The sequence below is a fragment of the Melospiza georgiana genome, chromosome Z (genome assembly GCF_028018845.1).
Source record: "Melospiza georgiana isolate bMelGeo1 chromosome Z, bMelGeo1.pri, whole genome shotgun sequence".
In the NCBI taxonomy this organism is placed as follows: Eukaryota; Metazoa; Chordata; class Aves; order Passeriformes; family Passerellidae; genus Melospiza; species Melospiza georgiana.
The window spans coordinates 56,540,455-56,828,812 of record NC_080465.1 but is presented as its reverse complement, the minus strand read 5'-3'; the positions used below and the strand labels follow the sequence as shown (position 1 = coordinate 56,828,812).

Genomic DNA, 288,358 nt, shown 5'->3' with positions numbered 1-288,358 from the left:
GGGGCCTGTCAAGGGAATAATAACTTGTGTGAATATTTTAATTTAGTCATCATTTCTTGAAGTTCTTTATTCCATTAAACTATGGAGAATGAAAAAATTTGCTCAGGTTTTATGTGTTGAAAACTGGCTTTGTTCCTTTGGCTTTTTGTATTTAAATTATAAAACAGAAACTTTTCAGCAGAAGATATCTTGCCAACAGTAGAATATTTTTGTGGGTAGTCAGTTTCCAAAAAAGAATGTTGATTTTTTGACTGGCCATTCTTATCATTGATCTTTCCCTAACAGTGTGGAACATGATGTCAGGGAATTATCACACAGAAGAAAATTATTTTCCTTTCTCACTGTAGTAAACAGTAGGCTAGCTTGTCTCAAACAATACGAGAGACACCATTTAATTTAGACCTGAATTGATTTAGTCCACAATCAGGCTGATGAATGATCTGTTGACAATAGAAACACTGAAACTGAGCTAAAACAAAAGAATTAACATATACCAAAAAATTCAAGTCTGGAAATGGTGGACATTCAAGCTTGAGCAGGTTGAATTAACTAAGTTATTCACTTAAAATCTGGTTTAAAAGCTCATAATGGAAAGGAATTAGTACAATACTGCTCATTTAGTGTTACATTTAGAGTTTACTGCTCATTTAGTTCCCATCAGCAAAACTGTCATTTTACCACTTCATGGCTCTGACAGGTTATGTCACAGCCCTCTCCCTTCAGGACTTTCCAGTTAAACAAATATTTTATTGCTTATTAGCAGTGTCATTGTCCCACCAAAAGCACATATCTAAGCACCAGTAAGACCATGCATATAATTAACTAATTAGATACAACAGGACTGTTTGCCAACAGAAGAAAAGAATCACATTTCAACCCTTGAATGACTACAGCCTGGTTTAATAGATCTGAAAAAAAATGCATAATCTGAAAACAAAAGCCTACTTATCACTTGTATTCCCCACAGAAGGAGTTGTGTAAGGTCAGAGTGAAACCTTGGCTCTGACTTCCTGACACATGGAGTAGTCCAGCTGAACAGGCACAGTTGGTGTTTTTCTGCTGAATTGTTGCAAAAATTTGATCCTGTCAGATAGCAGCATGAAGGAATCTGACTCATATTCATAATGCTTCTGAGGTGCTCTGGGGTGATGGCAGTAATGTGACTCTGTTTGCTTCAAACACTCGTGAGAGGTAGAAGAAAAACACCACAATATGGTATGTGTGGTCTTAAGCATTCTACAGCCATGGATAGACTGGAAACAAACAAACAGAAAAAATGTAGCCATGTGTTATTTAGGTAAGAAGCAGTAAAGATTTAATGCTCCCCAGTGATTGCCTGCGACAGGAGATGGGCTCAGAGCCAGGCATGCACACATCTGCCTTCCCTGCCAGAAGAATATGCCTGGTTAGAAGTTAGCTGCTAATCTCTTCAGCAGGGTATTTACAGTCCTACTGTAGGCCTGGAAGAGTAGCTATGGAAGATTTTTAACAAATCTTCTTCATGTTTGCAATGAAGAGGTTCATGTATACATTTTATGATGAGCTGAAATTTCTACTCTGCCCAAAAATTCTGTTTCTCTGGGCATCCTAACGCCTTTTTTTAATACTGGAAAAAGAAAACAGAGATCACCTGTAGTGACAGGCAGTGTGAACCCTGGATTTCAGCCAAATTCACACCTGAAGACAGGAGAAGTTAGCAGAGAGAGGAGCCACAAAACTTCAATTATCCATTTGAAGTGTTTGAAATATCAGGAGCAACACCAGCAGAAAGGCTACAAGCCTATTTTTGACCAAAAGACTGGCCACAAAGTAGTCATTGAGTGACCCTGTGCTTTAACACAGAGGGCTGGAATATCACTCCAGGAGGCGTTCCACATTCTGCTTATCCACAGCCCCAGGCCTCAGGAGTGGTGTGAGTAAAGCTGATATCCCTTTTAAGACAGCTTTCTTCAACTCAGCCACAGACAGGATGGGGTGATAATCATTCCCCCTCTGTGTTATTGAACCACCTTGGCCTTTGTGTGTTACTTGGACAAAAAAGTCCCATCTAGAGATAGGTCTTACATGAGTAAATATATCTAAGCATGAAAAAAGGTAAATTAGCTGCCATATGATAATCAGTTAAATTTGTTGTTATTGTAAGCTGTGTTTTTAATGGCTCAGGGTGGCAGAAAAAATATGAAAAAGAATGTTCTCCTTCTCCGCAGTAATCTGCACCTTAATTACACCATTCTGTTGTTAGCACCCTTTAATAAGGCTTAAATTAAAAAAAAAAAAAAAAAAAAAAAAAAGAAAAACAACAAAGAATAATGAAAGAGATGAATGCAGAAGATACAATTGGGAAAGTTCGTAATGGAGGAAGCTTGGGAAAAGTAAATGGATGTGACTTTGATGGCAGAAGTAGACCATGCCTGATGCAAGAAAACATAGTTATAAAACTCCTAGCATTTATACTGAGAAAGAAAACGTGTAAGAGGTTACAGAAAATCCTCTGCCAAGCAGTGCTGCTTGACGAGAGCTAGTTTGAAGTTTACAGAACATCCCTGATAAGCAAAGCAGTAGGAGCTAATGGATAGAAAGGGGCTTCCTGACTGCTGCTCCCATATCACGACATAGCCAAGGCTTACTTTTTTTATGTACACGCTGCAGCAGTTTGATTTGCTGACCTACTTGGGTGGAGCAATTTGCCAAGAAGACTCTGTCCAACACACCATCATCTGTATTGTGTGATGTAGCCAAACAAACCTTCAATTTTGCCAGAAGCAAGACTGATTCAGTAGCAGGGGACTTAGCACAAGCTGTCTGGGGTGGTGCTCTGATTCATCTGCAACACTGGCTGGGACAGGACGACTCCTTTCTTCACTACTGTCTGCCTGAAAGAAGGCAGAAGGAACAAGTCTCATTAGTCCTGGCCACCATCCTTGGAGACAAAGTGCTGCAGAAACATAAAAATCATACAAATCCAGGAAAAAAGGACTAGGAGGCAACTCAAAAAGCTATCTAATTCACGTCCTACCACTAGTACTGCACTTCTTGCTGCCACCATAAATGTGGCTATGAGGAACTATTCACAAGAGAGAAAAATGTGAACCAAAGTGCATACATAGCCACCCACAGCAATGCTGTAGGAACGGAAAACTGAAACTCATTTACTACATATTCATTTTCATCTTAGACACTGTAGCTTTTGTAAGTCCAGACTAAAAATAAAGTCAGAATGTTGGCTAATATTACAAAGAACTTGATGAAAGTACTACAAGAGCTCTTGAAGAAAGAGTGATGAAATTATCCTTTTTTGCCCCATTGAGATTTTCCCTCTATTTTTAACTCTGTTTCCCCCCTCTGAAATGTTATGATTAGCGCAGAAGCAGAGCAAACTTTTGAAGGAGAAGCTGAAAATTTCCTGGTGTTACCAAAAATTTCAAATTGTACTTCTGGCTTCTGAGCAGTTTCCTTTATCTCTGTGTACAGAAATAACACAGCTTCAGGGCAAAGATCCCTCAGAAAATTAATACCTATTTTTGGTATTGTTTCTTTCTTTTTTTCCTTTCTTTTCAAACGTACATGTTCCAACTACAATCTTGTAAACTCTCAACAGTATTCTCCTTCAATATTGCAGTATTTTCATAAACAACTTCAGTCTGAAATAAAAAAAGAAAAATCGTTAGGAAGCAAAGACAGATTGCAGCAGAAGCCAGGAACAAACCTGGTTTCTTGAGGACTCTTCAATGACTAAAGGGAGCTCTGTTCATTTGCATCATTATTTTGGTTCTTGGGTCAAAGGTATGACTGCATTTTTGTTTTTGAAGTTTCTTAGTGGTTGCATATAGTGTAATGTGCCAGAGTCACTGGAGGGTTTTTATAATATATTTGTTTTATTTATGAAATAGACACCTGCTGTTTACTTTAGATTTCCCTGGAAGCCTTTGTAAGATTGACTAAAACAGTGGTTCATGTAATATATTTTCAAGATCTTTTTCCTTGGCTGTGTAGAACTGGGCTACTTGAAATACAAACTTTTTCATTTGTGAAGAATTTGCTGCTAAAGCTCTCTCAGTTTTCCTCTAAAAGTAGATTTTTCCAGAGCTGAGTCACAGGTTGTGCTTGATATAAACAGGGGACAAACAGCACAGGCCAGCACACAGCATTGCAAGAGAATAAAATGTTGCAGCAACACAGATACAAAAAGATGCTCACAGTACAGCTCCTGTGAGTCTCAAAATCTTCAGGATTACTCCTTTATGTGCCATCTAGCCACACAGAGCAGTCACAGTTCTGGCACATTCAGTCTGTCCTTCAGGAGGTGTAGGCTGATGCCTCTGCCCTCTCAGGGCTATTTCACATGACTCATGGTGTTCCAGCAGCCTGAACAGCTGGATGTCTTTTAGAAACAAGTGGGAAACTATTAGCCTTTTCGTCAATGATCTCAAGATTCCTTCAGTAAAGAAAATATTTTGGGAACGCGGGTTTATTTCAACTTAAGACCCAAAAAACATCATGGCTTAGTGTTTTATAGCTGCTGCCCGACCCATCTCACTTCGGAATCCAAACTCTGTTGCAATAGTCATTGGTTGCATCAGTCAGTCTTTTCTTATAAAGGGCACCTTATCAGCTCTCTCTGAAGGCATGACTATAGAGCAGAGGGTTCTGGGCTCCCATACATGACCTGGCCATCCACTGGCCCCTCAGACACAGGGCTGGACACAGGACAAGGCAGGAACATGCTGTGGGCCCCAGGTACACAGCACTGTTACACCTTCATTTCAGAAGGACAGGCATTATTGTAGCCAATGTAACTAGTTCCCTGGAGGCAGATGAGGAGGAGATCATACTCTCTCAGATCTGAATCTATGAAACATAGTTGAAAAACTTACATAGTAAAAACTGTTCCTGGTCCTTAAACGCTAAGAAGGAAAGGAACTCCTTCAGGCTCAATGTGTTACTGCTTTCCAAAGCTGGGCAGCCCAAATAAGTGCATGCCCTTTGCTTTGGAATGTCAACTGCTAGTGCTAGCAATGTTTTACTCAAGAGTGGTGAGCATTAATAACCACTAATTAGTAACCATTAATGGTTGAGATGGAAAATGGCTCAAGAGAATGGCCCTTTCAGACACCCGTGGACCATTGCGTGCATCACTGCTCATACCTGTATTCTCCTTACCGCAAGAAATGCAGGAACCACAGCGGAAACAATTCCAAAGTCCTTGATTACAGAGCCAGACTCACATAAATGCAGGTGCCAAGGCATCAGAGTGGGGCACACATTTTCCATTTACCACTTTAGAGAGGCAGAGCTCTTATTTACACCCAAGATATTTCCCTCTTTAATACGTGCCCTCTCCTACATTTTAGAGAACCACATTTACCCTCCAATAACACCTGGTATTTTACTCATAAAAGAGATCCCCTGGCAGAAGTGTAATAGCATAGTGAGGAGCGGCAGGCTGGCTGCTGGACTTGCACTTGCAGGCTGAAGGACAGTGCTCTCCTTCTATCAGATCAATGTCTTTGCCTACTAAGTGCCAGTGTGACCAAAAGCAGGGTGGCACAACTGTGTAAGAAAAGATAAGGGTTTCCATTCCCTTATGCGCCCATATATTGTCCTACAAAGGCCATTCCAGAAAGTTTGCTACTTTCTGATCCTTTTTTCATTCTAAATGTCTGTGCTGGCATACAGGCTGACTGAAGTACTGCAGTTATTATAAAATAATCAGGGGAATTTAGGAAAGCAATGTTCTTGTACCAGCTGCCTCTGCACAAATAATCCTTGCAAATGTAAAAAGAACAAATGTGTGCCAGATTTTGCCGTGGGCCAAAGGACAAGTTGAAGAACCATCTATGGCTGTGCAGTTGTGCACAACAGCGGGAAGCTTTGACAGTCCTGTGTTCTTTCAGAAGACCTCTTGTCCTAGCTCTACATCACATGATTTATGACAATTATCATGAGACACTTGACAGGCTGTCAAGGTACTTCATGACATTAAGCCCTTCTTTAGTCAACTCTGTCACCAAGGCAACAGAAGTGCACTGTTGAAGTGACATATTCCATGCTCAGGTGTTAGCCATCCTAAATGTGATCTTGTCAGGAGTAGATGAACTGAGATGATTAAACTTTTGGATGAGTCTGATTAACTGATTAGTCTACAATCTAAACAGCTGTTTTCAAAATTATACTCTACGTCTTTGAGAGAACAGAGAAAATATGGCTTGCTTTATGAGGTGTAGTTTTCTTCCCACCATTATTTGGTTTTTGTTGAATTTACATCAAAGTCATATTATTGTGGTGTTCAGTGAAACTTAGAAGACAGAAATTGCAGATATATTATCAGAATATAGGAAAACAATAAATGGAGAGATTTTCATAAGGTTGTCTTGAAGTGGTAAGAAGAAAAAACATCATACCAAGCTTCTTCTAATTTGTGGTTATGAGTGCTTAGTCATGTATGTATGTATAGCTTTAGCAACCTGTGGCTATGAGTGCATAAAATGGCATTTGCATTGATATCACCAGTTAAGAAAATCAAGTCCACAATTAAGACAGAAATAGATTTTAATTACAAATGAAGGCCATGCAAGTGTAAGTGCAGATGGAATAATTAGAGCTTTACAGTGAAATCCTGAATGCTTGTTCATGAAGACATAAGAAGTTATAGCAACATCTGGTTCCATTAGAGAATAGAGTATTCTTTTCTTTTTTTTAAGTACCTGCTAATGTGAAAAGAAAATGTCTCTGAACTGGAACACTTGCAAAGTGCACATGCTGCACTTTGAAAGACATAGCAGCATGTTGTTTATTGATGCATGTTGAAGGTTTTAAAGTAAGGTATGACAAGCAATGCATAAAGAAGTAAATCAGCTAATTTAATCCTTTCCACTGTGACTCATGTAATCCAGGCTGCACAGTGGAAAACAAAGTGGCACCTTGCTGAAAACCAGCAGACAGCACAAACACAGAGACCACCCCTTTACAAACACTTCACTGGAGGATGTCCTTTAGAAGCTGAGGTTTTTTGGCAGTCTTTGGTAATATTGCAGTAAGATAAATTCCTTTTTAGCCTCTGCTTATGACTACAGCAATTTGCCCAATTTTTTTAATAAAAAGGGCACATCAGATCACAGCTACTGTGATTCTTTGATTATAAGTCAAAATCCTAATGTTTCACAGTCCATGACAAATAAATTTATGTGGCTTTTTCTGTTAGAGGAATAAATGCCCTGAAACTGAAAAACAGTGGCACTTGTGGTGCCATTACACTGACATGAATTGGGAATACCCCTAGGATGACTGTGCCCCAGAAGTACCCACTAAATATCTCATGGAAAGAATAAGGAAATACAAACTGAAATAAAATTGCTCTATAAAGATCTTTCAGGGGTAAAAGTAATATGACATGTGATTGCACTTCCTGTGTGCATAAAATTTGCACAGGAAGACTAAAAAGATGTCTTTGGAGCCTACTTTGGTTAAAAGAACTCAAAGGAAATGTGTTGTCCATTACTCCCTCTAGCTGGCACTTTCTAAGCGGTTCCCTAAAGACAGATAGCAATACCTCATCTTGAAACAAAAAATAAACTCTTTATCTCCGTTTTGACTTGAAATCTGAAAACTTGGATTCCCTGAGAACTCAGAATCCTATTCTGCAGAACGATTTTTTTTCAGGCTGTAAAGGTATTAGCTGACAATTCCTAAACCTCATGTACAGGCTTTATTCATTTACCTTCTACACCAATTTCCTTAAAAAATGCCTTATGAAAAAAAGTGTCGCATTGACCTCAAAAACTTGCTCTATAAGAAAAATATAAGAAAAATATGAGGCAAAACTAATGTTACAATCACAAGAGATAGCAAGACAAAATTCTTTCTGGAATATAACCATTCCAAACAATGGCTTTTTAACAATGGTTTTATCTTCTTTCATTTTCTTTTTCATTCTCACTTTTTTTTTACTTCCAAAGTAATTTAAGAGCTATTACTTAATAACTAAATACATTTCTTTCTGCTATTTGTCTCTAACTCAGAGACCCCAAGGTTTTCTGCAGGTGGAAGTGATGCCACCTAATGACAGATAAAGACATTTAGTACTTCTTTCTACCTCAGCTTCGTTAAGAGAGAGAGAAGATAGATCCTCCTAATCTCCGGTGTAGACTATCTCTGACATTAAAACAAAGCTGTCATAAAACCATCTCAACCTCTCAAGGGAAGATAAAACTGAATTTTGCCAACTCACTGTGGGGCAGAGAAGGGCTGTGTCCAGGACACAGACTGGGAGTGGGAGAGCCAAGCACTATCTGATTGCTGGAAACACTACTATATACAACTGCTGCTTTCAAAAGGAAGTGAGTAGAAAATAACCAACAGAAAACAAAATAACTAGTCAGTGTAAAATAATCATAGTGATTTTTGCTGCAAAGAAAACTGGCTGATTTCATCCCTTTCATACTTGATGAAACTTTATCAAAATCTATACCTTCTTCTTTTTACTGGAAATTACAGCTAACTGGCTTGTCTCTCCTACCAGTTTTGCCTTGGTTGCATTATGTTTATTGGAATATCCCTGCAATTCACTATGGTCTGGGCTCACAGCCATGGTCAACGAGTGCCCTAGAGATGACAAATACATCTTGTGATAACAAATCTGCCACTGAGTGAATAGAAGTTGGGCCTTGTTTTCATCCAGTATTCTTTTCCTTGAGTAACCAGAGGGTACAAATGACTGATAATGTGAGAAATTATTGGTGCCACAAGTTCAAAAGCTCCTTCTGACAACAATGCTTTTGTCTGGACTGAGTTGTAAAGAAAGAGTGTTTTACCCCTGCTAGAGCCACGTATTCCTTTGTAATCCTCTCAGTAATCCAGAAAATCTCCTGGCACATATGTAGTGACCATGATCTCTGACAGAGGAGACTGAGTGGCCAAGGATTCAGCTTTCACAGCTGAAAGTAGCAGAGTTTTGCATGGCTGTTTGTGGTTTCCCCCACCTTGAGTGCAAAGACCTTTGCGATTCTAGCACCTCCTCTGTGTCCCACAGTTTGTTGGAACTGGAAAAGGACTGATGGAAGGGTTTGCCATTGTAAGGGAGGCCCAGCAGACAAAGAATAAGCACAGTTTCTTTTCTTTTTTTTTTCTTTTTTTTTTTTTTTATGGAAATGGCAAAATTATCTAGAAGAGCTGTTTCTCTGTCTTTGTCTTGTTTGTACTCTGGATGCTGGGGACCCGCAATGTAAGCAGCTCTGCAGTAGCAGCAGACTGCTCTCTTAACTTCTTCTTAGCTTGCTTGCAAAATTCAAAATTGGAGAACTTGTATCCAGTGTCATTTTAAGAGAAAAGACAGATCCTCTTCATGAAAACAGATTTCTAGTTTCCACATGAATACTAGATGACAACTGCTTTTCCTAATATTCTGTAAAGGAAAGTATTTGGGAGTGAAAATAATTCCCCTGTTGCCATCAGGATGTTTGTTCTGTCTAGGTCTGCTTCTTGGAGATGATTATTTTACATCTGGATTGCAGTTATCTGATTGTATCAGAGGTACACTGTGGTATTTTGCAGCTGAAAATAGTCCATCACAGATTCTCAAATTTATTTAGGTTTATGGAAAAATTCTTATTTGGAAAAGTTAAAAAGGAAGGTGAACAATGTTGCTCAAGATGTAACCCCCACTCAATTCAAATAGCCCACCCCAGTACTATGCTGAAATAAGACTAGATTTTCTTGCAGATAAGCCTTTTTCATGTTGATCAAGGATTTAAAGAACAAACTAAATGGTATTATTTTAATTTGTTGTGATTACTTATTCTGTGTCCAATCTTGATAACCGTGATCAAGAGCACACTACATATGTCAAAGTTTAATACCATTTTGACAGCACTGTGCCATCTTTCTCTCAAAAGATTATTGTATTTTTCTCAAAACACAAGGCTGACAATATGGGTTTAATTTTCTAAAAATAACTCCCTTTACTAATACTAAGAACTTATTCTGGAGCTGTTGAAAGAAAATTTTCTGTTCACCCACTCCATTGATAGTGAATACTTATAGAAAAGAGGAGTGTTGATCATAACTGTGGTTTCAAAAGTCTTCTGAGGTCCCCAAACTGGATTGAATCTTCCCTAATTCACATGTCAGGATGGTACAGAGATTTGTGGGCTCTATTTCCTCACAAAGAAAAAGCATGGAAGCTTTGAACATCTACTTTCAAAACAACATTGCAATATTCTTTCTTTCAGGACCATGACAGGTTTTCATAATCATAGATAGGTGGAAAAGGAAGAAAGTCAAAAAGCAAAAAATAAGTGAAAATAGCAATGCGTTAGAGAGAATTAATTGCTCTGGCAAGTCAAGTACAAAAGGTAGAGATTTTTGATCAGTAAGAGTGCAAATCTATGCAGTGAAAACTCAGAAATTAAATATGAATTTTAAAGGGACAAGTTGATGGTCATTAGTAGAGTTTTCATACTATACCTCCTCCCTCAAAAAAATTGGTTGGCAAAATCAAAAGAATATTGGATACATTTGTAAGACATCTGATCCTTGGAGAAATGAGGCTTGATAAACAGAAATTAAAATTGAAGATTTAATGAAAATGCCACTATAGCAAAATAACTCTTCCGGCTGCTATGAGATAGATACTCATGAAAGCTGTAATGAGTTGGATGAGTAACTTGCTTTTAATCAGCCAGCTTTTGCATGATGACTTTTTAAAATATGCAATTTGGTAATAACATAAGAAAAATTTTGAAGTAGCAGCTGGAAACATGGCAGGAAACCTGAGGTAATAAAGACTGAAAAAATAATACTTCTTTGCTTATTCGTCAGCAGCTAGGGGGTTTGGTTTATCCATATCTTGATTGCAAATTAACCAATCTGTTAAACACCATATTTTTTGAGATCACCAAAAGTTGACTAGCATTGTACGAATAATGCCGCATTTTTAACGAGGCACCCTAAGAGTCTGCTAGGATGCAAATCCTCCTGGGTCCAGAGGTACAGTACTCATCACATTGAATGTCATCCCAGTCCATTCTTCCTTTGCTGTTATAAATATGAGGATCTAAATTAGAGTTCTTATGCAGTCTTTCCATGCATAGGCACTTCCAAACCTCAGTGATCAGTTTTTCATCAGTGAATGCAGTATCTCAATCAAGAAGTGTCCATGTCTGTCTCTGTCAGGACTGAATTTCTGGCCAGGTCTGGTTAGAAACAGGGCAGCTCTCATGTGTGTTGCCATCTGTGGTAAAGATCTTTGGGCAGTGATCTGTGCAGAAATGTCTTTTCAAGTGTCTCTGGGACCAGGGTCTCAGGAAGTTTAGGCACAGTGGTTCATTCAAAAATCTAAACCAGTGGTATGCATAAGTAGGTATGAGCTGGGCATCGAGTTCATCTGCCATGACAATCTGAGCTCCTGTGTATCTGTAAAGAGGCAAACTCTTACAGGGTGGAGGACATGAAGAAAGAGACCATCAAGGAGGGCTCATAGGAGTGCAGTTTTGAATTTGAGTTTTTTCTAGCTGCACTACAGTCATCTTAATCTTTGCAAGATTTTCAGACTGAAGAATCACCTTTAAAGGTTCATTGAAAGCTCTGGATGGACAAAGGAACTGAATAGTCACCTTACTGTTCCATCTGCTCTTTCCACCAAGAATATCCATCAAGCAGCTTTTCTGGTCCCAGACCCAAGGGTCAGTAGTAGCTCTCAGGCTTTCTCAGTCTGACCAGTTCCTTACCCAGCTGCTCTTGCCTCTTGTGTGAATGTCTTTTAATGGCCTTCCAGAGCCTTCTGCGTTCCTTTCTCCAGTCTTGGCTTCCAGACTGACCTGCTTATCTACTCTGACAGGTGATATCTAACCAGGTCATACTCTTTAAAATGAACTCTGGAAATCCAGATTTGGAGACTTAGTCATGTGCGCTGCTGTACTGTCTTTCTGAAGGAATGAGAGACTACCAGAGCTGAAAAGGTGTGATGTAATTCCTGCTTAACCCCTAAATTAAACAAGTATTATCCTGCTGGTTTCTCCCTCCTATTCAAGAAGAAAGACATAGTGATAAAACGAGTTCATTCTGGACGGTCCTAATGTTTTAGATGCAAGAAAATAAAAGCTATAAAGGCTTATACAAATCACCAGAGAAGTTTGCAGGTGTCTATTAATCTCTGACTGGTCCTTTAGCCAAATCATATTTTCCAATGCAGCTGTTTATTGCTTTACCAGGTCCTATCCCAGACCACACTTTCTGAAGTCTGATGCAGTATATTGACAGTGGCATATTTTTGACAGATTTTTTATATGGAAAATCCCTCCCCTGTACTTAATGTTCTCTTTTTAGTTTACCAGTAGTATCCCAGTGCTTACTAGCCTCACAAATGAAGACTGAACCATATTGCATTAGTTAATGAAATAATCAGAGCAGACAGTCTGTCCAGAGGTACTTGTTATATACTTCAAACAAGTCACAAGCAGGAAGAACAGGGAGGGAAAACAAGTGGGTAGGATTGTGCAGTTGCAGTGACTCAGCCTGTGTAATTAGCATTAGATGGTGGCTTTTATGTCATTACTCAACATAAGGTGAAGTGCAGTTTACTTCAAGATGCTGCAGTCTTTGAAGGGAATCTTTGTGCACTTGGTAATGAGTAATTCACTCATGCACTGTGTCCACTTCATTCCTCAGCATGCAGCTTTCAGCACCCTTAGGGCCCACAACAAGGAGGGCTGGCATTCCCGTGCTGCAGAGACTGCTGGGCTGCATGAGGAAGAAAGAATCACCACCCTAAATTCTGGCTACAAGTAGAAATCTCTTTTTTCTTTTTACATACAGTAGAATTGCTTCAGTAAACGAATGCGTACAATGTATGTTGCTGTGCATGTGATAAAGATAATTAACTGTAATACTTCCTTCAAGGGTAAATGGAGGTGGAAGGAGTTTATCTGTAATTTCAGCAAGAACAAATTTATTTACTTCTCATAAATATAAAAAAAAATTAATTTGTCCCATTTTTTAATTTATTAAAATTTTCAACACTAATATAATGGTAGCTACATAAATCTACCACAATAGCAAAAGAAATTCACACAGACATCTGGCGGTATAACCATTTTTTTTTTTGCAAATGTGGTTTTGAAAGTTCAATATAAAAATATATTCTTTTCAAATAAATTATGAAAAGAAACCTACAGCTTTGTCAGTAACCATTTTCTTAATATTATTTTACTATGAATAGAGCTTGAACAGAATGCTCTCCAATATTTTAAAAGATTCAAGTTTCTCCTCAACACCAGATCACTATGTAGAACTTCTTTTTGAAATATACACCTTGTATTTTACACAATCACAAATAGCTTAGTAAGTGATAGGTCAAAATAAATCCTGGCCCATTAAATCCTGAAACACATCTGGTTAAGTATAATATTTTCTTCAAAGTCTTCTATTCATTCATTAACAAGACAACAAATCCGGTTTGTATTCAGAAAATAAAGTAAATTATATTAAAGAAGATACAGTAGTCTGGATTTGGAACTGGGTAACCAGTAGCAACTGGTTTATCTTTACTTTCCCTGATGTTAGCAACATTTGTTCCTTGAAATGACTGCATGTAAAGGAATCAAAGAACACATGTATTGGAAAGAAACCAAACAGTAGAATAATTTTATATATTAGGAATTAGATTATAAATGTCAAAAGTTCCAAAAGCACCAAATATATTTCTTTACATGCCATCTCTACTTGTAGCATAAACATCCCTAGTTCAGTAATAAAATGTTTCTTTATGACACAGTAGATAATTTTCCAGTGATGTCAGTTACTAAGCCATGATCTTAGAAAGTAGCTTTGATACTGACAGCAAGGAGACTAATAAATGCAAATTCATATTGCTTTATGACTGGCCTAGTAATGCTCAATGCAGAGAAAGTTACTTCAATATTGTAATTCACAACTTTGTCCTTAATATCTGGCAGCCTTTTAGCCTCTCACTGAAGGAAAATTCCTGGAGGCAAAACTAGCTTTACCTCTTAAAGCATAAACCAATGTTTATTTTTCCTTCATTTTACTTAGGTCAAAAGAATATTTGTTTATGTAGTTTTTTCATAAAATCTTGATTTTTATCAAAACCCAGAACTACTATTAAATATAATACTGAAATGGCTATTGAAATGAGAGGGTTAGATGGTATTTTTGGTTGAGAGATTCTTCATGCTGTGTTCATAGTTACTGAAATGACAGTAGACATGATTCCTATCACTACGTACAAATCAGTAATCCTGCATATTTCACTGCACTTCATACTACCTAATAAAAGCCCATATACTATTGGTTTCTGTGGAAAGGAAGTGGAGTGCAAGCTGGGAAGATGGAGACCTAGGAAATGGGGAAAACAGGGAGCTGCCTTTGGGTAGAAAGGTGCTCAGGAGAACATGGGACAGGAGATGAGAAATGGGAATTGAGCTACTTAAGGGTTTGGTCAGACAAGGAAAGACCCTGCACATAAAAACTAAGTCTGTAAAACTAGGACTGAAAATACAGATAATTATATCCATAGGATACAGAAATACATACCTTTCTACCTGTTATCATACACCCAGTTCTGCAGAGGACCATATGACTGGGAGTCATGTACTGCTTCCTGTGCTTAGTGTGTACTATATTCTTTGACTGCTCTCACCTCTTCTTCCCAGATTTTTTTCTCTTCAGGTCTATTTTTATGCTTCCTTTCTTCTCCTGCTTCCCTGGTGTCAGCTTTGTGCCAGCACCAGAAAGGGTGCCATGTCCTGAAGCAAGGTGGGGCCCTGCCTGCTGGGGGCTTCTCAGCCCAGCACCAGGGCAAAGGGCTGGCACAGTCACAATCCCCTCATCCCACAGCAGCCACAGCTGGACACAGGATCTTCCACGCTCCAAAGCCAACAGCCAGGCTCTGACAAGTTCCCACTGCACTCCTGAGAGATGATTTCTTTTTTTGGACTCATCATTTGTCTAAAATACATTTTTCAGTGATGTCAAGAGACGCATTTTGGTTGTAAGCAGCCACCCCTCCTGCCAAATCTCCCAGCCCTGCTTCAAAACATGGGCGTGCAGAGCTTCAGCTGAATGACTATATTGCTTATATTAACATGGAAGGGAGCATGGGTATTTTTGCCTCACACAGTCTTCAGATATGGCTGAACTTTCCAAAATGTTTGAGTCTGAAGGTTAAATGATACATTAATATACAGAGGGTTTTATAAGGCAACTTGCCAGGCAAAAATAAAGATAGGCTTCAACAAATTGCCCTGTTTGAAATACCGTGATCTGATAGGAACAAAGATACAGATGAATAACTCAAATATTAAAAATGTGAGGAAGTGTTTAGAAGAGATAAGCAAGTTTTAAATAAAATAAAATTAACAAATTGAAAACCTATAGCAGAAAAAAAATTCTTCCCAGCATTGAAATTTGATTAGACGTAGAATACTGGTCCTTTGGGGATGGTGTAAGCCCCATGATTTTTGACCCAGCCTATAAAAATAGGTTCGATAAAATATTAGAAACATATGTCCTGCTGAATAACCCTGTGCTCTGAGATGGATGAACCAGATGACCGAATATGACTTTTCCATCTGTACCATCCATGAATCCAAGAGAATTTCTGTATTAATCTGTGGATGAATAAACCAGAAACCTCACTGAAAGACCCAGCCCTGTCATCAGTGCCTGTGCCAATTAGCACCTTGCTTCACAGCATCACTCTCTCCTCTATATTCCTGTTAAAATTAGGATGGGAAAAAGCTCACAGAGGAGAAGAAGATAAATGTGAAACTTTTTGTGTGGCAATCCAGGAAATGTCTGAATTTCTTCCCTGGACAAAGGGGACAGGAATGCTAGAAAAGGAAAGGAAGAAGAAAGAATATTTTTTGCTAGAAATGTGATCTGAAAATTATGGCCAGTCACCAAGGTCAACACCTCATCCTGCAACACTGCCTTTCCTTCCCATGAGCAGCACGAGTGGTTCAGAGACTTTATCATTCTGCTTACTCACTAGCAAATGTACACCCCCTCTTTCATCAGTGCAGGAATTTTTGTGAGATGCTTCAGTGATGATTTAAAAAGCAAAATTAATTTACAGCTTGAACAGCCATCCACAGAAGAATTCCTAGTTGGCATGGATAACCTGTGCTGTAAGGTCAAACACGGTGTTGACATAAGAGAGCTCCCTGCAGCAGCAGGAGCAGGCTGCTCAGCAAGACAAGAAGAAAACAGGCAAAACAGAGAGTGATAACAATTTTCACATTCAGCCATAAAATTGCAAATTCTTCACTTCCTACAAAGAGAGCCACACGTCTCACTGCAATAGAACTGAAAACAGAGCAGTTTGAAGCCATAAACTGCATGATTTTCAATAAAAGGAGTGCAAAATATTCTGTGGCTTAGTAGTTGGAATGCAGTTCAACAGTTTGTAGAATTATGAAATCATAGAGAAGCTGAGTTTGAAGGTTCCCATCAGGATCATCAAGTCCAACTCCTGACCCTGTACAGGACACCCCTAAGAGTCACACCATGTTGCCTGAAACTGTTGTCCAAAGGCTCATTGAGCTCAGTCAGGCTGGTGGTGTGATCCCTGCCCTGGGGAGCCTGCTCCAATGCTGCTATTATTGAGCAGCTGTAGAACTGATCAATTGCAACAAATCATGCAGCTGAGTTCTAACACTTAACAGGAAAAAATAGCTACTTTACCTACCTTCCAAGGGTGGTCATTTTGGATTTTCTGGTTTAAAATCCAGTATGAGAAGTGACACCTGGAATTACCATTTTGAATTTTCTTTCAAATCAGAGTGACTGTGTGAAAAGCTGGGTCTTTGACTTTCATCAAGCCAGACATAAATATATAAACTTGTGGTGAAAACATTATTTCTGGATCACCAATTTCTGTCTGGCCTAGTACACACCTCTTTCATCCAGATTCAAAGAGGATGAAGTAGTGTCCTGTCACAGGGAGCTATGACTGGCTGTCAGATGCTGAGTTTGGATGAGCCTTCTCAAGAATCTGAACTTCTGTGGTAGTTAAAGGGCAGAAACTGGAACTTCCTGAAAGCTGTCGGCTGTCCTGTTAATTCTCTTCTAAATCTTGATGTTTTAATGGTTACGGGTGTTTGCATTTGACAACACAGATATTGTTGAGGACAAAACCTGCTGTTTCTCAAAATGTCTTTCTAGTTCTAATGGTAATGTCCTGAGTAGAGAAACATTTCCCTAGCAGTGGAGTTGCATTAATCAGTACTACCTAGCTGTAGATCTTTCTTCTCCTTTTGTTCCCCTACAATACAGCATTGAAGAGGATTTTAGTAACTGACTTATGCATATAATCCCATACACTTGCTTTTAATTTTGCAAAGATTGCCAACAAATTATACAGCTTGAGTTTCCACAGTTAACACCAACAAATTTCACATTTAAAGGAGGAATTCAGCCACTTTCATTATGCAGGAGGAAAGAAGCATAAGTTTCATAATCATGACATTCATCCTCCACTTTATGAAAAGTGACTAGTTGTATTGGGTTTCTGTGGCCAGGTTTTGGTAGTGGTGGGTTACTGGATGGTTTCTGTGAGGAGATGCCAGAAGGTTCCCTTATGGCCAACACAGGCAGTGCCAGCTGGCTCCAGGATGGATCCACCGCTGGCCAAGGCCAAGCCCATCAGCAATGGTGGTAACACCTCTGTGATAACAGATGTAAAAAGGAAGAGGAGTTATTGAGCAAATGTAATTGTGCTCAGAGAAGAGAGAAGTGAGAACATGTGGGAGGAATAAGTCTGCAGACACCTGGGTCGGTAGAAAAGGAGGGACAGGAGGTGCTCTGTGTGCCAGATCTGCCCAAGGTGCAGACTGTGGTGGAGGCCCTGTGCCCTTGCAGCCCATGGAGATCCATAGAGATGCAGAGATTCCCCGTAGCCTGTGGAGGACCCATGCTGGAGCAGGGGGATGCCCAAGAAAGGCTGTGATGCCCTGGGAAGCCCATGCTGGAGCAGGCTTCTGGCAGGACCTGAGGCCCCGTGGAGATAGGGCCCGCACTGGAGCGGGTTTCCTGGAAGCACTTGTGACTCTCTGGGGAACCCAAGCTGTTCCTGAAGCACTGTACCCTGTGCTGGAGCAGTTAACGAGGAATCATAGCCCATGGGAAGGAAAGGACACATGCTGGAGAAGTTCATGGAGAACTGTCTCCTTTGAGAGGGAATCCACGCTGGAACAGGGGATCAATTCCTCTCCATGAGCAGCACCAGGAACCAAGTGCGATGAACTGACCATAACCCCCATTCCCTGTCTCCATGGGCCTCTGGGAGAGGACGCAGAGCTTAGAAAGGAGGCAGGGATGGGGGAATGCTGTTTTTAATGTGTTTTTTTACTTCTTATTTTCCTGCTCTGATTTTTGTTGGTAATAAATTCAACTAATTTCCCCAAGTTGGGTCTGTTTTGCCTCTGATGGTAATCACTGAGTGATCTCTCCCTGTTTTTGTCTCAACTCATAAGCTTTCATGATATTTTCTCTCCTCTGTCCAGCTGTGGAGGGGAGTGACAGAGTGGCTTTGACGGGTGCCTGGCATCCAGATACAGCATCAACCCACCGCAATAATAAAGCAAACATCATAACAGGCATGTTGAGAGATATTGTTCTTTCTCTTTTAAGGCCAGTGAAATGGAAAATGTTGTCAGTGATAAAACACAGAGAGATGCAGCTGGAAACGACTGAGGGCTTGGCATGACGTAAATGAGAAGGTGCAGAGGCAGAGGCCGACCTGGCACAAACCATTGCAGTGCAAGGTTTGGCCTCACAAAGGCAACAAATGATGAGACCTCAGACTTCAATGCAGCTGTAGAGAATAACAGAGCTTGATAGAGATTCATCATGGTGATGGAGCAGAAAATTGGTAGGTAACTCAAGACTGAGAGGTATGTCACAGAAAAAAGTAGCAGAAGAATACCATTTTAGATGGGCTGCCTGTGGAAGAATGTGAGGACAGAAGAAAGGGAGGAAGAAAGCTCCCAGAGCAAAGATATTCCCAAGGAAGGAGTTGGCTGCACCTAAAGGAAAGCAGAAAATAGGAACTATGAAGCAGCTCTTCCCAAAACGGGGTGGAGAAGAAGAAATAACAAAAATAGAATGTGGCATAAGGATGATAGACAGAAATAAACATAAAATCAAGCCAAATCACAGAATGATATGCAGACAGGAGAAAAATGCAGGGTAGGAATTCCATATGAACAGCAAAATAAATGGGTTTACATTCTCCTTTAGAAGAATTTTATGGGCCATTCACAGAATGGGAGAGTGGGCATGTCTCTGAAGGGATCATCACAGGAGTGGAGGAGAGGGCAATGAGATGCATGATACAGCCAGATTGCTACTGGGATGATTCAAAGACACTTACGTGCAGCTGGAGAGGACAGGGAAAAAGATGGAGGGACTTAGTCTCCAGTGAAGTGCTTCTAGTACTAGAAAAGATGAAAACTTGGACAAGATGTCAAAAAAGTACAAACAGGTATTAAGAGAAACAAACCTCTAAGAATGAATGCTATTTCATGGAAGAAATTTTACAATTTCCTCCTGGTTTTTTATGTATCCAGACACATAAAACATGAACATCTTATTCTAATTTTTTTTAAAGTGTGTAACTTACTCTCTTGTTCCCAGCAGTCCTCAGGATTCCACACACCAGCAAACACCTGGGCTGAAACAGCAAACTATCATTAGCTATGGAGACTCCTCAAAACTACTTTACTCCTCTTAGGCAGTTCTCACAGATGAATGCTGTGATGAATGCAAAGGAAATAAAGGCTTGTGATACCAGATAAGCTTTTCAGGTCACTATATGAAGCTAGCTCTGCTGAGCCTCATTATTGATACAGTAATTCTTCCCATGTATGCTTCATTTTGGTATTCATTTTGGTATTGAATACATATTGGTATTCAAAGTAAATTATGAAACCACTGTATTTATGTGATCCTACACACAAAATATATTAGATTTGGCAATGGGATAAAGGGATTATTTCTAATGCACAGGATAAATTAAGAAAGACAACTAAATTATAAAAGCAGTATATTTTGTGTTGTTGAAACAGAAGTAATCTTCTCCAATAATCTCACAATAATATGCTTTGAACCTTTGAAAGATCTATCTGCAACAAACACTAAATCTACTAATTTTAATGTGCATATCTTCCAGCATTCACTTCCCCTGATCCTGTTATCATGACCCATATTTTGTGAAACCTAGGTTTTCATGCAAAAATGAGAAGATTTTGTCCAAAGGATAGGTCATGCGCGTCTCTTAAAATAAGTGTGGATATCAAAAGAAAAAAAGATAAGAAATTATTATTTTTACTACCATACATATTCACAAGCCCTTAGTATTTACTCCAGTCAGGCACAAGAAGATTATTAACCCTTTTAATTACTAACTTTTATTTAACTAAGCCAACTATTCAAGGTAGGTGAAAACTTTTCTTAGAATGACAAGATATGTTTGTTTGTTGTTAATATTATGTATGCAGAGCAGGAAACACATAGAGAGATTTCCATTCTGAAATGTTTACCCTCAGATACCAACATCTGTTACCATGATGTTTGAGATCTTGCTAATTTAAAGCAGAAGAGGGACTTACAGCAATGTGTAAAAAACCACTTCAGATGTTCTCTCTTTGACTGTTTCAGTCCATCTGTATTGCTGGTTTCCAATATCCAAGAAAATATCTTGCCAAAGCACAGAACCACTGGGAAAGAATTCTAATATCCTACTAATTCAAGTATGTACTTTCCTTGGAGACTGTATTTTGAAACCGTATTATTTATTGTTTGTAAATATCAGTCATGCTCTTTTCAGACATTTTTAGTTTCCTAAGATGAAAAATTAAGGATTTGCAGAAGAATTCGGAGTGTAAACTAAGTCAAAATGTTAAATTCAATTTCAGACTCAGAAAACTAACTTAAATGGGGAGATTAATAGTTTTAGTGGTTTTCCCTTCAATCCCTTGTGACCTCCATGTACACTATTACATTATCAAATGTAAGAATTAAAATGTCATCTTTTCATGATTTTACAAATTTAAAAAATATTATTTACAAAATAGACTGTATTTATATGGAAGTTTTCATTTTGACATTCCTATTCTGCAGCAATTCTTTTATCATGAAAAATTACTGAAAACTCATAGAATGTTTGAAAAGTCTGCAGTGTTGAGATACAGTCTTGTAACCCAAATAAAAGCAGCAGGTACTGGAGATCACTGAAATCTGAAAGGAATACCATTAGGAACTGCCACATGCAAAAGTGCAAAGTGAGTCATGTACATCAAAATTTCTCCTCAGCATCACTATTTACTTCTCACTGATGTAGGTCTCCTTGAGATAGTTACACTGCTAGCAAAATCCACTCCTTTAAATGGGATGAAACTATGTCATCCTTTGCTTTGCTCTCTTTTCTTCTTTCTACTAGAATCTAATAGTAAATTCCTTTTGGTATGACCACTCACTCCCTTCCTCTCTCGCCTGTTTTTCCCTCTTCTTCCATCTTTCTGCAAGACTAAAATAACCTTTAGAAGAGCATAAGGCTGTCACAACCTCCCGCAGTAAATAGTGAATAAAGGAGATGATAAGCTCAGGATATGACAAAGAGCCTTCTTTCTGTCACTTTTCTTTTGAAGAGTGAGTACAGAGTTATGTAAGAAAAACTGATTCCCAAATTCTTCACATTCTAGTGGTTTAACACAAGACATTCCTTCCAGCCATATATTTTCCATAGGGAAACCACACAAAATAATATGTAATAAGAAGCCTTGCCGGCAGACTGCCTTGGCTTCCTGTAGGTTTTGCAAAGAAAATGCTGAACAAAGCAGACAGCTCCTAGGCCTGCCCCATTCCTGCTCGGATATGGAGATCCTACTGAGCTCTACCAGCGAGGAGAATAGAGCTGGAAATAGCAAAATGGCCCACAATCATTTTATACAGTGTAGTATTAGCTTAAAATAATAATTCTACCACTTCAAATAGGTGACATCACTACCAGAGCAATTGAACTGTATTTGCCTTATAGAAATATTCAGTATGTGTCATCAGAGTCACAGGCTGAATTGAGATCAGCCTGTATGAGCTAGGGACAGCACAAGCTAAGCTGAATTCTACTGTGCTCTGATTTTGTCATCCATTCAATTCAAAAGCTGTAGAAAAACCACACCCACCATGGGCAATTGTGCTGTTGGAGAGGCCTAACTCCAAACCTGCATCCTGGGAACAACTAGAACTAAACTAGAGTACAGAGAATATTTATCACTAAAATAGAAAGGACTACAGGAAATATGAAGACTCTTTTCTGATGCACAGTGAGGAGAAAAGAGCCAACTGTCCCATCTTGCAGCAAAAGCAATTCTGACTAGATTTCTGAAGAAAATGTTCTCTGTGGGAGAGGTTAAGCACCAGATGCCCCAAGAAGATATTCCATCCTTGGAGAAGATGTCTTGTCCTCAGCCAGGCCTGGCTCTGAATGACTTCATCCAGTTTGGGTATGAGATTGGACTAGATGATCTCAAGAGAACCTGCCAAAACTGATTTTTTTTTTTTATGAAGTTAACATTTTCTACACAAATATTCTCCAGGCATCAGGCATGTTTAGACTCACTTTTCTACTTTTTTTTTTTTTTTTTTTTTTTTTTTTTTTTTTTTTTTTTTTTTTAATTTTAATACCCGTCTTTACCAAAATGTTACCAGCCAGGAAGAACAGCAAGTGAAAGTGTAGATAAACTTGCTCAAGTCCACGCTACCCTCCAGTCCCAGCCTCTCTTCTTACCAAAATCTGTTCACGTTTTTAGCAGATTAGGCAAAAAAAGAGCTTTTTGCTTTGCAGACCAGCTCAACATTGCAGCACTCATAATTCAGGCCAGGAGAACCAGGAGCAGACAGCTGATTTGGCTACCTCCACCTAAAACATGCTCCACACAGCTACTCAGCAGGTTGCCTGGCATGTGCTACCAGCATCTGTATCCAGGACGTCATTCACTGAACAAAAAGTGGGATGTCAATGCTCCATTTTGACCAGGGCCTTGTCTACCACCCCAGCCATACTGGGCCTGTGCTGTAAGTGAACACAAATACTCAGGAGAGATGAAATGCCGCTTGCAATCAGAATCAAGGCAATGAAAGGTCTTGTGCTCCTGTCTTGCCTAGACAAACCCAGTCCTCAGTGCCTTCATACTGCTGAACAAATTAGTGCAGAGCTCTTCATCCACCCTTGTCCTCCTCCTCACCTTTAAAAGGCCACACTGTGCATTTGGAACAATTCATAGACTCACAAACTGTTTCCAGAACTTGTGAAGGAAACTCAATGTTTACCGAAGTTTTGTTGAGGAGTCTCCTAAAAGGCTGCATGGGCAACTTCAGCTTGAGACAAATAATGGGCTGGTTCACAACCTGAAAAAGAGCCTTGTGTATGATGTGCTCAGCAAAAACTTCTCACTAATATCATTCTTCAGAGGTTTATCAAACAGTTTTATTCCAACTCCCACCTGGATTTCCATGCCATGGTGCCAACCTCAGCACACAGGCAAAGTTCAAATAAGTGCCATGGCTAGTAAGCAATGAGACAGATTATTAGAAACAGCCAAGAATTCATTCTAGCAGGAAATTGTATAGCAACCAGTGCAATATCAAGCAAATGATGAGTCATATTATATTAACAAAATATTTTTGGCAGTTTCTCTTCACAATATGATATTATCTGTGGCAGGAGTTTTCCTGAAAATTTGTAATTGGCTAGATGAAGAGAGGAGAGAAATCAGTTTGAATAGAGCATTTCAGCAGGCAATTTGAGCCAAAAGGTCATATTCAGGGATGAGTATTTTCTATGAAACTAGGAGGAAGAATGTCTCAGATGTTGAGGAATATATTTAGTACAGGTAGCTCACTGTGCAGATTGAGGTCTGGGTGGCAGAGCCCAAGGCAAGCGTCCGTGAACTGCCAACCTTGTGCATAATAAATGTACAGGCATGGCCAGGTGAGGGACACTGCAGGAGACGAGGACTCAGCAGGGAGACCCCAGATGTCCCCGTGCAGACTGACAGAGTATAAAAGCACAAAGGTTTGACCCTTTTCTGGGGTCCCTCCTCCTCCAGCCTGAGGTGTTATTCTGTTGTTGCACAATGATTACATTATTTTAAGGACCCAGAGGTCTGAGACTGCTGTGGCAAACGTGAAGTCGAGGCAGTAAGGAAAGTGGTCTGACTGTGTGGGGTGTGCAGGGAGCCGAGTAGGGCATCCATCACCTCCCTGGGTCGCTGCCACAGAGGGGCTTCAGTCCCAAGCAGGCGGTGCCAGTGTGGCTGACAGAGCAGCCCCTGGGTGCTCAGACAGCAAAGTTTCCTTAAGGTGCTCAAGTCAGACACAAGAAAATGACCTCCAAGTGCAGATAGTAAAAAATAAAAATCATAATCTCATCTAGGTTTACACTACAAGGAATTTGTTTGAGAATAATGTGAACCTAAGAAAAATACGAAGCCCTACCCAACACAGCTGTATTGACAAAAGGCCTTACTGGAAAAACAACATTTTTTTCAGAATAATAGCTTCTTTCCCCTGGGGGCAGGTGAGTGGGAGGCCATGGTGGCTTTGCTATATGTGTAAACTGCAAATCTTTGCCTTTATAGCTCTACTGCTATAGTAGGAGTCTTAGTAAAATATCTTTATTGTATTTGAATATCTGTATTGTACTTGAATATCTGCATATAGGCCTTGCCCTGATAAGCCCCGGTTGTTTTGATGGGCTGCAGCTGTAGCTAATGAAGATAACTGGGATTAAAAGGGGGTGGGTTGGCCAGTCAGGGAGAGCTTGGAAGGGGCCTTGATGCAGAAGAAGTAGGTCTGTGCTGTGAAGATCTGCTCCCAAGAAATATCAATGAGAAGGTATGAGATTTTAGAAATATATTTGCGACAGTATGGGACTTTAGAAATATGATAACAGCAATATGATAACAACATACTGCTAATACACAACATCTAGGTGTCTACATTCCAGGAAAGCACTCCTCATGTAAACAAACACAGGCTAAAGTTCAACTTTTTCTTGCTAAGTTCCCTAGACATCCATGTTTTAGAAGTCATCTTTCAGATAAAATTGGATAGCGTCTGTGTATTTCTGAAGCTGGCATCTAGGCAAAATTCTTTTGGCATGGCCAGAGCATTAAAGGCAGTACTTTAGAACAAGCATATTTAAATGCAAGTAGGATATGCTACTGGTTCAGATTTTTCACCTTCAGGGTAGAAGTTAATAAATCAAAACTATAAGAAAGTAATTGACCATGTTTTCTGATAGTTAACAAGACTGATTCACATCTCTTGGAAAAGTTTGATAGTTCCCATATATCTGTCTCCAAAACTAGTGCTAGTGCTGGCATACCCCACTGCTGGCAATGCCTGTAACTGCTGCTTCAGCATTTTCATCCTCTGGTAAACATGCTAGCCTACCTGCATAAACCTGCCATTTGGCCTTAAACAAATTACTCCCCAGATTCTTGCCTGGGGTAGTTTGAGTATGTTATTTAAAATGCAAAAAACCTTTCTTTTTTTCTCCTACTGGTTTATCAAAAATGTTCCACATAAAATATTGGGCTTAATGGGAGCACAATTTGTTCTGGTCAAGTTCTTGTCTTGGCATCATGCAGAAAGCTGGGTAGCTATTGGTCTTATAGGCCCCTATAAGAGTGGTGACCAAGTTTATCTAGCAACTGTCTTTAATCTTCTGCTGAACATGAAAGCAGGCAAAAATGTCTTCACAGCCTTGAAACAAAACCAGAGGGGGGAGTGTTGAAGGAGGACTGCAATGAGGAAGCAATTAGTCAGAACTGCAAGGATTGTGCATTTCAGCCAGGCATGTGTTCCTTTATTTATCTGGGTTTATAAGTGAAGACTGCAAGGGGAGCCAAATTTTAAAGAACAAATTGTACATCTTTAGTACTTAAGTTCCATAAATATGTAATACTGCATGTCCCCAAAACACTGATCCTGGGCCAAGATAAAGTCAGTTAAGAACACTATAACAAAAAAGGAAAAAAAGAAAAATGAAGTAAAAATAGTGTATTTTCATACCACAAAAGATCTGTAGATCATCTTAAGCAAAGAAATCATGTGGGCTTTCTTATATTAGATTCTGATTTCTTCCACTGTATTACTTACAGAACAGAAAAAAAAGAAGATACAAGATTTTAAGTATCCTTCATGACGAATATGCTAGTCTCAAATGAAAATATTTATACATGTGATTATTTATTTATACATTTTTATAAAATGCATCTGTGTAAAATGCAGACCTCTGCTGCTCTGTGGCAATAGCCCTTATCTTCCACCTGCAGGCACAAAAGTTATTTGTACCCTGCAAATGTAAGAGGTGTCCCAAGGCAAGGTTCAAGACCAAATGCACAATTCATACAAACTGAAAGTACAGGCCAGAGGCCACTTTATGAAAGACACTAAATTCCCAGGTATGTCCAAAGCCTTGGCTGGTTGCTGGACGTCTTAGCACACACCCTTAGAGCTGACAGACTCCCCATGGACTACCTGTGGGCAGTCAGGGCAGCAGTGCTGTGGATTAGGAAGAGAAGTCAATGCTAATGCTGCTCACAGCTTTTTCTGGCACCACTCAAAAAGCGCAGCATAGATGAAGCCATAGAATCCAAGTTGTGTATGACTGCAATTCCACGGAGCAAAGAAGACCAAGGTGAGGAAAGTTTCAACCTTTCTTTCACTTTGGCTCTTTCCTCCCAAAGCCCACTAGCTCAGGGCTATGAACTACCCAAAGAGCGAGTCTTGCAGACCACCACAGAGATGAAGGGAAGCTGCTGGGTTGTACTTACAAGTGTGACCACAGGCAGAATACTCCAGACATGCCAAATGGCATAAGAGATAGTGGATAATGAACCTTTGTCTTTCTGACCAGCCCTAAGGGTCTTGCAAACACCCTGTCTCATGCAGACTGTGCAAGATTTGTGTAAAAGAGCTTTCTCTCTTTCTCCTGTTTAATTCTATCACATGTTTTTCACAAAATGAAACACATGTTGTAGTCTGATTTTCACCCTTCTGGCTAGGTGTTTGGTGTTACATAGCAATTACGAAATAGCGGGTGTTTATGATGTGTGTTTGTTATACTTTTTTTTTATATTTGCTTAATTAGGTTCTGCATCTTTTCCTGTTATAATTTGCTCAAAGACAACTGAGGCCAACTACCTTGGCTATTGCCTTTTCTTACTTGAAGATTGGTGTTGATAAGCATTAGGTTTTCATTGCCAATACCACACTAACATCAACTACTCATGAATACCATTTATTCATTTAGTATAAACTTGTGAGTAAATGTCACTGCTTAAATTAACAAAACAAAACAAAAAAAAGACCAGCAGAATACAACGTGGATGACAAGTCCCTCACTAATTTCTCTCCATTTGTTGTCTGAAAAGTATAACATGTTTCCCATCCTTTACATGATTATTTACTTTGTTTATACCCATGGTATTTAATTAATTCTCTGATTCACTAAAAATAGCTTTCTTTCCTTGTGTAACACAGGAGAAAGGTTGGTCTTAGCTCACATTAGAAAATGAGTAATACCATTGCTGTTTCTCAGTGAGCTCCCAATTCCTGTGGGTGAAATTCATCTTCATGGGTGGGGAGGAGGATCTACTCCAGACCTGTGTAACATTTTAGTCCACAGAGCAGGCAGTTAGCACTAAGCTGGTATTTAACCCTTCTCACCAGAGACTTACAAGCCATGAATCTGAAAATGAGTGTCAGTCCAAAACCTTGTCCCGATAAAGATACAGCAGTCTCCTCTCAGCTTTCATGTTAGAGATCCAAGCCTATGACTCAAACACATGAAAGGATTTAGGTCACTGAAATAAATCACCAGCAGGACTTCAGTCAAAACATTCAAGCCTTATGACCTTTGTCTAGCCACAGTGCTGAGTAAATCTTGGAGACACCTCAGGTCTGAGGCAGGCAGTTTAATGGCAGCATCTTGTCCAGCTCAGCATCTGTGCAGATGTGACTCAGAAAAGCCTCCACTGAATTCACTACCAGTGAGGTCCTTCAAGGCCCAAGGATGCTCCTTACCTCAGGGATTTTAGCAGACATCCACAAAGCTTACCCAACACACCCCAACCACTCGTTCAAAACTGCAGCCAGCCAAGAGAAAGCTGATACCAGCATAGCTGATAACAGCAAGTGTATCTAACAGCAGAACACCCAGGAGGTGTCTACCAGCATATTTTGATGTCACTTGCCAAGATTAAGATACACAGCTCCTAAAATAAATAGTTTACAACAGTCTTATGATACACTAAATATTTTAATTGGCTCCAGAAAAGATAAAAAAATGTACTAGCACTATGAGGTCTGGACAGATGTTTCATCTTTCAAAATTAAATTCTGAAAGAAACCACAGATCTGGACCTCCAAAAATGAGAACTTGGTTTTCCAGTATGTACACTGGCTCTTACAACTATCCACCAACTGAATTCTTACTCCTTGTCTCTGAAATTTCCATCAGTCATTACAGCTTTTTGTGGAAAAATGTTGCCTTCCTTCAGTTTCACAAAAAAATTACACATAAAAATTAGTGAGCTAAAAAAAGATTTGAGGAATATCCACTGATAATCAATGACAGTAATAACTTACAAACAAATATTTCAAAGATTCTGCCATAAAGAGGATCAGAAAATATCAGGCTTTGACATATTTACATCACAGAAATTCAATACCACCACACAGACTTTACATTAAATTATCCACATTTCATGGCAATGATGAACAGTGAGATCAGCATTTCACATATCACAAGAATCATCCCTGTAAGTAGTCACTAAGGAATGACTACTACACATAGCAGACTGTACTGAGTAACAAATATTCTGTAGTGCTAATGAAAAGCAAATCTATAGCTTATCTTATTACTAATATAATGATTAATTCAGACACAGATCTTTCACTTATTCTAAAACTGGGCCTTTAAATCAGAAACTAAATGTCAGTTCTGTTCTCCATCACTTCAGCTACTCTGAGGAGCTGTACAATTATAATCAGGAAATGCACTGTTATAACTCATGGGATAACTTAATCCAGTTAATCAAAATATTTTTTGTATTCAATAATTTTATGCTACCAAGAAAAAATGGTCATTTACTGTTTTGAGGTCAAATGGTATAAAGTCATTTACCTGTTATAATTCACTTCCAAGAACTCCAGTAGCTTTACATACCAGCCTAGGACCCCTACTTAATCACTCATTTCAAACACTGTGAAACCTGTATCTTTGCAAAACGATTTTCTTTCTTGGTTTCAGAATATCATAAAAACATTCCTACATCACAATCACATGTTAATGGCTACATCATCTGGATTGTAAATCTTTTAAAAATTATTAGTACAATTTAGAATCATTTCCTCTTTAAGGAAATTAGTCCAGATTGTTTCAATATTTTGCCATTTCATGAACATTGTGTATATTGCTTGCCTTATTAAGGGATAGAGATTTTCAAATTTGACTACATTTTTTGTGTATCAAGTTTAGATGCATTAAGAAGACTTCACTGTCTAAACAACTCTCTTTAAAATTAACAAGAGTGGGGGACACAAGGTTTGAATCCACAACTCAGATTCACAAGCTACTTTTGGAAATCAAATTAGCTTCTTTTTATAACCATGTTCAATAACATAAAATAAATCAAATTATGTCGCTTAAAATCAAATTGTTTCTCACCAGTTTCCTATGTGAGGACATGATAGGCTGTGCAACACAGAGGAGGATGAGAGAAACAGTGGTGGGAATCTTCTCAGAAACTCTGCAGGCTCAGGAGTCTTATCCCACGATGGCAGCAGAGGTGCAGGTGGACTCTGTGCCATTTTGAGCAGTAAGGCAAGAGTCTGTTGAATGTGAGGGCTGGAAGCAGGTCACTGCCAACACAAGAAAGAGGGCTTCTGCTCCTCCTGAAGACTAGCAGTTAGTAGATAGGTTTGGTACCTCACAAAACAGGTATGAGGGTCTGGAAGTGGGTAGAGTGATCACAGATTTATAGAATGGTTTAGGTTGAAAGGTATTGTAAAGGTCTTCCAGTTCCAACCTTCCATCAATAGCAACACCTTCCACAAGACCAGTTTGCTCAGGGCCCCTTCCAACCTGGACTTGAGCACCTCTGGAGATGGGGCAGCCACAACTTCCCTGGGCAACCTGTGCCCAGGGCCTCACCAGCCTCACAGCAAAGAGCTTCCTCCTAATATCTGATCTAAACCAACTCTCTTTCACTTTGAAGCCATTCCCCCCTGTCCGGCCACTACATGTCCTCACAAATACTTCCTCTCCATCCTTCTTGTAGACTCTCCCCAGGTACTGGGAGGCCAGCCAGCCTCTTCTCCAGGCTGAACAATCCCAGTTCTCTGAGTCTTTTCTCATAGGAGATGTGTTCCCTCCCTCTGATCACCTTGGTGGTCTCCTTAGGACTCACCTATATTTTTAAAGAAATAGGTGACTCTTTTATTATTCCATGTTCAATTATGAGATAAATTCAACAACTGAAAAGATGGACAGACTTTCAAAACTTCTTAGCTTCCATAACTGAGGACAGATTTTTGGAATAGGCAGATGTATCAAGCACAAAGTTCTCTGGTGTCCATCAGCAGGGTCGCAGCAGAAACTGGTAAACAATGAGTATTTTAAAAAAGGCCCTAAACTGGTAATTGCAATGGGAATTTAAAGCATTCAGTATTGCATATTTTCACTTCTTCAAAATATTAAGCACACAATACTCAAAAGCCAATAATTTCTTTTGATTTAGCAAGGCTCACGATTCTGTGATTCACAATCCTTCATGTTACAAATCAGGAATGTGGTGGAAATGAATTAGTATTAAATTTTAAGGAGCAGGATGATGTCTGAATCACTTCCCCAGATCTTTAGTGTTTAGAAGATGGATAGTGTGGAGAAGAGTATACTTCTCATCAATTCCATTTTATATTTACTTGATGTTAATATTCCATTTATTCCACATTTATTCTATTTAAACAAGTCCACAGATGCAGTTAGACTGTAAGTTATTAGTTTGATTAAAAATTGTACTTAAAATGTTATTTTCAAACTGGTCTTTACCACTTCCCAGTGGTCTCTGGGAACTGCTATATACAGTTCTGGCAAGAACTGACTTCACAGCTGCTATAAGTTAGTTATTTATTTATGCACCATCCTACTTGGCACAATAGGTTTGATTTTGTTAAAGGCACAGTGAATGGGCACAAATCAGAAATTTCAAATTAATTCATGCTATCAGCTGTTAATGTTAGAGGCTGAGAGCCATTGCTCAGACACTGCTCACCCTCCAGAAGTGTGAAAGCCATAAAGGTTGCTCAGCTTTCCTCTCTTAAATCTAACTTGGCCCTCAATCTGAAAGGACAATCTCTGGCATCTTTGGGTCTGGGCCAACAGATACCTGTCTGGAAAAAAAAACTCACAGAAATTACCTGAGTGGGAATTTTGGATTATGAAACATTTTCAGGGCCAGTTCCTTAATTGAATTTTCGTCTACCACTTCCAAGTAGGCAGCTGAGAAAGCGCTATGGGTGAATCTTACCGCATGAAAACACTTCTCACTGGGAAGGTGCTGAAATTACATTTTCTTCAGGTTACCCAGTAGCTGCCAGATTCCATGAGGCTTTCTGTCACCAGTGATCTCCACCTGTGTTTGAAGCCAAAATTCCAAAGCAGGGAGGTCTGGGCTGTGCTGGGGAGGATGTGTGAGGTCCTTCAGTGGTCAGTGACTGGGGAGCTGTGTGACGCCCCTGCATGCCATGTCAGTAGAGCATCCCAAAAGTGTGACAGGGCACATTGTGACACCAGCCTGTGCTTTGCACCCATCAGGAGATTAGGACTCAGGGTCAGTATCAGAAAAAATTACCCACTGGATGACATCCCTTTGCAGCCCATCCTGATGTCAAATCTAGACTGCTTCTGAGGGCTCTTGGGACAAGTGCCTGAAAGGGCAGTCAGGATATTTCCTGGTGGAACTGGCTTTTGCTGTGAAAAGCAGTATGAAATATCCCTGTATGCATGCTACAATCAATCTGGCATGTTGTCCAACATTGACCATCACTATAGTTAAAGGGCCTGATCTTTTTTGGGTCCAAAATGACAAAGAAATGTAGAATATCATCCATACGTAGGCTGGCCAGATACTACAGTCATGCAAGCATTAAAAATATGTGTGGTAAATTAAGTAACTAAGCAGAGGTAGGCAGACACAAATGCGGATTTTGAGATGCAAAATATTATGCCTATATCTGTTTCAGTGAAATGACACATCCTTCGGCATAGGACCTGGTATAGTCATGTGTTGTTGTGGTACTGTATAAGTAATGCACTTCTGGCAATTACCACTAACTAACTCAAAAAAGAAAAAAACACACAAAAATTATGGCACAAGTACTGTTTTACTCCCTTTCTTAAAAAAATAAAACCTAGGAACTAGAATATCTTGGATAAATTGTGGAATAACATCTCTATTTGTTTTTGTTTGTTACCAATACACACCATACTACAGTGAATTGTTTGGAGTTCTTCACAAATACATTCAGTCTTTTCATACTAAATGGGAAGGTTCCTGTAAAAACTGTTTTGCTTGTGAAGTGAAAAATTATGTTTTTCATAATTTAAATATCATCTACCAATACTGCATTGTCCCACTGAATAATTCAGAAGTATATTAGGTTGTTGTTATGACATTCCAAATCTACTATTTGCATTTTTCAGTCACCCTTTCTAATCAAGCCTCCATAAATAATCTGACTAAGATAAATTAATCCCTGGTTTGATGCCTTGTGCTGGTAAGAAAGTGCAGATAGTTTGCAGGCTAGTTTAAAGCTGGGGCTATGTCTAAATAACCACTGCTACAGTCAAATCTTTTGAATCAGTTCCTCACATCACATTGCTGCTGAAAGCTAAACCACTTTTGATATCAGAAAATGTTTTATGCAGCTTGGGCTCTTCATTTTCAACTTGAGAGAGACTTAGTAAAGGATTAAAAGAGAGCTGATACCTTTTAGAGATTCTGAATAGCAGAATAGCACTCTGCTACCAAACTGCCTACCCCACTCACCAGGAACTTCCAACACTAGGGACATGAAAACAGGTGAAAAGACAGTACTGAATTCTCCTTTCTTGATTTCCCCCAGTGTGTCATTCAGGCTAGAGTCCTGGCCCATGCATAACCCATTCCTAACATCAAAATCAGACTAGTTTAGCCCTCATCCTTAAACGTATTTACACACAGCACATTCTGTCCTTGTTCATACAAGCATGGATGAGAGCCTTGCCAATAGCCCACTTTTTAGCTGGCAGCTGTCAGACTTGCAGGGCCAGCCACAGGCACAGCAGCCAGCTGTTCCTCTACTCTAAATTGCTCATGAACCTGATGCTCAGCACCTCACTGGCTGCATGCCCAGGCTTTCTTCTGGCAGACAGTTCACTTCCTGTTTTCAGTCATTACTATCTGGGCTATTTTCTTCTTCCCCAAGTGATTCAGTGCTTGTTAAGCATCATTTCTCCACTGTTCCACCATTCTTTCATAACTTTGCCCCATTCTTCTTCCTCCTAGTGGTTTGCACTACCTTTTGCTGTCTTTATTTAATCTTCCTCCTCACCTCATGCCTGTTATAGTTCCATGTTCTCTTTCTCACAGCACTATTCCCACCATCTTCCTGTTCTTCCTCTCTATTCCAAGCAAAATTTTCTTGCCTCCTCCTGGCCATTTGTCTTACTCAATCTTTGGCACATTTTCCTACCTTTCCTACTTGCCATCTCTGTTCTACCATGGTTTGCTGCTTGATCCTTGCTCCTCTATTCATGCTTCTTCACCTTCTCCACATCTTCACACATTTCCAGAAGTCACCTACAGTATCTGGCTGCCCCGCTTGGCGTAGACCCCTGCAATTAACACAACCCCATTTCTGTGTTGGCCTCTCCTGTTCTCCTTCAAGCTGCCCATTAACAGGACTAAAAAAAAGTAGCTGGAAAATCAAGTTTCTCTTTTCCTGTTCAGTTCATTTCAAACTATCCCTTCATGCTCCTATACATCATATGTGAATCATTTTCTCCTTAAATCTGGCTCTTCCAAGTCAAAAACCTTTTGCTGTGCTTCTCAAACAATGATTAAGACATTTCTACTATGAAGACTTTGTCTGTTCCCTCCAATATTCCTTTTTATTCCAGTTGGATGTGTCTGATGTGAGTAGACCGAATTTGCTTGTAAAGTCCTGAGGGATGTTCCTGACATGCTCTAGGTTTATTTACTGTATTGTATACTTAGGTTGTAGTACTGCTTGGGCCTTTACGTGTACTTCTAAATGAAAAACAAATACAAGTGATAAAATTCAGTTCCACTGCAATCTGCAAATGTATTACTGCTTCTTTCTAATGCTGAAATTAGCAATTGAAAGTGAATTTTAATTGTAGATAGTCCTCTTCTACTCTTTCTGTCACATAAATTCCTCTTCCAGTAGTGAGCCTGAGAAATGCCTAAACCAGGATGACAGAAACAATGAAACGAGAAAGGAGAAAGGTGGGGAATTCTAAAGGAATAAATAAACAAATTTTAAAAAACAACAACAAAAAACCACAAACCAAACAAACCAAGCAAAACAAAAACAAAACAAAAACAAAAGAAAAAAAACCCTGACAAATTAACAAATAGAACAAAACAAGACTAAATAAACCCAAACACAGAAAGGAAAGCATGCACTCAGCAGTTGATCTAAGACTCAGGCATATTGCATTCACTGAAAATTAATCTTCCATTTTCCTGAAGCTCAAGGCAAAACCCTGGGCCCATTACAGTGACTTAGGCCAAGGTGTTGACATGTTACCTGATTTCTGAAAATTCGTCCTCTCTGTCAAAGTGAAAATATTTCATTGAGGCTGGTAGAAGCCTCTTTTCTAGTTAAAGTACAAAACCACTTAAAATGCACTCTTATGGCAATATACTTCTATCCATCTCCTCAGGCCTTGACACAACTAAAAAAGAAAAAACCAAGGCCAGTTTCTGCTGTTTTTTTCAATTATAAAACTTTATCTTCTTTTTTTTTTTTTTTTTTTTTTTTTTTTTGCTATTATTAGCTGAATTTGGGTAAAGAGTATCATGTCTCAGAAATCATGAAGGGAGCAAATATTTGAAAAAATATGTTCTAGAAAATTAATGCAGTACTTGGAAATTGTGTTTAACAAGGTTTCCTAAAAGCTGTGGGTCATAGCAAATGACAGTATATCTCCTCCTCATGTACTTTTTTCTGATTTGCAACCCACAATTGTACTGGCACTAGAGCAGGAGATGCTGCTATGATGTATACAGCCTGTCCTTGAACCTTATTGCACATAGTAAATCTATAGCTGTGTCAGGTGACCTTGCTGGAGGATAATAATTTAAATAGTCAGAATAGCAGGGAAAAAAATTTAATCTAGGGTGGAAATTAATGTCAGGGAAGGACAGGAATATTTCCTTCCATTACTTACCACTGCAGCCAATATAAAATCACTGGTTTCCACCGTGCCATTTGAGGCTTTTCTGATGCCACCTAAATTGTCAGAGGCCATTGCTTCAAAAAAGTCTCTAACCTGCACCTGCATTATTCATTTGTTCTTGTTGACTTACAGAATTTTCGCATACACTTATAAAAGTGTGCCTGCATTACAATTGTAATATCAATTGAAAGGCATTTTAAGAACCACTAAACATGTACTCCACTAAATTGGCAGCAGCAATCTCTACACAAAATGCCTCTTGCAGCCTAATTTCAACAATCCCACTCTTAACAACAGCTTTCCTAGTGGGTAGCAAACATCTGTAGATGTATTTGAGTATCTGTACAACTGTAACCATGGGCTTGAATAAATCTGTCTTTCTTCTTCTTACAAAGGTAGCCAGCAGTGATTACTAATTATGGCAAATTTCTACACTTAAAATTTACTCTTTTTTATCATGTGCTGCTACAATCCTTGCTGCAGTCTGAGTGTGAAAACAGGAGTGTGACTGTGTTTGTGTCTGCCATAAAAGTATCAGGACAGCCCACATCCTGGCTCCTGGACAATTCCACCTGCAGCTTTCTATAATGTGCAAAGAGTTTTACTAGGCTATAATAAGAGAATTCATTTTGCATTCTTCTCTCTCATCATTGCATCTCAGTTGTTGTTTTGGTCTGCATTTTGTATGCAGTATGCACAACACCATTTACAAAGAGAAAAGTTATTTACCATCAGGGAAGGAAATGTTTGCATGTTTTGGTCACATTGAAATATGTGGTTAGGCGAAAGGGAGGTATGTATGCTTCAGTGCTGCTTGAGATGGAAGCAGGTAGAATTACAGAAAGTACAGAGCAAAAAGGTTGGCATGACCTTTTGAGAACCATGTGTAATGTTACACTATCAGACAGGAATATAATGTGAACAGACAAATGGAAGAAGAAATTTAACATGTCCTGTTCCTGAGACAGCTGCCAAACAGGCTGAGTAAAATCTGCCCACAAAAAAGCATGAGATAATGCAGGCATACGTTAGCCTGAATGACTGTATCACAATTAAATCATAATTATTTGAGAAGCATTACAGCACAAGCGATATACCAAGAGCTGCCTCAGTATAGCACAAGCTTGTTGCTAATACAGATCACATTCCAAATCCACTACAGTCTATGGCACACAGCCAAGTAGAAGAGTATCTGCTATGAGCTCATCGTCCTGGGGGAAAGGGGATGAGCTGCAGGAAGCCAACTACACTGAACAGCCAGTGCTGGCCGGGTGAGCCTCCTCCTCACTCAGCCCAGCAGCTTAAGGTCAGGCACCATCTCTACACAGAGATGACTTTATAAAGGGGTGTTAATCAAAGGGTTTGCAATACTTTCTGCCTGTAGGCTTCCTCCACTTGTCTCTTTTTTCTTTCTGGAATTAACTCTTCTGAGGCTACTCAGTACTTAAATCACCCTTCACGCCACTCTCCTGCAATGGCCATGATTATGGTTTGTTTATTACTCTCAGAATTTCTAGAAGTGCTTCTAGAAATAAAGGACACTTAATTCTTAACTTCCCAAGGTTTTCCTCTTTCCACTCTTCTCAGTGCCTTCTGAACCCAAGAAATATACACCCCTCCACATCTCAGCACATAAACTGAACTGAGAAAAATGATATCTATTTATTTATTCTAGTCATCTGCAAAGGAGTCTGTGTACAGGTTCAATTTTCAGGGAGTCGCAACTGAGGAAGCCTTGCCATTTGTACAGTTGTCTATTCTTTTCTTCCACTTTCAACTCATCTGTCACTGACTATACAGGTAAACATAACTAATTTCTTTCAGATTACAGTAAAATCCACTTCATTCCAAAGTCAGGGGTTCTTTTGTTTGTGATGTGCTGCAGAATATTGCACCATTGCTTACTGCAGTATTAATTCTTGTCCTCAGGCAGCATATTCTGAAAGATCTCTTCCACGCCACATGGTTGCTGAGGCATTTGCAGTTATTTCAATGTGCAAAGCTTGGCATCAGGGTCCAGGAGCCTAATAACCAGAGGGTTAGCTCCTGCTGAATCCCTTGGGAGTCTTGAATAAACATTTAAGAGTAGACACTATGGAAGCATTGAGTTGATATCTTGTGCTTAGCTGAAAAATGCTTCTACAACCTGAAATTTAGACAAATCCTCGGACTGCACCAGAGAGTATACATTTTATGGTTTTCATTAAAATTTTGGATTTAGACAAGTCCTTACTTTGTCTGGTTTTATGATACTAATTGTGCTTTCAGTCCCTGTCTGAACCTATGTGAATGACGCCCTGTTTTATCAACTGGAAAAATTCCTCTTTGCTCTGTCATTTTTGGTGCTAGGTCCTTATGTGAGACACCTGCATGCGTCATCCTGATTCTCCCACTCACTAACAGATCTGTGATAAAAGGAGCAGCTAATAACACCATGGCCTCATATTTCTTGGCTAGGGTGTACAAGTTGATTTCATCACTAGATACCAAAAAGATGTAATGATAATCCTCAAATGGCTACTGTTGTCTCTGTATCCCTGGGATTACCCATGCTCTGTATCTCACTGGACTTGAGCTAGAGGGGAGTCAGCCAACCCTGGAGCCATTCTAGTTCTTTGCCCAAGGTGGATCACCATTATTGCTAATGTTAAATTATGCTGAGTTTCAACAGCTGCTGTGCAGCTTTCCAAGCAGCTGGGAGCTGCTGTAATGCTGCAGTCTTTTCCCATGATGTGCCTTCCATCCAGAAGCAGTTGAAAGAGAAGACCGAGGTGAAATTACCTGTCACATGCCGTGCAGCAAACTGAGTACTCAGGAACAGAACTGGTACCTGAAATTGAGTTTGTACTGGACTACCTACAAAACTTTCTTGTCTATTAGCCTATATAACTTCCTGAGCTTTGGCACCATTACTCACAAGTGACCTCACTGACCATCTAGAAAGAGTTTTGGGTTAGATGTAATTCTGTTATTATATTTTATGCATCATTACTTTCTCTTGGTTTTATAATGCTGATTGGGGTTTTTTACCACCTTGAATCTCTATGAGAAGCAGCAAAAAGAAGGACAATACCAAACTGTGTTAGGGCAGGTCCTGCCAACATAATAATCCATCACTGAGAAGCGCAACACCCGCCTGCAGTACAGCACAGAAATACCTTTTTTTCATTATAGCTGATTGTGTTTGTTCAATTAAATTAACACACACAATAGTTCTGTCTAAATCTGAGCTTTCAGCTTTGTTTGCACAGGCAAAAGGAAACCTCAACCCTTTCAACACATGCAAGAGCTACCCATTCAAGCAGAATGTCCCAAAAGCAAACATTCTCAAAAGGGAAACTAGAATTTTAAACCTGTTAAAACCTTCAAGTTTCAGTGCAATCTGTTTTGTGGTCCCATTGTTTCAGCAGAAATTGCTCCAATATGCAGTCTAGACCATAGCCTTGACAGACTTATCTTTTATTCATGGAAGAAACTGAGAGAGCAGAAAAGAGAGATGATCTCGCCGTTGCAGATTTCATTGTACTCCTACTCACTCCTTGCTGCTGTTTCACTGACATCAGTATGTTTTGTCCTTTTCCATCTATTATCCATCACCATATGTCCTCTGTTCACAAACATGATCCTCAGGGAATCAAATAGCAAAGCATTCTAAATATCAGATATTCAGATTTGCAAATGGTCTGTCCCTTGCACCATACACACACTCACTATGTGCACAGCCCCACCACTGGACAGAAGCAGGTTTCCACTCAAGCTTTAGACCTCTTTTCCACACTGTGGGGACACAGGGCTTTAGGTCAGTCTACTTTTATTCAATTTGAGCATTATGATGTCAGTCTTGTACAATGCTGATGCAGGCAGCACCCTGACTGACAATTCAGAGGCTACAAGTCTTCCACAGCCCTCTCCTTATTGTGAGGGTGAGAAGGGGAGCATCTTTTATGCCCTACAGGCCACAGGAGGAAGCGGAGGTCAAGCCATGCCCCAAAATCCTTCTGTCCTCTCCTTCACTGGCCAAGGACTAACTCCTCTGCAGAGGAAAGCAGCAAGAACAGGGCTCTGAGTTGAGCAGGGGTAACACACCTTGGCAATGCACCAGCAGCCAGCAGTTGTCTGACTGCCACATCCCTGTATCTACTGCAAGTGATCCTTGCACAGAGCAAGAGGAATGGAGGAAATGGAGGAAAAGCATAGAGATGCATTCTTCTGTGACTGTGGGCACACTTTCTACCTTATCAGGGTTGGGAGCTTGGAGCTCTATCAGGTTTGCCTTGCTTTAACTGGATGCATCATGCGCCCAGAATCTTCTCATTGGTCTGGTTCCTAGGCTTAAAAAATCCCAGCTCTGCTGGGTAGCCATGACTTCTAGCAGAGAAGTGATATTTTTGAAACAGAAGGCAAGGAGTTTCCAAAGGAAAAACAGGATGCCTGATTGTGCACCTCAGGGAGAGACTGAGTAATGCCCAGTGGCAGTAAACCTCCGCTCACTGCTGAGAGAGACAACTGTGGACAGGGGAGGAAGATAGGGAAATGACTGGAAACACCAAAGACAGTGGAATATAAATAATCTTGTATTCTTCCACTGTGTGCCACACTAGAAATTATTTTCCAGTTGCTACATTCACAGGCATTAGACAATCAGGAAATTCAACCTTCTCTCCCTTTTAATATCTTACACTTTTGGCAGCTCACAGCAGTTCATTTGGCAGGCGCGTGCACCAAATGTGCCTTTCAGTCTTGTAACAGATGGAGTACATTACACACAGAACTGCATGCCTCACATACAATATCTAACACTTAAACTAGGAAAGGACATCCAACAGATCCCACTGACCACAAAATTACTTCCATATTGCTGAAGGGAAAAATTTTATAAATTAGTTAGAAGCAAATATTCCCTCTCCTCATGATAAATAAATGTGTTACGCCTGACTCCGTAGGCCTTGTTTTCAAAGAAGCAAACAAGTTATTCTTGTATTCACATTTTACTTTGGATAAGTCCCACCTGAAATCTAAACCTAAATAATTAAATATCCTCTGATCCGTTTACATTTGTGGTATAATTCTTTCAGAAAGAATGAGTACCGGATCATTTTGCTAGCTATTTGGTTTTAATGGCTTCTTTGTTATATGTTTATAAAACCCAGAATAAAATATAAGCCATAGGCTTATAGGACCATAGGCTTCTGATTAATCTACAGATTAAAATGTTTTACTCAATTCATAGATCAAATCTAAAGGTACTGTAATTTCAAGTACAACTGACAGAAGATTTTCAGAAATTCTCAGAAATTTGTTTCCTAAGTGCCCACAGCAGACAGGTTGATGGAGCTAAAAAAGGTACCTTTTAAAACATGGCAATTACCAGGTGCATGGAAAAGAACAGCCAGAGGGCAGAATTGAAAAAATAAAAGCAGGACAAAATGTTAAAATATAAACACTGATGGGTTTACTATTTATATATTCAGAAACTGAAGGAGGGATTTACACAGTTGTGAATCACACAGCAAGTTAGAAAATAACAGAGAATGTTTAATATATATTAAATATATGTGCTAAGTTATACAGCATTTTATGTAACATATATTAAGCACTCATGGGTGCTTCCTAACTTGCAGTGTGACTTGAGGTGAGATAATCACTTCTTCGATTTCAGAATCTTTCAGATGGGGATAAAAATATTTGTTGATATCAGTGGTCTAGCCTGAGGATGTCCTGGTATTTGAACAGCAGCCATTCATGTGTATAGTGTTACAGTTTTTGTCACTGAATTATAGATAGTCCTGTCAGTACTTCAGCAACTCAAACACCGAGGTAAGCCATGGACAGAAAATCCTATGCTTTTCACTGCAGAGGTCTACTTAAGGAACAGACTCGTGGCTCATTTTCTCCTGTGATCAACACTGTCTCATCTAGAGCAGGGTCAACTGTGGAGACAAAGAAAGTAAGTGTACAATGGATGCTGCAGTGTTAGCTGCTGCTCAGTGTGACTCACCAGAAATCATGTGAGACTTCATCCTGTCCCCTCATAAATGTGGGAAAGAGTTTAAAGAGTTTATTTTCTGCAATTTTTGTACATGTTTGTATGACTAGCTCTTTATTGATATACATCCTGATGTGAAATAAGTCTGATATAAAGCAAAACATAACACTTCATTTTTGGACACAGCAATGCATTGTTTAGTCTGTCTGAAACCAGACCATGTTTGGTCTGTCTGGAGGACAAGTGCAAATGATTAGACACTATAGTATTAGTAACTATACATATGTGAACAGAATTGCTGTGCAGAAAGTTTCAACAAAATAATTGACTGTATCTGTTCTCATTTTATGGAAGATAACAGTAGATCTTCAAGAAAACCTCCAGAGCCACATACTTTTCTTCAAAAAATTCATTTCCTGCTGTCACAGAAACAATCTTAAACTGAGCAAAGCAGAGGAACAAAGTTAATGTTGACTAAATTCTTACATTCCAAAAACTTACCCAGACCATGGAGACAAGATAACAGAGAGGGGTAAAGAACAACCCTTAATTCATGGAAAGAGAGTAGAAATTTACAAAAAGGAATAGTCCTGTATTCAGCCAAGCCTTATCTCTTTGCTCCAAGTACAGATGGATTTTATTATGCCAGAGACAAGAGCCAATAAAGCAAGTTCACAAATTTCTGTATGACAAAAAACAATGCTGTTTACAACAGCAGTATGTAGATGTATTACTTCAGTATAAACGTATAACAAACAATTTCAGGCATAAAAATTCAATTCTGCTTGAGAATTCAGTTGCACCTATAAAATAAGTCAAAACAAAGCAGGCAAATAAGAGGAATAAAAAGCACATCAGTCTGGCTGTGACCAGTCCAAGGCTTCTCCTCTCACACAGGCACATGTGAATCTTCTTGGTTCTGCTGTGCTATTGAATCTAGACAAAGGAAGTATTGTACCCCACAGACTCAGACTGCTCTCCAGGACTGGGCTCTTGACTGTAGAGTGCCATTGGTAAAGTGCTGAGGACTGGGGCCTCATGGGGCTTTTATAATATTAATAATGATTATATGGACAAAGGCACTGATGACAACGCACTCAGCAGAGACAGAGCTGTGCTACCAGCAAAAATGCTGCACTAGATAAATTATCAAGCCCGGGTTGTCTGAGTTCTTTGCTTCAACAGGGGCATTGCATTCATACATTGGGTTTATCTGACCTTCGTTCACTATTCACGTGCAAGACATCAGTCAGTTTAAGCAACACCCCACTGTGCTCTGAGATGAGCTAAGCATACTGATTTCCTCAGGTCTAACTCCAGAAATAAAAGGATAAATACATGCAATATATAGAAAGAGAAGTGTAGGACTTGTGTGCACAGCTCTAGATTTGCTGTAACTAAAACCATGACTTGGCAAGCCATAAAGGTCATCTCAAGAACCTGTAGGACATGGTGCTGTGCACGTGCTGCACTAAACACGCTGATTCACAGACACTGCCAATGTTAGATGACAAATGTCATGGTTTAAAAACTGATGACTCTGCTGTCACCAAGCAATAGTGGCAAAAAAACCAGCATGTCCACCTTCAGCAACAGCAGTTCACATCCAGAACTTTGATTTGATCAGGCAAAAATTTGGGGTGGTAACATGTGGGGTACAGGACCATCTCTTACAAGATTTCTGATGGAAACTGCTGTATCTAGGCCAGCTAAAACCAAAAGTGAGCCTGAGTAAGAGCTCAGATAGTCATATTTCTACTGTTGTGCCTATCTTAGAATACTGCGGGGGCTGGTTTGCAGGCAAGTATCTAAATATCCCCTTAAATTATCTCAAAGAAATGCACACATAATAAAGGACACCTTTCCAACATCTATGCTCCTGACTTTTGTTTCTAGTACACTGAACACAAACCTACAGTGTGGATTCGCTGTGGGGTTGTTATTAGGATATAGACCAAAATACAACTGACAAGACTCTTGTCAGCAAACACCTTTAAAAAAGCCCCACCATGTCAAAACCAAAATCAAAACAACAAAAGCAGCAAAATCAAACACAACATCAACAAAATAGCATTGGTTTTAGCCAATTTTTACTCATAGTCACCAAAGGAGTATAAAAATAGTAATTAGATCATTATACAGCAGGCATGAACACAGAACAATATTTTGGTTTATGTATTCTGAGGGTCTCAACCATCACTCAGAAAGGAGATTATTAAGACAATAAAAATATCTCAGTATTTGGGTTTGTATTAATTCTGAAGGCCTCTGCTAAAATTTTATACAGGGATGCAGCAACAACAAGTTTCAACTAGATCACATCAAATGACACCTGCTTTCTTTACAATCTGTATTTCAATATTTTTTGCTCTCCCTTCCATTTGATATAAAGCACATTTTTAATACAGGCTACGTCAGTGCCGCATTCTCCAAGAACATTTCCCATGATATAGAAGGTTTCCACATGGATGAGGGTAATGAAAAATCATTTATTTCCAGTTTTGGTGAAATTCACAAAAACCTGTATAGTGGCTATGCAGGTTTGTAAAAACAAATCATTTGAATTCTCCAGGCCTTTGACAGGTTATGTCTTGGCAAGCTTCCATTTCATCTTTCCAGATATTTGATAGAATTTGTATGACTTTCTGACAGCTAAGCTTGGTGTTGTTGCAAACTATTATTCTGTTGCAGCCCTGCTTCATCCCTCTCTATCTGCTCGGCCACACTCCACCTGGTGTGGGTATGGATTTTAAGACTACGTGCAGCTGCTTCAAGGGGTGATCACTGCAGCTCACAAACTGGAACAGGAGATAAACGTGGACCGAATTTTATATTGCTGCTGTGATAAGCTGGAAACAGCAGCGGCTAAAGTGCCTTCACTGGCCATCATCCAGATGTTTGCCATAAAGTTGGTGATCTCCAGGAGGTGAAAGCTGGGGAAAAGGGAGTGACCATATGATTTCAACACTGCGACTCACACTTGCTCTTCCAACTCCTCTAGAAAAAACTCACCTGTTCAATTGAATTCCACTCCCACTTAGCAATAATGCCTTCTCACATTTTTATGCTTCCTTATCTTGTAAAAAAACCTTAGCTAGTTTCCCAGTTGGTTAAGATAATCATATTGCTTCAATAGCCAAGGCAGCTCCTTCACAGTTAATTCTGGGCATGGTACATGGACACAGATTTTGAGTTTAGACCTCTCTGTTGTTATTCACGTCTTACTCACCCTATTGTACTGCAGTGTGATCTTAATGAGGTTTCCTCTTCCAGGCTTTAAAAGGTGACAAAGGATTTGATTTTCAATGATACCCCTTCCTGAGAGTGCGTGGTTACTGACACTCTTTGACCTTAGTACATTGTCTGTTGGATTCTAGATGACATTTAACAGCATAAACTCTGATCTGAATACATGGAGAGCTGCCCACTTGGAAAAATTACTCTTTCCTCATGGGATAGTATTAGTGCATCTGCCAAAGGTGCTGGTCCACCTGAAACTCCAAAACATAAAAGAAAGGCAGTGATGGAAGGCATTTTCTTCTATGGCCTAGCTCCAGGATATTTTCATATTTCAATAAAACCTGCCTGGGATTTTTTAGACTAGTGCAATGGGTATTGTTAGACATTGAATTGAGTCTCATTGAACCTGGTTCAGATATCTCCCCTCACCGAACAGGCAAAGGAATTCTGCTGCTAAAGGTAAAAGGGATTTTATATGTTTTTATTGGAAGTTTGAATGGATGCTGGGCACTTAAATTAGGAAAAAAGTGAGATGCTGATAGAGCAGGACAAAAAAATCAGAATTGCTTGGGCATAGAAAGATGTACAAAACCATGGTTGGTCTGTAACTAAAAGACTATAAGGAGGATATTATTTGATTACTCTTCTGCTCAAAAAAAAAAAAAATTCTGTGTTATTGCAAACAAACACACCAGAACAAACTCACTCAGCTCAGTGCTTGGTCTCTTTTCCTCACTGGAATATCCTTAAAAGCCCCAAATGTTTTCTAGTCACTTGGACCAAGAGGAAGGCAATTATCTGTGCTAGGTCTTTTGGGAAGAAAGAGAATTTGTGTGGGTAGATCTATTCCCTGCTGTTCTACATTTGTTCATGTTTCTGATGGGTATATTATGGTTAATTAAGCTTTACATAATTTGTTATTTAAATAATTGCTAAATTATTTAATTCTCAAGTAATTGTAGGGTCTAGATCTGGAAATGGATGGAAAAAAGAAACAGCATAGTTGCTCATGGAACAATATTAGTCAGGTGTTTTATTTTTCTCCCATTTTCTTTCTCTTTTTTCCCCACCTCTCAGGAAATGGGTGGCAGTCCATAACTTCACCCCAATTATACATTTTCTTGAATGATCTGAATTTTCCATCTCTCTTACTAATACCAACACCTAATCATTACTTGGAAACAGCTGGAAGCTTTTTACAAAAGAAAAAGGGAGGAAATGAACAAGACAGCATGTTTTATAGTCCATCCAAAAGACCAAAAGCTTTCTCTCTTCAACACACCTCCACATGAAACTGTGTCGTAAATAAATTCAGGGTCCAAATTCAAAGGAAAACAAATCAAACATAATTAAAAAAACTTTACAGAAAAAGCTTGAATGTTATTTTAGCTTTCTGCATTGTCCTTTATTGACTCCTACCTGACCTGTTTGAAACTAAACATCTTTGTTTAAAAATAAATACAATTGTCATTATCAAAATGATACTTTGATTCATCTCCATCGATCTTATCTCCACACATGGTGGGTTGGCCACCTGTTTAGTGTCAGCAAAAGAGCCTCTTCCTTTCTCACAGGAGGGGCAAGCCAAGGATATAATTACTATAGATGGTGCATGGAACACAACTGTCTTACACTTTCCAGCTTTTATTTTTCATGATAAACTTTCTTCTCTGTATCTTACTCTTCTGGGTAATTTCATGGTTTCTGCACTTGAAGGGGGAAATGAAACTAGAATTCCATCACAGGTGTTGTTGACTGATAAAGATAGAGAATTAAGTCTATTTTTAGAGCTAGCTAACTAATAAGTTTGTTTATCACTAATGTTCCCAGTCTCAGATGTTGTGATAATTGCAATGGATGGTCTGAAATGCAACAAACAGATGACAAGACATGAAATGTTACATTGATGTATCGAAGTTTTACTTCAATATATTCTATCTGCTTATAGGGGGAAAAAAAAGAAAACTTAAAATCTCAAAAATTAGGCTTTTCTTCAAAGTCATCCATTATTGATGGAATTAGGTTTTATCCAAAGTACCACTTAAAACACTTGATCTTTAGCACTAAAAAATACAAGAAAAAGACTTTAATTACACAAAACGTATAGAAAGTGATTAGCACTTGGAATTTTTTGATATGTCCGTATCCTCATCTGTTCACATTTATCCTTTATTTAAGTGGAATCACTAAAGTTGTCCCTGCATGTTGTCTGGTCCAAGCTCTTACCCAAAACGGGTCTCCAAAGAGTCTCCAAGTTGGATTACGTTGCTCAATGTGTGGCCTACAATGAGAAATCTCCAGAGATCAACATTAAATATTTTCACAGGGCACCTGTGCCAAATGACTCCCAAAATTAACAGGTTTTTTGCCTTATACCTACCTAGAATCACTTTTCCTGCAAGTTGGGACTGTCACCTTTTGTCCTTCAAGCACACAACCCAGGGAGCAGTGGGGTTCATCTTGTAAACAGCCCTCATTTCACAGCTGAAGAATTAAGTATTTTGAAAACTGAGTGAAAAAAAACCATCACCTTCAGTCAGAATATGTTATGTGCTCAAAGCACGTACTGCTGACCTCACCCGAGTTTTGGCAAGAACTTTCTCATACTGGGGTCCCAAAAAGGGATACAGTACTCCAGATTTGGCCTCATAATTGTATAAAGTGAATAATGAGTGGTAAATTAATTCTGGCTAATGAAGGCCATCCTTCATACACCATGTCCATCTTAATCACCATGCTGCTAGTACTTAATATTTGTTTCTACAGGCACACAGGTTCCAAACAGGCAAAACCTTGGTTTTGTGTAAAGCCTACTTGAAATAAAACCTAGGCTACCACTCCTTTAAAAAGATCATTAAACAAATGCTAAATATAATACCTCCACAGAGGTCATCTGATGAGCAGAATAATTGTAGATGTCCAATCCTGGTCTCACAAACACTTAAGATATGAAATATGGAATTCTTGTTATTTCAAAAGGCTGTTCTAACCTCAAGCCTCCAACCCCTCACAGCATGCATAAAAGAATGGTTATTTCCAAAATAGCCTTAAGTTAGAAACTGGATCAAGCATTGGACTTTTTACTAGTTTAATGATGATGTTTTGCTACTGTTAGGACTGAAATGCTACTTTTCTGTGAACAAACACTAGGAAATTGGACACTGATTTTTGCTAGCAGTTTGAAAGGTGTAGTACACCATGGATCATTTCTTTTGGTCTGCCCAGGTAACTGTACATATGGCTCACCATGGTAATTTCTTTTTAATATAAGACCTGGTGTCCTATTGAGAACTCCTATCAAGACAAAATTTATTTCAAGATATTTCAGAAAGTTGTTCTCTTCTTGCACAAGTAAGTTCTATAAAGAAGCAATGGAGAACTAATTCTTCCTTTCTTCCTTACAAGTGCACTTAATTCTTCTTACTAAACAGAGTTTTTATGTAGTCTATTTTAACATGTTGTGGCTAGTCTTCTAAATAAGTAAAGCAAAGCCTCTGGAGAAGATAATTTTCTCTTGCTTTACACTACCTTTTTTTAAGCATAAACTACTTGTCTTCTAAGCAAGATCTCTCAAACATCAGGTTCTGAAAATGAAAAATTATTTGTTTGTGCTATGAGCATTTTCAGGATCTGAAATGCTGTCTGAATGAGATCTTTTTCAGAAAATGTTTTTTCAAAGTCCGTCTAAGCACAAACAGTGATTTTGACAAAGCTCACAATAAGGAAGGGATTGAACTATTATTTTCACAGATCACGTGCCAAAAGATTAGAAAGAATCAATAAGAAATTACTTGTATGATTCTGAAGTCAAGCCACATCTTGCTGTGGTAAGAAAGCATAGCCATAAAATGAAGGATAGACAAGATTTTTACATAAGAAGACAAGTTTTATTCATGTTTATATCAACTGAAAAAACACAATTTTTTTGTCTCAATCTTGGGGCAGTAAAAAAGTGAACAGCAGTTCATCTAAGCAGATAAAGCCTGTATCGCTGAAAGGCACATCAGGGAGAGAAAAGGGAGAGAAAAGACATTCCCTGTCATTAACTTTTGCTTATCAGTCAGCACCTCCACTTCCATCTCTTGAATTTCAACTCTTCAAGCCCATTGCTGTTAGCCCTGCAATGACATGTCCAGAAATGCTGGTCAGCGTCAGTGTCAAAACTGTTAGAGACATATCTCATCAACCAAAAAAACCCAAACCAAAACAACAGCAAAAGCAAAAGGCTTTTACTAGTGTGCATTAGTACACTAATTTGCAAAAAATGTTGCAGCTCTGTTAGGAAAATCTTTCGACTCAGCTAAACTCATTAACATTATACTGGCAAAATCTTTCTATTGGTCCTGTTTTTCCAGAATGCCTTATACAGGCATGGGAGCTACTAAAATCAACCCATCTCCCAGGAGTTTGAAATTGCTGAAAAGGCAATCAGGCTACTGGTGGCCAGAGCCACCCAGCTACTTGTCGGCCACACTGCTTCGGAGCCAACTCACTCCACATCTAACACCAGTGACTTGGTACAATCAATATCAACATCAAGGAACAGCCCTAGTGGAAAAGCATTTCAAAAATTCATGTAAATTAGAACAGCAGATACAGGGAAGAAAAAGCAGCATAAATAGGGGGGTAAATGAGCACAAAGTCATATAAAAAGTCAGACACAGAAGCAACTGCAGAGCTTTGTGGAGCAGAAACAGGCATCTTCCACTCTTAAATGTAACTTGCCCATGTAACTTGTCCATGAAAACAGTTCAGTTTGAAGAAATTCACTTGGAGAAGTGAATCTCCAGCCTAGATTAAAATGGTGAATTCACAGAGAAATTATGTTTCCATGATTTTCAGTCCGGACTATGTAATACTTACTAGTAGTTAGGAAATTAAAAAAAGTTTAAATTTTTTAATATAATATTAAGCACATTGCTATGGTCATCATGAAAACAGACTACAAAACAAAACAGCCTGAATTATACACATTTTATCAATTTATAAAAAATATCTGGCTGTATTTCAGCTTCAGTCGTAATAAAAACAGCTACTTGTACACTAACTCATTCATATATGAGAACAATTTTTACACCTACCTGAAAAAAAAGTATCAACAAAATATACTGTAAACATTGCTTACCATTTTTAAATTGACTAGGGAAAAAACAAATCCCAACTTAATGACTATTCCCAAATGTACAATATTCTACTCATGACAGAAAAGTACTTCACTGCATAGATCCTGTTTGAAGCACTAAGGTCATATATTGTCAGATAAATTGCTTCCTAACTAATCAATCAGCCTGGGAAAAAGTTCTCCAAGAAAGCCTACTACAGTATGCCCAAGACAGAAATTCAATACCTTTTGCCTTTTATATTCAACAACTATTATAATAAATGTGTGGAGAGACAGGAATGTCTCCCTGAAGATGGTCTGTTAAGTGAGCACCCAAAAAATAGAAGTTTTCAGGTCAAAACCATGAACTTAAGAAGAAAGGATATTTTTTAAGAGAAACATATCTGATGCATCAGGAAAAGCAAAACACACCCTATCAAGTGACTACTTTTCTCAACCAAAACTAATAAACCTTTTCAATGTCATATATTAAATATGTGCAAAGAAGTACTCAGAAATTACATTAACAGAAATTGCTTAGCAACTTATTTCAAATAACAGAAAAATACAAGGAAACTGTAAGTAATTCACACTTAATTAACAGCAAGGGAACATATTCATTGAATAAAGGATTTGAATAAAATTATTGTCTTGCATCTCGCAGTTCAAGTTTCCATGACAACTTTTCTTTACTCATGAATAGCAGGTTTGAAGTAGTACCAAAGTATGATTCAAATGTACTCTACATTTTATTTGAGCTTATCAAGCAAGATCCCTAGTAAAGAGAAGAGAAAATACATGCTTATAACATTCATTTTACAAAATACTGAGTGTGCACTACAAAAGAGTCCACAATGGTGATGTGATGGTAACTATTTCAATTTAAACTCCTGACAGTTAGCAATAGTGGCACATACTGAAAGCCTATGCTTACAAAACATTTAATTACCATAAATGAGGCTAGTCAAATTTATTCCAAATATGAACAAGTTTTGCTTGCAACTGAAGTGTCTCCACATTTACTAGGTTTCATCATGAAAACTGCCCAGGAACTCAAATCCTGTTACCTTCAAAGTATCACTATCTGAATAACCAACAGTAGAAAAAGCAAGTTTTCTCATGTGAGTGGAGCTTTAAATGGATGGACAAAAATTATGGTGAAGTACCTTCCAGTGACTGTGATGTCATCAAACTAGCTTTAATAAAATTATCATTTGGGGTACCTTTGTATTCAAAAATTCAATACATCCCCAACTTTTGAAGATTACAAGGTTTAAAAAAAATGAAGCAAGGAGGATTTCTGCATAAATAAATTAGCTAGATTTCTTTTTCAAGACAAATTCCTATTACACAAGCTCCATTCTCTGGGTTCATCAATTTGAAAACTCCATAGAATTAATAGGGCAGGTTTAAAAGATAGAGTTTGCAATTACGACAAAAGAAGCATTTCAGCTTTTCCCAAAGGATACATATCTTTTTCTCCTACCTCAAGGAGCTCTGGAGACAAGTGCAGAGACACATGAGCTTGCTCAGCGCAGCTTATTAACTCAGGATTAGAGCCATGGTAATGAAGCTATATGATCTGCAGGCCGAAGCTGGCCTAGTTCCAGGAAACTTTAAGTGTAGTCAGAGGAAATGTATTCGCTTTTTTTGTCTGTCCATAAAACGGCATTCACAGACAGTATTTCAGCTTCAGGTGTTCATTCTGCTTGTCACAAATTTCTGAAGTTCAGCATGTGATTTAGAGCTGCCCAAATTTAAGCATCAGCTACAGCAAATCCCAAGAACAGAGCTCTCCGTCTGAGTTTACTGAGTTCACATTTGAAAAGACTGGCCATGGTCACTGGTTTTCAATCTGAGGTTTCATGCATTATTTCTAACTGTGAAAACCAGGCCTTGTCTCAACAGGCTAAGGCTGAGAATAAAAGGCACATCTACCAGAGTGCTTTTTAGAAGATCTGCAAGGTGAAGAACACTGGCAGCTCTTCCCAGAGAAGTACTTTGTTCACTGCCGTGGAGCATCACTCCATATCTCCCACCAATTGTACTGAGACTTCTCATCCCACTGAGATACTGAAAATACAGCTCATGTGCAAATATTTCTGCCCTCTATTTGTCAGTAACATCTTCCTCTACGACAAAGGTCTTGTGCACAGCCCTACTCCTTTGCATTCTGTACCTGCATAGGCAATCTGTTTTCTGTGACCTTGTGCTAGTAATATTTACTCACAAAAGATTGTCACCAGGAACTACTTCAATCTGTTGCAGAGAAATACTCATTTGAAGTGTTTCAGAGTGTTTGCCCGAGGAATACATTTGACCATTGCCTGTCACTTACTTGTGAAGTAATGCATTTTTAAGCACACTTAACAAGTTTCTGTTATGTTATGTCTTTCTCCCAGAGATATTAAGATGCTAGAATCTAAGATAAAATGTATGTTTGTCACATCACATTTGTATCACAGAAGTACTGTGCTTGATAATCTATACAGAGGAGTCCTAAAGTGATGTTTAGAATGGCTGATTCACTCACATGAGTCAAAGTCACAAGAGTGAGATGAAATTCCAATTCAGAACTGTGTTGACTGATGTCAACAAAAGAAAACAGTATGAAGAAAACACAGAGAACAGTTGAGTCCTGAATAGCCAATTTTAGTATTTTAAAGGCAAGCCCAGTTGTCAGTTTTCTTCTATCACATATACAATTGTATCAATGGTAATTTCTGGGGAAGGAAGATGATAAAAGTATTAGGAATACTACTAAATATTACTAAAAAACACCAGCTGAGGTCTTATATAATTCCTCATGTCATCTTACTTCTATATACTACATACACTATATGTATAAAAAGAGGATTTGTGAACACTAAAATATGACAATGCTGTATATAAACTCTTAGAGAGTTTATTCTTGTGTATCTTGTATTCAAATTAGTAGAGAAATTTTAAAGCCATCAATAAATTACCCAGGCTCCCTTTCCTTAAAAAAGTTATGGATTTGATGGTTTTAGTCTTTTAAGATATTGCAGTTGTCAAATATATTAAACATTGCAGTTTTAAGGCAAATCTTTGCATTAAAAATCCAAAGCAAGAACAAATACTGGATTAAATTACATTAATAATGGCTCATGAACATAGGCTATTTTTGAAATAAAAGACTCCTACATAACTAATTTTTAGAAAACTGAAGAAAATGTTTTCTTGTCATGCTCTCTTCTTCCTGTAATCATTTGTTGTGTTTAGAGGTTTCAAAATTTGGAATAAATCTTGTAGGTGATGAATTAATAGGAACTGCACATTATCATGATTACAATCACCAGATAAATTGTAAGGGGTCAGGCAAATTACTAATCCTGCATTCATATAAATATGTATGTAGAAGACATGGAATGGAGCATGGGCCTGTCTCTCTGTTTAGGTTTTACCTGAAAACCACCTCAATACGGCAGCACTATACAAGCATGACAGGTCGAAACAAGAATGATATTCTCTTTTCCATACCCAAATGGTCCATTTGTATTTTATGGAATTATACAACTTTGTAAAAAAACTTCTAAGGATGTGTTTACCAATGTTAAAAATTCAGAGAATGACAAGTACAGTTGTAATATTCATTACCTATATGTGCCACCCTTCACAACAGACCTAAACCTACCTCCTGCAAGTGACCTTTTTTATCAAGACCTTAATGAGATAAACACATAGTGACTATCTTCCATTAAATAAAGGTTTGATTTTGGTGTCTTGTCTGTATAGCAAACCACACGAACAACTAAACTTCAGTGAACAGTCCCACTAGCTCCATTTTGTGAAAATAATTCCATGAACCACAGTACCACAGTGAACTGTAGCAAAAAAGTCAGCAAGCTGCGGCATCTTTACTGTTTAAAAATTCTGTCTAAATAAAGGCTATCTTCAGCATAAAAGTGAAGAGGTCTGGCTCTGCAAATTTTTAATTTTATTATCTTCCACTATGAATACAGTAAATCTTATATTAAAACAAAACAAAATCACTTCACAAGCTGCTTTAAAAATATATTCAAAGCTGTAGGTGTGTAGGTGTTTGCATAGAGACAAAAACAAAAAGAAGGAAGAATCTCACTTTTAAGGATTCCACCATTTATAGGAAAAACTCCATTACTCCTCCACACTATGAACCTTCCCAAATATATATATATATATATGTATGTATTAATATCAAGCCCTCCATATCATCTCCAGTATCTTTGCCATCTGTTAGCATATATGGCCAAGAAGGTACTTGTCCAGTAAAATTAATTTCATGGAGTTGAGTCTTTTTCTTCTTCTTAGATCAAAGCTCCATTTGTGAAGTTGTGCAACACCACTTAAATCAAAACACACCATGATGGAATGACATTGCATAAAAAGGCACAGGCAAGAACACTATTTTGTGATGCAAAAATACAGTTTGATTTATGATACAGCATAGCAAGTGTTTCTGAACTTCTCCCAGATCATTTCAGAGCAAGCAAAAATGCCCAAATTTTCAATTCACTTGAACCAATACCCATAAGTTCTTCTCATATACTCATTCTCATCTTATTATGGTATATATGAGCTTCTATTTAGTATTACAAATCAAGATGATTTTCCATTCTGGTGTAGTATGTTACTGCCAAGAATGAGTCACCTTAATCACATGGAATTTTAAGTGGCCAATCTTTGCTTTTTAGCTGAATAAATTTTCTGCAATCCTGACCTGCCATGGTCCACATTTAACAAAACTGTTTATCTTTCTAGTTTCAGGTAATTATAACAAACAAATGCATAGTTTCTGAGATGACTTAATATTTGTGCAAATCTGCAGCTTTGAATCTGAGTTCAGTGAAGTTATCCCATAGGCAGAGTGACATAAGTTTAAAAATATTCCTTGACTAGAAGCACTCCTTTCTCTTTTTTTTAACCTAGACCTAAAATACAGCTAAAATTCTTCAAGTTATGCTTCAATGTTAACTCAGATGCATTGCTCTACATAAACAAACCAAACCAACTAAACAAACAAAAACAACAACTCAGAGAGAGACAGGAAAGATGATCAAGAAGTAATAAAATTATGTCCTGGTCCTATCTGTTTTCAAGTGCATTCTTCTAGAGATGGTCAGAAGACTTTTTTGCCTGCATTGCATATGCAATCTTTCTAGCAGTCACATAGCTTATATTCCTTCTTTAGAAGCTACTTTATTCTGTACTTTAAATCCATATTTGAGTATATAGGTTTTTTTTCAGTAACAAACTTGTCTTATATTTAAGTGCTTTTTACTCCCAGGCAAAATGAAATCTGCTTTTGCTTTCAATTTTTTAACAGCTATGTAACTGCAATATAAAGGACACAAAAGTACGTGGACATGTTTTCAGTTTACCTTTAAAATGCAGAATTAATTGTAACTCTCTATTTTCAAATCACTTACTTTCTTAGGCCCAGAAATACATTTAACCTTAAGCATATAATTAATGGCACTGCTGCCCTGCAGGAATTCAGGTAATCTTGATAACACTGTTTTCACTAGCTCTTCACTACACATCAGGTTTTCAGAAAACTAGTTCTCAAGGTTGAAAATTATAATTTTAAGGTTTTTATTCACATCTGGGACAGTAGGGTTCCATTATTTTCTGAGTCTACTGAGTGGTCTTCCGATCACTACTGGAAATGAAGAGGTATATACTGGGATATATGGAAAAAAAGCCTAGACTTTACAAGTGACTGCAATATGGACCCTGCACGTTTCTTGGCTTATCTATAAAGAAAGAAAAAGGAGATTAGATTCAAAACTAGGAACCCTTTCCAGGAGCAATTTAGGATTTGGAAAAGCATCTCCAGCCGGAACATTAGGCTGTGCCAGAGAACATGTTTGGCTATGCTTCAGCATCAATGCTTATCAATTTGCACGGCTCACACACACACACACACACACACACACACACTCTGATGCCTCCATTTCATGGGCAAGTGAATTATCTAATACCCACTTTTGGGGCTGTGGGCAGTGGCATCTCTACCATGCTAAGTTTTCCTGGAGGTGACCAAGGCAAGTCTTCCTTGGGGTAACTACAGGGATAACTACAATTGCAGCAGTGTGGGATTCTGTTCAGTCTGTCCCAGAAATAAACCCTTGGGCAGCTGGGTTCTGCAGTGCTGCATGCTGCTAAAGCTGCACTGTTGCTCATTCCTGAATGGCCCCATTTAACAACACCTTGCAGGTGTCTGCTTGAGTGAAGGTCATAACTTCCTCTAGATGTGCATGGAAGTAGAAAGCCAACACTTACAAACAACCTCCTATTCCCCTATAAAACTAAAGAATGTTCTATTTTGTTATAATTAAATATTATTAATTGTTCTGTTTTAATGTTCCCTAATGTTCCACACGTAGCTCTGACCAGTCCCATAAACCAGCAGTCCTGAGGAAAGATCCTATTTTACATTTCTCATTGGATCACTTTCTGATTTGAAAATACTGATTTTCTCATTACCTGAAAGTGTAAGTATTACAAGGTGTTCCATGGGTAGCAGAACTAAGAAGCAGGCTTCTTAGGGTTGTGTCCTTTGTTCTCAGCCTTTAGAGAACATCCTCACAAAGGCAAGAAATAGAACATGCAGCTGCTAACATCCAGCTCCCAGCTGGTTAATAGGCTGCCAAACACATCTAACACCTGAGCTGTCTGTGTTATTTTTTACCGTGACAGCTTTTGTTTCTGAAGAGTCAGTAGTTTTCATTAGATCTATAGGAGGGAAGTTTCTAAAAAATAATTATTTTATTTTTATTTATTATTTTTATTATTTATTTTTATTTATTATTTTATTAAAATCCATAGCCAAGAATGAAGAAAACATACTACTATAGACACTGTAATATCCATTCTCTTTATTAGCTGTGTTCCAGCTGCTTGATTGCTCAAGCACCAGTTACCTATTGCCTGCTTCTGGGTTGTAAACACTTCACAGAACACAGAACTACCAACTAGTGTTTACCACATATCAGCACACACACAGACAGGTTTCAAGCCTTGTTGTTCTCAGAATCTTTTCTTCACATAAACAGAGAAACCTGAAGATTTTTTTTGTTATCTCGGGACATGCTGCTCCCTATTCATTAGAGAGGGAAACAGCACATTACATTTGATAGTTTGGGGTTTTTAAAGTAACTGAGTAATAACAGACTATCTCACTTTTAGCCATATGCCAAGGAAGTTCCCTATGAAGAACTACAGTGACAGCTTTCTAGAAGTCAGACCATTACACATTTGAGAGGTATACAGATCTATTCTCCTGGCTACTTATGTTCCTTATGCCCATCTGTTGCAGTGGCAAGGTGCCTGCTTATGCACAGACATGTCCATTTCAATAAAGCAAAAATAACAATTGTCAAGAACAAAAAAGCTTTCAGGTGACGTAAAACTTCCAGCACTCATGCTTCCACAAGGAATCCCTCCTCATTTGCAGCAATACCATATGTTCCTCTCACACCACTCCCAGTGACATGTGTGCCAAACTCTGTTGGTGGGAAGAAAGGACACTGTGAGTTCACAATTGCCAGGATGACAGACTGAATACAGCAGGAGGAACCTGAGCAGTACACTAAGACAACATGTAGGGTTCCAACATGTCACAAAGAAGCACAACTGGCATCTTTGGCTGGTAAAAGCATTCACAGCTGAAATGTGTCCATTGTAACTAAGACACTCCAATTTGTATTCTCCACCTTCATATTACAACAAAAAGTTCCTTTTTTTCTTTTTTTTAACTGATATACTGATGTCTCTTAGGCAGGTCTTTTGGGCATTCTGCATTTATTATTCTTCTGGAACCTTCATATCAGTATGTTCAAATTAAAATTAAGTACTTTCTGAAAAGTCCAAATTTAGCATGGGATTTGAAAGTCAAGATGAGTTAATTCCTGTTTGTATATGAGCGTGAGAACATTCAGCAGGAACAGGGAAACCCATTGTTTTCAAACGACATACAAAAGTTGGCATTCAGTAAGCAACTTCATGAAAACTATAAAAAAAGAAGACTCAGTGTATTCCTTTTAGATGAGTGAACTCTAAGGGTAACATGAGGAAAGGGTGGTTAATACTTGTTTATCCTGTCCTCCAGAATACAGTGAGCCGATCTGTTGAGAAACAAAAGCTTCTCCTGTAGTCACTTCCTGACACAAAGAAGTTTTTAAGTTCTAAGTAAATGAAATTTACAAAATCATATCTGGTTGCCAGGGTAAAGGCAACTTCCAGAGAAGCTGAATGTATTCTGGATTTTAACTAGTTGAGATGTTAAACACTAGGGAATTACATGTTGAATTTGAAAATCTGCATTTATTCCAGGCACCTAAAAGACGAATTTGAACCTGGCCAGGTAGCAGCAGAGTCTTCCATTTAGAAGTCTGAGTGAAACAGCAAGTATATATTGGTAAGCAAAGCCAGCATTACACAGCAACAAACAGACAATGAGCACAGTGAAATAGTGACATCTATGTTTGAAAACTGTTTTCAAATGGATATCAGGGTGCCCTGAAAGGCTTCTGCCTTCATGCCCATATTGAGTCATATATACAGGTGTACTGAAGTATAGAGCAAGACTTGGCTGCTTTGGGATCAGATCCATAGAGGAATATAGGCTTCACAATCCTGAGAGTACTATGGTGATTCGATTTTGCCTTGGCTTTGAAGTCTATCTCTCTACTCTACAAAGGGAGAGCTCAGTATTTCAGAACAAGCATCAGGAAAAAACCCCAGTATTTTCACACAGAATCACACACACAGAATCACAAGGTTGGAAGAGACCTTTAAGATCATCAAGTCCAACCCAGTCCTAACACCTCAACTAGATCATGGCACTGAGTGCCACATCCAGGCCTTTTTTTAAACACATCCAGGGATGGTGACTCCACCACTCCCTGGGCAGTGATGATTCCACTACTTTATCATTCTTTCTGTAAAAAACTTTTTATCCAACTATTTATCCTAATATCCAGCCTATGTTTCCCTTGGCATAGCTTGAGCCTGTGTCTTCTGGTTCTGTCAGTTGCTGCCTGGACAAAGAGACCAACCCCACCTGACTACACCCACCTTTCAGGAAGTTGTAGAGAGTGATAAGGTCACCTCTGAGTCTCCTTTTCTCCAGGCTAAACAACCCAGCTCCCTCAGCAATTCCTCACAGGGCTTGTGTTCCAAGCCCCTCACCAGCCTCGCTGCCCCCTCTGGATGTTCTCAAGTGTCTCACCATCCTTCCCAAAGGGAGGGGCCCAGAACTGGACACGGCACTCAAGGTACTGCCTCACCAGTGCTGAGTACAGGGGAAGGATGACCTCTCTGCTCCTGCTGGCCACACTCTTCCTGATACAGGCCAGGATATCACTGGCCTTCTAGGCCACCAGGGCACAGTGCTGGCCCCACCAAGGCACACTGCTGGCTCACATTCAGTCAGCTGTTGACCAGTATCCTCAGGTCCCTTTCTGCCTGGGCGCTCTCCAGCCACACTGTCCCCAGCCTATAATGCTGCAGGGGGTTATTGTGGCCAAAATTTGGACTTATTAAACTTCATCCTATGGGACTCTGCCCATCCATCCAACCCTTCCAAGTCTCTCTGCAAAGCCACCTTACCCTGCAACAAATCAACACAAGCTCCCAGCTTGGTGTCATCTGCAAATTTGCTAATGAAAGATTCAACACCCTCATCCATGTCATCAATAAAAATATTGAACAGAACTGGTCCCAGCACAGACCCCTGAGGGACACCACTGGTGACTGGCCCCCAGCTGGATGCAGCAGCATTCACCACCACTCTCTGAGCCCGGCCATCCAGCCAGTTCCTAACCTAGCAAAGAGTGCTCCTGTCCAAGCCATGGGCTGCCAGCTTTTCCAGCAGTGTGCTGTGGGAGACAGTGCCAAAGGCCTTGCTGAAGTCCAGGTGCACAACATCAACAGCTCTTCCTGCATCCACCAGGCAGGTCACTTGTTATAAAAGGAGACCAAGTGGGTCAAACACTACCTACCCCTCCTAAACCCATGCTGAGGGTTTACCTCACCAGGTACTGTGGTCAGTCTAACCAGCCTATAATTACCAGGATCCTCCTTCCCATTCTTTTTTGTGAATGGGTATCACATTGGCCAGCTTCCCAGTCATCTGGGACCTCACTAGTGAGCCAGGACTGTTGGTAAATGATGGAGAGTGGCTTTGCAAGCTCATCTGCCAGCTCCCTCATCACCCTGGGATGGACCCCATCTGGTCCCACTGATTTACGAACATCCAAGTGAGTCAGCATTTCTCTGACTGCCTCCTCCTGGATAACAGGAGGACCATTCTGCTCCCAGACACCATCTACCAGCCCAGGAGGACAGCTGTCCTGAGGACAAGCTACCTTCCCACTAAAGAAGGCATAGAAGCACTTCCGCCTTCTCCTCACCTGCAGTTACAAAGTTCCCTCTAGAATCCAATAGAGAATGAAGGTTGGTACCATTCATTTTACCATTTTACCATTAATGTATTTGTAAAAATATTTTCTATTATCCTTTACAAAAGTTGCCAAATTAAGTTCAAACTGAGCTTTGGCCTCCCTAATTTTTTTTCCTACATGACCTATCAACCCCCTTAAAAACTTCCTGAGAAACCAGACCATCTTCCCAAAATTGATATATCCTCTTTTTATTCCTAAGCTCCTTCAAAACCTCATTGCCCATCCAGGCTGGATGTTTTCCTCATTGACTCGTCCTTTGGCACACAGGGACAGTCTTTTCCTGTGCCTTCAAGACCTCTGTGTTGAAAGCTCACGTTTCCTGGACTCCTTCATTTTTAAGGGCTACTTCCCAAGGAACTCTCTGAATAAGTCTCCTAAAGAGGTCAAAGTCAGCCCTCCAGAAATCTGATATAAAATCCTTGATGTTTGATGTTCCTCCTGATTTCACCAAACATTGAGAACTCTATAATTTCATTATCTCTATGGCCCAAGTGGCCTCCAACCACCACATCACCCACCAGCCCATCTCTATTTGCAAACAACAGCTCTAACATAGTCCCTTCCCTGGTGGGCTCACTCACCAATTGTGACAAAACATTGTCCTCCACGCACTAAAAGCTCCTGGACTGACTCTTTTCTGCTGTATGAAGTCCCTGGCAGATGTCTAGTAGGTTAAAATCACCTACAAGAGCAAGGGCTGGTGATCCTGAAACATTCTCCAGCTCCTTACAGAATGAGTTGTGTCCACCTCCTCTTCCTGGTTGGATGCACAACAGACTCCCAGTAGGATGTCAGCCTTGTTGGCCTTCCCCCCTAATTCTTACCCAAAGGCATTCAACTTCAGCATCATTAGTTTCAATATCCATGGCATCAAAACCCTCCCTAAATAAAGGGCCACCACTCCACCTCTTCCCTCTTTCCTGTCTCTCCTGAAGAGCTTGTAGCCATCCCGTGCTATGTGAGTCATCCCACCACATTTCCATGATGGCAATTACATCATAGCTCTGCTGCTGAACGATGGGGCCTCCAGTTCTTCTTGTTTGTTACCCATGCTGCGTGCATTAGTGTACATGCACCTCAGCTGGGCTGCTGATTTCACCCCTAACTCAGACTTATCACCCTTGGGCCTTCTTCCAGAGAGCCCAGCTGCATCTCCTTCCCACTTCAAACCTTAGATTAAAGACCTCTCAATGTGTTCTGCCAGTTCATGAGCTAAAATCCTTCTGCCCTTAACAGAGAGATGGAGCCCATTCAGTTCCAGCAGTGCCAAAAAAGTTGCCCCATAATCAAGGAACCCAAAATTCTGCTTTGAGCCACTTGTTAATAACATGGGTTCTCCTGTTCCTTTCAACATTTTTCTCCACCACCAAAGGGACAGAGCAGAACACGACCTGTGCTCCTGCCCTATCAACCACTTGACCAAGTGCCCTAAAGTCTCTTTTTATTGCCCTGACACTCCTCTTTTCAATCTCATCACCATCAACCAGGAGTATGAGCAGTGGGTAATAATCAGAGGGTCAAATCAGCCCAGGGACTCTCTTGGTAATATCCCGTATCCCGGCCCCAGGGAGGCAGCAGACAACAATGGGTCTAGTCAACAAATGGGGCCCTCTGTTCCCCCCAGAAGGGAGTCATCTACTATGACTACCCTTCTTTTCTTTTTAATGCCAGAAGTGGTGTTCTGTCTGGCAGACAAAGCCTAAGCAGGAGATTCACTGGGCAGATAATTTTCTTCTACGTCCGCTGGCTGACCTTCTGGATCCAGGGCCTCATACCTATTCTGAAGTGGGACCCGGGTAGGTGATGGGGGTTGGGAGGAGTTTTTATTCCTCAAGCAGGGACCCATTTCCACCCCCCTTCATCCACCAGGTGTCCTCCTACTGCCTCCTACTGACAGTGGGAGACATACGAGTCTTCTGACTCCGGATGGATCTCCCTCAAGGATGGAAGGGCTGAACTCCACCAATCTATTTTCTTTTCACTTTCCCTGATACTCCTTAGTCTTTCAACTTCCTCCTTAAGCCTGGCCACCAGCAAAAGGAGATCACTCACCTGTTCACAGGCAGGCTTCTTCTGCAATGCCCCCTAGTATCACTGATAAGCCCAACCACTCTGCACAGGAATGGGTCTGGACAGATACATCCTTTTTGGAGGGTTGGCAACATACACTTTTACTAACTGTAGTTTTTGATTGTGTAAAAACCATTACCAACAACAACCAAAAAAACCCACCCAACAACAAAAACCAACCAACCAAAAGAAACAACAAACTAAAAACCTCACCAGCAGGAGGAAACCTGCAACCCTGTCTGTGCAAACTGCCACACAAACTGCCATGCCATGCTCTGAGAGCCGTGTCATGCTCCCTAGAGCCCTCTTTTAATTACCCCACCACTCACAGGAGGAAAAACCTGCCCTGCACCTGCGTGGCTAACAAGAATGACCAAGTGCTACCTGTAAGGGTCAATGGAAAGCTTGCTACCAAAGTCTCACTCTGCTTTTTCCATAGCTTGGCATTGCATTTACCCCAGTGAGAAGGCAAGTCTGCAAGGAGGAATAGGTATGTGAGGTATCCAGTGCCCCAGCTGGCTCACCATGGTCTGCAACCAATGTGCCTCCCTGCCATTGCAGCTGGGTATGTCCTCAGTGGACCCTGAACACAAACTTCTCCTAGGGAATGGACACCTGTGACCAGCAGATGTTCTAGTCTATGTTAAAGCAATTAGCTCTCGAGGAGAAGTGAAAACTTGTACCCCGTTTTCATAGTGAATAAAGCCATGGGGGTTTTCTTATGCATGGGACAAGAATTGCAAACCTATTTGTGTTGCAGTACATATGAATACCACAGTGTATAATTTATCATTTATAATTCAACACTCATAATTGCTCATAGTGAATGGGACAAATATTGTAGATTAATACTGACATTTTTCATATTGCAGCCTGAAAGGATCTTCTACTCTGCAATTTCCTAATTAAAAGAGGATGTGTGCAATCACAGAATGAAAGAAAAGCTCTGATTATCTTAGGCTATGTCAAGCCAACACATTTGCCAGTGAAACTACAATGTTGAGGGTTAATGAGCAGCATTACTGTAAAATAATGTTAATTCTGCATATTAACACTAGCAGATAGCATTATTTCTCAACTATGAACACAGTCTCACAACTGAGTACTTCATTCATTGAATCACACTATGCTGTCATTTCAAAAGAAAAATCTCATGGAATTTTACATCCTACTCAGAAAGGATATATTTAAAAAACCTGAACCATGCAAAAGATCAATGGTCATCAAATAATACTATAGAAGTGCATAGCAGAAGAAGCAGATGGGGAAAGAAGGCAGAAAAGCATGTGGATTGAACTGAATTCCAGTTCTGTGGTCAGTTTGCAGCAAGCCAAGTCAATTTTTCTGGCCTTCAGTTTCCTTCCAGATGCTCTTTTTCCTGAGGACTCTATGGAGACAAGTCACAAGGTGCATGAATTGTCACATAATCTTCACCTAGCTTGCACCTAGCTGCCTCCCTTCAAAGGATCCCTCAAGATCTGTCACTAATTATTCCATGTTTCTAGGAAGCCTCAGGTCTACCATTTAAGCAGAACAGAACTGTACTATATTCATAACTGCTTTTCTGTTAGGGGATAAGTAGGGCCCACTGCCACCATTAGGTAAGACAACACTGCTCACTGACTAGAAAATATGATCATCAGGCAAACATAGATATGCGTCAAAATACTCTTAAAAGGGCATCACTTTTTCCTAATTATTCCAAATAAGGTAATTCCTAAGCACATCAGGACTAGGAACTTCCAGCAGGGACACAGAAATTTCAGATCACTACAAAAAAAGGCCAAATGAAAGACATCAGTGGTTAACTTTTTCACAGATGGCCATTTTTAAACACTCCTCTCACCAGAAACTTTGTCAGCACCTCTCTCCTTCCAGTTCCCCTGCTTCCCAGTGACCTAGAGACATGGTGATTTTCAAGATATGTCATTTGTATACAGACAGCAGCACTTACAGTAATGATATGCCAGCACCCTTTTCAGAGTGAGAAATGCAGCCAACACAGTTAGTGCCCAGGCAATTGTTACAGCTTCTTAAACCTCTATAGAAGTAAAAGCCAGAACAGTGATGCATCTGTAACACAGCCATAGGCTCCATTCTTACAAAGCCAGAGGAGTTGCAGCTACAGAACATTTTTACGAAGGAAATGTATTGTAATTTAAGTACCTAGGTGACAGCTCCTGATTATCTGGACAAGAATAAACAAGAACTTTTCTGTACAACAAATGTTGTTGAATCTCTTCTTTCCACTAGAAATTAAAGAACAGGGAACAAGGAGAAAGCCTGGGACCTGTCCAAGGGATTCTACAAAGAGAACACACCCTGAAGAAAAGCAAGGATACTGTAATATTACTCACTATTGTTCGGCCCATTTCCACAGGACTAAAAGAACTTTGTTCCAAGAAACTGAAGAAATTATTCAAACTAAACCTAGAAGCCATGTTCAAATGTGCCCAGTGTCAAATTAACTGATGCTACTCCTGGCTCATGTGCAAAGTACCATAATAACACTGAACTTCTAGTGGAAAGAAAAAAACTAGTTTCACAAACCACGCTAAAAAACTACCAGCACTACCACTACTACATGATGGTAATTTAGACCAACAAATAGTCACCATTTTTACTCCCTGCCCACCTTGACTGAGCTTCTCAACAACAAATAAACAGTTCAAACCCTTAACAATTATGGTAAGAATGAGGTAAGAATACACATAAGTGTATGTTTACATTAACTAATGTTTTGAAAATAAAAGCTATTTCTAGACCATTTAAATGTATCAGGAATTAGAGTTAACTTTTCCAAAACAAGTGTAGTGTGTATACCATATACAGTGCAAGACAGTGCTAATACACATATAAAAACATCATTCTTTGAAAATAACTAGTCCACCACTTCAGTAACTAAAATTGTTTGACTTAACAATGGAGAAATTCTCACAATCAGAATCTGGGGCAGGTTCATGCACCATCCCCACAGAGCAGCTGAGCAGCTCATATCTGCTGAGCAGAACTATGGACACTATGTCAAGGACTAATGTGTCATTTTCCTGCACCAGTTTCAAGTTTTCTGCCTAATTCAACAGTAAATAAATATATGCTGCTGGGCAGATCTCTGCACCAAGCTATTCCCATATTGATTTTCTGTGGCTTTTTCAATAATTGTGAGAATTATTTATACAATAATGGAAATGTTATCCTAAAAGTATATGTAAGGGAGTAGTCTGTTATTTGCCACTGATGCCCAAATTTACACGTTAGTAAATGAGTCTTCTTTTGCGGATGCTCAGGTCCATGAAAATCTGCTTTACTAACTGATTTACCTGAGCCTGAGTACTTATTTTTACCAAATACTCAGTCCTAGAACTACCACAAAAGAGTCGATTGCTGGATTCATATCACATTGCTCTAAACATTGGTTATGTCCAGGATAACCTAACGTATTGTCTTGTTAGTAGTGATAAAAATGACAGAACAGGTAGGAAAACACTCTGGCAAATCAGCTTCAAATGCAGTGCACCAGATGAAGAGACCTTTGATACAGAGTGGTTACAAAAAATTTCTGAAAACAAAAAATTCTTACAGGTTTAACAAAATTTTTAGTGTGCCGGTATTTTAGTGGGTTTTGTAGTTTATCATACTCAGCAAGTGAGGCTACCAAGAGAAGCCGAGAGAAACTTGCAAATTTCCTGCACAAATCAGCTGAATAGGGAAATATAGTGACAAACAAAGTCAGTAACAACAAATAAAAAGGAGAAAAAAAATTAGACTAAGAGTCCCAAAATGTTTCCCATTAATATTATAACTTTTGAAGGAAATTGACATGTCATTATAGTCCAGTGAAGGGCTTCATTCAACGAAAAAGTGTTGCCAGAAAAGGAAGGGAATGAGCCATTGAGAGAAGAGTTTAATAAGATTAGGCCATTCTTCGGCTCTCCAGAATATCTGAAAAGCTGCTAATTGACATTAACACTCTTTCAAAGATATAGTCAGTCTCATGCTTCTGGAGGCAAGCTCACCACCTACAGGTGACTTCACACTAACTCACTGCCAGCTCCACACCCTTTCTCTAATTCAGCTGGTACTGACAAAAGACAAGGTGTGCTGTTGGCAGATCGCTGCTAGGCTCCTGTAAGCCCAGCAGTATCGCAGTAACCTGGCGTTACTGTCCCGGCCGTACTGCTCGCCACTCTCGGCATTACACTGACCTCTGCTGGGCTGCAGGAAAGCGAGACGTCGAGAATTAACGCGGATAAAAATCCAAGCAAATCATACCCTGCAACTTCGGTGGGAGTTCAGCAAGGGCATGCAGAAAGTCTGATTTTGCAAGTGCCTCAAGACAGCCCAATAGGAACACACTAATGCCTTGCTGCTCAAAAATCACTTTAGAGATATTTCAGTTTTTACAATGATGCTCCCTCCAAATAGTCTACTGTGTTGTGTTAGGATTTCCTGTAACACCACTAAAATATTGTGCACATGGTGGCCCCTTAATCTTTATGAAGAAAAGGAAGCAAATAGGTGGATCTGCAAGCTTTCTCTGCAACATACATCTCAAACTGAAGTGCATATGTTTAACCTTTCTTGACTCTTCTCAGGCTATATTGAACTATTTTAATTAATTGTATTATCTTCTACTGCACATTTTAGTGTGCCTGAAGGCAAATTGCATGTTTTTGGGACTCTGACCGTTTCAGTGACCGGTTTTGTGGCATGCTGCCACAAATACCAGCACTGACAAAACTCATGGAGCAGTTAATTGATGTTGGGAACTGAAATGAGGCCACAAGGCAGGAAGGGCAGGAACTGGTTTTCTTGCTGAAGAAAGCACAACGGGGAATTTAAGCCTTACAAGTTAGTGTTGGAATTCACTCAGGAAAACTAAGGACACACCCAGACAGAGTGGAACAAAACACTGTTTATTGCAGATTCAGATTTTGACTGCTTATTAGCATTCACAGGAAATCAATGACTACTGAAAAGGATGAGGAGCCAGAACAGTGCTTACTCCACTTGTAGAGTAAGACTGAATATTCACTCTCCCTTGCATATAGTAATAAATTTATAAAAGACTTAGTTTGACATTATATTTCCTGGGGCATGGTGGTGCAGGGAGCCCCCTTCTGACTATGTCAGTTGCCAGCTGTTGAATTCTACTTTGAAAATAAGTAAGAGTGAATGAAGAGATCATTTATGATATGCAGTACTTTTTAAAACTGAAGTTAATGTCATTTAGAGCCTAATGGGCTCTTTCAGTACTAACTTGTCAGAAATATTCTCAGGTCTGACAAAACACATCAGTAATAAGAATAGGCCTTTTGTGCATGCTCAGGAAGTGCTTAAGAATATTTTAACAGAAAGGAAAGATCTCAGCTTATGTAGCTGTTAACAGCAGACTCACTTAAGTGCTGGGTTTGAAGCAGCTCAGCAGATCTTGAAAAGACAAATGCTGTCCACACATACTCAGAGACACAGGTACCTTGCTGCTGGAAGTCCACAGTGCCATTTGCAAGTTGGTTAAACAGACGGAAAAGAAATTTGTGCAAAAGAATGAATACACTAGAAAATGTAGTCATTATCATTGCTTCCTCCCATGCTTTCTCCATTTGGCAGGATGACAAGTAGTGCACACAGCACTTTCAGCCAGCCAAATGATGACTTTTCAGAAAACCTTCAAGAAATTAATATTCTTTAACCCTTTTATAATTTGGCTTCAAAAATATTGCCAATTGACACTGAAATAATTCCAGTGATTAAATAATTGATCACATGCTTAGAGAAAGAGAAAGTAGTACCTTAGCATTAACTTCAAAGACAAAAACCTGAGTGTCTCATCCTTTCACTGGGTAGATTCAGCTTTTCTTTCTTAATCACTGTAGGGTCAAAGTTGTCGTCTTGTGCCTTGTGGCTGTGTTGACAAATTGGAATACGTCAACCACTGCATCATACTGGACAGTGGTTTAACTCAAATTCATCATAAGAGGCCACAAAGCTACAACGGGGCTTTGTACCAGAGCAGATATTCAAGCTGCTAACCATGCAAAATGTACAATAAATAATCTGAACAACAGGGCCAACTGCTGGGACAGAAGTGTCCTGACCTGGCAAAGCAGGACTCACGCTTTAACCTTCTGTTAAACCTCCCACATATTTAAATGTGGTTTCTGTTTCCACCTCAAGAGGTTTTTCTTATCTACTAGGTAACTAAGAATTATTGTTAGTTATGTCTTCTATCTTGCATGTCCTGGGTTTGGGGGAATACTTGTAACAAATAAAATGATCACAGACTCAGAGATTAGGAATTCAGATTCACTGTGATCATCTAGAAGATAAGCACATTAAGTCATTCCAATTTGAATTATGTTGCCACTTTCCAGAAAATTCTAACCCTAAAAGGACTAAATGAATCAGTTTGAAAAAGTAAATAAATCCAGCTGTGCAGTATCATCTCCTGTCTTTTGTAAATTGTGCCACTGATTATTTTTACTGTCTTCAAAGTTGTTCAGTAAGAAAAGAAAAACAGGATGTGTGATCAATGCCCCTAACCTGTTTATGATCTGAAAAGCTTTGATCACTGTTTGATCACTGTTAAGACTTTAAAGCAGCCTTTTGATACTTAAAGGGAGCTTGTAAGAAATATATAGACAGGCTTTTCACCACTGCCTGTAGTGACAGAACTTTGAACAATGGTCAGAAACTAAAAGAGGAGAAATTTAGACATTAGAATTGGACATAAGGAACAAATTTTACTCTGAGGATAGAGTCAGATTGCCCAGGGAAGCTGTGATGTCCCCATTACTGGAAGTCTTCAAAGCCAGGGTGGTGGGGTGTCTTTGTGCAGCCCGGTCTATGAAAGATGCCCTTGCCAATGCCACAGAGTTTGGACTAGCAGGTCCCTTCCAACCCAGACCATTCTGTGACTCTGCGACTCAGTAACAATTTCTGGGTTCACCTGAAGTGACTATATCGTTCATACAGTCAGTTAGTGTTCTATAGATGGAACACTTAGCTAATCAAGTTCTCCTGTATCCCCAGGCAAAAATAATAAATGTCACAGACTATTTAGAGCTTTTTCCTCACTATACTGTTTACTTAGATAATCAAAACCTACTTATATCGGACTTAAAATTCTGTCCAGGCAGCTGTCCCTGAGCAGCAAATCAACACTTGACTTTATCAACAGCAGAGAGTAACAGATCTCCACTGATTTAATAGCTTGACCGTCACCTACAGTCTCATCTGTGTCCCTCCAAGACCACTACTTGTGAATTATATGTATCACTTTACTCAAAGTGCCGACCTTTATGCATGCATAAGTTTGGCCTGAGGCAATGCCTAAGAAAATTAGCATCTTCCTCATGTGCAAAACAGAACTCAAATGACAAGCCAAAGCTATTAGAGGTCAATCTGTTTCAAATTAATGTTAATGTTACTTTAGTTTGAGCTATAAACAGAGCGCTAATAAACGCTTAGACATGTCTAAGCATAAGGACACAAAAGCTAATTTCTGTAAAGCAAACTAATGTTGCACCCCTGCAAGTATGAAGGGTTTCCCAGAAGCTCTAAGTGATGACATCTGCTTGCCCCTTAACTTTTCCTTTTATTTATCTTTATTCCTCCTAACTGTCTTGGCTGCAATGAATTATGTCTCTTTGCCTGGGCATTAGGTAGCCTTCTCGTAACCTCCTGTAATTTAGCTAAGGCGTACACACACCTGCAGAACACACTTCAGGCTGTCCTGCAGAACACACTTCAGGCTGTCCTGCAGAAGTGACTTGGCAACTCTGCCTTTTGGACACTGTATAAGTGCTTCCTCTGATATTCCCAGGTAAGGAGGAGCCAAAAGAAGCAAGCAAACCACAGCAGCGCCAAGAAGCAGAGCAGGGTGGATTCCAGCAAAGAACATGAAACCCCATCGAGTGCAAGAAAATGCTGACCACTCCACAAGCAAAGAAGCAGGCACACAGATGTGAACCGCACAGAGATTCCAACTTGTGTCTTAGGTCTTGTGTTTCACCCACAGAAAATTGTGAACGGTGGGATTTATAAGTGTGGGAATCAGTAGTGTTGTAGAATTTTTTGTTAGATGATAGCTTAATCCATCAGAGCAAGGCAGGTAGGAGAGCTGTACAGGTTTCCCTATAGCTGGCACCAGCCTCACCCTGCTCTGTCCCGGACATGCTGCCAGTTTATCCTCCTGGTGTACCTGCCTGCTCTGATTCCCCCTTCTCACAGGATTTCAAATGTGTGAACACAAGGTCAGGAAATGTGGAAAATATGCACTCTGGCAGAGCTTTTGCCAGCATTCAAGCCTTAAATATCGAGGGCTGTCTCAACTTGCAGTGTGCACCAAGACCGGTTCCTCTCTCCACGTGCCCCCGGCAGAGCAAACAGCAGGACACTCCTGGGATGGACAAGGCACATTTTGGCTCCCTGAACAGACTAATAAGAGCTAAGTTTAGGAAAGAAACATTGCTTATTCTGCAAGGGAGCAAAGTGGAGGTTTCCACCAGTCAAGCACACAGAGGGGTAAAAGGTCACAGCTTTCACACAGCAAAACATCCTCGGCCCACCTAATGCATGTTAATTTCTGTGATGTAACCTTGTGCAATTCTTCAAACACAGCCCTTTTCTTTATTAAGCAACTTCTACTGTATGTCATCTGAGGGCACTGGTTATGTTTACAAAAGGCGAGGGGAGTTCAGCCTGGGGACAGACAATTTTACCTGAAAGCATCGCAACCATGAGCGAGCCGTGCACGGGATGGGGTGTTACGTGCAGTCACCTCACCGTGATCTGCCCCCTTAAAGACAAAGGGAACCCCGGGAACTTGCCCGCCGGGAGGGCATAGGGAATACAGGGAGCCCCCACAAAGGCCCCGGGGACACAGGGAGCCCCCACAAAGGCCCCAGGAACACCGGGAGCCGCCACAAGGAACAGGAAGCACTGGCAACTTCCCCTCAGCAGCCCCGACACGCGCCGGCGGGCGCGGCACTGCGCATGCGCAGGCAGCGGGATGCGACATCGCCTCCGTATCGGAGGCGCCTCCATCGCCGCGGTAAGACAGTGGGGAGAGCCGATGCTGGTCTGCACCCCGGCCTTTCCAGGGCGGTGTCGTCTGCTCAGAACTCCTTCTCCGTGGATGGCCGAATCTGTAGCCTCCCGTCTGCGGCAGAGTCAGTACGCGGCCGCTGCGCTGCGGGAAGAGGTGGAGGCGGCGCACGGCGTGCCCCCTCCTTTTCGGGAGGGATGGTTCGCCCCGCGGGAGGCATGCCGGGAGCGGCACGGCATCCGCGGCTGCTGAGGGAGCTGCGGTGTGAGAGTGTTGTTATTGGTGCTGTTTGTCTTCGAAATCGGGCATTTATCTCTAGTACGTCCTTTTAGACTCCTTGTACTGTTCGTGTGTCTCTGTCGTCTTCAAAGTATGTCTTCTCCCTTTTTTATTTCCCAAATGAAAGCAATGGAAGTTGGTCAGTGGCCGGAGCGTGCACCACCATGACCAAAAGGTGTTCCAGGATCATGGTATTCTTGGCTTTTCCTATTAAGTGTTTGCTCTGTATATAATATTACTTAATTGCGAATTTTGAAATATTTTTCAGCTGATTAATTTCTCTTTTTCATAAACTGTGAATTTAATTTTAGGAGTAAAGAGTTCCCATATGTAAGTTTTGGTCTTTGTGTTGCCCATTCATTCCTGTCCAGGATGGATGTGGTGTCAGAAAAGGCAAACAGGAATTCTTGCTCAAACTGGTTTAGGGAGCTGGTTATGTACCTTCCTCCTTTCTGTTTTTGCAAGGACAAAAAAACCCAAACAACATGTAGGAATAGTATGGTTGAGTACCCATGTAGTAGATTTTATTCTGCAGTCTTTTAAGGTGGAGAATATGACAGTTATTAAAAGAGGAAAAGCTAAAATTATAATGGCCACTTTTAGCATTGTTTAGCTCTCGTGTCTGTCATTACATTTGCAAGTAATTAGTACATAACTTTCCAGGCTTCTAGCAGTGGCTTCTAGATTTTCTGCTGTAAAAAGACATTTACACCTTAATACTCATGCACAGAAAAGATTAAATCTTCTTAAAGAGGAAAAATTGTGTTTTGTTTCTGTACGTTTGTGGGTGTATTATTCAGTATTGAATAATATGTTGTGTATTCTTTTGGTGGGCTTTCCTTGATGCCGTTTTGAAAGCGTAAAGTGTTCTTGGATACTGTCAAATTCCTGACAGAACGTTTAATGCTAGGAATGCTTCTTGCAGATTCCTGGTGTGTTTTGTTGAAGTTTGGGATCTCTCTGTGTGGTGAAGGCCTCTGAGCTTAAGAAAGGCATGTGGGAAGAGGCTGCCAAGTGCTGATTGCAGAGCTGTGAGTAGCAATAATTCCTTGTGCAACTCTGTCCTGTAGCTTGCTGTTAAAATGAAGCAGGCTTTCTGCTGAGAAGGAGGCACAATGACTTTAGAGCAGAAATCAGAACTGAAACAGTGAGAGTGAGATCTGCCTGATGGCTATATTCTTATCAAAAAGAGCAAAGTGGAAGGTACAGAATAAAAATTTTGGTGTGGGTGGTTTTGTTAAATCAGTGTGTGGCTGCCAGTGTGTTCAAGACAAGGACTTGCTTTCTCATGTTTGCTTTTAGGGGTGTGATATTGTGGAGCATTTCAGAACATAAAGGTTGAAAATGTTAAAAAGACTGGCAAAATATGAAAGAAAGTTTTGAATATGCCAGATACTGCTTCACTGTAAAGTCTTGGAAAAGCCAACACTACTGAAAAGCTGAGTAGCGCAAGTCAGCCCAAATTTCATTAGTACAGACAAGGTATTAATAAAAATCACATGCACTATCGAGTCTTTTTTTTGTGTAACCTACATACCCAAGGGTGTGACATGAAATCCAAGTCTCTGAAGCCAGGAACTTATAGGTCAATACTGGAAATCTGGTGTAAGAATGATCCTGTACTACATCACTGTAGATTTTGTTTGGGTTGGGTTTTTTTCAGGAGAAAATACAACTAATCTTCAGTGAAGTGATGAAACTCCTCCAGGGTGGCCATAATGCTCTTGAAAGTAATAACATCTGAAAGTTTGATCAACAAAATGTGAGAATCTGCTTGAGCAACACAGATGCAATGAATCCGTTACCCCTGCTGCTGGTAGGAAGTGAGCCTGTGAAATCCATCCACACCTGCTGCACCCCAGGCACTGTGGGTAAGGTGGGCACTCTGTGTATGAATCTCTCTCTGGGAAGAGAAAAGTTTGTGTAAGCCATTAGTAGTAAAGTGTCCGGTAACAGGGCTGATGCTTGTTTTCCAACATAAAATTATGAAATCGTGTATTATTGGCTTACTGTTCCCAGAGTGTTTTCTAATGCATAGTCATGTGCACAAGTTAGTACTGCAGAAATTTCTGTTGATTCCCACTAGCCAGAAAGTGTTATTACTGCCACCAGCCTCTAGTTATCATCTGAATCCTTGCTTCGGTGGGCAAAAAAACCTCTCTTACAGACAGGCTTCCTAAAAATTAGATGTGCAAATTTTACCTTTTTGCCCACGGGATGAGGGGAAGCTCATCTTTGTAATCCTGTATTAGTGTTGGGGATTTAGAGGATGTTACTGGAAAGAGCTGTGTGCTACATGTGTCTCACATTGTGTGTTTATTTTTTCCTTAGGAAGAATTGCTAGAACTAGCCTGAGAGCAATGCCCCTCTATTGAAACACTCCTGCCTAAGAAACAAAAAAACTGTTTAAAAGATGGACTACTAAGCCTCCATGTAACAATACAAAGTGCATTTAACTGCATTGTATCAGTGTCTGGTAATGTTTATATAGACCAAAAAAAAATAAAGATTTATGTTTCTCTTCTCAGAATTTCTGTCTTTTCCAAGCTTTAGTGCTTCTGTTTCAGAGTTCAGACTTCTTTGTGTTATTGTTGGGATACCAACAATCTCTGTATGAAACAAAGCCTAGGAGTGAGTTGGGATGTGATGATTTAAACCATGGTCTCCTGCAGTATTTGGAGATAGGGTTGGCTGAGATTTGTATTGTGAGCAAAAACAGAAATTAAAAAAGTAAAAATTCAGCAAACCTGGGTTTAAAAATAGCAGGAAAGGTGTTTATCCAGCATGGAGAATGACAAGCTTCGTTTATTATCACTGTGACCAGCTACATCATGTGGTACTTCAGCATAACTTGGAGTGAAATACTCTTGAGGTAATTGGGATTGCTGTTTATTTTTCTAGGTTTATCAGAAGAACAAATGCTTAAATTGTGTATCTTGCACTGTGATTTTTCAGTACTGAATGTAAGCATGTTACTAATTCTAAGTGCAAGGTTGTTTTTGGTTTGTCCGAGAGAAGGAGGTTTAGACAAGAGTAATTAATTTTTAAGAGATCCAGCTTGTAATTATGGGATGTACTTGAAAGTTTAGGGTTTTTATTAGGGATTACATTCCCTGAAGATACCATCTGTTCAGGAGTTCTGCTCATGGGCCTTTGCTCTTGTAGTATAAGACCAAGAGGAGTAGCATTTTAAAACTTTAAAAAAAAAAAATCTCATGAGCAGCAGCTAGTGACAGGATTAGATGATTGGTACATAACCCCAGGGTTAGATACTTGATTGGTATCAGCCTCAGGGTAGGCTTCCTTTCAACTAAAAAAAGATGTAGAACCCCAAGCTTTAATATGTATTACAGGGGTCATAGTGGGGTAGAACAAGGTAAAAGTGAGCTACGTGAAGTAATAGGTGCTTTCAGGGGTCACAGATTACTTAAATAATAATGCTGGTAAATGTGAAGTATGATGTTAAACATTAGAACTGCCTTTTACTTTGTATGACTGGCTAACTGAATTGCACCCTTAAAAAAAAATCAACTATCAGTATAAATCAGTATAAGAATCTGTTCAGCAATATAAACGGAAGAGAAAGGATAAGGTATTCATATTCTGGAACAACCTACTACGTGCACTGAAGCCCTACTTTGCAGGAACTGGGTGGACACCATGTGCTCCTGGAAAGTAGAAAAAGTAAGTCTTTTGGAGTTTGGTTATTTTTTGCTTTTGCTTCTGCTTTGCTAAACTCCTTTATCTTGACCCACAAGGATTTTTTCCATCTAATTCCTTTGCCCATCCTGTTAAGGAGGGGAGTGATAGAGAAGCTTGGGCACCTGGTGTCCTGCCAAGGTCAACACACCACAGTTCTTACTCAGGAGAACAAATACAGGAATAAAAACAGACACATTAAGGAGAGAGTGTCTGCCACACTGGCTCTGTGTTTGCTTTGACAGCTTACATAGTCTGCTGGTTGCTCTCTGGTGATTCTTAGGTGAGAAAGGAAACTGGTATAGATGTGCACTGGAAATGCAAAGCTTACAACTTCCTGCTACAAGATAAAGTACTTAATCTGGGGAAGCTGTATCCTCAAATGGATTTTAATTGGTACTACACCTGTTTTTACCAGATGGTGGTGTCAAATGAATCTGTGTTTCTGAAGGCTTTGCTCCTTAGTGTAGTGTAAATAAGACACACAGGCAACCATGCAATGCCCTAAAAATTCAAGTTTTACTTGACTTTTAAATAACCTGGACACAAGTATTGACACAGCCATCTATCAAACTCATTTTGAAATAAAGCACACAGTTGCTTCATGAATACCTAATGTACATGGAACAAATGTATCACATTGGTATGTTCATGTATGTTGTCTTCAAACACCTTTCTAGGGAGTTCTGAATTAAACAAATCTTCCCAAAAGAAAACATGCTATCTCTTTAGTTCAACATCCACCTGCATAAAGGGAATGACTTTGGCAACTCAAATAGGAATGACTTTGCAACAAACATCATCAATATAATGAGCTTGGTTAGAATACAAGTTGCAGAGTTAGTGATACTGGAAAGGGTGCAATGTAGAAAACAGCAGGTCCAGGCTAGTTCCAAATGAAAGAAACCAGCCAACTAAGCAAGGGAACCAGTATAGGATATCCTACAGTGCTTTTGTGCTGTGGTTAGCAAGCCCTCTTTATTGTATAAAATACATGTTTTGCAAAAGGTTGTACAAATATGTTGTAATTGTTTCTAATTAGTGAGAGCTCTGTAACTTACCAATGCTTAGCACTTATGGAAGTCTCAGAAGAGGTAAAGGCAGAGGCACAAAGTTAAAATCATCAGCCTGAGATCAATTCAGGAGAATTAAGATGAGAAGGCCTCAACTACCAGTCCTTTGTCCAAGTGAGCAGGGGTCTGTGTATGGCATTCAACCCCAGGGTAAACTTCCTGACACTGTTACACATCTCATGTCTTTTGCCTGATTCTTCAGGATGTACAAGGATTTTAGACTGACATCCAGACTCCAGATCTGAAAATGCAACTGCCTCTAGGCACTGAACGCCACAGGAGAGCTGGGGAAGGGTAGCGACAGTGGAGGGGGCAAGGTGTAGCTGAGAGCTGTAAGAGGCTGATCACTTAGACATGTAGAGCTGGTTTAGGTGTAGAAGGCATAACTGTGACACAGTGTTTTCAGTGATTGATCACTTGTGTGTATCTCTCACAAAAATATAAAAAAAAAGATGCTTTTCCTCAAATGATTGAGGAAAAGAAGCTTGAAGGGAAAGGAGGATCACATATACGAAAAAAACTTGCTTTTCTGTACTATTACCTGACAGTGATACCCTTGTTGCAAGTTTTGCCTTGTTTTGGCACAACAAAACATTTGGAAAATGTGTAATAGAGGCATTATATCTTTAGTCTTTTGTGGACACAAAACTGGATTGTAGTGGCCTAGGCTAACATCAGACTGGCTAAAAACCTGCTTCCTACATAGTCTCATAAGGGAGAAGATCACTAACTCAAATCTAGGGCTCTCTCTGCAAACTTCTCTTCTAAATGCAAAAAAGTTGGCTTGATTACAAAACAACTCTCCAGTGACTTGAGAATTTAAACCTTTCACTACTGGACTAGACAAGCTATTTTCTGATGTAGTGCAATAAGTAAAATACCATGCATTTGGCTGAGGGTATCCAGCAATAACACACAAAAGGCCCACAGGAAGATGAAAGCATACAGAAAAGCATGAGGTTTGATATAAACCTTGATCAATATTTAAAGATTGGCAAGATAGGTACACTGTGTACAGATAATTCTCAATAACACAAATCCCCCTGCAGTAGTAGATATGTGATACTTACCTTTGCTGGGTAAGGATAGCAAATTAATAGTAATGATTAGAAAGCACCAAACTATAAGCAAGTGTGTAATGCTCCAAGCTGGAATATGTTCTCAAAGGAACAAGGAGCAGCTTTCGTTGCTGATACTAATCAGTTCTTGTATAGTTTGTCATTTTTCAGTTGCCTTCCAAAAAGATTGTGATGCTCTTCAGTTTGCTATGGTGATTTTTTTTTCCTAGGAGTTGATCAGGGTTTTTTGTTGTGGTTTGGGTTTGGATTTTTTTTTTTTTTCCATTTTGGTTTGGTTTGTTTTTTTGTTTTGTTTGGACTTTTCTTGACTGTTGTTCTTGACAGTACTATAGAAGGTCATAAACAGACCCTACAGGATCTCTTTAAATTGGAGCAATGACAATGAAACCATTTAACAAACTTAAAAAGCTGAGCAAATACTTTAAACCAAGCCCAACAATGTCCTAGAATTAAATCCACAGGAAATTCAAAAAATTCTAAAGAACCTGCATGAAAACTGAATTTTTACTACATTAATTTTTTTTATCTTGCTCTTTCCTTCCCTTAGATTTGTTTACTGAGACTGTAGAACCAGAGCTGTCCCAAGTAAATGACCAAAGAAAAGTATTTGTTACATGACTCTGCCTTCCCCTGCAGCACTTGCTAACCTAGAGACCACTGTATACTGTGATAGGAATATACAAAGTGTATGGCGGCCACCCTGGCTGGTAACATCCACCTGACCACATTGTGAAACAATGAAGAATCAAAAAACAAAGTGGAAAATAAAACACATTGTACAACATTTTGCTTACCAGTCTAGTCAGTTAATATGTGTATTAGTAATCCCATGCCTCTTGTAAAAGTGTAACTTAAACACCTTATGCTAACTCCAGTTCTCAAGCAGTGTTGCTTTTCTGACAGGGCTGCAATTCCCTGGTGTTGCTCGGACTGGAAGACACAGGATCACTGCAAATCTCTGTGGGTTATGAGGGTCGAGTGTAGAGAGGACAGATGTAGAAAGGCACATGAGCTGCTACAGCTGTTTGCGACACTGTTTGACAAATTCAGTACTTAGTTCAATGATTACATTTAGCAAAAAATTACTTCCACAACACAAAGACTTTGCTAAGCTCTATAGCAAGACAGCAACACCTGAAGGTTCATCCATGTGCTGACTGTGGACAAATGGGAGGCAGAGAAGTGATTTTCAGATATATGTAAGAAGTGATAGGACAAGAGGAGAACCAGGCATCACTTCAGATATATATTAGAAGATAACCCACTCAATGTGCAGCATCATTAAAACTTAGTATTCCTACCATGACAATAGAAAAAAAATTATAGTTCTCATACCTGAAATACTGCCTTTGTCATTTTAACATAGTAGAAATGGCTCAGAGAAAAGTGTCAGATTATTTTATATGAGATATTAAGACAGATTTTGCTAATCTAGATTTAAAAACAAAAAGGCGCTATCTTCTAGCTGTTTTAAATACTACTCCACAAGTTTCATTTACCCAGCACTGAAGTGCCTTGTTAAGCTGTCTTAACACAGTGGGTCAATTTATCTTCCCCTGTTTCTAATGTGCTTAACTACAAGTTGGTAAATGTATTTCTGTGGTATGGAATGTTCATTTATATAGTCCCTATACACAAATGGACATTAAAAATTTAGAACACTTAAACCTGCCCAAAGCAAAGTAAGTCTGTATCATCTCTGGAATGCACTCCTACAGCATGTTACAGAGTCTACTGTTTTTGAGCTAAAATGGGTTGAGTCAGAATTTGTATCAACAACACAAGCGTCTGTTATTGTGCTAGGTTAAAATAACTCTTGTAAGAGCTATTACTTGTCCTTATGTCTCAGAACATAAGTTGATCCCCATATAAATTGTGAAGATAATTTCCCCATATCACACTGTATTGCACAATTGACCAAAAATATTACTATTTTACTTATCTTGAAGCATCTGATCCTGATCATGTCAGTTAACAGTCACTTCTTGAAACAAGGCTATTCAGTTACAGAGCAGACCATGAAGCCTGTTTTGTTGCAGCAATTTTTTTTGTTGTTCATTTTTTGGAAATGTAACTACTGATCTTTCAGTTTTGCAAAGAATTTTGGTTTTGGTTGTCTATCAGGCAGCTTGTTCTCAATCAGTCACACCACTAGAATGGTGTTGGTGATAAAACCATTGCTTGGTCTTCCCAGCAAGCCGGTTGCACTGCCAGGTGTCCTGAAGGAAAGACCACCACGTCGACTTCAGTTCCTTCTGTTGCACACATAAACAAATTCTCACTTTCCAAAGACCAAAATCCATTCACCATCTTCAATTCATCAGTCAAGTCTCCACCTTGAAGCGTGACACCTGTACAGTTTTTACAATCTTAGTGTTGGGTTTTCCATCAACATTATTAGTGGATAGCAGAGATGGTTCTTCTATCAGGCTGTCCTTAGATCCATTCTGCCTCTGAAGAGCATAAATTAAACATGTTGAAAACATACAGCAGAATTTAAACACTGTATTTTGCTAACTTGCTATGAAAGCCTTAGGCTATGGTATGGCAATTCATGTATACGTATATACACATGCATCAGGAATATTAAAGTCTCTACATTTATTTGATCAAACAGAACTTTTTTCCCTTCTTGCCTCCTTCCAGCTGCTGCCCCTTTGTGCTATTGCCTATTCAGGGAATGCCATGTTGATATTTAGCAAAACACTGCAAGTAAACACCCACAAGGAATTAGCGTCCACTGTCATGATGGAGTCTGGGGCGGAGGGAAAAGAGAGGTGTTTGTACACACTGAACATTTTAACATTACTGGTAGTAAGTTAGGTGTCTGGAATTCTCCCTTCTCCCTTCCATGTTTTGGTTCTCCTTTTGTGTGTTTGCACAAAAGACCTGTGAGCGCTTTTGAATAGAATTTGCTTCTCACATTCTGAGCTCAATAAAACCATCAAAACTGAGAGATATGGTAGTGTAATATATGATGAAAGACAGTGATTAAGTTAGATGAACATAAGGCAACTACTGTCCTTTTTAGATGCCAATAGCCTAAAAAATTATTTGGGACTGGGACGGGGGATAAAAGAGAAAGGAAAATAAAAGAAGCACTGTTTCAAGCCCAAGCAACAAAACTCTTCAGACAACCTCTAAAAGAGATTAATAAATGATGTGATTATACCTGCATTACAACCACATCTGCATAATTCAAGAACTGGTAAAAGTCAGTTTTCCCTCAGTGACAAGCAGAGATGCATCTTAGGAATGCATCAGATTGGGAAAGAGTTCTCCAACAGCTGGAGCAGGTGTTCACAGGGCCTTATGCTACAGAACCACATGTATTTGGGAATACAAACAAAGTGTAAGTAAAATACAAAAATTTGATTAAAAAAAAATCTCATCTTTACTTTTCACTGTAAATCAAAGACTATCTTAAATAAAGCACTAGAGTTCCACTTCTCTCTCCAATGAAAAGGAAAATTGAAAAGGATGTATAATCACTAACCTGTTGAGTCATGTGGATGCTGGGAACTTTCCCATCTGAAGATCGTGTAACAGGCAGTGGAGGGACCAGATCAGTTTTGACACTGGAATTATGATATCACAAAATGGATGTTGCTTTAATGAGGTAAACTATAACTGTGCAGAGGAAGAACAATGAAACTGATACAGACTGCTCTATTGTTCTGAAGGCCTTCTATCACCTGACTTAGGACATCTGAAAGCTGTCATGCTGATCCTCTGGGCACCTTCAGGGCATAGCCCATCCCATTCCTGTCTTTTCCTGGTCTTTGGAAGGAGCCCAAATTGATACAACATCATTGAATAACAGAATGGTTTGGTTTTGGAGGGACCATAAAGATCCTCCAGTTCCACCTCCTGCTATAGGCCTAGATACCTTCCACTATCCCATCAGAGTTCCCTCCAGCCTGGTCTTGGGCACTTCTAGGGATGGGGCAGCCACAGGTGCTCTGGGCAACCTCTGCCAGGGCCCAGCCACCCTTATGGCAAAGACAAGTCTCACATGAAATCACGGGTGTGCCGCACCTCCTTCAGGGTGCTATCCAGCTAAAATTAGCCTTCCAGGTGGGGACTGCTTTTCATGTTTTTATGGCTTGCTGCAACCGAGAATGGGGCTATTGCTTTTCCATTCATCAGTACTCTTCAGCCTTCTAGGGAAGACTGATCCACCAGTTGATGAAGGGGGTTGTACTAGAGTTCCCATGAAAAAAATTACAGGCCTAACTCAGATAACATCTTAACTCTATCAAGGATGAAGTTACTTGGAAAGTAACCCACAGACTCTCATCCCCTAAGCAGCTTTATGACCTACCACTAAAGACCAATACAGGTTTACTTTAGCCTTTTCAGTTTTTCTTCCTTTCAAATGGATCAAGAAAACCACTGTGGCTGAGAACAGACCATAAATGTTTTTGGAGTTGTTTCCTTCATGTTTAGCTCTGAAGACATACTATTCAGGGGGTCGCCTGAACCCTGTGCCACCAACAAGCCACATTTATGCAGCTTCTTACCACCATCACCTCTGTCAACTTTTGGGCTGCACTAGACTAGTTCAGTGCTAATAACCATGTTCACATACTTCACTTCAGACAGGACAGATCTCTCCCCATCGGAGCACTGGGACCGCCGGTACTGCCGGTAGCTGCGAGGGGAGTGCGAGTGCCGGATGCGGATGGGGTCGCCTTGAGTCCTGAGAGAGACACAGAATTCACACCAGGGCTTGGTAAACCAGATCTTTGGCACAGAACACAAATTCAGCTGCAGAGTGAGTCTTCGCATTTCGTACTGAAGTATAACAGACAGCTTCTTCTTGCACTGGCTGAATTTAAAGAGCTGATGCTTCTTTTTAGAAGTCTGCACTTGGAATTCAATGCTTTAAGAGAGCAGAGGTCACAAACTGGCATGCTCGTATTTGAGAATGGAACTTTAATGAAGAATGCATTAATTTATATGTCCTTAACATCAGGCTTTTTTGCCTAGTGGTGTTTGGAAGTACATTATAATGCAACCCAGGATCCCATTTGTGCTTGCACTGACACTTGGAATCCCAAATGGGCAATTATTGCAGCAAAATGGATGTTGGTTCTTAAGGAAATAGGTATGCCCTGGCAGCTGCCCATGACAACCCAGGGAAGAGGTTGCAGAGATTAAAGAGTGCCTTGGATGATTGGACTATTTAAAACAAAGAAGAAGTTTATGAAAAAAATATTTTCTTGTTTGCATTCACTTCTTTCTGGTACTGTAGTTCATAATATAAGTTTAAAAGCTAGCATAGGGAGAAATACAGAACATACAGACACGTTCATGAGTGTGTGGGATAGATTAGGAGAGATTAAGATGGGGTTTTTTTCTTATTTTGAAAAGTAAAAATATTTGATTTAAGATTATTAAGTATCCCCACCCAACCCATCCTAGGGGAGTATTTGGAATAGATATGAGCTTGTAGATTGTATGTAAACCCATTCCTATTTCAGTAGGACACATTTCACAGTAAAGTAAGAAAAGTGGGCTTTTATATTCACAAAAAATAAATTCTGATCAAACTCACTCTACTTTAGTGTATGGAATTTCTTTCAATTGCTCCTCAGATAGGCCAGATGGATCCACAAGCTCCTTCCTATAAAGGATTAGGAAAAGTAAAAAATGTAACATTAACTGTGAAGTGCAAAAATTTTTATTATATTTGGCTAAAAAGATTTACTAAAGCAATCTGTTGTCAGCCTTGAAGCTATCTTGACATCAAAATAGGACACTTACTTTGAAATAAGTATAACTTCACCTTGATTGCTTCAACTGCATGTCTCATCCTGTTCCACCTTCTTCTCACCTCCCTGCAAATCTGATCTTGTTGCTTCACAATATCATGAATATTATGTGTGCTGAACAGTGAACACGCTTTGGAATTGCTAAATATCTTCCTAAGGGGTAATGGGGTGTCACACTAAAAGTGTCAATATTGATATTCTGGAAGCCACACAGGAATAAATCCCTAAAATTATGTATTGCTCTTTAACAATTCATTTACATACGATGGTCATCTTTATTCAGTGCACTCAGTGACCTGCAATATCTTCTACATCTTAATATATACATAATTTACTGAAACTAAATCAGTGTAGTGCCACAGTGGAGGGGATTTGAATAACTACATTAAAGGCAAACCAAGCATCTCTCAGACCCTACAAGGACCATACTTACTGAATATGTTTCCACAGTTCTTCTTTAGCTTGTACATCTGGGCTTCTCCTATAAACATCAACAAAGAAAACACAGGCTCAGCTGTGAAAACCATTGTCTGACCATGTTGCTGTCCAAATAACTTTTAACAGCACAGACCCTGCAGAGAAATCATGATAAATATAATCCACCAGTGACTTCAATTTTAAGGTTTGTTATCTCAGAAAATTCATTAAACTTCATTGCTGTATTTCCACCGCAAAGTCACTTCTTGAATGACAGGCCCTCCTCAATCACAATTCCAGTTCCACCAGCCTTCAGCAAGAGTGTACATAAAATATAAACAACAGCAGAATTCCCCAAGCCAAATCACTGCCCAGTCGCTGCCAACATTTATCCCTCCAAGGACAACACGTTTTGGAATGACACTTCTGAAAAAGGCCCTCAGAAATGTCCTGTGGCCCAGAGAGCCCTTGGTGGGCAGAAGGAAGCACAGGCCACAGATCAGTAATCCCAGCCATTACCCATGGACACCACTGGGAAAAACCAGAATGAAACAACTCCACTGCAATCACAGTGCAGCCTCTCTCTTTCTGGTCATCTCCAAAAAAGGTTTGTGCTTAATTTATAAATTTTTGGTGTCCAATAAAAAAAAAAAAAAATCAAACCAGCAACAAACTAATCAAAATAGCAACTATGCCTACTTATGCACCTAAATATTTCAATAAGTATTCAATTCACACACAAAGAATTTACTAAAAATGGTAATCTCCCTGTTGCAGACATAGAGATGGAGCAAAGCAAGCCTGAGGGGCAGATTTCGCATTTTCTACTAAATCACAGAATAGATGCTTCTAACTAGAACCCCTTTATTTTTACTTTTCTTTTGCTTCTCTATTGCAAGGTAAGTGCAAAACCACCACTGTTGTTTAAACTGCACTTGGAATTCACCCAAACCCATTCAGAGGAATAGATAAGTAAAGATTTTAGACAGTGGCAAGGACTTGTATGGATGGATCTGGTAACTCTTTTCCTTGTCATTATATAAGCTCAGTGTCAACAGCTAAACTGTTCCACACTATCTAAGACGTGAGGGATACAACTTTTAGACACATATAGCACACATAAACACGCCCAAAGTTTCTCAAATACTGTCTTACACCATCAGGTCATACAGCCTGATTTTTTTTCTCAAGGCAAAAAGGCCTAACATATTCAAAGATGCTTTAGCAGGGATATTATCCAAATTTAAATGCAGATCAAGAAGGACAGCAGAGATCTTCATTTTTACCATGTTTGGCTTATCAGCCTAGGAATAATGTTCAGAGACATCTATATTGCAGTAAACACTATACAGCTGATGTAAAGGCAGAATATTTTGGAATGGTGGTGTTTTGGGATATTTTTTACATTTTATAGGAGCAGAAGTACTAGGAGATACTACTTAACTGGTTTATAAACACCAGAGAAGGACCAAAGGATGAAAAACAACCTAGCATTTGTGTTTCCCTAGTAGGGCTAAAATTAATTAATCCACAACCACCTCAGGCTCCCAGACTTTCCAGGCAGGATGATTCCCGTCCTTGACAAACTGCTGTCCATTCCAGTTCCTCAGGTTCTCATGATGGCAACAGCTACAGCATGGGTGGTTTACAGTCCATTTGTTGTCTGTGTTCAGAGCTTTTTAAACATTTTTGTGTTTCTGTTTATTATAATGCATTAAGTTTTCTCTGATTTTCACTTCTCTCTGTGCCTTCTGCTCTTTGTGACCAGCTTCAGGTATTTTGCTCTGTGATCACTGAAATTTTCCCCTCTTCCATCCCTGCAATTACGCTAATAATAAAGACTTTGCTGTACAATACAATTTAGCAGTATGGCATCCCATGGAAAAAAAAAAGGCAAAGTACAATACTCCTAATACTCCTTCACTCTTCTTGCATTTACTTCACTTTATTGCATCTGTCCATGCTGCTTTTAACTCCCTGATGCAGTAAATTCAGTGGCATTTAATAGCCTTTTTCACCCCTCAGTTTTGAACTGATTTCTGCCCCCATGTATCTTCCTGCTCACAAAATAGCAGCTGCAAACCCTGCAATCACCCTGGGGGTGGAAAGATAGGCATCCTCTTCTGAGGCTGAATAATCAGACAGCAGGGAATGTGAAAGCTCCCTGGAAAATGCTAGCTTCTCCAGGGAGGCTTTGTCATGCTTACAAGCCCAGTTTGCCCGAGGAAGCAAAGCCCCAAGGTTGCTCCCTAACCCAGGCGCCGCACAAAGCAGGGTATTGTGCACACCACTGACCCATTTGATCAGCTCATGGCTTTTACTTATTCATGGAAATACAGCAGTTCAGGACCTGGCCTTAAGACTCAAGTATCACAAAGCATCATGTGAAGCCTCACCCACAGTAAGAAATATTAATTGTGGGGCAGCCTGGAAAGAGAATGGTTAAATAAGAAGACGTCATCATTTCTCCACTTTCTAGGAACTGTGCTTCCTGCTTTCTATGACCGGCTCCAGGTATTTTGCTCTGTGATCTCTGCCACTTTCCTTCTTTCCATCCCTGCAATTACACTAATAATAAATACTTTCCTGTAAAATACCAATTTAGCAGTACGGCATACCATGGGGAAAAAAAAGAAAAATGGGCTAAATACAATGATTCCTCAGACCAAACTTCCCTTAGCCTTCACACCCTGCAACTAATTATTTTCCATCTGTTTAAGAAGTGTTATCATACTGGGATAACCTTACAGCATTTATTCAGGTTAGCTCCCCACCAAATAATATAAAGAAATATGATGCAGATAAAGTAACTTAATTAAGGCATTTTCTTTCCATAGGCCTGTTCCCCCTTCCTTTGAAAGTAAAACGACAGAAAGCTTACAAAAAGAAAAGTGAAATGTAAGATGAAATGTAGGTATTGCATATACTGCATAGGACATCCGTGTTGGTATGCTTCTTAAGACCCCACATCAAAGCAGTTCTTCTGTTAAATCTTTAAAGTCAGATCACAATTCCTCTTTTACTTTGTTTTCATCTTTTTACTGTGAATTTTTTTTAAACTCACTGGTTTGATATTTAGGACTCAGATTGTCCTGTCTCAGTATCTGAATCAATACCTTCTGGATAATTTGCATGCTAATCAGTTTCTCTAATGCACAAGAAAGCCAATGGGACTTCCCAGTAAGTGATGAATCTCATGGGAGTTTTTTGTTTATTTTTTATTTCGTTTGCACAAGCTAGAACAGCTCTACACATTAATAAGGTCTACATTATTTTTTGTGCCTGCATCTGCACCCTTATTAATATTTCAGTTTGAGTCACAAATGGTAAATTTAAATAGCCATGGAATTTTATGGCCATTCTTCTTAATTAGAAAAAGCCCTTTGGCTACACAGATGTTTTACATGAACTCTTGAAAATAAACCCTGTGGAACTAGAATTGGGAGCTCTCTGCATTTGTTTATTTATTATTATTATTTATTATTATTGTTATTATTGAGGAAAAAGAAAGGTCAAATTCCTGTCAAATACTTTTATTCCCAAGTCCAAGGAGACACCACCTTGCCACCACGAATTATTAATATTACTCATTATCAAGCAAATGAAATGCACTATGCCAGGCACAGTAACAAACATTTCAGACACTACTTCACATTTCCAAAGGGAAGCTCTATTTAAAAATGCAACAATGGACTTACTGTGAAAGAATTACCCGTTCTACTAAATTTAAGGGTTTGTATCAATTTTTGAATGGGCACATTGAAATGACCATTTGACAACATTTAAAACCAAAACAACCATAACCTATGGAATTATGTTTCCTTTTCTTCTGAACTGTATCCAGTCAATTAAACAAACAGCTAAGCCAAACTAAATGAAATACATTCTCTTATAATGTACTACATGTTAACAGTAAAATGCCTTTTACAAATTTATTTTCAAAAATTAGTTCGGGCTTATTTCATTGTTGGTTTGTTTGGTTTTGCGGTTTTTTTTTTTAACCTGGAGAGTAGGATAAAAAGGAGAAACTCATGAATAACTAAAAGAATAGCAAAAAGAAATGAGATGCCTTCCAAAATCTTCAGGACTTCTTCATTTCTTTGCTTCCTCTTGGACCTTTTCTTTCTAAGTTAGATTAACTAGCTTAACATCTATGTAGTTTTGCTCTAAGTAGTTTAAATGAAATATAACTCAGAATGTCACTGTGCTTGAAAATCAAAGCCATTTCATAAGTTAAGTCAACCACAAGAGGGAACCCGTGCAGTCCAAACAATGAGATTTACCTGGCCTGTGGGTAAAAAAGAAAAGCTGGCTACAAATTTAATGTAACCATTATTAACTGAGTACATTTCCTAGTTTACAGCACTTTCTGCATATAATAAAACAAACCAAAATCGTATTAAATATACTGTATTCACTGGATTCCATACAAATAAGCTTTAATATTCCTAAAGTTTAGTAATATATCATTGTATAACTACACCTAATAACACAAGACTTCTGCACAGCTGAAAGCAAACAAGTCTGTGCAGAGTCTGTTAAAGAAGAAATTCCAATATTTGGATCTTTAAAGGTAAATTCTGTTCCTCATAAAGAAATAAAACTCTGCACTGTAAAACTGGAGACAGCAGAGTTCTAGCAACATGGACAACTGAAGACAGAACTCAAGTGGATTTTAATGCTGGAAACTTCAATGCTGACTATGATTTCAGTGATACCAAACAGTGTGTCTATGCCCCAAAAGCAGGCCGTTTTAGAAGAAAAAGATAAATTAAAGGAAATCAACATTTTCATTAGCTTGAGAAAATTAATTTCAAAAGCTGATAACTTCACCATGTCAGAACAGGCTGCAAGCAGGAACAGCGGCGCCTGGAAGTACAGCTCCATCATGGAAATCCTGACATTGGGATGCAATATATCACTGACTGCTGCTTGTCAGGGATAATTTGACATGGAAACATGAGCAGCTGCTTTCATCTGGAACACCACTGCAGATATTATATGATTAAACAGGTGTGCATGTATTCCATTAAAATGTTTGCAGCTATCAAGTAAAATCTCAATGCCTCCACAGACGTGCTGCCCAGGAAAGAGGAACCACTGTACTCATTACAGAACTGATGTTCAATGAGCCACAGAACCATCCTGGACTTCTTCCCAGGTGATGGACAGAGTTTCTCAGAAGCTTTGTTACAAAGCCCTGTCTTCATTATTTGTGCCCTAAAATTCAAATCACGAAAAAAAGGCAATTTGACCACAAAGACAAATCTGCTAATATGGGAGTATGCCAGATGAAAATCTCTGCAGCGGAGGGCCACCGCCACACTGGAGATATTCCTCCTGCTCTTTAACACGATTCAACAGCCTTAATTTACACATCAAAGGGTTCAAGGGTTACGTACGATCGAGATCTGTGCCTGGATCGCCGGTAGTTTGGATCTGCCTGGGTTTTCCCCTTCTGCCGCCGCAGCACAGCTTCCCACTGAGGAGCCGAGTCAACCATATCATTCTCCTGCCGCAATCTGCAAAAGAGGTACCAAGAGTTTAGTCTGAGGGCTCTCAGGGCAGGATGCTCTGAGAAACAATGGGGTATTTCCACCCCCACCGCCCAGAAAATCTGCTCCTGCCATGCTGTATTTAACCTTCAATCTCGCTAAATTTTAACTAATACTCCCAGACTGCATTAGTGTAAGAACTATATTAAAAAAACCCTGCTGATTTGTTATTTAGAAACAGCATGAGCCAAAAATGTAACAATCAATGCCTTTAAGGACAGACCCACAACTTGCATTCTTCTTCCCAGTCCAGGCGAACATCTGGAATTTTTTCCCTGTTTACATATTCCCCTCTACCTCATCTGCACCAAATGGGAGACACACATCATGCTACAAGGTTCTTCTACTACAACTTTCAGAAGCACTTTACTGCAGCATGCAACTTCCTAGGATCCAGGGAAAAATCCTCTCTGTAAGTCTCCACTCAGAAGAATCATCCTTTCATCTTAACCTGCAACAAAGCTCAGGATGCATGCAGATCTTCATGGCACTCCTGCACCTTCCCCTGAGGGTTTGGTCCCTGTCATGGCTTGTGTGGATCTAAATGACATGCTCTGCCTTTTATTCCTTCTTTTTTTAAGTTTGTTTTTTTTTTTTTTTTTTTTTTTGTTTTGTTTTTTTAATCCATTAATTCATTGATGGAATGCATTACAGATTGAGCCAAATATCAAAATCCTGTCAACTCAGTACATTCGTTAGGAGGCTGCAGTGCTGCAGTGATTCCAAATGCCACAGCCCTCCAGGCAGATGCTTCCCACAGTTTTGAGGTTGCACATATGACTGCTGGGATGAAGTGCTAAGGTATTGGAGCAAATGGATATGTTGGTCACAGCAGTGAATTTAAAATTCAGCAGGGATTTCAAAACATCCCTGGAAAATATCTCCCAAGTGTAGATTGCCTGATCGGATGGTAGGGCTGGGATACTGGAGAAGCCAGGGGGGAAGCCAACAGAGATAAAGGGATTACACTGGAGATGTAGGCAATGCAAAGTGTGTTGTTGTTGCTCTTCACTTCAGATGTACTTTTCTCTTTGAGTTTTGAATTGTATCAGGCTAAACCAGCTACACAGGCTTCTGCTTTTCCTTTAATCAGATCTTCTCTCACATGCATAATGAATTTTGAGCTCAATCCCCAACTACTGTAAACAGACACAACTCTGCCAAATGGTATGAAGCATCTGGAGAAGACTGCAACCTCAGGTTTTGATTTCTAAGCAAATCTTTTTAAATCTGTAATCTGCTGACAGGTATTAACATAAACTTCTATCTAAGGATTTAGTAGAAAGACTCACACAGCAACAAGTAATGAGTTGTGATTTTCATCCCAAATAATCCAATTTGTGCAAACAGCAATCATCCCATATGGTATAGACACCACCAACTGCCTCCCACACACAGCAGCCACTTGCACAAAAATACTGAAAATCTAAATATATCAAGTTAGCATTGCAGCTATTAAAACAAGTGGCGTTAGCAAACTCAAAGTACTGTTGCACCACAGTAGAACTCTGCTAGATGGAGACATGAAGAACATGCATTTTGCAGTTGCAAAGAAAGGCAGTATACTCACATTTAACAAGGTAAAAGATGACCAAGGTATCATGATCTCTATATTAGATACATTATTTGAAGACAATGTTCAAATTCTAATAATTTTGGGGCAATTTTTTTAGGGTTTTGGTGACAGAAATGACAAAAAAAAATGCTGAAAGAAACTTAGCTCAAATCTTAATTTTCTATTTAAATATATTTTTGAATAAAAACTGTTGCCCTTGCCCCAAAAGCCCATTACAGTTTTCCTTTCAAACTTTTCACTGGCGCAGGCTGCCCAGAGAGGTGGTGGCATCTCTATCCTTGGAGATACTGAAAAGCTGTGTGGGAATGGTTCTGGACTACCAGCTCTTGGTGGCCCTGCTGGAGCAGTGGTTGGACAGCCGGAGGTCCCTGCCAGCCTCAACCATTCAGTCACTCTCTAAATCTATCAGATGCATCTTCTAAGTGTAGCCAGGAAGGAAAGTATGCTTCAGTTTGCACTGCCTGCTCCTTTAATCTATTTTTATCTACACAATAAATTTTGACCACAGCATTGAAAATGCAAATGCATTTCTTCTGTGATTGAAATATGCTCATCACAGGTTCTTCTTCACTTTCATATGAACATCTGCTTAGGAGAAAACATTTCTATAATGGAGTGAAACCTCAAAGACTGAGATCAGGTAAAAAGATCTTCCCCAAGATTTTTCTAGTTTTCTACCTTCAGAAGCTCTCATCTATGTTTCTGGTTTTCTCTGATAATTTGTTTTCTTCTGGCAAATAGTTCACAGTGATCTCTTGTCATGTGAACAATATATTCTACTCTAATGTGACCAGAAGCTGACTTCTTTGGTTAATGTGAATATTCAGTATTTTTTTTTTCAATAAAATAAACCACTTTTGTTTCTGGTTGTGTCAGGGACCTGATTACTGTACTGGGAAATAAATTGTATTAGTCTATGCAACAGCAGAAATTTGGGTAACAGCAGTTGCAAGCCTCATTATAATGCCCTATTTAACCCTGCTAGTGCTGGCTCATCTCTGAAAACAGGAAAGCTGCTCAGAGCCTCTGACCTTCCAGCTTGTTATGTTCCTGCTATGCCTGCTAACAAAATGCAGAAATTCATTATGACTGGTTGTTTACCTGCATCTGCTCACAAGGAACAAGTCTTAGACTTCTAGCTCATTTAGTACTTGTTTAATCTAACACTGATAATGATCTTTTTTCTGGTCAGATTTCAAGTGATCACCTAAGAACAACAGATGCTCAAACATTAACATATTTGTTGCATCTTCCATTTCTGAAAACGTGAAAAACTTAGAAACAAGAAAAAAAAAAGGATCTTTTTTTCTTTTTATTTTAATTCTTTTTTTCCATTAAGTGAGGAAATGTGGGTAAAAGCCCTTTCATTCTTCAAAAAATGATAAGCAGTACTTAATCCTTCTTACAGTTCAAAACATTCTTGTGGTCAGTCTCTAATTTCTTTCACTTGCTTGTGGATCTCCCTGCAGAAGGAGTTTCACAAGAGGAAAAAAACCTGGCAAGAGTGTTCTGGGAGAAAGGGATACAAAATACCGTGTACTGCTGATCACTGAAACTACACTCAGCATGTCATTTAAACTTCAGCTAGAAAATAAACCTTCCAGGCACACTAGGTTATTGTTAGCCAAGTACCCTACAAGACTGTGCTCTGATTTAGGTAAGCTTCAAAGAAATCTCATGTCTCAGATGTGCTTTATGCCATCCCATGTGAGTGTCACAATGGTTTTTAATATTTCTTTAACTACTGCAAGTCATGCTGAAAATGTAATTATACTGCATACTCCTGCTGCACTATCTAGCATGCAATTATTTCTCAGACCTTCCAGAGATCTGGAAATCATTTATCACTGAATATAAGACATGAAGAAATGATGGCAGCTCATGCAGACAGTAACTTAGAAACTTTGCCTTAAAACAGTTCCTCTTTTGTCTAGTTACACTTCTCTTGCATTGTGTTTATGCAATATGAGGAAATTCTATGTGCTTTTAAAAAGTGTATTTTCAGAAATACCTCCAGGATGTTGTGATCTCCAGTGCAACATAAAATACACAGCTTTGAAGGGAATTTATAGGAAATCAGTAGTTATGTCATCTTTTTCATACCAGCAACAAGAAAAATAGAATATATAATAGAGAACTTGTTAGCATCACTTGATATGAACCATTGCTGTCCTATTAAAACTTGATGCTGTACACATTTTAGGTTTGGGCCCATACCTGACATTTCGGAAAACAAAATCTTTATACAGTTAAATACATGAATTTAAAAACAACATTGAGATTCATAGCCACTAAAAATATTTTTACCTCTCAACACCTTATTTTCTGCTTGAAAAAATCTGCACTTGAATTTGTGAGGTAAAAGTATATGCTGAGAATATCATTATCAAGATATTATCCACTTTATTTGCATTTATACCACAAGTCTTTTGTAAGTGTGCCCTGTACTTGATCTTGTAGTTCATTACTGAGCTCTTCCCAAGGAACAGGAGAACAGGAATTCATTGCATAATGATGTATTCTGGCAATTATCACTCTTCTTATTCAGAAAAGGGTCTTCAGCTGCCTCAGGAGAACTCTATTCACATAAAATATGTTAAATCCGTTTTTACTGTGTTTATCTGAGAAAAGTCCATCTCCATTTGTGTGTTTAATGTCTTCATAAAGACACGAAATTCTTCATGTATTCCTGTGTAAAATATTTAATATATTGTCACCTGTTTCTCTTCTTCCGATGCTCTCTGTTGGAATTTTCGGATTCACTGCCACTGCTGGTGTTACAACGGGACCGTGACCTGGAGAAGAGAAAAGCAACATCTCAGGATGAATGTATCTACTAACACCAAAATTATTGCAGTGCTAAATGAAGAAAGAACAACACTGTAAAGACATTACTCAGAAAACCAGAATTAAAAGACTCTGGAGTGCTTGGCTACACCTGAAAGTCATATTATCTTTTTCTTATTAATTGATTGGGAAGAACTGCTCCAAAAGTAGTGCACCCAGACTGTAGTATCAGGTAAGTGCTGTTTTCATTTTAATAATTTCACTGTTTCATTTATTTTTAAAATTTTTTATTATTTTATTGTTCAGCATTCTTTTTGTAAATGCCACATCAATTTGTTTCTTGAAGGTGTGAAATGTTTCATCTCTAATCTGTATGGCTTTTTTCTTCTTGCAGATTCTGGTACACCCAGCATAAATTACTCAGAACACTGTGTTTGCAGGCAAAACAAAATGCTCACAGGTCTATGTATTCTATTCCCTTCAACTGTTTAAGTTCTTAAGTCCTCAGTCTATGGAGTCTGTTCTCCTCTCTATGCTAAATTAGAAAATCATTAGTTCAAATGTCTCCCACTCAAACAAAAATGTGTTAGAAGAACAGGACAGCTAAAGTCTAGAAAATCAGCTCAACCCAGCTTGTCTGAAGGGAATGGCAGCATGGAAGAAACACCAGTAGCACTAGGATTCTGCTGCTCTTTAGGGAAAAAAGAAGGCTGTGCTCCCTACAGGCAAACTCCTCTCTACTACCTGAGACCCTTAAATCTGTGACTGCATTTTGGAGAACACAGACCAGATTGCAGGGCTTTGGTCCTCGAATCCAGGACTCTGCCACTCTATCACTGGCTAAAGCTGGCACTCTCATCACCGTCTGGTTTGGATTATTTGCTCATTAGTGTGAGGATGGCTTGGGAATGGTTGGATTTGATGATCTGAAAAAGGTCCTTCCCACCCTGAACATTTCTGTGATTCCAAAGACAGACGTTTCTCTGCTGTACTGACAGACACTCAGCTGTACTGACTTAATGAGGAAAGCTGGCTGATGTTAACAGGAGCTGGTCTACAAGGATTTAGGCTGACTGAGTTGGAATCAGTGATGGTTTTGCTTCAATGGAAAACAGAATCTTTCTTCTGAGGTCTCTGGCCACAAAATAGGACCTATAAGGGGATAACTCCTGATGATGCTGGTAGAGATATATATTTTCTTATGCCTCCTGGGTTTTCTTTCACTCTTAGTTGACATTTCTAAGAGGGCAGATTTGTTGAACTACACCTCAAACAAGCCAAGGAGACAAAGCAGTTCCTTAGGTGTGAGTAACAGGTAAGGGGAAGCATTTAATGACAATATAGGAAGTTCCTGACTAGCACCTGCTCAGTGCATATTCTAATGGTTTAGGAAGAAGAGCCCAAACAGGATGAGAGAAGATTGTTCCCAGGGAACAGCACGGATGCAGCATGGAGCTGTTCTATCTGCTCAGGCACACATCATTCTGCTTTCTGGAGGACTAGGACTGAATGACCAGGACACTGTTACAGATATCACTCAGACACACCTGAGAGCCTCATGAAATTCTCCATAATACCAGTGAATTACAGTTGCCTCCAACAAATTGCTGAGGCTTTAAATCCCTTGGTCTATGGAGTCTGTTCTCCCCTCTCTTCCAAATTAGGAAATCATTAACTCAAATAACTCCCATTCAAATAGAAATGTCTTAGAATAATAGGACAGCTAAAGTCTAGGAAAATCAGTTCAACCCAGCTTGCCTGAAGGAAATAAATTTGGTAAAATGAAATTTCCCCCAGAGAAGGAGCTTCTCCCTGTTGGAAAAGATACGAAGTTTAATTTTTTTTTTCCAATTTTATAGCTTTAGTCAGGTTTGTTCACCTTTGCCCTGGGGGAAGGAACGGAAGCTTTTTTCAGGGCATTGTTCCACTAGGCAAGGCCTGATGAACTTAACATCTTAACAGACTGGGAGTAGCACAGAAGAAACACAAAAGATAACGACCATCAACAACCATTAATGACCATCAACTCTAAATATCAACCCTGGCATGGTCAGAGACACCAGGTCTGGGAAAGGAAAGATAGGAATGAGGACCAAATTAGCATTGGAGGAAAACAAATTCATATCCAAAAGAAAACCAAATACTGGGAACTACATAACTTGAAACCAATGAACATTGAACCAATGAATCTCTATAGGTTTTGACTGTATAAAGTTAGGGGAAAGTCTGGTAAAATACATGCATAATGTAGTTATTTCCTCTGCACACTGAGGCTATGTGAGGATGAAATTATTTCTGTTGTTCTGTGGACATCCTGGTCTGAACAACATCCTACCCAGAATAAAGTAATGCCTTGATTCTCTAATACTAAAAATTTTGTTGGAGGGTTTTTTTGTTTTTCCCACAGATTCAGTGGCATCGTCATCCCCAAACTTCATAATTTAAAGCCAGGTTAGCTGTGCTGCCAGCTAAAAATACACTCTTCAGGGTGAAGCTCAAAGTGGGAATAAAAATTATGTGTGTTAATACAGAAAATTGTAATCCCAAAGGAAGAAGGAAGATTAAAAGATTATGTCAAAATGAGTCACTCATGCACAATGGAAGAGTGAAGAGCAATAAAAATGCTCTAGAATTGCAGGAGACTTAACACAGCCAAAAGGATACCTTTCCCCAGCCCAGTCTTATCAGATGTTTAATAAATATACCACTAACATCAACATCAATAACTTGTCTGAGCAACATTTTTCTTTCACACTTCCAGGTCATTAACATGACTCTTCTACATTTTTCAGTAGGACAAGAAGTTTTTTCATGTGATTTAAGTAATTTATATCATAAGGTACCAAAACAGCCAAAAATCACAGTATGGCAGGCAAAGGATAAGATAAAACATCCAAATTGATCAAACTCAAGATGAGCCTTTCTCTAACTTTTCAGGAATGAAAATCTGATTCACCTTTTGGATATTGCTCATTGAATTACCTTGTGTTTCTTGTCAGGAAAGCATTTGTGGGGAGACAGGACTCCTGAGCTGTCAGCTGAGTGGCAGCTGCTCATGCTTGTTTGTCAGAATATCATCATTCACTGAATATTAACTATCATCTTTTATTAAAACGAATAAAATACCAAAAATGGGTAGGAAAAATGTAGTTTCTTAAATCAGGTGCAAGAATACACGAGATCATCCCTATCTCTAACAATTTTAAGGTATCTTTTGTCCTTTATTCCCTTGTTTTCCTTGTCATGCAATATATTTGATATTTTGCAGGTAGAATACATATATACTCTGGCATAAGGAGCCAGAAAGAAGTCATAGTCAGTTTTACAAGAGACACAACAAATACTGCCTAGGAGGGGGCTTGGAGGGCTGAGGAAAGCTCACATTCTGGCACATTCTTTTTCTGGGTAAAATGAGAGGAGAATAGCCAAATTGTGAGGAAGTGGAGAAGGTCTTTTGCAATGTACAATAACAAACATGTGGTAAGAGGTCCCTTCTGAGCCCTGAGGCTTTCCACCTGAGATGCTTAACTAAATCTTTCCAGTTTTATGTGCTGGACACCTATCACAAGATTACCACTGGCAGCTTGTAGTGTTAACATCCTTCCAAAAAACATTCTATCTCATAGTAACTACAAAGTGCATGAGCACTTTCTCTAGCTTCCTGTGATTGTCCTGAGATGTTTGTATCTCTGCCAGAGTTCCTTTCCTGTGCTGCTGCAGTGATTCAGATCCTGGGACTGCCTCCTCGCCTTCCCAAGCTCCACGAGCCTCTGACACTGAAATGCACTCCACTGTCTCCTTATTCCAGCAGGGCAAGCAGGAGCACAGGAGCAAGGAGGAGCACTAAACAGAGTAATGACAAGCAGATGTGGCAAAGATCTGTCAAAAGGTGAGATTGTTGAAGGTCACAACCAAATTCATACCTGCATTTTATTTGAAATGTAAAAACTAGTCAAGTCTGAAATGGGAGATGGGGGTAGGGAGAAGAAGCTTAAGAAAAAATCGACAAAAAATGTACAAGACAGCAAGAGGACCATCAGGAGTTACATATGCCTTCGCACTTACCTCTGGCAGGACAATTCATCTCAGATGATAGCACACTTGTTTGCAAAACAGATTAATTAAAAGTGGGTAGGGAGGCTGGAGAAGTAAAAACAAATCTGCAGATACAGAGTCCAAAAGCTAGAAGTTCTGGAACTGACTTTCAAGTTGCAGATAAGCCCTTAGGAAATTTTCACAAGCTGCTTCTGACATGGGGTAGTAACAATGTGCTGCAAGACTCTGCTGTGATGAGAGTACGCCACAGAGCATTTAAGCAAAAGATAAGAAATAAAAAGTAAAAAGGTCATAACACAACAAACCTTTTAGACATTTAGGAAGATGAGGGAGAAGAAGGAAAGAAGAGAATGCAGTGAACAAAAATATTACCAGTACCTTCAGTATCATTTCATAGGTGCTATAGATCATATATTTACCTTCTCCTTTGCTTTAAATCTGAATCTTCACCACTGTTTTGATTTTTCCTGTGACATAAAGGAAGTTTTAATGAAGCGTCATAGAGTGACTTATTACAAATACACAGAACTACCCATACAAAACCCTAAGGGTTTTAGTTTTTTGATGGATTTCTTTTTGCCAGTATGATGTCAGGCAGAGAAAACAGGGCATGTGCTTGTTTTAAACCCTTCAGGACACCTTTACAATAAGCTTTGAAGGCATGATTCCATTTAAGGTCTCATTGCAAACCCTTGACTTGCAAAATTAACCAGACCATGCTGGTCTTTAGAGTTTCCTACTGTTTCCAACATAGCAGAGTGTGGTGGTTTCCTCTTAACTCAAGTAAAGGGTGCATAAACAGCACAGTTATTGTTATTAACAGTTGGAAAAGGAAAGTGCATGAATAAAACCAAGACTCAGGAAGGCATAATTAAGTTAAAATCTACCTACCATTGTCAGTCTTCACAGTCTCACATATGAGATAAGACTTTAAAAACATTTTGTTCATGTGGTAGCTCAAGAGAAAATTTGCTATTGGCATGACTGTGCAGACTAGATCACCCCAATGCAAATCCCAGGTGATAAAACAATTTCCTGCTGCACAGTGCACAAACACTTTCCTTGACATGAGAGATCTTTGCATTGCACATCTCTACTCTTTTGTTTTTACTAAGCCAAAAGAGCCCTTCTAACAACGAAGCTAGCAATGCACCAGAAAAACTGTGCTGGTTTCGACTGCAGTGGAGTTAGTTTTCTTCACAGTGGCAGGCATGGGGCTATAGTTTGGGGTTGTGCTGAACACAGGGTTGATAATATAGAAATGCTTTTGTTATTGCCGAGCAGGGACTGCGCAGAGCCAAGGCCACACTGGGGAGGAGGCTGGGGGTGTGTGGGTGGCTGGGAGGGGACACAGCCAGGACAGGTGACCCCAAACTGACCAAAGGGATATTCCAGACCTTGTGGCATCAGGCTCTGTGTATAAAGTGGGGGAAGGAGGAGGAAGGAGGGGATGTTTGGACTGATGGTGTTTGTCTTCTCAAGTCACCCTTAGTGTGATGGGCTGTGCTCTCCTGGAAATGGCTGAACATCGGCTCAGCAATGGGAAGCAGGGGATTCATTCCTTGGTTTGCTTTGTTTGGGTGTGTGGCTTTTGCTCTGTTTCTCAACTCACAAGGTTTCTATCCCCTACCCTTCTGATTCTCTCCGTGCTGGCAGGGGAGTGAGTGAGGGGACTTGGCTGAGGTTAAAACATGACAAAACCCATTCAGGAAACACATTGCTGTTAGCACCTACAAGGGCTCTATCCAACAGAGCAAATAAACATAACTCTGTTGCCTGAGAGTTATTTGAGGTCACTAAGCATGCACTATGGGTGAGTTTCTTCTCTGCTGTCCCAGACAGCTAATGGCAGATAAAAGGTCTGAAACAGTTCAGAAACCTGACAAGGATAAAAGCTCCACATGAAATTGGATTTCCTCATCAATATAGCGGCATTGTCAGAGACCCCTTTGCCAGCTCTGGCTTTGAAGGCCAAACAGGTACTCATTTCAGAGATGTCAGAAAGAGACGTAACTCTCAGGTACTGGCTCCTGAGGCAGTTGTAGAAGACTGCAATGAATATGGCACAGTATGTGTGTTTGTTTATACTTGATAACAGATCACATCACCAGGCAGAGTGCCCCAGTGATGAAAACAGCTTCTCAGCAGGACAAATCATCCCAGGTAACACACAGTCTTCTCAATCCTCTATTGCTTCAGAATTGTCCCTGTAATTTGCTTTTTGGACATGTTCAAGGACACACAGCACAGAATCTCCACCCATTCTATTTTACTCCTCTAAGTCATTCCATTCAGTTTGTACCAACTGAAATTTTCACTAGTTGTATTTTTGCTGGCATCCTTTCTAACGCAAAGTGGTTCATATATGGGACTGTTGAAGACAGTTTTATGGCTCATTTGTGTAATCCTTGGGGCAGTTAAAATAAGGAAATGCACTTAAAACACCGCTTTGGAAGCTCAAAGCAAGAAAGCAAATCCATCAGTGCTTTCATTCACCAGGCAAAAAGAGCTCCAGTAACTAAAGGAATCTTGCCATGCCAATAATGCAACTTTTCACATTTTTAACATCATTTCCCACAACAGCACACAAGCAAACAACCTGACCAAAGCTTTCTTTCCAAAAACAGCTGCAGTGCTCTTGCTCGGGTGTTTTTTTTTTTTAAATAGCAGGTAGGTTTTTTTTACTGGCCCCTGGAATATCCCCTTTCCCAGGACCCAGCTGTGCCTCCACGAGCTGAGCACTGAGCATGCAGGACCTCCAGTTTCTACACAGAAAAGCTGGCAGTAGTTAATCATGAGGCTCTTACCTCCTCCGAACTGGCTGCCCAGACTCATTCTCACTGCCACCAGATGGGTTCCTTCGGCGAGAGTAAGGAAACTTTGGTGATTTATTGCGGTCACTGGCAGAATTATACAGTCCACTAAGGTTAAAAAGGAAGAGCAAAGAGTCAGCTTTAAATTTTCCAGGGCAGTTAGGCCAGCTGAGATTCAGCTCACAAAAATGAACAGATCCATGCACGCACGCACACACTCACGTACAGGTGAGCATTTGGCTATGTGCACTTTTCTGGGTGTTAGTGGGTGTTCTATGTAAATGCAGATAGCACTGCTTTCTAGCAATAAATTCTTCACACTGAACCTTGAAATGTAGGAGAGAGACCTCTTAGTGTTGCCAGGTCAACAACTCTAAGATTACAAATATAGATTTTAGCTCATTAATATTCTTTTACCATAATAAATTTTCTGTGCTTTAGTACGGCGTATCCAACCCAGAGCTAGATATTCTTCCTGTTTTCCATGGATGTAAGTATGAACACTTCCCATGTTTTGTCATGACATTTGTTTTCATCACAGAGCTGATGCTTGGGAACATGAAACAATTCTATCTCCATTTCTCTTCTGTTCATCCACACAAATCTCTGCCAATGGTATGGAGGTGTTCCAAGCTCCAGCTTTCTTTCTGCTTTCCTAAAAGCCTCTGACCTTCAAATTTAATCCATTCTTCTTCATCTACCTCTGCACACAGCTGATTACAGCACTACTCTGCAAAGGTGAAAAGTTCTCACAGCTCATCTCAATGAGAATTATTAAGAGCTGTGAAAGCCTCTGTGCAACATCCAGCCTTCTTATGTGTGTAAACCTGCATAGTGCTTGAGAAATAATAGTTTTGCAAAAACTCAATCCTACCATTGTTTGCCTTCTGCAAGATCAAACCTCCTGCTGTCCTGAGAGCAATTGAAACACTGGAGACGAAGTGACAAGATGACACCATTTTTCTAAATATAACCAAAGAAAGGAGTGTAGCAAAAGAATATTTGCTCACTGCTTTGTTCTCACTCTAGAAACTGCTGCTGTTTACAGAAGGAGCACAAGGGGTAAATCATTAGGGTACCCCAAATGACACATCAGGTATAGATCTGAATTGTCACAGAAAGGTAGGATCATTTTGGATTACACTGTACGTGCTGTCTGGTCCAGTAGCCTGTTTCCAACAGCAGCTGTTAATAGCCAGCTACAGGAAGCAAAACCGTGAAGGCAGCTCCCCAGTGTTCCCTGAGTCCCACACCATTCCCAGACCAGGGGACCTACTGAGCCAGCTGCTGCACCTCTGTCTCCACAAGCCCTTCAGGATTTTTGTTCCATGACTCATCCAGCTTCCCTCAGGAATTCACCTCCTTGCAAAGGAAGACCACAGGTCTCCCACTCCTGGTGAGTCACTACTGACTGCCTTTTAAACCACCTTCAATAGCTTCACCTGAAGATCCTTAGTTCTTTTACTGGAAAAATAGAGTCCTAGTAGTTTCCTCTTTTCTCAGTATGACTCTTGATTTTCTATACGTCATACCCTGAAATTCCCTCTTTTACATTCTGAAGGAAGATTCCTTTCTGCCTGTGCCCTTGCTCCTTGTACAGATTTACTGCAGAGCCTTTCACATTTTTGATCACCTTTGCTGCTTGTCTCAAAGCCTATGCCTTTTCCTGAGAAACAGGAACATCAGAAGTGCTTGCAAAATGTGATCCACCAATTTATATAATGGCATAATTCTGCCCTCTTGCTTTACTACTAATTGCTAATTGTTTTACTGATTGCTACACAGCTGATGCTTTCTTTGTTATCCATCATCATTTCATAGCATTTCATATTACCCAGAAATCTAGGTGGTTTTTTTTTTTGTCCTTATGTATCTCTCTTTACATTTTTTGACTCAACAGAATCCACCCATCTGTCACATTAAGAGTCTTTCTGCCACTCTTCACAGACAAATTTCTCACTATCCTAAACAATTTTGTATCATCGCCTAACTTTATTACCCCTTTTTCAAATTCTTTGACAAATATTCTAAATATCAGAGGTCTATGAACAGATCTCTGTAAAAAGCCACTGCTGACATTCAATCACTGGCCACCTTGTCTTACACATACTTTCTTAATTTTTAACTGTTCATTTATCCATGAAAGAACCTATCTGCTTACATGCAATACATATATATTGCAAATCAAATAACTCATTAATATATTATATTAATAACCTTCAACCTTCTGCTGTGGCATGATGCACAATACCTAAGACATCAAGTCTTGCCTTACCTTTGTGGGCCATTTTCCTCCCATGGAGCACTGGTTTTACTTCTTTGTGTTTCTGGACTGTTTTCATTTTTCATCTTTTTAAAGCTAAATAAGAGTACAGACAAATACACATGTATGTATATTAAAAAAAAAAAACTACGCAAAACGTTGTACACATTGTACACAGATCACATTTTCTTTTATACTGACCACTTAAAATTTAATTTTAAAGACATACAGTTATTAGAGAGATCCACCCTGGCATATAGTTACTTATTTGTCATGTGAAAGAGGGAAAAGAGCTCCTATGTTGAAAAGTCACTCCCATAAAGAGCAAACATAAGGAGGAGAAGGGAAAAAAAAAAAGATAAGAAAGAGAGAGAAAAATAATCTCTGCAACCTCATAATTGTGGCAGCACTGAGTCAGAAAAACAGGTAATCCTGTCTCCAAATAAACATGAGCAGACACTTAAACAAGAAGTCTAACAGTAGGGCAAACATACAGCATCACCTCATAGTCTTCCATAATATGCAGTTAAAAGATTATTGAATCAGAGCCTTCACCTCCTTTTTATTTTACAAAGCTCTAAATGAAACTTTTTTCCCACGGGTTTACTTAAATACCTTTAGAACATTTTTTAATTTTTGTCATAAATAGTGGCTAGTGGAGAATATTCCAGTATCTGGCTATGACATAAACAATTATTTAATGTTATCTCAAAACTTCCGCCTGGTTCAAAACTTCAATCTCTTGTTCCTGACTGTTTCTGTGATTATAAAAAGAAATAAATAAAAACAAACAGCTATGAACGATAGCTCTCTAAATCAAAAACTCCACCCCCTTTTTTTTTTTTTTTTTTTTTTTTTTTTTTTGCACATTTTTAACTGTCTGATCCCTTTTCCAAGTGAAAGAACCAGACTATTTAATCTCTCCCAGTACGGGAGTCACCACATACCTCAGGCTATCCTTATCGTATTTCTCTACCATCTTTCCAGGTGTACAGTACATACTTTAAAATGGGAGCAACAAAGTCAGGGGTGATGAAAACTATTCAAAGCATGACAGATCACAGGTTCATAGGTTCGCAGAGTAGCATATCCTTCTCATACCCTCCCCAGTAAAGCCTTGGGTTTTATTTTTGCCAGAAAGACATTTTTGTGAAAGAGCTGACTTCACTGACTGCTGCAAGGCGAAGTAACAGAACAGTCACATGGCTTGAGAGGTATGTCAGCATTTGTAACCAGTCTCCCCCACCATACCTATGGGGATGGGGGAGGGAAAGCAGTATGCTCCAATTCTTCCTTTATTCCTATCATTCTCACATGTCATGTTTTACAGCTTCTGACCCATTAATGCTCCCAGACAATTGCACTTCAAATGCTGGGAAGTGGCTCTTAGCTGAAGCACACCGCTGTCCAAAAGCTTGGCAGAGCTTTTCCTGCAGCACCATCTCTAGAGCTCTTTTCCTGCAGTGCACCTGAGACAGAACAAGGCAGCCACACTGATTTCCACTAAGATCATCAAGTACTACTGACGGCAACCCCGTACACTCATTAATACACCATATAGTTACAAAGCACAACTCAAGCAGGAAAAATAGAAGCTTTATAGTTGCTTACAGAGAGGAGGATATAAGCTGGGAGTTCTTTCCCCAGAGCAGGAGGTGACAGACTCAGCTTTATGAAGGAAACGTGGCTACTTAACTCACTAATCCACTTTTAACCTCAGCCTTTGGTTACTACAGGTCACTGAGTTAATAATTTAATTTTCACAGAGTGAACAAAATGGAAAGCTACAGTAAGTCAGCTACAGTAAGGAAAAGAAATTAAATTACACCTTATCAGGTAAATAATTTTCTTAATATTGCACCCATTAATTATTGACTCATGGATGCATGCAATCTATTCCCAGGCTTAAAAATATATGCTTACTACAGACTGAGCAAGTAACCCACATAAATACATTTCTGTCCCACACTGCAGAAAGAAATTGATTAGCACAGCGTATACTACTACCTAGGCTGAACTTAACTGTGAATTCTGTTTTCAAATCTTAAAAGGAGAAAGAAATTGTACCTGGGAGGTGAATTTAATGCATTAAATTCCCAAGTCATTATTCATTTTGAGCAGACACACACTTCACAGACAGAAAGCTAGACCATGGCAGCGCTTCAAATACCAGCAGTATCTCCAGGAATGCAGTTGCAAAAGGTACTCAGTTCATTAAAAGTATGTGAAAGAGTTAGGATGTGAATGTCAAGTGAGATTCATTGGAAGGTTTTTATGAGTTTTGAGTTTATACCACTTACACAGAAGTGATTGACTATAGATCTCAACAGTGAATTAGATGTTAAATATGAAAACTCAACTTGTGAACACTACTGAAAGATGCTCCGCAAGCATCACTAACAATTAATGCAAGAATTACACAGGATGGAGCAAACTTCCAAACCATAAGTGCTACATAAATTTTGTGTGCTACCTCTCACATACATGATGCCTGGTAGACCCAAAAGGTGTTTTTCATGTGCAGATAGAGACACAGAGAAAAACAAATCAAATCCTAAATGGAAAACCAATTTCCAACACCTTTTTTTTTTTTTTTTCTGGAAGTGACTAACATTGTCTAAAACATGACTCAGTAAGAATCTGCCTGTGAACTGCTTTTAATCTGTCAAGGTTAATCTGTCAAGAAACTAAACTCAGTAACCTTAAAGCTGTCATATTGAGAGCTACTTATTCTGGTTCTTTGTCTAAAACCTGTCTATCCATTTCTTTTGAACAGCTCATTGTTAAAAATTCTGTAGTAAAGGACTCCCATGCCTCCTAAAACAATGAGCTCTGTGCTGTGGAATAATGGTACCTTTTGTTTTATATCTTTCTTTCTCCTAACAAATCACAGAACAACACAATGGTGGGGCCATCAGGGTCCTCGGAATGTCATCTGGTCCAGCTGCCTGCTCCAGCAGGGTGACCCAGACACAGTTGCCCAGAACTACTCCCAGACAGCTGTGGTATTATCTCCAAGGAAGGAGATGCCACCACAGTTATGGACAACCTTTGCCAGTGCTCAGTCATTTGCACAGGGAAAAATTTTTCCTGACATTCAGAGGGAATCTCCTGTGTTTCAGTGTGTGCCCACCAGGTCCTGTCCATGGGCAACACTGTAAAGAGCCTGGATCCATCCTCTTTGTGCCTTCCTTTCATGTATTTTTTAACCTCTGTATTCTTTTCTACTTAATAGTTTAGCTTCAGCATGACCAAGTGGCCATCATAAACTTTTTAAAACACACAGTTAGCATTATTTTCTAAGGGCTGCAATAGTGGATTCAATTTCCCTCAAAATGAGAAAGCAATTTAGCTCAACTTTTCTTTTGGAAGTCAACTGTTCTAAATGTTAGGCAATAGAGAATACTATCCACCAAGTATTTGCAGCACATCTTTTAGATCCTTTTTCAGAGTTCAGTCCAGATAACTAGTTTGTGAAGCCAACAGCCTCAATGCATAGGTAAGCCCAGTTAAGAGTTACTCAGTCAGGAAAAATACCCAGCTGTCAGGATTGCCAAGCATGCAGAGACAGATATCCAGGCAATTAAGCAAAGGTTAGGGACAGTGTTTTTGACTCATTCTTTTGTAAAATCACTCTTCCTCTGATTCGGGCACATAAATTCCACCTAAAATTAGAGGTGGGGATACAAACGCATTTCTGAATCTGATCCTTACCTCTTCCTTTCAGATATGCTTAATAAGCAGAGATGTGCACTTCAACATTGATAAATTAGACACAGCAGACCACACAAGTCCAGGGGACCCCTGGCAATTCACTACTTCTACGATCAGGAACAAACATGATTGGTACATGATTTTTACCATAATTTGAACAGTGTAATGGGCACTCACTGCAAGATTAACAAACCTGCTGGAAGGGACTCCATGCCAAGCCCCTCCCTGCCACACACAGCCAATCTTGCCCTGTTCAAAGACAGAAGGCTCTGACAGCCAGCCCACAGCTCCCAGAGAGACTAATAGGACTTCACAGGACTACCCTGACCAATGCACTTTCAGACCAAGGCAATTTCAGACATTTCTTACAAAATTGTTACCATCTATAGAAACAGATGTCAAGTAGAACAACAAAACAATATCATTATTGATGTAGACCTCCTCTAGACGGGATTCTGAGCATGTTCCTTGAAGATAATTAAATAGATTGAAGATTATAATATGATGTCCTCTGGACAAAATCAACAGCATCACAATGTTGTTAATATAGTAGTAAAAACCCCAAGCCATTTTGACTGCCTAAAAAAAAATGTGATGTCTTAATTTAAGCTGTGAAAAGATTTTGCATGGTAAGTTTTGCCCTCAGCCTCAGAGAAAAGATTTCTTCACAATCTCCTTCAACTTCCTATACCACCCCTTTGGCATACAAAGTCTCTGGACCCTACCTGTTTTTTTCCTATTTAAACCTGAGACTGTCTGCCTTCCCATTAACTTGTGCTGATTTATGGGTTTTCAAACCATGTGTCACCTGAAATCCCTGTTCTGCACTGATTGGAAGATCAGGGTTTTATAAAAATAAATACTTGGCAACACTCTCTGACCTTTGTCAGCAGATGATCAGATGGTCCTGAACTCAAGGGCAGAATAAACTAATAGTAATGATTACTAAATATGTTCCTCTATCCAATGCATTCTATAATCTCTTAAAAGCTGTAAGGAAATGTGGGTCTACATACCTTTTTACTGGAGAAGGTGCAATAATTTTGGTAGTTCCTTCATTTTCCCCATTTGTTGTAATCTGGCTCATGTTCTTAGAACCTGGAAAAAAATATAAAAGCCCAAAATAGTTGAATCCCGTAGCATAAATATTTGCACACCTACTCAGCATAATCACCTACAGGGCAGCATGAGAGATAAAATGAGACACAAAATATCTGGCACATGCTCATCTTGTTAAAGGTGTGTAAGGATCACACCTTTGTGTCTTAGCCTTATTTCTAGTTGTACCAGGACACATTAACATGAAGCACATTCATTACTCTTCCACATAAGACAGAGAAGTCTGAAGCAGTTGTTCTCCAAGAGATACTCTGCCACCACCAACAGAAGGAAATTCCCTGCTCAGTCAGCAATGAGAATAAAGGTGTGAGGAGAAAACAGTTTGATTCCTGCTGGTGCCATGATTTCAGTTTCCATGCCATGCTGTTAATATCAATCTGTAATTTCCCTTCAGTTCACACATTGTGTTTCTACCTAATTGGCAATTTCAGACATTTCTTACAAAATTGTTACCATCTATAGAAACAGATGTCAAGTAGAACAACAAAACAATATCATTATTGATGTAGACCTCCTCTAGACGGGATTCTGAGCATGTTCCTTGAAGATAATTAAATAGATGGAAGATTATAATATTATGTCCTGTGGACAAAATCAACAGCATCACAATGTTGTTAATATAGTAGTAAAAACCCCAAGCCATTTTGACTGGCTAAAACAAAAATGTGATGTCTTAATTTAAGCTGTGAAAAGATTTTGCATGGTAAGTTTTCCCCTCAGCCTCAGAGAAAAGATTTCTTCACAATCTCCTTCAACTTCCTATACCACGCCTTTGGCATACAAAGTCTCTGGACCCTACCCCAATATAAATACTTGCGATTTTCTGATGCCTTTCTTTCTGCTCATCAATTGGTTCTCTTAGAGGTTAGAGTTGCCAGTTATCTGCAGACATCAGTAAATACATGACTTTTTCAAACAAAGGAATTTATCTCAGTACTTCACATATTCTTCTGTGAGGAAGTTTTCAATTAAGTCACAGAAAGTCTTTGTCACTTAATGGAGTAATAAAAACTTGCTCTCCAAAACATACCACAGCAGTGAAACAGCTGCCAGAAAAACAGTCAAGGGTCAGATGATATAGAAGTAATAGACACCTCCAGAAGTGATTGTTTGCTATGTTTGGTAATATCCTTACCATTCTGCAGGCACCCAATCACCTCTGGGTGTCAGGTCATGGTGGGTTAATCAGGAGTTTTCTGTCCACACCTACAGAAATTGTAATGATTGTCTCCAAGTATGTTCCACCTGGTATATCTTTTACTGACTACAGTACTGCTCCACCAGCTTATATCTCTGTATGATATAATTATCTAATATAAAAAAGCAGACTCCAAAAATACTGTCCAAACACTAACTCCATTGCGAAACTTAAGTATATTGGTGCTTCTTGCTTGCCAAGGTTACAGGCCTCTCAAAAATACCTTAAGCAGAAATCTTGACATCTCATTCGTGGCCAGTTTCCCTGGTTGTTTACATTTGGCTGGAAAAGGTACTCTCAGGATTGAGTGCACTGCGCTGAACTTTTCCAATGAAGTTAATTCTTAACTTAATTCCCTTTTACAGCTATATTAACGCTGATTTGTCCATTCAATTCAAGCCAACTACTACATTTTTAAAAACTCAAATGTCCAAAACCATATCAGCCTGGCAAGTTAGTTAGCTTGTCATGCCTGTTTCTTATCAGGTAAAGCCACTTCGCTGACATTATCAAGAAGCAGTGTTTGTGTTTAAACTGAATCATGAAAGCAGCAGATAGTGCAACCAAATGGAAAACGTGCAGTAAGAGCTCATGCTTTGCACCCAGGGCTTCTGTGAGCCTACAAAAATCAATAGACTTTCATATGTCTACACCAGTACAGCCTACTCTGTGATAAGGGCTGTTTTTCTTAATAGTTTCTAAGCCTGTAGCCTCAAGAGTTTGTTCATCTCACGCCCCATGACTGAAATGCGGAAGCAGTCACACCCATCCTTTTACCAAACATTGGATATTAAGTAAACTTCAAAGTATAAAGCTCAAAGTACATAAATTGGGACACAGTTAAAATCACCTCAAGATCCATTCTCTCAAAAATCTAACTTTCAAATCCAATTTTACAATTCTCAGGGAAAATATTTTAACTGGGCCAGACCAACACCTATACCTATCACAGCTACCAGCAGGGCAGTGAGAGGCATCTGTGGCAAAATGTGATTGTTTAGGGAATATCACAATACCGACAGTACTGTAATTGTAAATACTCACACCCAGTTCTCTGCCTGGCTTCAAAACACTTATTTTACACTTGTTTATACAACTACCCCACATGCAAAGGCAGGGACAAACCAAGTCCTCAGCTACCAAACAACAAAAAACCCTAAGCAACATGTTTTCCACCTCTGAATAAACTCAGAATCACAGCAACAGGTGTGGTCACATCAATGTTTGTCCTGAGAGGATGTTCCCAAGGAGCTTTTCATGTTCAGTGCTCAGCCAAAAGAATAATGAACACTGAATATTATCAGTCAGGCCCTAAGACAGTACAACAGAACAACAAGAGATCTTGTTCCATGTTTGAGTTTATTATTTGCAAGTAGAGCAAAATGCAACTGTAATTCTCACTCACATGAAAGGGGAAAAACAAGCAAACAAATGAAGTTACTCTTATCTCACTCACAAGACTTGACAGAACAAAACAAAAAACCTCTATCTTTAAATGAACACCAACTTGAATACCAGCCTAAACATATAGCAAAAAAACCCCTATGTGCTACGGTAAGAACACAGTCTAGATCTAATATAAAATCATAGCCATTAAAGTTCCCTGATATGATTTTTGCACTAGCTGTAGAACAACTGAAATATGAAATGTATCAAACAAGTGACAAAACAGAGGTTACTACATTTTAAACCATGGCATTCTGTATTCTAAGAAAATATTCTGCCATGATAAAGCCAAAAGGTCTGCACTGTTCATCCTCTCAGGGGAAGAAATCTACAGCAGTGGCTTGTATACACAAGAAATAGTTTCTCTCTGTTGACAGTATCATCTCCTTCAATCTTGATATTAAACCACAAATATTTTTTTACTGAAAACAGAAACAATATTTTCTATCATTGTCTTGGCTGGCACCTGCTCCAGCTCTTGACCCAGAGTTCACCAAGTGCATGCAGTCCTAAGGACTTCAGGGCACTCTAGTGGACCAATGAGACAAACATTATTGCTCAACTCTGCTAGAGATAATAACTAACCTCTACCTTCAGGTGACAGAAAAAATATATAAAAAGCACATACTATGTTTATAACACCAGAACATGTACACAAAAAGAAGCAACAAGGAGAAGGGTTTTATTTAGATGTCAGAGGTTAGAGGTTTTAACACTTCATAGACACTTATCTGATGGAGGCAATGACGGTATTATATGCTGCAATCATTCATTGAGTTCTAACAGCCCCCAAAGCCACTGCTGTGGCTGTTCCCATCACTGGTACCAATAGATTAAAAAAATACTAAAAAAATCAAAATGGCTAATTGCAGTGCAAAAATGAAGCCTTTAACACATTTCACTTTGCAGTCTTAAGAAAAGATAAAAAGGGAAAGCAGATGAGGGAAGATGCTGATCTCTGAATAGGTGAAAGGATGTTATTTCATACAAGCTATTTGTGAGCTGTTGTTGGATTTGGGGAGGTAAATGGAAACCTGAATTTTACCCAAAAAAATTAAATTATAAGACTTCATCTAGCTAGATCCTAATTAAAGGTGTATTTGACTGAAAATACCTTATGATATAATACATGTTAACTGAAATAACCCTGTTTAAAATGTTGGACAAGTAATATTTAGCCTTAATATACTATATTACAAACAGAAAATGAAGAACAAAGGACTAGCCATCAATGATGACTATCTGCATAATGTCACTATGCAAAAGGAGTATTCAATTTAAGAAGAAATGTAATTTAATTTTCTCAAATATTTTAGTCAGGGAAACTTTTACATAACCTGTAAAACTTATTAGAGCACCAGGTAAATTTGCAAGATTAAAAATAGTCTACAAAATAAAACCTACATTGGGATAATATATTGAAGGAAATGATGGTTAAAATATGCCAAACAGTCTTGATTCATTGTGTGAAATGGACTTCGTTACATCTAAGAACTTTAGGTAAAAAGAGGCAGATTTATTTAATGCAATAGACTATCATATGTTGCCTGACACAGCAAGGAGAAACAACATTAGCCTACATTCTTCTTCTGAAATCCTGTTTAAATGGAGGAAGAGTATTCAGTGTTTATCACTGTGAATAGCAAATTTTTTAAAAAAGGAGAAAATATGTTTATTTATAGGGCAAGATGGCATTTGAAAAACATAGCTCTCTTCCCTCAGTCCATATTTTGAGCTGGAAATTAAACAAATTAGTTTAACATTAATATAATGTAAGTTAATACATTTGTCCCAGTGATGTGACTGCACATTTGGAACACATGGGTAATCAATTAAGCTGAATTTGAAAAGAAAACGGATGATAGAGATTACACAACTACATGTATGTAAAATGGTGAAAAAGCAGACGTTTTATTTTAAAGTGGGAGAAAGTGTTTAAATGCATCAAAATAGCAAACACATATTGCCCAGAGAATTTTGATTCCAATTATATCAGCAGAAAAGTTTCAGTTTTACTTCCTTTTTCCAGCCAAAGAGACTGAAAACAAAATTAACAAACACAAACACATGCACAGCCTCGCAGCAACACAGACTGACCTCCTCTGCTTGGGCTAAGGCAAACATTATTTTAAACCAAGAGCTGAATTTTAGCTGACAAACAGCCACACAAATTTCCTGAAACAGTACCAGGGACTAATGAGGTAGGAAATGCTGTTTGGCTTGAACTGCTGCCCTAAGAACAGGACACTCCGGCTGAACAAAAAATTAAGTCATTAGGTTCAAGGGTCATTAGCTACTTGTCCTCTCAGACATCCACTTAAAACTGCACACAATGAAATATATCAGAATCAGAAAGCAAAACAATTCTTCTCTTTTTACATGAAATAAAATAAAAGAAAATTTTAAAAAATGTTGTAAGCTGCCTCTATTTTCCAAGGCTATACTTTTAATTATGTGACATTTCATAGAGCCACCACAGCTAAAAGGCAGAGTTTTGTTTCTAAAAGCACACCAGTTTTGTTTCTAAATCAAAAGACCACATTCAGGATAACCACTGGAGATTTCCAGAGGTATGTATCTGCTCTCTTTTTAAAAATAGGTTCTCAAAATCTATAGTGGCACAGCAGCAATATTGAACAGCAATAGAAGAGAGATACTATTTACATTTTAAAGCCCAGACAAGTTTTTTCTCAAACAGCAAACACACACACATACACACATGCTTTACTCCAGGCACAAGTTTGACTCAAGCGTGTTTGCCTTGTTGTCATAGATGAAGCTAAGCAATACCCCATGTAATCATATGTAGACCTGGAGCTTGACATCTCTATTACCAAATTTCAGGAAGCATCCATTATCTAGGGCATGACTTCTGTGATACTCAATCCTATCTCCTCTAACACCTGTGAAAACTTTCAGCTTGCCATGACAGCTTCCACACGCAGAACAGATTTCCAGCTCACACATCAGAAGCATGTTAAAATTGCATGGCACTAATTTCTGTTCCACTTAATATCAAAATAAAGGGATACTGTCCTTGAAATGGGAAGAGGGTGCAAAAAGTGGCACCCTGGGTCTAACAGGCGAACAATGGGATACTAACCAAGATCACAGGTACAAAATTTGTTTGCAAGACACAGGTCTCTAGAGGTAAAAAACATGTTCGCACTGCCTGTTTTCAAAACTTCCCTTTCAACCTTTACATTAGACCTGGGGGCTTTTCCTCTTTAATCCACAGCAACTCTTTTCCTTTATCTGGAAAGCTGGAGGTTTCATACCCTGTTAACCTTAGATATAAATACTGGCTGAAAGCAAAACCCAGAATCCATTCCGAGAGAACATCAAGGACACTGCAGCAGTTCTGAGTCACTTCGTGATGACAAAATGAACCAAAAAAAGAAGACATCTGCCCCCAGCTCAGTAGAGAAGGACCCACCTGTCTGTTGTGCTCTTTTGGGGTAAGTCTTGCTGCGACTTCTTTCAATGCTCTGGTCAGGCCGCGGAAGCTGCACAGAGGGGTCTCTGGTCATTCGCAAAGATGTTTTTCCACTTCAAAACACAATAAAATCATGAGAAAACACTTGGGAAAGTTATCCAGCAGGATCCTTAGACTGAAAAAAAACATGCTGTTAACTTCTCATCTCACTTCTGGTTCTCCTGTTGAGTGGCACTACCCGGAATTTTGTTTTGAATCAGTCACTGGCAAAATCATCAATAGATTGTGCCAACCACTCCTATATTTGGTATTTCCAAGTGGAGATATGCCACTAAAACAAAATGCTTTTTGTTAGGAATAGCTTAAGGTAGCATGATCTTTTCTAACCTAGAATATTTTAACATACAACTTTCTTAAGTAATATTATTTCTTCCTGAACTTTTTCTGCAAGTTTCCTCCCAGGAAAACATGTTTAATATTGTTTACACATATTTTATATTGTTCAGTTCCAGTCAGTCAGGGGCTACTCCTCTGGCATGTGGAATGACAGCCTAAAAGACTGCAAAACAAACTGCAATAAAGAACTCTCACTAGCACAGCCCCAGATGACAACAAATTGAGTAAAAGTCTTGATTCTTGTTTACAGTAAGGTTTTCCTTCACTGCACCATTGAAGTAAATTATTAAGTTTAAATAAATTCTTTTATACTCATTTTAATATTCCTCTCAGTGTGACTAAACAGAATATAGTGGTCATGACAAAAATCTAAAATTCACATTCCTCCCCAAAACTCCGTATTTGTTTCTGGAAACTTACTGCACAAGAGAAGTAATTGTCACTATTAATTCCTTAACACCTGAGGTTTGATCATTGTGAAGTAAAATGATTGTACTAGAAAGTACTAAGCAACTATACAGGAATTACTTATGTAGATTTTCTGAATTATGTGAATAGACTCCATGAAATACTGATAATATTTTCATCAGTAGCCCATCATAGATATTCAGCACTGCAGAATTTCAATGTTTTCAAAATTATAAAAGAATTGAAAGACAAAAAAATCTCAAATCCTAATCCTACATCACAGTATTGATGTAAAAATACTTTTTTTGTTTATGTAGTTAGTTTATAGCATGCTATCAAGTTAGCCAGAAAGCTCATCTGCTCAACTTTTAAGGTTGGCAACCATGACAGTACTGCAAATTCCAGAAGCAAGTGTAACAAACATCTGGGAATAGGACTTTCCATCCCCACTAAGACCTCCAAAGGATCTGATCTTAAGACAAAAAAAATTGCCTTCATGAAAACTGTCTGACACACAATGAGAAGTCTCTAAAGGATTTAACAAAAAAAAAAAAAAAAAGGAAGGAAGAAGAAAACAAAAAACATACAAACAAACAAAACAGAACAAACACAATACCACAAGACAAATGAAAATATTACAGTCTCCCCACTTACCCAGAAAAACAATGGGATTATGGTTTCTGCTCTGAGCTAATGATGTGTACAGATACACAACACCGTCACTGCTTTTGATGACACAGTGGGGGACCAAAGACAAAAAGGGAAGACAACCAAAATTGTCAGTTATGACCATCACCCCAACATGGCACGCCTGATCACTTATCACCCATGACATTTATTAAAACAGGAAGATAAACTGAACTGCCGCACCAAGAGCAATAGCTCAAACACAGTTAACTGCTTTATGGCATGTTTTTTTTAATTGATTGAAAAGTTTTTGCCAGTACAAAGCTTTCTTCTCCTCAGGACCAGTGCCCTGCTCCAATCTGCTGAAGTGATCCAACAGAAAAAACTCATCCGCAGTACTCTGGCAGGAATCATTGAGCTCCTGCCCATTATCCCAGATGGGGCAATGCAGGCCAGGATCCAGTACAAATACAAAAGGCAGGACAATCATTGCCCTGTTGTCCATAGCAAGGAGAATCTGGATCATGATAAAGAGTGTGATAACTCAATCTGGATTAGAAAATAGGCAAAATGACAAAGATCTGCCTAACTAATGATTATCAACCTTACTCATTATGATCCACTTATTTCTTGCATGATAATGGAAACAGTGCTCCTTATCTGTCCCTGATTTCAAATTACAGCATCTTTCAAAGCTTAGAGCATTGAACATTCATCCAATATTGTCACCTGTTCAAGTCAGAAAAGATAGACACTCATTTTGGTATTCCCCAGCTGTCAGGAAAACTTCTTTAGGACATAAACGTAATTTCAGTACTTATAAGGAGATAATGATTTAGAGAATTGTCAAAGCTGCTCCCACTTTGAATACACTATAGCAAGCCTCCACCCATTCTGGGGATCTGAAGAAGAAACATTTGTCCCAAAATTTTCAAGCTCCCAAAGACAGTCTGTTAAAATGGCCCTGATTCATCTTTCATCTTCAGAACTATTCTGGGTGGTGGTTTTCTTTTACCGGAAGGAAAGAGGAGAAAAGGAATGAAGAAGGAATGAATTGAAGTTTAAAACAATAAAAAAAATTCACCTGTACCGATGTTTATAACCTATGGATCCAAACTTGCTGACTTTTCTTGACAGAGAGTTTGATTCATTCTCTGACACCCTGTGTAGTTTGAAAAATAAAATAACAGAGTAAGTTGCATAGATAGGTCTGAATTATAGTCCCCTTCCCAAGTCAAGAAAAAACATACAAATTTGGGCTCAAAAAATATTATTTTTTCTGCAAGTTCCTCTTCATCCCTACCTCTGGACAGATTCTTACGGGGCTGAGAGTCTCCCAAAGACACCAGTTTGTCCCCCCTGTTTTGACTACACATCTCTTTATTTCAGAGTCAAGTGTAAATTGCTGGCACCAGCAGCCTTTCACCTAATTTTGGGAGAAGACAAATCCACCCTGACACAGTAGTGAGACTGCAGGAGGGATTCTCAATTCACTCATTTACAGCACTGCTAAAGGCAGCCCAGAGGATTCCATCCACCAGTTCCCAGTTAGGCACCTTAGCACACTTCTCTTGGTGTATTTTGCAACAGTAAACTCAAGTGCTTTGAGATGTGCAGTACTGAGAAGATTTTATACACCTCAGTAAGTAAGCAAAATGTTATGGAAATTCAATGAATTTGTATTAAAATATACATATACATTTCTGTGCACGGTAGAAAATAGTAATGTCTGAATTCCAAAGGCCACCCTCAAGCCAATGCTGCTACAGAAAAGCTGATGATCAAATACATCCAAATCTATTTGGCAACTTAAATCCTGCCATCTTTCTGATAAAGTCTACTCTACACAACCTGAAGTACTGTTTAGAAAAGAATGGTAACATAAAAGAAACCACCAAACTACCAAATTTTAAAAACATTGTTTCACATCACTATAAGAAAAGGTGTTGGCTTTTAAAAGTATTCAATAACCAAGAGCACAAATGTGTTTCCAGGCAGCAAGCCTTTGTTGCACCACTCTGCAGGTACAAGGCTCTCACTCAGTGTAGTGGCCCTAAGGGAAACACAACCTAACTTCTGCATCACTCACCTGAAAAATGTATGATGCTCTACACAACACTTCCAGAGATGTTTGCATGTGACCTTGTTACGTGCTTCAAAAAAGAAGGAAGTTTCATTGCACTAAAGACAAAACAAAACAAATTAATGTTCTTATGGGGGATCCTGCCATTGGAGTGAATCTCATTTACTGAACACAAGAACCAGCCATTGCATGTCAGTCCATGCAAGAAAAGAAATCAGCACAAAGAAAAGCAGGTTCTATAATTCTGTGGAATTCTTCATTTAAAAGTGTTTTTCTTTTTGAAAAGCAGAGAAAAGAGATTATTGAAACATTCATGTTCCTTTGTTCGTTCACATCTTCTTCCCTAAAAAATCACGAGTTTTCCTAATAAAACACAAGTTGGTTTTTTTCCAAAAATTATGTTTCTGATGTTTTCTGAAATGGCAGCTCAGATGTCAATCAAAAATATTCTGGTTAACAGTATAAAAAAAGGCAAGAATAAATGAAAGAAAGAAAGGAGCTCAGGATCTGTTATAAACAATTATGAAGCAATGACAGAGGAAACACACAAAACAGGCCAAGGGGAAAAAACCTGAGGGGAAAAAATACTGAAGAAGGGAAGAGTTTTCTTTTTTAAAGAAAGCTAACTTCAGAATAATTCAAAATGCTAAGTAAAAGTTGGAAGTCTTAAAACCCAACTTAAAATCTCTTAAGGAAGACAACAAAAGCCAGAACAAAAGCATATACACAGCTTAAAAGCCAATCTCTGGAAACTGGCAGAGAAAAGAGAAGTGGGATGCATACAAACTATGAAATACTTCCAACAGTAAAGGAGAAGCAACAGACACATCACAGTGCTGGTTTTCAACAAGCTAAACACTCAGATGTGTTCCATCTATTTTTCACTTGGTGAACTCAAGCACTCGGTGTTTCAGCTGTGATTTGCACGAAGAATGAACAATCCCAGTGATGTCAGTGTGAGAGTTCAGCATGGCATGACACCCTCTGTAACAAAACTGAGTCTCAAACCATTTCAGCAAGGTGTGAGTTACAAAGGAGGTGTGATTCACACCACCTTCAGCAGCTGATTTTGAACAATCTATGTCCCTGCATTACTTAAATTCCCTAGTGTCATGCGTACACAAGTAAAAAGCTCAGGCAAGTTTCTCCCTCTCCTCATTTACTGTTGTTTATTATTATCTGCAAGCACCTTGCAAACTGTGAATTAATTCTCTATGTTCTCTAGAATTCAAAATTTCACCTATAACAAAAATCCAGTTATATCCCCATTAACAGCTGTCAAGCAGCCTCACAAAATCACAAATTACCTCCTCAAGCAGCTTTTCCTTCACCTTGAAACAAATAACAGCAAAACAACAGAATTTTGCGTCTGTGGTTAGAATAATAGAGATCTAATTCCCTGACAAAAAAAAAAAATATCATACATGAGTTTATTTTCTCCCATGCCTTATTTTAGTTAAATGTCTGGCTGGAACAGTGCCATGGAACAGGCAAGGAATTAAAATAATTCTCTGGTCTTCCATCAAAAGCACATTTTACTCTCCATGGCAAGAGAAAATAATACAAGCAGTACAGTAAGACAATGACCATCAAGAATGTTGAAACCTAGGATTCATCTGATACTGCTGTGCATATAATAAAATTACTTTGTAGTACAGAAATAGAAATAGAAATATATAGGTAAATATATAGGTCCAATAAATATATTCCCAAAGCAAAGTTCCTCAGGTTTGATAGGGATCATCATCTCTCTGCAGGATTCACAAGTGGTTTAACTTATAGACAAAATAAAGGCTTCCTGAAAAATCTTGAAAATAGTCAAGGAGAAAAATCAATTTATCATGGACTCTTCTAGAGTAACAACATTGCTCTTTCTCCTCTGATGGCCAGAAATAAGAGTCTACCCACTGAAAAATCATAACGCATTTTACGTTGTAAAAATTTTAAAGAAAACATATAAAGTGGTGCTTTGCATTTGCTTACTTTGCACATAGCAGAAAAGTAGCTCTGGATTTCATTATTTGATTTAAATTACAATTTCTATATTAGACTGTCATCTCATATGATTTCATATAAACTCACACAACTGTACTCATCTTCAAAAGGATAATATCAAACTGCATTGTAGTATTGCAAACTTGATGCAATATGTTGAATCAGTTTAGCTTCTGTTAGGAAATAACTCAATGACTCACTTTTAATATGCAGGATCTTGCTCTTTCTTTGTTCACTCCTACTTTTAGGCAAAGAATCCTCTGTTGCACTTAAATGTATTTAATTACATAATCTCAAAGGAAGGAGTTTCTGGTATGTGGGAAGCAAGAAGCAAAGAGAAGACAGGAATGATTTTTTTCTTTAAAGAGACTTTCTAAAATAAGGTGTTTCTGCCATATCTTATTGTTAGACCAATTTGAATGCCACTGGCATTCAACAACAGTGGGAAAAAGCTGGGGGAAAAGTTGTATTCCTTTGGAGGAAAAAGTTCTATTCGTCCATTTTGTCTTAAGTCACAGTTTTAGAACTTTCCCATACACAGAACAAACAGCAGGAAAAAACATTAAAATCAGTAAGTGACAATAAGAGGGACCATATAGTTATACTGCCATTTCCTAGAACGATCTGACCAGCAAAGATTACTGATTCCATCATACGAAGGCATTATTTTCCAAGGTAGAAGAAAGTTCACCCTAGCTGGCAAGAAAAATGCTGATGATGCTGAAACACCTAAACTTAGTATTCAGCAATCAGTGGCACTCAGGGAGGGCAAAAAATGGAAGGGCTGGTGGGAGGGAGGTGAGATGAGGATAATAACTCTATAGATACAATTTACCAAAACTTTCTGGAATTCAGATCTGGAAAATGAAACAATTGCCTAAAAGTCATAGGACAGACCAACAAGCCTTCTGATAACACCCCCAGGCTTATTTATTTATTTATTTGAATTTGAAGGAAAACCATATGTCTGAAAACTATGGCCTCACAACTAATGCTTGGTATAACTCAATAGCACAATTAAATTGTGCTATTGAGAGGAAAAACTGTGCTATATAGAGGGAAAAAAAAAGCCTAAAACACTCAACCCCATCAAAGGGGAAGCAATTCATAATTCTTTCACCATTTCTCAGCTTATCTGGGAATTATTCTGTAACTTACAGCAACCAAGTCCAGGATGACACTGCTTACAGCACAGCCAGGTTTAGGACTTCCTCCATATTCCTTTTAGGACTATTTAAGGCTTGTAAGAGTAGTGATTACCCTGACAATTTATAGATGCCTATATAAAAAGTAATCAGTACTGAGAACATCAATACCTTTCTGGATTAACATTTCTCCCCCAAGGGAATGAAATTATTTATATTAGTAAAGCAAAGATGGCCTTTCCTGTTAAGACCATGACCTTTTGTTCCCAATAAAAGACAACATTTTTAGCATTTTGAACATAGCAATTTCCTACAGATAGTTAGGGTTAGCTGGGTGTTTTGCTTATTATTCTCATATATCTGAACCAAAAGAAACAAAGACCTATTGTAATTTTACTAATTATTTCTAGGAAATGACACTTCCAAAGTAATTCAGTGCTCTTTGGTGCAACACAAGCTTCTCCTGGCTACTCATCCTGCTGCTTTCAGAGTGCCCAGTATACTAAAGGTGAGGCACTGTAAATCATGATCTCCTTCCAGAGCAGTCCTGGCTTCTGCATTCTCTGGCGATCTCTCTCCTTTGAGCCATCCTGGTGTCTGTCTGTTCTTTCAGGAAGCCCATTTTGCTGATCAAACAAGTAGAGAAACCACTTATTTTTGTATGGTTATTTTCAATCCCATCTGTGACTTGCAGGAGCAAGGGAGGGGCAGGAGGATGGGACCAGAGGCTGCAAAAGGACCCTTGCAGCAATAACCAAGCTGTGGGACTGCCTCCTCCTAACCCTGACGAGGCACACACCCTTTGTCAAAAAATGTGAGGACGAACATTTAAATATCTAACGATTAGATATCCTTCTTCTTTTAGGTGCTTTGAAAACTTGTTCTGCAGTCTCCAAAACATGCTACAGCTCATACTGCTAGTACCTCACCACCATTTTTAACCAGAGGAGGAGAGACTAGCACAGTGGATGCAGATAGCTTGTCTACACTACAAACCTATACACAGATGGACAATGAAGTTCTTCCCTGGTTTATGGTGGCTCCCAGACCAGCCAGAAGACTGATCTGGCAGGGCCTCTAAGACCTCCACTAGAGAGCTGGGAGTTGGAACAGTGCTGCACCCTAATACCCACACCTCTCAGGTGGAAGATTAAAAGCGTGTTACAAAACCCTTCAAAGGAGACAGGTCAGAGGGGTCATTGCTCTGTCTAAGCACAGAACACCTCTGGAACTAGTACAAAAGTTCAGGAGTGCTTGGCAAACAGCTTCCTGCTTGCTCTGCCTCGCCAGCCTGATTACACAGCTTTCAGGCCCAGAGATGCTTTGTGCCCAGCTAGCTCAGCTCCTAAGCAGGGCAAGCTCAGCTCCACCTGGAAGAGAAGACACACACTTAAAATGACAGCTCTTCTCTCTGAGGGCCAGAATACCCCTTGTTCTTGGAGCTCATGGATTACTCCCAGGATAAGAGGCCACTGTCAGCAGATTTACACCCACTGCAGGGAGAACTGAACCTGCCCACAGAGCAAAAATGATTCGAGAACCACCGATGCAGAGCAGGCTTTAGCTACCTTAATTTACAAGACATTTATGGGCTCCCAGCAATGCAGGCTCAGAAAATGAAGAAGAAAATCCCAAAACCACATTAGGAGCCATGCCAGCACACACACCCCTTCTCGCAGTCACAGTGAGCACAGGGAGGGCAAATGCTACACAAGGAGGGATCTTGTCCTGTTACAGGACACACTGCACATGTAACAGAATTATTAACACTGAAGCTACTGCTTCAGAACATAATTCTTTGCCAGAATAATTATTCTTAGGCACATACCTGGGTACCATCAGCTCTAAATTCCAATAGGAAGCATTCTGGTTTTATATATAGACATATGCAGACAAATCACAGCTTATGTAACAAACAATGCACTATTACTGGTTATACAAGATCAGTCTGTAGGAAAATGATACCAAGTTGGCAATTCAAATTGAAAAATCTGTGTAAGTTGCATGTCAACATTGAAACAAACATATCTTAGCTTCACAGCAATTACAGCAATTCAAAAACACTAAGGAAGAATTAGAAAAAAAGAAAGCTGACAGTATCACCTTAATGTCAGTGAATTTAATTTTATGCAGGCTTTGAACCAATCTTACAGTCCTTCTATGATGGCTCAGAAGGCAATTAAGAAAAGACAGGAAAACCCCCAAGCAACCGAAACAAGCCAAAACTGTTTAATATGATATATTAATATCACTGAGCTTCTTCACCTCCACCCTTTTATTATCACTCTGAGTTAAGTGGGTGCAAATGCAAATGATGCCAAAGTCATTTGCAACTCCCAAACCATAAGAAAAATCAAACCACTATTTTTGTCTGGAAACTACACATAAAATTAATTTGACTTAAGAGTGAGAGTAACATATCTTCAAATCCTGTTCAATCTTCCTAAGAAGCTGCAGGAACTATAAATCAAATTAGAAGTTCCTGGCCGGAATTTGTAACTCAAGACAGAATACAGCATTTGATAGGGAAAAGAAGGGGTACAGCTGAACCACCTTATTAACATAATTATTTTTCAGACTAATGACACTTATGAGAAGCAGATAAAAAAGATAAAGCATATTTACAGTGTTTTCTGGACTATTTAAAATAACAACAAAAAAAAATATTGTATTTATACAAGTTTCAGCCACACAAAAAGGGGAGGATTATGTACTTTGGACTTGCATCAGTGGTTGGTATTGTTCCTAAAGAGTCATTACCAATTTCACCTTGTGAATTCATCTGAATATGGAAGACTGCAGAGGAACACACAAAAATGTGGAAATAATCTTTAACTGCACAGATTGAGAGATTGTTTTGACTCAAAAATACCCAAATTTCAAGATCTCTTGAAATAAAAATTGCAAAATTCAAAAAGGCCTTTCTCTTACAGGAAAAAATATGAAAGCAAGTGTTTTGCTCATTGAATTCTTTCTGTTTTGTGAAACAGGAAAAGTAAGAATAGAAGTTTTGCATAAACCCTGCTAAAGAGTGAAATCATTCACGTGCATGTTCAGACACAGAGCAACTGAAGTAAAAGGCTCAGTTACACCAAACAGCACCGGGGTGCAGGGAACAGCACAGAAGTACTTGGTACCTACAGGCAAAAAACCTCCTCATCTCTCATTCCTGCCTATTATCACATTTACATTCCCAGCCTACACAGTCTATCACAGCATGTTTTTCTCTGTTTCCTTCCATGTCCCTAGTTGACAGAGAAATCTAGGAAGCAGGCTGTGCTCCTCACATGGGGAATCACAGGAGGTATGCTGGGCACCCTTTACACTACTCACTTCCACACAGAGCATCCATTGTGACCAAGCTCTGTTTTGCTGGTGGAGAGGGGAGGGCTTTGGCAGCCACCTGTGTTACTGGATTGTTTCCAGTAAGGTTGCTCCACTGGAAGACATGCTGCCAGGAACTGTGCACAGGCTTTAGATGAATTTCTTAGTTTTCTAAGAAATAAACTTCTTTAATCTTCAAAAATTCTTGGCCATTTTATGTCATGTTCAGGGAACGTGAACATGTGAAGCCCTTGCAGGGGAAGGGTTCCTCATTTCATGCTGATGCTTCTTAGAGGTGCCAGGGAGGACCTAACGCCTTTATAGCTCAGAATTCACAGCATGGATTCATGCAGGGGTACAATTAAACACTGAGTCACCACTGAAAACACCACTGAAACACCACTGAAAAAGTGCTTCAGTCTCACATGTCCATGGATGGCCAAATATGAAAGGCAATATTTTGTTTATGAGGGGGCAACAGCAATTACCTAAGGGAGAAAACATATAATACAAGCAAAATAGTGAAAGATAGAACATAAGTTCTGATGGTCATGCTTGTACACAACAGCAACAGGTGTGCAGGAAAAAAATATGAGGCAGCTAAATATACAGGATTATTCTCATGGAAGAGATATGAAAAAGTACAAGAGGTTACACTGCAAAACAGAAAAGCCAAAGCAGCTTACTTTATTGTAAGACACTAAGCAATAGCATGTTCTGCTCAGTGAGCATCAAGTTTATGAAACGTGAAGCAATGTAAACAAGAAAATGAGCAGCCATAGGTTTGGCTGACACAGACAACAGTGGGGTTTAGGTACTCTGAAGGCGTGGACTTGTACACTTAGACTGTCATCTGTCAAGAAGATCAGATGTCCATTTCCACCCACCTAGTCAGAAATACACAGACTCTTCTGGCATGGTTGAAAAAATGTCACACCAATCCCAGCAAGCAACAACAAAGAAGTTACCACAAGCAACTCCATCCAGGGGGAGAGCCTTGCTGGCACTAAAGGCACCAACAGCTTCCTCTTCATGAGCAGTGAAAGGTGACAGTCAGTGTGAATAAGGGGAGCTGGTGTGTGTGGAAACATGAATAAAACCCACCCTGCAGAGAGTTTTTACAACTTATGGAAAAGAAAAACACTCAGTCCACCCAGAAATAATCTGCTCTCTTACACAGCATTAGCTCCTTCACTTTATGCCATAAAGTTCAACTTAAAGGCATTGGAAAACTCCCATTATTTTTACTTCTCCTGAATCTCTTCTGGAGCTCTCTACAACTAACTGGAACAGACATTCCAGACTTAGTATACCACATCTGATACAAGGAAAATATTAATTCCCTGGGCTGTAAAATTATATTACAGGAGGCAGGATGGAGTGAAAATGGCGTATTTACTCTCCTGTAATATACTCATGTGTCACATGGAAGGACAAAGTGATAGCATTTATTAAAAAAAACCACAAGAGGAGTAAAATAAATTAGTGAATCACATTTTTTTTTGAGTATTGGAACATACATGAATACACTGATGAGCTTTTCCTCCTTTGTGTAGAACAGCATAAATTCTTATGACAACTTTAATCCAGAGACTGAAATTACTGCCTGCTTATTCCAATATATAATTTTGTTCAAAGTACCCCCAGACTGGTAAAAAAAGGGAAATACTTCAGATTAGTATTAGTTGCAAAGGCAAATTTAGTGAAGGTACACAACCCTGTACTTACTGTTCTACCCAACAATTCCTAGAAATACCTGTCAAGGCTTGAAAGTACCAAGTTCTGCCAAAATGTTTGCCTTATCACAATGGTAAGAGTTCACCAGCTGTCAATATTCACAGCCTCAACTTTTCCAAAACCTTCCAGATTTTCTACTCAGTTTGCTAAGCCTTTGCAATTCCATATGGTTAAAAGAAAACTGTAGAAATGTGGCATCAAAGAGAATCTATAGCTTCATTCACTTCCAAGCAATTCACTCCGAGTCAAACTCAGACTTGTTTGTACATGAACTATCACTCACCTTTACATGAAACATGGTGAAAAGTTTTCCCAACCTTCCCCCAGCCTTTAAATAACTCTCCTATTTCAACAAACACACCTTCAGAAATAAAATTCCCATAGATTGCCACACCAAATATAAACAAGTCACTTGGGAATAGCAAAAGAGAGATTTGCCAAGACATCTGCAGAGACACCAGAAATGCTGTCCACAACAGGAGCAAGACAAATGCCCTCATGGAAAGACCATGGATGAGACTGACAACCATTACAAGGATGAACAAAAATGCTTAGATAAAAAGTAAAGGGGATCTTTGCCAGCAGGTTAATATAATTTAAAACTATTAACTACAGTCCTTATGAAACTATAAACTTTCATGTTCCAAAAAGACATGAAAGTATTTTCAAAATATATTTCAGCTAACTAAATTTTTAACTAAACCGGACAGCAAAAATCACAAACTGACTGCAACTATGTTTTTTATTGCATGTCATTATCTTTTCCTGCATTCTCAACAGTCTCCTCCTCTCCCTATTCCACATGCCTTGTAGGAGATAATTTTTTTTTTCTTTTTTTTTCTTTTTTACTTACTGCATCTTAAAACCTCCTCTCTTCCTATCAACCTGCTGTCCTTGCCCCACTGGAACCAACATTGCTTTCTCTCAAATGGTCTAAGTGCAAAGTGATGTTAAACTCTGACAAATGGGTTTCAATCTATACAACGTGGCTCCCTGTTTCGTGCCTGAGAGCTTTATGAGGTTCCCTTCACCTACATTTGGTTTCCTACAGTAAATTTCAATAAAACCAATTAGATTTCAACAGACAGACTAAATTTCCACCTTCATTAGACCTAAAATTATTTTTTTGATCTTTTCAGGCCTAAATGAAAACTTACATCTTTTCCCAGGACTCGAAGTTCAAACTGTGTTTCCTTGAAGTGAACTTTCGTAATTCTAGGCCTGTAATATTGAAAAAAAAAAGACAGACCAAACTTCATGATCTTCTAATTTCATGTGTAGTAAGATATAAAGTTGTATACATTTGCATACAAAGACAAAAAAAATTCACAGAAGATTTATTTTTCAGGTATGCCCTAGATGTCAGCAGACAATTAGTGATATGTAAACATTTCAGCATGAGTATGGTAAAAGTGATCTATCACCTGGAGTATCAAAAAAATCTGCATCATCCAAAGAAATATTTATAATTCTATGTATAATTTTTTGATACTGCTTTGATTAAAATTTTAAATAGATACCACAAATTGTAGACATCCATACAACATTTTTATTGTTTTAGTGCAGACTGCACATTTGAATAGTACATACCAGAAATACTTTCCTACTTGTTTTTTATTCTTGTAGACAACAACTCCTATGGGTGTTAATCCTAAAAAGTATTCAGATTTGTTTTCACCCTAGAAAACAAAAATCTATGTCATTCATACAGTTACAAGTAGAATCACAGTATCAGTGAGATCCAGTGAGAAATTCATCCTGGTGACTTGAATATACTGTTTCACTCTATACAAATGGAAAAATAGTACTTGATCTAGTTATGAAAGCTTCTATATGAAAATTTGTAGATCTGGGGGAAAAGAGGCAAGAAAGAATGGCAGTGAGAGAAAAAGAAAGGGAATTTCACGCCATGGTGAAAAACAAAAATACCTTTTTTTCTGTTTTCTTACTGAATTAATTTTTGGTATTTGGCAAATGGCCAAAACTCAGAAACTGAACTCCTTATTCAGGCATGAATGCAATAGATATCCCAACTTTCAGCTGAAAGTAAATAGTGATTTTCTGACCTATAATACAACCACACAGCTGCCTTCTCCCTCCTAAAATAGTGTCAGCTGCTGCTGCCTCCAAGTGAAGTAGCTCCTTTGGGAGAGTCAAGCTTCTTTTTTCTTGTTCAGAAAGGGCAATGGTATGCAGGGAACAGCCACATGCATCAACTCCTCTGAAGGAAACCATTCCTGAAGTCAGGATACAAATCTCAAGCTGCACAGGGTGAGAACAGGGTGAAAGCCCTGCTGCTGAGTGGCAGAAGGTCCCCACCTCCCCAGTTCACAGTCAATAACCAAAACCAGAAGCAGGTTACAGCTGAACGAGTGCAAACCCTAGTGCATGAGGTTAAAAGAAAGTCAGCTGGAAAAGCTCATTCACCTGCCTACTTGAGGCAATGAGGAAAAGCCCTGCAAGTCTAAACCAGTGAAGCATGAGCAGCAGAATTATCAACTGTGAGAGGCACTGACTTGAGACACTGTAAAAGTGTCCTGTGTGATTACAGGGCTGGCAAAGGTCAAGCACACCTGGCAAGCTCTGCCTGTGCTCCTCAGTGAATTAACTGCTAAAGGCAACTTTACTTTTAATGTGACCAAGGAGGAAAATAACTGCATCTCATCGTGTGTGCAGTTTCAGTCTCAAACGAGGGCTTCTGCTGCTGATGCAATTTAAGTAGGAACAATGATGTTCACAGGTTACCCAGGCAGGGATTTCATTGCACAATAAAAGCAAGTTATGAAGCAAAAAAAATTCCACGCTGTACTAATTTAACATGATTTTGTTGGATCATGTTGGATCTTGTTCCAGTAACTCCCCATCTTTCCATTGGTGGGAGGGGAACAAAGCCTGGGATATTAATATAATTAAGCCATAGGTTGCATTAAAAGGTACTTTATATTGCATGCCACACATTTTTCAGAGGAAACACATATTTACTCTTCAGGTACTATCTTGATTTCTTTATTTTCTTTCAAATAATTTTACAAAGTACTGATATCTAACTCAGAGAACTATCTATACTACAACTCCCCATTTGAACTCCTGATTTTCTTTTATTCAAAAAAATGCCTGCCACAAGCAGAATAATTCAAACAAGATAGAATGATGTTTTCACCAGGAGCACATACCCTCCAGGTAATGACTTGGGTCCAGTCCCAACATACATGCTGACAGACAAAAGAAATGGAGGGGTTTTCTGAGGCAATACAGCTTGCAATGCTGCATGATACAACACGGGAAAAAATGGAAACATACTCTGGATCTTTAGCAAAACCTTGACAACAAATATTTTAAAAAGCCAGATATGCTACTGCTACTCCACCGTAATTTTTGCCATGGTATTGAAGAGGTTTCAGGACACATTTGCTCCTTTTTTAACTAAAATAATGTGCAAATTCTTCTGTCAAAAACAAAGGTGATAACCCTCACTCATGTCTCCTGACACTTGCACAAATTACTTCTTTTCTGTCTGAATTTTTTTTTATCCAGAATATAACTCATTGGGTTTTAGAGGCGTAACACAATCACACCATTTGATCTGAAAATCATTAGGCTTATATGAATAACTGAATCCTCTCAGTCTGTAAAAACGTGTTCCTTTGCATTTCTTGAGTAGTGCTCCCTTTTCAGTTATCCTCTGGCAACAAAACTACATAAGTACTGTTTCACACATTAGTGCAGTAACCATTTTTCACAGTTAATACTTACATAAACAGGATGGAGATCCACCCCATACATTTCCAGAGATTTGGCCACACCTAAGTAGTTCACTTCTGCCTCAGCAGGAACTTGACCCCTGTAAACACAATTATTTTTAAGAATCTTGTAATTCCAATCAACATATCAAAATAAATAATATTAATAAATATAGTTTTCTATATGCAGACCTTCTTAGCAGTTTTTTAGACTCTCATGGTCTTTTCAACTCTGAACTTCTTATTCCAGATAACACTAGATCTCTAGAGGTCTCCTAGCACAGACATATATGCTATCAGATGTATAATGTTTGCCTATTGCATTGCCTTTTGCCTTTTCATTGCTGCCACAAACACACTTCACACATTTCATTTTCAGGCTTCAATAAGCAAATAACTTTTTTTTCCCAATAATTGCATTACTATTAATAAAGCAGAATAGAACGACTGGTTGGGGTACTATTCCCCATGGAAGTGTTGAAGCTTATGAAAGCAAGGTGGATAACTTCAGAGAAATTATTACATTCTCCATAAAATCTTGCCTACAGTAAGTCACACCAGCTGGTAGCACGCAGGTCTGCTGTGTTGAAAACAAGATTTGGAGTCTGTCTCATGAGATTAGCTATTTCAAAGATCCTGCCTGCCTTCCTAGCTACAGATATCAATCCATCAGTTTAAAAGTACCACTGGCAGGAAACAACTGGGAAAACTGGTAAGGGACATATCCTGGCTAGTAGGAACATATTTGACATTACTGAAAAATAACTTATTTTCAAAAAGACCAAAACAACTAAAAAAATTCAAAGCATTATCCTCAGAATTTAATTTGCTCTTTGCTTAGTATCTGTCACTGATACAAGAACAAGATTGTCTTTTGTAAGCCTGGAAGAGCTGAAGTCATGTTTTTGTTTTCACTTCTTTTTAATACTTATCTGAAAACAACTGGACTGTTTTGGGAAAGTACAGTACATCTTGCAAAAATATCAGCTCAAAAAGATGCATATCCTGCTTAATCCTGTTGGTTTTCTTGGGAAATACTTCACTGGATGCGCTACCTTTCAAATTCAAGGTGTGAAGTAGAGCATTCTACATTCAACATTTTGACCAAAGATCTGGAAAATCCTGCAATAGGCACATTCCTGCTTCTTATGTCTCCATTCTCTTTAGCCTAGAAGCTGCCATCCAGTTTTTCCCAACTTTGTGTTATGGCTGACAAAGAAAAAAGTACTTCCAAGGTCAAAGACACGAAGCAGCAGCGCTAGCATTAATGCAATATATATTTAAAGGTATTCAAAGGCATTAAAAATGACTTCTTTGTATCTGGGAGATGGACTGCTTCAGCTCATCTTATCCATGTAGCAGCACTGTCCCTTTTCCAGGTGCTCTTCTCTCCAAGGACTCCTGGAAAAGCAGCAGACCTGAAGCTTGTAAGAGAAATCCCTTTCTTCAAATCCCAGTAGATGTGTCATTCATTATCTGTATTCAGAACACGCAGAACACTGGATATTCAGCACATCAGTAATGTCACATCTGTCACATCTTTTACACACTTTTGCTGTAAAAATTTACTCTGCAGCCTGATTTTTAAATTTGAAGTCTTGCAAGTATATGTCAGGAATGTAAGCAAAATGGTCACAGGGGCTGCATTGTCTCACTGAATTTGCAAATAGGCTAAATACCAGTCCTGAGCAAAATGGATTATTCCATTACTGAATTAGTGCTAGAATACAATTCCAATTTAAACCCTGCTGCTAGTCTTTCCTTACTGACCAGGCTTAGAAAAATGCTGATGCACTTATTCCTCTATTCTTACCTGCCTCTGAAAGGACCAAAAAGCTCAAATGTCAAATAAAATTTTTGAGTGTGTTTTTATAAATACTTTCAGAGTAATATATCATGTTTTAGAAACCGAATTTGCAAAAATATTGAAGGAAGCAAAGATGTGAGCCAGAGCTTCTGAAGGAAGCAGATGGAAACCAAAGGTAGAAGTCCTCCCAAAAGCAGATGGAGAAGCCAGAACACAAAGGGAGGAAGAACTGTCAGGGACTGAAATAACTCCCATTACTACAAAGAGTGTTTCATTTTTATCATGTGTGAAAACACAAACTCTCCTCAGCACCACACATCCCAAAACTAAAGCAGTCTTTGTCAGTGGGAATGACAGAGCTGGCAAAGTGACAGCCATGCAGCTGACACACACGCACTCGTTTGGATAGACAAAGGGCACCTGAGTGCCATTTGAGGCCCTAAGCAAGAGTGAAAGCAGCTCTTAAAGCTAAATATCAGGGGCATTTTTGCTTTGCTTGTGCCCCACTGACAGCGTGAAGTGTCGATTCAATACATAGCAGCAGCTGACTTGCCCAGCAAGTCAGTCTATTGGAATATGAATCCCAATATTTCCAGTTAGATTGTGCCTGGGCCCGTCTGACCCTTGCTGCTGGGCCAAAGGCGGCAGCTGCGGTGTATCACCCCAGAGACACCTTTAGCTTGCTGGAGGTTGCAGCCGGGCAGTGAACAAGTCCAGGCTTGTAGAAACTCAGTTTTACCTCAGAGGGAAGGCTTCAGGCTATGGTGAGGAGGAAGGAGACAGATTCTGTCGGAGGGTTAATATCCAGAGCTTTATTCCATGGTCACAGAGGTCTGAATCTTGGTAACAGCTCCAACAGAATCACGAGCACATGGTCTGATTCACCTTTTAAGCTCCGGGGGAGGGGGAGGGAAGGGACAGGTATGCCACCAACCAGGTGGGAGGGGGAGGGTCTCAAGGGACCAGGGACACCCAGACAGGCCAATGACCCCCAGGCCTGAGGGGCATCCTTTGAAAGTGACGAACCACACCACAGCCTTACTGGAATGTTAATCCTGATTGACAGCCCAGCAGGGGGCCAGGGGGGAAGAAGAAGAGAGGTATTGGCCCACCTGGGGAAGGGACTGGGAAGTCTAAAACAGGAAATAGGCTCACACTGCAACACCAGTCAGAGACAAATCTCCCACAGCCTGAAATGGGCACTGTCAGCAGCACAACACCAGCTCTCCTGTCTGCACTGAGGGATTCTGTCTCTCCTCCAGCACCAAGTGTTTCCTCCCTCACAAGTGAGACCCAAAGCCACTGCTTGATCCTCCAGATCTGCCTGACAACATCAGGTCGCCTCACACTGCTCTCCGACCTTAGAGTTGTCATGTTGGTTTATAGATGACACTACAGTCACAGTACGCAGGCTGCAGAGTCAGAAACCCCCTCCACTTTCTTCCCTAATCTTTCTCAATAAAACGCATCCTTACTGAATCTCCAAATGGCTATTGTGCTGTGTAAAAAACCCAAAACCTGAGAGGAAACATGCAACCAAAACCAGTTTTTCTTGACATAACCAGGAGAAGGAAAGTATATGCAGAGCCATAGCTGTTTTGAAAAACAAAACAAAAACAAAAAACCAACCAAACAAACACAAAAAGCCCCTGTGTTTCCATGCTGAGATCCAGAAAGAATAAAACAGTTCTTCCAAACCATATCACACATCTGTCCCTAAAATGTCTCGGGTCAATAAGACTATTTCAGATGCCCACACCTATTATAGCTTCACACTCCTTAGCTGAAGGGACTGTGGTCACCTGTGCAGAAGTCAAAGCTGGCAGTGCTGATGGTAACAGTTGGGCTGAAGTAGCAATGAGCACACCTTGGCTTTCCTCTCTGTTCTGATGCTGCTAAATCCCTGACACCCAACTGCAGCCAAGCGGCAGAACAGTACCAGGGCTCCAGATCAGTTAGTGTTTGACAGTGATCTCTGCCCTTCACAACCACTGGCTTCTGAATCTGGTGACTACAGAAACTTGAGAGAGAGAAATGAAGGCTGCTTAGTTCACAGCAATTTATCTCAAGTCTCATTTCTCACAAACCACTTCTGTGATGTTGAACCAAACTAACAAGCTGTGACTCAGTTTCCTCTCTCTGGAATGGAAAAAAACAATACTTTTTTACTTTATAGAAATACATAGCAAGTTCTCTGAAAAGTATAAATTAGTATAAGGCTGTCATGCAACCACACAGAAATAATTAGTAACAACAGACTCTCTTCCCTGGAAGAGAAAGCTCAGGTCAACGTGGCAAATGGCACAGACTCCAATTACTGGAAAACTTTTCAGAGAACAGCTGTGACCCTGAGTTAATACCTGTTCTCATTAAACAAGACAGATGTAACATTAACACGCAGTGCTACAGGCAAAAATTACTTAACCTTTATCCAGACTGTGTCTTCATTATCGGAAAAGAATCAAGAAATTTAGATCTACTACAAGATGGGTAACTGATTCTCTTCGCATTACTTTGACAAAGGCTATGATGAACACCCTCATGAAAGGGTTCTTACTGCTCTCATCTTCATAAATGGTTATATCACAATTGCACCTAACTTGGATTTGTTAGAACAAGCTTCCTTACACTTACCAGGAACATGAACTTGGTGATAAGCAAGTAAATGTTTATTTTGGCTCTACGTGTGAATTTCTGGCATATGTTTTATTAAAACCGCTGGCTCTGAAACACCCATACCTAAGTCTGACACACCTCACATTTCCAGCTATTGTCCTACTGACTTCCTAAAAGAACAACTTCAATATGTAAAATCTCTTCTGCTTCTGAGACGTATAACTGGACTCCCTGTGTCCTTTCCTCAAGTCTAGAAACCTCCACTTTGCCCCACAGGCTGTTCCTCCCCACCTGCCTAGCATCCCTGAGTCTGGTATTACCTGCCGGGTTCCCAAAAGAACTGAGTTCTTACATCAGAGTCTTGTGTATCCTCTCTATGGCATCCTCCAGCTCTTCCTTCTGGTCAGGAACGAAGCGGTACTCGGAGACATAACCTGCAGTGTGCTTGTATGGGTCATAGTCCCCCAGCTCAGCTGCAGAACACAAGGAGAAAACAAAGGTCACCTGTGCTTCTTCTCAACCAAAAAACGTGTTATACAGTCCAACCACTGGTGGCCAGCTACCCCTCTCCAACTGACGGCAAATTTTATCGGCAGTCAGATAAGAGAAAAAGGAATGAAGGAAGAGAATACAGAACTATTCACTTCAGCACACATAAAAGCAAGAAAAAATTGTCTTCACATTTTAAAATCTATATAGAAGGTTAGAGCTAGAGAGGGCTAGAAGCCTTGACAAAAGGAAACCTACTGCTTCTACAGGCCAGACAAAATTTTAACCAAACAGCAAAGTTTGAATTCAATGACATTGATTATTTGGCAGCATACGCAAAACAAGTGTAAAAGAAAAGTCTAGTTTTGTAATATTATGCTCTCATGGTATACTGCAATATTACTGGCAGGAAAGTTCCATATTATTGCTGGGACTTTAACATAAACTGGGAATATAAATGGAGGTAAATATCCTGTGAGTCCTGGAAGGAAGGTCTTCTAATGGTGTTTCTTAGGAAGAATCACAAGATTTCCTTTTTCAATAAAATATCAGTGTATTTCCTGGATATCAAATTCACTTTAAAATAAAAACAGCTTTCAAAAGACTTTTCTTAAAAAAAGAATAGTCAATGTAATTTCATTTGACGCAACCCTGAATTTGTTCACATTAGTCATGTCTGTTCATATGTCGTAACATAATTTTAAAACAAATATCATCTTGGCCAGAATTCACATCTACTGATCTTAACTATAATTGCATCTAAGAAACTCTGCAGAAGTTAGCATTTCAATTTTTTATAACCCTGGGTAATATTTGTACACCAAGTTTCTCTGAGAAAGATTTCACAGGAGCTTTCTATCCAATGCCCACTGAGCCAAAACCATAGCCAAAAGGAGGCTTCAAGAGCCAAGAAGGAAAAGACTCATCTAACTACTAATGTTTCTGTTCTAAATGTTGAAATGAAGTTGCCAGAAAAATATGGTGAGCTACTCAGTATGGATGTTGAGAAGTCTCACTGGAAAACCTCCATTAAAATTACGTATTCAGCGTCTGAGACAGACATTTCTCAGGTGTCTCTACATATTTGGAACAACTGCAAACCCTAAACACAAGGATAAAGTTTTTTATAGAGCCTGTAGGAATGCATACCTCCTGGAGCCTGGACTAACTTTAACTCACTGTATGTAACCTTGGCCATGCTTTAACTCTTCTCTCTCCCATAGACTTTCGCATTGTTTTCCACTAAAAATATTTGAGATTAGAAGTACAGGAACAGGACACTATACCGAAACAACAGCTCTCACCACCTTACAAAATAACTGAAGGCCATGAATTTACTCCTTTTACTCATTTCTCATAATAAAAATGAAGATGCATCATTGCATATTTTCCTGCTTCACACTCGAAGTATTTTTCAGAGTAGGCTTGTCTGCCAGTAAACTGAAATGTGCATTGCAAACAATTGTTTAGAGAATGACATGTCATATTTCTTAGATGGCAAAATAAAGTAAAAAATAATTGTACAAAAATTAATACTGCCTGAAATTCAGACTTTTCAGATACACATATAATCCACCACAAAATCCTGTATTAGGCCCATTCCTATTTCATACACAAGTTATTCTGCCCTGTCATTCAAAATGGATATAAAAAGAGGACTATTTTTTATGTTATATTAAGTGTTTTTGAGTCACACTTTTAACACCAAAAATACAAATAATCTTTCCTTGATACATATCACTTTAGACAAATCTAAATTTAACACAGAAGAAATTGTAGATAGAGGTCCCAGCATGGTACTTCACACAATTTTTGATTGCAATTCTGTTTGAATATAGATCTTGAGATGTAATGGAAAAAGAATAACAGCTGCAGTAGACAGCTCCTTTCTAATTGATTGCTAGTTCTATTAAGCATGCAGCACATAACCTCCACTCCTGAAAAGATCTGTACTGATGGATGAATGTAGATAAATACTAAATAAAATGAAAACTCTTCACATCAGGTCAGATCATATCCTCACATTAAGTAAACTTGCATTCATACGGATATAATGCTTTATTTTCCAGGTTTGAGGCTACCAATAGCCTTTGAAGTCTGTAAAACTCCTGATGAAAGTTTTTTCATACTCTACATGTAATCCAAAATCATAAAGACTTGAGTACTTGATAAAATATTCCCCAGCAAAGTAAAAAATGTTTAGCAGAGTATTCAGACTGATTTTCTTCTTTACACTAATTTCCATATTACTCCTGTATTATCTATTCAGAATGGTCATTTATTTACAGCTCTTGAACTGAAATCAGTCATGCTACTTCTGTTTGGAAGCGAATGCATAAAGTGTTAATGCTGTCTTCAGTCATCACTTAAAATAATCACAATGCAGGATTGAAAGAAATTAGCTCTCAGAGGGCCAGGAGAACTTACACTGAATTATGTATGCTCCCAGCTGTGCTGCAGTGTTGATTGGACAAGGCAAACGGCCCTGTAGAACATCTTGCTTTACCTGCAAGAAGAACTGATACCTAAAACACAGAGACAAAACAAAGTTGTTATTTTAAGTCCATTTAATATTTCAATATTATCCCTTTAATTGTGCACATACCACGTACCATAACTATGTGACAGTAAATGCCTGTATTCCCCTCTAAATGACTTCCCCTATTGATCCTGAAGTAACAAAGACTCATCCACGGGAAGGACCCAGGAAAGGGAGCACTCCCTATTTTCCAATCTGCTTATATTGTGCAGATGCAATTACTTATCTCCCTAAAATGTCATTTCCCACTATTGAACTTTCACAGAGCAGGGAAGAGGGAGCAGTAGGGAAGAGGGATAGGAATCAGAAAAATTGAACAAGAAACCTATCAAAGGGCAAAAGTTTAACCTCGTTATGGGATCAGTGTAAAGGATGACTGGGTAGTGGATGCTTGCTTATTTAAATATTTCCTCTTCACATACCAGACTATTGACTACAATGCAGCAGGGAAGTTTGATGGAGCCCATGACAAAGATGGATGGGTGTGTCACCAGCAACTAAGTGAATCTGTCATAGCACAGGATACTCTCCTGCTTGGAATAGTGATAGCAGGGGTGAAAATGTAATTTTCAAAGTCATAACCTGCTTCTACACTTCAAAAAGCTGAGACCACTTAGAATGAATCAATAAGCCCAAAGCAGATGGAACAGACAAGATAACAAGCCATTATATAAAGGATCTGCAGTTTTGCAACATTCCATTATGATTTCTACGAAATCTTTTAAATGCTATTTGGATTTTATCTGGTTTTATTACAACAAATTTATGCAGTGTTTCACATCAGCCTAAGTTAATTTCTTGCACTGATTTCCTACAAAATGTAAAAATACAATGAAGGTAATTTTTTACAGAAAAAAAAAATCTTCCATACAAGCACATAGCTTTTCTATTATTCACTAGTTCAGTTTTATCTACATAGAGCCATTCAGCTACTCTGCAAATAATTTATTCTGTGTTAGTACAAGTAACTTATGAAAGCACCTTGGAATGCTCTGTAAGTTCAAAGTGCACCTACACTGATTTCAGAGAACTTTACAAACTGCAGGTTACATGATAGCTGACTCGGAAAACCTAAGGAAAACCAAATTTTCTAGACTTTATCAGATGAGCCTCTGAATAAAGATACCCGTCTTTCTGATTAATGATTTCCCACAGAGTTTGTGCTGTGACAGATGTTATGGTAGGAACGTCCATCCTCTAAAAAATGGTTAATGTTCTCTACTTTAGAGGAACGGCATTAGCATAGGAATTTCCTGGGAATGTCTCTGGGCAACACAAAGCACAGACACTCAGTGTTTCCTCATTCTAAGCAATACCTCAGTCCTGTTTCTAGTTTATGCTTGCAATCCTACCTAGACAAATCTTCCCTGTATGAATTATGATAATGACCAAGATGATTTTACATCCTCTGTGAAATACACAACAGCATCTTTCCGATATGAAATGCATTTTTGTTGCACACCCATACTTCTGTTAGCATTTCTCCACCTCTACAGAGCAGAGTTTGGAAGGAGAGGATGCTAGAAATGTAGTATCCTTGCAGCAGGAACCTGTATTTCTGTAGTCTCAAAATAAAGTAGCATAGGAACCCTCAAAACACACCTGCATCCTGCACTGCTAATTGCTGAAGTGACTACTGTAAGGTCAACAATCTCAATTCCCACAGAAGCTGAGCTCCTTGCCTTTTGTCCATACCTATAGCTAAAGCAGTCTCATCTTGTGCGCCTGTGTTTGTCATGCATATATTAGAGTGCCAAAATGCAAGTTTTCTCTAGCAAACACTGCAGTGTTAGCTTTTGCCGACAACCAGATAGATTCTGCTGCAAAGCAATTACAAATTTGACAGGTTTTCATTATTTGCAAAGAGTAATCATGTAATGGCACAGATCATCAGAATCTAATAACAACAGAACTAGCTCTCATGTCCATTAAAGTAATAAATACATGCTCCAAAGAAACACATTGATTAGCACAAAGCAGTTAACACATCACTGGAATTACAGCATTAGGCAGAATATTATTATTATTATTATAAAGGAAAAGAGGATCTTTATTACCTCCTAAGTAGAAGGACCTTTAAGAGTCCCTTCCAACCCAAATTATTCTAAGGAGATGGTGGTATTATTATTATTATTATAACTCAAATTATTCTAAGGAGATGGTAGTATTATTACTATTATTATTATTGGTATTGGGATCACTACTGTTATTTTCCTGAACAAAAAAAAAAAAGCCTTTCTTCCAAGTTTTAAGAGCCTATGGGAATAAGTGCTCACAGATGTTGAAGGCAGTTGGCTATTCAATGTGTTTCATAGAAGACTGACAATACCATTATATCACTTTCCTAGGTTGGCCTTCTGTAACACCCAAGGTGCCAGTTCTGCATGACCAAACACTATCAAGTCATGACCAAAGCCTTCCTAGTGACACTGGAACCTTTCTTGACTGGATTTGCACACTAATCAGCAGTGTAGATCACTGGCAGGCCTTATCACAGGGCAAAGGAAGAACTTGTGAAAATTTAGCTCCCTGGCTCCACCCTGCCTCCTGGAAGGCAATCACAACAGGTTCTGTGGCCAAAGTTCCCTTTCCCAGGGATGCCTCTCTTTCCCTGTGAGGAGGATTTAAAGCTCTTCTGGGAAAGTACAAGAGAATGGCACCAAATTTCCATAGTACAGGGGCATCCCATTGCTGCCAGCTTATATTCTTTTACCTGCCAAGTCACAGCATTTTTTATTTTTACCAGACCAGCCTGAGTCTTGTTGCATTGGAGACTTCCATTCCTGTTGTGCCAGTTGGAAACAAAAGAGCAAGAAAACTCTGGAGCAAGAAAAATATTCTGCCTGTGCTGCAACCTTTGATTTAGGAAAATTAAAAACCTTGCATGCATTCTAATGAATCCTCATGTGCCACATTCTTAGGACATCAAAAGAAGTATTTTGGCATTTGTTAACGCAAGCCAGCACACTAATTTTGTCCGCCTACCTACCCAAATTCTCAAATTTCCTTTTGAACCTAAAGTTAATTGTCCGAGACATTTAATAAATAAAACAGACAGATAACCCCAAAACTGTGAGAGAGTTCAGATAACCTTGTGTGTGTGTCTGTGTGCAAGCATGTGCATGTGTTATTGTGTGCATCCTCATACCGTGCAGAGGACAAGCTTAGGTAAAAGAATCAGAGGCATGAAACTCTTCAATTTCCTTCACATATTTTTAGTAAGTCCAAAAGAAATCCCCTTGAAAAACAGTTCTGGAATTTAAGCTATGGCCAATGAAGAAGAAAATTCCCTGTATTTATATCTGATATCCAAGTAAACTCTAAACTTGGTTATAGCATAGTATAAATGCAGCTGTAACACTGTATTACTGAAAATATGGAAAAAAACCCCCATAACTCACTCTTAAAAATGTACATCTTTGATTCTTGATGCACCAGAGAACATATTTTCTTCCTGGGCTTCCTAACAGTCCTCACTATCAACCACTGTGAAGTTATTCACATTTTTCTTTATACACACCAACGTTCAAGCAAAAACATTCAGATGTTCAAGAAAAAAAACAACCCAGGCACAACAATATGCACCTGGTTGAAATGTATTGCTAGCCTGAGATCAACAAACTATACTTTTATTAAATACTGTACCTTGTTATTTCTTCCTTTAGTTTACATGGATCTTCTGCATAAAATTTAATGCCAAAATACAGAGTGTATGGTGGTCCAGCTGCACAAAAAAAAAATTAGTGTTACAGTGAGTTGTCACAAATGGCTAATTGGTATTAGTTGTTACTAGTTGACTACAAAACAGGTATTAAGAAGCCTATCTTAACATTTTATGAAATTTTAAATTTTCAGAAAAAATGTTACATTCACACAGGAAATGGTAATGGTATGCAAAGCATGATAGAGGCATCACAGCCACTATAAAATTATACTAATTAACAATAACACCACTTATTAGCCTAAAACAAAATTTAAGAACAGAGCAGTCTTTGGACAATAATGACACTTTTAAGTGATACCATGTGCAACCCATGTGTGAAATTTTGATACAGCAAAGAACTGCAATAACAAACTTGTTAAGAACGATAAATCTGTAGAATATTGTGCCAACTGTGTAGATGGAACATTGTTACTTCATCTTTGTCCTTTAAGTTCAAATTAAATACATACTGTTTATCAATTCTTTATGTTCAGCGAGGGTCTTTGCAGGATCCAGCCAGTACTGTGAGACAGATAATTACGGAAATTAGTTACTTAACTTTGAAAATTAGCACAGAACAATTGGTTATTCATATCACTTAACCTTTTCTTCTCCTTGCCTCATACTGAGCTGATAGGAGGAACTGCACTCTCATCCCTGGAAGAGAGAGTGCTGCTGCTTGTGCTAGTAAAAATAAGTATCAGCTGCCATGAGAAAATATGTTTTTCTGTGAGTGCCACAGGTCTTGAGATCAGCACAGGTGAGATTAAACACTTCAGTGTGGGGAAGAAGAGACAAGAATCTCATCTGCCTTTTCATTCCTCCAGTGAGTACTTAGCTCTGTGGCCATGGCACAAACCCATGCTTAAAATTACTACGCAGCTATTTATTATTTCAAAGGCTGCCAAAATTTTCCTGAAGAATGCAAGAGGTGGGGGGAGGACCAGGAGATTTCTAACATTTTATTTGCAAGCCAAAGATGAATGGAATTTCATGGATAATGCAAAGGCATTTTTCAAGCCAAAGTCAGACAGTAAAGACGAGAACATTTAGAGATCCAAGAACCCCAACACCAGGGCCCTGTGAGCACACCTGGGCACACCTACACAGTAATGTGTGCTAGATACTTGTTAAATGCTTATACAGATGGATAAACAGTGTCAGCTATAGTTATACCACAAGCTGATAGGCTGAAGTGCCAAAAGAAATGCAACAAAAAACCAATGTCTCATTAACCCAGCGCGCTTGCATAGCAGCTGCTGACAACAAACCCCGGCGTGGTGAATGCCAAGGCAGCTCCGACTGCTGCCTCCGCCCTTCCCATCTCCTGGCAGCCCCTGGGACAGCCCCAGTGCTCTCCCACCGATGCCCCTGGAAACAGCTCACCCCTGCTGCAGAGGACACAGCACCTCCTCACCCAGCTGCAAGGTGCCAGCACTGCGAATCTAAAAGTATTTAACAGTTACAGAAGAAGTGGGAAAAAAATATAACAATTTTGTTGATTATATTGTTGATAGTTGCATCCCAATGCAACTATCCAGTTGCTAAAGGGACTGGTTTACTAATTATTCTTTACAAATGCATACAGTATTACTTTAAGATTTTTTTATTTACTAAGACTGATTAAAAAGCTACTATGTTATTAAGGAAAATAGCTTCCTTTTAAATTAAGGTAGAAATTACATTAAAAAAATGTTTTAAAGTACAGCATAAAGAATAAATGGACTCTTTTGTCCTTTGTACTTTTACAAACCTGGCTCCCATACAAGCCAGGTATGTAAGCAGCATGCACCCAAGCTCCATGCAGTGTTTCATAATTAGCCCTTTTAAGGCCTGCAAGAACTTTACCACAAATCTGGAATCTTAATTTTTTGTATCTGCATAGGGTTAAACTTGGGTCAAATTCCATTAACCTGCTTGAAACAAAATATTAACTAGTTAGAAATGTTTGCTGTAGTAACAATCAATGAAGTGTCTGTTGCAGAAAGATCTACCAAATTCAAACTAAATGTTGGACTGTCTTAATTAGATTCTCACAATCAAGGTGTTAGTTTTTGATCACATTTACAACAGGAAGAAACACAGTTTTGGAGATAAAATGTGTCATTTTTCAATTATAATCTGAAATTATCGAGACTTCCTACAGTCTAAGACAACACTAAGAATTGGAATTGCTGTATCAGATTTTTCCTGCAAATATCCAGTGCAAAGAACCTCAATCTGCCAAGTTCAGGATGTCCCTATTATATAAGAAATGTAAAAATTTTCAGGCAATTCTTGCATATAAATATGTATTTAATGCTATTATCTTTGGTTTTAGAACCTGAAGTTATATAGATTATATTTATTGTGATATCATCAGTGAACTGATCCTGCTGCACTCTAAAAATTTATTCTTACTACCTGTAACTCCCCTGACCATCAGCTTTGTGTCTGTTGTTTTAATCCAATAATATTCTTCTAAATTTTCTTGTTTTTACTCAACATTATCAGTCTCCATTTTCCTTCCACTGGTTATGACATCTAATTTAACACACCCAAACACTTCTCTTTCCTCCTAGATAATTTAGTACATCGTGTCTGGGAATGAGTGTAAAAATCCATTTAAAAAACTTCCATTCAACAACACACAAGGTAGGTACAATTTGACTTTTTTTCTAAGATCTTGAAGACAAAATATGCTCTGCATTGTATGACATTAATTCCCTGCATTGCCATGGGTTACCTCCTACCTGCTGTGCTCTGAGGGTTGTGTGCTCAAACAGAGCTTCCTCCAAACAGGGGAGAAAAACACATTTACATTGCAGGGTGGGGGCATGGTGCAATATGAATAAATACCATTATTTGCCCTTCTGTATTTGTATTTCTCCTCTTATGTGGTACATTTGATTATAATAGCTCATATTAGCACTATCAGGTCAAAGAATAAGAATATTTACTGTTGTAAATATTCTTACTGCTGTACTATTTTGTGTATATAGCATGATTCTTTTGGCATTTCACAAAAGGGAACATCTTTGGGCTTCAGGAGGACCCTTTCCCTCATCAAATTCTGCTCAGCTTTTCTTGACATATCATGTATAAATAATGCAATCTCTGCCTTTTGTGTACCTCAATAAAACACTGGCCTCTTCCATTCCAGCTTGGCTATCCTATACACCCTGGCAGAGCCACAAAGGCAGTAGCGAAGGGACGGGTGGAGAGCACCTGGGAGCTGCAGCACAGCAGGAAGCAGCAGCTGTGAGAGCAGCACGACAGCCCTCCTAGCACCAGTCCACCCAGCCCCTGGAGAAGTGCACGCCTGGAACACTATTTTCCCCAAATACTACATCAATGAGAGACTGCAGTGGGAAGAGTGTGGCCAGCAAGTCGAAGGAGGCGATCCTCCTCCTCTCCTCAGTCCTAGTGAGGCACACCTGGAAAACTTTGTCCAGTTCTGAGTTCCCTAGTGCAAGAGTGCCAAGGAGCTAAAGCAAAGGGTCCAGTGAAGGGTCACAGAGATGGTGAGGATTTTGGAGCATGTCTTTTATGAGGAGAGGTAGGATCTGGGCCTATTTAGTCTGGAGAAGAGATCTCACTAATGCAAGTAAGTATCTCCAAGGCAGCTGCCAGCAGGAAGGTACCAGACTCTTTAATAGTGCAAAGTGACAGAACGAGGAGCAATGGGCATAAACTAAAACACAGAAATTTCCCCCTCAATACAAGGAAGAACTTCCTTCCATTGAGGGTGGCAGAGCACTGGAAGAGCTGCCCAGGGAGGATGTGGAGTCTTGCCTTCCAGAGACATCCTAAAACCCCCTGGGTGTGCTCCAGATGACTCTTCTTTGTCAGAGGGCTGGACTGGGTGATCTCCAGAGGTCCCTTCCAACCTAATGAGTCTGTGATTCTGGACAGAGCTTCCTCAGCCACCCTCAGCCTCTGCTACACATAGTCTGGTGATTGTGTCTCACTTAGAAATAGCAGATGGGGCACAAAGTCCTGGGAGATGAGGCAGAAGACAGAAATGTCCTCTCCAGGAAGACCAAGCTGAGAACCATATCCACATTGAGAACCACAAGGACAGTATCTAGCGTCAACTCGCATTAATTTGGGTGCCAGTACTCTCTGCAGTAATGCAAAAGGCTCAGTCAGGTGAGGGTTAGATGATGGAGCACAGTTAGGGATTCTGTGGTACTCAAAGAAAATTGGTCTTTTTTTAAAGAACTTGCAGCACTAAGAAAAGTACTCAAGTACCACATGAGAAGAAGCACCATGTAGTTTGTCAACAGAGGCACTATTAGGAAACACTACTGACAACACAGCATTAGCTGAACCCATTTGTTCACTGGGGTGTAGTTTTATATAATGGAATTTTTAATTCATTATTAAATGTTGTACTTTAACCAATTATCAGAAGAGATATTTTGTTGTTCCTTTGGAGACCTATCTTGTTCAGGAGCACTAAGTAGATACAGGTAATGCTATTCTGACATCAACTTGTAATCTTCCAGAGCTTGATTTTTCCATTTGAATACTGTCCTTTTACTGTGGAGAATTTAGCAAAACCTGGAATGTCAGTAAAACGAAATTTGTGCAATATGACTAAATTACTACCCTAGAGACAGGGTCATCCAATTTGTACTTTACCCTACTTTTCGTGCCCCTGTCAGTGCCACCCAGTTCTGTCAACCTGCTGCATGCAGCTGTTCTCACAGGCTAATTAGTTTGTTGGTGTTCAGGAAGAGACCATTTTAATGCTACACATTCATATACACTACGTAGCACAGTGAAACCTTGTTCACTCATTAAAGCCCTACTGGTAGTACTAAAATAATTATGATACCACCCACATAAGAGGTAGCTCACCAACACAGCACTTAAAAGACCACCTGGAAGTGCTGAGGCATGCAGGAGTAATGGGGAAATAACCAAACAATCCCTTTCAAACCCTTAATAAGAAAAATGTTTCTTTTGTGACCGATTTATGTTCTTTAAAATACATCATTTTGTCTACGCTGCTTTGTTCGTCATTCAGTTAAACCTATAGTGTGACAAAAAACCTGACAGTACAAGTAATAAAACTTTCCCCACCACAAGCAATGTATTAATAGGTAGCCCAACCCCCAAACACTTTTCTCCCTCTGAGACTAACTCAGGACCATGGTTTTAAAGCTAATTAGCAAGGTAACCTTTTTCCTCTTCCCTTAGGAAATCCACTGTGGTCAATCCAAAAAATATCCAATCCAAAATGCAGATCTAGGCTTATTGCCAGCCATTACTGAACTAATTCCCACAACAGCCCAGAGAGTTTTAGCCACAGTCAGCATGCAACTAAATATATGTTTACAGCTAAAGCACAAGGTGTTTTTTGTTGTGTGAAAACTTTCCATTCTTCTGCCCATTCTTAAGAGCTTACAGGAGTTCACTAAAAAAAGCAAGCTAGCAGCATAAAGCTACACATCATAAAACACATAAAACTACACACAATAGCACTGTTTGGCTCATTTATGAACTTTTCAGATGAAGGAGCATCAGTTTTTTGCTATCCTTACATAGACAAACAACACAAACAGGCCTTTTCACAATGGTTTGTTACAGAACAGCCCAGGTGCAAAGGCAGTCCCTGTGGCAGCATCTCCAGGCTGGGCAGTGGCACTCTATAGCCTTGCACACAGCTGATGTCCCATATCCACATGATAAGGCCTGTGTTTGTGTAAGAGCAGGCGAATGACAGAAGTGGGATAAACACCTTCCTAATCCATGGGAAAATCAAGAATCACAGTGGCTTCCTGACACTGAGCTGGCCAGAGGATAAAGCCTAAAGCTAACATTAAATTAACACCACTGGAGCACCACACGAGAGAAAAAGCAGAACAAAAGGATGTGCCCTAAAATATGCTTTTGTGTGTCCGTTTCATAACAGAGGTGCAATCCATTTTTGTACTCATATTTTCATATACACCACTAAACATACCCTGTGTATGTTTCTGGAAATATTCCCAGGAACAGCCATTTCTATTTTATTTGCAACCACAGCTAACAGGAAAACACTTCAGAGAGCAAAAAATACCTACCTGCTCTTCATTCACACCTCAAATTCCTCAGGAAATCAAAACCACCATTTTTAACAGTCTACTTTAATTCACAGCTGAATTTGGCTTTCATCTTCATGGAACAAAATTATTAGAAGCTCATCAAGGAACTGAATTCATACATTTCTGGACTACAGCACAGAAGTTAAAACATAGGGAGTGAGGCAGTCTGTAGCTCTCAGTATCAATCAGCAATCTGCTTAATACTGTTCTAAATTCAGTCTTTACATGATCGGCTTCTGGTTAACAGAAGAACTCAGCAAATGTTTAGCCACTTCAATAAGTTATTACTATCTTTTGGTGAAACAGGATCTTGTAGAGTGCTATCATCACTAAACACTGGCTTCAAAACTGTAATGGCTTGATTTAACTTAACCATAGGCCAGGCACTATTCCCTTCATAATTTTTAGGTAGCATGAAGACCATCCTGTGAATACAGCACTGGTTCCTCTTGCTGAGCATTCCCTGCTCCTCACCTCTGCCTGCAGCAGTCCTGCACAAGCCTTTGGTGGGGCAGACAGCAATGCTCCAAAACACTGCTGCTTTGGCTGAAACATCTCAGCCTGGCTGAAACATCTCCTTGTCTGTTTAGGAAGGAAACGTCTCGGTGGAAAAAGCCTGGGATGTGGGGTGAGTCCCTGCCAAGGAGGCTCTAGAGAGCATGGGCTCAGGGACACAGAGATGGTTCAGCCAGAGTGAAAATGGCATTGCCCAGCACAGCCTGAAACAGGTGTTTGGCCAGTGTTGCAGCAAGTGAAGCAGGCTGTGATGCACTCAGGGGTGCTCTTTCCCAGGCACTGCAGTGCCAAGTGAGGCTGAGTAGCACAGAGCACCAGGCACTGGCTTCAGGTCACAGCATTAAAGAGGAAAAAATATAAGTCCTAAGTTCATATAATATTTTTTTTATTTGTACTTTCTTAATTTAGTTTTCAACAACATTTAGCATTTGATTCCATTCCTATCTAAGGTGCTAATGGCTATTCCAAGACTTTATTGGAAATAAACAAAATAAATGATTACTGGAAACCTGACCCAGGAAACAGTGAAAGTTAGGGGAAATATGACAATCTAATGCTGTACAGGCAACCGGCGCAACAGGGTGAATTTTACGCATGGCAAATCCAATCTGCTGTGTCTCTCACTCACCGTTTGATGACTTCGGTCACAGTAGCGCAGCCCAAAGTAATCTATTTCCACCAGGTTTAAGTGACGAAATACGTAGCCCAGGACAACCGACCCCTTCGTTGACTTCTGTGGGAAAGAATTTACACAGCCTACTCACAAAGATGCTCTGCTTTTGTCAGCTATGTGCAGTGGCATTCATGCATTCAATTAGCTTTGTCTAGAAAAAAAAAAAAATGAGGCAGCTCCCAGTGCCTTTAACAAAAATTTCAGCAGTACAGATGAAAATATTTTGTATGTTTGAAAAATAATTCTGTAAGACACTATTAGGAAGCTGGCAAGGTAGTAGTTACACAATACCAAAAGAAAAACAAACAAACAAACAAAAACCCCATGGTTCTAGTGAAAACAGCATTTTTCAAATCCCACTCACCCTTCCAGTACAGACCTGTCACTCAAGCTCTGACAATGGAGAACAGGAGGCAAAACTGCCCTTAAGACTTAAATTATACATCATTAACTTCTCTGTTACTAATCTTTGTAAAGAAGGTTAGTTTTATTTGTTTTCTTGTAAAATATTTTTGATAGTAGAAGGGAGAACAGTCCAACACCCTGAATTGAAATAATCCCACTGTTTTCTTGAATAGCACTTCATTAAGTGTCTACGACAGTATTTGCAAACAATGTCGGGGACAATATTCTCCACAAAAAGCTCACTTCCACCTGAATGCCTTGTATTTGTTGGTTCGCCTGGCAGCCAACAACAAACAGATGAGGAAGATGGAGAATAATTACACAGAATGATCCCCTCTCAGAATCAATTAGAGCCTTTGATGATTACAGTCCTAAATTCCACAAGAAAATATGGACATAACTCATAATTACGTTTTGCTTAACTGCTTCATATTTTATAAACTACTAGACTGTAGTAAAATCACCACAGAGAAAAGAAAGTGGAAGCTGTGAGATATTGTTTGTGCAGTTTCATTTTTTAACCTATGAACAGATAATTTCAAAATTAAAATGGCAAATAATACTAATTAAAAAATTCTTTAATTTAGTTCTGCTGGTGAAGTATTAATCACATCACAACAGTGAAGGTCTGTTTTTTTTCAGCAGGTGCCTTTGGTCAGGACTCATATCTAATTCCACGAGCAGGGACAATACAACAATTTCAGGCGGCCACTCACAACTAAGCAAGCCATGACAAGGTAAACATCTCTGGTAGGCTGGAAACAGCATATCCATGCTATTCACCAGATTTACTACACATTTGTTTAAATTAGGAGATGTACTTGAAAGGTTCTTTTTGTCTGAATCCATCAGACTGGTTGTTTATATCAGGCAACTGCAATTACATGTTCCCTCAGCGTGTACAGTGAGCCTTAATGATCAGCCACAAAACAGAGGGGGGAAACATGATTAAGGTAAGCATAAATTCACTACATCTCAATTTATCAAGTTGGATAAAGCAGAGAAAAACAGTGATTTTATCATCAGTTTCATCAACAAGAAGCTGAAGTCAGGTTGTGAGAACAAGGCAAGACATGCTGTAGAGTGACTATCAGGAGCACTGCGGAAAAAAAGTTGGAACAAAACAAAACACACCTTAAAAATACTAAAAATACAGGTTTGATTACTAGACAGTAGGGATTTAAGACTGAAGTAGTAATTGTCCTTGCTAATTTTGTTTTTAAATTAGTTGTCATTCAAAAGAAGCAGAAGTGATATCCCACTAAAAAGGACATTGCTATCTCATCATTCATGTATTGGACTTGATGATCCTGGTGGGCCCCTTCCAGTTGGCATGCTCTATGATTCTGTGTCATATAAGGTAAATTACCTTCAGCATTGTTAACTATTTCCGTCATCATTTAAACAGTACAGCAATGTCTTGGGAACCTAGGGCTGGACAGGCATCTTTAGAAACAGACACAAGTTCAAAATAAGCAAGCAACCCTGACACCAAATGACCCATGCAGATAAATGATGGCAACACCTCCAGCTGGGCACTAAGCATTCAGAGAACACTTTAGACTAAAGGATCTCCAGCATCAGCCACTAAGAGTTGATGTTTTTTGACACAGTTAAACACAGTGAGGTCAGCAAACACTTGCAGAAGGTATAAAAAGGGGTGCCTGCACCATGGCTCACAGGACACATCGAGTGGTACCCACCCAAGCCTTACTCAGCTTCTGTGACTGTGTGAAGATCAAATCTGTTTTCTTTCAATGAGCTTTCCATTCCTTGTCTGACCAGTACCATTATTCACAGTGTCATTTGGTTTCATTAACAGCACCGAGAAACAATGATTGAGCCACCAAGATGAAGCTGTCAACTTCGAAAAAGCAAATATTATTTTACTTACAATAAAAGTACACAATCGTACACAATCCTGGGAGTAATCAAAGAAGCTTAAGTCTTAAAGGAGTTCAACTTTCATGACTCTGCACCAGTTTAGATTGCCACTACCCTTCTTGTCTGGAAGTCTTCTGCTTCATTCAGTTGAGGACTGCTTAAGGAGTTTTTGGGACAGCTTCCCTCCTATGGACCCTAAAGCTGGTGTGTTATCCCCAAGAAAGATGCATATATCAGACCTGGTTTGGTTAAAACTAAAGCCCCCTTTTCTTCTTTTCAGAGATAAAAGGCTTTAAACTGCTTTTTACTAATACTGCTCAGTAGATAGAAAACATAAATGCCTGTTAATTTATTCTCTTTTGATGCAGCTCAGTTAATACTTCAATAATTGCAGGTTCTGCAGAAAGAGGTGGTCTGGCTGTGAGGAAAGGCTGAGCAAACCTACCCAGCTTACAGTGGCTGGGGGCTCTCCACCTCTACAGCAGCAAGGTGCTCAGTGCTTTGGTTACTCACAGCAAAAACAGACTGCCTGTTGTAGTCTCCACAGCCCTCTCTGCCAATCCCTTTCACATCTTTCAGCACAGCCTGCCGAACACAAAGAAGTGCTTTGCAAGGGAACAGCCAGGATATGAGCCAGGACCTATCCTCACACCCTTAAACCTCGCTTTCCTTAACCTCCTACTTTCCCAGCACTGGGGAGCACAGTCCACATAAAACACTGACCCTTGGTGAAATCACTGCAGACTCATTTTCAGTTGAAGTTCTCAGTTTTAGCCACATGATTTCAGGGTTTCATGCAAGTAATTTGCATCTCCAAGTCAAATCAAGAAAGAAGTTTCGCTGATGAATCCCTTAGCAACTACTTCTCAGTCCTGACACACATTTGTACCACATTTGCTCAAAGTTTTGCAAACTAAGAGAAGCCATCTTATTTCCCCTGAAAAAATTACAGCAAAATTCAGCAAAGCTGGAAACCAAAACTAGCAAAGAGGTTAACAGGATTACATTCACATCATATGGCACTGCAAAAATTACATAATCTGCCTTGCATTAAGCTCAGACTTGCAAAAGGTTTGCATTCTTAGGGGTAAACCCAAGTACATTTGAAAATACCATCAGCAATGCTTTCAAGAGAGAACAAAGAATTGTTTCAATGAGTCATAACATCTTGCTTTACATGTTAGCACTGTGGCTTCATAAACCAGAAAGGCAGGTTTATACTGGCTAAAGAAAATGACAGCCAGAACATTCAGGAGAAGGCTGATTTAACTGTAGTTTTCTTAACCAAAATGAAATTATTATTTTAAAAGCAGTACATAGAGTTCTGTGTTTTAACATATTCATATTACTCTATATTTAAACACCAGAAATTCTTATCTTTCACACTGCTCACTGCTTTTTAGCTCCAGTGAGGTTTTTCTTGTTGGGTAGCTTTTAATTTTCTCTCTTGTGTTGTACAGAGCAGTGGAGGCCACGTCAGAACTATTACTAGCATTAACTGAATTTAAAGATAAAATCTCTGACCCAGTAGGATGCTAGTCCCTCTACTGAAGGAAAAGTGCTAGAGGTAGTGAAGCCTCTTTTTATTGTCTCTTTTAGATCAAGCAGACTTCATGGGGCTTTTCTCCTGAAAATAATTCAATCCACACACACTACCTCTTACAACCACCCCCCCCCCCAAGAAAAGCTAAGGAACATGCAGAATTCATGAGCCTTTGCTCAGAAAAAGGGCTTAGAACTTAGGTTGAACATAACCTTTGCCTTTTGAGATGCCCATCAGAGTCCCCCCCTGATGCAGCATGCTTGGAGACAAAATTGCAGTATTTGCCCTAGGTAAAGGTTACTAAGGAGAGATTAAAATTATGCACAAAGACAGCACACAATCATGCATGAGAGTGAGCAGAAATAGTTGTCTCCAAACAGCATTTTCTCGCTTTTCTTTTTGGCCTATTCTTCCTCCTTACCTCGAGCTCAGAGAAGACTAGGCACCCCGCAATTTTTCATCACCTTCCCCTGACAAAAGCAACAAGGCATGAAGTTCTGAAATCAAAGTCTTTGGTTTTTATCAATGAAGACTAAGGACCCCTTTTCCCCAAGGCAGTGTGCCACCCAAGCCTCAATTTGCATACCACATGTTCAAGCACAGAAAAGTCTTTAAATTAAAAATGCTAAACATTTACAAATATTCACCTAGACAAAACAGCTTAGCCCTAATTTCCAGAATGCATGTCCAAACAGAGAAGAATTTACATTAGTGTTACTTTATACGTGCAAGGTATTCCCCAGCACAATCACATAACAGAACTAAATATTTTGAGGAACTGAGAATTTAACAAATATAAATGAAACATCACAGGCTGCCATAAGTATGCATCAGTAAAATGAACCATCCAAAATGTACTAACCCATCCCTTCCTCTCTGCTTGTATTTCACTGGCAGCAGACATGCCAACATGTTTTCAGAGGTTTTTGGATTTATGGGCACAGGAAGACCTCCCTATCACTGTTCCCAAGAACTTGGCACAGTGTCTGACCTGCCTGGATGTAAGAGATTACACTGGATTCTAGGTGCTGTATATTAAGATACCTGTAAATCTGTTTAGCTTTCACTAGTGGTCAATCCATTGCATTTCAGTCAGAAAATGCTATTCTAGAAAAAATGTCTGAAGATGCACCATATTTTTCTGGTTTTGCAATTATTGTATCTGTCACAAATTCACCTGCTTAGGGCAACCTCTTTGAGAGAGGGATACATTCCTAGAAGCATGGGCTCCAGACAGTTAAACATCTCCCCTTGTAACTATTGGCTGGAGTGCACTTTGAGCCCCTGTCACAGATACATTTACTTGACTCCTAAACACAGAAGAAAACAAGCTAAAGAAATTATGCTTTAAAAATGTTTGGCTTTTTGGGAATGTTGAGAAATTATGGGAAATTGGAAAAAAATGTTGGAAAATTACTTCAGTTCAGGGGGGTCTTTTGTGGGGAGAAGATTTAAGCAAGTTGTAGTTGTATATTACGTACATAATATACATATATACCAGTTGTATATATGTATGTGTTATACCATGTTTGTATTTACATGGTATAACAATGCAATTTGGACATGCACACACATTAAAAGGAATGCTCTAAGCAGGAATCAAAGCCCAATGAAGAAAACAAAGGACAAGTAGAGCAAGCAAATAAGTAATGGGAAGACAAATAAATTTTGGAAACATAATTACTTTACTAGTGCTGTAAAACTGATCTCCACAACAAATGATATTTTACAAAATGGCAGCAACTGGTTCTGTTTGGAGGAACTCTAGCCATATAAATTTTTTATTAAAATCTATTTACTAATCTATCCCCTGATATTAACATTATCCAGTTCATTAGCATCTACATTCACTGTATGACAGATGAGTTAAGCTACCAACAATAATGCATTCCAAGTTTTCACAGAAAAGAGCTTTTCTGAAGAACGGAATACCAATGAACATTTCCATCATTCTAATGTACTTTGATTAAATCTACACCTAAGAAAGGAATTATGAATAATGTAATAATGAAATTACAAAACACAGAATACAACCACTCATTGGGAATGGTGAAGATGTAGGTTGCTCTTGTTTTTCTACCTTTTGAAACTCCTCTTCACTCACAGCTGTGTGATCTGGTGTACCTTCTGGTCAGGAGACAGCCCTTTACTCTGTGAGGTGAGCAGCTCCATGGTAGAGCACTTGGTGGAAGAGTTATCTTGGCAGAGAAAGGATGCTGTACTTACTTTTGGCTCATTCATTCTAAATAAAGTAAGCATACCATTTTCTAGGTGATTTTCATGACACAGTTTCTGCAATTCTTTTTGCAGTCATTGAAATCTTTCTTGAAACCTTTCTTATATAAATTTCTTGCCATTTTAAAAGTCTATTTTTTGCTGCTGCATATTTTGGTATTCTTGGATTCTGTTTTGTCCCTCTTTTTAGTTATTTTGCCTTATTTATTTTTCTTCCTTTATTTGTTATGTTTTATTACAGCAATTCATGTTAGCTTTGTCAACTTACATACAAAATATCAATTGAGAAATAAATACATAGGTATAATCGTTTTTGTATCAGTCATCTAGTCCTGGTATATTTGGTTTTATTCCTCCTATTTGTAATTTTGTGATTGCTGCCTTTGCGCCAAAGGGAGGCACTTGAGGAACTAAAGCCTCAGTTCGAACACCCTATCTTTTCCTATGGTCATCCACTTAAACACCTCTTTTAAGTTAGGTGTTGCATGCATTTTCATGGAGCATACTAAACTAATTATGCATAGCAGTTTTAGAGCACAGAGACTTAAAATTTAAATATGTCACTTGCTTTGCTTAACTGCTTTTAGTGTAAGACTGACAAGGAAGAGTGTCAGTAAAGAGCTGAACTCTAAAAGGCTTTCAGAAAGAGAATGTTAAAAATTAAAGACTAGACACTCACTCTGACAAACTGCTCAGGGATTTTACTATCGTTTCAGCTGTTAAAAAAGTAATGAAGTTTTATTCTCATTATAAGAAGTTGGCTCAAACTATTAGCTGGCAGAATGGTTAGAAGGTTTTCTGTGTTAGATTGTTTGGGAAGCTTTTAGGAGCAAGAAGAATGAGAAGGAGAAAAGGTCAGTGAACATCTTGCCAATCCTTTATTTTGCCATTTTTTCATTCAGAATGAATAGCTGTACTGTCAGAGCTGAGCATACCTGCAGAAGCTTGTTTGTACAGAGCTCCACTAGACTGAGCAAAAAACAAACCGCCTTCTCATGCTCTCTGTCCCTCAGCAAAGCCCAAATTTAGGGCCCTGCTCACCACACCTGCTCTCAGCCTTGTTAACATCTTTGCCTTCAAGTCGCTCCTTCTTTTATTACAATAATTATTTCTGCTGCTCTCTGACTTTTACCTGTGTCATCCCCCTTTTTTCTTTCCCCTCCTTTAGACTCCATTTCTCAAAATCTCATCAGTGTTCTGGTCATGAAGTCAGCAACTTATGATGGCAATTCCCAAGTAGATTCTCAATTTATTTTTTAATCCTTTCTTTCTAAATCCCCATGTTCAAGACTAAGGGCTACAACACATAGAACACAGAGACTTAAATCTTCATCTTCAAGTCAATTCACACCTTCAAAACTTCTATCAAGCTCAGTTAATTTTTTTAAAAATAAGTTCTTATATTTTCCTTCTTCAAAAGCAATGGTGCTAGCATGATTTTGTTTATTGAGCTCTCTCTCTTTTGATTCTGATTTTGATTTTCATTATGAGTCAAGAGATATTACAAGAGAAAAAGTTACAAAAAAAACAGTGGAACCTTCTCAGATGCAAAACTAACAGAAAGGACAAAGAGAAGGTATATTTCTTGACTGGACAGGGCCACCTTTTCTCCGTAGCTCTGGCATAGGTGAGTCGGGGAAGAAAGAGAGGGGGAAATGCAAAACAAAAATAGTAGCTCTCTCCATTCAACAAGCCTTTCAAAGCACACAGATCTTTGGAACTTTCCTCTTCCACCACAAACCCGAAGGAGTCGTGCCCCACCACAGAGCCACTCACATCCCAAAAAGCTTTTCCCAAACACTTTATGATTTTTAATATTTAAAAGTGTTATTTCCCGTTTGATGAAGTTCAAATTCTCATTTGGGCTGACACCACCAAGTTACTTACTTCTGCAGTGGAGACAGACAGAAGGCAAAGGAATACATTTATTATCCTAAAAATTGTACATATGATTTCTGTACATCTTTGATAATTTGATTGCCATAGTGCTTCCCAGAAAACTGGGAATTCATTATACTGGAAACTTAATTCCTAATTTCTCAAAATAAACATCTGGAATTTCATATTCAAAAAAAATTTAAGATTGACCTTTTTTTTTTAAAGTCTTCATTTTTTTCCCATTAGAGCAATGGAGGATTTTGTTCTAAAAATGGTTTTCCAGGTAGTCTCATTAACAAATGCACACACACACACAAAAAAAAAAAAAAACAACTCAACACGTTTGCACCAGGACAAGAATAAGTTACCCATTAGCAGGCCATAATGGTTGCTAATGGGGAACCCTATACACCTGCATTCTCTCCTTCCCCTTCTAGAATTTCTGGCTGTCCTGAAGAGATGCTATCCAGTGCCACACACTGCATGGGCTCATATTACCATTTTACTGGTGCTGGGCTGCATTCAACTTTAACAGGCTTGACTGAAAAATAACCCCAACATAAAAGCCCGTGCATGGGAAAGGAAGGACGCTCACGGAGCCGCGGCAGCAGAGGGGGATGAAAGGAGGTATCCATCACAGCTCCCAGCTCTTGTCACCCTCTGCTAGTGCTCCCTGGCCCCTCACACCCACACTCACAGCCAGAGTGCCTCATTCAGCTGTCAATCAACTCCCGAATCATTCAGCTGTCAATCGGCCCCCGAATCGCTGCAGGTTCCAGCCCTGCATATTCACATAAAACAGAATCCAAGCCAGCCCTTTTTTATCTTTTTTTTTTTTTTTTTTTTTTTTGGTAGAATGATATCCGTGTACATAAATAAACACAAAACGCAAGTGTTAAGTTAAAACAGCAACACACATAATTTAAATTTAAAGCATCGACAGAACCTGCCAACCATTAATACATTCTTTTGTGTGAATGAGGCAGTGTCACCACCGGTTGCTTCCCCGCCCTGCAACTCACACAGGACTATCCCTGTCTCCTCCCTGGCATCATTGCTCATCCCTGGCGGCCAGTGCTCTGCTCCTAATTAGATCTACCCGTGGTGTAAGCCAGGGGGTTTTGTGTGCTTTCCCGAACCACCTCCCAGTTCCTCGCCCTTTCCTACACGCTGCCTGATTCCACGGAGCACCAACAGCACCCTCCACGCTCACACCCCTGGCACAGACACCGCTGCTTCCCCAGCCAGGCATCCTCAGCGGCTCCTGTGGATTGCACTAAATCCTCCATTACTCCGACCCACCTCCAATCTGCTTCTTCACTCTTCCCACCGACTTTGTCCTTGTCCCCACGTGAATCAGGAGAGGAAATTTCTCCCCACTCCCATACTGTGGGACAGGTAACGCAGGGACACATTTGACGGCTCCAAACGCAAGAAAATTGTTTTCAGTTTTGGTGCCCAAACTCAAGCATCAGGAACACCCAGACATAATAGGGCCAGTGTGAGGTGGCATCCTAACAGGACTTCACTGAGAAAGTCTGAGGAAATCTCTCCTGAGAGAGATTCCAGCATCTTAAATGGGCCTATTTTAGGCATATCTTTAAAAATGGAGAACAACACATCTCTGGTGTGGTGACCATGCTGATAGCAATTGTAATCTCTTTGCTCCAAGAGTTTCTCAGACAAAAGTTGCCAGGTTTTCTTTTTCTTGGAAATAGGTAACAGATTTCAACAAAACTTTGTGAAATAATTCATTGCAGAGTTTGAAAACTGATGAGTAGTAAACCAACAAAGATAACAACCAACTTCAGTAGGGCTAACAACCCTCTCCCTTGCACCTTCCCTTCTGGAAAGTCCCACAAGCTTCTGACACTGAATTTACAGCTATTTCCTCAGAGATTTCATTAAAAAGTCAATATTACACTGAAAAAGCTCTTGGGCAAGGAACTGTAGTGATAACACATCTATCTCCCTATTGAAAGGTAATGCACAAAACATTCTGTGTGGCTTCAAGGGAAACTATGGCATATTTTAGTAATATTTTCTTTTTCTGTGACCTCCATTCTTTTTCTCTTTCAGCAATTAAACCTCTCAAGTAGTGACCTGATGTTAATCACAGTGATTCAAGGACATTACTTTCTCACTGCTTAGTCTTCATTGGATCTCTAAAATGGGTAGTATATTTTGAAGTGCCTTTATATGATATGGGAACTGCACAAACTGGAGAACACAATTTGCATGTTCACATAGTCATCAATAAATCACCACAATCTCTTTATTTTTAAGAGATGTTTAACATACCAAAGTTGTTGGGGAAAGATGCCTTTAACATGAGGCTACAAACCAATTAACTTCTATGCCTTGACTTGAAACCTATTCCAGCAGATTTTTATTCTTTGATATGGAACAATCAAGAAACAAAGTATTTTATACATGGCGTAATATGATATGTATGATATATACTTACATATATGACAGTTATATTTTTATACATGGTGGCAGCTTACCTATGTAAGTTAATAAGAATATTACATATAATAAAAAAATAGAAAAAAGAAAAAAACCATTCACCTTAATTAGCATCTCCACAATACATCTCCGTGAAGGAAAATATAAAGCGATTAAAGACGTGCAAATTTGGATAAATTTCTTTACTGCCAGCTGATAGGCAGATTAGTGATTAATATAGTGTAAAGATCTATACACAAACATAGCACACATAATTTTGCAGAACCAGATCCTTCTTTCTTTACATTTAGTACAAAACCAACAAATATGTCTGTGCATTTACAAAAGTTGCAGAGATGTAAGCAGTTAACTCCTTAATGCTCATAGTCTCAGTATTGTGACTCCACTGAAAAAAGGCATCCTTGCAGCATCTCCATTATCAGACTAATGAGGTTAGTTAATTAAATGCCCAAGGCATACCACCCTTTCCCATCTGCTATACTCCACTTACACACTTACACATCTCAAGCAAGAAGGAAAACAGTTTTTAAAACAGCTTGCTGACTACGGACATGAAATCACAAACATATTTCACATTAGGGGAAAAAAGGGAGTTGATTATTACCAGAAGACAACAGAAATCTGTTTAAATTTTTCACTGGTGATGTGAAAATAACACATTCAGATTTATGTAAGTGTGAAATTTATTACTGACTTTTAGGGCAGAGATTTTATATTAATGTTAGAAATAAGATTTTAAGCCTTTAGCCTAAAATTTGCACACAGTGGAGCTGTGCTCACAGTGCTTTCTTTGGACCCAAAGAGCACACAGGTCCCAGCTACTTTCCAATAATCAGAGTAGAAAACTGATGACTGCAAGAAAAGCAAAATAAACTATGAAACTGAAGGTTGATTGTAAAAACTCTTATGTTTAAAATCTCAAGCTTGCAGGCAAGCCACTGGTATTGTCAGGAGTCTTCAGCAGAGAATCTCTATTTCTGTTAGAGCTGTACCCTGCCACACAGCACTGGATGAACCTTAAATGTTCATGTTTTAAAGGAATTTTTTTAGGTACTGCATATGCCCAACACAATTCTTTCACTACAGTCATGACATATTCTGCAGACTAGACCATTTCATTTCAAATAGATCACTACTTTTCATTTTTAACTTGCTAAAAATGTACTTGATTATGTCCAAATCTCTAAGGTAAAATTACCCACCTCTGATCTGTGTTGAATACAAGACTTTTGGCAGTATTACTTTTGTTTACAATAAATTTAGCTTACTGGATGATTTGGACAACCCCAATCTTTTGCTTAAAGACAGAAGGTTCACACCCTTCAATTTTGATCTGATTGCTTGAGGATAAAATAGTGTGGTTTGCTTAGAGTAAAACCAGCAGCATATTTAGCAGAACTTAATAAAGTAATAGCCCCTAGGCTTCCCCTGGCATTTCAGTTAAAAGGTACCATTTCTGTAAATTTTTAAGGTCTACCACTTCATGCGGACCTCAACCATGCCCATACTCATCCCTTTGTCAATGGGCTGCTAAATGAGATATATCAAAGTAATAATTCTTGAAGTTCTGTTGCAAAGTCAGTGACTCTCATTTTCCAGAATTAATTGTGACTAAGCACCCTTCCTTGTAAAATATAAGGTTTTAACTTTTGCATCCTTTTTTTTTCCTAGTGATATGAACTCCTGCTCACAAAACTTCTCTGCTGACAATAACCACACCAGGACTGCTACATGAGACAATACCCAAAACCATATTGGAATATGTATCTCTTTCTATGTACATGTTACAACATGTATGTATAATTATTTTTAAATAACCATGTTTGTTTATAAGTGGAGGAGGTTGTGTTATTATTTAGGGCATTCCCCAAAATACTGATGCTTCCCAGCCAAGGTGATCTGAAACCTCATCCCAGGTAGCTGATAAAAGGAAGACAGACACTAAAACTGCAAGATTCTCTCTTTCTACTGAAAGGTGCAGTTCTGTGTGAGTCAAAGTAGGTTTCAGTAAATCTTTTCCAAGTCTAAACCTAACAGGTTGGTCCAGTATCCATCATGATAAGGATTCATCCCAGCACTATTTCTCCCAGGCCCTGCTCCTCAGCCACCAGGTTGTACTACATACAATGTCTCAGCCATGACTAAGGACCAAGGCTTTCATTTATTTGCCCTATTATACAAAAATATAATGAAATACCCACTTAACAAATGCCCTCAAGGACAGTCTCGTCCAACTTCCCAGTCGTAACAAACCCAGTAGCTCTCACCAAGATGCCAAAGGTGCTTGACATCCCCATCTTCCTGCCAAAGGGAGGGTGCATGCCAGCCTACACAGCTGCTCCTGGGAGTTTAACTCATCTGGTTTCAATGAAAATGATCCAGGATAGCACATAGCCCTCAGGTAAACTTCACAAAACTAATGCATTTTTACTCGCCATAGCCTGCTGATGTCTCAGTCAGAAACCTGCTAGGAATTTTAGGCAGGTATCCAATCAGTATGAAAATGAACAAGTCCCCCAGGTTGCAGGAGTTGCACTGGAGTAGTCATCAGTTATCCCAGCCACAGCACAGAGATAAAGGGCATTTGGTATATCCAGTTATGCAAAATGTATGAGATTTTAACTGCAAATTGGCCATCTCCCAGACAGAGTTAAGCTGTTAAAATACACAACTTATATCTAGATTGGGCCTGGGAGGACTAGAACACTATGCCACTGATGTAGATGGCATTCATCAGTTAATTAAGGAGGAGTAATGCCAGTGGATTGGACATTTCTAAGGCCCAGCCTGGACCTGCTGCCATGCAACATGCCACCAAAGTCAGTGCTGAGGTCATTCATGGATGAGTGGACAGCACTACCCTAGTATCTTCCCTGTATTCTAATATATATTTTAACAAAAAGCAATACCACAGAACAGGCAATAAACCCTCACTGAAAGAAGGACAATCAAAGATTATCCAGGCTACCTAAGAAAATATGGAATATACTCAAGATGGATGCTGAAGGTCTGCCTGGTCCTATGCACCCTCACTTTCTCCCTGAGTGAAGTAGTTCTCACTTCTTTACATTCAAACTGTTCACTCCTTTACAGTTGTCTGACAGCTTCTATAAACTCAGCTGTTACCTAGCTGTCACTCACTGCTGCAAGAGCACAAAGTTCTCCTGGCAACACCGAGAAGAAAGGTGACACTGACTCCATGAGAGAATCATAGAAAACCCAAAGTTGGAAAAGACCTTTAAGATCATTGAGACCAACTACTGACCCAGCACTGCAAATCCATAACACTAAACCCCATCCCTAAGCACCACATGTCCACATCCTTTAGATACTTCCAGGGTGATGACTTAGCCACTTCCCAGGGCAGCCTGTTCCTCTGTTTGACAACTCCTCCATAAAGAAATTTTCCCTTTTATCCAATATAAAAATCCCCAACACTACTTGAGGCCATTTCTTCTTGTTCTATCACTTATTCTTGGGACAAGCAACCAGTGCTCTCCTTCCAGGTGGTTGTGGAGCAATAAGGTCTTTCTTGAGCTACCGTTTCTACAGACTAAACAACCCCTCTCTTCAGACTTGTGTTCCAGACCCTTCCCCAGCTCTAAGAGAAGTTTCCCTTCTCTGGACATGTTCCAGCACCTCACTGACTTTCTTGTTGTGAGGGACTCAAAGCTGAGCACAGGAATTTAATATTATCCTAGTTTGAAATATGTTGCCAACGTTTCCTGAAGAAAGACAGCTGATGGATTTGGGGATGTCATTTTGACACAGAAGCAGAAGAGTATGAAAATCAAGGGCAGGCAACTGAAAGCAAGTGAAACAAGAGAAACCATCACCCCCACTTGCACAGCTAGATTAAGAATGGTCCATGGAAGCTGCCAAAAAACACATTTTGCTCAATTCAGAGTTGTTGTTTGAAGCAGAAATAACATTATTGTTTGGCTAAATGAGGGGAACCCATCTTTTATCCCCTTCAGAGCTGCAATAACCCAAACAATGCTGGAGCTCCCATCTTCGGTAGGGGGACAGTTACCACTGAGGCCAAATTATCTGACTAATAATTTTTGGAGAGAAGAAGGGTAGTTTCTCTTTACTGTAGCTCTGAGGTAATGCTTCATATATGTCCTCTATATCACTCTACTTTAGTCCATATTTAGGGGTCTAAATCTTTGTTCAAATAAAGCCCTAGCAACTAGCAAGAGCAAACTCATTGCATGTTCTTACAGAAACTAGACTACATGTAGCACTAAATGTAAGATGGCAAAAGTATGTTAATATTCAAGAATTGAGATGTCTGCAAATTTGTTTTGATTTCGTTTTGTCCACAAGTATTTTTAGTACTATTAAAGTTCTTTCTGTTCTGATAGGAAAGTCTTCTCTGCACTTATTCCCACAGTAAGAATCAATTTTTTTTCTATTTCTCACCTCCACATTTGCAAGCATGATCATGCATCCTTTCTGTTACTAAAATGCTTATTTGTGTATGTATCTAATTCTTACTTTTCTGCATAAATCCACTAAAATCAGTACAACTGAGATTTTCCCAAGGAAACTTCAGCATCCCATTCCTAAATGTAGTAAATATCATCCCACAATACCAAGATCCAAGTGGCTAAGACAGGTTAATTACCAAAAGCCTGCACTTCAAATACACACCAGTGAACTTTACATTCATTGAGCAGGTCCTTCTTTCAAATTAGAAGAAAAAAAAATACAATCCTAGCCACGAAACCCAGTTTTAAGTTCTTCCCATGGAGATCATAAATGCATTACACATTTGACAATGTGTAATGGGAAAAAAAATTTTTACATCTCTATCTGATTAATTTTATGTGTGCAACAAGTCTCAGAGCCTCAAGACTTTTCAGGATCTTCAGCTGATACCAGCAGAAGAGCCTCAGCTGGGTTCACAGGGCAGTTCACAAGACCTGTAAATACCTGGTGTTCAAACAACTCTTACAAACCAGTTGGCTGCACTGTTCCAGGTGACAAAACTAAAGAAAATGTCTGAATAAGTAGATGCACAGCTGTTGAAAGTCAAAGACATTGTTGGCTTACCAAACACCAGAATATTGTAGGCCTTACTATGTTCCCCTATAAAATGTTTGCTCTCAAATCTGTCACAAAGGAGAAAAGGTGTGCAACTCCACTGTCAAAACCAACTGGCATAAGTAGGCTCCAAATACTTTACTGTTTGACAAGTCAGCTGGCGACATGGCTGTTTTGACAGCACTCAACTCACTGTGTCCCAATCCTGCACTCACTGCACAAGCAAGATACTGTTCAGAAAAACTGCCTTTCACAGAAGGGCTTATATACCAAAATAAGCACAAATTTAAGACCTAACAAACAGACTGGGAAGCTTAAGATTTCTGTTTAATGGAAAAGGTAATTTTTGGAGTCCTATTATTTCAGTAGCTTACTCGAGAAACAGACGCTCATAAAATAGCAGAATACGTTGCCACTATGACTATGAAGAGGGCAAATACTTCCTTCTAAGTAATTTTATAGCCATTATAATACCTATTTTTGCCTGCTTTCAGAAGCCAGACCCAAAGAAGGTAAGATTAGTTGCAGTTAATCTGGTATATTCACACTCCTACCACCCTGGGAAATTTCTGATTAGGACCAGAAGTTACACACAAAAAGTCTTGTTAATTTATAGTCGCTATATCTAGATAGAGATGAAGTACAACTTTTTAAATATTATCTATGGACAGACATGATAAAATTCATGTTTATTTCTCACTCTCTCCTGGTTGCTTGAGTTACATGACATTGATTAAGCCTCCCTTCTGTAAAAAGGTGAGTTTATCCAGGTCCCACACAAAGATAAAGCAGGACAAAGTTCTGTAGAGAGCTGCAAAGGTTGCTAGTGGGGTGCAGCACATGGACATCCAAGTACCCACGGGAACTTATCTACATTGCAGAGAACTCAAGGGAGGTTGTAGTTACAGCAAGAAACAACAGAGCCAGACTCTCATCACGGATGCACAGTAAGAAAATTAAAGGATCACAAGATGCAGCAAAGGAAATCCCCCACTAGAGAGGGAGTAAGTGCAGAAACAGGCTCCCCACAGCCACAGTTTATGGAGCTTCCACCATTAGAGAGACTCAAAACTCACCTGGGATAGTTCCTGCTCTAACTTGGCAAGAAGATAAACTACATGACCTCCAGAGGATCCCTCCAGCTTTAATGATCCTATCACACCACTTAACACAGCCCACAGAAGAGAGCTAATTTGTGCTGCATCACTTTATCTGCATTTGTCTGAAATTAGATTTGCATGTGAATAAGTGGAAATAGTAGTTTGGGGTAAATATGCACATATCCTCAGCTCCCAAGGATGTTGTAAGAAACCTTTGTCATACAGAAATTATTAAAATAAATGTATATAATTGATACAACTATAAAAACAGGGGGAGAAATGGAAGGTAGTCTGTAAAACTCCTAAATCCTAATAGAACTTGTATAGACATCTAGTCAACAAGCATTATCAGTATTTTTTATTGAAATGGTTATAAATAGTACACTTACTGTTCCAAGACGATAGTGTATTGTTTATCCACATGCTACTCACTTTAACTCCAAAAATATTTTGAAGGTATAAATACACATACTGAAAAATATTTCTATGTAATTGTGACAGCATATGATTAACTCATAGTGGACATGCTCATAACGACTATTCCCACAAAACCACTTTATGTTCATTTTTATACTGCTTATATTTATATAAAAGGAAAGCAGGAGTTAAAAGAAGTTACACAAATCTCTTAGATATTAACTACAAGTCTTAACTGCAATGAGATATTCTAGTGTTAACCATCAAGTCAGCTTAACATTGAAAGTAAACATGCCAGGTTATGCATAAAGTCAATTACTCAACTCAGCTCTGTTTACCTATAGCAAAATTTCCAGAAATGCTGCCTCTGAGGACTTTCTAAAGGGAATAGTTAGAGACTTGGGGCCAGCAGCACTTGTCATGAGTTCTTTTCAGTAATTATTAACAGAAGACTCTTAGTTCAAGCAGACTGCTTTCAATAAATTACTGCGCTGCTAACAGGGCCACTTTGAAACAATGGCACAAGCATCTCAGTGACCCACTCAAAGCCATTTCAGTCAAGTGATAGCTTAGCATTAATTATAACATAAGATGACTGACTCTGCAATTCTTGCATTTACTTTTGTCTTTCATGGTTTTATTCAAACAGCTTATCCCTATGTACTACTATGAATTATTAGTTGAAAAGAGAAAAAATTGGACAGCTTAAAAAGGGCCAGCTATAGCCACCTCTATTTTAACAGGACAATGTTTTGACTTTCCTCTGGGAAAGGCAATACCAAACTGAATTTGCTTACATTTACCAACTAGATTAGGGAAGAAGCCTAGTCCCAAAAGAAACTGGAAATCAACCTTTCACTCTCCAGTAATTACTGCTTACAAACGGGCAAAAATTAAAACAGAGCCTTGCCATTACATAGAGCAGATATCCCAGAGCTTAGCAACTTAGCACTGAACTTATGGATGTAATTTCTGCCCTCTATGTCACAGAGTCAAATCTGCTATATTTTTGAAACATTATGTTGATAGAGGAAAACATTTCTTATGCATAACTTGTAATTAAAAGACATAGAAAATTTCTGACTAGAGCTTAGCAACTCAAGCAGTTCACAGCCAATTCTGCAGCTACAATTTGTTTCTCTTAAAGATTAAACTTCATTCTTCATTTATATATGGAAAATAGAAAGACAGTGTCTTAAAAAATGCAGCACTGAATACCAAATTCCAAGCATCTTTATCTGAATTTTTTTCTTTTTCCTTTTCTTCCAGCACAGGAGAAACATGTGCTACCAGCCTATAAAGCTCAGGCAGACTATATAGCATCTCACAGTTCAAAAGTAATCTCCAAAACAATAGTTGCAAGTAATTTAATCAATATTAAAATTTTCAAGCACAATCTCTTTAAAAGTTGTTTTTTTCCAAAGGCAAGAAAAAAGAACGTTTCTTAGTTGCAACATGCAAAGTCCTAGCTCATTATAGGCTAGGCACCATCAGAACCGTGTAAGTTTAGCATTAAAAGAAAAGTTCCTTTGCTGCCAGCATTTTTATACTTAAATAACTTTCAGGGAACTTTTCTAACACTTCTTTTGCTGTTTTATACAGAAAAATGAAATAAAACATTCTGACCTTAGGTAATTTCATGACTCAAGACACTAAGTCTCCCAGGGCAAAATACTATTTCCTAACCTCCACTATATAGGCATCTAGATAACTGATGGCTTTATCAGATTACAGCTGTACCCTGGTTTAAATAAGTGCAATCAATTAGCATGCAAGTCATTTGTGCTCCCATTGCAAAAGGGAAGATACTTATCCTACCGGTCCTTCATTATCTTACCTTTATAAAGCTGTTGGAAAGAAAATAAATTAACTCCAAATTTCAGCCTAAATCTGTGGTACTACAGCCCCCTGCTCTGTTTTGGAAAGGAATATTGTGATAATTGGACCTCACACAGATATGCCAGAAAATCTTGATTTAAAGCTGTTGCGTTAGGCATTGGTCCAATTCCTCTGTAAAACAGGAGAACCAAATCAGGTCTCAATCAAGAAATTATGCTGTGGATGTGAAGGCCAGGTTGTGGCAAGTTCCATAAGAACAACACTTTTTAAACTCAAGAACTTATTTCCAAGTGTTTCAAACCAACCCAGCTGAAGAATACAGGACTGTAATTAACAAAGATCATTCATATTGGTGACTTATCCATCCATGTGGCAACACAAAGCTGCCGTCTCATTCCGGCCAGTCCCCCATATCCTCACATCCAGATCCTGCAGTACCACAGAGCTACCCTGAGGCTGAGGAATTTGCAGCAAACCTGCTGCCAGCTGGAGAAGGCCACGGCCATGCCCCTGTGCCTGCCAGGAGCCTCTGGCATGGGAAGTTCCGAGGCACCCGAGCAGACAAGTTTGTTGCAAGCAGAGAAAAATAAATTCTCACCATTAGTATGCAACATCTGGCTTAACTTCAGCCAGTGCTCACATTATCCACCCAGAAGGACAGATGAATTGATCCTAGGCCATTTTATTTATTTGAAATGAAAAAAAAAAAAAAACAAACCAACAAAACACACCCAACCCCCCCCCCCCCCAAAAAACCCCCCAAACAATAACCACCAAAACCAACCAAACAAACAAAAAACAAAACAAAAACCACAACCACTGGTGGTTCCAGGACCCAGTAATGTGTTTTTCAATTAAAAACTTTCAGTTTCTTGGAGAAATGAGTAAACATTATGTAAAAGCCAGTGTGATTCCAAATTTGCTGGCCTTCAAACTGCACAACAATAATGTAAACAGAAAGAAGGTCTTCACAGTGAAGAATGAAAACAAAGCCACAATACCACACCTCCTTCTGCTAACCCACACAAGGAAGGCACTTAAACAGAAAATCTCCAACCCAAGACACAACATACATGATATTAAAGAAAATACAAAAATAAAACATACTGTTCTGTGGGCCAAGAAACAAGTTCACAATTGCATGTTTATCAAACCCCTTGGAGAGACCTGGAGATGTTCTCCTCCTGCTCTTCTCTATCCACACAATAATAATAAAAAGAGTCTTTTTCACTTAAAGTTATTAGCACAATTTTTAGAGCAGAACATATCTGAACATATGCAATTTAATTGTGGAACTTTCATGTTGATCACATACCAAGACAAACTATTAGAAATTCATGATCAACATTACTTTCTCATATACTGTTTAAAAACTGGAGCTTGCAGTAAGAAACAATTACAAAGATCTTCCATTCATATTGGCACTTTTTCCTCTTTTCTTCTTTTATTTTTTCCATTTTCATTATGGGAAGAATAATATTCATATGCACCAGTAGTAAAAACCATGAAAGAGTAGGTGTTTTACACCAAGGCTAAAATGCCTTATAAAACCCAAAACCAATTAAATTATCAATAGTGTCAAAAATCTACTCCTTCTACAGCCAGAAAAGGAATTGTATTTGAAAAAGCATTAAAAGCCACTAAACAAAACAAAGGATGACTAAAACAAGCATAAATAGCTTTTGCAACTAGTACCTTTTAAAATACAGCTAAATATTTTTGAACTACAGTAAGTGTAGAATAAAACTGAATGTATCAACTCAGGGCTACAACAGGAGTGGGAGAGCAATCATCCACCATGACTGTTCCCAAGCACATGTATAACTTAGTATTTTCTTAGTATTTCAATTTATTCAATACCCTTCTTCATGAATATGAGCAACATTATCATAACCCTTTACAATAATGTATTCTTGTTCTAATTCAAGGAAACCAGGCTGCTAACATTTTGTGTCCAAAATCTTTATTGTTATAGTGAGTAGACCTGGCTGGCTTCCAGATGCCCACCCAGTTACTCCCTCACTTCCCCACCTCAGCTGGACAAAGCCAGAAAACAAGATTAAAAGCTCATGGGTCAAGATACACACAGAGAAATTGCTTCATCAGTTACTGTCACAGGCAAAACAGACTCAGCTTGGGGAAAGGTGATTTAATTTGCTGACAATTACAAGAAGGATGGTGAGAAACAGCAGCAAACTTAAAATGCTTTCCATTTCTTCTTGCCAGGCTCAATTTCACTTCTTTTCTGAGTCCTGTGTCCCCTCCCCAAGCAGTGCAGAGGCCTGGGCAGCAGGGCTTGTGCTCAACCCACGACTGCCCCTCGCTGCTGCTCCATCCCTTCCTCTTCTCCCCACTTCCCCTTACAGAGGCCACCCCTGCAGACCCCACCACAAAAGCCTTGCCATGAAAACACAATGTGATTGTGTAAATAGACTGCAGAATAAGCCTTTGAGAGCCTGATTATAGTGTTCCATAATGATCTTATTCTGGAGGGTGGGAGGGTGGAAAGCACTGTTTATAGGTTCCATAACATTTCAGCTACAGCACCAGAAATATCATATGTAAAATTTCCTTCCCCAAAATAATTAACCACAGTCAGAAAAAAAAAATAAAATTAACAATTTTCTTTGTGTAAAATAAATGTGTATTATGGCAGGGGTCTGTTTTTCCCACACACACGTTCAAATTTTGGAGCCTGCTATAACAGCAACACTTTACTGGAGATGTCTGGCAGTTATAAGTAAATCTACCCTAAATAATGTTTAAAAGTTATACTATAAAAAAAAATTACCAATAAACTATTAATTAAATTAAATAAATGTTGTGAATTATACATCCCTAAAGTATAATTTTTAGTAGAGTACTGTCTTCCAAGTTCAAAGGAGGGCTTTGCAACAGTTTTTCTATGACCTGCAATATAAGATTCCCCTAGAAATTTGTAGACATTTGTAGACATTCCAATTTTTAGACATTCCAGAAATCACTAAAGTGACAAGTAATGAGAAAAGCCAGTTATTGGTGAAAATCATCTGAACCTCTTGGTAAGACAAGCTCTCTGAAAACATGCATTCTAACAACTGCAAAGGGTGAGTTCATCTATGGCAAGGAAATACACCAATTTTATGAAGTAAGATTTGTGTACTGACAAGCTGCAGCTCTGAATGGAATTTGGGCATCACTGGGAATAAGCAAGTGAACCTGAGATCACAGTGATGCAGTTATTAAGCAAAGGCAATACAACAACCCCATGAACTTCAGTTCCTATTTCTGTAGGAAGGTGGCAATACTTTAATATAATTGAAGAAATGTAACTAATTCTCTTCTAATTCTACACTTCAAGAATTAAAACTCATTCAGAAGGGGATTTTTAAAAAACAAATGGATAAATTCTGGAAATCTTGCCATTTGGGAGGTGTCAAAAAATGTTGAAATATTCAGTGTATTAGAAAGAGATTAAAGGTGATTTGTTCTGTGCCTCCCAGTATCAACACAAGGAAGGCCTCTGATAGAGGGCAAAAGGCAAGAGTTTAAGAGCAAAAGGCAGAGAAAGCTGAAATGAATAAAAGATATCTGCACAATTTCACAGTAAATATTAAAAAGAATTAACAGTGACAATAACAAAAATAACACGTCAAACAACCTAACCGGTGATACAGGAACAGTAACAATTTTAAACTTTACATTCTCATCACTGCCTTTTTAAATTCACAAAAGCACAAATTTCTGGAGAGGCAATACTGCATATACCTAAATTTTCACCAGCTAAGGAAGAAGAGAATGATTTCTGGGTCAGGACTGTTAACAGGATATCGCCAGTATTAAACATCCACTGTAGTGACCAATCACAGCTGCAGTGGAGGATGTGGGGCTGTCTCCAAACATGTCAGAAGAATGTATATTTCAAAGCCTGGACACTTGACTCACATGTTCATGTTTCCAGTTCAGAGCACTGCCAGCAGAAGGGCTTACTGCCATTGAAGTTCTCCATAATCCTCCTTTAGGAATAGCCATGATAAGGATTCAAATTATCATGTTGGAGGGGGATGGCTCAGGGCAGTGCAATTCTGAAGCCAAAGAGACTCCTGTGGTGGAGTGGTTAATTTCTTTTTTTTTTTGTTGTTTTTCTTTTTCTGTCCAGAGGGGTGAAAAGACACTATTGGCTGGTAAAACTCCCCATAAATTAAAGTACCGCCTCTGGTGGTACCCAGATTTTCTCACTGTATCAGGCAGCAGCCAAACTTACAGAAACCTCCATGGTTCTCTCCTGAGAAAGCTTAAGCTAAATTTTACATGAAACATAAAACATCTGTTAGGCTTTATCTTACAGGTATATGCCATAATATCAGACAAAGTAGGGGTGATTATTCAGTAAATACAATAGGACCCTTTTTCCCCCTCTGTCACTTCAATACCAGATGCAATTCCCTATTTCCAAGAAGATACATCCCTTCATTAGTCTTTTTGTTTACAGCAAGAAAACAGTTCTGGATTCAAACACTGATGGATAAAAGGTGCTCTCAGAAAGCAAGTACAATGTGAAAGGGTTGGAAAAATTATTTCTATATTCAACTACAATCGCTATGTCAATAACAATACTGAAGCTCTGGGATTCATTAAGTGAATGGCAAAAATAATAGCACAAACATGACAGCAGCTCAAGAAAGCAGTAATTTCATTTCAGGTATAAAGGAATATTCTAATGTATTTTGTCAAAAAGAAGATGAATGCCAATTTTTAAGCACTTAGCTTTCTTGCTGTGCATTTGCCAGACAGGCTGCTCTGTCATATCTGTCTCTGCAGGTTTATGAAACTGTATAAGACAGTAAAAATGAGCTAAAGTATGGGCAGTTTTACATAATGATTGCTCCAAATTTGAAGCTGCATTGAAATTAGCACTTAAAGCAGAAACAAAGTCCTTTTCCTTCACAGATGATGGGTGGGTTCTACTTCAATTGGCACAATCTGCCGTAAAAGGCACTGCCTTTTCTTCTTATAGATGCTGCTTTTTAAAGAATGAAAAGAATTACTGAATTATTTAGATGAAATAAACAGGATCAATTTCTGAGCTGATATTCTCATACTTTATCCTCTCTGACGAGTTTTAGTGTCTGTATTCCATTCACATTTATTTACCTCTGTCCGACCTGAAACCAAAAATTCCTTGTTTGGGGTAACTTTTGTAAGTCATACATAAAGCACTCTGAGATCTACATTGTCACACTTTGACTTCCCTATGCAAGCCACACGTGCAACTTAACTTGTCACAACTGATGTGATCTAGACCAGAAATAGATAATGGGTACTTAAAAACTGCATTTCAGTTCTTCCTTCTCAGGGTCTTTCTGGTCACTGTGACCCCAAGATTGTTAAAAGTCTCTTTTCCCAGCCCAGGGGCTTGAAGAATGAGTCGGAGATCTTCAGTTCTTGGTCTCAAGGCTGTTTATTGAATCTTATCTATAAAAATTTTCTCCTGCCCTGCCAAGGTGTATCCAGCAGGACAGTTCCAGGCACACTGCCTGCCCCTGGGGCGGTGTTACATCTTTATACTGAAAACTACATGTACAATGTTTACAATTACTTTCTACTACCTATCAGCTATGTTAGACGGTGAGCTTCTAGTCTAAACCAATCTAAAAGTGCCAACATCACAGCAGAAGATGGAAGCCGAGAAGACAAAGGAGAAAGGCTGGACATGCACAGATCCCTCTATCTTGCCTCCTGAACCCCCATACCAAAAACCCTAAAATCTACTTTTCCACCTCGTGATAACTTCACTATTATTCTACCTAAACTGTTGTGGCTTGATGATCTTCATATAAGGCTGGTAATTAGCTCCACAGGTCATAATCAAGGCCACAGGTGTTTTGAGCTCCATGCCAGGGCTTCTGAACCCCCTGGCAGGGGTCTTGGCCATCCTGGACAGCCAGAGGGATGTTCTGGGTTCCCACACTTCTTTCAAAAAGAAGTGAAGAGAAGAAAGAACTGCCAGGAGGAGAATGGATTTTGTTTAAAACTGGATGGAAACCAACTGTACGAAAACTATTTTGATTCATTAGTGGGGGTGGCTTCGTCAACAGACCTCAGATCTAAATTTGCTTTCAAATTTTGAAAGGACTCAGATGAAGAATACCCTTCTTCTGGATCTCTCTGGCTGAGTGAGAGAGAAAATGAGCTCTTGCTTCAAAGCCATGTGTCTGAGACCAAAACATCACTAAGCTGTACTGAAAGCAATTGTGCATTAGCCTTCATGTACTGATAAGCAACATAAGATAGAGCAGTAAATATCTGCTTTCAACACAGTAGAGCAACAAAAAGAAAAAAAACATCAACCCTACAGTCTGTTTTCTTAAAGTAATCCTTTTTTTCCTGCATAAAAGAAAGAAGATAGGTAGCAACTGGAAAGATGTCCCAGGAGCCCCAGCTAGGAAGCAGAAGACAGCCAAAATGCATTAAATGGAGGCAGAGTACAAGAGCAGAAACAGTTAGAAGGAGAGAGCACAGCTCCTTTCTTTCTCGCACTCCAAACACTGTGCCCTCTGTGAAAGAAACAAACACCTTCTCCTGCCTAACAGGGAGGGCAGCACAAACATCTGCCTTCAGGGAGCAGCACATGAGCTTTGCATGTCCCCCTTGCCCCATCCACCCACTCTCACCCCTTTTGAGACTCCAGTTGTGAGCTGCTGCTTCTGCAGAACCATCACCTGATCATGCACGACGAGATGAGAAAGAGCCTGCCTAACAAGCCTATACAAGCAACCACAGAGAGAGGACAAAAAAAAGCCCTACACTCAAAACAACTCATAAAAACAGAATAAAAGGGAAAAGGTAAAAAGAGAGCAAGGATGAAATAGGAACCAAAAGGCAATCAAAGTGTGCTGCTAAAATGCTCAAAGAATTGCCTGTCAGGCATCAATTTATTGTGCAGGTTTATCCATATCTGGTTTTAAAACGTGATTTTTACCTCCCCTTGGGTACTGTGTGAAAGGCTAATTACAGAACACTCCCAGGCAGGTGAAGTATACAGAACACAATCTAGATTTGCTTTATATTTCCATCATACTATGTATCACCTACAAGACAAAAAATCCCATGTCTTCTGCAGTCCCTGCCTACTCCAAGGCTGTTGCACAGGTGAAAGGATAAGATGTCTCAGTGTTTCAGAAACAGAATACAGAGCAGAGTAATTTGTGAGAAATGAACTAGAAACAGAGGCTTTTCAGCAGCCCCAGTTGGCCGAAGTAGGGATAAAGGAAAACATTTAATTGCTCTGCCAGAAAGTTACTAACATGCTGGTAACCACACATAATCTCCAAAATTCTTTGAAATAGACCCAGACATGCTGTTGAGATTTGTTGTTTATTCACTTCTAAAAATTGGCTAATTCTGTTGAGTTTGTGGCACTGTGAGAAGCATACCTGGCTTTATGAAACCATGACTGGCACCCCACAGTTGTGTCAAGACAGATTATTTCCACAGTGATGCTCCACAAAACCTGTCACGAACCAGAACTGTAATTCTGCTATTTTCTTCACAAGCCCACAAACTACTTAAAAGTCCAGACAACAGCTATAAACCCTCTTCTAAACACAGTACTAGTGAAAACTTTGGGAATATTCAGGTTGTATCCAAAGGATTTCTAGTCTGGCCTCACTTCAGCTCAGGACAGCACCATACACAAACAAAGCACCAAAACACACCTGCTCGACTCAGACAATGCAAACATCCTTCAGGAAACCAAAATGAAAAGAGCTCTTTGCTATAAGAGATTTGCTACTCCCTGCTATGGTGTCACTGGGACAATTAACTCTGTCTCCACTGACCTGATTTCCCTGGTACATTTTCTGTCCCATACCACAGGCAGAAACCCCTGGACATGAAGATCAACATCAACAATGCACAGCTGGAATCACAGAATCACAGAAGGGTGAGGTTGGAAGGAGACATAATGGGGCCATCTGGTCAAGCTGCCCTCTTCAAGCAGGGTCATCCCAGGGTGGTACCCAGGTTCTGGAATATCCCCAGTGAGGGAGAACCCACTGCCTCTCTGGGCAGTCTGTTCAGTGTTCAGTCACTGCACAGTGAAGAAGTTCTTCCCCATGTTCAGGCAAAACTTCCTGGAACATTTTCAAACTCCATAAGTTTAATGAAGAGCCAAGGAAATCTACAAAGCCATGTGAAATAGGAAACAAGCCACCAGGAAACCATACCTAAAAGTCCCTCCCTTACGTTTTCAGGAAAATATACCCAGAAATATGAAAAATACACTACTTTTAGGATTTTAAAAGATCAGCTAAAAATGTGTGTTCACATGATCAGATAATATAATAAATTGTGGTGGCTTATGTTAATATTGTATTTACATGTTAAATTAGTTTTCATGACAAAAGTTATTGAGATGTGAAGCAAATATTATGAGATGTGTGTGTGCAAAATCTCCTCTAAAATGAAAAGATTCCACTGAACACCAGTGGTTTGAAATTTTTACCACCAATTCCTGTTCTACTAGAACATTTTTGTTGTTTTTTAAATTGTCTTAATATCTTGAGAAAATTGCACACACACACACATTTTTTCCAGGCCCTTGTCAAGGTCTTTTTCAACAGAGGAGAAAGTGGTAAAAGTTGACCTTTAGTCTTTTGAAATCAGTGGAAAATGTGAGATTTAACTAAGCTGTCTGTATAAAGATCCAGTGACAATTCCTTGAATTTACCAGCAAAGGTGACAGATAGTGTACATCACACGGACAACACAAATTTCTTCCCATTGCAACCAACTCACAAAAATTCTGAGCACCTTCTGCTCTTTCACAAGAGGTTCAAAGCCCTCTTGCAAACTTTTAGGAATGGCAGCTCAGCAGTTCTTCAGCACACTTGTACTTTTCAGCCACCACTCTCCTAGAAAAAGAGTCTGGTCTTTTAATTACCTTTTTAGGTAGACAGATAGATGAGAGATCCCAGCATAAATTACACTTATAATTTTTATGTACTGTATACTCTTCTATATAAAGAATATAAAATTTTTAAAGGCATTTTTACACTGTGTGTTTGTTTTCTTTTTTTTTTAGTCTATTTAAGGCTAATCTTTTCAGTAACTACTCAGTAAAATAAAATAGTTACAAAACTATGCAGGTGATTTGCACAGAACATATCCAGATGCTTAAAAACCCTGAAAATTCATTTTCACAGTCAATATTTACTCAACGTTTTAGATATCCAGCTATGCAATTTAATCTTGTTCACTATAATCTCAAACCTACTCAGGTTCTACAAACCAGAGAGATAATGAATTTTTTTTTGTAACTAATTTGTCTGCTGAACTTTAAAGTGAAACTTGCTCTTGTTGATAACAGCCTACTGCAACACGAAGGTGAAGTTAAAGGTTAATATGGGAAAAAGAAAATAATCATATTTTTTTCTGTTATCTGACAACATTATGACAAAACAATATTACACATTTTAGGATCTTCTATGATGGATGATAAGCCTATTCAGAAGGCTGCAGAGAATAATTCCCGATGCAATAAAAACCAGTGCTCTTAGCACAGGTACAATGCATTGCAGCAACACTTTTGATTTGTAAACCCTTGCAATGACATCCCAATTCCTAGTGCATGTGTGGTTGCATTAAATCTGCCATCAAGGGAGATGAAAGTCAATACTGAGCCTGGCTATAAATCGCAAAGTTAAATAAATGCATGAAGCAGGCAAGTAACACTGAAAATGTACTGGTGATGGCATATAATCCATGGATGTGCCTTTTTATTTTTATTTAAAGAAACAGCAGCTCTGCTGTGGACAAGGAATCAATTCCTACACATCAGCACAAACATTTTTAATAACAACTCCCCAAACATGGCATATATTAAGGGAGTGAGGCAAGAAGTGTAGATTTAAAAGCAATTATTAAAGTATTTCTGATGCAGAAGAGTGGGAAAAGAAAAAATTAACAGGTTGAATGAATTGTGACCTCAGTTTATCATGTTACACTGTATTCTGTAATTATTTATTGCATTTACTATTCATACACACTGTTCAGTGAAACAGGATGATAAAACTCTTTCCAGCAAGATGAAAAATAAACTTATCTTTTGTAAATTAATTAGGGCAACTAAATTTCCTTTTAAATATTCCCATTTTGCTCATCCAAGTAACACTTTTGCAAAAGATGCAGAGACATTCATATCTCTGACTAAAAAACTGCAGAGTTGCTCTGAGAGGGCCTTCAGAGAAGGTCTTTGATAAAACCCACTGACTTTAGCCACAAGTTCTTGTTCCTGTCTTTCCAATTACAGGGCATGGCATTGCAGCATTCAAACTCCTCACTGTGGGCATGAGGAAACGTTTGAAGGAAGACAACAGGTTCATTCCTTCTCTGCACAGCCTCAACAGGAAAGTCTCAGCAATTCCCCACTGGGGGCTCCTCACTTGGAAGGAAGCTGGTGGGCTTCGATCCAAGAGATCCAGCTCCCACACCCTCCTGCCCACAGCACCTTGGCAGGGTGGGGAAGGGAGTGGCTGGGACCTGCCCTGTTCCTGTGTTCCTGTGGCACACAGCTCCTCAGGGACCACTGCCAACTGGAGTAAATTAAAGTAGACCTCAGGCTACCTTACAGAGGGCTGGGACAAGTCAGGAGAGGGGAAACACGCAGCTGTAATCAGGATAAGCTTCAAGAAGCACTCTTTTCATCAAAGACATGTTTCCTCTTAATTTTGTTGAGCAATTAGAGTTTTACAAAGGTCTGCTTAGCCTATCTCTATCCTACCTGTCTCCACACCCAGGCTTACAACTACCAACAATTCTAGGCTGGAAGAAGCCTGAAAGGGAAGGAACATCACCTCTGCTGTGTCATTCCTATTTCTACTGCACCTGGGATTCCTGGATCTTAAAAAAAGGTGCTAGAGTTAAAAATTCAAGTGCAATACTACCAGTGCTGCTAACCCACTCCCCCAGCCCAGAGAGTGCAGCAGGCGTGTAACTCAAAACAGGCTGGTTCTGACTCCATGAATCTCAGCAAGCCAAGGGCCAAACTGGAAACAAACATCAACTGCTACAGTAAAGTTCTAGGTCTTCAGTAAAACTGAACCTAGCAACAGTGAAAAATATTGATTCAATGTACTTTTTCTGTTTCTGTGATTTTGCTACCTGCATAGCAGTCGGTGAGAAAGGTGGTTAATGGTTAATGTCATTTCCGGTTTCAGTCTAATTCCTCACTGTCAGAACGACAGCACGAGCACAAAGACCCCAGAGCAAACACGAAAGGTCAGAACTGATCTAATAGGAAGCCATTAGAAATGGCTTCTTCACAGTTTGAGACCAGAACACAAATAGTGATGACTTCACTTGAAGGAAATTCCTGAAATCACAGAATCTTTTAGATTGCAAAAGATCTCCAAGATTATCAAGTCCAAACTCTGACCAATCTAGATCGTACCATGTAGAGCCCTGTCCAGTCATTTCTTGAACACCTCCAGGGATGGGGACTCCACTACATCCCTGGGCAGCCCACTCCAATGCTTGAACAATGTTTCCATGAAGAAATTCTGCCTGAGGTCCAGCGTTGGGACAGCTTCAGGCTCTGTCCTCTTGTCCTGTTGCTAGATGCCTGGAAGCAGAGGAATCTTCTAAAAAACATGAGTTTTCTAAAAATCATGAACTTTCTAAAATCTTTCTAAAATTACGGGGCTTACTCCTGGAAAGTAAATGCATAAGCATTTTAAAATGGGAAGGGACACTGGATGCAACAGTGTAGTGGAAATGATAAATATTGGATGCATAAGCCAGCAAACTTAAATTTTAAAATTAATTCTGGAGAGAAAAATCTGTCCAAAGCTGTAGGCATTTTTTAAGGGGAGAAGGGCCAGGAAGTTGGCACAGATGGTGGGTGAGGTTTGTTTGCATATTTTTTGCTCGGCTTCTGTTTTGTGGGTTTGTATTAAGTCAACTCTTTCTCTTTTAGTTAAAAAAAAAAAGCCAGATATTTGCTTCAACACATTTCCAATCTTCAGGGCCCTCTTAGATCTTCTAACAAAGAAGTGTATGACAACTTGTATGTGGAAGAAGGATCTATATCTGATAAGATCAATTGTAATTAAAATATATTTTCATACTGTAGTGCTTATTTCCCCTCATGCCACTTGCCCCTCCTGCTTTATTACTGTCACCATGATTTAGAGATGAGACACAAAAAGGGATGCTAAAATACTGTAGTTCCATGTGGCATGGATTGTAAAAGATACAATTACTAATCCCTGACTCCCAAAACATAAAGCCAAAATAGTGAACCAGCCAAACAAACAAAAGAAACATTTTCCCATTCCCACTTTTTAAAGTGCAGAGATATGAAGCCCAGATTGTCCCAAGTGCTGGTAGAAAAAGAATTGTACTCTGCTCATTCACATGCCATCTCTACTCTTTGGCCAGCAGACCAATGCTCCCAGCAAGGAAACAACAGATCAAGCAGAACTATTCAAGAAAGGCAAAAGGAAACTACAAAACAGTGAGGACATACTATAGGAACCAAGATTAAGGTTCCTGGGGGTACTCAGAAACACTGAGGGTGAGAGAAAGCATCTAAGGTAAAACAAACCCAAATCCAGATATTTTCCTTAGGTACATGATTAGGAGAGATGGTGGTGGAAGAGGTTGGCACCCAATTTAATGCTCTGTACTCAGGTAACCTCCTCCACCCTGGCTGTCAGACAATTGCCTGGGTGTCTGCCTCTGCTCAAACTCAAAGCTTCCAGCATCTCCTAGCATCAAGTCTCCTAATGTTCTATAAAAAAGCATGTGGAAAAAGGTTAAGGACCAAATGTACTCTGTGCACAGACCCATGGAAGTCAGAAAAACATGAAAGTAGATTAACTGAAAACAAACGTGACCCTGTCGAGATGTCAGGGAAAGCTTTCTACTACAAGAGTAACAAAGGACTGCAGCTGAGCTCCTGGGAGGCTCCTTTAGTTGGGATTTTCAAAAACAGATCACAGTAAAAGAACCTGTAAAGAATGAGCCACATAATTGTGATCATGCCCTCATGTAATGTCATTCACCATCCATTGACTATATATCCTCCTCATCTGATTCCCTCCTGTCCCTGCTGTTCCACAGAGGCAATCCTGGCCATTGAGAAATGATGACTTTACCTTCAAGGGGGGAAAAAAAATCATAGCACTTGCTTTAATTCCAAGCTTCCTCACAGAAATATGCAGGCTTACTGGTTTTAGGAGTCAGCAGGGTTCATGCTTTTAAGCTGCTCTCTGCAACCATGACAACAGAAAGTTTATTTCAAATGAAAGCAAGAAAGAAATTCAAGACTTTGCAATTACAAAAACACCAAAGTGAAATCTACTGTAAGAATCAGACTGAAGCATTGCACATTTGAACCTCCCAGAGAAATCAGAGCCCTTCAAGATATGAAAGCTGAACCACCACAACCACCGTGAGTGAAGGCTCTTAGCCAACAGCAAATAAAAGGTAATGCAACTAAATCCCCTTAGTGCAATCTAAAATAAACTGCATTACTAAATATTTGCTATTCATGCATATGGACAGCTACCAGACTGAACACTTACCAGTTTGATCACATGTCCAAACCTTTCCATAGAAACTTGTAAGAATCAGCAGAGCCTGCAAATACTACACACAAGTAAAATACTTAGATATTGTAATCCCTCTGGAGAACTGAATTTCAGATAGGGTAACACACTGACCTGAATCACAGAACTTTCAGCTCAATGTCATCACCTAAACAACCCTATGACAGCCAGACCTTCCTTCTGAAGCAATTCTTCTGTGTGAACAAATGGGGCAAACATTTCTTTGTCTCAGCAGCAGCTGTTCCTTAAATCTGTTAAGTCCACAGCCTCAACAGCATAAAATTCTCTATCTTCTGTTTCTAGCATTGAGTAAGAAAATGCCAGCTCACACAGCTGAGATGCTGCTCCCCAGTCTCAGCTTCTGGGTCAAGCTCTCATACAGCAGGTATCTTGATTTAAGTGACACTCTTCTCCTGATATTTACTCTGTAACCATTAATTCAGTCCTGAGAGGTTTTCAGATTTGCCTGAGTGCCCAGTACAATCTTTAAAAAAGGACTTTTGAAAGACTCTTATGCAAGCACCTAAATAGTTCTGAAAAAAAGTTCCAATGCCTGTGTCCTCTGTGTACAATTGCAATCCTGCCTATGATTATGTGACACATGATAATTCCCACTGAAACTGGCAGGCTCTTCCTCACCAAGGTCAGATCCTTCCAATTTCTTCATTTTATTATGCATAATTTTCTTCTGTTTGATCTGCACTTTATTTGCATTGATAAACTATTGCTTAAATGAAATTTGAGATAATTCAAGACAGGAGAGTATTCTTTCCTCCTTTTGTAGCAGAACATGTGTGAGATGACTGAACTCCAACAACTGACTTGACTTATTTTGGCTTAAACAAGTGTCATTGGAGGATATGATTCCCCCCTGAAACAAGAGCCAAAATCTAGAACAAATCCTTGTTTAAAATAATGTGTGCTTCTAAGCAGATCCAGGCTTCTATCTAAATGAGGTAGATCAAGGAAAAAAAATCACAACAATCATCTGTTATGACATCTGTTCAATAAGTCTGTTATTTCACCCAAACACTGCTTCTGGTAATTTTTAGTGTAATTATATATATAAATACGTTTCAAGGTGTTTTAACATTGTCCAACATATTTCTCTGCCCACAAGGAAGTAACTTATGTTACATGAGCACTATCACAATGCATACTCAAACAGACTACAGGTGAACTGTATTTTATTTTCCCTATGAAAGCAGATCCAGTTAGTCAAATACCATTTCTGCATGCAGAGAAACACTTGAGGTTTCGGGGCTCAGCAGTCTGGCAGGAGTGATGGGATGATCAAAGGGGTTCAATAGATTTTGGGTAGACTTTGATAAGGTCAATACTCACTGTGAAATTACCAGTTAGGCTTTCATCAGATGCGCTACCTTTGCAGCTTTGAGTTAGAGATGGTTAAAATTTTAGGGTCTAGATATCTTCTTCCATTCCCTCTGCTTCTGGAACCACAGTGTACCTCCCTCCCACATGTTATGCAGTAGGAAACAGCTGTACAATTGAAAAATAACCTAAAATTATATGTACTAAGAACACTGGAGTATCAACTAATTGAGTCAAAGGCATTGTTTAATTAAATGTTCAGTTCCTCCTTCCAGACTGAAAATTATGCAAGGCTTCCTCTCTGTGTACTTACAACAACCACTACTGCAATTTCCTTTAAATCACACTTCTGGTTCTCCCCTGCTTCAGACTTTAAAGAGCAAACAAAACCCAGCTTTTCCCTACATTATTATATTTCCCCCTTTTTTTCAAGCCTGTACTGAATAGAAAAAGCCTGTGTTAGGCCAATCAGGTTTCCTCTTCCCTGTAACTGTTCCTAACCAACTTCAAAATGTGAGTACATCTGTATGCACAGTGAACTCCCCAGCAAACACCTGCTTCTTAAAGGCACTGTACACTGTCCTACCTCCGGTAATTTGCTGCTCAAGTACATTACTTCGCTTCATTTTCTGTACACTCAGAAATCAATGTTCAAAATTCAATTACACTGCAATTTCTTCAGTTCAAGTGATTTTTCTTATCCCATATTCCTTGTGTATGCAAGAAAAAGAATATGAATCACAGCAAGCTTGAAAAACAAGATAATAAGCAGCATCGTGTTAGATGCTCTTCATCTTATAGATAATAATACCAAGTCCATCTGCTCTACGTGGTTAGATTAGGTAGGAAAAATGCATATTAAGATGAAGAGCCTTTAATCCACAGTAGGGAAAGAAACTCTGCCACTTTCAATAGAATTGTGTGAATGCACTGGTGGATTAGATACAAACAGAGTGTAATCACCTCAACCTGGGCATGGAGATGGGCAGTGCACACATTTATGTAACTTTCAGAGAAGTGAACGCTGTAATGAACACTGACTTGTACTTTTGTAACTTTTCAAGTGAATGCTTATACCTTAGTACAGCAGGCACATAAAAATCTCTCTGGTTTGAATTCTCTTCAAGGTAAGACACACAGCAGGATTAACTAATACTAAAGAAAAAATCACCTTTCAATTTTTGAGTTTCTTTGGGGGCACTATTTGTCTACGAAAAGCTCCAAGTAAATGTTCTCAAAGGGAGGGTTCTATAAGCACACTTTGTGTGTATGTCACACACAGCAGCAGAAATATTTCTGTGCGCTGCCCTACTGCAAATCTACTGCAAATCTTCTACCCTGATCTTTCTAAAACTCATGAACAAAACCAAAAATTAGCATAAATAAACTAATTAATTAGTTAATTAATTAATATCAAGATCATTGAAAGTGTCATGATCTGAGATACAGACTAAGCATCAGGAGAAAGAAAATTTACCTAAAACAAAAAACTGGGTTTGATTCATTTTCAGCCAACTCAGTGGAAGTGGTTTAACTCCCTCCCAATCAAACCTTCCTCTCAACAAAATACATCAAGCTGGAGTCAAGCTCTCCTGCAGGACTTCTGCCTGCTTCTGGAGTTTTTCCATGCCACAGGAAAAAATCTCAGCTTTCACAAAACTACAAACACTACAAAGAAAGATTTAAAACAACAACAGTACTTAGAACTATCTTGTTTTGGACATTTTATAGATTCCTCTCCCCAAACAACTTCATTTAGCTAAGGCCCCTCCAATTTCTGTTGGAGACAAACACACACATAATACCAAAACTAAACCTAGTATTTTTTCTGATCATTTGTTCTGACTTCTGTTCACCTGTTCCCAAAGCAGCAGACATCATAAACAAACATGGTAAGCATTGCAGTTTTCCTTTAAACAAAGATTTCAGGAGACAGTTCATGAAACCTGGTTCTGTAGAAGATTTTTTCCAGGAAAAAAGAAACAAAAGAATAAAGATACAGACATGGAAACATCAAACATGGCTTTCATGCTCTAAACAGATACAAGAGCTGAATATCTGTGAAATGCCAAGGATGATTAAGAAAAAGATTTGACTTCTGTTAAAAAGGTAGAAATTTTTCATGTTTATTTTATGTTAATAACATCTGTCACCTTCATCCAAGAAATTACACTCTTTCTTTCAAGTAAATTTTCATTTATGAATTGAATCTGCTCACAGAAAAATTGGGTTCAATTTGGCTCCTGTTGAAATTGGTGCCAAAGCACTTCAAAACATGTCATCAACAGTGAAATTAAAACCAGGTACAAAATTTCAAGTATTCTCCAATCCAGGAAGGACAGTGGTAACTCATTATTGCTTTCACAGGAAAAGAAAAAGAAACATTATTACTAAATGGTGGTCGAAGAAAGAAAATTGGCTTTTGCAAGAACTGATTTGAGGCACTAAAGACACAGATAAAGGAACCTCAAGGCCAAGAATATTTTCTTTGTAAATCTCATCCATCCCAACCTGGAGCACTGAGAGAGCTCCAGAACACTCCCCATTTTTGGAGAAAGATGGTTCAGTCAGAGGTGATTTTAAAGGCATTATAATTTGTCTACATTAGGGCATTTGTTAAGAACAAAAGGATAAGAATAAATGTGGTAGATACCCTTTGAAGGATACCAGAAACTTATGTTTCCCACAGCTTTAGAGTTTGCTGCGTTCCAGAAGAAGGATGCACACACTGAAAAGAGAACTGAAGTGTTCAGCCAACTTATGTTCTGTACACAAAAAGAAAAGATGAGACTTTTAGAAAGTAAAAAAAATAATAAAGTGAAGAATACAGCTGAAGAATCTGACATCACTTCAAAGTAAGGGGAAAATATTTGATCTTTTCAACAAAAGGGCTTTATTCCCGAAAATGGTATTAAAAAAACATTTTTAATGTTTTTCCTCCTCCTTCCCCTTTCCCTCCTCCCTCCAGTTCCTCCTCCCCTACCCAAAGTAGCCAATGGAAATTAAACCTAAAAAGCTGAGGGAAGGTCAGGTCAGGACATTCACACACTTCATCAAAAGGTTCCTCTACAAAGTCTTGTGGCTTTCTTCCCTTCCTTCAGAAAGCGAATGGCAATACAAAAAAGTTTGTTTGTTGCAAGACTATTCTGTCCATTTGCAACTCTCCCTCATTTCCCCAGGAACTTTTTCTCCTGATCACCTCTACTGAACTTAAGCTACCTCTCTCCTGTGGTCCCTCCTGAGATGTCCTAATTTGCTCTGAAGGGAGATCCAGGCACAGGTTTCAGGATTATCTGCTGTCTTGTCCCCTCCAAGGCATCCCAATACATATCACCCACCCCTTAACTGTCATGGTATGACAACCAGAATTATGAGAGTCTGACACTCAGCTTTCTTTCGTTCTGGCATATTAAATAAACAAACCAACCACACAGACAAAAGATTGCTGTCAGCCTGAAGCACACTTGAAAGGACCCCTGTGTAGGAGGTCTGGGCTCTGTGTGACACAGCTTGGAAGTGTCAGGCTGCAACAAGCTCCATTGCACTCTTTCTCACTTCCCACAGCCACGGGAACCACAGGGAACGAGGATCTGAGGATTCCTCCATGGGAACAAACACTGAAGAAATGCTGGAAGTCATGGCCTTCCAGTCCCACTTGGTTCTGACATGTGACTTGCATTCCTTTCGATGGCCATGACGAGATTTCACCACTTTATAAATTACAGCCACCTTCTACACCACAGCAAACTCCACCTGCACGGAACCAGGGCAGAGGCAGGGCCCAGTGCAGCATTCCTCGGTATCTGGTGCTGGCCAAACAAAGCAAAACTCATTTCAAAACAGGGAGTTTTGCAGGCAGTTTGAGGCCCCCCTGAGAGAGATGTGGAGAATCTCCTTCCATGTCACCTATCACACCAGCACTGTGGGATTACCTCTTCTCACAAGGGCTGTTGAATCATTTGCTTCAAGTCCTGAGTCAGCGCTAAACTCACTCCTCATTAGTCTCCTATGCATTCCTCCTCATTTTTATAATTCTGAACTGTTAGCTCCACCAGTTTTCTGTGGTACTCACAAACAGCATAAAAAGAAAATTTACTTTCCCTTATGGTTCTCAATGTAGTCTTTTATAAAGAGAATACTTGCTCTGGTATTCTAAAGAGGGAAAAGAACAAAACCCCATTACATTCCTTCCAGCTACCATTTGTCCACGAAATAGGAAAGAAGTTTGTCACAATTCTTTTACACTGTGATTTTTTTTCTCATATAGAATGTATTTTAAAAATTAATAATAAAATAAACTAGATATTCTATATAACACACAAATAAGTATTATTATAGATAGAAAATATTTTACAAAACACTTATTAGACATAAGTGAGAACTTTGAGTGAAATATATAGTATGTGGAAAACAAAAACCAGATCCAGTGGGTTTTGTTTGGATGAACTGTCTTCTGGATGAATTCTACAAGACAATCAAGTGCCTTTAGTTCTACAAAGTGTTAAATCATGTGCTAGCCTACATTAGTAGTCATGCCAAATTTTGCCACTAATTATATAGGGAAACTGCCATTTTCTGCCTTCCAAATTCTTTTAATGGAATTGACATACTGAAGGTCCTTCCTTTCCATTCCTAAAAGGCATTCTGTCTCTCATACAAACAAGAGAACTATTCTTCAGTGCACTCAGTACTTACTTTCCTGAGAACACAGGAAAAGTATTGAAGTGCAGAGTGATTTATTATCAAACTGGCTCACTCAACCACAGAGAGATTCTACCCAAAACTTCAAGAACTACAGGAAGATAGATTGTGTTCTTCTCTGCTTTATGGACAACGAGTTGTAATCTGCAGAGTTTAAAATGTAAATATTGACAAATGAATAAACACATCGCCATACAAATTATATCCACTTTTCCTTTACATTAGTAACTACCCATTACTGTAATGACTTTATTATTTATCTTAAATGTAAGCAGGAGCAGTTGGATTTCACTGAATATAAAGTCTTATGCTTGCTCTTACCAAGAAAATGACTAATGAAAGCTCCTGATAGGAGTGAGAGTTTGCCATTTGCAAACAAGACAGAATTAAAAAGAAACCATGAGGGACAAGAGGAAAGAAAGGCTTCTCAAAAAGCAATCTTTACAGACCTCTGAGACATCTAACAACCAAACTTCAACATAAATACCCTAGTACTATAGGTTAATGGTACATTCAGCCCAATAGGGATTTCCATCTAGAATGATCAAAAATGCCTATGCGGGTATATTAAATTTTGGTTGTTACTTTCAATAAAGACAGTTTGTATATCAAATCAAAGGAAGTTCTGAGGTGTCTTTTTCCTGCCTCTGGAAACGGCTAGAACTACCAGATCTCTTCCCTTCACAGAAATCAATGTTTGTGGTCACAAGCCAAGGAGAGCAGATAAAGCATGTTTCCCACTTGGCAAAACAGGCAGGTTCCCCTCTTCATGCTGCAGCAAAACCAAAGGAGCAGAGCTCTCATTTTGCAATGTTTCTATTGGCTTTCCACTTCTGAATAAATAGCACGGGTTGACCTCGAGCATGTCCTTTTGACCTTAGTGCCTGCAGTGCTCAGCCATCCACAACTCAGGATGCAATGGAAGAAGTGGGAACAAAAGTTCGATCAATACTGAAATGACAACCTTCATTTTAAACTCCGCAAATAAATCAGTATGCAGCAAGCAAAAGATCTGATCAGAAAGCAGCAACTAAAATGTGCATTTAAAAATGCAGTTTGCAAAATTAAATCCAGATACTGAAATGTGATTATTCACTTTCAAATATATCAGTTGTGAAAAAAGTTAAGGTAATATAGCTGATCTATCATTACAAAATTAAATCCCCTTTGGGAAAATAAATTTTAAAAATATTTAAAAGACTGGCAAGTCCTCTCTCATCTTTCTAGCAAAAATGCAGATATTAATAATGATGCCATTTGACCAATACCTAATTTCTCTTTTCCTCATATGTGTTCAATATCATCTTGAAAACAGATATTTTTACAGCATGAAGTGACATAAAATTTTAGCTTCTAGAAACATTCTCTTTCTGAAACACCTTTTCAATTCAGTCTCTTCAAGATTTCTCCCCATACAATGTGATGATTTTTTAGCAGTTTTCTTTTTTGAAGGAACGGATTGCAATTCTGCAGCTGAATTTTAGTTCAGAATTCTCAGGAACTAAAATGAATAACATATCAAGAGATGGTATTTAACTATACTAAAATATTTTAATATAAGAAATGCTTGATCCAAGGTACATAAACCCAAAACTGTACCAAAAAAAAGCAGCCTCATACTTTACGTGTACCCTGGTCCTATTATGAAATTACTGCTCAGTGAAAACAGAAGAACAGACACCTCTGACAATATGATTGCTCAAACCTCAGGTTCACCAAGACATAACTCCATTTAGAAGTTAATGGATTTACTTCTTGTTGTCATGCTGGTTTCATTAATTTACTTAAGTGAACCTAGGGAAAATAAAGTGTCTCACTGTTAATTTATTTTATGGTTATTCTGTGGGGTATTCAAGATCGCTGGCCTCATCTGTAAAGATATTGTAAGAAGTTAGTAATCTATTTCAAATTTGTGACACAAATTTTTGCAGATCACAAACGCTGCAGTTAATAGCAGCGTTCATGAGCCATTTTGTTCCTTTCATTCTCTGTAAACTAGAATTGTGCATTGTTTCTGCCCATTTCTGGAGGACTGAAATAGTTCAAATTTTCATATAAACCATCTGGTCCTCAGTGTGCAATCAGATGACCATTTTACACCCATAAAGGAACTTTAAGGAGCACCAGCACCTTTCTGATATGGAAGGGATTATCAGTAATGTACATTTTTTTAACTTTTTTTTTTTGTTATTTTGCTACAGACAATACTTAGATACAGGGATTCAACAGCATTAAAAAAAATTATTCACACTTGGAACTTGATTACATTGTCTGTGTAGTTTTCCTTCTGCTATGCAAAATATGTACACATAGCAGAACTGTTGCTTTATAAAGAAAATATATTACAAGGTTGAAATGAGACTGAGATTGTGTTCTTTTAATCAACTCAATTTTTATTAACTATTCTTTTCAAATCAATATGCAGAATATCAAGAAGAATCGGCCTTGAAATATTTATCAATTAATTATTTCTTTATTAATCAATAGCAAAGAGGGCAGAGGAAAATATGATTAAATATGCTTGAACTCTGATATTTCAGTTTAGTAATTCCTGTAGGTGGTGAAAATACCATAAGTAGAAAACAACTGCAATCTACCTTTAAAAAGATTTTTCAGATTTCTGAAGTAGTGTAACCAGAAAATTTTAGAAAACTGACAAAAAAGATGGTTTCCTTTCCTAGAAAAATTTAGAAGAATAAACCAGCAGAAATCACTTTCATAAAGAATACATTCCACATTAACAGCAAATTTTACCAATTTGATTTTAATGCTAACTCTCAATTAAAATAAAATAAGTTCTTTCTATTCATAGGATTCTATTTCCTGCTATCAAATGCATCCATTAAGTATTTTCACTGGGAAACAAAAATAGATCCCTGTCATTCCCAGGCTGACTCCTTGGTGGACCTCCAGGTAATAGAGCTTGATGTAAAAGTGCACTTGTAAAAGTGTAAAATTTTATATTTTCTGTACGCACTGTATTTTAAAGACATGAAGTCTGGAACTATTTAGCTTCACTGGGGACTGAAAAAAAAAGTCAAAACAAAGGAAAAAGCAAACAAAAAACCCCCAAACTGAACAAAAATGAAAAAAAAAAAACAAACAAAACAAACAAACAAACAAAAACACACACACACAAAAAAAGGAAAAATACCATAATAATCCACAGAAAACTTTCTAAGAAATGATGCGCTCACCTACTTCTGTAGATCATACTGAATCCTTTGGTCAATTTTTCCATAAGTATCTTCACAATATGTATAATATTCTGATGAACCCACTCATGCTTTTTACATGTCCAGTTAGTTAACACAGTTCCTAATATCAGTCACTCTCTATTTCAGGTTTGCTTTTTTGCTTTGTTGTTTTTTTTGGGTTTTGGTTTGTTTTGTTGTTGTTGTTATTGTTATTTTGTTTGGGGGTTTTTTTTGAGGTGAGGGCTAGGGGGTTTTTTTAGCCATCATTTGCTTAATTCTCAGTAAATCATCAAGTAAATGGTATGATGGCCAGACTATCACTGGCCACCAGTGATAAATGGTACCACCTAATAAAATAATATTACAGAACATATACTTCTCCCAGGAATACCTTGTGTATCTTTCCTGTTCATCACTTCTCTTCTAATGAAATACTGCTGATGGCCCATCACACATGTCAGTCTAAACAGAACATAAAAACTGTGCTCAGAGAGGAATTTCAAGGAGCACTTCAAAAGTGCAATGACCAGATGGCTTAAGACTAATTAGAGAGCTTCTTCACTGCAAAAGTAGATAATTTTTTTTTTGAGATCTTTGTTCCAACCAAAGAGATGCAAACATGAGACACAGACGCTTCTTCAGGAGAGAAAAAACAAAACAAATATCTCCCTTAAATACTATTTTCAAGGTGGGGGAAAAAAGGGTTCTTAGATTCCTGTAACACACACTTTTCAAGATGAGCACTCTTTATGAAAGAGCTGATAGCCAATAGGTTTCAAGGCATTATTTTTAAGGGCCCACAGAGATTTTCCTTGATCTCCAGAAACAAATTTGTGCAATAAGGCACACCACTGTTTACAAGGACAATTAGCTCAGTTCTCAACAGAGCCAAAATATGTAATGCCCACAACCCCTCAGTCAGGTAGCATGTCAAAAGACCTCTGACATGTCTCGCAACATCAACAGATGAGCTACGACTGGTGCTGTACCATAAAAATGCCTAAGTTATTGTTTAGTCTGTGTGAAGAGAAGACAAATTAGCAGTCCTGGAAAAGGGATTATTTTCAGCTGGTAGTTCATTCTTACCATATCTTTAGCAAAAACCCATTTCCTAACTGGAAACTTGAACATCCTTTTAAGAGGAAAAGCTGTCCCCATTTGAGGCCATGCATGTTGACTAGAAAGCAGCATGAGATTGTGGCGAATAGCCTCTTCCATCCCAAAATTTCTGGGACTAACAACTGCCATCACTTTTTTATCTCAATGCATGTTAATGTACTATAAGGAAACATAAAAATTAAGATTATGAGACTCCTGATGTCCTTTCCTGATTACCTAACTCTTATCAGCCTCCTGTAAGCCTCAGTGCTGTACACCCAGCTTACACATTTTCATAGAGCAGTGCTCTAACCTTAAACCACAAAGACAGAAAGGAAGAACAGCAACGCAGGACCCCCTCCAGACAGCATGGCCCATGGCAGAATGGTCAGTTCTATCCCCCCAACAGCAAAGGAAAGTTGTTTCCTTGCCTTACAACCTTGAGAAAGCCATTTCACCTCTTTCCATCTCAGCTTCCCCACTTGAGAGCCAGAAGAAAACTAATCTTTTTCTTTCCCTAACAAGCTCTTTGAAGTCCACAGAGAAAAGTATCCCTAAATTACACTCAAAGTCTCAGTCTTGTTACCTCTGCTCATTGTTTCAATATGAAGTACAATTTGAAGCCCACTGTAGAATGAAGAATGTGTCAATGAAATTGTAATTAAAAAATGTCATGTTTTGATAAGTAGAGCTGCTGCCAAGCATAACAAGTCAGAAATAACCACTATACAAAGTAAGCAATGCATCCTCAAAACTCACTGGCCACAAGTATCTACTTCATATCCAATTCCCCGAAGAAACAAACTTGCCTCGGACTCCTACAGGGCACTGCCTTCCACCCTTCAAAACAAGCAGGTTTATACCCACTAATATCAAGCAAGTACATAAATTGCCAAAAGCTGTTGAGCTGTGTTTTTTATTTCTAACAGACATGCATCTGCTTGAGGGAAAATAAAAGAACAAAGTTGGTCCTGTAACAATTCAGGATATGTGAAAGAGGACCAAAAGCTTGTGTCCCATGTATCTCTGAACCAAATTAAAAGTGAAGATGACAAAAGGAAGATCCCATCCAGAATCTGTAGTTCTAAGGAAATGTTTTTTTTTTAATGTTAGTTTAAAATGAAACCTATATGAACTTTTACAAACTATACATATGTGCCAAAGCTGAAATGCCAATTTAAAAAAATTTAAAAAATAAAAATAAAATTCTCTGCATTTACATGAGTGCATTTCAAAAAATTTAAAATAAAATATTTGTATTTCAAGGGTAAAGTACCAAATAACAAAGCGTGCCAGAATATGACAAATTTTATGTTCTGTTTCACTAATAATTGATAACAGAACATCCCTGGAAAGCTGTAGAATAACAACAGCAGCTGAAAATGACAGAAGCCAGGACTGTGTTGAAAAAGCCATTTCTGCCATCCTCCAGCTGTGAAGTGGAGCAGAGCACAAAGGTCCAGCTGAAGGCTCACCCAGCGAAAGGCAAAGCAGTGGCCATCCTTCAGCTGGGCAGGAGCTGCTCCTCACGCACAGCTGCACAAACACTCCTGTGGGTACCGAGGCAAGGGAGGGCTCCATGGTTTAAAACACAGCCTGGGAGAGAGCTCTGCAGCTCCTCACCTTGGGTTTTCAAAGGCTCGTGAAGCTACAGTGCTGGGGTGTGGCTTCGCCGTGTACAAACTATATCTTAAAACAAAGGAAAGAAAAAGAAAACACAGAAGACAGGCTGCTACGAAAAGGGAGATTCTCCCTTCCCTACGGTTTCCCACTGTGCAGTGTGAGTGCCTATGCCAAATTGTTAATGAACTAGTACTTTTCTCGCCAGATCCACACACTGTTCCAACTGATTTAATGACTGCTCTGTGGTTGAGTTTCAGACAGAGAAGGAGCAGGTAGAAGGGATGAAATATTTAGCATTATACCACATTCAGATCACACTAAGAATGGCAGGAAAACACACCCTGATCTTAAACTAGACAGTTCCCAAGACTGCAAGTCACGCATTCTTGGAAAGAAGTTACATCTTCAGACTCTTTCTTTCCCATGGGACATTAATTTTTATTAGACACTGCACAAACCCTTCACTTTCAGGTTTTAGCTTCATTAGACTAACTATCTTTGCAGATTATACTTTTAACAAACTTCTGTGACTGCATGTTTACTGCACAAAAGCGTGCATGATATACACACCCACATCTGCACATTGAAAGGTAAGGCTTTGCAGAAGTGTCTAAACTTAGACTTCAAAGACCCTGCACAGGTACTGAATTCCAGTGTCATTGCAGCGTGATTTGCTTATTCCTCTGTGCTAAGCATGGATTTATGGGCCTATCTGCAGGCAGTTGATTCAGCAAAGCTTGATAATGCTGAATACACGTAGACCTAGTAATACCACTGATTACGGTTGAAAATATATCATTAAATATAAACTCCCTCTCCCCACTAACCTCCTTCAGATTCTCCTTTCTACAGTTGCTTCTCCAAGCTTCCATCATTCAAGCTAAAGCACAAAGGCATACAGAATTTTATTCTTTGGATGTCTTAGGTAAAATCGGACAGCCCTTTCCAACAATAAATTTTAGAAGAACTAATTTCTTTCTTTGAATGTATTTTCTCTTTCTCAAATGTCTTTTTGTTTGGTTGGTTGGTTGGTTTGGTTTTTTGTTCGGTTTTTTTTTTCCTGATCCAACAATCCGACATTGAAACCACGTTCTTACGTTGCTAATAAATTCATGTCCGTGGCTCTTCGAACAAGGACTTCAAGTGTCTGCGACATGCTATCAGTTGTCATCACGCTTAACCAAACAGGACCAAGTTAAGGGCCTTTAGAAAAATCTCAGTTTCCACAAGCTCTGTCAGGGCTCATTAGCGCTTGGCAGATGACTACTTTGAAGAGTTCGTCCACGCCGAGCGTGCTGCAGCGGCGCAGGAGCTGTTCCCAGCGGCCGGGCCACGGGACACCGGGCTGGGGAGGCGGCTGGACCTTCGCTCTGCGCTCGGGAGCTGCTGCGCTCCCGCCCCGCTCCGCTGCCCCCGGCCTTTCCCGGTAGAGCGCGTCCCAGGCGGGCACGGCCCAAGGCAGAGGGAGCGGGGAATGACTCAACACGGGCGCGCAACACACCCTGCACACAGCCGCCTTCTCTTTTCTTGCTCTGGCAGGTACAGAACAATACCTCTGCGCCGAGCGTCCCGAGTGCCCCGGGGTGGTCGGCACCTGCTCGTTTTAAGTCACTATCTCGAGGTGAAGCCTTCCAGAGCACCGTCTGCCCCACCGGCGAGCGACACCCTGATCCATCTGTCCTTTGCGCGACCGTAAGCAAAGTTACGACGTTATTCCTCCCGAAACCCCATTTTTTTCCGCCGCCGCTCCCTTCCTGGCTATCGCAGCGCAGTCGGGAGGCAGCCGCCGCCGGGCAGCCCCGCGGGCTCTCCCGCATCGCGACCCCGCAGCCCTGCCGGCGTGCTTACCTTGATGCCCTGCTGCTGTGTGGTCAGGGTCAGCTTGGACTCGTCCAGGAGCAAAACTTCGCAGTAAAATTCCTCCGGGACCGCGCAGAAACAGCCCATGCCTGCTGCGATGGCCGAAGACGGGGCGGGGAGGCGAGAAGAGCCCCGGGCGGCGGCGGAGAGGGGCTGAGGCGCAGCCGGGTCTGGGCCGCACCCGACTCCGCGCCCCGGCTGCGCGGATGGAGCCCGGCGGCTGCTAGGGCGCAGCGCCCAGCCCCACGGGGCGGCCCGCCGCCATCCTGCCCAACAGCCTGGACGGGGCTGCCGGGCTCTCTCTCCGGGAAAGGGGGGAAAAAAGACCCGGCGGCTTTTTTAGGGAGGATCCCAGGGTACAGCCCCCGCCCGCGCCCGGCTGTCACGGCGGCTCCCCCACCGCTGCCGCCCCGGGGAGGTACCGAGCCGCCCACCCGCCTCGTCCTCCTCCCCGTCCGCGCACGATTCCGCGCCTCCCCTTTGTGTGCAGGAGCGGGGCCGGGGAAGGGCTCTCGGCCGCCGCAGCCGGGGCGTGGGGGTGGTCCCCGCCCGGCCAGCGCGTTCCCTCCGGCCGCGGAGCCTGCGGGCGGAGCGGGGCGGCGGCGGCGGCGGTGGCGGTGGCGGTGCCCGGCCGGCGCTGCGCTGCTCCCCGGCTGCCCGCGGCCGTGCGGGGGGGGCGCCGGCTGCGCTCGCCTCCTCCCCGTCGGGGGCGGAGGGATGGAGAGAAGAGAGACCCGGCGGTCGGGCAGCGCCGGCCGCCTCCTGCCGGCCGCCGGGCAGGATTCCCCCGGGGCGCCTTTGGGGCGGAGAGCGGCGGGCGGCACCTGCCCGGCCCCGGCACCGCGCCGCATCCTGGCACGGCACCCACCGGCGTGCCCGCTCTGGGGCCGGGCGCTCCCTGCCCTCTGCCGTGGGGCGCTGGCGATGTCCCCTGCCCCGGCCCGCGCCCCGCGGTTGTCCCCGTCGCCGCTGGGCACGGCTGCCCGTCCCGGCGGCCGCGGCCCCGCTCGCTCTCCGGGGCAGCACTGACCCCTGCGGGCTGCGCCGGCTCCGCGCCGGAGGGAGTCACATCGGGAACGGGTTTCGTCTCTGCGCTTGACAAAGAAGCGCCTCAGGAGACACTACGAGTGAAGGGTCCAGCAGAGGATGAATTTTTGAAAGTCCCCTAGATCGGAGGTCTATTCTCCATCGAGCTGTTGAATACTGTGCTTGCTACAGGTGCATTTAATTTGCAAAGCAACAGTATTAAAAACAAATAAATAGATACATTTTAAAAAATCAGTTTTAAAAATTGAAACCAAAACCCAACCAACAAAGAAAAGGGGGAACACGAGAGATCCTCCAACTGCCTTTGCAGTTGTTGTCTATAGTTTCTGGAGCACTCAACTTTCTTTGATGCACATATCTCCAGGATTTTTCCCTCTCAGGTAGGAGAGGGATCCTAAAAGTGAAGCCCTGATCCCACAAATGCCTGTGCTTTTATGTAAATCTGTATGCATGAGCCGTCCTATTGAAGAAGTTCACGTGTATAAATTTCAGAATATACAGAAGTGTTTTTCTTCTGGTCAATAACTTGTTTGTGTAGCATAAAAGAGGGGCACAAGGAAATTATGCTTACAAAACCTACTGGGTATGTAGGTAAGTCTGCTTTTAAACACCTGTCCTAAATATAACCCTGCTGCTCCCAAATAATGACACTCTCATTTTCATGTTTGAACTTGGACCTTGGGGTGTTGGGATCGCCATATCCATCCTGTAGCTGCAAAAAACAATAGTCCGTGAGCACTGGGAAGATCAGGACAAAACCCACTATAGAGGTTCATAAAAATAAAGCCTTTTGAAAGGCCTAGAAATACTTAAAAAGACTAGCCAGTTAAAAAATTCGACTTCCTAACCTTTTTTCCTGGGCAATATGTACCCAGGGAGAATGCCATCCAGAAAGCACAGAAAATTTAGGAAATTTACTTATGGTTTTCTAAACACATTTTTCAAACAGTTCTTGAGCCCCTCTGACAGCTGACAATTTTCTAGAGATCAGATGGTCCCTTCCCCCCCCTCTTTAGTCTATTTAGATCCATATATCATGCACATTGTGATATAAATTACCCTCTAAGTCAGTTAAAGTCATTATATATGTGTAAATCACTGGTTAATCAAGTGGGAGGGTTCAGTGAACTCAAAACTGCTTCAAAATCTTTATTGATAATTTTAAGTGTTCATACAATCACAATTCCAAATCTGAGCAGTTTTATCAATACTACTCTGGGTCATATGTTGCTTATAAGCTGTCCAAGTGAACTATTTAATGTCTTCTCTTTTTGAAGATCCATTTTGTGCGCCTGCACGTTAGCTGCTCGGTCCATGGGGAAAATACATAATACACAGTGACGTTGAGCTGATGCCTATGTTTAGGGCACAGAGAAGTTAACTCATGAATTTGTCTCCTAGCCAGCTATTGCCGACACCTAAGCACTTGATAAAGAAGCAGTACCAGAACCTGCTACTTGAGGTGAAAGCCTGGGAGGAGATCCTGAAATTCAGAAGAGACAAAATCAACCAGGGGAGCAGAGGAAGAGAGGATGGAATAGATGGGATCTAGACTATGAACCAGTATGAGCCCTGAGAAGCTCAGGAAATCAGAACAACCAGCAGGCAAAAACATAGTGCCTAGCTTTTCCTTGGAGCACCATGTTACAGAAGACCAGCCCTGCCTCAGTATTTCAAGTATCAGGACCACCTCACAACTCATGAAGATCCTGAGATAGTCATCTGTTTTCCAAATCCATTAGGAAACTGAGCTCCCTTTTACTTCTCTCTACAATAAAAAACACCGGTCAAGCACTGCAGAGGGAAACTTGTTGATGTAAGCTCTCATCACACAAACACTTATGGACATGTTTAACTCAGGCATGTAAGTACAGGACCAGAGCATAAAGGCATTTTTGTCTATTGCCTGTTTGATGAAGTAGCCAGCAGAACTCACTGCAGCCTCTGTGATCCAGTACACCCTCATTAAAATGTTCTGTTTTAGCTGTAATGCGGTATTTTCAATGAGGTCATATAAGCAAGGCACCACAATGGCACCACAAGGACATGAAGTGACCTATATGCATATTCTAACATACAGCAATTTGACTGCCCAAAGGACACAGGGTGGCATATCTGCTTTCTCCCTCATTTTTACACAGTTTTGCTCACAAACACTTGCTGTCAGGAAGTTCATAATGCAGTAGGAGTTATGACGACTTGTTTTAGCTGTTATCAGTATCACTTACCTTTCACTATTACCCATTGATATGTAGGGATGCAATTGCTGCATCTTATCCATGTGGGCTTCCAGCAACTGAGTGAAAAGTTTGAGAGGCACAGAGCAAGATCTTCATTCTTCCTTATATGTAAAAACAAGTCTCCTGGACTCAGTTCCATGCTCAAACAATGAGAGAGGCAAAGCACTGAGGTCTAATGCAAGAAAATTAAAATGAAAACAGAGAAACAGCACATAACTCTCTGGGCTACATGTACAATCCTGAATGTATCTTCCATTAAAGGAAAAAGTCTTACTGAGACAACTGTTCAACAGTTATTGTCCAGCAGAATCTCTGGTCTTTACAGGGAAAAAAAGGTACAACTGCCCCAGCAGCACTGCATTGCTCTGGTTTGGCACTGCCCACCTGCCCAGACACACCTGTCCTCAGCCCTGCCACAGGGGTTCTCCAGAGCTTCAACATGCTGTTAAGAACTCCACTTATTTGTGATTCTTGGATCCAAAAAAAGGAGCAAAGCAGGCAGTGGAAAAAGAATACTTTCCACATAGCATTTTACAGTATTCAGAGGAAAAAAGTTTGTTGCAATGGTGCATGAATTGGCATTTCTCATTTCACTAACAAAAGGCTTTACTTAAAATGCATTCAAGGATGCTGCCAACTACTGATTTATCTGGATTCTGTCTTACTACTACACATTAGACAAGTATGCACCCACTGCACCATTAGAATCTATGATCAAAACTACTGTGAAAATAAATTTATTCAGATATTCATCAGTTTTATACTTCCTGCAAAAATGTTGACATTATGCTCTACACAATACAAGTCCTTAAAGCAAGAAATGCCAGTTAAGACTACTTAATTACAAAACATGTTACAGAAAGGCCAAAGTTCAGATACACAGTGCAAGGATAACATAAAAAAACCCACACAGGCAAATAAAACAAAACATTTTTTAAAATCTTAGGAGGCTACAAAGTAAACTTAAACAGATTACATTTATTAGTCATTATATAGCAATAAATGCCTTGAGATCCTCTGAACTGACATGGGACTGAGTGACAATAAATTCCTGATTTTCTTCACACATTTAACAAGACCCCAGAAGATTGCAACACTGCAAACACACACTTAACAATCAAGGAAATAATAAGCATCTCTCACTTGCTGATTTTTTAATAGGAACACATGCATTAACTATACCTCCTCCACTCAAGAAAAATTTAAAATAAAGCTTTCAGGATATTTATTGTAAACCATAGAGCTAAAATTAGAAACTGAAAGAACTGTACAATTTTATCAAGGCAAGGGAAAAAAAAATCTAGTTTTAGCTACTATTTATTGAACCTAATTTTGCGTGTGATGTGGTTTTACAAAGTTTCTGCCAAGACTTTGACAAGTTACCCCTGTGCAAAGAAGAACCAGATGATCCTGTTTTATTTTGCTTATGCTTAGCTTCCTTGGCAGAACTTAATAAGTTTTAATAGTAAAGGTAATTAGGTGGCAAGATGTAACAATCTAACTCACCAAGAGGAAACAAAACCAAGAATTCTCTACATGACTTCAAGTCATGCTCTCACAATTTAAACCAGTACCTTGTAGCCCCAGTCTGCAGAGAAAAACAGAGGCTGTGAAGGACTGTGGATATTTGGGAGGTAATCTTCTTGCAAAGAGTTTTTCAAAGAATACTACCTAGTAGATAAACTGTTGCTTTTCTTAATAAAGCACAACAGACTAGATCCATGCTTAAGCACAAAAAGGAGAATATTGTCTCCACACTACTGTACCTTTTCCTATCCCATTAGAATAGCTCCAGACATGCATCTTTGGGGTAAGACAATGGTAAGCCAAAAGCTACATCTCAAGGATCTGGTGCTAAGCCTGTTCCAAGGCATCTGATATACTCTGACATTCTTGTAAAAAGCAGCTGCTTTGAATACACTTAGTGAAGCATTTCTTATTCCAAGGACAGGCTGGCTATGCTGGCTGGCAAATAACAGGAGACTCAGGTAACCTGTCTTTTGTGCCCCACATTGTGCAAGCACAACAGAAACAATGTTTATTTGTAACCATCGCCTCTTCTTTTCCTCTCTGTCACTTTCTGGATGCAAGTTTTGGAGATCATGTTCCACTGAAATTAATTATACAGAGGTCTACAAATGTCACAGCAATAAACCCAAGGACACAATAAACCTAAGCAATGGTCTAGGCAAGGCAAAGACAGTCTAAGAGGACTATAAGCCAGGTCAGGGAGGCAATTAGTCAAGAGTGACATAGATGTCCATTAAGACAAGCATTTTCCACACATAAAAGAAAATATTTATGTATACAAGCCATCAGTAGGATGCTCTGATGGAGAAAACAGCTGACTACTTTTATGTTTAATAAACTCACTACTGTGAACTTGAAACTTTAAAAATTCAGGTCCAATTTTTTTTTACAGGCATTACATCTACATTTATTCTCTCTTCTGTTGTTTGGTTATTACAGCCACATTGTCAATTGAGAATCTCAATGCTACTCCTAAACTCAGTTTCTAATTTAAACCTGTCATTCTCAAGTTGCTAATATCAATTTCTACTATTGTGAGATGCATACTAAAATAATATCAGCTGTAGTATGCAGCAACACTTCAAGTTTTGGACAACTTGAAAATCTAGAGATTTTCTAATACAATTTCTGTGAAGAATTGCCCTTTCTGGATAAGCAGTGCTCTTTAGCTGAACCTTGAAAGCAGAAAATGCAGTTATTGTCTGGACAACATCAGCTATTGTGAACTATGATGAGATGGAGTGGTGATGGGATGCTGGAGGAAATTGGAAGAAATAAATCTTTTTTTCAGTGACTACACTTATCTATGTTGATTTCAAAAGCAAAGAGATTTAAATAGCTCCCATAACTGATTAAGGAAATAACCAGGTTGTCATATATCTTGTTGACTCAGATAATTAATATGAGAAGATACAGACTAAAGCATGCCACATGTAGCCTGCTGTGTCTTCCTTTCAAATTTCCTTTTGGTAGCAGACAGATGAGAAGGATTCCCTCAAGCTCCTACATCAGCCTCTGATTCTGAGTAATGCTCAGCCTGCAGAGGGATTGCTCCAGCTCAAAGTCAGTCAGGGCCACTAAATTGTCTAATTGATTTCATGTTTATCACATTCCCTTCAATATGGGGGATGTTTCTTGCTGCAGAAGACAGAAACTCACTCTGATATAGCATATTTTCTGGAATTATTAAGTCAGGCTAAACAGTACAATCTGGAAACTTTTCCACTTTTCTGGGAGTTTCTAAGCATGGTTACACCTGACTGACATATTTCTGTGTGTATCCTTTTTTAACATTTGATTTTCTCCTTAGGACATATGGAAAAAAATGTAAATGGGACCTCCATGGGACAGCAAGTCCTTTAATAAAGCAAGGAAATTACAGAACTCATCTTGCATTCAGAATAAAAATTATCAGCACCCAGTGTTTTTCAAAGAAATGGATGAGGTGAATAAGAGGTTCAGAGCATTTTTAAAGCCCTGGTCCTGCTGCCTTTCATATTCATAGTGTGTATCTGACACAGGCTTTAACAGTACAACTATACCTTCTGCTCCTCACCAGTCTGTATAACAGTCTAATTTACTGCCACCCCACTTCTAAGTTCAAATTACTTGGCCATGCTAGCATTCAGCTGGCTGAAACAAAAAAAGGAAAAACTCATTTTCCAGCATAGGGGAGGAGAAGGGAGTACACAAGAAAAGTGCAGGAGAAAGAGGAGGAGGAGGAGAAAGAACATCTGTTTGTTGCTGGGATGAAAGGAACTGAAAAGTAAGTACACCACACAGAGGTGAAAGCTAGGAAAATAAAAGCAACTATGAGAGGTACATCAGAGAAGACAGAAATAAAAAGAAAAGTGGAGGAAAAGAGCATATTGAAAAAGAGAAAGAGGATGAAAGTATTATAAAAATGCTCTAAGCAGGAATTGCTTCTGTAGGAGCTGGGCCTGCCAAGCAGGGACAGAAAGAGAGTATCAGATGAGGTCATGCAAATGTAAACAGCTTTGATGGAATTGAAGTGCAAATGCTGCTTGCACAGGTCTTATCCTCTCCAATGTAACATTTTGCCTTGAAGGCAACAAGAATGTGGTCTAAGCACCATGGGTGTTCCTCCCCTTCATCTGCTTCCACAGACCTCTAGTGCTCCTCAAAAACCCAAGCTGCATTCCTGGCCTGGCTTCCTACTTTGGTGCACAGTAAAACACAATTTTTAAAGGTGTGCTTCTGGTGCTTCCAGCAGGGAACTGGTAACCTGTCTCGCTGTAACTCCTCCTAAGCACATGGGTTATTAAACAGCAAGGTATGCTCCAGGTTGTTCATATAATGTGGTTTTGGGGTTTTTCAATGTTCGGAGGTTCTTTTCCCCTGCACCTGAACATAAAAAATGAAGCAATTGCTCATGAAGCCAAGTACATTTCTATACCTTGAAAATAAAAATGGGATTTTGTCAGCCTTGGAGAGTTATGTGTCCCACATGAGATGTTCAGAGATGATCGTGAATAAATCAAAGTGTAGACCCTTTTTAGCATGCTAAATATTATGTAAAAATTGATTACACTATGGACATTAATTTATTTTTTATGACATGAAAGTAGGAATGCTACAGCTTACACAGCATGTAAAATGCAATATTATTCTAATAGATGCATATTCTCAAACCCACCACATTACAGAAGAGCACAGATTGCCAGGGACTGATACAGCAGTGCTCCAAGGATATAAGGGCTCTGTATACAGCATCTGTGAAGAGCAGACTAATGAGATTAAGTCATTCTGTCTCTATTAATATATCTACAGAAATGCTTTTTCTTTACAAACTGATAGTGTTCCATATTCATAGTACCAAGTTCACCGATAATTTCCATTGCTGCTAGCACTGAATGATCACGATTAATTTTTAATTTGCTTGTACATGTATTTATATCAAGTTCATGCTGTTTTGATAGGGTCTGCATTCCTAGGATCTTAATTCATTGCCAGATCAGCATACCTGAAATACCATTTTGAATGGTGGTGTATTTATACTTTGACATCTATTAACCCAACTGATGCTTGTAACCAAGTTCTGCACCGTTCCTTGCATATTTATAAATGGGTGTTTGTACAGACTATAATGCTACCAATTTTTTTTACTAGTTACAAATAAATGCTGTATTTCTGTTTGCTGATGTCTGTACCATCAAAAAAAAAGTCATTTATTTATACTTCTCTCTCAATAGAGGTATGAAGAAAACCAAGAAGGCAATATTGATGGTTATAGTAATCATTACTAGTGATCCAAGTTCTTTTGTAAAAGATATAAGGACTGGCAGAAGAGGCAGACAGCTGACTGAAACAATATTGACCTTTTCAGAAAAACACTTGGGTCTTCTAAATTGATTGTTTCATCTATTACTTTGAAGCTTTCAAAGAAAACCTACTCAGCTTAGAATAAGCATAACATTTCAGGACAAGGATTCCATTTTGGGAAATATTATAAAAAAATCACCCACTTCTTGTTCCTTCCTGTGTGATCCTTCTGCACTTGGAGAAACCAAGTTTAGAATGCTGTTGAGCAGAACTTGTACCAGGTACAAGTGTCCAGGTCTTGGCAGGATATGCTGCAGGAATGGCCACTGGAAAGGGAGGATGGGTCAGCCCCACACATGGACCCACAGCAGACCTACTGTGGGCCACAGCCATTTCCTCAGCCAAGATGGTGGTGGCTATGTAATAACACATTTAACAACATGGGAAAACGCTGCACAATAACTGTGAGGGAAGACTGAAAAAAATCTGACAAACAGCTCTGCAGCCCTCAAGGTCAGTGCAGAAGGAGAGCAGGAGGTGCTCCAGTGCCAGAGCTGAGACTCCCCTGCTCACCTTGGAGGAGACCATGGTGGGGCAGCTGTGCCTCTGCAGCCCACAGAGGGCACAGGGGACAGAGATCAGCGCACACAGATATGCAGAAGGTCCCAAGAGGGAAATTGCAGCTCATGGAGAGCCCACTCCAGAGGGGCTGTTGCCAGTGGAGGGCAGCCCACACTGGAGCGGGTTTGGTGGCAGGACTGTGACCTGTGGGGGACCCGCACTGTAACAAGCTGTTCCTGAAGGACTGACCCGGTGGAAAGGGATCAGCTGGAGCAGTAGTGAAGATCTGCATCCTGTGGCAAGGACCCACACTGGAGCAGCTCATGGAGGTCTGTATCCCACAGGAGGGACATGCTGCAGCAGCAGCAAAGTGAGGAGGAAGGAGAAGCATGAAAGAACTGCTATGGACTGACCCCAGCCCCTATTTCTCATGCCCCTTGCTGGAGGCAGAAGGAAGTAGAATAGTTGACACTCAAGGAGAGCAGTTGAGCCTGGGAAGAAGTTGGGGAGGGCTTTCAGGTTTTGTCTTTGCTTCTCATCATGCTACTCTATTTTTAATTGGCAAATAATTAAATCAATATGCTCCAAGTCAAGTCTGTTTTGCCCATGACACTAATTAGTAAAAGACGCCCCTATTCTTACCTTGACCTATTAGATTTCCATTATATTTTCTGCCCTTATCCAATTGAGAAGCACGAATGAAAAAGAATGGATGGACACCTGGCACTCAGTTGAGGTTGACTCACCAGAGAACTGATGATAATTCACCTGATATCAACAAATATCTTAGGATGATGGTAGCAAAAGATAAGTTTTGAAAGGATTTCAAGATGTTTCTAGGTCAAACTCCAGCTTAATCAGCTGTGAGGCTAGACAAAGTTTCCTCAGGACATCATTCAGCCCTGCTTTTAAAACCGTAGATGTTGGAGACTACATAGCTTTATAGTCTCACACAGGTAAATGAAAGCCATAAGGGCAGAATATTGTTTGCATCTATATAAATATGCACAAGACAGCCAACAAATCAGACACTACGTTAGTCTGAATGAGGTTTTGAACATAGCAAGGTTCTCCAGCCACAGAGCATTCTTTAACACATAACTTCATTATCCGCTTTAACACAGGGTATTCCTGATGCCCTTTACACCAGACTTATACAAGATTAATAGTTTTGACTGTAATCACAGAGGAAACTCATTAACACTTTGACGTTTATTTTGGCTTATACATGACCTTTAAGTTCACAGAGAAAATCTGAGCAACTTAACAGTGGCTGGGTTCTGAGATCATACCTACAGAACAAGACAATATCTCCATTTGTGGAATCATCCTGTATATTTCTTCATAGGCAGAGACATACCTGGTTAAAGAATACTGAAAGCTATTCAGTTATAATGAAATTACTAACCTTGTCAAGAACTTGATTGCTGCTTGTTGGGATGTCCAGCTTTTTGGGGACAACACTTAGAAAAGTTCCCCCATGTTAGCTATTTCCAGGATGTCCCTCTTAGTTTAATTTGCTCAGAACAGCTTGCTTTAATGAAGAATCATTTTGGTCTTGCTCTTCATCAAAAGGGACTGCATTGGCATTCCTCTCTAGAGGAGACATAGCCAGAAGACACAATCCCTGAAGGCAGCCAGAATCCACACTGTGAAGGCGGACTGTAAATAAAGCAATAGCCATTCAAACATAGGCATACTGAAATTCGGGCTTAAATTGGTGGCCAGAGAAGATAGGCGATTCTATGGGGAATAATCACGTTTCTTGACAATAACTGGAGTGAATACAGGAGCTACATGGGTCATCCCTAGGAAGTCTGGTAGCATTGAACGGGAAGAGAGATTGCTAAAAGTCACTGACAATTTAAGAAATACCTTCAGTTGCACAGTGAGTAAGGTCAGAGCTCTTCACTGATTCTGAAAAAACTGGTTGTTAAAAGATAACAATGTGTGATCTGTAGTTATACTGAGGAAAAAAAATGTTATTTTTAGAAGTATGGTTTAAGATATGAAGTAATTGAATCATCTCTTAATAAACTTTTATTTCAGTTCACCATCTATTAGGAGTATTTATATATGAAATAGGTTAAAGTGACTATATGTAAACTGAAAATAGTGATCCTTATCTTCATTTCAGATATGCCTCTGTTTATTCACCAACTGCTCGCAATTTGAATAAAATATTGTATTTAAAAATGCAGAATTTAAATCCTATATTTTCTAAGTAACATGTGCAGTTTGAAATTTATCTAAAGTGACCAGACCATATGGTGTGAAGATTTTGTAAATCAAATTCTTAAATATTGCCCATTTCAGTAGCTGAAGGCATTCTAAAGGCTCCTGGAATTACTCCACTATTTCAACTGATTTGGGACTGCCCATTAGAAAGTTTAATTTAACCAAAAGTATCTGGCTTTCAGTAATCAGAAAGTTAATGTTGCATTGACTGAAGAGTTGAGACATGATTCTCTGTTTCTTTTTTATAGTTTTAATTTCTTTCTTGGGTATACTTTCTAGATATTACCAGTGATTTACTAGTATTTACACTCGATGATGTCAATGTATTTTTTTTTTAGTATGCTAGATAAAATCTGAAAATATTTATCTTGTTGCTTTTTCTGAGTTGTACAATATTCTTTTTGTTGCTTTTTCTGAGTTGTACAATATTCTTCTATTTTTCAGGTTCCCTTACATTATTATTTTTCTTTGTTTGCTTTGGATATTCTTATTCCACAAAGTATTAAAATTTTACTGCTTTTAAACCCATCTCTTTTGATCTTTTTCAGAGGCTATCCTTCTCTCTGTTGTGACATGTTAAGGGAAAGATTTTTCCATATATTTTCTTAGTGCAATCAATCCACATTCTTTATGACCATCATTTCCATTTACTTGTAGGTATGTAATGTTTTTTAATCTGCTGCTAATATAGTGTGCTAAGAGTAGTTGGTGTCCTAAACACTATTCTGTCTTTTAACATCTGTTTCCTTCACTTGCACTGTTGAATAATTCACTAACAACTTAATCAGCTGTTTGACTGAAAAGTGTGAAGTCCCCTTAACATTGATAAATTGGATGCCCTGTTGTTTTTTTTGTCTGGAATTAAAATTAATTTTTTAATATAGTATGCACTACAGAATGTTGCTACTTCAAACTTTTGTGAATTTTAAAATAAAATAAGTGAAGTCTTAACTTTTTATTTTGTTTTTAGATACAAAAATTACCATTACATAATACCTAAAGATAGAACTACAAACACATAAAGTTAAATGCCTCTTCTACAAGTCATATTTTTCATGTAAATTTGAAGATTTCATCACAAGGCAAAAAAAAGTACAAGAGATTTCCAAATGTTTTATCTACTCTTGCTATACCAATAAATGGCTATACATCCTCTGTTCTATCCTTATAGCATCTTGTTTTCCATAGTTACTGAGATGTCATATTAATTTCAGTCTTTGACATTTGCTTAAAAATATATTTAAAAGATTGTATTTTAATAGGATTTATTTAGACCCAAAATTGCATAAATGAATTGAGAAAAAAAAATTAGGAATACATGACAGTATTTAAAGTAAAGTAAATGAACACTTCTTATTACAAAAGCATGAACACATACATAGTTTTAAAATTATGCAGGACAGAAAAACAACTCATCATTCAAGTAAACTTGAGTTCCTTTAATTACTTTAATACCTATTTTTCAAATCTGTATAAATCACAGTCTTTTTTAAATTTACATAGCTGTTCCACTCCCTCTCTGCTGTAAATACATATATATAACCATATGTACTAATTTCTATTTCTGTTGATGTGTTTCACAGAGATTTTTTAAAAATATTTATATCTACTCCAAACCTTTTCTTCAGCTGTACTGTTGCTTCTCCTGCTTCTCCTCCCAAAACATGGGAAACATAGGTTTGCTCATTGACCTTGGTATTAAATCCATATTGCCATAACTTATTATCCACGGGCTGTATTTATCTAACGGGAATGAAAATTGTTGCTTCAATTGCATTGTCTCTTATTGTTTATACCAACATTTCACATAGTTCTCCTTTTCTCAGTGATGTCAAACAAAACAGTGCAAAAAGCAACTGGTACTTTTTAGGGTCTCATGGTTTACAGCATACCAGCTTCTGCCCTGAGAGGTTCAAAAACTGAAGAGACAATGAAGTAATAAAAGAGGATAAGAAACACCAACGTGTTCCAAAAGCTTGTGCAAGCTATGCGCTTTTCTGTTGCCTCTATGCTTCATTATTTTTTTCAAACACTGTCAATTTATATGTCCTGAGATTTTTTATAAGCTCTTCCTTCCCCTCCTCTCTCAAATGTAACCACAGATATTCCGAAAGGGGTTCTGTTCTCTGCCTTCTACAATGTATAGTGTGAAGTTTAAACTGAACAAGTATTATCTATCTCCAAGTGGCGCTCTCGGCTGTGAAGAAGATGCCTTCAGTTGTGAGCCTTGCTGTGCAGGACAGCCAGCAGTTCCTGCAGGACAGGCAGGAAGGCAAGGACATGTGTGAGAAACTGCCTGGTGCAAGAGCAGGGGCCAGGACCAGAGCTCTGCTCTTCCCCAGCCTGGGCTCTCTCTGCCAAGGGCTGGCAGCAGAAGGCTGAGCCATGGTTGAAGAGCCCAGAGGTCCTTGGCTGGGGGACATGCGTGGGGACCCTGACTGGGCAGCAGCTGGACACAGAGATGGGCAGCCCCTGTGCAGGCTGCCTTACCTGCATGGGGTGGGACGGCGTGCCATGGTCCGTGCAGACGGCTGGCAGGGGCTGCCCGAAGAGCATCCTGCTGCAGCCAGAGCCCTCCTGGCCTGGGGCCTGGGCAGCCCCAGCTGGAGCCTGCCACAGAGCAAAGGGCCAGGGCAGCCACCTCCTCCTCATCTTGCTGCTGCTGCCACTGGTCATCTCGCTGCAAAGGAAAAGAGAAACCAAAGCCTGTCAGTGGAGACCACCAGGCCGGTGCTGTCGCAGCCTGCCCTGCCCAGCCTTCAGTGACCTGCAGAACCATGTGGCACCCCAGGCAGCCAGCCATCAGCTGCAGGTGTGGCTGTGGCGTGGGGCCTCCTGAGAGCTGGCGTGGTGCTGGGACAAGCCGCCCCAGCCCCGGCCCTTCCTTTTTCCAAGCTGTGGGCAGCAGCACACGACCTCCCTCAGGGTGCCACACCTGCACGGCCACACTTGGGGCACAAGAGAGGGCAGCTGGGCCAGAGCAGGAGGTTGCCTTTCCTTCCCAAACTCATCTGCAAAGTGAGTGGCCAGGTTGTCCTCCCTCGTCGGACAGGGCCGTGGCAGGCCCTTGCTTGGGGTGAGCCTCCAAGAAGCCAGCTGCGCTCACAGAGCAGCCCCACAGCACAAAGGGCCAACAGTCAGCTGCCACTCAGCCCCAGCAGCCTGAGCGTGGCACACAGCTGGCAGCCTCTGGCCCGCTGGCCTCTCTGCCCCAAGCAACATTGCTCCTGCCAGTGGCAGCAGCAAAGACATGCTGGCGCTGCTGCTGGCTCTTCAAAGCCTCTGCTTGCCCAGTGGCAGCAGGGCCCCTTGCTTCCCTGCACACAAGGTGGGTGCACTAGGCAAGGATCCCTGGCAGCCTAGGACAGTGTGCCAAGAAGTGCTCAGGCACAGAGCCTGCAGCACAGAAACATTTGCTGTAGGGTGGCTGTTCAACTGCCCAGCCAGGGCTTTGATGCTTGGCAGGTGGCTCACTCGTGTTCCCTGGGTCCTGGGCAGTGGCAAAAGGGATGGGCAGAGAGTTGGATAAGCCCCAAGCCACTTGCGGTGCCTCATCAGGCAGCTGTGCCTGACAGCTGCCCGCAGCCACAGCTCTCCCCAGCTGAGGAGCTGTGTTCCCCAGTGCAGCTGTCGTGGGAGCATCCCCCTGTGGCAGCAGCAGCAGCTTGCCCTTGTAGCTGTGCCCACCCACTGCTCTTTCAGTGCCTGGGAGCTGCAGGGGAGAGGGAGAGGGAGAGGGAGAGGGAGAGGGAGAGGGAGAGGGAGAGGGAGAGGGAGAGGGAGAGGGAGAGGGAGAGGGAGAGGGAGAGGGAGAGGGAGAGGGAGAGGGAGAGGAGAACCAGCAGCAGGCCCCACTGCCCCCAGCCCCTGGGGAGCAGAGAGGCACAGCCCTGCCTAGGGACCTGAAGCCCTGTGGTGGGGGCAGGACAGGGATGCTGCCCAAGCACTGACTCCCTATCAGCTGTCAGAGCAGTGGCTTTTGCCCTTGCCTTCTGGCAAGCCAATGCTGGCCAGGCCGCACAGGCCACTCTCTGCTCCTGCTCTGCACAGAGGCCAGAGGCAAGGCTGCCCAAGGTCTCCTGCTTCCATGGCTGGCAAGATCTCCTGCCCTGCCATGGCATGTGGCACCATGACTCACCCAAAAGTGGCAAAGCAGGAGCCTCTGGGCCAGATGAGGATGATGGAGGTGGCATCCTCATCACTGCCTTCCTGCTGCTGCTCTTGTTGTGTCTGCAGTGCCTCCTCCTTCCCACGTCCAGGGCCAGGCAGTGCCCCAGCTGCAGAGAGCAGAGGCAGGCAGAGAGGGGCAGGTGGCCTCGCTGGCATCCTTGCACAGAGCCTTCCTTGGTGTATCCCCCTTCCACAGTAGCACAGATGAGTTCAGGATGGGCAATCCCAAAAGAAGGGAGATGCTCTCTAGCCTTAGGGCTTTCTTTCCTTTGCCCACTTTCCCAATGGCAAATGGAGCTTTCCTCAGCAGGCCCTTGCAGCGCCTTCTCCCCAAATGTGTGGCTCTGCCGCCTGCCCAGACCCTTTTACGGTTTCTTGGCTTGTCTTTGCACAACTAGGGGATCAGCTGGGCAGGCCTGCCTGTTTTCCCCCAGCCCCCAGCAGCCCTCTTTGCCAAAACCCTCCTGGATCCTAAGGCACGCATCTGCTAATTGCTCCCAATGACACCAACCAAGACTCATTTCAGTTCCAGTTTCACTGACTGCACCTTGCTCCAGCAGCACTGTTCAGGTAGAAGTGCACCAAAGGCAACTTAAGTTGAAAAAGGAAATGTACTACAGCTTGTTGTACCTGTGCTTCTTACATGCCATTACAAGTTCTGTTACAAGCTTACTGCACATAATTACATCTCTGCTGATTCCATGGCAAGCAACAGATATCACTACCAGTTCACACCATCTGTCCTGGTTTAGAGAAAATTTGGGAGAGAATCCCCAAGGGGGCTCCCGTAGGAAAGCAAATTCAATCAGCCCCTCCCCCCACCTGGTCCAAGAGAAAATACCTCCTTGGAGAAAAGTGGGAAAAAAGTGTTTATTAAACAATAAAACCTAAACAAAATTAACCAATAAAACCCCTTGCCACTCCAGAAGAGATAACAAACTGAGAAAACCCCGTCCCCAGTTGCAGCTCAGCTCACTCAGTCTCTGATCAGTCCCTCCGGTGCTGGAATTGTCACAGGGCAGGCCCGGCCTGGTGGGCCACAGCTGCAGCTGCTGGTGCGCCCCTGGGTGTTCAGTCCAGAGCAGGTTTCAAGAGGTCCAAAGAAAACGGAAAAAACCACAGTCCAGGGAACTTCTTTGCCTCAGCTAGCCAAACTAACTAAAGACAAAAAATAGCTCTGTCCCGCTGTCTGTCCATCCACAGACAACACAGTCCAGGAGCAGGAATGTGTAGGAGTGAGAGCAGTGTCTGGGAAAAAAAAACAACCGTGTACTTCTTCTCTCCCCCCTTCACTCTCTGCAACAAGTCTTAAATGTGCAAAACTTATTATTCAGCATAACAAAACGAGACGATTGGGGATAAAAGCATCATATAGTCAACCTAGGACACCATCTCATCACTGACAGGTTACAAAGTGGTGCCTGTACAGATCCACGTACAGAGAGAGAGTGAAAAACATCCTCAGCCCTCTCTAAATACCCACAGAGCGAGAAGTAAACTGCCCAATGCAATGCAGGTTTACGTAGGAATTGATGCAGAGAGAAACATAAGGATCTGCATTGTGAAAATATATTGACTTCTGTGTACAAACGGCCCTACACAACATGAACCTGTGCAGAGCTATACAATGACCCAGCTACATCTCCATGTCCCTGTAACTAAAGACACAGAACTGTGTATAGCTCTACCATTCCATGCATACTGAAGTAGAACTAGAGACAGACAGGGACATAACTGTGGCATTCACATTCTCTGAACATGATGCCTTCACCTGATACCTTCACCCAGGGTGTCACAGACATTTTTTCATAAAAATCCTTTCTTTTAGGATTTGTCCTTTCTGGGAACCTGGGGCCCAAGAAGAAGAATGTAAACAATTGTTATCAGCTGCTGTGGAATGTAGCAGGTGCACCTGTGATTGGCTCATGTTCCATGTTTACAATTGGGGGCCAATTACAGGACCAAGCGCAGGGACAGATTCCCTGGACACAGAACTTTGTTATTCATTTTTTCTATTCTATTCTTAGCTTAGCAGCTTCTGCAACTCTCTCTCTCTATTCCTATTAGTATAGTCATAATGTATTATATATCATATATTAATAAATCCAGCCTTCTAATCATGAAACAAGATTCTTGTCCATCTCTCTCACCCTGAGGAATCCTCACAAGTCACTGTAATATCTGGTGACTACTCGTGTCAGAGCAAAAATTAATTTGATAAGACCAGAGGAGCAAATTGCTGCACTGGGTAAAATCCTATATGTGTAGCATTTGATGGTTGCTTTAGAAGTGACCACAGAAGCGGATTCAAGCCAGGAGCTGAAGAACTGAAGATCCTGATTTGGACAGAGTTCACAGCCAAGGTTGACCACAAAGAGAACCTGAAAAACCTCCAGGAGATGTTCGGAAAGAGCAGCAGAACCATGGAGCAGGCCAGAGCATGCTGGACTCTTTCAAAAGGTACTGTTGGCTTTTCCCTTCCTGATGAACCAGGCCTGAGAAGTTTGTGGCTGTTCATATGGGGGACACATGCCTTGGAGGAAGAGGTTCAGTTATCTCCTTCAGAGAAGAAACTTATTGCCCTCTGGCAAAGAAGGGGTGAAGAAGACAGATTTTTTTGTCAAAAACAGATCTCTATGAGTTCTTTCGATGGGCAAAGCTTTTTAGGTTGTTTGCTGATGTGCTTTGCTTGGAGGTTTTCGTGTGGGAGTGCATGGATTCCATTTTCCGATTTGTTTGGGGTCAGGGGTGCAACTTCCCTCCCGTCTACCCAGCATTTAGAAAGCTCTTCCCAGTTTTGAAACGGAGAGCAGCTGTTTTTCCATGGATTTCTAACTGCTATGGGTTGCCTTCGTTTCCACCGTCTCCAGCGGGAGAAGACCCAGTGGGGAATGAGATTCTGCTTCCCAGCCCCCCCTGCTTCCCGGCGGCGGGTGGGGGTGAAACTTCACCACACGAAGAAGTTTTTTACTCTTTCTCCGGAGCCTGTGCAGATGGAGCCATTTCTTCCCCCCCCCCGTTCTCACTCAGAGGGGGGAGGGGAGGAGGCGGCGCCGCTCAAGCCAGCGCCGTTGGTGCCGCCCCTGGAAGCCCGGCAGGCCTTCCTCCAGTCGGCCTCTTGGACCCCGCCCCGCTCAGCGATGGGGGTGGCCCTGGTCCCCGAGGCCCCCCCGCTTGCCGGGCCCCTACGGCCGCCTCCAAGACCTGCGCTGCCCCCGCCCCTGCCAGCGCTGCGGCCACCTCCAAGACCCGCCTCGCCGGCGCGGCCGCCTCTCCAGGCGATCCTGTCTCCGCCTCTCCAGACGCTCCCGCCCGTGGCTTCACCGGCTTCCTCACCTGTGTCTGAGAATGCAGAAACAGCGCTTCCTGTGCCCATGTTGCTAGGAGACGCCTTCGGCAACAGCGATCTTCCGCCGCTGCCCCTCCTGGCTGTTTCGCCGTTCACAGCTTTGCCGCCTGCTGAGTTGCTGTTACTAGGCAACGAGGACGCGTCTGCAACTTCTGGCTCGGCGGAGGAGGGATCCTCTCCAGCCCCCGTGGCTCCCCGCCGCTTCCACCGGCCTTCCCGCCGCCTCAAGCCAAGACAGTCCCTGTTCAGGATGGTGTTGAAGATGGTGCCGAACCTGCGGGACCCTCGGAGCAGCCCGCAGCCGCTCCTACACCCAGCATGATTCCCCCTCCAAGTGTTTCAGGTTGTCCCAGGACTGCCCCTGCAGTTGGGATGGGGGAAGAGGTCATCAGCCACTCCCTCCACAGAGCTAGCAAGGCCCGACAGCTGGGGGTTGGGGCAGCTCGTCTGCCTGCTTTCAAGATCAGCATTCTCGGCAGGTTGGGGGGTGGTTTTTCGGGGATTGTCCCATGGAGGCTGCCATCTCTGCCGCTTCACTTGCACCCTAGTGGCGGTGGGCAGGTGCGTCCTGAGAGCTCTGCCTTTGGTCCCCAGCCCAGAAGGGGTGGGGATGGTGCCATGGGGCAGATGGGAGATACACCTGAAGCATCTGCATTGCAGGGGGAAAGGGCACAGATGGAGGAGACCGTGTCTTGTTTGCTGTGGGGAGCAAACATCTCCAGACCCCAGATGGGATTTCTGGGGAAGGCTTCTATTTCCCTGCTGCTGGCATGCCTCAGTGGTTTTGGGGAAAGGAAGCGTGTCACCACCCGTGCTGCCATTGTACTGGCAGCAGGGTGCAGGCCTGTGGGAATGCAGAGCCTGCTTCGTGGGTTTGGGCCAGGGCCATCACTTGGCCTCCTGATGTTTCTGGGAGTTGTGGTTTCACCTACCAGTCCTGGCCCCCCCCTTTTGGGGCCAGTTTTGGGGTTCCTGGTCCATCATGGGCCAGGGCCCCCCAGGGCCTTTCCTTCTCTGGCACTGCTCTGCTCTGCTGCTGCTCTTTTCGATCAAAAAAAAATTAAAAATTAATTTAAAAAGATTGAGATAGCTGGCAGCAGCTCTGAAGTATTGAAGCATTGAAGGGCCAGAAAAAGACATTTCAAAAATTGTTTAAATTGTTTGAAATTGTTTGAAATTGTTTTATGACTGTCAATGGTTTTTGATAACTATTGATGGACTTTTTGCAGCAAGTCTGTTTCAGGACCAAAAAGGACTTTTAGATATGTCCAAGAGGAACGTTTTCAGCCCATGGACTGTTCATGAAACTTAGCTGCTTGGACTTGAATTTTCTTTGTATTGTTTTTTTGCATTTTCTTATATTGTAAGATTGTTTTAGTGACATGTTAGTGTTGTATGTTTTACAGATGACGAAATTTCCTGTTTATTCCACATCAGCATTTTTCTTTTAATTTATATAATTTGGAAAGGTCAGATGTCACAGACATTTTTTCATAAAAATCCTTTCTTTTAGGATTTGTCCTTTCTGGGAACCTGGGGCCCAAGAAGAAGAATGTAAACAATTGTTATCAGCTGCTGTGGAATGTAGCAGGTGCACCTGTGATTGGCTCATGTTCCATGTTTACAATTGGGGGCCAATTACAGGACCAAGCGCAGGGACAGATTCCCTGGACACAGAACTTTGTAATTCATTTTTTCTGTTCTATTCTTAGCTTAGCAGCTTCTGCAACTCTCTCTCTCTATTCCTATTAGTATAGTCATAATGTATTATATATCATATATTAATAAATCCAGCCTTCTAATCATGAAACAAGATTCTCGTCCATCTCTCTCACCCTGAGGAACACTCACAAGTTACTGCAATACCAGGGCTTTTCTCCTGGGAAGCTGAAAGGCAGCAAGAGGCCCCAGACAAAAGAAAAACAATTCTCATCTCATTTGCTTCTCCTGTGTTGCGCTCATGTGGAATGTGTTTGGAGATTGTTTACCCAAGTTGATTGTTTCATTGGACTCCCGTGTGAGTTGTTTTGACTCATTGGCCAATTAGGGCCAAGTTGTGTCGGGACTCTGGAAAGAGTCACAAGTATTCATTATTATCTTTTTGGCATTCAGTAAGTATCTTTTCAGTATAGTATAGTATAGTATTCTTCAATATAATATAGAATATTAAGGTAATAAATTAGCCTTCTGAGAACATGGAGTCAGATGCATCGTTCTTCCCTGCCACAGGGCTCGCCATGCATTTACAATATATAACTATATAGAGGCACAATGCTAACCCAGTACAAACAGGGCTAGGACAAGATACAGAGCGAACACAGCCCATCTCCCCCCACTCCCCCTCTGTCCCTTGGTCCTGTGCAGAGCAGCCCTTCTGGAAACATCAAGCAGACGGAGATCTCTAGGAAGCAAAGGGAGCACTGAGTCACTTGCGTGTGCCCTCAGCCCCACCACAGCCTCAGAACACCCATAAGATCCCCAGTCCCTTCAAAGCCTCCTCGCCCATCAGCCCCCACAGCGCTGCCATCCCCCTGAGCATCCTCAGTGCCCTGAGCCCAGCCAGCCCTCTCAGCCTGTGCCTCTTCCCTGCCCACCCAGCCTCCACCACCATCGCCCTCTGCCCCCAGAGCCGCTGCTTGCCCTCAGCCACTGCCTCACCATCCCCTCAGTGCCATGGGCACCAGCAGCAGGTCCTCAGCAGCCGCAGGGTGCTTTCAGAGGCGCTGTCCCCACTTTGGCAGCCCCGGTGCCATCAGCCTTACTGGCCCTTCAGCTCCTGGGAGCCTTGAGCCCCATGGCCCCTGAGAGGGACGGTGCCTGGTGCCCCTGGCACTTCCCGCCGCTCCCGTCAGGTGCTGGCAGCTGGAAGCTGGGGCTGAAAGCGCTGCTCGGCCCGTCTTGGCTGCTAGCCCGCAGCCCAGCACAGCCAGAGGGGACAGGGGGGCAGGGTGCGCAAGGCAACAGGGCACAGGAGCAGCAGAGCGGGGGAAGAGGGCATAAAACAGCATGTTCTTCTCCCAGTAGAAAAAGACCTACCTCCTTAGCCATGGAGCTAGAACTATTGAAATTGAAATTGGTCGAAACCTTATCTCAAAAGAGCAGCTCAAAAGACAGCTACACCCAGAAGTGGAGGGAGAGCCATGGCAGCTGCCCCATCTTCACAGCCTCTCCCTCGAACGCTTTCTCCTGCGCAGAGCACTCCTCCTGCTGAGGTACAGAATATGGCCGTGCCAGAAGCCACGGGCTGCAGAGGAGCTCTTGCCAAGCCCTGGCCAGCAGCAGCCTTTGGTGGCTCTTGCCAGCACCTTGGGCTGACTCAGGGCAGTGTGGAGAGAAAGGCAGCAGAGCCTGGGGCATTCCTACCTGGGCTTCCTGACCTGCCACAGCCTCCCGGGTTGTTGGCATCTCCTGCCGTCCCTCCTCCTCCTCCTCTTCCTCTAGGACTGCTATTCTCCATCTCTGGCCCAGGCCTTCCCGCTGTCATTTCCTGCTGGGTTCCTCCACTGGGGTAGCCTGCAAGCCTTGACATGCTCAGTTGGATTAGATGGGCAAAGCCCAGAGGCACAAGACAACTTCCTTCTTGTTGCAGTCAATGCAAGCGCCTTTCACCTACGTGAGTCAGGAAGGCTCAGGGGGCTTTGGCCTCAGCCAGGGCCTCCATGGAGCTCTCGCTCTCCTTGCTTGGAGGCAAAGCTGGAGGCACCTAAAGCAGAAATTCTGGAGGTGAGAGGTGGCAAGAGACAGGCTGGATGAGGAAGGGAGCAATTCCCAAATTGCCCCCTTAGCTGCACAGAAAAGACACTGCTTTGCATCAGCCCCTCTCACACACTACAGATGTCCACAGAGAGGCTGGAGGGAGCTGGCATGAGCTGGCATGGGAGAAGAAGCCCGCTCAAACTGACTGCTCCGCACTGCCACTTGCAGCTAACAAGAAGACAAAGGGCTGTTCATAGTACCAGAGGCAGTGCCCTGATCTAAGCACCATGCCTTAACAATGCACACTTTTTGATTTGGAAGCCTGCCCTCAAGCAAGTGGAAAGTGCAGTTGCATAGGGGAAACATCTAGAGGGACAAGAGCTAAGTCCATCAGCTGGCAGCAAGAGTGGCACAAGTTTCTGGGGCACTAGAATTCTTTTTGAATAGGAAGCATAGGGGACAGCAAATGAGGGAAAGCTTTGGCTGGTACCCAGTGGACATGAAAAGTAATCTATGATGCAAATATGGTGTTGGCTTTGAGAACTAGCTCAAGGTAGCTCAATACTCTTGCTAGTAGAGCTGCTTAAGATGCGGGAAAAGCTTCTGGTCTGCCAAACTATCTGTCTTAATGCTATGGACAAAGGAAGCTGTCATCTCATATTTCCCCTTCTGTTTCAGCATAACTGCCCTTTCTCTGAGCAAAGCAAGGATATCTCTGTGTGTGGTGACAAGGCAGGTTTAGCACTGTTAGAAATCATACAGATGGATCATTTTCAAAAGAAAGATAAGCTGTAACACTTTTATACTTACAAAATTATTTATAGTACCTGCAGACAGAAGTAGTTGTACAATTGTGACTATCAAGTCAAAGGAAAATTGTGACTAACAAGTAACAGGGAAAAAAGGCACTTTTTGAAACTCTTGCACTTTTACTAGTAAGAGTGGCTGCCCACCACTGGGAACACTGTATGCCAGGCTTATCTGCTTGCACTCTAAAGAGATTAATAGTTCCATGGTTAGGATTTAAGACTCCAGTAATTCCTTTTCTTCCAAGTATTCAAATGGTGACATACATCCTGAATGCAGGTGCAAGTCATGTTCTAACTAGAGATAGGACATGCAGTCCTCTGATTTTATGGTCTCCTCAGCATCTCCCCAATACTTCTGCATGCAATATGCGACACCACTATACATATAACAAACTTCAATGGTTAGTGGTATAAAGAACCCTTTGATGCAATCTAAAATTCTTCTCTAGTTTAAGGACAGAGCTAAGATCCTTTTCTCTTTAGGAAAGTAAGACTAACTGGAGTTATCTGTTCCCGCAAGCTTTTTCTCCCAAAAGCTTGATGATGTACAGATATTTGTAAATATAACTACTATGTGGAGAACTATTTTTAACTACTCTATTTTTTAACCATAATTTCTTGTGTCTTACTTACATATTTATAATCCTTCTTACAAAGAGTAAGTGAGATTTCAGATCTCACATCTTTTACTATGTGAACAAGTCATTTAAGTGCACTGTATTACAGGCCTTGTGTTACAGAAGGCTCAGGTCCTTGTATGGCTTTATTTTCTGTGGGCAGTCTAGGCAGCATGACAACAGTGTAAAGAGGTGTGTGATATGAATGTTATCCATACTGGGGAGAAGGAAGTTTTTGCTTACAGACCTGCCTGTACCATGTGCTGAAATGGCAAAATTTTGGCAAAATCCTAAAGGTTTTACTCCTTTAGGATTTTGCCAAAAAATTCGAAAGGCTTTTCTTGTAATCAGGGAGAAAGTCAAACTGTTGATTCTTATCTAAGGTCACTCCTATGTTACTGACCTACAATTAAATGTGAGAATTTTCTCTGGGCTACTGAGGCAATGGAAGATTCTCCAGCTGACTGACTTTACTGCTTTGCAATTAGGATCCTGCAATGCTCTGGCACAAATAAATTTAGTACCACAGTAGACAGAAATAGTGTCACACCTAGACACCTCTGTGGTGCACGCAGAATGGGAGCATCAGTAAAAGTTCATAAGAGAAGCCCTTTCAATGAGACATAAAGTGCAAAAGGATCCCCTTGCTACCTAAATTCCTCCTCAGACAGGGATCAAGGTGCATCTCAATTTAATCTTAGCCCTACACTTAGTCAATGCTTTACACTTAAATGATTATACAGCTGTAATACAACCCTTGTACTGATTTGTCCAACACAACTAAGGATGGCAAACCACAATTTATTCAAAACTATTACAATAATGCTAATTAGTAGATAATAAATACTTCAATCAGAATTTCCACACAGTATAGGTACCTATAACTACTACTGTAATGCACTACTGTTAAAGCAGTGTTGAAGCACTGCCACAGCACTAAGGGTAGCAAAAACCATTCTTCAGGAGAAACCGGTGTTACTTACTCATACCAACTACCATGGGCAATCTCACTCAACCTTCAGGAGTAGCCTTGAGGTGTACTCACACTCAGGGGAAGGATTTTCACACACCTTAGGGAGGCATGCTAGAAGTCTTCACTGTGAAAAAGCGGGACTGGGGTTTTACAGTATGACCTAATTGACTGTCAGTCATAGATATTTTTAGGCTAAGTGTTGCCAGGCTTATTCAGCAAAATATGCTCCTTTTTTTTTTTTTTTTGTAATCAGCTCTTTGGTTTCTTCTGTTCAACACTTTTGACCCTTCATATCAGGGCCTTGCATGGTCTTGCACTGGGTCTGATAGTTGGTCAAGGAGACCTAAAACCAGCATATCCCCTTTGCTCAATCTCGTCACTGAACAGCAGACCCTCCTTGCTCAGTTCATCACAGACAGAATGTAAATATGACTAAGTTCAAGCTTCTGTATCTGGGCTTAGGCAGAGCATCCTACTACAGACTGACATTTAGAAAGCTTTTTAGAGGTAAAAGTGTCAACTTAATTTTTAAAATATTATAAAGTGTCAATATTTTAATTTTAAATAATATTAATAATAATATTTTAATTTTAAAATATTAATATTCTTATTCTGCTTTTATGGGACTGTCTAAGCTACATTTTCAACACTGTGCCTGTCATACTTCATTAGAACCTTCCTTCATCTCCTCCTTTATATTATGCATTGGATACCTCTGAATGCCAGGCTGTGTGCAGCAGAACAACCTTGCACTAGCCAGATCATAGTAATGATGATGATGAACCTTTATGGTATCATGTGGTACCTCTGCATTTCCTGTGTAGATCTTGTGTGCAGGTATACAGAATGCTGAGCCTGAAACAGCATCCATCACACAGAATCCACCCAGGATTCACCTTGCAATTCCTCCAGTCCCACAAATGGCATCCATAACTGCAGTGCAGCAGGCAACCCCGAATTGTGCTTGATTCCAAGCCCTGTCTTTAGTGTGACAGGCTTATGTCTGCCCCAGGAAAATACCTATATGTGTATATATATACATATGTACATATATTTATAAATAAATAAATAAATAAATAAATAATACACATGTATGTAGCATCCCCAGGGGTTAGTTAGTCTCAGCACATAGATCACTTAAGGATCATTTGTGATTTGTGAACTGTGGTAGTGGCATGTCAGCTTTGTCTACACTGTGTACAAATGTCTTATTTTGTAGGGCTGTTATACAGATTTAGATACATGTGTACTTACATAAAATATATGTGCTTGTTACATATAGAAAAATAAATATACACATACACACACACATATATACATATGTATGTATACATAGTATATACACTGGTAAAATATTTACTGATAATATGCACATATATATTACAATCACATACATAAAGTATATACGGATAATGACCTGTGTTTATACGCACACATCTGTAGGAGTAGTGGCCTATGCATATCTATATCTATAGCTATAGCTGTAGGAGTAGTGGCCTATGCATATCTATATCTATAGCTATAGCTATGTGTTATATGTACTGAAAATAACCTGTATCCGTGTATGTAGAAAAATTCTTGGCAGAATTGTCCCTGGTTTACCTCTTCCTTTCCCCTCCAAGATGGCGCTGGCTGCATGGCAGGGGCGCCACCTTAGAGCCTCAACAAGATCAAGGCTGGAGTGATGCCCCCTGCTTCCCACCATACTCCTCCCAAGCATTGTGCTCCACCCCTGCGTTGGGTCCTGTTGTGTTGTGTCATTTGGTTTGTTCTTGTTTTGCCCCCTTTATGGTTTCACCCTAAGTTGCCTCCCTTTCCCCAAATGTCAATCCTATCCCCCCTCCTCCCAGGTCTCTGGAAACTTCCCTGCCAATCCTTGTATCCCCTCCCTGGCACTTTGTCTATCACTCGGCTTCCTGTCCCCCTCTCTGGAAACTTCCACAAAGGGTGCCAAGTGATTGGTCAAGGGCCAGGGGTCCCTCCTACTAAGTTCCTTGATAAATTGCTCTGTTTGTCAGTTATTTCTCGGTTCCCTCCCCTTTATCCCCTTATTGGTAGACAGCTGGACTCCTCCCTTGTTCCCACCCCTTAATAAAAGGTGCTGCTCCCACTGTCACAGAGAGTTTTTGGAGTTGTATCCCCCGAGGCTGAGAGCTGTTAATAACTTCTAATAAAACCTTGGATTAAATACTCTTCAGCTTGCCTGTTCCCTTCCTTCACCACCATCGGCTGTGTCTTTCTGAAGAAAAAGCTAACACTCTTAGCCGCTCTTCTGCATTCCCGAGCACTGAAGAGTGTCCCCTGCAGTTAGCAAGTGTCAGGGCTAGCAAGGAGGCACCAAGTTGTCACTTGGTGGACACTGCAACAGGGCCCCTCTCATTCCATGACTCGATGGTGTCTGCGTTGGGACCCTCTCCTTCTCCCCTACCGGTCACTCCCACTGATAAACTCCTCCCCAGCTCTACACCCAGCTAGCCCCACCCCCTCGCCTCCTACCACTTCCAGTGCTCACACCACCGGAATCAGAAGAAGAAGAAGGCTAGCTTGGCACTCAAGGGACCGAGTCATCGGACCCTACCAGCCAATAGGAGAATCTGTACCCCAGCCAGTCCTCCTTCATCCGCTTCAGAGGATGAGGACTGACTCCCCAGGCCGCAACACCCCGCCTGGAGGGGCTGGAAACAAATTTAGGAGAAAGCCCTAAGGGAGGGAAATTTTGAGTTAGCCAAAGATCCAGACCATTTGGTAGCACCGGTGATCCTAAGTAGGGAAGGAAACATAGGTGGGAACAAATTTTGTACACCAAGGTAAAAGAATTGCGAAAAGCAGCAAAAGACTACAGGAGGAATTCACCATATTTTAAGAACGTACTGCAAATTACTTTTTCGGATCACATATTAATACCACATGATATTCAGTACCTGATGACTTTCCTGCTGTTCCCCACAGAATTAATGCTATGGGAGGCACAGTGGAAGAAGTTGTAAAAGCCATTGATCAATAAACATGAGGTTGAGGATGGAGAGGCAAAAGATGCCATGGATGCATTGTCTGGGGAAGGGGAATCTGACAGCCCTGAAGACCAAGTACAGTTGCCATTGCTGGTGCTGAATGATATTAAAGATGTTGCACACAGAGCATCTTTATGGAAAACACCAGACGGCAATTTCCCCCGGCAAAACTTTTTCTACTATTTTCCAAGGCACCGATGAGTCTTCCATTAAGTTAATAGACAGTTCAAAGATGCAATGGACAAACAGACTGATAACCCTGATGTCCAAGAACTTCTGAGAAAGATGGAGACAACCAACACCAACGTTGAATACAAGAAGGTAATCAGGACACTTCCTCAGGAACATGAGCCAATAAACGATTCAATAAAGAGTACAAGTCTGCTCCAAGGTAACCTGTTTAGAACACACAAGAGCCTTGGCAGTCAGCAAAAGGGTGGAGGAAGTCATGGCAGCTCAGAATACCATCAGATCCTTACACTGTGGACAAATGGGGCACATTAAGAGGCACTCTCCTCACCCTTTTTCAAGTTCTCACCCCCTTCCTCAAGGCCTTCTAGAGGTCATCATATGCCAGGATTTACCAGCCAGGAAACGGGACTGCTGAGTGCAAAATGACCTCGTGCCATGACATCAAATGGGAGGTCGTATGACCCCAGTCTCCCCACCATCCAGGAGACCCAATTCCCGGACGGTACATTCCAGAGGACCCACACAGACGGACTATACTTGTTCAGGAGAACTAACCAATTAAACCAAGGGACCGGTGTGTGTTATACAGTTCCCTATATTTCTTATTGGATGATGAAAGTATTATAAGAGTCACAGCAGGATACCTCCCTTTGATCCCAGATGGAATACCTATTAGTATATTACTATTAATAGGAGACAATCACAATACACCTGATGAAATAACAGTCATCCCAGTCATTGTCTTGATCAATCCTGGGCAAGAAATCACTGTCTCCATAACTTGTACTAATCCTCCTTTTTCATTGACGAAGAAGGCACAATTTGTCCAGATGTATATCCTGAGTGGTCAAGATTATTTGCACACAGAGAATTATGATGTTTACTTATCCGAAATAAACAGCAAGGAGAAGCCAAAAGTGCAAGTAATCATGTCTTATACAGTCTTCTTCTCTTGTAGGAATGGCTGATACTGAAGCAGATGTCACCTTGATTCCGTAAAAAAAATGGCCAAACCACTGGGAGAGGGTATCCCCTGGTGGTTCAGTCTCAGGGATGGTGAGGGCTGTCACCTCTAGGAGGAGCAAACACCTCATTACCATCGAAGGGCCAAAAGGAAAAGTCACCATGGTGAGACCATTCATGGTGAAGGGCTGTGGGAGGGAGCCCCAGGGAAGACAGGGCAGAGATGCCCTGGGAAGATAGTGTTTGACTATAGATCGACTGTGGTTCGCTCCCCTGTTCTGGAAAGTTCTACAGTCTCTGTTGCCCTGTTGGTTCCAATCAAAAGAACACCCTCGGTCCAGGCTCCCATTGCTGTATCCCATGTCATTCCACCTCAACTCCTCCACAGACTCCCTTCCCCATTGGAAAGCTTGTACACTGACCCCTCCTACCTTCCCCTGGTTATAAACCCTGACCACGCCCTTCTTCAGGGCTCTGCCACTGATCCCCTTCAATGGTGCCTGTATTACTAGCTGTTCCTGTCCCTATTCTCACCGTCACCCATCAGCAACCAACTCCCAAATGGCCCAGGTCCCCTGGCTGGAAGGGTGCTGGGGGAAGATGAGAACTAGGTGAGCCACTCCTGGGAGAGGTTTGCCCCACTGCCTCAGGGGTCTTGTTTCCTTTCTCCCCTCTTCAGAGAAATTCGCCGTCTAGCCATACACTTCTGTTCCGCGGTTGCATTCTACCTGCTCGCCCTGCTCGGCCAAGAGATGCCATACTGGGATTTCCCTGCCCTGGCATTCCTTGTGGAGGTGAGCCTCAAGGCCAGCACTGCCTGGCTGAGCTGCCTCCCAGCTCTCTGCCCTCTCGTAGCCACAGCTGCCAGGACAAAGACACCCGTGCCCGTGCCCTGTGCTGCTGCCTGGGCCATCTGCTGCTGCCTGGGCCCGGCCCTTTGCGCTTCTGGGCCCTGTGCGCTTCTGGGCTCCTGCCGGCCGGCTCCCCTTTCACTGCCCTGTCCCTTTCAGGTCCTCGACTGCCTGGACTTGAGGGAATGCAGTGACAGTCTTCTGGAGATCATGGCACAGAACCTGCAGAGCGAGCACATGGCGAGGCGTTACTTGGCACTCAGAGGCCTCGTAGTGCTGGGCAAGAATCCCTTGATGGTGAGAATGGGCCCGTGGCTGAAGCCCTGCAGGCAGCGTGGGGCTGGGCAACGCAGTCGCTTGGCCTTGCCTGGCCTTCGGGCGCTGGGGCAGCTGCTCCCAGCTCTCCTGCCTCCCGCTTCAGCTGCCCGAGTGCTTCGGGACAGGCCTTTGGCCTCTGGGCCCTGCGGCAGCAGGGCGGCCTTTCACAAAGTTGGCTTCCACGCAGGCCGAAAAAATGCGGAGCCTGACTGAAAGTCTTGTGGAGCTCCTGGAGGAAAATGATAGTGACATGATCAGGATGACCATTCTTCTACTCAGACATTTACTCCTGGATAATGGTGCCCCAATACCCACCCCCATCGCCCTGCAGCTGGCTGAGGCGCTCCTGCCACTCTTTGACCGCGTAAGGCTCTGTGCCCACAGCCACGGCCACTGGCTGCTGCCCGCACACTTGGTGCCCTGTGCAGATGCAGGCCTGTGCCCTGGGGGGCCTGAAGCAGCTGATGCTCAGCTCTTTTGCCCTTCTCTTTCATACAGGATGATATCCAGGTGCAGCTGAGCTCCATGTCTGTCTTTCAAGAGATGCTCGACTTATTAACAGAAGAGGGAAGAAAGGCCCTGAAGTCCCACGTGCGCCAGAGCCTGCTCCCATTCTACTTCCACTGCCATGATGAGAATCAGATTGTTGCTGAGGTGAGCACTTGTGGCCAGCTACTGTCCCCCTGGCAGGGGGTTGCGCTGCCTCCTGCCCTGGCACCTTGCGGGCTGCAGCCTCTTCCAGCCTGTGGCATCGGCTGCCTCCTGTGCCCTGCACTGTGGGGCCATCAGTGCGTCTCTGCTGCTCTCCAGGCCTCCCGGGAAACGCTGCATTCTACGGCCAGATTCCTGAAGAGGAGGGATCTCCAACAAATGCTACAGGTGGATCAGAGGTTTGGCGAGTGCCTGGTAAGAGCAGCCGAGAAACCCCAGGCTCAGCCTGGAGAAGGCCCCTGAGGGCGGTGCTCAGTCTGCGGGGCTGGCAGCTGTGCCCCTGCCCGCTGCTGCTCCCAGAGGCCGCGCAGCCTCTTCTCCAGGCTCCCGTGGGCCCGAGCCGGGCGCCCACGCAGTCCCAGCCCAGGAGGGCGGCGGGGCGGCACCGCGGCTCCCCGGGGAGCAGCCGGCCCTCCGGCCCCGCCCCTCGGGAGCCCGGCGCCAGCTGCTGCTGGCCACGCCTCAGGGCTCTGCGAGCAGGGGAGGGCCGGGCCTGGGCGGAGGCAGCGCCCGGCCCGGGGCCTGGGCCCGCGCCAACCCTTCCCTCCTGCTGCTCTCTCCAGCTGGCAGAGGACAGGAGCCGAGCGGCCGAGCACCTGCGCCGGGCCCTGCGCTACCTGCAGAACCCACAGGAGCCCCTGCGAGAGGCGGCCGTCAGCTTCATGGGTGAGCCACGAGCCCGCGCTCCCTCCCCTGCCCACCGCAGCTGGGCCCCGGCCCCGCCTGCTGCCCCGGCAGCGCCACCCGGGCCCGGCGCCGTGGAGGCCCGCCGGGCCCGGGCATTGCTGCTGCTGCCCTCTGGCAGCCGTGCCCTTGGGCGGCAGCATGCGGCAAAGGCTCGGGCTGAGCCCTGCGGGGCCAGCAGCCCGTGTGGCCACAGCGCCGGCAGCGCCGCTGGCAGGGAGCTGTGCTGCTGGGGCCGTGACAGGCTCTGTGTTCACAGGGATGGCCGGCCGGCACCTGAGGGGGCAGCAGCAAGAGCTTCAGCTGATCTGCAGTGGTGAGTGAGTGAGGGCAGCGGGCTGACTGCGGGGGCAGGCACGGGAAGCTGCAAGCCCTGCCCCGGCTGCGGAGGGCTCTGCTCCCGTGGCCAGAGCACACAGACATTTCAGGGCCACGTGTGGCATTCGTGGCCAGCAGCTTTGGGCTGATCCCCTCGGTCCCTGCTCCCTGCGGGCCATGGCAAGAGCCGGCCGGGATGACCCTGCCAGGGGGTTCACCTCGGCTCCCTGCACATCCGGGATCTGACCTTGGCTCTGTTCCTCTCTCTTGCAGCCCTTGAAGAAATGGCCTATGACAGCAGTCCCGCAGTCAGAAATGCTGCAATTGAATCTTGTTTAGTTCTCCGGGCTGTACAGAGAGCTCCGTACTCCACATGGCATAAGCTGCGAGATCAATTCCGCAGTGCATGGAAGAAACGGCCTCGTCTGTGGGGCACTGCCTTGCTGTTCTGCTGCAGCTCCTCAGAGAGATGATCTGCGCAAGGCTCTGTCTGCTGGGCCTCTTGAGCCAGCAGGGGTTTTCTTGTTCTTCTCTTCGATTTTTGTGTTTGTATTTTCCTTTTTGTTGACAATGTAAATATAGAGTATCTTCCAATACACAGAGTCCCAGGATCTTTCTTTTCCTGCACAGTGTCCGTAGGGCATAGGGGAAGAGGGGCAAAACAGTGCTTGTGCTCATCCAGCTGCCCAAGCGTGCAGTGTTTCAGGGAAAAAGGCCAGAAGCCCCTTGGCCTCTGGTGGTTCTGCTGAAGCCTTTGTGCTGCCGACAGAGCAGCTGGGCAGGGGCAGGAGCTGTGGGGATCCCTGCCAGAGCGGTGCCTGGAGATGGCCACAAGCCCTGTGCCACGCAGGAAAGGCCATCCGCGTCCTCCTGCCCGTGTGCTGCTGGTTGCTTTGCTGAGGGCTCCCAGGTGCCTCTGGATGGGGCTTCTCTGGAGCTGCTGTGGGGCTGTGGCGCTGCTGCCGGGAAGCTTGGCCGGGCTGGGGGACACCGTGAGTCACTGGTAAGCCCTGAGCAATGGGTTGGCAGAGGCCATAAGCAGCCTCCTGGCAGCCGCCTTGATCCTGACAGCCGGCTGCTCTGGCGCTTCCTCGGTGGCCGGTTGGAGGGACCCCCTGGAATCAGGCGTGGAACCCTGGTCCTGGCCTTTCAGGCCTCTGAGGCCAGGAGTTGCGGGGCTGGGCGTGTGGCCTGTGCTCCAGACTGGAGCCCCCCGCCCCTCAGCCTTAGGCATTGAGCTCCACTGCCTGCTTGCTGAGTCTTGCTCCTGTTGCTCCGGGGGAGGCCTAGCTCTGTGGCTTTAGGTCCCATTGAGCCAGAAGAGCAGCAGCTTGGATCCCAGAGGGGCCACAGAAAGGCCCTCTTGGACAAAGGGCATTCCTGTCATTCCCAGGGCAGGGCCACATGAGAGTGCAGCGGGCACCTTCAGGGCCACCTGGGCCACCTCTCTGTGTGCAGGGCTGGCTCTTTGCTTTGCTGCTCTCGGCCTTTTGTCGTCGTACTCCTTGGGCTGCCTGCAGCGAGGGGCAGCCCTATAAGGAGGGTGAAAGGCCCCGTCTCCCACATCTCAAGGCGGAAATGCAGCTCTCCCGGCCCTCAGCCCACGCTGTAAGCAGAGCAGAGCCTTTTCCCCAGCCCTGATGGCTTTCTGACTGCTTCTGGCCCCTGGCCACCATGATCCACTGCACTCGCTCTGAGTCACCTACAGGATGGCTGGTGCCTCTTAATTTGCTGACCCTGGGACGTGAGGGTCACTGAGGGAAAGGTGGGTGTCCCAATGCTGAGGGCACACGTGGGTCACTAAGCAGACTTGGGCCTTCCCCAGCAGGTTGCAGGTGTCTGGCCTTATGTGTCGTGTTACAGTGGTTGTGCTGCTGCCTGGTCCTGTCCCTCTTGTCACCCTCACCCAACCTGGACCCTCTGACCTGCCTTCAAGAAACCCTGTTGCATCAGACATGGTGTCAAGAGCCCTCCTTCACCTGCCGCTCCAGCGCACATTACAAGCTCCGGGCCTGAGAGCAAGGTGGGCTGGGGCAGCTGGTCTCTCAGACCAAGAGGGAACCGCTCTCGACAGCAGCGGGCCATGGACGTTCCCCGCACCAGGGGATAAAATCATCTCCAAGTTTAGCTAGTAAGGTAGTAAGCTAGAAACCATTAACTGCCGGCAAATCTGGCACTAGTCTCTAAGTTCCATTAGGTTTCTTTATTGCTAATCTAGGAGTAATACATTTTGACTCCCATTCTTCCAATAATCCTGATGTCAGGAATTTATTCATTGTTGCCTCCGTTCTTTTCCCAGCCTATAGTCTTCAAAGGTATTGCTTTCTGACTATGGCCTAACTCTTGTCTGCAGCTCAATTGTAATGGGGTCTGCTCATTTGGATTTTCCTGGGCTATCAGTATCCCATACTCTTGGCTACACCTGATTCAATACTTGCTCTAAATAGTTATTCTTGTTTGTTGGTCTTGTGTCAATTGTCAGTCCTACTGCTAAACCCAATTTGTCTTCAGGTACCTTCAACTTAATTTTTCTTTTCCTAAACGGAACTGCTGTATCGAAATTTTCAAGCAAATCTCTGCCTAGGACAGATTTGGGTGCGTTTGGTAAATAAAGAAACTGATGGATTGCCAGTTTCTTCTTGATTTTCCATTTAAGTGGTTGCAGGAAGAATGCATTTTCTGGCTGGCCCGTGGCTCCTATTGCTTGAAGATAGTTCTCACTTTTGGGTATCAGTGCTTGATTCAAGAGTGAAAAATGGGTTTCCACTATTTATTGAAAATTCCACCTCTTCATCATCCTTTAGCCTTATTTTAACCTGCTAGGGTAAGAAGTGCTAGGGTAAGAACTGCCCGTCTCGGTCATTTCTTATCATCTAGAGCGGCTACAAGAGTTTGGTGTACTTTGTCTGCTAACTCTGGGCACTGGCCCTATTTCCAGTGTCCTTATTTCTTACAATATGCACATTGATTTGGCCCCAGCTTGGTCTGTGCCTGGTTTGAAACTCCTCTGCCTCTGCTACTTTTGCCCCTGCCTCTGTTTCATGCGCGTCCTCTCCCTGGTGCTGATCCAGAGCTGCCACCATGGCTGCAGGGAGTTCTTTTTCTTTTTCTCTGTCTTTATCATCATACGCTTTCAATGCTTTTCTCATTAATGCCTTTAAGTCTCTCTTTACAGGCTCTTTCAGCCTCTGAAGTTCCTGCCTGACACCTGGGCTAGATTGCCCTAACATCAGGGAAACGGACTGCTGCTTTCCCATATCCGACCAGGGATCCAGAGCTGTGCTTTATGTGCAGCTGCTCACAACCTGTCCACAAAGTCAGTGGGTGACTCGTGCTGGCCCTGTGTAACATTATCTATTACTGACCAATTTATTGCTTTTGGACTAGCATTTTGTAATTCAAATTTGACTAGTTCCTGGCATCTGGTTAACATTGCACAGCTGCCTGCATCGTTCGGGTCCCACAAAGGGCTTACAATAGGAGACAGCTGGTCCACTGTGCCTTGTAAGGCTCCACTAGCAATTTGTCCCTGCGCACGTGCTCTGGCTACCTTGATCACCAACTCTTTGCTGGTTTTGTTAGCTCTGTCAACATCAAATCAGTAGCACCTCACTCTGGGTCTTGATTCTTGACTATGCACTCCAATCTTTTTGCTACTTTGCCTGGGTTTTCTCTATACATTTTCACTTTTTCCCACCAACGGTTCCGCTCACTCGGAGAAAAGCAGATGTTCACACACATGGCTTCTCCTGGGCGACTCAAGACTAGCCATAAGCGGGGGACTAAAGGCAAAGCTTTCTTGGTTTTATTCCTTGTGTTGGTTGTCACTGGGGGTCTCTGAAAGTGTCCCCTCACCTCATCCTCACTGCCATCTGGGTTTCATTCAGGGGGCCGCGTGGTTGGCTGAGGGGGAGTGTACTCGAGCTGGCCTGGAGTAACTCGGCTGTAAGTCTTGGACACCTAGGACACAATCTTCCTGGTGCATTGGAGCCATTTTCAAACATCTCTGCCCTATGCTGGATGCTGAACAGCTTTATTTTCTGCCTCTTTTCTCTTTCCAAAGTTAGGACTAAAGGTCCTATGGGGCCAAATAAAAAAGCCACAATTCCTTCTGCCCCTCAGGTTTATTCTTCAGGGTAAAAAACATGTCTGCATATATGGCTGGATCTCATTTTTCTTCTTTGCTTCAAAATAACATCAACTGTAAAAATGTATCATAAAGTTTCAGCAGGGGTCACTTTTCACCGCTTCCTAATTGACACCAAGGCTACCGTTGGGTAGGCTCTTTCATCCAATTACCTTTCTTTGAAAAATTACCCTCTGGCATTCCTCCCAAATCTTTCTCCACTGCTAAATTACGTTCTAGTGGACTCTTTTTAATACCATCTTTACTTCTCGTCTTGTTCATTCTTCATGCTATCAAAATTTCAAAACTTAACAGGATCTAGTAGTACTTCTCCTTTCCTTCTCTTCATCCCCTGTATACTCCACTTCACACACATGGGCTGTCTCTCAGTCACCCAGCACCAATATTCTTTTTTACAGTCCTAACAAGCAATGAAAATAAAAGGATTCCGCGTTCCACACAACCTTCGCGGAATTGGGGTTTGATCAGACATAAAACGAATTTCTTTAAAAACCGCCTAAAGTCATACCCGGGAGTATATACTCGTGTCAACCTGGAGTTCACAACCCTTGACTTTTGATGTAGTGTCTAAAAGATTGAGTGACTGCTCGATGTTGTTCAAACGCTTCTCAAAGTCAGACGAGCTCGGTGCTGTGCCCATTTCCCTGGCGTGTTCCGGTTGGTGTTTATTTGTCAGTTAGCGTATGATGGTTTGTTTTCACGTAGCCCGTGCTTTCCACACGTTGGTTTACCCCTAGGTTTTGCCCTCCGTCAAAGCTGTCCCTCATGCCATTGCCCACTCTTTGTTCCAGCTCCTTCCCTGCCTGTCAAGATCATGCAGCTCTTTATTCCTGAACCTTCCCTGTCAGTTTTGCCTTGGACCAATCCCTGACTGCACCACCCCTTTGGAATTCCCCTGTTGCTGCAAGCCCCGCTGGTCCAGGTGACCTACCTCCTCCTCCCATCTGGCCTAATTAGTCCCAAGCAACTGATGTAATCCCCTGGCTCCTTCCCTGCAGATTCCTTATTGATCAATCCTCTGTATCCACCGCCCGAGTTGTACCCCTATAAAATCCCACGCACAGAAGTGCTGGCGCCTCTTTGCTGCTGAATCCTTCCCTTGGAATATACCTTTGCCTCTAGAACCTCCCTATCCAGGAGCCTCCTCCTTCTCTTTTGCCTGCTCCGTGCTGCACTTAGTAGATCCTGAACCACTGAGCAGTGACTCATCAGGTTCAGCCGCAGGCAGAACCCACGCCTTGGCCATTCCCCACTCCTGGCGCAGCGCCGCAGTTTTCCCAAGAGCCAGCCCGGGCTCCGCTGGGCTGCGTCACTGGGGAACCTGTCCCAGTGCCTGACCGTGCTCTGGGTGAAAGACCTTTTCCTGATATGGAAATGAAACTTGCCCTATCCCAGCTCCCTGCCCTTTTCTCCAGTGCTGTCACTGCTCCCAACAGTGACGAGAGCTGCAGCAGCCCCTCCGATTCCCCTCAGGAGGATGGTGAAGACCACAATGGCGCCCTTTACTCTCCTCCAGGCGGAAGAAAGTGGCCTCAGCTGCATCTGGGGCTTCCCCTCCAGACCACACTCCATCCTTGCAGTCCTCCTTTGCATTCTGGCTAAAGGCTTCATATCTTTTTCTATTGTCCTGCCCAAAACCGTGCCCATCTGCTTCCAGCACTTCTCTTGGCTGCTGCTTTAGGGTGTGGGCACCATCATCAGAGACACAGAACAGCTTGTCCTCCCACAGTTATCCTTATCCTCTGCACTTGCACGTGTCTGCCTTGATGTTCACTGGGGAACTTCCCACTTTGTGGCCACTCATTGCTGTGCTCAGCAGGGACACGGTTTTGTTTGGACGGGAGCTGCCGGAGCGACATATGCAGCAACTGAAGCTGAGAATAGCAGAGGCTGGGCAGATTCTATTTGTCCCAGAATGCAGGAAAGAGAGTGAGAAAAGCACAAGGAAATTTCAGACTTTGTTACTTTGTAATCTAATTGCCCCGGGGAAACTCAGCAATGGATGGTGCTCTGCTGCTACTGCCAATGCCTTCCATGAGAAAAATTCATTGCAGGAAGGAGCAACATCATCTGACAGAGACCAAGTGTGCCAGCAGTTGCTCCAGCTGCTCCTGCCATCAGCCCCTGCAGGAAGGAGCACAGCCCCCAATGCACGTGGGCTTTGGCTCCCTCTGGCACAGAAGCCCCCCGGGGGCACAGGTCTCTGGGGCAGGAGACGGGCACCAGCGCTGCCAGGGGCTCGACGGGTGGCGGGTCTGCTTGGCCGGCCACTCTGCCACACCTGCTGATGTCAGCGCTCTCCGGGCCCCAGGGCTCAGAGCAGCATTCGTGCCCGGGCCCACACCTTCCTTGTGCAGTCACACCCGCAGGTTTAGGATGGCCACCAGCTGGGACGTGTCCCAAGGAGGCCGTGCCAGTTTCCCTGCAAGGTCCCGTGCCCTTCCCAGCGCGGCTGCGTCAGCAGCCCTGGAGGCTCCTTCTGCTGCCCCTGAGCCCGCAGAGCAGGGCAGCCTTTGCTGATGCTCTGAGCCCTTGCTAAAGGGCCCTTGCTAAAGATCTTCTCGGCCTGGCTTAGACACCTGGGGCCAGGCATTCCTTCCAACCTGGGCCAGTTTGGGTGGGCTGGGGGCAGCCCCGAGGCAGGCGGCAGTGTGTGCAAGGGCCCTTGGTGACACGCTGCAGCATGGTCACCGTGGCATCGAATGGAACCGGGTGTCCAAGGGCCCTTTGTGACACCCGGTGGCATAGGAGCTGGCGGTGACAAGAGCAGGCCACAGTGCTTGGAGCACACCGCGGGACAGGACAGGACAGAGCGGTGCCGTGAGGAGCCCCCGCACAGCGCGCTCGTTCGCGTCCCACCCGGAGCTTTTCTTAAGCGTTGCTCCTGCAGCTGAGCTCCAGGCCAGACCACAGGACCTTCTTACCTGTGGTCTCCCTGAGGCTTCTCTTCTGCAGGTGCCCTTGAGGCCAGACCACAATCCTTCACAGGAGTCTCCTGTCCTTGTGGCAGGAGCCCTTGAGACCGAGTGCAGGACTTGCTGTCCTGTAGCCTTCCTGAGGCTTCTTTCTTGACGGTGCCTTCCAGGCAGGACTGCAGGACTTGGTGACTTGGAGCTTTTCCAAGGCACCTCTCCCGCAAATAGCCACAAATCCAGTCCGAGACATGGAGCAGCGACCCCCAAAAGTGCCCAAGCTGGCCTGGGTGGAGGAGGAGGAAGAAGGCCCTGCAGCTGCCCTGGCACAGGACACTGAAGAGGTGGTGCCATTCCAGCCACCACACGAGGGTGAGTGGCAGAGCTGGGCAACAGGACTGGTGCCTGCGGCCAGCTTGGCTCCACGCCATTCCGTGCCGGGCCGGGCCGTGCCGGGCCATGCCATGCTATCCCCTGGGGACGTGCCCCTGGACAGGACGGAAGAGGGGCCGGGCAGACAGCCCGCAGTGGCCGTGCTCCATCCCCTGGCGCATCCCGGGCCTCTCTCTGCCTGGGGAGCGCAGGGCTGGGCCGTGTAGTCCGGCCCCTCCCGCAGCCCCTCATCTCTGGCTGCGCTCGCTCTTTGCCAGATGCAGCCCCGGAGCGCACACAAGAGCAGGAGTCCCGCCGTGGCCGCTTCCGCAGAACAGCGCAGGTACCTGCAGCCATCCCCACCTGGGCTGGGCCTGCTCTCCCTGCTCAGCCCAGCACCGTGTGTGCAGCACTCCATGCAACATCCCTGCCTTCTTGCCCTTCTCCTACAGTTTGTTTGCAACTTCATCAAGAGGATTAAGGAGGAAGAGACCATGGGCGCAGGCCTCAGACCATACTCGCCCATCTTCCAAAGCAAGAGCAGTGCTGCCCTGCTGGCTATGCTTGTAGAGGAAGATGTTTACAATCCCAAGCAAGTAAGCAGCCTGTGGCCAGGGTTTGATCCCCCCAGGAATTGCTTGGCCTCCAAAGGCAGGCATGCTGGCTGCTGTGAGCCTTTCAGGCCACATGGCAGCGTGGTGGCAAGGGAAGCACCCCTCTGCAGAAGCTGGGAACATTGCTCTCTCTGGCAGCTTTCCAAGTCTCCCGGTGCCTTCTCCAGGTGCCTGCCATGGTCAGCTACATCCACCAGTGGCTCTTGGCCAATGATTCTGCTGAGCACAGGCTGGACAAGACCCTGCTGGATCTCACCGAAGCACAGCCAAAGGACGCCGTCATGACGCTCCTGCGTGTGGCCCCGTCCTGTGACAGGTATGGGGCCCACCTGCCCCTGATGGGCTCCCCAGCCCATCACCCTGCACAGCCTGCCCCAGGTGTCTGACCAACAGAGAGTTCCAGGGCCCTCTGGCTGCTCCCTTTCCCAGCCCTGGCATGGCAGCCCCTGAGCCTGCTGCCACGCTCCCTTGCTGCCTCTCAGGGCTCTGTCCCCACAGGGCTGGGCTGTCTGGGTGCTGCTGCCAGGGGGGCAGTGGGCAGTGGCAGAACTGGCAGCCAGCTCAGCTGGCCCCGGTGCTGTGTCTGAGACCCCCCTGAGACACAGCTCTAACCCCGCAGAGCTGCCATGGCCATGTGGAAGACCATCATGGCCTCAGCCAGGACTGCGGAGCTGGCACAGCTGATACTCCTGGATGTGCTGGGGAGCTGGCCAGAGCACAGCACCTGCACCTCCGGTGGGGGCGAAACGGCTGTCTTTGCCCTGGCTGTGAGTTTCTGCAAGTGGCCTTTGCTGGCCCCAAGGCTGCCTCCCCAGCAGCTCTCCATCCTCCTTCCCCCACTGCATCTCCCTGCCTCAGGCGCTGGCCTCAAACCTGGCCCAGGGGCAGCTTCAGGGCCACCAGGCTCCGTGCTCCCCCTGCGCCTCTCCTGGCCTCTCCCTGCCACGCTCGGGCCCGGCCACACGGACACCTGGGCACTGAGCGCTGTCTCGGGGGCTCTGTCCTTTGCAGGCAACTGTGGTGATGTGGAAAATCCTCCAGGTGCCCTGTCTCCCACGGATATTGAGGCTGTATTTCCCCCAGCTATTTGTGCATCTGCTCTTCCAAGTGTTCTTCAGCACTCTGGATACGCCAGAGGAGGTCCTTACCTTCTGGAAGGCATGCCAGGAAGAGCATGGCCTTGCCACCAGCCCCAACAGGTGCTCCGTGCCAGTCCTCCTGGCCCTGCCACGTGGCCTGCCAAGGAGCCAGTGCTGCCTGTGTGACCTGGGCTTTGCTCTGCACACAGGTTTGCAGTGCGGACCCTGAAGTCCCTGCTCTGCCTGCTCCGCTGCGAGGATGTGGTGGTGGCAATGGAACGCAGGTGTGCCTGGGACACGCTGCTCTCTGTTGACACTCACCACTTTGCCGTGGCTCTGCTTGCCAGGTGAGACACCCTTCTCCCCACTGCCTCTGACATTTGTGCTCTGTGCCCAGGTGCCCCACTAAGTGCCCGTGGTAATGGGCGGGAGGGCCTTGTCCCTGAGGGACAGCCAAGCAGACTGGAAAAGGCTGGGAGAGGAGGCTGCCCATCAGCAACCAACTCCCAAATGGCCCAGGTCCCCTTGCTGGAAGGGTGCTGGGGGAAGATGAGAACTAGGTGAGCCACTCCTGGGAGAGGTTTGCCCCACTGCCTCAGGGGTCTTGTTTCCTTTCTCCCCTCTTCAGAGAAATTCGCCGTCTAGCCATACACTTCTGTTCCGCGGTTGCATTCTACCTGCTCGCCCTGCTCGGCCAAGAGATGCCATACTGGGATTTCCCTGCCCTGGCATTCCTTGTGGAGGTGAGCCTCAAGGCCAGCACTGCCTGGCTGAGCTGCCTCCCAGCTCTCTGCCCTCTCGTAGCCACAGCTGCCAGGACAAAGACACCCGTGCCCGTGCCCTGTGCTGCTGCCTGGGCCATCTGCTGCTGCCTGGGCCCGGCCCTTTGCGCTTCTGGGCCCTGTGCGCTTCTGGGCTCCTGCCGGCCGGCTCCCCTTTCACTGCCCTGTCCCTTTCAGGTCCTCGACTGCCTGGACTTGAGGGAATGCAGTGACAGTCTTCTGGAGATCATGGCACAGAACCTGCAGAGCGAGCACATGGCGAGGCGTTACTTGGCACTCAGAGGCCTCGTAGTGCTGGGCAAGAATCCCTTGATGGTGAGAATGGGCCCGTGGCTGAAGCCCTGCAGGCAGCGTGGGGCTGGGCAACGCAGTCGCTTGGCCTTGCCTGGCCTTCGGGCGCTGGGGCAGCTGCTCCCAGCTCTCCTGCCTCCCGCTTCAGCTGCCCGAGTGCTTCGGGACAGGCCTTTGGCCTCTGGGCCCTGCGGCAGCAGGGCGGCCTTTCACAAAGTTGGCTTCCACGCAGGCCGAAAAAATGCGGAGCCTGACTGAAAGTCTTGTGGAGCTCCTGGAGGAAAATGATAGTGACATGATCAGGATGACCATTCTTCTACTCAGACATTTACTCCTGGATAATGGTGCCCCAATACCCACCCCCATCGCCCTGCAGCTGGCTGAGGCGCTCCTGCCACTCTTTGACCGCGTAAGGCTCTGTGCCCACAGCCACGGCCACTGGCTGCTGCCCGCACACTTGGTGCCCTGTGCAGATGCAGGCCTGTGCCCTGGGGGGCCTGAAGCAGCTGATGCTCAGCTCTTTTGCCCTTCTCTTTCATACAGGATGATATCCAGGTGCAACTGAGCTCCATGTCTGTCTTTCAAGAGATGCTCGACTTATTAACAGAAGAGGGAAGAAAGGCCCTGAAGTCCCACGTGCGCCAGAGCCTGCTCCCACTCTACTTCCACTGCCATGATGAGAATCAGATTGTTGCTGAGGTGAGCACTTGTGGCCAGCTACTGTCCCCCTGGCAGGGGGTTGCGCTGCCTCCTGCCCTGGCACCTTGCGGGCTGCAGCCTCTTCCAGCCTGTGGCATCGGCTGCCTCCTGTGCCCTGCACTGTGGGGCCATCAGTGCGTCTCTGCTGCTCTCCAGGCCTCCCGGGAAACGCTGCATTCTACGGCCAGATTCCTGAAGAGGAGGGATCTCCAACAAATGCTACAGGTGGATCAGAGGTTTGGCGAGTGCCTGGTAAGAGCAGCCGAGAAACCCCAGCCTCAGCCTGCAGAAGGCCCCTGAGGGCGGTGCTCAGTCTGCGGGGCTGGCAGCTGTGCCCCTGCCCGCTGCTGCTCCCAGAGGCCGCGCAGCCTCTTCTCCAGGCTCCCGTGGGCCCGAGCCGGGCGCCCACGCAGTCCCGGCCCAGGAGGGCGGCGGGGCGGCACCGCGGCTCCCCGGGTAGCAGCCGGCCCTCCAGCCCCGCCCCTCGGGAGCCCGGCGCCAGCTGCTGCTGGCCACGCCTCAGGGCTCTGCGAGCAGGGCAGGGCCGGGGCTGGGCGGAGGCAGCGCCCGGCCCGGGGCCTGGGCCCGCGCCAACCCTTCCCTCCTGCTGCTCTCTCCAGCTGGCAGAGGACAGGAGCCGAGCGGCCGAGCACCTGCGCCGGGCCCTGCGCTACCTGCAGAGCCCACAGGAGCCCCTGCGAGAGGCGGCCGTCAGCTTCATGGGTGAGCCACGAGCCCGCGCTCCCTCCCCTGCCCACCGCAGCTGGGCCCCGGCCCCGCCTGCTGCCCCGGCAGCGCCACCCGGGCCCGGCGCCGTGGAGGCCCGCCGGGCCCGGGCATTGCTGCTGCTGCCCTCTGGCAGCCGTGCCCTTGGGCGGCAGCATGCGGCAAAGGCTCGGGCTGAGCCCTGCGGGGCCAGCAGCCCGTGTGGCCACAGCGCCGGCAGCGCCGCTGGCAGGGAGCTGTGCTGCTGGGGCCGTGACAGGCTCTGTGTTCACAGGGATGGCCGGCCGGCACCTGAGGGGGCAGCAGCAAGAACTTCAGCTGATCTGCAGTGGTGAGTGAGTGAGGGCAGCGGGCTGACTGCGGGGGCAGGCACGGGAAGCTGCAAGCCCTGCCCCGGCTGCGGAGGGCTCTGCTCCCGTGGCCAGAGCACACAGACATTTCAGGGCCACGTGTGGCATTCGTGGCCAGCAGCTTTGGGCTGATCCCCTCGGTCCCTGCTCCCTGCGGGCCATGGCAAGAGCCGGCCGGGATGACCCTGCCAGGGGGTTCACCTCGGCTCCCTGCACATCCGGGATCTGACCTTGGCTCTGTTCCTCTCTCTTGCAGCCCTTGAAGAAATGGCCTATGACAGCAGTCCCGCAATCAGAAATGCTGCAATTGAATCTTGTTTAGTTCTCCGGGCTGTACAGAGAGCTCCGTACTCCACATGGCATAAGCTGCGAGATCAATTCCGCAGTGCATGGAAGAAACGGCCTCGTCTGTGGGGCACTGCCTTGCTGTTCTGCTGCAGCTCCTCAGAGAGATGATCTGCGCAAGGCTCTGTCTGCTGGGCCTCTTGAGCCAGCAGGGGTTTTCTTGTTCTTCTCTTCGATTTTTGTGTTTGTATTTTCCTTTTTGTTGACAATGTAAATATAGAGTATCTTCCAATACACAGAGTCCCAGGATCTTTCTTTTCCTGCACAGTGTCCGTAGGGCATAGGGGAAGAGGGGCAAAAGGGTGCTTGTGCTCATCCAGCTGCCCAAGCGTGCAGTGTTTCAGGGAAAAAGGCCAGAAGCCCCTTGGCCTCTGGTGGTTCTGCTGAAGCCTTTGTGCTGCCGACAGAGCGGCTGGGCAGGGGCAGGAGCTGTGGGGATCCCTGCCAGAGCGGTGCCTGGAGATGGCCACAAGCCCTGTGCCACGCAGGAAAGGCCATCCGCGTCCTCCTGCCCGTGTGCTGCTGGTTGCTTTGCTGAGGGCTCCCAGGTGCCTCTGGATGGGGCTTCTCTGGAGCTGCTGTGGGGCTGTGGCGCTGCTGCCGGGAAGCTTGGCCGGGCTGGGGGGACACCGTGAGTCACTGGTAAGCCCTGAGCAATGGGTTGGCAGAGGCCATAAGCAGCCTCCTGGCAGCCGCCTTGATCCTGACAGCCGGCTGCTCTGGCGCTTCCTCGGTGGCCGGTTGGAGGGACCCCCTGGAATCAGGCGTGGAACCCTGGTCCTGGCCTTTCAGGCCTCTGAGGCCAGGAGTTGCGGGGCTGGGCGTGTGGCCTGTGCTCCAGACTGGAGCCCCCCGCCCCTCAGCCTTAGGCATTGAGCTCCACTGCCTGCTTGCTGAGTCTTGCTCCTGTTGCTCCGGGGGAGGCCTAGCTCTGTGGCTTTAGGTCCCATTGAGCCAGAAGAGCAGCAGCTTGGATCCCAGAGGGGCCACAGAAAGGCCCTCTTGGACAAAGGGCATTCCTGTCATTCCCAGGGCAGGGCCACATGAGAGTGCAGCGGGCACCTTCAGGGCCACCTGGGCCACCTCTCTGTGTGCAGGGCTGGCTCTTTGCTTTGCTGCTCTCGGCCTTTTGTCGTCGTACTCCTTGGGCTGCCTGCAGCGAGGGGCAGCCCTATAAGGAGGGTGAAAGGCCCCGTCTCCCACATCTCAAGGCGGAAATGCAGCTCTCCCGGCCCTCAGCCCACGCTGTAAGCAGAGCAGAGCCTTTTCCCCAGCCCTGATGGCTTTCTGACTGCTTCTGGCCCCTGGCCACCATGATCCACTGCACTCGCTCTGAGTCACCTACAGGATGGCTGGTGCCTCTTAATTTGCTGACCCTGGGACGTGAGGGTCACTGAGGGAAAGGTGGGTGTCCCAATGCTGAGGGCACACGTGGGTCACTAAGCAGACTTGGGCCTTCCCCAGCAGGTTGCAGGTGTCTGGCCTTATGTGTCGTGTTACAGTGGTTGTGCTGCTGCCTGGTCCTGTCCCTCTTGTCACCCTCACCCAACCTGGACCCTCTGACCTGCCTTCAAGAAACCCTGTTGCATCAGACATGGTGTCAAGAGCCCTCCTTCACCTGCCGCTCCAGCGCACATTACAAGCTCCGGGCCTGAGAGCAAGGTGGGCTGGGGCAGCTGGTCTCTCAGACCAAGAGGGAACCGCTCTCGACAGCAGCGGGCCATGGACGTTCCCCGCACCAGATAAAATCATCTCCAAGTTTAGCTAGTAAGGTAGTAAGGTAGAAACCATTAACTGCCGGCAAATCTGGCACTAGTCTCTAAGTTCCATTAGGTTTCTTTATTGCTAATCTAGGAGTAATACATTTTGACTCCCATTCTTCCAATAATCCTGATGTCAGGAATTTATTCATTGTTGCCTCCGTTCTTTTCCCAGCCTATAGTCTTCAAAGGTATTGCTTTCTGACTATGGCCTAACTCTTGTCTGCAGCTCAATTGTAATAGGGTCTGCTCATTTGGATTTTCCTGGGCTATCAGTATCCCATACTCTTGGCTACACCTGATTCAATACTTGCTCTAAATAGTTATTCTTGTTTGTTGGTCTTGTGTCAATTGTCAGTCCTACTGCTAAAACCAATTTGTCTTCAGGTACCTTCAACTTAATTTTTCTTTTCCTAAACGGAACTGCTGTATCGAAATTTTCAAGCAAATCTCTGCCTAGGACAGATTTGGGTGCGTTTGGTAAATAAAGAAACTGATGGATTGCCAGTTTCTTCTTGATTTTCCATTTAAGTGGTTGCAGGAAGAATGCATTTTCTGGCTGGCCCGTGGCTCCTATTGCTTGAAGATAGTTCTCACTTTTGGGTATCAGTGCTTGATTCAAGAGTGAAAAATGGGTTTCCACTATTTATTGAAAATTCCACCTCTTCATCATCCTTTAGCCTTATTTTAACCTGCTAGGGTAAGAAGTGCTAGGGTAAGAACTGCCCGTCTCGGTCATTTCTTATCATCTAGAGCGGCTACAAGAGTTTGGTGTACTTTGTCTGCTAACTCTGGGCACTGGCCCTATTTCCAGTGTCCTTATTTCTTACAATATGCACATTGATTTGGCCCCAGCTTGGTCTGTGCCTGGTTTGAAACTCCTCTGCCTCTGCTACTTTTGCCCCTGCCTCTGTTTCATGCGCGTCCTCTCCCTGGTGCTGATCCAGAGCTGCCACCATGGCTGCAGGGAGTTCTTTTTCTTTTTCTCTGTCTTTATCATCATACGCTTTCAATGCTTTTCTCATTAATGCCTTTAAGTCTCTCTTTACAGGCTCTTTCAGCCTCTGAAGTTCCTGCCTGACACCTGGGCTAGATTGCCCTAACATCAGGGAAACGGACTGCTGCTTTCCCATATCCGACCAGGGATCCAGAGCTGTGCTTTATGTGCAGCTGCTCACAACCTGTCCACAAAGTCAGTGGGTGACTCGTGCTGGCCCTGTGTAACATTATCTATTACTGACCAATTTATTGCTTTTGGACTAGCATTTTGTAATTCAAATTTGACTAGTTCCTGGCATCTGGTTAACATTGCACAGCTGCCTGCATCGTTCGGGTCCCACAAAGGGCTTACAATAGGAGACAGCTGGTCCACTGTGCCTTGTAAGGCTCCACTAGCAATTTGTCCCTGCGCACGTGCTCTGGCTACCTTGATCACCAACTCTTTGCTGGTTTTGTTAGCTCTGTCAACATCAAATCAGTAGCACCTCACTCTGGGTCTTGATTCTTGACTATGCACTCCAATCTTTTTGCTACTTTGCCTGGGTTTTCTCTATACATTTTCACTTTTTCCCACCAACGGTTCCGCTCACTCGGAGAAAAGCAGATGTTCACACACATGGCTTCTCCTGGGCGACTCAAGACTAGCCATAAGCGGGGGACTAAAGGCAAAGCTTTCTTGGTTTTATTCCTTGTGTTGGTTGTCACTGGGGGTCTCTGAAAGTGTCCCCTCACCTCATCCTCACTGCCATCTGGGTTTCATTCAGGGGGCCGCGTGGTTGGCTGAGGGGGAGTGTACTCGAGCTGGCCTGGAGTAACTCGGCTGTAAGTCTTGGACACCTAGGACACAATCTTCCTGGTGCATTGGAGCCATTTTCAAACATCTCTGCCCTATGCTGGATGCTGAACAGCTTTATTTTCTGCCTCTTTTCTCTTTCCAAAGTTAGGACTAAAGGTCCTATGGGGCCAAATAAAAAAGCCACAATTCCTTCTGCCCCTCAGGTTTATTCTTCAGGGTAAAAAACATGTCTGCATATATGGCTGGATCTCATTTTTCTTCTTTGCTTCAAAATAACATCAACTGTAAAAATGTATCATAAAGTTTCAGCAGGGGTCACTTTTCACCGCTTCCTAATTGACACCAAGGCTACCATTGGGTAGGCTCTTTCATCCAATTACCTTTCTTTGAAAAATTACCCTCTGGCATTCCTCCCAAATCTTTCTCCACTGCTAAATTACGTTCTAGTGGACTCTTTTTAATACCATCTTTACTTCTCGTCTTGTTCATTCTTCATGCTATCAAAATTTAAAAAACTTAACAGGATCTAGTACTACTTCTCCTTTCCTTCTCTTCATCCCCTGTATACTCCACTTCACACACATGGGCTGTCTCTCAGTCACCCAGCACCAATATTCTTTTTTACAGTCCTAACAAGCAATGAAAATAAAAGGATTCCACGTTCCACACAACCTTCGCGGAATTGGGGTTTGATCAGACATAAAACGAATTTCTTTAAAAACCGCCTAAAGTCATACCCGGGAGTATATACTCGTGTCAACCTGGAGTTCACAACCCTTGACTTTTGATGTAGTGTCTAAAAGATTGAGTGACTGCTCGATGTTGTTCAAACGCTTCTCAAAGTCAGACGAGCTCGGTGCTGTGCCCATTTCCCTGGCGTGTTCCGGTTGGTGTTTATTTGTCAGTTAGCGTATGATGGTTTGTTTTCACGTAGCCCGTGCTTTCCACACGTTGGTTTACCCCTAGGTTTTGCCCTCCGTCAAAGCTGTCCCTCATGCCATTGCCCACTCTTTGTTCCAGCTCCTTCCCTGCCTGTCAAGATCATGCAGCTCTTTATTCCTGAACCTTCCCTGTCAGTTTTGCCTTGGACCAATCCCTGACTGCACCACCCCTTTGGAATTCCCCTGTTGCTGCAAGCCCCGCTGGTCCAGGTGACCTACCTCCTCCTCCCATCTGGCCTAATTAGTCCCAAGCAACGGATGTAATCCCCTGGCTCCTTCCCTGCAGATTCCTTATTGATCAATCCTCTGTATCCACCGCCCGAGTTGTACCCCTATAAAATCCCACGCACAGAAGTGCTGGCGCCTCTTTGCTGCTGAATCCTTCCCTTGGAATATACCTTTGCCTCTAGAACCTCCCTATCCAGGAGCCTCCTCCTTCTCTTTTGCCTGCTCCGTGCTGCACTTAGTAGATCCTGAACCACTGAGCAGTGACTCATCAGGTTCAGCCGCAGGCAGAACCCACGCCTTGGCCATTCCCCACTCCTGGCGCAGCGCCGCAGTTTTCCCAAGAGCCAGCCCGGGCTCCGCTGGGCTGCGTCACTGGGGAACCTGTCCCAGTGCCTGACCGTGCTCTGGGTGAAAGACCTTTTCCTGATATGGAAATGAAACTTGCCCTATCCCAGCTCCCTGCCCTTTTCTCCAGTGCTGTCACTGCTCCCAACAGTGACGAGAGCTGCAGCAGCCCCTCCGATTCCCCTCAGGAGGATGGTGAAGACCACAATGGCGCCCTTTACTCTCCTCCAGGCGGAAGAAAGTGGCCTCAGCTGCATCTGGGGCTTCCCCTCCAGACCACACTCCATCCTTGCAGTCCTCCTTTGCATTCTGGCTAAAGGCTTCATATCTTTTTCTATTGTCCTGCCCAAAACCGTGCCCATCTGCTTCCAGCACTTCTCTTGGCTGCTGCTTTAGGGTGTGGGCACCATCATCAGAGACACAGAACAGCTTGTCCTCCCACAGTTATCCTTATCCTCTGCACTTGCACGTGTCTGCCTTGATGTTCACTGGGGAACTTCCCACTTTGTGGCCACTCATTGCTGTGCTCAGCAGGGACACGGTTTTGTTTGGACGGGAGCTGCCGGAGCGACATATGCAGCAACTGAAGCCGAGAATAGCAGAGGCTGGGCAGATTCTATTTGTCCCAGAATGCAGGAAAGAGAGTGAGAAAAGCACAAGGAAATTTCAGACTTTGTTACTTTGTAATCTAATTGCCCCGGGGAAACTCAGCAATGGATGGTGCTCTGCTGCTACTGCCAATGCCTTCCATGAGAAAAATTCATTGCAGGAAGGAGCAACATCATCTGACAGAGACCAAGTGTGCCAGCAGTTGCTCCAGCTGCTCCTGCCATCAGCCCCTGCAGGAAGGAGCACAGCCCCCAATGCACGTGGGCTTTGGCTCCCTCTGGCACAGAAGCCCCCCGGGGGCACAGGTCTCTGGGGCAGGAGACGGGCACCAGCGCTGCCAGGGGCTCGAGGGGTGGCGGGTCTGCTTGGCCGGCCACTCTGCCACACCTGCTGATGTCAGCGCTCCCCGGGCCCCAGGGCTCAGAGCAGCATTCGTGCCCGGGCCCACACCTTCCTTGTGCAGTCACACCCGCAGGTTTAGGATGGCCACCAGCTGGGACGTGTCCCAAGGAGGCCGTGCCAGTTTCCCTGCAAGGTCCCGTGCCCTTCCCAGCGCGGCTGCGTCAGCAGCCCTGGCGGCTCCTTCTGCTGCCCCTGAGCCCGTAGAGCAGGGCAGCCTTTGCTGATGCTCTGAGCCCTTGCTAAAGGGCCCTTGCTAAAGATCTTCTCGGCCTGGCTTAGACACCTGGGGCCAGGCATTCCTTCCAACCTGGGCCAGTTTGGGTGGGCTGGGGGCAGCCCCGAGGCAGGCGGCAGTGTGTGCAAGGGCCCTTGGTGACACGCTGCAGCATGGTCACCGTGGCATCGAATGGAACCGGGTGTCCAAGGGCCCTTTGTGACACCCGGTGGCATAGGAGCTGGCGGTGACAAGAGCAGGCCACAGTGCTTGGAGCATACCGCGGGACAGGACAGGACAGAGCGGTGCCGTGAGGAGCCCCCGCACAGCGCGCTCGTTCGCGTCCCACCCGGAGCTTTTCTTAAGCGTTGCTCCTGCAGCTGAGCTCCAGGCCGGACCACAGGACCTTCTTACCTGTGGTCTCCCTGAGGCTTCTCTTCTGCAGGTGCCCTTGAGGCCAGACCACAATCCTTCACAGGAGTCTCCTGTCCTTGTGGCAGGAGCCCTTGAGACCGAGTGCAGGACTTGCTGTCCTGTAGCCTTCCTGAGGCTTCTTTCTTGACGGTGCCTTCCAGGCAGGACTGCAGGACTTGGTGACTTGGAGCTTTTCCAAGGCACCTCTCCCGCAAATAGCCACAAATCCAGTCCGAGACATGGAGCAGCGACCCCCAAAAGTGCCCAAGCTGGCCTGGGTGGAGGAGGAGGAAGAAGGCCCTGCAGCTGCCCTGGCACAGGACACTGAAGAGGTGGTGCCATTCCAGCCACCACACGAGGGTGAGTGGCAGAGCTGGGCAACAGGACTGGTGCCTGCGGCCAGCTTGGCTCCACGCCATTCCGTGCCGGGCCGGGCCGTGCCGGGCCATGCCATGCTATCCCCTGGGGACATGCCCCTGGACAGGACGGAAGAGGGGCCGGGCAGACAGCCCGCAGTGGCCGTGCTCCATCCCCTGGCGCATCCCGGGCCTCTCTCTGCCTGGGGAGCGCAGGGCTGGGCCGTGTAGTCCGGCCCCTCCCGCAGCCCCTCATCTCTGGCTGCGCTCGCTCTTTGCCAGATGCAGCCCCGGAGCGCACACAAGAGCAGGAGTCCCGCCGTGGCCGCTTCCGCAGAACAGCGCAGGTACCTGCAGCCATCCCCACCTGGGCTGGGCCTGCTCTCCCTGCTCAGCCCAGCACCGTGTGTGCAGCACTCCATGCAACATCCCTGCCTTCTTGCCCTTCTCCTACAGTTTGTTTGCAACTTCATCAAGAGGATTAAGGAGGAAGAGACCATGGGCGCAGGCCTCAGACCATACTCGCCCATCTTCCAAAGCAAGAGCAGTGCTGCCCTGCTGGCTATGCTTGTAGAGGAAGATGTTTACAATCCCAAGCAAGTAAGCAGCCTGTGGCCAGGGTTTGATCCCCCCAGGAATTGCTTGGCCTCCAAAGGCAGGCATGCTGGCTGCTGTGAGCCTTTCAGGCCACATGGCAGCGTGGTGGCAAGGGAAGCACCCCTCTGCAGAAGCTGGGAACATTGCTCTCTCTGGCAGCTTTCCAAGTCTCCCGGTGCCTTCTCCAGGTGCCTGCCATGGTCAGCTACATCCACCAGTGGCTCTTGGCCAATGATTCTGCTGAGCACAGGCTGGACAAGACCCTGCTGGATCTCACCGAAGCACAGCCAAAGGACGCCGTCATGACGCTCCTGCGTGTGGCCCCGTCCTGTGACAGGTATGGGGCCCACCTGCCCCTGATGGGCTCCCCAGCCCATCACCCTGCACAGCCTGCCCCAGGTGTCTGACCAACAGAGAGTTCCAGGGCCCTCTGGCTGCTCCCTTTCCCAGCCCTGGCATGGCAGCCCCTGAGCCTGCTGCCACGCTCCCTTGCTGCCTCTCAGGGCTCTGTCCCCACAGGGCTGGGCTGTCTGGGTGCTGCTGCCAGGGGGGCAGTGGGCAGTGGCAGAACTGGCAGCCAGCTCAGCTGGCCCCGGTGCTGTGTCTGAGACCCCCCTGAGACACAGCTCTAACCCCGCAGAGCTGCCATGGCCATGTGGAAGACCATCATGGCCTCAGCCAGGACTGCGGAGCTGGCACAGCTGATACTCCTGGATGTGCTGGGGAGCTGGCCAGAGCACAGCACCTGCACCTCCGGTGGGGGCGAAACGGCTGTCTTTGCCCTGGCTGTGAGTTTCTGCAAGTGGCCTTTGCTGGCCCCAAGGCTGCCTCCCCAGCAGCTCTCCATCCTCCTTCCCCCACTGCATCTCCCTGCCTCAGGCGCTGGCCTCAAACCTGGCCCAGGGGCAGCTTCAGGGCCACCAGGCTCCGTGCTCCCCCTGCGCCTCTCCTGGCCTCTCCCTGCCACGCTCGGGCCCGGCCACACGGACACCTGGGCACTGAGCGCTGTCTCGGGGGCTCTGTCCTTTGCAGGCAACTGTGGTGATGTGGAAAATCCTCCAGGTGCCCTGTCTCCCACGGATATTGAGGCTGTATTTCCCCCAGCTATTTGTGCATCTGCTCTTCCAAGTGTTCTTCAGCACTCTGGATACGCCAGAGGAGGTCCTTACCTTCTGGAAGGCATGCCAGGAAGAGCATGGCCTTGCCACCAGCCCCAACAGGTGCTCCGTGCCAGTCCTCCTGGCCCTGCCACGTGGCCTGCCAAGGAGCCAGTGCTGCCTGTGTGACCTGGGCTTTGCTCTGCACACAGGTTTGCAGTGCGGACCCTGAAGTCCCTGCTCTGCCTGCTCCGCTGCGAGGATGTGGTGGTGGCAATGGAACGCAGGTGTGCCTGGGACACGCTGCTCTCTGTTGACACTCACCACTTTGCCGTGGCTCTGCTTGCCAGGTGAGACACCCTTCTCCCCACTGCCTCTGACATTTGTGCTCTGTGCCCAGGTGCCCCACTAAGTGCCCGTGGTAATGGGCGGGAGGGCCTTGTCCCTGAGGGACAGCCAAGCAGACTGGAAAAGGCTGGGAGAGGAGGCTGCCCATCAGCAACCAACTCCCAAATGGCCCAGGTCCCCTTGCTGGAAGGGTGCTGGGGGAAGATGAGAACTAGGTGAGCCACTCCTGGGAGAGGTTTGCCCCACTGCCTCAGGGGTCTTGTTTCCTTTCTCCCCTCTTCAGAGAAATTCGCCGTCTAGCCATACACTTCTGTTCCGCGGTTGCATTCTACCTGCTCGCCCTGCTCGGCCAAGAGATGCCATACTGGGATTTCCCTGCCCTGGCATTCCTTGTGGAGGTGAGCCTCAAGGCCAGCACTGCCTGGCTGAGCTGCCTCCCAGCTCTCTGCCCTCTCGTAGCCACAGCTGCCAGGACAAAGACACCCGTGCCCGTGCCCTGTGCTGCTGCCTGGGCCATCTGCTGCTGCCTGGGCCCGGCCCTTTGCGCTTCTGGGCCCTGTGCGCTTCTGGGCTCCTGCCGGCCGGCTCCCCTTTCACTGCCCTGTCCCTTTCAGGTCCTCGACTGCCTGGACTTGAGGGAATGCAGTGACAGTCTTCTGGAGATCATGGCACAGAACCTGCAGAGCGAGCACATGGCGAGGCGTTACTTGGCACTCAGAGGCCTCGTAGTGCTGGGCAAGAATCCCTTGATGGTGAGAATGGGCCCGTGGCTGAAGCCCTGCAGGCAGCGTGGGGCTGGGCAACGCAGTCGCTTGGCCTTGCCTGGCCTTCGGGCGCTGGGGCAGCTGCTCCCAGCTCTCCTGCCTCCCGCTTCAGCTGCCCGAGTGCTTCGGGACAGGCCTTTGGCCTCTGGGCCCTGCGGCAGCAGGGCGGCCTTTCACAAAGTTGGCTTCCACGCAGGCCGAAAAAATGCGGAGCCTGACTGAAAGTCTTGTGGAGCTCCTGGAGGAAAATGATAGTGACATGATCAGGATGACCATTCTTCTACTCAGACATTTACTCCTGGATAATGGTGCCCCAATACCCACCCCCATCGCCCTGCAGCTGGCTGAGGCGCTCCTGCCACTCTTTGACCGCGTAAGGCTCTGTGCCCACAGCCACGGCCACTGGCTGCTGCCCGCACACTTGGTGCCCTGTGCAGATGCAGGCCTGTGCCCTGGGGGGCCTGAAGCAGCTGATGCTCAGCTCTTTTGCCCTTCTCTTTCATACAGGATGATATCCAGGTGCAACTGAGCTCCATGTCTGTCTTTCAAGAGATGCTCGACTTATTAACAGAAGAGGGAAGAAAGGCCCTGAAGTCCCACGTGCGCCAGAGCCTGCTCCCACTCTACTTCCACTGCCATGATGAGAATCAGATTGTTGCTGAGGTGAGCACTTGTGGCCAGCTACTGTCCCCCTGGCAGGGGGTTGCGCTGCCTCCTGCCCTGGCACCTTGCGGGCTGCAGCCTCTTCCAGCCTGTGGCATCGGCTGCCTCCTGTGCCCTGCACTGTGGGGCCATCAGTGCGTCTCTGCTGCTCTCCAGGCCTCCCGGGAAACGCTGCATTCTACGGCCAGATTCCTGAAGAGGAGGGATCTCCAACAAATGCTACAGGTGGATCAGAGGTTTGGCGAGTGCCTGGTAAGAGCAGCCGAGAAACCCCAGGCTCAGCCTGGAGAAGGCCCCTGAGCGCGGTGCTCAGTCTGCGGGGCTGGCAGCTGTGCCCCTGCCCGCTGCTGCTCCCAGAGGCCGCGCAGCCTCTTCTCCAGGCTCCCGTGGGCCCGAGCCGGGCGCCCACGCAGTCCCGGCCCAGGAGGGCGGCGGGGCGGCACCGCGGCTCCCCGGGTAGCAGCCGGCCCTCTGGCCCCGCCCCTCGGGAGCCCGGCGCCAGCTGCTGCTGGCCACGCCTCAGGGCTCTGCGAGCAGGGGAGGGCCGGGCCTGGGCGGAGGCAGCGCCCGGCCCGGGGCCTGGGCCCGCGCCAACCCTTCCCTCCTGCTGCTCTCTCCAGCTGGCAGAGGACAGGAGCCGAGCAGCCGAGCACCTGCGCCGGGCCCTGCGCTACCTGCAGAGCCCACAGGAGCCCCTGCGAGAGGCGGCCGTCAGCTTCATGGGTGAGCCACGAGCCCGCGCTCCCTCCCCTGCCCACCGCAGCTGGGCCCCGGCCCCGCCTGCTGCCCCGGCAGCGCCACCCGGGCCCGGCGCCGTGGAGGCCCGCCGGGCCCGGGCATTGCTGCTGCTGCCCTCTGGCAGCCGTGCCCTTGGGCGGCAGCATGCGGCAAAGGCTCGGGCTGAGCCCTGCGGGGCCAGCAGCCCGTGTGGCCACAGTGCCGGCAGCGCCGCTGGCAGGGAGCTGTGCTGCTGGGGCCGTGACAGGCTCTGTGTTCACAGGGATGGCCGGCCGGCACCTGAGGGGGCAGCAGCAAGAGCTTCAGCTGATCTGCAGTGGTGAGTGAGTGAGGGCAGCGGGCTGACTGCGGGGGCAGGCACGGGAAGCTGCAAGCCCTGCCCCGGCTGCGGAGGGCTCTGCTCCCGTGGCCAGAGCACACAGACATTTCAGGGCCACGTGTGGCATTCGTGGCCAGCAGCTTTTGGCTGATCCCCTCGGTCCCTGCTCCCTGCGGGCCATGGCAAGAGCCGGCCGGGATGACCCTGCCAGGGGGTTCACCTCGGCTCCGTGCACATCCGGGATCTGACCTTGGCTCTGTTCCTCTCTCTTGCAGCCCTTGAAGAAATGGCCTATGACAGCAGTCCCGCAATCAGAAATGCTGCAATTGAATCTTGTTTAGTTCTCCGGGCTGTACAGAGAGCTCCGTACTCCACATGGCATAAGCTGCGAGATCAATTCCGCAGTGCATGGAAGAAACGGCCTCGTCTGTGGGGCACTGCCTTGCTGTTCTGCTGCAGCTCCTCAGAGAGATGATCTGCGCAAGGCTCTGTCTGCTGGGCCTCTTGAGCCAGCAGGGGTTTTCTTGTTCTTCTCTTCGATTTTTGTGTTTGTATTTTCCTTTTTGTTGACAATGTAAATATAGAGTATCTTCCAATACACAGAGTCCCAGGATCTTTCTTTTCCTGCACAGTGTCCGTAGGGCATAGGGGAAGAGGGGCAAAAGGGTGCTTGTGCTCATCCAGCTGCCCAAGCGTGCAGTGTTTCAGGGAAAAAGGCCAGAAGCCCCTTGGCCTCTGGTGGTTCTGCTGAAGCCTTTGTGCTGCCGACAGAGCGGCTGGGCAGGGGCAGGAGCTGTGGGGATCCCTGCCAGAGCGGTGCCTGGAGATGGCCACAAGCCCTGTGCCACGCAGGAAAGGCCATCCGCGTCCTCCTGCCCGTGTGCTGCTGGTTGCTTTGCTGAGGGCTCCCAGGTGCCTCTGGATGGGGCTTCTCTGGAGCTGCTGTGGGGCTGTGGCGCTGCTGCCGGGAAGCTTGGCCGGGCTGGGGGACACCGTGAGTCACTGGTAAGCCCTGAGCAATGGGTTGGCAGAGGCCATAAGCAGCCTCCTGGCAGCCGCCTTGATCCTGACAGCCGGCTGCTCTGGCGCTTCCTCGGTGGCCGGTTGGAGGGACCCCCTGGAATCAGGCGTGGAACCCTGGTCCTGGCCTTTCAGGCCTCTGAGGCCAGGAGTTGCGGGGCTGGGCGTGTGGCCTGTGCTCCAGACTGGAGCCCCCCGCCCCTCAGCCTTAGGCATTGAGCTCCACTGCCTGCTTGCTGAGTCTTGCTCCTGTTGCTCCAGGGGAGGCCTAGCTCTGTGGCTTTACATCCCATTGAGCCAGAAGAGCAGCAGCTTGGATCCCAGAGGGGTCACAGAAAGGCCCTCTTGGACAAAGGGCATTCCTGTCATTTCCAGGGCAGGGCCACATGAGAGTGCAGCGGGCACCTTCAGGGCCACCTGGGCCACCTCTCTGTGTGCAGGGCTGGCTCTTTGCTTTGCTGCTCTCGGCCTTTTGTCGTCGTACTCCTTGGGCTGCCTGCAGCGAGGGGCAGCCCTATAAGGAGGGTGAAAGGCCCCGTCTCCCACATCTCAAGGCGGAAATGCAGCTCTCCCGGCCCTCAGCCCACGCTGTAAGCAGAGCAGAGCCTTTTCCCCAGCCCTGATGGCTTTCTGCCTGCTTCTGGCCCCTGGCCACCATGACCCACTGCACTCGCTCTGAGTCACCTACAGGATGGCTGGTGCCTCTTAATTTGCTGACCCTGGGACGTGAGGGTCACTGAGGGAAAGGTGGGTGTCCCAATGCTGAGGGCACACGTGGGTCACTAAGCAGACTTGGGCCTTCCCCAGCAGGTTGCAGGTGTCTGGCCTTATGTGTCGTGTTACAGTGGTTGTGCTGCTGCCTGGTCCTGTCCCTCTTGTCACCCTCACCCAACCTGGACCCTCTGACCTGCCTTCAAGAAACCCTGTTGCATCAGACATGGTGTCAAGAGCCCTCCTTCACCTGCCGCTCCAGCGCACATTACAAGCTCCGGGCCTGAGAGCAAGGTGGGCTGGGGCAGCTGGTCTCTCAGACCAAGAGGGAACCGCTCTCGACAGCAGCGGGCCATGGACGTTCCCCGCACCAGGGGATAAAATCATCTCCAAGTTTAGCTAGTAAGGTAGTAAGGTAGAAACCATTAACTGCCGGCAAATCTGGCACTAGTCTCTAAGTTCCATTAGGTTTCTTTATTGCTAATCTAGGAGGAATACATTTTGACTCCCATTCTTCCAATAATCCTGATGTCAGGAATTTATTCATTGTTGCCTCCGTTCTTTTCCCAGCCTATAGTCTTCAAAGGTATTGCTTTCTGACTATGGCCTAACTCTTGTCTGCAGCTCAATTGTAATAGGGTCTGCTCATTTGGATTTTCCTGGGCTATCAGTATCCCATACTCTTGGCTACACCTGATTCAATACTTGCTCTAAATAGTTATTCTTGTTTGTTGGTCTTGTGTCAATTGTCAGTCCTACTGCTAAAACCAATTTGTCTTCAGGTACCTTCAACTTAATTTTTCTTTTCCTAAACGCAACTGTTGTATCGAAATTTTCAAGCAAATCTCTGCCTAGGACAGATTTGGGTGCGTTTGGTAAATAAAGAAACTGATGGATTGCCAGTTTCTTCTTGATTTTCCATTTAAGTGGTTGCAGGAAGAATGCATTTTCTGGCTGGCCCGTGGCTCCTATTGCTTGAAGATAGTTCTCACTTTTGGGTATCAGTGCTTGATTCAAGAGTGAAAAATGGGTTTCCACTATTTATTAAAAATTCCACCTCTTCATCATCCTTTAGCCTTATTTTAACCTGCTAGGGTAAGAAGTGCTAGGGTAAGAACTGCCCGTCTCGGTCATTTCTTATCATCTAGAGCGGCTACAAGAGTTTGGTGTACTTTGTCTGCTAACTCTGGGCACTGGCCCTATTTCCAGTGTCCTTATTTCTTACAATATGCACATTGATTTGGCCCCAGCTTGGTCTGTGCCTGGTTTGAAACTCCTCTGCCTCTGCTACTTTTGCCCCTGCCTCTGTTTCATGCGCGTCCTCTCCCTGGTGCTGATCCAGAGCTGCCACCATGGCTGCAGGGAGTTCTTTTTCTTTTTCTCTGTCTTTATCATCATACGCTTTCGATGCTTTTCTCATTAATGCCTTTAAGTCTCTCTTTACAGGCTCTTTCAGCCTCTGAAGTTTCTGCCTGACACCTGGGCTAGATTGCCCTAACATCAGGGAAACGGACTGCTGCTTTCCCATATCCGACCAGGGATCCAGAGCTGTGCTTTATGTGCAGCTGCTCACAACCTGTCCACAAAGTCAGTGGGTGACTCGTGCTGGCCCTGTGTAACATTATCTATTACTGACCAATTTATTGCTTTTGGACTAGCATTTTGTAATTCAAATTTGACTAGTTCCTGGCATCTGGTTAACATTGCACAGCTGCCTGCATCGTTCGGGTCCCACAAAGGGCTTACAATAGGAGACAGCTGGTCCACTGTGCCTTGTAAGGCTCCACTAGCAATTTGTCCCTGCGCACGTGCTCTGGCTACCTTGATCACCAACTCTTTGCTGGTTTTGTTAGCTCTGTCAACATCAAATCAGTAGCACCTCACTCTGGGTCTTGATTCTTGACTATGCACTCCAATCTTTTTGCTACTTTGCCTGGGTTTTCTCTATACATTTTCACTTTTTCCCACCAACGGTTCCGCTCACTCGGAGAAAAGCAGATGTTCACACACATGGCTTCTCCTGGGCGACTCAAGACTAGCCATAAGCGGGGGACTAAAGGCAAAGCTTTCTTGGTTTTATTCCTTGTGTTGGTTGTCACTGGGGGTCTCTGAAAGTGTCCCCTCACCTCATCCTCACTGCCATCTGGGTTTCATTCAGGGGGCCGCGTGGTTGGCTGAGGGGGAGTGTACTCGAGCTGGCCTGGAGTAACTCAGCTGTGAGTCTTGGACACCTAGGACACAATCTTCCTGGTGCATTGGAGCCATTTTCAAACATCTCTGCCCTATGCTGGATGCTGAACAGCTTTATTTTCTGCCTCTTTTCTCTTTCCAAAGTTAGGACTAAAGGTCCTATGGGGCCAAATAAAAAAGCCACAATTCCTTCTGCCCCTCAGGTTTATTCTTCAGGGTAAAAAACATGTCTGCATATATGGCTGGATCTCATTTTTCTTCTTTGCTTCAAAATAACATCAACTGTAAAAATGTATCATAAAGTTTCAGCAGGGGTCACTTTTCACCGCTTCCTAATTGACACCAAGGCTACCATTGGGTAGGCTCTTTCATCCAATTACCTTTCTTTGAAAAATTACCCTCTGGCATTCCTCCCAAATCTTTCTCCACTGCTAAATTACGTTCTAGTGGACTCTTTTTAATACCATCTTTACTTCTCGTCTTGTTCATTCTTCATGCTATCAAAATTTCAAAACCTAACAGGATCTAGTAGTACTTCTCCTTTCCTTCTCTTCATCCCCTGTATACTCCACTTCACACACATGGGCTGTCTCTCAGTCACCCAGCACCAATATTCTTTTTTACAGTCCTAACAAGCAATGAAAATAAAAGGATTCCACGTTCCACACAACCTTCGCGGAATTGGGGTTTGATCAGACATAAAACGAATTTCTTAAAAAACCGCCTAAAGTCATACCCGGGAGTATATACTCGTGTCAACCTGGAGTTCACAACCCTTGACTTTTGATGTAGTGTCTAAAAGATTGAGTGACTGCTCGATGTTGTTCAAACGCTTCTCAAAGTCAGACGAGCTCGGTGCTGTGCCCATTTCCCTGGCGTGTTCCGGTTGGTGTTTATTTGTCAGTTAGCGTATGATGGTTTGTTTTCACGTAGCCCGTGCTTTCCACACGTTGGTTTACCCCTAGGTTTTGCCCTCCGTCAAAGCTGTCCCTCATGCCATTGCCCACTCTTTGTTCCAGCTCCTTCCCTGCCTGTCAAGATCATGCAGCTCTTTATTCCTGAACCTTCCCTGTCAGTTTTGCCTTGGACCAATCCCTGACTGCACCACCCCTTTGGAATTCCCCTGTTGCTGCAAGCCCCGCTGGTCCAGGTGACCTACCTTCTCCTCCCATCTGGCCTAATTAGTCCCAAGCAACTGATGTAATCCCCTGGCTCCTTCCCTGCAGATTCCTTATTGATCAATGCTCTGTGTTCCACCGCCCGAGTTGTACCCCTATAAAATCCCACGCACAAAAGTGCTGGCGCCTCTTTGCTGCTGAATCCTTCCCTTGGAATATACCTTTGCCTCTAGAACCTCCCTATCCAGGAGCCTCCTCCTTCTCTTTTGCCTGCTCCGTGCTGCACTTAGTAGATCCTGAACCACTGAGCAGTGACTCATCAGGTTCAGCCGCAGGCAGAACCCACGCCTTGGCCATTCCCCACTCCTGGCGCAGCGCCGCAGTTTTCCCAAGAGCCAGCCCGGGCTCCGCTGGGCTGCGTCACTGGGGAACCTGTCCCAGTGCCTGACCGTGCTCTGGGTGAAAGACCTTTTCCTGATATGGAAATGAAACTTGCCCTATCCCAGCTCCCTGCCCTTTTCTCCAGTGCTGTCACTGCTCCCAACAGTGACGAGAGCTGCAGCAGCCCCTCCGATTCCCCTCAGGAGGATGGTGAAGACCACAATGGCGCCCTTTACTCTCCTCCAGGCAGAAGAAAGTGGCCTCAGCTGCATCTGGGGCTTCCCCTCCAGACCACACTCCATCCTTGCAGTCCTCCTTTGCATTCTGGCTAAAGGCTTCATATCTTTTTCTATTGTCCTGCCCAAAACCGTGCCCATCTGCTTCCAGCACTTCTCTTGGCTGCTGCTTTAGGGTGTGGGCACCATCATCAGAGACACAGAACAGCTTGTCCTCCCACAGTTATCCTTATCCTCTGCACTTGCACGTGTCTGCCTTGATGTTCACTGGGGAACTTCCCACTTTGTGGCCACTCATTGCTGTGCTCAGCAGGGACACGGTTTTGTTTGGACGGGAGCTGCCGGAGCGACATATGCAGCAACTGAAGCCGAGAATAGCAGAGGCTGGGCAGATTCTATTTGTCCCAGAATGCAGGAAAGAGAGTGAGAAAAGCACAAGGAAATTTCAGACTTTGTTACTTTGTAATCTAATTGCCCCAGGGAAACTCAGCAATGCATGGTGCTCTGCTGCTACTGCCAATGCCTTCCATGAGAAAAATTCATTGCAGGAAGGAGCAACATCATCTGACAGAGACCAAGTGTGCCAGCAGTTGCTCCAGCTGCTCCTGCCATCAGCCCCTGCAGGAAGGAGCACAGCCCCCAATGCACGTGGGCTTTGGCTCCCTCTGGCACAGAAGCCCCCCGGGGGCACAGGTCTCTGGGGCAGGAGACGGGCACCAGCGCTGCCAGGGGCTCGACGGGTGGCGGGTCTGCTTGGCCGGCCACTCTGCCACACCTGCTGATGTCAGCGCTCCCCGAGCCCCAGGGCTCAGAGCAGCATTCGTGCCCGGGCCCACACCTTCCTTGTGCAGTCACACCCGCAGGTTTAGGATGGCCACCAGCTGGGACGTGTCCCAAGGAGGCCGTGCCAGTTTCCCTGCAAGGTCCCGTGCCCTTCCCAGCGCGGCTGCGTCAGCAGCCCTGGCGGCTCCTTCTGCTGCCCCTGAGCCTGCAGAGCAGGGCAGCCTTTGCTGATGCTCTGAGCCCTTGCTAAAGGGCCCTTGCTAAAGATCTTCTCGGCCTGGCTTAGACACCTGTGTCAACGGAAGGGAACCAGGACATCATTTTGATCATCACAGGCTCGATTTTATTGATCAGTACGGTGGGTTAAATACAGTTAGTAATGAGCTTCATACATATTGCAAAAGTTGAGCTCAGGATTGGTCAGCTTGCATATCAGCATCTACGCCTACTTCTACATTCCTATGGTTCTACTTTTGATACTTTCTACATATTCTTAGGATGTATTCAGGGCTAATCTCAACTCCCTATCCTCATGTTGCAGCAAGGTCGCTGCTGACTCTTCCTTTTAGCTTGCTGACTGCTGACTTTTCTCCTTCAGTTTAACCAGTGGCATTATATCAGTGTGGCCTTTCTCAGCTAACCAACTATTAATAATGCTCTCCACATTTCCCCCGTTTTCTTCTTGTGCAAGGAGATTAGTTTGCCATGTTTTTGCTATTATACGGCTGACCATGTTTTGGATACAGTTAAAGATACAAGGCAAAAGAAGCAAAAACAGTAAAATTACACCCAGCAGTCCTATAGCATAGATCACAAGATTCCTCAGCCACGGTCCGAGTCCCAGGCCTTTAAGCCATTCGTCAATTCCTAAACCGTCTTCTTCCTTAAGTTTGTGAAGTCCCTGTTGTAACTCTTTTATCTTAGTGTGAATGGACACTGAATGATCAGACAGATTCATGCAACACATTCCCTCAAACTCTTCACATCCATGCCCTTGTGCTAAGAGCAAAAAATCTACAGCAGCTCTATTTTGCAAAACAGCATGGTTAACACTTTGCACATCTGCAGTTAACATGTCTAGAATTTGTGATGTCTTGTTCAGCTCATTCTTTGCCCAGCATCCTAATTGTTTTGCTAAATTCATGGCTTTATTGGCAGATCTTCCTGGTAAGATAGTTGAAACCACCACCTGTTTGAATGTGCCCCAAAACCGTGGATCTCCTATCTTGCTGCAGTCTAAGTCATGTATGCTACGTTTTCTCCTGTTTGAATTTTGACTCAGCTGCATTAGCAAGGACACATTAGGATGAAACAGTGACAATTTTCCCAAAAAACAGGGTCCACCTTGTGGTTTAGCTGGTATACCATTCCATGCCCTGTCTCCACAAATCAAAAATATTCCTGTGGGTAATTTCATTAGTGCCGTGATATTTGTGCTGTTACATTGACTGTAATGCTGTGGAGAGAATTCACTCACATTCAGGGATGAATCTAGGGTGGCCCATGTTTCTTTAGGTTGGTTTAAATTCTGAGCACCCAAAAGTTTGAAGCTAAACCATCCACCAGCTGTAGTGTTAGATATGCTGGCATTTGTACTTCCAAAAAGATCCAATTCTTCAGGAGGAGAATGCAAAGAGGTGTTAAGTGATTGGATTAGTAAGCATTGACGATAGCCATCACTCTGACCTGCAGTATACCCCTGTTGCACTGGCAATGTGATGTTTGACATGTTAGACCTACATAAGGTTTGATTGTCTATCAAACTACAAAATTCTCCAGGAGACCACACCGGAAGTCCCACCAGGCATGTTCGAAATGGGTTAGTGACTCCTCCAAGACTAAGACAAAGTGATGATTGGTTAGTTTGATTAGCAAGCGTTACCCATAAATTTTCCCTTGGTTGACTAAAGTGTGTTACTCCTACTGCTTCACTTGCTACAGCATTGAGCAGTATTACAAAAACAAACCTCATTTTTCTTTCTGCTTACTTTGCTTCTCCTTTTCTTCCTTCTGCTTACATTGTTTTTTCTTTCTTCGCTGTCTTTTCCCTGGTTTGCTAGATTGTCTATTGTAAGGCTGAGTCAACTCTTGAATATACTGATCTAATTCTAAATCAGCATCCTTGCTCACAAGTATAGCACGAGGTAAGTTTGAAGGCAAATCAGCTTTGCAGCGAGCTGCTATGATGCGTGAGGCTCTAGTAATTTCAAATATTCTAAGGTTTTCCTGTAACTTCCACCTAAGATATGCTATAACCACTTGTTCTGCACTCTCAAAGAGCTGTAATCCTGTCCGTCCTGGCAGGCCAGTACTTTGTTCAAGAGCTCTAACCCAGATATGATTTCGAATCCACTTTCCAAAACAAGGGGCACACCATAAATATCCCAATGACTTCTGTGAATACCAATAAACCTGATTACAATCTGCACAATGCAAAGCTACCCATGCATAGCATTTATCTTTATCCTTTTTGCAAACATAACAAGGAAGCGAATGCAAGTAAGGACCAGTATAAAATTGTGTATCTTCAACCCAAAGCAACCAATTCAATGGTGGTGATCGCAAAGCCTCTTCAGCCTTTTTACTATATGAGGCTAACAGCTCAAGGTCTTTCTTTAACACAAGGTGTATCTTATTTTGTAATCGTAGTTCTTGTTCGTTATCCTCCTCAACAACTATATCCTCCCGAGGGTCCCATAACAGTAAAATTGTTCTAATCATAGAAAATTAATTAGCAATCACTGATACCCCTATTCAAATGAGTTCCCTTTTTTGCCTTCTTTTTCTTATCTGTCTTCAATCTTGCTGCTCCTAATTTCACTGGTCCTGCCACTTTCAAACTTAATGTTTTCAACTTATCAATGCAGCAATCTAATGCTCTATCAGGATCCCCTTGGAAGGGTCCTACAACTGAATGCTGTGTTAAAGGCACTAATTTCCTACACCTTATAGAAACTATACGTGATTTACTTTGAACCTTAATTCTATTTACAATACATTGTATTTCCCATTGATAATAAGCAAGAACCTTCTGTTCAGGAGACTCATAAAGATTTAAAGCTATATGTGCGTTTTGCCCCGTTTGTCTCCTTAGTTCATCTTGCCAGCTTTTACCCCACGTGTGCTTGTGTTCACAAGTATGACACCACAAATCCCGTAATAATGATTGTTCTATCCAAAAAGTTCTTTTACAACCCCCACAACGTAGAGCTATCCAGGCAGCACAATGTGGATTGTGACAGTCAAGGCAATGTAGTTTCGCTGGATCTGTTAAATGAAAAGTTGATAATGAGTCAATGAAACGAATCAACTCCTGGGCTGTCCGATAGTGACGTGTCAGTGCTCTGTCCACCGCTTCCGAGTACCCCTTCAATTGAAACAGTAGTGGTTGTAGGACTAGAAGCAGTTTCTTCCCCAGTCGCTCCTTGTCCTCCTCCGTAAGGCGATCCACCAGAGGCTGCATCAAAAACAGGTTTAGTCCACTTAGCAGGCACCCACAAAGGCCCTGTAGGTGAGGAAACACAAAGATACCCCCGACCCCAATATAATACTTTTGCAGGTTTTTCCCATAATCCTGTGCTTGGGTTCTTATACTTAACCCAGACCTCTGTTTCCTTAGTATTTTCCTGACCTGACCTTGGATGATGTTTCATTGCAGGGGGGGTATCATCTTCCCCAAAAATGCATAAATGATTAATCACATACAAAACCTTAGCCAAACATGCTTGTGGATCTGTCAAATCTTGATGTTTTTCAATATACTGCTTAAGGGTACCGTTTGCTCTTTCCACTATTGCCTGTCCAGTAGAAGAGTGTGGAATACCTGTCACGTGTTTAACAGACCACTGATTCAAAAATTTCTGGACCCTAGCACTTACATAACCTCGACCATTATCTGTTTTGATACTCTTTGGAACTCCCATAACAGCAAAACAACTTAACAGATGTCTGATAACCTGCATAGCTTTCTGTCCTGCCTGAGCCGTAGCCCATATGTAATGACTGTATGTATCTATGGTGACGTGCACATGCTTGACTTTACCAAATCTAGCTACGTGTGTAACATCCATTTGCCATATCTCATTTATTTTTAAACCTCGAGGATTAACCCCGATGCCTAGACCTATCCCTCCATTATGATAACTACGTGTTGGACATGCTCTGACAATGGCCTTGGCTTCTGACAAACTCAGCTCAAAGTGCTTTGCCAAACCTCTTGCATTTTGATGATATCTACTATGTGCTTCTCTGGCCAATGTGTGCTTGTCAATAGGACAAGAATTATCAATGGGTAGGGTAACCAATTTATCTGCACGTTCATTCCCTTCTCCTAAACCTTCAGACCACTTATGGCTCCTAATATGAATCACAGAATATGCTGCATTTCTTTCTCGTAAAGCCTTCCTTAACTGTATCAGTAACTCATACAATCGTTTATTATTCACTTCCTTAATTGCTGCTTCCTCTATTCGTTTGACTACTCCCGCAACATACATAGAGTCTGTGACCACATTTAAAGGCTCTTGTAAGTTGGACACCGCCCATACTACTGCTAACAATTCCAAAGTTTGTAAGCTATCTGCAGGGTCTGCGGTGAGGAGTTGATGCTTCCATTGTCCTTTTTCTTGCCAGGTAACAGCAGCACGCCTTGATTTCTTTCCTGCATCTGTAAAAACTGTAATAGCTCCTTCTATGGAGTGTTCTTCTCTCAAAGGTCGAGTGATCCAGTTCCATTCTGTCATCCATTGCAAAACTCTAGGCACTAATTTACTAGTCTCTACTTTAGCAGGTGACATCAATAATGCTTCTTGTAAATTCTTTGAATTTATCAAGTACCAGTCCAAGGTTTCTTTTTCCATAGGCAATCTAATAGTAGCAGGCTCTCTACCATCCACTTCAAGAATTCTGAGACGCCCCTTTTTGATTAATGCAGCCAATTGTTCAATTTTTGAAGATATTGTTTTCTTATGCTGTAGTGGTGGTGATAACCATTCCAACACCCGTATCTCCCCCGTTTTCTTTTGCAACTGAGAGAGAGCACCAAGCAAGTGGCAAGGGCTATTCCAAATAGTAAGGTCAATGGGGTGGTCGAGTTGTCGACGAGACACATACCCTTGCTGTACACAATTACTAATTTGCTGCAAGGCAAGATGATGCTCCTTTGTCAGGTGTACAGGAGTAGTAGGGTCCACACCTTTTAACAAGGGCCGTAGGGCTTCTAATAAGTGATTTGGTATTCCCACAATAGGCTTCAGCCACTGTAAGTCTCCCAGCAACTTCTGTGCATCATGTAGTGTTTTAATGTCCAATTGTAATTCCAGTTTTTGTGGTATCACTATTTGATCCGTCAAAGTCCATCCCAAATATTTCCAGGGCTTTGTAGTCTGAATTTTCTCTGCAGCAATAACAAGTGAATATGCAGCAAGAGTACTTTTAATGGTGTTAATCTGTAAAGAGGAGAATGGCTGTTGCTGTGCAAACAAAATATCGTCCATATAATGATATATTATAGTTGCTGGCCATTTACGACGTAGTGGCTGTAATGCTGCATCAACATAAAGCTGACATAAAGTGGGGGAGTTGCGCATGCCCTGCGGAAGAGATGTCCATTCAAATCTTTTATCTGGTTCCCCACGATTTATTGCTGGTAAAGTAAAAGCAAATCTCTTCATGTCATCAGGATGCAGGCCAATAGTGAAAAAACAATCCTTTAGGTCAATAATTAAAAGTGGCCAGTGTTCTGGAATCATAGCTGGATTTGGAAGACCAGGCTGTAAGGCCCCCATTGGTTCCATTTGGTCATTTACAGCCCTCAAATCATGTATCAAACGATATTTCCCTGATTTCTTTTTGATTACAAAAATAGGTGTATTCCAAGGGCTTGTGGACAGTCGCAGGTGTCCCTTTGTATATTGTTCCTGTACCAATTCATGGGCATGCATAAGACTCTCCCCTTTTAATGGCCATTGCTTAACCATCACCGGTGTATCCGTTTTCCAGGTGAGTGGAATGGGGAAAGTCCAAGCAATGGCAATTACCCCAAAGGGTGCTGATTAGTTAACACCACTCCCAATTGTGTTAAAATGTCCCTTCCAATTAAACAGGAAACTGTAGGAGGCAGTTGAACAATTGAAAACACAGCAGATATTTGTTGATTCTCAATGCACACAGACAAAGACGGCGACCTGCTTGCCAATGTAAATCCTCCCACTCCTGTGAGCATGTTTGATGAAGGAAATAGAGGCCAATGTTGTGGCCAGGCTTCTGGAGAAATGATGCTAGTATCTGCTCCTGTATCCAATAATCCATAAAGGGTTATGCTTTGATGCCCATAGGTAATTTCAACCTTTTGTTTTGGTCTATTTTGTAAATCCACAGTTAAAAGTGTAACACCAGTAGAGCCAAAACCTTTTTCATCCCGTGCTTGTCCAGTAAATGGTTGTATTCCTGATGTCATTTGTGACAGTGGCACCAATTGTGCAATGCGTTGTCCTTTTGTAATTTTAATCGGAGGATAAAGGGTGTAAGCCATAATTTGTATTTCCCCTGTAAAGTCCGCATCGATAACACCAGGCAAAACAAATAATCCCAACATAGTTATAGAGGAACGTCCCAGCAATAATGCTCCACATGTTTGTCCATTTAGTATAAGAGGACCCTTTATTCCAGTGGGTATCCTCTCAGGCCGGTTTGTCATTAGTGTGACGTCTACTGCTGCTGATAAGTCCAAGCCGAGGCTCCCAGTTGTTGCGGGTTGCAGACAGGAGGTGGCGGTGATGTCACGGCAGCTGCTGGTGTCTCCGATGTCACGGCGGCAACTTGTGTCTGGGCGCGGCCCCCATGATTCGCGCTCTGCAAATGGTTTCCCGACCGGCGCCTACAAGCCGTAGTGTTGTGGGAGCTGGATCGGCAGTGTTGACACCATACGCCAGTTGCTCGGCACGTTCGACGTGTATGTCCTTCGTTGCCGCATCGGTAACACTTGAGGAATGGCTTTGAACCCCCTTGAGTGAATGCCAGAGAGCCATTTCGGAGAGGAGCAAGAGCAGCTAGCACCTGATTTTGAGTGGACTCTGCTTGCTTTTGCAACCCCAATCCTAATTCCTTTAAGGCTTCTGCTATAAATGCCTGTGAAGCTGTTGGCATTAATGCCATTCGCTCTAATGCTTCCTCAATAGTCCAATTTGCCCCTAAAGTAGCTAACACTCTCTGGGTTGCTGGATTGCTATTTTGCAAGGCACACTGCTTCAATAGTGCCCCCTTCATGTAATCTCCCACACCAGCCCGATCTATAGCAGTAGCTGCTCTATCTATAAAATTTCCAAATGATTCCTCCCTTCCTTGCTTAATACCCATATAAGCCGGTAGCCCTCCTGGCTCTTTAACCATATCTATTGCAGCACGCACCAACCTCATAGACTCTCTAAGTTTATCAGCTCCCGATATCATCTGTGCCTCTGTACGCAAATATGCCCCTAAGCCCATCAGCTCCTCTACTGTCACCCCATGTAATGGGTCTCCCTGGGCTCGTTGTACAGCAACCGATTCATTTACCAATGCGTGCCAATGGGCATTAAACAATAACTGCTGATGCTGAGTGAATATCAACCGAACTATTCCTCTTAAATCATTAGGACATAAAACCTGAGTATTAAAAAGATAATCTAACATTTGCTTAACAGGTTCACTTTTTACTCCAAACTGACTAACCGTAGAACGTAGCTGAGTTAACAGCTTCCAATCTAAGGGAGTATATTCTGCTATATTATGCGTAAGGTTCCCCTGTGCATCATACTGTGGTGTGTATGTAACTGGACATGCAAGACTAGAAGCTATTTCCACCGCCTCACCATCCCCCATTTGCATTACTTCTTTCGCCAAAGCAGCCCAAGCTTCCCTCCTCTGTTTAGCCATCTCCCCCCATGGATCACGGTGTGCCCCTGGGATGGGATCTGGCCCTTTAAGGGTGCTATGCTGCTGGCGCTTCGGTGCGGACACTGAGCTTTCGCGCGGGGGGGGCAGTGAAGCAGAGGCTGGCTCGTGCGGGGGAAGCGGGAGCCCCCCCTCCCCCGCTGGAGCTGACAGTGAAACCGGAGCCGGCTCACGCGGAGCCAACCTGCGGGAGGGAACCAGCCCCCCCGCTGGAGCCGCCTCGGGCGGGAGAATGGGCCCCTCCCCCACCGAAGCTGTAACCGGAGCCAGCTCATTGAGGGGTAGCGGCGGAGGCAAGGCTGGCGGCGGAGGCGAAGCTGGCTTGCTCCTACCCCCACCATCCGACTCGCCCTCCCCCTCTGACAGGAAAGGTGCAGACGGTTCCACTGCGCCTATAGAGAAATCCTCCACACCACTTTGCTGGGGACTCTTAGGCATAAGTACCTTAGTTACAGAAGGTGCCAGGGGATCATCTTCACGACCATACCCTATATTCCTCTTATGAGCTTCTGTTGCCCTTTCTGCTGCCTTTCTCTCAGAGACCTGCTGAAGTAACGTGTTATACACCACCCGCCACAACTTCCCAAATTTCTTTGCTGACTTATCATCGTCTAGCACTGTATCCCACAATATTTCCCCAAACTTTCTCCACTCTGATAACTCATGAACTGTATGAGGATTAGAAAAGATACCCTTAGAATGGCCATAAGCTAATAACCCTGGTAACTCCTTTTTTAAATCTATCCCTTTTATCCCACGCCGCTCTAAATAGGCGGTAAATAAATCATATGCCGCTTGCCTATCCATACCTATTAATCAGCGCGCGCTGTTGCAGCTCTCCAGGCTCCTGCGGACACGTATTGGCTTAAGTCACCGTTGTGAACCTTAAGGGTGCTTCAAATTCCGGCACCGTCCCGGCTGCTGGGACCCAAACCCAACTTCCGGACCGTGGCGTAATCCCTTTTTCTTTTAATCCGAGAAAAAGGGCAGAGATTCGGTTATGCCCGCATTCTCCACCATTTGTCGACGGAAGGGAACCAGGACATCATTTTGATAATCACAGGCTCGATTTTATTGATCAGTACGGCGGGTTAAATACAGTTAGTAATGAGCTTCATACATATTGCAAAAGTTGAGCTCAGGATTGGTCAGCTTGCATATCAGCATCCACGCCTACTTCTACATTCCTATGGTTCTACTTTTGATACTTTCTACATATTCTTAGGATGTATTCAGGGCTAATCTCAACTCCCTATCCTCATGTTGCAGCAAGGTCGCTGCTGACTCTTCCTTTTAGCTTGCTGACTGCTGACTTTTCTCCTTCAGTTTAACCAGTGGCATTATATCAGTGTGGCCTTTCTCAGCTAACCAATTATTAATAATGCTCTCCACACACCTGGGGCCAGGCATTCCTTCCAACCTGGGCCAGTTTGGGTGGGCTGGGGGCAGCCCCGAGGCAGGCGGCAGTGTGTGCAAGGGCCCTTGGTGACACGCTGCAGCATGGTCACCGTGGCATCGAATGGAACCGGGTGTCCAAGGGCCCTTTGTGACACCCGGTGGCATAGGAGCTGGCGGTGACAAGAGCAGGCCACAGTGCTTGGAGCACACCGCGGGACAGGACAGGACAGAGCGGTGCCGTGAGGAGCCCCCGCACAGCGCGCTCGTTCGCGTCCCACCCGGAGCTTTTCTTAAGCGTTGTTCCTGCAGCTGAGCTCCAGGCCAGACCACAGGACCTTCTTACCTGTGGTCTCCCTGAGGCTTCTCTTCTGCAGGTGCCCTTGAGGCCAGACCACAATCCTTCACAGGAGTCTCCTGTCCTTGTGGCAGGAGCCCTTGAGACCGAGTGCAGGACTTGCTGTCCTGTAGCCTTCCTGAGGCTTCTTTCTTGACGGTGCCTTCCAGGCAGGACTGCAGGACTTGGTGACTTGGAGCTTTTCCAAGGCACCTCTCCTGCAAATAGCCACAAATCCAGTCCGAGACATGGAGCAGCGACCCCCAAAAGTGCCCAAGCTGGCCTGGGTGGAGGAGGAGGAAGAAGGCCCTGCAGCTGCCCTGGCACAGGACACTGAAGAGGTGGTGCCATTCCAGCCACCACACGAGGGTGAGTGGCAGAGCTGTGCAACAGGACTGGTGCCTGCGGCCAGCTTGGCTCCACGCCATTCCGTGCCGGGCCGGGCCGTGCCGGGCCATGCCATGCTATCCCCTGGGGACGTGCCCCTGGACAGGACGGAAGAGGGGCCGGGCAGACAGCCCGCAGTGGCCGTGCTCCATCCCCTGGCGCATCCCGGGCCTCTCTCTGCCTGGGGAGCGCAGGGCTGGGCCCTGTAGTCCGGCCCCTCCCGCAGCCCCTCATCTCTGGCTGCGCTCGCTCTTTGCCAGATGCAGCCCCGGAGCGCACACAAGAGCAGGAGTCCCGCCGTGGCTGCTTCCGCAGAACAGCGCAGGTACCTGCAGCCATCCCCACCTGGGCTGGGCCTGCTCTCCCTGCTCAGCCCAGCACCGTGTGTGCAGCACTCCATGCAACATCCCTGCCTTCTTGCCCTTCTCCTACAGTTTGTTTGCAACTTCATCAAGAGGATTAAGGAGGAAGAGACCATGGGCGCAGGCCTCAGACCATACTCGCCCATCTTCCAAAGCAAGAGCAGTGCTGCCCTGCTGGCTATGCTTGTAGAGGAAGATGTTTACAATCCCAAGCAAGTAAGCAGCCTGTGGCCAGGGTTTGATCCCCCCAGGAATTGCTTGGCCTCCAAAGGCAGGCATGCTGGCTGCTGTGAGCCTTTCAGGCCACATGGCAGCGTGGTGGCAAGGGAAGCACCCCTCTGCAGAAGCTGGGAACATTGCTCTCTCTGGCAGCTTTCCAAGTCTCCCGATGCCTTCTCCAGGTGCCTGCCATGGTCAGCTACATCCACCAGTGGCTCTTGGCCAATGATTCTGCTGAGCACAGGCTGGACAAGACCCTGCTGGATCTCACCGAAGCACAGCCAAAGGACGCCGTCATGACGCTCCTGCGTGTGGCCCCGTCCTGTGACAGGTATGGGGCCCACCTGCCCCTGATGGGCTCCCCAGCCCATCACCCCGCACAGCCTGCCCCAGGTGTCTGACCAACAGAGTGTTCCAGGGCCCTCTGGCTGCTCCCTTTCCCAGCCCTGGCATGGCAGCCCCTGAGCCTGCTGCCACGCTCCCTTGCTGCCTCTCAGGGCTCTGTCCCCACAGGGCTGGGCTGTCTGGGTGCTGCTGCCAGGGGGGCAGTGGGCAGTGGCAGAACTGGCAGCCAGCTCAGCTGGCCCCGGTGCTGTGTCTGAGACCCCCCTGAGACACAGCTCTAACCCCGCAGAGCTGCCATGGCCATGTGGAAGACCATCATGGCCTCAGCCAGGACTGCGGAGCTGGCACAGCTGATACTCCTGGATGTGCTGGGGAGCTGGCCAGAGCACAGCACCTGCACCTCCGGTGGGGGCGAAACGGCTGTCTTTGCCCTGGCTGTGAGTTTCTGCAAGTGGCCTTTGCTGGCCCCAAGGCTGCCTCCCCAGCAGCTCTCCATCCTCCTTCCCCCACTGCATCTCCCTGCCTCAGGCGCTGGCCTCAAACCTGGCCCAGGGGCAGCTTCAGGGCCACCGGGCTCCGTGCTCCCCCCTGCGCCTCTCCTGGCCTCTCCCTGCCACGCTCGGGCCCGGCCACACGGACACCTGGGCACTGAGCGCTGTCTCGGGGGCTCTGTCCTTTGCAGGCAACGGTGGTGATGTGGAAAATCCTCCAGGTGCCCTGTCTCCCACGGATATTGAGGCTGTATTTCCCCCAGCTATTTGTGCATCTGCTCTTCCAAGTGTTCTTCAGCACTCTGGATACGCCAGAGGAGGTCCTTACCTTCTGGAAGGCATGCCAGGAAGAGCATGGCCTTGCCACCAGCCCCAACAGGTGCTCTGTGCCAGTCCTCCTGGCCCTGCCACGTGGCCTGCCAAGGAGCCAGTGCTGCCTGTGTGACCTGGGCTTTGCTCTGCACACAGGTTTGCAGTGCGGACCCTGAAGTCCCTGCTCTGCCTGCTCCGCTGCGAGGATGTGGTGGTGGCAATGGAACGCAGGTGTGCCTGGGACACGCTGCTCTCTGTTGACACTCACCACTTTGCCGTGGCTCTGCTTGCCAGGTGAGACCCCCTTCTCCCCACTGCCTCTGACATTTGTGCTCTGTGCCCAGGTGCCCCACTAAGTGCCCGTGGTAATGGGCGGGAGGGCCTTGTCCCTGAGGGACAGCCAAGCAGACTGGAAAAGGCTGGGAGAGGAGGCTGCCCATCAGCAACCAACTCCCAAATGGCCCAGGTCCCCTTGCTGGAAGGGTGCTGGGGGAAGATGAGAACTAGGTGAGCCACTCCTGGGAGAGGTTTGCCCCACTGCCTCAGGGGTCTTGTTTCCTTTCTCCCCTCTTCAGAGAAATTCGCCGTCTAGCCATACACTTCTGTTCCGCGGTTGCATTCTACCTGCTCGCCCTGCTCGGCCAAGAGATGCCATACTGGGATTTCCCTGCCCTGGCATTCCTTGTGGAGGTGAGCCTCAAGGCCAGCACTGCCTGGCTGAGCTGCCTCCCAGCTCTCTGCCCTCTCGTAGCCACAGCTGCCAGGACAAAGACACCCGTGCCCGTGCCCTGTGCTGCTGCCTGGGCCATCTGCTGCTGCCTGGGCCCGGCCCTTTGCGCTTCTGGGCCCTGTGCGCTTCTGGGCTCCTGCCGGCCGGCTCCCCTTTCACTGCCCTGTCCCTTTCAGGTCCTCGACTGCCTGGACTTGAGGGAATGCAGTGACAGTCTTCTGGAGATCATGGCACAGAACCTGCAGAGCGAGCACATGGCGAGGCGTTACTTGGCACTCAGAGGCCTCGTAGTGCTGGGCAAGAATCCCTTGATGGTGAGAATGGGCCCGTGGCTGAAGCCCTGCAGGCAGCGTGGGGCTGGGCAACGCAGTCGCTTGGCCTTGCCTGGCCTTCGGGCGCTGGGGCAGCTGCTCCCAGCTCTCCTGCCTCCCGCTTCAGCTGCCCGAGTGCTTCGGGACAGGCCTTTGGCCTCTGGGCCCTGCGGCAGCAGGGCGGCCTTTCACAAAGTTGGCTTCCACGCAGGCCGAAAAAATGCGGAGCCTGACTGAAAGTCTTGTGGAGCTCCTGGAGGAAAATGATAGTGACATGATCAGGATGACCATTCTTCTACTCAGACATTTACTCCTGGATAATGGTGCCCCAATACCCACCCCCATCGCCCTGCAGCTGGCTGAGGCGCTCCTGCCACTCTTTGACCGCGTAAGGCTCTGTGCCCACAGCCACGGCCACTGGCTGCTGCCCGCACACTTGGTGCCCTGTGCAGATGCAGGCCTGTGCCCTGGGGGGCCTGAAGCAGCTGATGCTCAGCTCTTTTGCCCTTCTCTTTCATACAGGATGATATCCAGGTGCAACTGAGCTCCATGTCTGTCTTTCAAGAGATGCTCGACTTATTAACAGAAGAGGGAAGAAAGGCCCTGAAGTCCCACGTGCGCCAGAGCCTGCTCCCACTCTACTTCCACTGCCATGATGAGAATCAGATTGTTGCTGAGGTGAGCACTTGTGGCCAGCTACTGTCCCCCTGGCAGGGGGTTGCGCTGCCTCCTGCCCTGGCACCTTGCGGGCTGCAGCCTCTTCCAGCCTGTGGCATCGGCTGCCTCCTGTGCCCTGCACTGTGGGGCCATCAGTGCGTCTCTGCTGCTCTCCAGGCCTCCCGGGAAACGCTGCATTCTACGGCCAGATTCCTGAAGAGGAGGGATCTCCAACAAATGCTACAGGTGGATCAGAGGTTTGGCGAGTGCCTGGTAAGAGCAGCCGAGAAACCCCAGGCTCAGCCTGGAGAAGGCCCCTGAGCGCGGTGCTCAGTCTGCGGGGCTGGCAGCTGTGCCCCTGCCCGCTGCTGCTCCCAGAGGCCGCGCAGCCTCTTCTCCAGGCTCCCGTGGGCCCGAGCCGGGCGCCCACGCAGTCCCGGCCCAGGAGGGCGGCGGGGCGGCACCGCGGCTCCCCGGGTAGCAGCCGGCCCTCCGGCCCCGCCCCTCGGGAGCCCGGCGCCAGCTGCTGCTGGCCACGCCTCAGGGCTCTGCGAGCAGGGCAGGGCCGGGGCTGGGCGGAGGCAGCGCCCGGCCCGGGGCCTGGGCCCGCGCCAACCCTTCCCTCCTGCTGCTCTCTCCAGCTGGCAGAGGACAGGAGCCGAGCAGCCGAGCACCTGCGCCGGGCCCTGCGCTACCTGCAGAGCCCACAGGAGCCCCTGCGAGAGGCGGCCGTCAGCTTCATGGGTGAGCCACGAGCCCGCGCTCCCTCCCCTGCCCACCGCAGCTGGGCCCCGGCCCCGCCTGCTGCCCCGGCAGCGCCACCCGGGCCCGGCGCCGTGGAGGCCCGCCGGGCCCGGGCATTGCTGCTGCTGCCCTCTGGCAGCCGTGCCCTTGGGCGGCAGCACGCGGCAAAGGCTCGGGCTGAGCCCTGCGGGGCCAGCAGCCCGTGTGGCCACAGCGCCGGCAGCGCCGCTGGCAGGGAGCTGTGCTGCTGGGGCCGTGACAGGCTCTGTGTTCACAGGGATGGCCGGCCGGCACCTGAGGGGGCAGCAGCAAGAGCTTCAGCTGATCTGCAGTGGTGAGTGAGTGAGGGCAGCGGGCTGACAGCGGGGGGCAGGCACGGGAAGCTGCAAGCCCTGCCCCGGCTGCGGAGGGCTCTGCTCCCGTGGCCAGAGCACACAGACATTTCAGGGCCACGTGTGGCATTCGTGGCCAGCAGCTTTGGGCTGATCCCCTCGGTCCCTGCTCCCTGCGGGCCATGGCAAGAGCCGGCTGGGATGACCCTGCCAGGGGGTTCACCTCGGCTCCCTGCACATCCGGGATCTGACCTTGGCTCTGTTCCTCTCTCTTGCAGCCCTTGAAGAAATGGCCTATGACAGCAGTCCCGCAATCAGAAATGCTGCAATTGAATCTTGTTTAGTTCTCCGGGCTGTACAGAGAGCTCCGTACTCCACATGGCATAAGCTGCGAGATCAATTCCGCAGTGCATTGAAGAAACGGCCTCGTCTGTGGGGCACTGCCTTGCTGTTCTGCTGCAGCTCCTCAGAGAGATGATCTGCGCAAGGCTCTGTCTGCTGGGCCTCTTGAGCCAGCAGGGGTTTTCTTGTTCTTCTCTTCGATTTTTGTGTTTGTATTTTCCTTTTTGTTGACAATGTAAATATAGAGTATCTTCCAATACACAGAGTCCCAGGATCTTTCTTTTCCTGCACAGTGTCCGTAGGGCATAGGGGAAGAGGGGCAAAAGGGTGCTTGTGCTCATCCAGCTGCCCAAGCGTGCAGTGTTTCAGGGAAAAAGGCCAGAAGCCCCTTGGCCTCTGGTGGTTCTGCTGAAGCCTTTGTGCTGCCGACAGAGCGGCTGGGCAGGGGCAGGAGCTGTGGGGATCCCTGCCAGAGCGGTGCCTGGAGATGGCCACAAGCCCTGTGCCACGCAGGAAAGGCCATCCGCGTCCTCCTGCCCGTGTGCTGCTGGTTGCTTTGCTGAGGGCTCCCAGGTGCCTCTGGATGGGGCTTCTCTGGAGCTGCTGTGGGGCTGTGGCGCTGCTGCCTGGAAGCTTGGCCGGGCTGGGGGGACACCGTGAGTCACTGGTAAGCCCTGAGCAATGGGTTGGCAGAGGCCATAAGCAGCCTCCTGGCAGCCGCCTTGATCCTGACAGCCGGCTGCTCTGGCGCTTCCTCGGTGGCCGGTTGGAGGGACCCCCTGGAATCAGGCGTGGAACCCTGGTCCTGGCCTTTCAGGCCTCTGAGGCCAGGAGTTGCGGGGCTGGGCGTGTGGCCTGTGCTCCAGACTGGAGCCCCCCGCCCCTCAGCCTTAGGCATTGAGCTCCACTGCCTGCTTGCTGAGTCTTGCTCCTGTTGCTCCAGGGGAGGCCTAGCTCTGTGGCTTTAGGTCCCATTGAGCCAGAAGAGCAGCAGCTTGGATCCCAGAGGGGCCACAGAATGGCCCTCTTGGACAAAGGGCATTCCTGTCATTTCCAGGGCAGGGCCACATGAGAGTGCAGCGGGCACCTTCAGGGCCACCTGGGCCACCTCTCTGTGTGCAGGGCTGGCTCTTTGCTTTGCTGCTCTCGGCCTTTTGTCGTCGTACTCCTTGGGCTGCCTGCAGCGAGGGGCAGCCCTATAAGGAGGGTGAAAGGCCCCGTCTCCCACATCTCAAGGCGGAAATGCAGCTCTCCCGGCCCTCAGCCCACGCTGTAAGCAGAGCAGAGCCTTTTCCCCAGCCCTGATGGCTTTCTGCCTGCTTCTGGCCCCTGGCCACCATGACCCACTGCACTCGCTGTGAGTCACCTACAGGATGGCTGGTGCCTCTTAATTTGCTGACCCTGGGACGTGAGGGTCACTGAGGGAAAGGTGGGTGTCCCAATGCTGAGGGCACACGTGGGTCACTAAGCAGACTTGGGCCTTCCCCAGCAGGTTGCAGGTGTCTGGCCTTATGTGTCGTGTTACAGTGGTTGTGCTGCTGCCTGGTCCTGTCCCTCTTGTCACCCTCACCCAACCTGGACCCTCTGACCTGCCTTCAAGAAACCCTGTTGCATCAGACATGGTGTCAAGAGCCCTCCTTCACCTGCCGCTCCAGCGCACATTACAAGCTCCGGGCCTGAGAGCAAGGTGGGCTGGGGCAGCTGGTCTCTCAGACCAAGAGGGAACCGCTCTCGACAGCAGCGGGCCATGGACGTTCCCCGCACCAGGGGATAAAATCATCTCCAAGTTTAGCTAGTAAGGTAGTAAGGTAGAAACCATTAACTGCCGGCAAATCTGGCACTAGTCTCTAAGTTCCATTAGGTTTCTTTATTGCTAATCTAGGAGGAATACATTTTGACTCCCATTCTTCCAATAATCCTGATGTCAGGAATTTATTCATTGTTGCCTCCGTTCTTTTCCCAGCCTATAGTCTTCAAAGGTATTGCTTTCTGACTATGGCCTAACTCTTGTCTGCAGCTCAATTGTAATGGGGTCTGCTCATTTGGATTTTCCTGGGCTATCAGTATCCCATACTCTTGGCTACACCTGATTCAATACTTGCTCTAAATAGTTATTCTTGTTTGTTGGTCTTGTGTCAATTGTCAGTCCTACTGCTAAAACCAATTTGTCTTCAGGTACCTTCAACTTAATTTTTCTTTTCCTAAACGGAACTGCTGTATCGAAATTTTCAAGCAAATCTCTGCCTAGGACAGATTTGGGTGCGTTTGGTAAATAAAGAAACTGATGGATTGCCAGTTTCTTCTTGATTTTCCATTTAAGTGGTTGCAGGAAGAATGCATTTTCTGGCTGGCCCGTGGCTCCTATTGCTTGAAGATAGTTCTCACTTTTGGGTATCAGTGCTTGATTCAAGAGTGAAAAATGGGTTTCCACTATTTATTGAAAATTCCACCTCTTCATCATCCTTTAGCCTTCTTTTAACCTGCTAGGGTAAGAAGTGCTAGGGTAAGAACTGCCCGTCTCGGTCATTTCTTATCATCTAGAGCGGCTACAAGAGTTTGGTGTACTTTGTCTGCTAACTCTGGGCACTGGCCCTATTTCCAGTGTCCTTATTTCTTACAATATGCACATTGATTTGGCCCCAGCTTGGTCTGTGCCTGGTTTGAAACTCCTCTGCCTCTGCTACTTTTGCCCCTGCCTCTGTTTCATGCGCGTCCTCTCCCTGGTGCTGATCCAGAGCTGCCACCATGGCTGCAGGGAGTTCTTTTTCTTTTTCTCTGTCTTTATCATCATACGCTTTCGATGCTTTTCTCATTAATGCCTTTAAGTCTCTCTTTACAGGCTCTTTCAGCCTCTGAAGTTTCTGCCTGACACCTGGGCTAGATTGCCCTAACATCAGGGAAACGGACTGCTGCTTTCCCATATCCGACCAGGGATCCAGAGCTGTGCTTTATGCGCAGCTGCTCACAACCTGTCCACAAAGTCAGTGGGTGACTCGTGCTGGCCCTGTGTAACATTATCTATTACTGACCAATTTATTGCTTTTGGACTAGCATTTTGTAATTCAAATTTGACTAGTTCCTGGCATCTGGTTAACATTGCACAGCTGCCTGCATCGTTCGGGTCCCACAAAGGGCTTACAATAGGAGACAGCTGGTCCACTGTGCCTTGTAAGGCTCCACTAGCAATTTGTCCCTGCGCACGTGCTCTGGCTACCTTGATCACCAACTCTTTGCTGGTTTTGTTAGCTCTGTCAACATCAAATCAGTAGCACCTCACTCTGGGTCTTGATTCTTGACTATGCACTCCAATCTTTTTGCTACTTTGCCTGGGTTTTCTCTATACATTTTCACTTTTTCCCACCAATGGTTCCGCTCACTCGGAGAAAAGCAGATGTTCACACACATGGCTTCTCCTGGGCGACTCAAGACTAGCCATAAGCGGGGGACTAAAGGCAAAGCTTTCTTGGTTTTATTCCTTGTGTTGGTTGTCACTGGGGGTCTCTGAAAGTGTCCCCTCACCTCATCCTCACTGCCATCTGGGTTTCATTCAGGGGGCCGCGTGGTTGGCTGAGGGGGAGTGTACTCGAGCTGGCCTGGAGTAACTCGGCTGTAAGTCTTGGACACCTAGGACACAATCTTCCTGGTGCATTGGAGCCATTTTCAAACATCTCTGCCCTATGCTGGATGCTGAACAGCTTTATTTTCTGCCTCTTTTCTCTTTCCAAAGTTAGGACTAAAGGTCCTATGGGGCCAAATAAAAAAGCCACAATTCTTTCTGCCCCTCAGGTTTATTCTTCAGGGTAAAAAACATGTCTGCATATATGACTGGATCTCATTTTTCTTCTTTGCTTCAAAATAACATCAACTGTAAAAATGTATCATAAAGTTTCAGCAGGGGTCACTTTTCATCGCTTCCTAATTGACACCAAGGCTACCATTGGGTAGGCTATTTCATCCAATTACCTTTCTTTGAAAAATTACCCTCTGGCATTCCTCCCAAATCTTTCTCCACTGCTAAATTACGTTCTAGTGGACTCTTTTTAATACCATCTTTACTTCTCGTCTTGTTCATTCTTCATGCTATCAAAATTTCAAAACTTAACAGGATCTAGTAGTACTTCTCCTTTCCTTCTCTTCATCCCCTGTATACTCCACTTCACACACATGGGCTGTCTCTCAGTCACCCAGCACCAATATTCTTTTTTACAGTCCTAACAAGCAATGAAAATAAAAGGATTCCACGTTCCACACAACCTTCGCGGAATTGGGGTTTGATCAGACATAAAACGAATTTCTTAAAAAACCGCCTAAAGTCATACCCGGGAGTATATACTCGTGTCAACCTGGAGTTCACAACCCTTGACTTTTGATGTAGTGTCTAAAAGATTGAGTGACTGCTCGATGTTGTTCAAACGCTTCTCAAAGTCAGACGAGCTCGGTGCTGTGCCCATTTCCCTGGCGTGTTCCGGTTGGTGTTTATTTGTCAGTTAGCGTATGATGGTTTGTTTTCACGTAGCCCGTGCTTTCCACACGTTGGTTTACCCCTAGGTTTTGCCCTCCGTCAAAGCTGTCCCTCATGCCATTGCCCACTCTTTGTTCCAGCTCCTTCCCTGCCTGTCAAGATCATGCAGCTCTTTATTCCTGAACCTTCCCTGTCAGTTTTGCCTTGGACCAATCCCTGACTGCACCACCCCTTTGGAATTCCCCTGTTGCTGCAAGCCCCGCTGGTCCAGGTGACCTACCTTCTCCTCCCATCTGGCCTAATTAGTCCCAAGCAACTGATGTAATCCCCTGGCTCCTTCCCTGCAGATTCCTTATTGATCAATCCTCTGTATCCACCGCCCGAGTTGTACCCCTATAAAATCCCACGCACAGAAGTGCTGGCGCCTCTTTGCTGCTGAATCCTTCCCTTGGAATATACCTTTGCCTCTAGAACCTCCCTATCCAGGAGCCTCCTCCTTCTCTTTTGCCTGCTCCGTGCTGCACTTAGTAGATCCTGAACCACTGAGCAGTGACTCATCAGGTTCAGCCGCAGGCAGAACCCACGCCTTGGCCATTCCCCACTCCTGGCGCAGCGCCGCAGTTTTCCCAAGAGCCAGCCCGGGCTCCGCTGGGCTGCGTCACTGGGGAACCTGTCCCAGTGCCTGACCGTGCTCTGGGTGAAAGACCTTTTCCTGATATGGAAATGAAACTTGCCCTATCCCAGCTCCCTGCCCTTTTCTCCAGTGCTGTCACTGCTCCCAACAGTGACGAGAGCTGCAGCAGCCCCTCCGATTCCCCTCAGGAGGGTGGTGAAGACCACAATGGTGCCCTTTACTCTCCTCCAGGCAGAAGAAAGTGGCCTCAGCTGCATCTGGGGCTTCCCCTCCAGACCACACTCCATCCTTGCAGTCCTCCTTTGCATTCTGGCTAAAGGCTTCATATCTTTTTCTATTGTCCTGCCCAAAACCGTGCCCATCTGCTTCCAGCACTTCTCTTGGCTGCTGCTTTAGGGTGTGGGCACCATCATCAGAGACACAGAACAGCTTGTCCTCCCACAGTTATCCTTATCCTCTGCACTTGCACGTGTCTGCCTTGATGTTCACTGGGGAACTTCCCACTTTGTGGCCACTCATTGCTGTGCTCAGCAGGGACACGGTTTTGTTTGGACGGGAGCTGCCGGAGCGACATATGCAGCCACTGAAGCCGAGAATAGCAGAGGCTGGGCAGATTCTATTTGTCCCAGAATGCAGGAAAGAGAGTGAGAAAAGCACAAGGAAATTTCAGACTTTGTTACTTTGTAATCTAATTGCCCCGGGGAAACTCAGCAATGGATGGTGCTCCGCTGCTACTGCCAATGCCTTCCATGAGAAAAATTCATTGCAGGAAGGAGCAACATCATCTGACAGAGACCAAGTGTGCCAGCAGTTGCTCCAGCTGCTCCTGCCATCAGCCCCTGCAGGAAGGAGCACAGCCCCCAATGCACGTGGGCTTTGGCTCCCTCTGGCACAGAAGCCCCCCGGGGGCACAGGTCTCTGGGGCAGGAGACGGGCACCAGCGCTGCCAGGGGCTCGAGGGGTGGCGGGTCTGCTTGGCCGGCCACTCTGCCACACCTGCTGATGTCAGCGCTCCCCGGGCCCCAGGGCTCAGAGCAGCATTCGTGCCCGGGCCCACACCTTCCTTGTGCAGTCACACCCGCAGGTTTAGGATGGCCACCAGCTGGGACGTGTCCCAAGGAGGCCGTGCCAGTTGCCCTGCAAGGTCCCGTGCCCTTCCCAGCGCGGCTGCGTCAGCAGCCCTGGAGGCTCCTTCTGCTGCCCCTGAGCCCGCAGAGCAGGGCAGCCTTTGCTGATGCTCTGAGCCCTGTCTAAAGGGCCCTTGCTAAAGATCTTCTCGGCCTGGCTTAGACACCTGGGGCCAGGCATTCCTTCCAACCTGGGCCAGTTTGGGTGGGCTGGGGGCAGCCCCGAGGCAGGCGGCAGTGTGTGCAAGGGCCCTTGGTGACACGCTGCAGCATGGTCACCGTGGCATCGAATGGAACCGGGTGTCCAAGGGCCCTTTGTGACACCCGGTGGCATAGGAGCTGGCGGTGACAAGAGCAGGCCACAGTGCTTGGAGCACACCGCGGGACAGGACAGGACAGAGCGGTGCCGTGAGGAGCCCCCGCACAGCGCGCTCGTTCGCGTCCCACCCGGAGCTTTTCTTAAGCGTTGTTCCTGCAGCTGAGCTCCAGGCCAGACCACAGGACCTTCTTACCTGTGGTCTCCCTGAGGCTTCTCTTCTGCAGGTGCCCTTGAGGCCAGACCACAATCCTTCACAGGAGTCTCCTGTCCTTGTGGCAGGAGCCCTTGAGACCGAGTGCAGGACTTGCTGTCCTGTAGCCTTCCTGAGGCTTCTTTCTTGACGGTGCCTTCCAGGCAGGACTGCAGGACTTGGTGACTTGGAGCTTTTCCAAGGCACCTCTCCTGCAAATAGCCACAAATCCAGTCCGAGACATGGAGCAGCGACCCCCAAAAGTGCCCAAGCTGGCCTGGGTGGAGGAGGAGGAAGAAGGCCCTGCAGCTGCCCTGGCACAGGACACTGAAGAGGTGGTGCCATTCCAGCCACCACACGAGGGTGAGTGGCAGAGCTGGGCAACAGGACTGGTGCCTGCGGCCAGCTTGGCTCCACGCCATTCTGTGCCGGGCCGGGCCGTGCCGGGCCATGCCATGCTATCCCCTGGGGACATGCCCCTGGACAGGACGGAAGAGGGGCCGGGCAGACAGCCCGCAGTGGCCGTGCTCCATCCCCTGGCGCATCCCGGGCCTCTCTCTGCCTGGGGAGCGCAGGGCTGGGCCCTGTAGTCCGGCCCCTCCCGCAGCCCCTCATCTCTGGCTGCGCTCGCTCTTTGCCAGATGCAGCCCCGGAGCGCACACAAGAGCAGGAGTCCCGCCGTGGCCGCTTCCGCAGAACAGCGCAGGTACCTGCAGCCATCCCCACCTGGGCTGGGCCTGCTCTCCCTGCTCAGCCCAGCACCGTGTGTGCAGCACTCCATGCAACATCCCTGCCTTCTTGCCCTTCTCCTACAGTTTGTTTGCAACTTCATCAAGAGGATTAAGGAGGAAGAGACCATGGGCGCAGGCCCCAGACCATACTCGCCCATCTTCCAAAGCAAGAGCAGTGCTGCCCTGCTGGCTATGCTTGTAGAGGAAGATGTTTACAATCCCAAGCAAGTAAGCAGCCTGTGGCCAGGGTTTGATCCCCCCAGGAATTGCTTGGCCTCCAAAGGCAGGCATGCTGGCTGCTGTGAGCCTTTCAGGCCACATGGCAGCGTGGTGGCAAGGGAAGCACCCCTCTGCAGAAGCTGGGAACATTGCTCTCTCTGGCAGCTTTCCAAGTCTCCCGGTGCCTTCTCCAGGTGCCTGCCATGGTCAGCTACATCCACCAGTGGCTCTTGGCCAATGATTCTGCTGAGCACAGGCTGGACAAGACCCTGCTGGATCTCACCGAAGCACAGCCAAAGGACGCCGTCATGACGCTCCTGCGTGTGGCCCCGTCCTGTGACAGGTATGGGGCCCACCTGCCCCTGATGGGCTCCCCAGCCCATCACCCTGCACAGCCTGCCCCAGGTGTCTGACCAACAGAGAGTTCCAGGGCCCTCTGGCTGCTCCCTTTCCCAGCCCTGGCATGGCAGCCCCTGAGCCTGCTGCCACGCTCCCTTGCTGCCTCTCAGGGCTCTGTCCCCACAGGGCTGGGCTGTCTGGGTGCTGCTGCCAGGGGGGCAGTGGGCAGTGGCAGAACTGGCAGCCAGCTCAGCTGGCCCCAGTGCTGTGTCTGAGACCCCCCTGAGACACAGCTCTAACCCCGCAGAGCTGCCATGGCCATGTGGAAGACCATCATGGCCTCAGCCAGGACTGCGGAGCTGGCACAGCTGATACTCCTGGATGTGCTGGGGAGCTGGCCAGAGCACAGCACCTGCACCTCCGGTGGGGGCGAAACGGCTGTCTTTGCCCTGGCTGTGAGTTTCTGCAAGTGGCCTTTGCTGGCCCCAAGGCTGCCTCCCCAGCAGCTCTCCATCCTCCTTCCCCCACTGCATCTCCCTGCCTCAGGCGCTGGCCTCAAACCTGGCCCAGGGGCAGCTTCAGGGCCACCAGGCTCCGTGCTCCCCCTGCGCCTCTCCTGGCCTCTCCCTGCCACGCTCGGGCCCGGCCACACGGACACCTGGGCACTGAGCGCTGTCTCGGGGGCTCTGTCCTTTGCAGGCAACGGTGGTGATGTGGAAAATCCTCCAGGTGCCCTGTCTCCCACGGATATTGAGGCTGTATTTCCCCCAGCTATTTGTGCATCTGCTCTTCCAAGTGTTCTTCAGCACTCTGGATACGCCAGAGGAGGTCCTTACCTTCTGGAAGGCATGCCAGGAAGAGCATGGCCTTGCCACCAGCCCCAACAGGTGCTCCGTGCCAGTCCTCCTGGCCCTGCCACGTGGCCTGCCAAGGAGCCAGTGCTGCCTGTGTGACCTGGGCTTTGCTCTGCACACAGGTTTGCAGTGCGGACCCTGAAGTCCCTGCTCTGCCTGCTCCGCTGCGAGGATGTGGTGGTGGCAATGGAACGCAGGTGTGCCTGGGACACGCTGCTCTCTGTTGACACTCACCACTTTGCCGTGGCTCTGCTTGCCAGGTGAGACCCCCTTCTCCCCACGGCCTCTGACATTTGTGCTCTGTGCCCAGGTGCCCCACTAAGTGCCCGTGGTAATGGGCGGGAGGGCCTTGTCCCTGAGGGACAGCCAAGCAGACTGCAAAAGGCTGGGAGAGGAGGCTGCCCATCAGCAACCAACTCCCAAATGGCCCAGGTCCCCTTGCTGGAAGGGTGCTGGGGGAAGATGAGAACTAGGTGAGCCACTCCTGGGAGAGGTTTGCCCCACTGCCTCAGGGGTCTTGTTTCCTTTCTCCCCTCTTCAGAGAAATTCGCCGTCTAGCCATACACTTCTGTTCCGCGGTTGCATTCTACCTGCTCGCCCTGCTCGGCCAAGAGATGCCATACTGGGATTTCCCTGCCCTGGCATTCCTTGTGGAGGTGAGCCTCAAGGCCAGCACTGCCTGGCTGAGCTGCCTCCCAGCTCTCTGCCCTCTCGTAGCCACAGCTGCCAGGACAAAGACACCCGTGCCCGTGCCCTGTGCTGCTGCCTGGGCCATCTGCTGCTGCCTGGGCCCGGCCCTTTGCGCTTCTGGGCCCTGTGCGCTTCTGGGCTCCTGCCGGCCGGCTCCCCTTTCACTGCCCTGTCCCTTTCAGGTCCTCGACTGCCTGGACTTGAGGGAATGCAGTGACAGTCTTCTGGAGATCATGGCACAGAACCTGCAGAGCGAGCACATGGCGAGGCGTTACTTGGCACTCAGAGGCCTCGTAGTGCTGGGCAAGAATCCCTTGATGGTGAGAATGGGCCCGTGGCTGAAGCCCTGCAGGCAGCGTGGGGCTGGGCAACGCAGTCGCTTGGCCTTGCCTGGCCTTCGGGCGCTGGGGCAGCTGCTCCCAGCTCTCCTGCCTCCCGCTTCAGCTGCCCGAGTGCTTCGGGACAGGCCTTTGGCCTCTGGGCCCTGCGGCAGCAGGGCGGCCTTTCACAAAGTTGGCTTCCACGCAGGCCGAAAAAATGCGGAGCCTGACTGAAAGTCTTGTGGAGCTCCTGGAGGAAAATGATAGTGACATGATCAGGATGACCATTCTTCTACTCAGACATTTACTCCTGGATAATGGTGCCCCAATACCCACCCCCATCGCCCTGCAGCTGGCTGAGGCGCTCCTGCCACTCTTTGACCGCGTAAGGCTCTGTGCCCACAGCCACGGCCACTGGCTGCTGCCCGCACACTTGGTGCCCTGTGCAGATGCAGGCCTGTGCCCTGGGGGGCCTGAAGCAGCTGATGCTCAGCTCTTTTGCCCTTCTCTTTCATACAGGATGATATCCAGGTGCAACTGAGCTCCATGTCTGTCTTTCAAGAGATGCTCGACTTATTAACAGAAGAGGGAAGAAAGGCCCTGAAGTCCCACGTGCGCCAGAGCCTGCTCCCACTCTACTTCCACTGCCATGATGAGAATCAGATTGTTGCTGAGGTGAGCACTTGTGGCCAGCTACTGTCCCCCTGGCAGGGGGTTGCGCTGCCTCCTGCCCTGGCACCTTGCGGGCTGCAGCCTCTTCCAGCCTGTGGCATCGGCTGCCTCCTGTGCCCTGCACTGTGGGGCCATCAGTGCGTCTCTGCTGCTCTCCAGGCCTCCCGGGAAACGCTGCATTCTACGGCCAGATTCCTGAAGAGGAGGGATCTCCAACAAATGCTACAGGTGGATCAGAGGTTTGGCGAGTGCCTGGTAAGAGCAGCCGAGAAACCCCAGGCTCAGCCTGGAGAAGGCCCCTGAGCGCGGTGCTCAGTCTGCGGGGCTGGCAGCTGTGCCCCTGCCCGCTGCTGCTCCCAGAGGCCGCGCAGCCTCTTCTCCAGGCTCCCGTGGGCCCGAGCCGGGCGCCCACGCAGTCCCGGCCCAGGAGGGCGGCGGGGCGGCACCGCGGCTCCCCGGGTAGCAGCCGGCCCTCCGGCCCCGCCCCTCGGGAGCCCGGCGCCAGCTGCTGCTGGCCACGCCTAAGGGCTCTGCGAGCAGGGCAGGGCCGGGGCTGGGCGGAGGCAGCGCCCGGCCCGGGGCCTGGGCCCGCGCCAACCCTTCCCTCCTGCTGCTCTCTCCAGCTGGCAGAGGACAGGAGCCGAGCAGCCGAGCACCTGCGCCGGGCCCTGCGCTACCTGCAGAGCCCACAGGAGCCCCTGCGAGAGGCGGCCGTCAGCTTCATGGGTGAGCCACGAGCCCGCGCTCCCTCCCCTGCCCACCGCAGCTGGGCCCCGGCCCCGCCTGCTGCCCCGGCAGCGCCACCCGGGCCCGGCGCCGTGGAGGCCCGCCGGGCCCGGGCATTGCTGCTGCTGCCCTCTGGCAGCCGTGCCCTTGGGCGGCAGCACGCGGCAAAGGCTCGGGCTGAGCCCTGCGGGGCCAGCAGCCCGTGTGGCCACAGCGCCGGCAGCGCCGCTGGCAGGGAGCTGTGCTGCTGGGGCCGTGACAGGCTCTGTGTTCACAGGGATGGCCGGCCGGCACCTGAGGGGGCAGCAGCAAGAGCTTCAGCTGATCTGCAGTGGTGAGTGAGTGAGGGCAGCGGGCTGACCGCGGGGGGCAGGCACGGGAAGCTGCAAGCCCTGCCCCGGCTGCGGAGGGCTCTGCTCCCGTGGCCAGAGCACACAGACATTTCAGGGCCACGTGTGGCATTCGTGGCCAGCAGCTTTGGGCTGATCCCCTCGGTCCCTGCTCCCTGCGGGCCATGGCAAGAGCCGGCTGGGATGACCCTGCCAGGGGGTTCACCTCGGCTCCCTGCACATCCGGGATCTGACCTTGGCTCTGTTCCTCTCTCTTGCAGCCCTTGAAGAAATGGCCTATGACAGCAGTCCTGCAATCAGAAATGCTGCAATTGAATCTTGTTTAGTTCTCCGGGCTGTACAGAGAGCTCCGTACTCCACATGGCATAAGCTGCGAGATCAATTCCGCAGTGCATTGAAGAAACGGCCTCGTCTGTGGGGCACTGCCTTGCTGTTCTGCTGCAGCTCCTCAGAGAGATGATCTGCGCAAGGCTCTGTCTGCTGGGCCTCTTGAGCCAGCAGGGGTTTTCTTGTTCTTCTCTTCGATTTTTGTGTTTGTATTTTCCTTTTTGTTGACAATGTAAATATAGAGTATCTTCCAATACACAGAGTCCCAGGATCTTTCTTTTCCTGCACAGTGTCCGTAGGGCATAGGGGAAGAGGGGCAAAAGGGTGCTTGTGCTCATCCAGCTGCCCAAGCGTGCAGTGTTTCAGGGAAAAAGGCCAGAAGCCCCTTGGCCTCTGGTGGTTCTGCTGAAGCCTTTGTGCTGCCGACAGAGCGGCTGGGCAGGGGCAGGAGCTGTGGGGATCCCTGCCAGAGCGGTGCCTGGAGATGGCCACAAGCCCTGTGCCACGCAGGAAAGGCCATCCGCGTCCTCCTGCCCGTGTGCTGCTGGTTGCTTTGCTGAGGGCTCCCAGGTGCCTCTGGATGGGGCTTCTCTGGAGCTGCTGTGGGGCTGTGGCGCTGCTGCCTGGAAGCTTGGCCGGGCTGGGGGGACACCGTGAGTCACTGGTAAGCCCTGAGCAATGGGTTGGCAGAGGCCATAAGCAGCCTCCTGGCAGCCGCCTTGATCCTGACAGCCGGCTGCTCTGGCGCTTCCTCGGTGGCCGGTTGGAGGGACCCCCTGGAATCAGGCGTGGAACCCTGGTCCTGGCCTTTCAGGCCTCTGAGGCCAGGAGTTGCGGGGCTGGGCGTGTGGCCTGTGCTCCAGACTGGAGCCCCCCGCCCCTCAGCCTTAGGCATTGAGCTCCACTGCCTGCTTGCTGAGTCTTGCTCCTGTTGCTCCAGGGGAGGCCTAGCTCTGTGGCTTTAGGTCCCATTGAGCCAGAAGAGCAGCAGCTTGGATCCCAGAGGGGCCACAGAATGGCCCTCTTGGACAAAGGGCATTCCTGTCATTTCCAGGGCAGGGCCACATGAGAGTGCAGCGGGCACCTTCAGGGCCACCTGGGCCACCTCTCTGTGTGCAGGGCTGGCTCTTTGCTTTGCTGCTCTCGGCCTTTTGTCGTCGTACTCCTTGGGCTGCCTGCAGCGAGGGGCAGCCCTATAAGGAGGGTGAAAGGCCCCGTCTCCCACATCTCAAGGCGGAAATGCAGCTCTCCCGGCCCTCAGCCCACGCTGTAAGCAGAGCAGAGCCTTTTCCCCAGCCCTGATGGCTTTCTGCCTGCTTCTGGCCCCTGGCCACCATGACCCACTGCACTCGCTGTGAGTCACCTACAGGATGGCTGGTGCCTCTTAATTTGCTGACCCTGGGACGTGAGGGTCACTGAGGGAAAGGTGGGTGTCCCAATGCTGAGGGCACACGTGGGTCACTAAGCAGACTTGGGCCTTCCCCAGCAGGTTGCAGGTGTCTGGCCTTATGTGTCGTGTTACAGTGGTTGTGCTGCTGCCTGGTCCTGTCCCTCTTGTCACCCTCACCCAACCTGGACCCTCTGACCTGCCTTCAAGAAACCCTGTTGCATCAGACATGGTGTCAAGAGCCCTCCTTCACCTGCCGCTCCAGCGCACATTACAAGCTCCGGGCCTGAGAGCAAGGTGGGCTGGGGCAGCTGGTCTCTCAGACCAAGAGGGAACCGCTCTCGACAGCAGCGGGCCATGGACGTTCCCCGCACCAGATAAAATCATCTCCAAGTTTAGCTAGTAAGGTAGTAAGGTAGAAACCATTAACTGCCGGCAAATCTGGCACTAGTCTCTAAGTTCCATTAGGTTTCTTTATTGCTAATCTAGGAGTAATACATTTTGACTCCCATTCTTCCAATAATCCTGATGTCAGGAATTTATTCATTGTTGCCTCCGTTCTTTTCCCAGCCTATAGTCTTCAAAGGTATTGCTTTCTGACTATGGCCTAACTCTTGTCTGCAGCTCAATTGTAATGGGGTCTGCTCATTTGGATTTTCCTGGGCTATCAGTATCCCATACTCTTGGCTACACCTGATTCAATACTTGCTCTAAATAGTTATTCTTGTTTGTTGGTCTTGTGTCAATTGTCAGTCCTACTGCTAAAACCAATTTGTCTTCAGGTACCTTCAACTTAATTTTTCTTTTCCTAAACGGAACTGCTGTATCGAAATTTTCAAGCAAATCTCTGCCTAGGACAGATTTGGGTGTGTTTGGTAAATAAAGAAACTGATGGATTGCCAGTTTCTTCTTGATTTTCCATTTAAGTGGTTGCAGGAAGAATGCATTTTCTGGCTGGCCCGTGGCTCCTATTGCTTGAAGATAGTTCTCACTTTTGGGTATCAGTGCTTGATTCAAGAGTGAAAAATGGGTTTCCACTATTTATTGAAAATTCCACCTCTTCATCATCCTTTAGCCTTCTTTTAACCTGCTAGGGTAAGAAGTGCTAGGGTAAGAACTGCCCGTCTCGGTCATTTCTTATCATCTAGAGCGGCTACAAGAGTTTGGTGTACTTTGTCTGCTAACTCTGGGCACTGGCCCTATTTCCAGTGTCCTTATTTCTTACAATATGCACATTGATTTGGCCCCAGCTTGGTCTGTGCCTGGTTTGAAACTCCTCTGCCTCTGCTACTTTTGCCCCTGCCTCTGTTTCATGCGCGTCCTCTCCCTGGTGCTGATCCAGAGCTGCCACCATGGCTGCAGGGAGTTCTTTTTCTTTTTCTCTGTCTTTATCATCATACGCTTTCGATGCTTTTCTCATTAATGCCTTTAAGTCTCTCTTTACAGGCTCTTTCAGCCTCTGAAGTTTCTGCCTGACACCTGGGCTAGATTGCCCTAACATCAGGGAAACGGACTGCTGCTTTCCCATATCCGACCAGGGATCCAGAGCTGTGCTTTATGCGCAGCTGCTCACAACCTGTCCACAAAGTCAGTGGGTGACTCGTGCTGGCCCTGTGTAACATTATCTATTACTGACCAATTTATTGCTTTTGGACTAGCATTTTGTAATTCAAATTTGACTAGTTCCTGGCATCTGGTTAACATTGCACAGCTGCCTGCATCGTTCGGGTCCCACAAAGGGCTTACAATAGGAGACAGCTGGTCCACTGTGCCTTGTAAGGCTCCACTAGCAATTTGTCCCTGCGCACGTGCTCTGGCTACCTTGATCACCAACTCTTTGCTGGTTTTGTTAGCTCTGTCAACATCAAATCAGTAGCACCTCACTCTGGGTCTTGATTCTTGACTATGCACTCCAATCTTTTTGCTACTTTGCCTGGGTTTTCTCTATACATTTTCACTTTTTCCCACCAACGGTTCCGCTCACTCGGAGAAAAGCAGATGTTCACACACATGGCTTCTCCTGGGCGACTCAAGACTAGCCATAAGCGGGGGACTAAAGGCAAAGCTTTCTTGGTTTTATTCCTTGTGTTGGTTGTCACTGGGGGTCTCTGAAAGTGTCCCCTCACCTCATCCTCACTGCCATCTGGGTTTCATTCAGGGGGCCGCGTGGTTGGCTGAGGGGGAGTGTACTCGAGCTGGCCTGGAGTAACTCGGCTGTAAGTCTTGGACACCTAGGACACAATCTTCCTGGTGCATTGGAGCCATTTTCAAACATCTCTGCCCTATGCTGGATGCTGAACAGCTTTATTTTCTGCCTCTTTTCTCTTTCCAAAGTTAGGACTAAAGGTCCTATGGGGCCAAATAAAAAAGCCACAATTCTTTCTGCCCCTCAGGTTTATTCTTCAGGGTAAAAAACATGTCTGCATATATGACTGGATCTCATTTTTCTTCTTTGCTTCAAAATAACATCAACTGTAAAAATGTATCATAAAGTTTCAGCAGGGGTCACTTTTCATCGCTTCCTAATTGACACCAAGGCTACCATTGGGTAGGCTATTTCATCCAATTACCTTTCTTTGAAAAATTACCCTCTGGCATTCCTCCCAAATCTTTCTCCACTGCTAAATTACGTTCTAGTGGACTCTTTTTAATACCATCTTTACTTCTCGTCTTGTTCATTCTTCATGCTATCAAAATTTCAAAACTTAACAGGATCTAGTAGTACTTCTCCTTTCCTTCTCTTCATCCCCTGTATACTCCACTTCACACACATGGGCTGTCTCTCAGTCACCCAGCACCAATATTCTTTTTTACAGTCCTAACAAGCAATGAAAATAAAAGGATTCCACGTTCCACACAACCTTCGCGGAATTGGGGTTTGATCAGACATAAAACGAATTTCTTAAAAAACCGCCTAAAGTCATACCCGGGAGTATATACTCGTGTCAACCTGGAGTTCACAACCCTTGACTTTTGATGTAGTGTCTAAAAGATTGAGTGACTGCTCGATGTTGTTCAAACGCTTCTCAAAGTCAGACGAGCCCGGTGCTGTGCCCATTTCCCTGGCGTGTTCCGGTTGGTGTTTATTTGTCAGTTAGCGTATGATGGTTTGTTTTCACGTAGCCCGTGCTTTCCACACGTTGGTTTACCCCTAGGTTTTGCCCTCCGTCAAAGCTGTCCCTCATGCCATTGCCCACTCTTTGTTCCAGCTCCTTCCCTGCCTGTCAAGATCATGCAGCTCTTTATTCCTGAACCTTCCCTGTCAGTTTTGCCTTGGACCAATCCCTGACTGCACCACCCCTTTGGAATTCCCCTGTTGCTGCAAGCCCCGCTGGTCCAGGTGACCTACCTTTTCCTCCCATCTGGCCTAATTAGTCCCAAGCAACTGATGTAATCCCCTGGCTCCTTCCCTGCAGATTCCTTATTGATCAATCCTCTGTATCCACCGCCCGAGTTGTACCCCTATAAAATCCCACGCACAGAAGTGCTGGCGCCTCTTTGCTGCTGAATCCTTCCCTTGGAATATACCTTTGCCTCTAGAACCTCCCTATCCAGGAGCCTCCTCCTTCTCTTTTGCCTGCTCCGTGCTGCACTTAGTAGATCCTGAACCACTGAGCAGTGACTCATCAGGTTCAGCCGCAGGCAGAACCCACGCCTTGGCCATTCCCCACTCCTGGCGCAGCGCCGCAGTTTTCCCAAGAGCCAGCCCGGGCTCCGCTGGGCTGCGTCACTGGGGAACCTGTCCCAGTGCCTGACCGTGCTCTGGGTGAAAGACCTTTTCCTGATATGGAAATGAAACTTGCCCTATCCCAGCTCCCTGCCCTTTTCTCCAGTGCTGTCACTGCTCCCAACAGTGACGAG

General features: G+C 43.5%; 1 protein-coding gene, 1 long non-coding RNA gene and 1 other non-coding gene across 5 annotated transcripts; 2 read left to right on the top strand and 1 right to left on the bottom strand.

The window, feature by feature from the left end:
- The first annotated feature begins 71,449 nt into the window (after positions 1 to 71,449).
- On the top strand, positions 71,450 to 74,275 carry LOC131095813 (uncharacterized). 2 transcript variants are annotated; one of them, XR_009115915.1, is made up of 4 exons: positions 71,450 to 71,784; positions 72,671 to 72,776; positions 73,409 to 73,616; positions 74,077 to 74,275. It is a non-coding gene; the product is annotated as an uncharacterized LOC131095813 (long non-coding RNA). The 2 variants fall into 2 exon arrangements; XR_009115914.1 differs by having other exon boundaries at positions 73,409 to 73,621.
- Positions 72,085 to 72,217, top strand: LOC131096301 (small nucleolar RNA SNORA13). Its single transcript, XR_009115976.1, has one exon. It is a non-coding gene; the product is annotated as a small nucleolar RNA SNORA13 (small nucleolar RNA).
- Positions 74,276 to 74,671: 396 nt separating the features above from the next.
- Positions 74,672 to 194,014, bottom strand: EPB41L4A (erythrocyte membrane protein band 4.1 like 4A). Of its 2 annotated transcripts, XM_058044287.1 has the most exons (23): positions 193,836 to 194,014; positions 147,581 to 147,685; positions 140,833 to 140,884; positions 140,305 to 140,383; positions 136,548 to 136,645; positions 133,984 to 134,104; positions 129,222 to 129,309; positions 127,059 to 127,147; positions 126,626 to 126,689; positions 117,274 to 117,365; positions 116,269 to 116,346; positions 113,754 to 113,866; positions 107,571 to 107,652; positions 102,853 to 102,936; positions 100,572 to 100,685; positions 98,184 to 98,231; positions 93,639 to 93,716; positions 89,193 to 89,312; positions 83,807 to 83,854; positions 83,157 to 83,225; positions 82,188 to 82,298; positions 81,093 to 81,174; positions 74,672 to 80,049 (listed from the first exon to the last, which is right to left on the bottom strand). In XM_058044287.1, the coding sequence occupies exons 1-23, from the start codon at positions 193,932 to 193,934 to the stop codon at positions 79,921 to 79,923; spliced, it is 2,043 nt and encodes a 680-aa protein (XP_057900270.1). In that variant the 5' UTR covers positions 193,935 to 194,014; the 3' UTR covers positions 74,672 to 79,920. The 2 variants fall into 2 exon arrangements, with proteins under 2 accessions (XP_057900270.1, XP_057900271.1); XM_058044288.1 differs by lacking the exon at positions 74,672 to 80,049 and having other exon boundaries at positions 81,094 to 81,174; positions 82,188 to 82,342.
- Positions 194,015 to 288,358: the final 94,344 nt, after the last annotated feature.

What these genes read in the sequence shown, in the direction of transcription:
- EPB41L4A (XM_058044287.1), bottom strand. Translation starts at nt 193,934, where the DNA reads ATGGGCTGTTTCTGCGCGGTCCCGGAGGAATTTTACTGCGAAGTTTTG. An exon ending in GAACTGTGGAAACATATTCA is followed by an intron (nt 83,226 to 83,806) that starts GTAAGTATGGTC and finishes AATCCTTTATAG; the next exon opens with GAAGGAGCTTGTGGATCCAT. An exon ending in GCATCCACATGACTCAACAG is followed by an intron (nt 80,050 to 81,092) that starts GTTAGTGATTAT and finishes TATGCTCTTCAG; the next exon opens with AGGCAGAATGGATCTAAGGA.